Source organism: Anomalospiza imberbis, chromosome 17 (genome assembly GCF_031753505.1).
Source record: "Anomalospiza imberbis isolate Cuckoo-Finch-1a 21T00152 chromosome 17, ASM3175350v1, whole genome shotgun sequence".
Taxonomy (NCBI): domain Eukaryota; kingdom Metazoa; phylum Chordata; class Aves; order Passeriformes; family Viduidae; genus Anomalospiza; species Anomalospiza imberbis.
Window position 1 is genome coordinate 7663153 of NC_089697.1, and position 277171 is coordinate 7940323.

Sequence of the window (277171 nt, forward strand, 5' to 3'; positions counted from 1 at the left end):
CAGCCCCGAGCAGTGACCAGGGGACAAAGCTGCAGGCTCAGCAAGCTTCCCCCTTCCCGTCTTTGCTCTCCCACATCCAAGGAAACGTGATCCCCTTGGGAAGTTTCCTGGAAAAAGGGGAAGCACACTCGCTGCTGGGATGAGGCTGCCAGCAAGGGATGTCTCGTGGGATCCGGGACGGGACAACCTGCCTTGAACTGACGCTCAAGGACGCCTGTCTTGCAAAGCTCAGCACAGCACAAAGAGATCCGAAAGGGCGCTTGATGAGCTTCCAGCAAGATAAAGGAGCTCCCCTGACCCTGCTCCATCTCCCTGAGCAAGATCATCAATAAACCAGCGCCGCTGCAGCCTGCGGCTCAGACGGGCTCTCGACTCTCATGTCCACATGTGCTTAAATTAATGTCACCGCTGGAAAAAGGAGGGGGTGTCCACCCCACGGGTCCCCTTTGGTGCCAAGACTTGTCCGGGCTGTCCATCCATCAGCAGGGGAGGAAAGCAGAGCCTAGGACTCTCCTAAGGAAATACGGGGCTCTCAGCCCTGCGTGATCGAGAGGCTCAGAGCAGAGATTTTTTTCCCAAACCAGCCTCCAAAACCTCAAATTTATTGACCTGCTATATGCAAACAGCCACTACAAACTCTGGCACGTCCAGGCTTTGGGGCTCCCTCCTCGGGTGCCATTAGTGGGTGTAATGAGGTGGAGATAATTGCTGCATCGGGGACACAATTAACTCTCTCCTGCCCTGGTCCAGCTGGGGCTTTTGCATCCCACAAGAGCAATTCCCTCCCTCCTCCCCCCGGGTTCCTTAGAAAACTTCAATTCCTCTTCCTTCTCAAAGTGAGCCTCTGAATCAGAGTCTGACGAACGCCACGAGTTCACTGATGTGTGGTTGTGATTTAGAGTTGGAATATATTTGGAATGTATAATTTATTTCAGGTATCTGAGGCACCAGTGAAACTGGGAGCAAGCAGTAAGTAAATCAGTCATACCCTTGTGATGATGGGGGCTGGAGTCTTTATGTTGCTCTGAAAATCCTGCTTCCACGCAGCCAGGTGAATATCATGAAGGATGGGTACTATTTGGGGCTGCAGGGATAACTCAGGTACCTGGAGGAGGTGATGTTGGGAGATTTAATGACAGTGCTGCCATTGGGACACAACCTCTAGCAGAAAGGTCAGTGTCAGCCCTCTGTCCTGGGACAGGGATCACATTGAACCAGGTGCTACCCAAAGAGCTGCTCCAAACCTGGCACCCACCTCCACCTGCCAGGTACCACCTGGAAACAGCAGAAGAAGAACCGGGCACAAAGTCCACCCTCCTCCCTGCCTCTGTGGTTGTTGCCTTTACAGCAAATATCTTTTTCAGAAATGCAGATGTGAAATATGAAGACAGAAATTGCCAGCGACTTTCAATTTGGGTTCTGCCATTTTTTCTGTTCCAGCTATTGATTTCCCATAAAGATTAATCCTTGCTCCCAGCCTTCTCTGACAGGCACTATCTGGATGTTTTGCTTACCCTGAGTGAGGAAATATATGTTTTATTAAGTGTCAGAACTCACTAATGAGAAGAAGGAGGAAAATCAATTGTCTGCTTATATCTTGATCTCAGACAGGACTAACAAGTTCTTTGTTTTGATGCTGTGGACAAGACAGGAAGAGTGACAGAGTGACAGTGGTTATCAGCTCTGTCACAGAGACAGCTCAGCTGATGAGGGGGGCAAAGGGTTACATGGTATTGGAGGCTTCAAACACATTTGCATGTGTATTAATTCAAAGAGGTTCATAGAATGCTATAAAATCCTACAGCTGAATTGATGATCCCTGTTGCAAAGGGATGGAAAACACTAACATTTCAGCTGTGGATTCTAAGCAGGTTTATTCTCCCATCCCTAAAGCCAAGAAAACAGCTTGGCCAGCAGCTCAGGGTAGGGGCAGCCAAAGGGATTCCATTTTTCCACGCTAAAGTTGGGATTCAGGTTACTATTTATGGCAAGTACAAGCAAATTCAGTGCAAGTCTCTGCACAACTCCAGCCATAAAGCCCGTTTCAAACATGTACCGTGCTGTGCTCAGATGGAACAAGATGAGCATTAAGGCCCCTTCCAGACCAAGCCATCCTGTGATTCTATGATTCCATGACTGGGCATCTGGCACAGGGCCCAACTGGAACAGGAGTCAGGGTAAGTTGGACCTCCACAGGACTCTTCTCATACCCTCAGGCCACCAAGGCTGATTGCAAGGGACAGCTCCATTTCCCAGCACACACAGTCCAAACAACAAGATCGAGACCCATGACATGAGCACGAACATTCATTTCCCACAGTAACTTTGTGTAATTATCAAATACTAATCTCTGCTGGCCCTCCTCCCCAAACAAGGCTACCAACCTGCTTTCACTCATATTTGTTATCTCCTTTGTCTGTTAGAGGATCACACCTGACAGTTGTATAGTTAATCTCTTGGCAGCTGTGAAATGAAATGGTAAGCTCTGGCTGCCTTGAGAAGATGCATTGATTTCTTAAAATGACACATCGCCTCCTCCCTTGATGTTCAAGCAGGAGCCCAGGGCTGGCATTATGAATCCTGCCTGTCATTCAATTAAAAAAGCTTAGCAGAGATGCTCCAGCTGAGCACACCAGACAGCATTAAGGCTAAGCCCTGACCCAAAGATTCAGTAGCAGGGAGTATGAAGGCACCTGCAGCCCCAGAGGCTTGACCTGTTTGCTGATGAGTTCACCAGTTGTGGCATGGAGCTTGCCACCTTGAACCAGACAAGGCACTCTGTTCTCCACAGCAACACAGCTGCCTGGGCAGCCAGGTCCCATAGGAAAGCAGAGCAGGAAAATCCCTTCCTTCCCAGAAGGAAGTTCGCTGCACTTAATGGAGCATTTTATATATCCTATTTCAACACAGCTCTTTCATAAGGACTATGTGTTTAACAAAACTCTTGACACTGTGAAACAGCCTCCGTCTCACTGTAGAGAGTAAAGCGCTGGTGTCTGGCCTCAGATGGACTTTGCAAGATTCCTCCCCAAAAAGCCCCCATTTGCAGCAATGCCACAAAGCCCAGAGGGCTTTATATGAGATTTAGATGGGATATTAGGAAGAAAGTCTTCTCTGTGAGGGTGGGGAGGCCCCGGCACAGGTTGCCCAGAGAAACCGCAGCTGCTCCATCCCTGGAAGTGTCCAGGTTGGACGGGGTTGGGAGCAACCTGGGCTAGTGGAAGGTGTCCCTGCCCACGGCAGGGGGTGGAACAAGGTGACCTTCCAGCCCAAGCCATTTTGTGAGCCCATGAGTTCATGGTTCCATCATGCTACGTTCCACCTTCCCTGGTTCCCCCATCCCATTGTGATGCAGCGGCGGCGGGCACCGAGCGCCGCGGTGCTGCCCCGTGTCACCGCAGCGTCACCGCTCCGCGGATGCCGCAGACACGTCTCGTTGCACGGGCAGAGCAGGCCCGCTCTCCCCACGACGCCCGGTGTCACCGAGCTGAGGCCTCCGAAGGTCCGAGGGACGGGGGGGAAAGCGGCTGGGAAGGAGATTAGTGGGATTTACTGCCATCGCTCCCCACGGCTCGGGCGTGGAACGGGATGAGCTTTAAGGTCTTTCCAACCCAAACGAGTCTGTGAATTGCGGAGGGGAAGGTATGAACGATTCCAGGGGGTGTCCTGGTTCGGCCGCAGCTCCCCAGGCCGAGTGGTCGCCGTGGCAACGGCCGCGTCCTGCGGCGCCGGGCCTGGCCGGGCCGCGCCGGCACCGGAGCCCCTGGACACAGCTCCCGGGGTGTGGATAGCACCTGGACACTGCCCCCGCCTGTGGATAGCACCTGGACACTGCCCCCGCCTGTGGATAGCACCTGGACACTGCTCCCGCGGTGTGACAAGGTGGGCCGGGCCCGAGCGGGCAGCCCCTGGGTGCCCCTGCGACCTCTCCAGACCCCGGCCTGGGTGAGCACAGAACCCGCCCTGGGGTGAGGCAGCTCCTCCCGGCTGCAAACAGAGCAGCAGTGCAGGGAATACAGCCAGCCCTCCCCGGCAGGAGGAAAAAAAAAAGGTATGTAAAAACATGGGAAAAAGCAAGGGAAAACAAGCACGATGACAGCTCGGTCTGTGGGCAAACACATTGCTCGGCAGAGCCAAATCCCTCCAAGAGTGGGGAATGTCACCTGGCACATGTGCTGGTCCTGCTGCTTCATACACGATGCTGGGAGCTGGCACTGCTTTGGTTTAGGTCGGGTTTTTTTGTGGAAAGAAAAAAGTGAAGAGGAAATACAGCTTGTTTTTCTTCTGTTGACAGCTCTCTTGGGAGACAAAGTTGCAAATGAATGACTTACTATAAACTGTGGTGCAGCTCAGGGCCAGACAGCTGAAAGGTTTACAAATGCTTGGAATTCCTATGAGGAAGTGTTATTAGCTCTGTTATGAATTTAGGGAAAATGAGGCCAATAAAAATGGCTTTGTTAAGTAGATCTCACCATCCAGCTTCTACAGGGCATGTAAGAATTAAGATATCCCAATTAGATCTTAGTTTCAGAATATTGTATTTATTTTGTTTTCAAATCAAGTGTATTCAGCTTGTGAAAGCCACCTAAATATCCATCTGGGTTTTCATTACAGTATCACTGACAACAGGGACACGGGCATTTATTTAGGTAATTGCTGTTTGTGGTACATAAGCTGTGTGAGCCACAGGCACTTCAGCTAAAGCACAACACAGAAACACCTTCCACCTTGGTACAGATGGCACCATCACCCAGGGCACATCTTTGCCAGTAAATGAGTATAAAATCATCCCAGAATGGTATGAGTTGGAAAGGACCTTGAAGCTCATTTCATTCCAATGCCCTGCCATGGCAGGGATAACTTCCTCTAGACCAGTTTGCTCCAAGCCCCATCCAACCTGGCCTTGAGCACTTCCAGGGATGGGGCAGCCACAGCTTCTCTGGGCAGTCTGTGCTAATGCCTCACCATCCTCACAAGTAAGAATTTCTTCCCAATATCCAATCTAACCCTGCCCTCTGTCAGTTTGAGGCCTTCCCCCCTTGCCCTGTCACTCCAGACCCCTGTAAACAGCTAAGATTAAGCCAGCAGAAGTATTGCTGCAAGAACCACTGCCTAAACGCCCCCACAGCAAACTGTTACCTCTTTACAGGTGCTTTACATGTGTGTCATCCTCTTGCTGTACACTGCAGAAAATCCAAGTAGACCTCATGGTCTGAGATGATTCAAACAAAACCCAAAGATAGGGAAAGCAGCACATCACAGAAAGCACTGTCAGGTTATGACTGTCAATCCACTGGTGAAGGTAGAAGCACAAGGAAAACGCTGTCATTCCTCTTGGAAGCTATTGTGAGGTGGCACTCGGTGGATTTTGTTGTTCTGCCTGCTGCATTCCAGCTCGTGTGGGGGCAGAGGGTTAATTTGAATCACCAATGTGATTATGTAGCTGTAGGAACTGGCTGAGAAGATCGGCCTCAAACCTCAACAGCCTGGCAGATTACAAAGAGAGAAAAATAGGCATCTCCAGAGAGGCAGAAGAATGGAAAGAAATTGCTTACAGGAGTACAAAGGCAGCTAATTAGAATGAAACAAGATAATAAGATAGGGAGAAATTTTGTCAGAGTGTATCAGAGAATAGCTCCTGTCAGTGAATCTATTAAGTAGAGGCAGAACCTCTCAAGGGCGGGTAGAGGGAGACCAGTTGGAACACATGTAAGTAGAGGATACAAAACATTAGACACCAGCCAAGTATAAAGGAAAAATCCTCTGGAACTACATCTAGTCTTTATAAGTTCTTTATAAGCTAAGCTTTAATTAAGAGAGAAGAGTCACAGCCATGATTGTACTCCCTCACAGCTGCTTTTCCTTTGGTTCTTAATGTCATTATTGTTGCTTTCCTACACAGCACCCAAGCTTTGGAAACATGGCTAAGGTTTTGCCTGAGACTGAAACCACTTTGGACAGTACCCCGCCCAGAGAAGAACAGGACGACAATACCACCATGAACCAGTACCTGAGAAACAAAAAGCTTGTTCTGGATTTCCTGCACTCTGACCTGAACTCCCACCTCCTCCAGTACCACCAGAACAAAGTTCATCTTCTGAAGAAGTGTTACTTTTACTTGAAGTTTGAGCCCAGTCACGTGTGCGTGAGAGACCAGAACAATATGATGATTTTTGCTGACATCTTGCAAATAGCAAACCCCTGCCAACTCCAGAAGATCAAGAAGATGGGAAAAAAACAGACTGAAATCCAGCTGGCACTTTTAACTGAGCTGTTGGAAGAGCTGGAACAAGGTCGGGAGGAGCTGAGCCATTACGTACAGATCTGTGACGTAGAAGCTTTCCTCTCCCAGTGGGACTTGAATATAAAGAAAGTGCTCAAGCTCTCCATGTTTTTCAAGAAGCTCGTTTCCTTGGAAGAGCCAAGGAGGCTCCATGTCAAGCACAGTTTGGTGTCACAGATACATCTTGGAGGTGCCCTACACCCTCCCATTACTTTTTCTCTCTATATGAAGAAGCCGCCGATTTTTGATCGGATAGAGTCGTTCGCATGCCAGACCTGGGCCCAGCTCAAGTGGTCCACTGAAAGTCAAGAAGAGTTGCACCTTGAACGATGGCAGCTGGAGATCAAGCTAGTGACAGATGACAGTCAGACAGAACCAGGACACGCTCACACCCAGGAAGTCATCTCCAACGTGTGTGTAATCAACCACCTGCTGCCTGGCAGGTTGTATGAGTTCAAAGTGAGGAGATCCTACACTCCCATGCTCGTCTACTCACAGTGGCACGACTGCATTATATTGAAGACAAAAACTCACCCTGCTGAAGATGCCAAGGAAGCCCCCAACCTCAGCCTGATGAGGCAGCCTGATGAGGCGGCTCAACAGTTTTAATGGTTTCATGAAAAAGATTAATAAGAATAATTAAAAATAAATTGTTTAAACAGTTTGCTTTAAATCAAACTCATTCTGTTTTCAACAGCAATTGTACAGGTGCCTTCCCAGAATCTCTCCAGGTTAGCAGTAACCCATTTGAAATTTCTCACAAAAAATAGCATCTTTAAGGCAGCATTTGGGACTCAACAGTTTTGTCCCACTGCCAGAAGCAATGGTGGGAGCAGCCAGAACCAGAAAATCTTGAAGGACACTTCTGAAGCAGAGCACAAGAGACCAAAGCATCTCTTCCATCCAGTGCCTTCCATCCACTAAAAGATGCTCAGTGTCAGTTTCTTCCAATGATATTTTGGGTTTGTATTGTCCTTCTTCCAAAATACCTGAACTGAACTCTTAAGCTCTTCAAATCACCCACCCATCCTTATGTCCATCACTGGTTTCTCTCACCCTCTACACCCTGTGCCATATAGGTACCTAAGCATGACTTCACCCCTTTATAGTGCATGAAAAGATCACTTTAATAAAAAAAAAAAAAACCACCAACCAGAACCCAACAATAAATAATCCCCAAGCTTCCCAACAAACAGGGAAGGGTAATACATCAATATGTAAAAAATATTTTCTGCCGAAAACCTGCAGTTAATTTTCTTTTTTACCATTTGGTTCAGTCCAAACAGAGCTGTCCCCACACAGACCTTTTAGTAATAAAATTTATTATTTAAATAAATTCAAATAATTTTTACAATTATGGCTTAAATATCAAAAAAGGAATGTTGAGATTCATTCTTATGAACAGTCAAAGCAGATAAAAATATTGGTATCCAAAAGGTCATTTGAGGTTTGTTGCGAGTCACAGACATATAAAAGATAAAAACCTGCCCCATTTCAAGTTCCTTAATTCAGACTTCATGACACTTGACATTTCATTTCTATTTTTAAAAACCCCACCGATTTATTGCAGTAAATTGATTGTCCTACACAGATCTGTCCTAATCCTCAAAAACAGTCCAGCCCGCCTGATGCTGGGCTCACTACTGGCTGCCTGCACAGGTTCCCCTTGTTCAATTTGTGCTCAAGCTCGTGCTGAGGAAATTAAGTTAATGCTGTTGGATGAACTGGCATTTGTGTCCTGCAGCCATGTGCTTTTGTCTTTGATGTGGAGAACACAGAGCCTGTGAATGGACAGATGCCCTGGGCACCACGCTGCCAGGGTGTTCCTATTAGGATTACCAAAAGTTTGGTATTTTAAGAATATTGCTCAAACATAAAATTCTTCCAGAAGTAAATTCAAAACTCTGCATGCAAATGAAACCGGGCTAATTTGAACTTTTTTCCCTCTGTTGATTTCTATGATTCACTCCATGAGCATAAGGACAAGAACATGATAGTCAGCTGTCACTACAGTCTATAAAAAGTTTAATTGCACTTTCTGCTATCCCTGACTATTGCATGACCAGCTCTCCAGGAACCTGCTGACAGCACCAGCAGCCCGAGGGCCCAGCCTGGCTGTAGCTGCTGCTTGGGTGCATTTCCTAATCACCAGTTATAAAATACATCCTCAAAGGAAAAAAAAAAAAAAAAAATATATATATATATATGTTGTCTTGCAACACAGAGGTTACCCAGCAAAGCATTTCATTCTACCTCCATGGAGGAGAAATAAACACTTTTTTCCCCACTAAGGACAAAGGGAGTTGCTTTATGAGGGCTCCCTCTTGGCCAAACCCCCTCCAAGAGCACTGACTAAGTCACTACATCAAGGGTGAGGCTCCTTGTTTGTGTTACATGTATAAAATAACCACCACAAAACCCAGGGGAGAAACTTTTCACTTACGGGAGATAATGAAAATGAGACCCACTGGTTCTAAAGGAATCAAGAAGGCTTTGTTAAATGAAGCTGGCACCGTCCTAAAATAGTTATCCCAACAATTCCAGCATTTTTTTGCAAATTTCCATAGCATCTTGGAGCTAGATGATTTCATTTTAGTAGTCCAAAGAATGATCCACAGACAATCTTATTTTGGAATTGCAATAATATTTGCTAATCAGGCTGGTGCAGAATCTTTTAAGATCCCATGCAGGATGACTTCAAAGAGGAACAATGAATTTTACACCTTACTAGCTTTTACCAAGCATCTTTAGAACCAGCAGGAGATACTTGCTGTGGGTTTTTATCCTTCACAGAATTGCCAGCCATATGCCACTTTTATGCTTCAGTAGGACAAGAGCAAGCCTGGGTGGACGTTGGCATACAGCTCAAACCCCCAGACAGAGACTGCAGGAAGGTAGCTTAAACTAGGAAGAGAACAACAAAACCTCTCTATAGGTTCTGGAGGCAAGTCTAACACAGAGTCATGAGAAGAAACACAGCGTTCAGTTGAGACTTTTACAGACACAATGCTTTCCTATTGCCATTCCTCCACATGGGAAAGAGCCACACTGGATTTCAGTTGCAAACAGAGCAAAATTCCTCCTGCCATAGTGCTGTGACATCATAGGGATCCACACCACAAGGAAAACTTGTGTGATTGCATCTCAGCTCCATCCCACATGAACATCTAAGGACAGCCAAGCATGTGGTTTGGGGAGAGCCGAGGCAGGCACTTCATACATTCAGAATTGAAATGAGATAAAAGACACCCTCCCTCAAAATTGTCATGCTTCCAAAAGCAGCTCCATGATTTTCAGAGGGCACCATTCACCACAACCTCTACCAGCCACATGCCACTGGGTGAAAGCAGCCTCTCTGGTGAACCACAGCTTCCAGCTCACAGCAGTTTGGCTACAGAAAATATAAAAATACATTATACACATACACTCCTTCACTGCTCTTAAAATCTCAGGCCATAAGGCTGTGAAACAAATTCACAGAGTTAAAAGTTAATAAATTAAAAGCAGCTTTAAAAAAAGTGGGGTAGGAAAGGGAGGGGGGATCAACAGGAGATTTCAAATAAAATTCTGAACAGTTTAAAATGGGCTGACAAATCCCAATGTTTCCTAGTAGGAGAGGTCCCCGCTTTTCGTTGCCTTTATGCTGGTGAGGACAACCTCCTTTGTACAAAGAACACGTAAATCTATTTACAAAATCACCTTGGCCTTGCCACTGTGATATTTACACGCTCAGAGAACATCATTTTGGCTAGACAAAGAGTGGTGCATGCATCTCTTGTTGCTTTCCTCCTTCACTTAAAAAAAAAAAAAAGTAAAAAGTGAGAAGTCTTAAAAATCTCCTGTCCTTGGATTTAAAATGAGAGGCAGTACTCAGAAGCTTTGGTCCTCCACGGCAAACAGCATCTTGCTGCGCTGCTCCACTGCGTGCAGTCGTTCCACCCCGATGAACAGACTGAGCATTTGATCCCCAAAGAGCAACCCTGACAGCTGGAGTAAATATTTGGTCCCCCCAAACTGCAGCTGCAGTAGGATGAGGGTTCAAATGAGCAACTTACAGTTACAAAAATAGTATCATCCTCAGTAAAGTCACATGCCCATCATCTATCTCCAATGCCTTTTCGTTTTGCCAGAATTGAAAGTTCCTGCCCAAGATTGCACTGATTAAAAACACCTCAAGATGCTGAAGCAGACGCTGAAGCTGAGTTGTCACAGTGCAGGAAGCTCCCAGATCCCCCGCTGCATTTGGCTCCGTAGGTCATTGAATAATGGAAAGATTTGGTCCTTCCCAAGGCACACATAATGCAGTTCAGGCAGAGAGGGCCCATCCTCACCGGGAGAGGGCTGGGGTCCTCCTGACACGGATCTCCTGGGCTGTAGTGCAGCTGTTGTGGCGGCAGTAATGCTGGACCAGTCTCTTCCACAAAGGGTTGCACTCCAGGAGGTACCGGTTCCCTGTGGGCAGCGGGATGGGGACAGCAGGTTAGTGGCTAGAAGAGGCTTGGCTGATACCATTTTTGTCTATAACCTCTAGCTAAGCCAGCTGGGTCACTTGCAGGGACATATCTGTAAAATCCCAGCTCCCTTTTCCATGCTGTCATATCTGTGAGCAGCTTCCCTACGCATCACAGCCTACACCAGCGTGATTAGGAGCAAAATGAACGGCCAGATTTTTGTTAGGACAGAGTTCTAGCATGAAAGCAACAGAAACAACATGGTCCAAAACAAAGGGTGGGAAAAACTAACTATACTTGCTGTATTCAAGCTGTGAATAAGCCCTGCTTTGCCCAGATTCCCCAGTTTCAAAACCCCAGACTAAAGGGCAGAAGAATAAACCAAGATCACTGGTTGTACTAGTTTGGATCACCATCCCTTTATCCGAGAATCCCATTCCCCTGAAGGCTTGTGCATGGTCCACGGATACCAACCTATGATGCAGAGTCCTTCCTGAGCTCGTGTGATGCCAACATTGACCTGGTTTGGGTCAGTAATAAACCCCAGGTATTTCTTCTGCCAGCTCTTTGTGGGCCTACTGTCGATCTCAGACCGGGGGCAGGAGCGTACAGTTGACAGGATCACATATTTCCATTCACTTCCTAGAAAGTGGAAACAAACCAGATTTTCTTAGAAGGAAGCATCTGGCTATTTCTCTACCCCACAGGACACTCATTTCTCTACTGCCACCCTCTGGGTTTCTCCAGCTTTGGAGGCCTTTGGACTCCTGGTCATTGCTTTCCAAAGAGAACAAAGTCTTCTGGTAGTTCTCTAACACCCTTTTCAGATATAGAATCACAGAATAGTTTTATTTGGAAGGGACATTTTCTGTTCCAACTTCCCTGACATGGGCAGGGAACCTTTCACTAGAAATCTTCCACTAGAGATCCTTCACCTTCCTGCCTTCAGCAGCCTCACCCTGCCCAAGCACTCCAGAGGCTTCCTAAGGATTTATTATAATCACAAATTACTCAGAAATCTGGTCTTCCATGGCTGAAATGACCCCGGGGTAGGGCTTGCTCAAGACTGTATCTGTGAGCAGCTCCTCAGGAAGGCAGGAGGGGACAGACCCAACCCTCCCCCTCCTGTCCCCTCACCTTGACTCTTCATGACGGTGCAGACGGTCACCCCGCGGATGCCCTCCCTCTGCAGGCTCTTGTTGATCTCGGACACCTGGGCGCTGTAGGGGCTCAGGATGGCGATGCTGTCCGGCCGGATGGTGCCATCTAGTGTCAGCTGCTTGGCTAACCTCACCTGGAGCGACCGGCGTCCTGCTCACCTGGGAGCGGGGCCAGAGGGAAGAGCCCCCCAGCACCCCTCCCCGGGCCAGCGATGGCGCCTGCCTCACGATCACGTTGTCCTACACCTGCCTCTGCCCAGGGGCGTCCTGGTGTGCTCCAGACCCGGGAGGCACCAGGCAGACACTGCTGATCTTTACATCTTTATCATCCCTCCACAATTCCAGCACAACGCCCTCCCTTCTGCATCCCCAGCAATTCCCCAGGCCCCTGCTCACCGCCTGTGCCACTTCCTCCAGGTTAGCTTTGGAGTTCTCGTTTCCTTCCTCAGTAGAAATAATGAGGGAGTGCTCCTTCCCTTCCACGTGCCCGAAGATGATGGGGCAGCAGTTGTTATCTCTGTGGTGGAGCACGCTGGGTTTCCGAACAAGCTGAGGACATGTTCTCAGCCGCCTTTCATAGAACTCCTGGGATGGGAACTCACAAATGCTCTTGTGCTGGCAGAGAAAAGGAGGGAAACTGAGGTGAACAAAACCCAGTAAACTTTTCAGCCTGCAGCATCTTTCTGGGCAGGCTTCAACACAATGCCATACTGCTGGAGCTGGCACTGGCATATTCCTAGATATAATCCTGTGTCTAGGAAGGGGAAGCATTAGTGGAGACTATCTGGTGCTTAAGACAAGCCTCGATTTTCTGTGATGGAGAGAAGACAATCCACTGGAGGGCCTCACCATGCGGTACTGCGTGTCCAGCATCCACGCCTGCTCCTGGTAGCGCTCAAAGAGAGACGTCTCCATGCCAAGAGTCTTGCAGACATCATTGTTAACCACCGGCCGCAGCTGTTTGTGATCCCCCAGCAAAACAACCTGGAAGGAAGAGCAGACACCTCAGCTGCGAGGTGGTGGCACTGCAAAGGCCATCAGCTCTTTGAAAGGCTATTTGCATGTTTGATGCTTATAAGTTACATAAGTGTAACTTATGTTACACTTAGAGCAACCTCAGCCAAAGACCACACTGGACATGACATAAAGATCCTGTCCTAGATAATGTTTCCATCTGATGGGAGGAACACAAAGAACCATAGAATTCTAGAGTCACAGAATAGTTTGGGTTGGAAGGAACCTTAAAGCTCATCTTGTTCCACCCCCTGCCATGGGCAGTGACACCTTTCACTGTCCCAGGTTGCCCCAAGTCTCATCCAACCTGGCCTTGAACATTTCCAAGGATGGGGCAGCCACAGCTTCTCTGGGCAAGCTGTGCCAGTGCCTCACCATCCTCACAGGGAAGAATTTTTTCCTAATAGCCACTGTCACTATGTCCTCAGTTTGAAGCCATTCTTCCTCGTCCTGTCACTCCATGCCCTTGTCCAAGGTCCCTCTCCATTGCTCTTGGAGCCCCTTTAGGCACTGTAAGGGGCTCTAAGATCTCCCTGGAGCCTTCTCTTCTCCAGGTTGAACAGCCCTAACTGTGTCTATGCTTCTTGTCATGTTAATACTTTGTACCTGAGCCAGCATATTTTTTCGGTGGCTGCAATACCCACCCCATAAAGAAGCACAAACCTTAAAATCCTAACAGGTCTTGTAAGAGCTCCACGGTAAGGGATGGAAAAGGTTTGAGAGCCCCGAGCAGCTGTCTCAGAGACACATCTTTGGCAGGGACATACCTTATCAGCACGGTGGTGGCAGACCAAGGGGATGAGGGTCTCGGGCTCTGTGGACATGGCACACTCGTCGATGATTATCTGCTTGACATTGAGGTGCTCCAGGGCGCCGGCAGACGAGACAGAGCAGGTGCACAGGATGACATCGTGACGTGCCAGCTGATACAAACGACCTTGTGTCAACCAACCTTTGTACCTAGTGTTGATGCAGAAAACACCAAGTTGCGCATAAGGGAAACACCTCCAGATACCTCACACGAGAACCAGGCAGAGGCTGTGCTTTCCCAAATGATTATGGCTTCACCTCCCTCCCCAGGATGAGCTGATGCTCCCAGAAAAGGGCTTTGGATGGACACTGTAGGAAATGTACTTTGTCCTGAACTCAACAGGGCAGGGGGTCCGGGTGAAGGATTCAAGGGTCACACAGGCAGAATAGGAATTTTGGTCCAGATGGACAACAGCACCAGTGCAAAAGTGATTCTGAGGCTCTGTGCTGTACCTGTAACCTCGATCTCATCACTTTTAATCATTATTCTGAACACACAGTTATTAATCTGTGCTTCAGAGGTGGCACACAGCCAAAGTCAGCCATGTCTCACCAGGGTCTCTTCCTACTCACTCCTTTGTTTCTTCTTCTGTGATCTCCTCTCCGTTCCTCACCCGAGCGTCAAAGTGACAGATTCTCTGCCAGAAGGGGCTGGGCGCCCGCCGGATGCGATGATGCAGGATTATTTCGCTGAATAAAGAGTCAATATATAAATATTTTCCCTCAACACTGAGACCTCAGTAATTTCTTCTACAGTGAAGCAGACCACACCACCTGCCTACATGGAGAAACCCCATCAGCTAAAAAACTCACAGCCAATCTTTCCCATCTTTGTAGACCAAATAATTCAACCTTGAGGACATAAAATACAACCGCTTCCCTTTAGCGGCTGCAAGCAGGAATGAAGTCAGAGACGTTCAGGGCTGTTCCAAAAGGAGATGAAAACATCTAGGGACTTTTCAACCACCTGGATTTCCTGACTAGGTGCCACATTGGAGTGTACACATTCGCTTGAAAAAAATCACTACAAATTAATTAGAAAGCAAGTTAATAGTGCTGCTCTGCAGTGGTGCAATGAAACTATTTGCTCTGGTTTGTTTAGTGTCACTGATACAGAAGCCACCTCTCCCCAGCACCCTAGAAGCCTGCAGGGCCACGTTGTCCTACCTGAGCTCACGTTTTGGCTTTGCATCCCGTAGGGATTTACGGGAGATGTTCCGGTTGCTCCCCGGGTATGGGAATTCCATCGTCTCAATGGCCTCCCCATAAACCCTCAGTGGTTTCAGCTTCTTCATCTTCAGCAGCATCTCTGGAGAAGGAGGGCAGGTCTGCTCAGACAGCACCAGGCACTGGTGGTGCTCAGGCCTGTCTCTCCCTGCCCCTCACTCATCATCCCATCTCCACTGGTCCTCGCCCTGCAGTGCAGGGTCTTCTGTAAGGACCAGCTCTACTTTTGGCCCCTCCACACCACATGTTCTCCCTGCCACCAGTGCAAGCCACTTCAGGGGTTTAAAAGTTGATAGTTACCAGCAACAACATCAACAGACTTGTTGGATGGGCCACAGTACAAGATGCACTTTGTCTTCTTGTCCTTGTCATCTTCCAAGCATGGTGTTTTGTCCTTCTCAACACTCTTCTCATTCAGTTGATGGAACCAGTAGACAATGTGAGTTCCAACAACGGTCTTCCCTGTGCCTAGAAAAAAAAGGAATATGCTGAGAACATTTTAACCACAACACTCATGCTCTGGATCTGCATCCAGCTGATCAGCCACAAAACAAAATCAAGAATGGAGGGGACTGCCTTGCACAGCTGTGGGTGATGCCAACCCATGCTCCCTTCTCCTGGCTTACCAAGGGTCCTATGGAAAGCAGCAGTTCACCTCTCACCTGCCATTCATACCACAGCAGGTGTGTTCTGCTGACCCCCTTACCTGGTGGGCCCTGGATGAGCATGAAGGATTTTTTTAGAGCATCCAGAACAGCCTGGTTCTGACTCTTGTTAAGTTTCCAGTTGCTGCCAGGGATATCAAAGGATTTTTGCTGCAGGAATCTGGATATTGTCACTGTTAGTGCAAAGAGCCAAGAAAACAAATTTAAAGAAGGTTACTGAGGGCAGCACAGAAGTGATTCAGCAAGAGAGTGCAGCAGGTACCTAATGATGGTGGTCAGTTACAAGACCACCAAGAAATAATCCTTGTCCCATGCCAAGATACTTTGCCCATGAACCATCTCTGTGAGTCCTGGGGATGACAATTTCAGCTGTGCCAGCCACCAGCAGGGCATCCCAAATGACATAGCAGCTCCTCTCATCCCCTTGTCGGGGGAACCTCCTGGTGTGGGAGCATCACCCCTATGGCAAGGGCCCACAGAAACTGCCAGGGCACCTGCCTGGCCAGAAGCCAGTAGCCACAAGGTAAGAAAGGTTAATATTTGCACTTACATTTTTGAGGAGGTTCGTGGCCAAGGGCAATGCTTTGAGCAAGGTCAGAGGCATACTTGAGCTTCCAAAGTGCTTTTTCTTTCCGTCTGACAGACAAAGAAAAATAGGAATTAATGGAATACAGCATAAAATAGCAAAAGTTGTAATACAGCTTTGCTTAACTGCCTTACTTATTCTTTCTCTCTGCTTTGCTGTTGCATTAGCTCCTTCCATAAAGAACTTAAACCACAAATAACTTAAACTTATTCTGCGCCTCTGCATCTAGGACCATTTCTCAACTGACTGAAGAGCTGAGCCTGCAAAGATGTTGAGAGCAAGCAACACAACTCCTGTCCCAAGTCTGTTTTGTTATGGCCCACACCATTTTACTGGATTAGCTTCCAATGTTTCCTAGAATTCATGGTGCAAAAGGAAGCACGTTCTGCCCTGAGAATGCTACAGCACTGGGGGTGCATAGCAGCCTATGCTGTGTACGAGGAAGGGCAAACTAGGCATCAGCTCTGATTTTAAAAGAGCAGAACTTGCTTTGCAGCAACAACAAAGGGGAATGATTTGGAAATCAGGGAACTCTTCCACTGAGCAAATCCCACTCCAGGACTTCACTAGGCCTTTTAAAACACATATTGCAGCATCCCAGTAACATAAGAAGCAAGTGCTCAGGGAAATTTCATCACCTTCCCTTATCTCCCCATTCTCAGGGACAACCAGAAGAGCATGAGACCCTCTGGAGAAAAGACACGAGGAGTGCTGCCACTCCCTCCAAAGACCCACAGCCCAACAGTATGGCTAGTCAGAGCAAGGATAAGGGCAGGTTTTTCAGGGGATCAGCCACAGCAGTGAGGAAAGCCCCTGGGGGTGCAGCAGAGGGGTCCTGTGGGAAGCCACGTTAACCAGAGCACACTGCTGAGCCCACTTACATGTCTGGCAGCATCTTTGGAATGAGCTCCACTGTGAACCTCGCAGAATTCTGTGAGATCTCCACAGGGATGGTCTCCATAGACATATAGTGGATGTAAAAATTCATAGTCTGATGACCAGACCTGTCCGACTTCTTGTCATCGTTGAACTCCTCCATGACCCCATGAGCCACCCAGGTGTAGGTATCAGGATCAACCACAAGTTTGTTCTCTGATTTGCCGTTGTCAAGCAAAGACAGGTTCTGGAGGCCATGGCTAAGGCATTCCTCATCACTCTGAGGGTTCTTGGGAAGCTTCAGCCCACCTAAACGAATGCACAGGTAACAGTGGAAGAAGTCCACTTCAATGGAGCAGTCCTCCAACCACTTCTTGTTCAGCACAAAACTCCCTTGCAGCTGTCCTTTGCTTGTCCTTTGCTTTGCCCACTTTATTTTAACATCACGGAGGACAATTGAGTCATTCTCAGCCACGGCACACGACGCAGACTCCATGGCACTCATGGGCACCCACACCTTGTTGTACTCCGTCGCGTTCTTGTACCTGTCCTTGGACTGCAGCGTGGCATAGGCTGAGAAGCAGTCGATTGGCTTCTCCATGTGCTGCAGGCAGACGTCAAACTCTGGTGTCACACACCACAGCTGCACAAAGGGCACCAGGAAACCGCGGCTGACGTCGGTGGTGAGCTGGAACCACAGCGCGTCACCGGCGCTCAGCTCCAGGGACAGCTCCATGTAGTGGGAGCAGGAGCTCTTCCGCACCCAGCCTATCTGCCGGTGGTACAGCTCCTTGCTCTGCTGCAGGAGGGACGCGGCCCTGTCAAACTCCTCGTTCCTGATGGCCGTCAGCACCTCTTGCCACGCCTGGGTGCGGAAGAGGGTGACACTCATGTCACGGAGGGGTCCTTCCCGCAGGCTCTGCTCCTTTGTCTCTGCAGAGTACATCCTCCTCTTCCAGGTCAGCCTGATGCTGCTCCGCTGCTGGATGAACACAGGCTGCTCTATCAGCTGAAGGGACCTGTAACTAATTTTCTGCGGATCCGGAAGACTCTCCTTGTTCAGGGGAAACAGGGCTTTAAAAAACCTGCTCATCTCTTCGATATCCACCACAAAGGCAATCTTCTGCAGGACTTGGTCCTTCAGCTGGCTGGCCATCTGCAGGGAGTGGGCTCTCTTCTCATACATCATCGCCTGGCTATTCTTCCTGTTGAAGTCGTGACAGAGAAACTCGATGTCATCCGCAGAATAGATGAGGGGCTTCTTGCGGAGCACAGAATGAAGGTGCCGCTGCACCACGACATCCACGTACCGACGGATGGGAGAGGAGGCCCAGGTGTAGGAGTCAACGTGCAGGGAGTAATGACCTGCCTTCGACTGGACAGTGGAGTTGGAGCGACAGAAGTAGGAGCGGCTGAGCAGTCTCCTGAACTCCAGGGCCACGGGAGCCAGCTTTGGATGGATGTCATCAGTGACAACGAGGTCGAGCATCTTCTGGAAGTCACGGGCACTAGCAGCTGACTGCAGGTGCTCCCAGATGGGGCCCAGAAGACTGAATTCCACATTTTTAGGAGACTCTTGACCAGGAGGCATTTCTCCAAGGTGATGCAAGAGATGAATGGACAAAGGAATGAGGTGGCTGTACTTGTTTTTCATGTGTGACAGCTGTCCAAGACTTGGCTCACACTGACACCGGAGAGGAGTGATGTTTCTGGTCACCTCCTGGTTGGTGAGGAACTCAGCCACGAAACTATTGAACATGATCATTAACTCCTCTATCATCTGATGGGACCCCCTGTTACCTGGGGAACTTTCCTCATCCAGCCGATCATAGAAACAGTCCTCCTGCAGCCTAAACTTCCGATGGATCCTGGAGAAGTGATAAGCCACAGCTATGCAGTCCTCCAGGGTATCAAAACGAAGGGCCTTTGCTGTTCCCCTGTAGCAGTTCTTAATGCAGAGTTCTGCCTCTTCGTAGGACAGCTGCCTGTCTGAGCGGATCACAGAGATAGTGAAGATTCCCTTTAACATCTGATCAGTCTCCTTCTCTACGGTGACAAACAAGGAGATCACCCGTCGATCTTTCTGCGGGAGGAGGCTGCAGACATCTTGGCTGATTTTGGGTGGGAACATACACAGAGGCTCCTGCTTGGGAGCATAGAAGGTGACACCCCGCTTCTTTGCTTCCAGGTCCAAGGCACTGTCTTTGGGAATTATGCCAGCCACATCTGCAATGTGGATTCCAATCTCATAGTGACGCCCAAGATCTCTAACGCTGATGGCATCGTCCAAATCCCTGGCACCTTGGGGGTCAATAGTGAAGGTCATGTAATTCCGACAGTCCTTCCGAGTTTCCTTGGTGAGGTTTATGTTGCTGTTGGAGGTGTATTTGGCTGACTCTCTGGTGACAGCAGCTGGGTATTTTTTCTCCAAACCATACTCCAAGGTGAGGATCTTTAAGCCTTCTTCCAAAGTCAATGCTGCCTGCAGGACCTCTGTTATTATCCCCAAAGGGTAGTAAAAGCCTTCCCGCCAGGAGATGACCTGGACACAAAAGAACTGGCACTTCCTTGTCTCCTGGCTGATCTTCTCACAGCTGACCACTCTGTACTTCCCATTGACAAGCTTGCGGATGGGAATGACATTGGGTTTCTCCTTCAGCCCTGGGACAAATATTTTGGTGACAGTGGGATCGATGGGTATCATCACACGGGGATCAAACTCATCCATCATGCAGACGAAGGTTGGTTCTCTCTCGGCACGCTTCAGGATGCCCACCACCCTCCCCTGTGGGCGGTGACTGCTGCTGTCACCTGTGCTGTTCTCCAGGATTTCCACTAGCACCTCATCCCCAGTGAAGGCTGTCCCACAGTTAACTCTGCCTTTGATCTGGATATTCATGGCAGGGGAGTCATTGAGGGTGAAGGCAGAAGCTCTGTCAAACCCCTCTTTGACCAGCTCACACCTCTTGTACATTTGGGGGTGCATATGCAGGTACTGCTGCATCATCTGAGAAGAGAAGCTGACATACTCCCACTTGTCTTTCCACTGGTTTGAAGCCTCGGCCTTCACATTCAGCAGCCCTTCATCAGACACTGTCACCAGCATGTTCTTGCTCTCATCTAAGAGCTCCTGGAGGATGGGGTCATCGGGATTCATGCTCTCGCCCTCAGAACTCGAGGAGTCTGTGTCGCTGTCCTCCTCATCCCCCTCCACGCTCCTGCTCCAGCTCTCCTTGTCACATGCAGCCTGTTTGATCTGAGCCATTGTCAGACTCTCCGGGAAGATGCTCCCTTTGTTGATGCACTGCTGGATGAACCGTTTCCACACCTTGCTGCACTGGCCATGGGAGCACAAGGCCACAGCGTCCCCCACCGCAACCACCAGTGACTGAGCCCGGGTCATGATGGTGTTGAGCACTCTGGCCTCGTTGAAGAACTCGAGGTGGTGGGAGGCTGAGACGCGCAGGCTCTCGCTGGTGTGGACTGTGCTGATGATTATGACCCGAAACTCACGGCCTGCACCAGAGGGGACAAGGGAAAAAATCACTTCTGAGAACCCAGCAGGGAAGACTGTGCCTGGCTGCCACCTGTCTACACTGTGTCACCTGGCCATGGACTGATGTAACCCCGCTTGGCTGAAACATGGGGGTCACCCAATGTGAGTAAAGCAGCTCTTGGGGATCGTGAGATCCTCTGTGCATGAACCAGGATGGTCATCACAAGGCACCATCACCCACACACCAGGGAGGGAAGGACAGCTTAGAGATGGGATAAAGGCAGAGCCCTGGACCAGTGCAGCCATGAGCACTCATAGCGTAGTCCAGCATGCCCAGTGCCACCAGCAGCCCCTCCTTGCAAACATGGGTAGAGTTTGCTGTGAATCTCAAATTCCCTGAGGAACTGAGGGTCTTGCAGGAACAAGAGCAGTGATCATTTGCAAGGATCCCTCTCCCCTCAGGAAGAACTCTGCTGATCACAAAACAAATAGCAACCAACAAGAGGCATCCTAGTGATGTCAGCACTGGGAAGAGGCTGCAAAGAAAGGGTGTGGAGATCACAAACACCCCCTGGGGTCAGTTATTCTCACCATGTTGCGCAATAAAAAAAAAAGATAATGAAAACACGGATGAGTCATAAATTAGGTCCTTGAGGACAAAACCAGCCTTATCCCTCTCTTGTCATCCAGAGCAGGAGACTCCTCCTCTAGTGAGCTGTTCTGTGATTGGTACCCATCCTGGTTTCAATTCACTTCTGTCACTAGCCTCCCTCACTGGTACTTAGGGCTTCACATGATTCACACATACTCAAGTCTCTGGGATGGCACTTACAGGGTTTGTACCCTCCTACAAAGCAAAGTCCATATATTTGAAATGAGTTGACAGCTGGGTACAGATTTAATTCAGTGCGAAATCTTATTCACTCAGGAAAAGACAAAATCAAAGATCTACCAACCAGAAGGGTATGGAAATCAGCCGAAGGCACTCCCTCCTAATCCGTGTTACGTGGACTGGACTTTGGTGATGGCAGAGACACTGAGAGGGCGGGGTAGCTCTGCCTGGCAGCACCTCCCATAGAGGTATTTTTACACAACAATGGCCAATATTTTGCATTTTAACAAGGAGGAAAATGTATGTTGGAAACTCCTCTGCTAATACCCCGGTGTCTCTTCGGCCTGCCTGTTACCCCATGGCTGTAGCTGCTATGGATCCCCATGTCCACCAGCAGGACTGCAAAAGTTGTGTATGACTCCCACCCAGAAGACCACCCTAAAATGCAGCCAGGCACGAGGGATTGTTGCATAACACACAAACCTGGCAAATTTTCATAGTTTTCCACCACCACATCTTGTAGCTGCTTTTTCCTCAGCTCTTGTCTTGTTGTAGAAACCTGGTAAGAAAGAGGCACAAGTGAACACAGCTCAGAAACGCCACCCACCAAACACCAGGGTCCCTCATCCTGCCCAGCTGCAGGTTCCCCAAAGTACTTGAAAGCAGCCACACATCTGGGCTGACTTCAGCCAGAGCTCCCACTGCCCTGTCATTAACCTGACTAGAAGATGCTGATAGAAGTGTTTAACTAAGCCATCCCACCATCTCTCTGCTCCAACCACCCAGGACACTCTACCTAAATGGAGAGTGCCTCAAAAAAACACTGAAGGCACATGAGACCCCAGATTTCCTATTTTCACTAGCACAAATACTAATAAATAGATTAAAAGGGTCTCTCTTAGGGAGTGTTTGGTCAGCAGGGCAGGCATAGCCCCCTCAGGTGGAATGCAGGATTCTTCTACGCACCTGCGTCCCATGGGAGACCACACAGATCTTCTTCAGATCCTGGACACCCCACTCATCTGGCCACCTCTGATAGATCTCTTCCACTTTCTCAATCACTTGTATTATCTCAGAGACATTTTGCCAAGAAATCATGGAGATATCCCTTTCAGCCACACCACACACATGGCAGAACATGAGGGGATAAATTTCGGGATGGGGTGGGATGTTCCCACTGGCTTGGATAGCATTGCCATTGCCGATGTAGAAGTGCTTGGAGATGAACTCAATAATGCTGGCAGTGGAACGATAATTCTCATTGAAGATGATCCTGCTCTTCATGGCCACCTCATGCCTCTCCTTCTGGTAGAACTGAAAGAGCCGGTTCAAGAGGGTGTGATCAGCAGATTGCCCACCCTCAACACAGAACAGCTTTGGGGTTATCTGCATGTGGTCCCCAGCCAGGACAATGCGGGTCTCAAAAGTGGCGTAGGAGAGTGGAACCAAAGCTTCGCACTCCAGCATCTGCGCAGCCTCGTCGATCATGATGTGGGTGAAGTAGCCGGGGGGCACCTTCAGGTCCTTGGATAGCATGGAGGTGGTGATAATGATGTGGTGCTTGTCGATCTCGGCCTGCGTGGGCAGGCGGAAGGAGCGCTGGTCTGGCGAGAGGCAGCAGTACATCTGGGTGATGGGGTCTGTCATGTTGACGGACCGGTCGGTGGAGATGATCCGCAGGGGAACAGCCCATGGATGCCCCGTGGTCACATAGTTATGAAAATACTCGCGGATGTAAATGTCAGCAGCGCTGGAGGGGAACAAAAGGGAAAAGCATCAAGGAATCTTTGGTGCTGTTCTTAAATTCTGTGACACAAAGTTCTCTCTCATCATTCTGCAACACACATCCAGTTTCTCTCCTGGCTCTGGTGACACCACACTTGTCACAGCAGACATTCACAACTGCACAAAGGAACCAGTGCCTACGCAGCCACCAATTCCCAGCCTCTTTCAACAGCATGATTTAAAATAGGAATTGGTATTTGAGACTACGACATCTCTTGATACTCTTATGGAAAAATGTGATGTGCCCAAGAAAACCTGTGGCCCTGATGCTGTGCAGGGCCAAGTGACAAGGAGCTCTCCTCTGACAGCAAAGCATCCCCATCTCCTGGTGAGACAAGACCTACAGGAGAAGCTTCCGTGCAAGCAAACAGCCTGGAACAGGCTAAGATTAGCAGTCACCATCTATTATGCATTAAAAACTGAGGCAATAACAGCCTGCAGGATCAGATGTGGACATTCTTTTCAGTGTAACTGCTCTAATTTTAACAGTCTTGGCCTGGTTTCTCTGAAGGCAGATCCAATGGCATTCAGACCAGATCTGCATTTTCTCTTCCCCAAACTCTCTCTGGGAAAGTCAATAGATTGGCATGTATGCAGAGCCAAACAGTCTTCAAGGGCAACTAGAGCACAACATTATCCCAGCATGGTCAGGCAGCAGCTTTCTACTTCTTGCAGTACACAGTAAAGGCTGGAGAATACTGTCTCTCCAGCCACATTCCCATTTTATGATGAGGTAGGAATATGTGAAGTGCTCAAGGCTAGGATGGACAGGGCTTGGAGCAACCTGATCTAGGGGAAGGGTTTGGAACAAGACAAGCTGTAATGTCCTTTCCAACCCAAACCATTCAGGGATTCTGTGAGTCTGTGTTGCCTCTTCCACAAAGACTTCCACCCATGCCAGATTTCCTCCTAGCAGGAAGTAGAGCAGTTTAAGACAAATTCAACAAAAACTAATTTATTTAAACAAACAATTGAAGTGAACACTGAGAAAAGGGCAGCTTGGCTCTGGCTCATACACCCTGGCTCCCCTTCACCCCCTCAGCAAGCAATGCACCAGCTTGCCCAAAGTTCTCATTGCCTCTTCCCTGCTAACCTGTTTGTGTGAGTGCAGATCAGCACCCGTGTGTTGGGCTGCCTGAGGATCTCCAAGGTGGCCATGGCCAAGGTGAATGTCTTCCCTGTGCCAAAAGGCCCATAGATGAGCAGAGGTGGGACCTGGCGGCTGGTGGTCGGCTGGCCCGTGATGAAGGAGATGGCCTGTTTCTGCTTGCTGTTCCCTCTCTGCGGGGACCCAAGAGAGTAGGGGATGGAGCAACTGGCCACATCTGGCAGGACCAGCTTCTCGTCGAACAGGCTGTCCACAGCTTGGTGCCAGTGTCGGAACAGCAGCTGGTCTATTTGGAACTGGATCTCCACCTTGTGGGAAGTGTTTGCCTTGAAGTTTAGCTCCAAGCAGCATCTGCGTGGTATCTGTAGCCAGATAGTCTTCTCCGTGGTGGCTTTACGTTCCACAAAAACTTCATAAACCCGATTGTCCACAGGTGGGTCAAGCGCCAGGAAGGCAGTGGGCACAGACCTGCTCAGCAGGTACCCCTCATCCGTGTCCGGCGAGAGGTTGTAAGGGGTAGGCACTTCAGCAAACAGCTCCCCAGAGAGAGCAAACTTCACCCCCATGGAGAGGCTCTGCAGCATGGGGGTCAGCGAGATGAGCACACGCAGGTTGAGTCTGAAAGGAGGAAACACCCAAATGAAGAGTAAAGAAAGGATCTGTCAGTTCCTGAGCCCTCCTCCATGGAGGGGGGAGTGCCACCTACACCCAGAGAGGGTCTGCCAGCCCCCCAAGCACATAGAGAAAGAAACCATGCTCTAGCTAATCCACAGCCACAGGATGAGACTCAGCAAGCCATCCTTCTTGGCAGGTTTCCAGCTTTCTGGGAAGGCACCACAAGACTCAACCCAGAATGGACAGAGGACCCCAGGAGCAGCATGGCCCCAAGGATTAGCAATAGGCTTGTGGTCCCCAGTGAAGGGTTACTCCAAAAGGGTTCACTCTTGGCACTTACTTGGCAATCAGAGCCTGCTCAGCTTCTTCCTCACGGAAGAGGAAGCTGTGCATCCTCTCCCGATAGTTGAGCCGAGTGATGGGAACGACTGCACTCCCCTCACTTTGGTAATCCAGTGCCAGAGCAGGAGGTTTGTACTTAGCCAGCAGAACCACCTCTTCACTAGTCTTTGGCATGCTGGGAACGATGATGCGGTTACCCCGGTCCCAGCGCACAAAGTTGACGGGGCGGGTGCTCTCCCTGGTGCTGGGGACGTGCCGGGGGGTCTCCCGCCGGCCCACCTTCACCTTGATCTTCTGCATGAGGACGGGGCGCTTGCCGAAGTCGAAGACCACCCACTGCTCGAAGATGCCCAGGATGCAGCACTCCATGCTGACCTCCACCAGCGCAGTGCGGGGCGAGGAGGACACGATGGCCACGTGCTCCCCACAAATGTACTGCAGGCCCCGGGAAAGCCCATTCCCTGAGAAGTAAAAGTTGACTCCAGGGTCCCGCTTCAGCAGGGCCACGTGCTGCAGATGCATCTGCCATTGAGGAGAAGACAGGGACACAGTGAGGGCAGCCCACAGGAAGAGCCCAGCAGCTGGTAAGGTTCTCCAGCAGCATTTCCTAGAAAAAGCTGCTAGAGGAACCAAACTCTATGCCAGTCTCACCACAACTTATTCCTCTTGCAATCACACAGCAATTACTCTAAAGTCTCAGAGAACCTCAGGTTCCAGTTTAATATCAACCAGTGTGCAGTAAATAGGAAATCTACTTTGGAGAAGACAGGCTCTTGCCCCCAACATCCACAAAATCCTGGTCAGGAAAGCAGCTGAATGTTGTTATTGTTGATGGTACAGGGGAGGTGTTGAGACCAGCCAGGTCTGCCCCAGGACCACTGCACAAGACAGGAGACACAGTGGCTACACCCCCTGCACACAGTCCCAGTGCAGGCACCACCTGAGCAGCTCCTATGTACCCAGCACTTGTTCTTATTTAAACATCCCAAATCCCCATTCTTCTCCCCCTTGCAGAAGTAATAACTAAAAAACTCCCCAGCCAAACAAAACCCTACAAAGGACTGAGCTTACCTGAGAATGGATCTTGAACCGCCATTGGTATTTCTTCTTCCTGTCCTCCAGCTGCACATGCAGAGGCTGCTCACACACAACTTGGACACCTTCGACGTGCTCCGCCATCTGTGGGGAGTCATGAGAGGAGAGGGACTGAAGGCAGCATCCCAGGGATACACCTCAAAGCCCTCCACAGTGCCATCTTCATCCTTGTCTTCATGCTACATCCTCCCAAGAGAGATCAAGAGTACATCCTCATACTCCATCCTTCCCCACCGCTGCTCTGGGTCCCCACCCAGCAGCCTTGGGAACCAAGAGGACCCACGGCATAGCTTGGGTACCCTGAGCAGGCTCTCAGGTTGCTGTCTCCAAAGAGATGAAGGAAGGAGGATGCCACATCCCTTTTTGCATCCCCATTAGGAAGCTGAGCAGTGGTCTCCATTCCCAAGCTCTCATACCAGAGAATTCCTGTGATGCCCTGGACCAAAGTGCTCCCACCCTGTGCCCGCCACTCACAATTAACACCTCGTTGGAGCACACCCGATACTCAGCAAGGAGCCGGTCCTGGTAGGACAAGAGCCCATCCTTCAGGGCTTGCTTCTTTTTCTTCACAGAAACCTTCACCCGCTGGATCCACTCCTGCAGCTCCTCTTTGGAATGAGCCTTGGTGCAGCTGCTCCCCATTTCACACACCTCCGCTCTGTCAGGAGAGAGGTGTTCCAGGTGCCACCCATGCCTGGTGGCATGGGGATCCTCAGGGAGCCGGCAGCTCCCTGCTGCCCCTGCCCTCTTCCCTGCTGGATGCCTTACCTGCTACACAGTGAGAACTTGGTCAGCCCGAGCGGTGGTGCACGGTGGACCCACTGCATGGAGCTGTCGGCCGAGAGCATGTGCACGTGCTCAATGGAGGAGCAGTGGTTCTCAAAGCTCTCCTGCGAGCTGCAGGTCACCAGGCAGATGTGGCAGTAGAAACACACGGGCGCAGGCGCTGCTGGCTCGCCGTTGGTGCTGCCGGTGCCCGCAGATGGCAGCAGGTCAGAGCGCAGCAATCCGTGCTCCCTCTCGGCCTCCCAGATGGCCATCTCCACATCACTGTGGGCGAACTGGCAGCGCTGCGGGCCGTGCCTGCAGGGCTGGCCCCGGGACACGAACCGGCAGTAGGAGAGGGTCTCGATGAACTCGGGGCAGGGCCGGATGGCCGTGTACTGCTGCTTCTTCTGGCTGTCCAGCACCGCGTGCACCAGGAGCGGGTCCCAGGTGTGGTGGGACTCACAGAGCCACCTGCAGCCACCCACTGTGATGCGCTGGGGGCGGCCAAAAAAGCAATGCTTGCAGATCTCCTGGAAGTACCCCCCAAACTCGCTGGTGATCTCACTGGCAGCACTGGCAGTGAGGTGGGGGGTGGCAGCAGGGTGGCCCCCCAGCTGTGCCTGCAGCACCGCTGCCTTCAGCCAGCGCCGCTCCAGCTGGTGCTCCCTCTCAAAGTTCCAGACCATGGCCTCCTCCGCGCTCCAGGCAAAGGTGCACTGGTTCTTGTGCCTGCTGCAGCCCAGCCCCATCACGTAGTACCTGCAGACAGCGTAGCGCGCGGGGTTGGGGAAGCCGGGCCGCCGGCACACCTTCCTCCATGCTGTGCTGCGGCGGCTGCGGCAGCGCGCCAGCAGGATCTCGTACATGCACTTGTGCTCCACCTCCTGCGGGTGGTAGGTGATCTCGTTCTCCTTCACACTGCACTTGGAGCAGACCAGGAGCAGTTCCAGCTGCTGCTGGAGGCTGCCAAGAGGCACCTTTGGGCCGTTGGCCATTGGCATCTTTGGCAGCAGCTTGAGTGGGGCAAAATTAATGGTGGGAAGATCTTAGAAGGTGATGCCGTGGGGAGGAGGTGCCATGGAGCAAGTGGCCTTGTCCTAGCTCACTGCATACCTGCCGGTCATCGGTGTAAGCTCATGAAGCCTGACAAAGGAACAAGGAACAAGTGACTGAGCAGGAAACATCAGACAATCCCTGGCTAGGTGCACACAGAGGCACTGGCACACCCAGGAACCTCACCCAGGCAACCTCAGCCTCAGCACCCTCTCCCCCAGCTCTGTTCCCCCACCAGCCCAGGTCCCAGGGGGGTGTTTTGCACAGGGATCAGGCTGCCAAGTGGTGGTGGTTCCCAGAAGGGCTCAGCCTGGTCCCCGATATCCCTATAGACCATCAGCATTTACCATCCAAAGTGGCAAAGCAGTAACTGCTCCAGAGGGCCCAGCACACTCCCCACAGCAGCCACTGATCTCCCCCCGACCATGGACACATGATCCAACTTCCTCTTCTTGCTGCCAGCACCTGCCCCACCTTGGGTCCCTCCTGCCAACTTTCTTTATCCTGTTTTCATCCCCAAGTTGGCCACGCTGAGTGGGAGGAACCCAGCTCCAGCCCCTCAGCCTATCCGTCCTGTAGCACAAAAGATTAATTGGAATTAATTATTGAAGCAACCACTCTCTTTGCTCCTGGGATGCAGCACCCAAGGCCGGGAGATGGGCATGCTGGAACAGGGGCCTGCCGGCATCTCTCCAGCTGACAGCTCGGTAAACATCCGACTGGGAGAGCTCGGCCCTAGCGGCGGGGAAGGCAACCCATGGCTCACTGTCCTTTCCAGCCACCAGCTCCGGCATTTGCATTTCCTGGCTAATCAGGGGCCAGAAGCAGCCCTGGAAATGATTCTGCAGGGTTTGGTGTCAGGGTGAAGGGAACATGCCGGGGCACATCCTTTGGCAGGGTGTGCTGCCAAGAAAAGCCACCAGCCTCGTGCCGAGCACCCAACTCGGGCTCCTGGCCAGCAGCCACCATAGACTGGGTCTCTGGCAATGCCAGGGAAGAGCAGGATTTACAGCTGAGGGCCAGTGGACAATGGAACAGGAAGGCAAAACTTGCCTTCTGCATTTTTTATTAAGAATCCTTTGCTCTTTTCTGGGATAAACAGGGTGCTGGGCAAAGTGGGCAGGGAGTGCTGAGGCTGCTGCTCCAGCTGGAGCTCCAGACAACAAACACCAAGCTGGAAGTGGCTGGAGCATCACCCACATTCCCAGCATACCCTTAGAGAGCTCCTCACCTCCCATCCCAGTGTCACAGCATCCACCGGCTGCTAAGCCCTGAAGGAGTCATCTAATCCTACTTCTCTGTGTGCATCAGGTCAGACACGTGCTCGGTGGATAAACACCCGCTCGGTTTATCTCTCAAGGCCTGGCAGCAAGCCTGGCACTGGGCAGAGCTGCAGGTTTCCATTTTGGGAAGCTGTGGGATTCCGTGGCAGACTCCCACGCCACGCTGGCTTGATTGGGGTCAGTGTGCCACACCAGTGTGCCATGCCACGAGCTCTGCATCCAGAGCTGAATCACCCAGACCCAGCTCTGCGCCTTCACTTCCAAACCTTTACTTGAAGCACTCAGTGCAGGCTGGCAGTGAAAGAAGAGCAGTGACCCCGAGCTGGCTGGGGCCAGCAGACAGCCAGGGTATCCCTATCCTCCGGCTGTAACAAGGTCATGGTCATTGAAATAAAACTTTCTGTAGTCCAGGGGTCAGGAGCTTGTTGTTTGTTCTGGTTCTACTACAGAAAAAGAAAAATTGGAGCCACAGCTGAGGTTCTGGTGCTGCCTAATTGCTGATTGATGCAGATAAAATGCTTTGTTCCAAAATGAAATAATTTGGGAAAATTTGAAAATAAGCACCTATAAAGAGAGGAAGGAGAGTGGAACAAGCTGTCTCATGCCCAGGGGCATCAAGGGATGCTCCTCTGATTTCCAGCAAGACAGCAAAGGCAGCACGGTGCTGGTGAGGGCTGCAGACCCCCTGGAGCTGCTCCTGACAAACTGCTCCAGGCTGTGAGCACCGGGAAAACCCCCGGACAATGGAAACCAGGCAACTGTTTGGGGAGACACAGCCTGCTCCGAGGGCTGGACTGCGGGATGGAAAAACCCTGCACCTTGTGGGGGTCAAAATCCCTCCTGTTTGAGCCTGGGGAGCCTGTTTGCTCCGAGGGAGCATTCCCACTCGGCTTTCCCCGGGAGATCAGGGATGGACTGGAGCTAAGCGGGACCCCAGGGCAGAGGGAGTGTCCCCCGCGACCGCAGGTTCAGCTTGCCCCGGGGCCTTGGCACAGGGCAGGGGGGACACAGAGGGCGGCGGCGGCGGCGCGGGGCCGGGCTGTTCCCGAACCGCCACAGCGGGAGCGCCCGGAGCGGGACACAGGTCACGCTGAGCCGCCGAGAGCCTTCCAGCTCCTTTGAAGCTGGCGAGGGCAGCACGTTCCCAGTGGAACTGACTTCTGCAGTCGCGGGAACGCTTTGGTATCCCTCCCTCAGCAGTTCCACCTTCCTTCCTCTGGAAGTCTCCGCCTCCGGCCGAGCCCTCCTGGGAAAGGCACTCAGGGTTTGTGCGACATCTGTGCAACACTGGAACTGGTGAAAACTCCAGTAAACCTCAGTTATGCACACGGGAGAGGAAGAAACCTGATCGCTGGCACTGGGCTCCGTGCACAGGGAGCCGAACTTCCCGGCCCGGACACGTCCACGGCCGCAGAGCTCATGGGAGACGCGGTCCTGCAGCACCGCCGGTACCGACCCGCCCGGTTAAACGCTTAAGAACTGCCCATAAAGACCGAGCAGGACAGCCAGGGTGCCACTGGAATTCATGCCTAGGCAGGGCATCCCAGCTGGAAAAAGATAAGAGGGAATATTCCACCTTTAAAGGGGTCAATTCCTCTGCTGTTTATTTTTTTTAAGAAGGCGTTTGATTTTGAGCAAACTGCCAGAACATGCTCCGGGTCTGGAGGTGGGAGGGAAGAGGAAGTGCAAACCCCGCTCTAAGTCTCTGTACAGCACTAGTGCTGACGCCAAATTAAAGCTTTTCTCTCTCTACAGCACTCTTATACTAGGAAAGAAAGAAAGAAAGGAAAAGGAGAGGGATAAAAAAAAAAAAAAAAAAAAAAAAAAAAAAAAAAAAAAAAGCAGCTAAGAGGACTTTTGCAATCCAAGCTCGGGTGGAGGGAAGATGCAAGGCACAGGGAAGCTCAGGGAGTTCTGCCCCAAGACAGCTGTCCCACTGGGAATAAAACTGATGTCAACAGGGCAAAATTCAAATGCTTCAGGGAAGGTAAGAGTGGAAGGGGAGCAGTATTTACCAGCAAGCCACAGACCATGATTTACAAGCTGAATTTTGCATATTTCAAGAAAAAACAACCTTTTTTACAATGATCCTGAAAAGCTCAGCCTGGCATTTAAAGCCACTCACATCCTGCTGATGGGTGACAAGTCACCATGACAGACAGAGGCTGGTTTATTGTACCCCCAGCCCCATCTGTGCGAGTTCTGCCTCTCTCCCAGGCACCAACACAGCCCCACACACCCTCTGCCCAGCTCTGGTTCAGCCTTGCCAAAAACCAAACCCAAACAGAGCACACCATGGCCTCGCTGATGGCATTTCCTCCGTGCTCAGGAAAATGCTTTGGGTCATGGCCGGGCCATGCTGTGTCCAAGTATCGTCCCTGGCAGGCGCCTTGCAGGGCACGCTGCAGCCAGAGATAATCACATTTCCCTGGAAATGGCGAGGGAAAGCATGGCTGTGGTAGAGAAATGCTCACCGTGCCCCTGGGTCCCGACGCTCCGCACCCATCCTATCCCACCAGGAGGAAGGTGGCCCTTCTCTGAGCTCTTGGCTTCGTTAATTATTGACAAAATATTGGGCAACGCGCTACGCTGGAGTAAGCCAAGTGCCCCTCGATCAGAGCAAGTGACGTGGATCAGCGTGTTGGGGGTGGGATGGGGACAGGGGACCATGTGCCTCGGGGGGCTGCAGCCCCACACCCCCGTTACCGGACCTAGCCAAGCACTGGCCCTTGGAAGTTTTTCTAGAGCTGCAAGCAGCAGCAACAGTGCAAGACCTTCCCAGCATCTCCAGCACCTCACCAGCGATCGGTGCAGCCGGGCTGGCCGGGAGGGCTTGGAAACGGTGGAAGAGGAGCTGCCTGGCAGATGCTGGCCAGTGCCACCCCACCACCCTCAGTCCTCCTGGCTGCACCGAAGCCACACCCCTCTGAAATCTCCCTCCAGTGCAAAAACAGCCTCCAAAGTTCTTGGCGCCCCCCTTTCCCAGCCTTTTTCAACCAGACAGCTCTCTCCACATCCCATCCAAGAGCCGGCACTACCAGCCTGGCTGCTGCAGTGACCGCCGTGACACCACTGCCCGAGTGTGTGTGCAGGCACAGACCCTCCAGTGTGTGCAGAGCCCCGAGACACGTGGACCCCCGGATGCTGCATTTGCTTTTATCCAGCTGTAAGAAGTTCATCGGGAGCTCCCAGATGCCATCCCCGGAGTTCTGAGGCGGCAGCAGGGTTAGAATACCGCTCCCGGGGATCGCTCACCGAAGGCAGCACTGTGCACTCCCGGGGTTCTCCCCACCCTCCAAACAGGGCTTTGCACCTCAAAACCTGCACTCTGGCTATGACCATCCTCTCCCGAACGCATCCCAGCCCAGGCAGGAATGCTGCGAGCGGGGGCAGGGGCTGAGCGGGATGCGCTCCCCGCACGCCCTGCAGCATCCCGCACGCCCTGCAGCACCCCACGGCTCGCTGCGGGGCTACCGGGGGCACCCTCGGTCCTGCAGCCCCCCAGGGTGCTCCGCTGACCGCCCATCCTCGGAGCTTCCCCTCCCCCCGGAACGCCCCCCGCCGCTCTCACCGCCGCCGCCGCCGCGGTGGGGGGACCCGCGGGGACCCGGGGGCTCGCCGCCGGCGGCAGTTTCGCTTCTCGGGCCTCCCTGCATTCAAACCGGGGCCGGACTTCGCGGAAATTGCATCACGGCGGCCCCGCCCCGCCCCGCCCGCCGGCACCGGGGAGAGCAGGAGCCGGTACGGCCACCGAGCGGGCACCAGGCGGGGGAGATCGGCACCGGCACCGGCGGGAGCCCCAGCCGGCACCGGGACCGCCACCGGGAGGGGGCAGCTGGCACTGGACAAGAGGGGCAGGCAGCGGGGTGGGGGACAGGCACCAGGGGGAAGGGGCACCAAGGGAGACGGGCAGCAGCATTCAGGGCAGCAGAAGCCGGTACCGGTACCGGTAGCGGCACCGGCGGGACAGCACCACCCGCATCGCGCAGCGAACGGGACGGGCGCTCCTGGGGGTACCGCCTCACACCCCGGTCCCGTCCCACCCCCGCATCCCCGCGCATCGGGGGCCGAGTGTCCCCCCGATCCTGTCCCCCCAAGTGCAGAGGGGCCGCTCCCGGGGGCGCTGCTCACCCGCAGATCGGGATTCCCCGCGCTCAGATTCGGTCCAGAGCCGGGAGCGGCGGCACCGTAGTTTTAAGGGAATATTGAGCGGCAGCCCCGGTCCTCAGCCCGGCGCCCCCGGCAGCCTCCTTTTTAACGGGGCTCGGGGGGCGGGGGTGGGGTGCAGAACGCTGCCCTCCTTTCTGTTCATCACTTTCGTTTTCCGTTCGGTTCCCTGCCTGGCGCGATGCACCCGCTGCAGAGCTCAGCCTCGAGCCAAAAAAAACCCCTCAAACCCCAAATCTACCCCCAGCAGCAGCCGAGTCTCATTTGCATCGTGTTTCCTGGGGCAGCACCGACAGCCGGGGGTCAACACCCCGCACCCCAGTTTTGTGGGCACGTGTTACCACACAAGCACCCTCAGCTGATGCTCAGCGCCCGAGAAGTGAGGGATCCTCACCACCGGACTGTGGAGCTCCTTCTCAGCCCCTTCGCACTTCACCAAACCCATCCCACAACAGCTTAGCATCTCATCCCAGCCCTCATCCTCCCCCTGTGCGGTTTGGTGATGGGGCACATGTGCGGGTAATACACACAGAACCAAAAAACCCTGCAACCCGATATGACCCCAAAACACACGCATCCAGGCAAAATCCCAGGAAGCTCCTCTAACAGCCCCAGCCCCAGGAAACCACAACAGCAGCCGCATCTCATCAGCCAGGACACAAAGCTTCAGAAAGCCATGACCTGTAAAGCAGGTGCTGTGCCAAACACTGCGGTCCAGCCCCAGTATTCCCACCTAATGGAATTATCTTCATGCCAGAAGCCAGCTGCAAGCCCTGGAAACAACCAGGGAAAACAAACACACCTCCAGCTACAAGTGGCTGTAAAAAATCGCAGGCCCCAGAGGCAAAGTGTCCCTGCTGACGGGGACTCTGTTCAATCCTTCCAGCAATTGATGGGCGGGTCGTCCTTGGTGGTGCCACCTCAACACAAAGCCACCCTTAGCGACAAAAAAAGTTCTTCCTCAAAGCAAATGGGAGGAGGAAACACAAAGCCAGCCTGTAGGGCAGCCGGCAGTGCAGCAGGAAGGAAGAAGGGGCAGAGACCAGTTTCTGGCACGTTTGTCAACACCAGTGGAAGGAGGAAGAGAAACTATGTTTTTGACCTTCCTGCTTTCTGCAGTCACAGCCACTGGGTGCCTCAGAGGGAGCTCTCACCTTGCTCCCATCCAGCAGCACCCTGCACAACCAAGAAAAGGGTTTTCCCACCAAGGAGAGGAGTGGGGCAGCCCAGGCCTGTGGGTGCTGAATAGACCCCACTAGAGCAGAGGGCACCGGATGGATTCCAGCAGAGCCCTGGGCTGCTGTGGAAACCAGGCATTCCTGGGCAGCAAAGCCACCAGGGCTGTGCAACAACACCCTGGTCACTGCTGGACCCGTGGCAGGATGGCCACCTGCACAGGGCCACCTGCCAGGCTCTGCTGCACTCTGTGCTCTGCCAGCGAGGAGCAGTGGGTGGTTCAGCCCCACAGCAGGATCTGACCCTATGGAGCCCCCGTGCTCAGTGTTCCCCTCCAGGAAAGAGCTCCCCAGCTTTGTCCTTGCAGCTGCCATGGGAACTGTTATGGTTTGAGCAACACCAATCCCATCCCTGCCTGGGAAGGAGTGACCAAGCAAAGCCCAGCCCCAGTATCAGAGTGGTCCATAGTGATGGAGTCCATCCCCATTTGCTACTTGCCTGGGGCAGGAATCATCTCTCTGCCGCCCTGACTCTAAACCACAGCTAAGCTCTCTGTGACAGCATCAGACAGCAGTGAAAAACAAACAAAATACCTAGCACTGCTCCCCTGAGGTGCCCGAGCTAGGATGGGCAGTGCCCAGCTCACCCAGGCAGATCAGCCTTGGCACTGAGGCTTCACTCTGGATTTACAGGTGGGATATCTGGAGGTTTCACTGATTTTACAGGTGGGATATTTTCCCTGCAGCTCTAGAAGCAAGCAGCTTTCACTGTATTATATAAAGCTTCCGGGCCTGCTCATCACTCCACAGGCAGCAGCGGAGCAGCCCAGGGAGCCGCCGGCTGTGCCGTCCCTCCATCGCTGGCGGCGGAGCGCAGGAAGCCGCTGTTGGAGCAGGGAGGAGGCAAAGCAGCGTCACCACATCCACAGCATTAGGGCGGGGGAGAACCGAAACCCAGGATCTGCCGATTTTAGACAAACAAACACCGAGTCGAAAGCCCCGAGTTTCGGTTTCCATTCCTGAGGTGACGCGGCCGACGGTCACGGAGCGGTTTCCCCAGGAAACCATCGCTGCTGCTGCCCGCCCCAGCGCCAGACACGGTGCCCTTTGTGCGCTGCACACCCCCCGCTTGTCCGAGGAAGTTGCTGGGAGCTGGGAGAGCCTTCCCGCGAGGATGCTGGGGCATCTCCTGTCCCGGTAACAGCCCTAACCTGCCCAGAGAGACGCACAGAGTGAGGAATTGGGGATTTCTCACAGCCCCCGCTCCCCGGTACCCCACAGGCAGCTGCCAGGCAGGACCGTGGCAAAGCTCTGCTCGCGGTGCTGCCGGGAAGTGGGAGCCTCTGCTCTTCCCCCAGCACTGCACTCTGCTCCCGTGGATACCTGGAGGAGAAAATGCAAGGGGCTGAGTCTCCATCACCGCACAATCCAGGGAAAAGAAGGGATTTAGCATGAGTCATCCGCAGCCCTTACGTAATTTTGTCTCTGGGTGCGAGTCCTCTACACCCGGCTGTGAGCAGAGCAGCCCTGGGCTCCCCACGGGAGGAAAGGGAAGCAGATCTCAGCCTGAGCACCCAAGGGGAACCCAGGAAGGCAGTGCCGGCAGCACCAGGCTGGTAGGATGGGTGCTGAGAAGTCCAGTCCTGCCCAGGGACCCCAGGCTCACAGAGCAGGTAGACCCACTGGGCTCCACAGCAATGTCCCAGTTGTGGGGTGCACGACACCCACTGCAGCCTTGGGAGCCCACAGTGAGGGGTGCAGCAACCCGGGGGGGGCTTAGGGCGCTCCCCCCTGCAGAGCCCCAGAGCTCAGCACCGTGGGGAGGGACAGCTGATCCACAGGAATGTGCTCTCCACGAGCAACGCTTTACCACCCCTGCTGAAACCAGGGCTGCAAGACCAGGATCTACTGCCACACTCATATGGGACTTCCCCCCGGCCAGGGAATGTCGCCAGATCGCCCACGGCCGCATCCAGCCCAAGGCCACTCATCCAGACACTGATAATCTCTGCATACAACTCGCTGCAGACAACTTCCCTTCTTTGCTTTTCCTTCTCAGCCCTCATCCTGCCGCGAGTTGCTGACTCTGCAAGCCCCCAGCTGCCCTCGGCCGGGCGGGGAAGCACCGCGGCACACTCGGGAGCAGCACAGGCACCCCAGGAGCGGAGCATTTCACCGGGGCACCCCTGAACGTCCCAGGCGGTCTCTGGAGGGAGACAGGGCTGCCCCAAGAGCTGCTGCAAAGGGAGGGGAGAATTGCAGCAGCCCAAATCTGCCTGCCGAGCGTTTATTGCTTGGGGAGCTGTTTACATCCCAAGGAAGAGCTGCTTTGCAGGGCAGAGTACACCCACGCTGGGAATACTTTGCCGGTGAGGTGATCTATAGTCTCCAGGGCAGGTAAAGGTGCACGGAGCCAGAGAAGAGCTGCTGCCTCCTGCTTGCTCTGCTCTGCCCCGGTCCTTGCTGCCCACTGCTGCACCACACCAACACAGAGCTGACACAAATCCTGTCCCACCCCACACTCCACTGCCACCTCTCAGATACCTATAAGGAAGAGCCAGGAGGTCTCGCCTTCTGCCCCCTTTCCCCCTGATCATTCCCTCTCCCACAGCCCCTGGATAACCCAGATGAATTTGGCCAAAGCAGAAATGGCTGGATTGGTATGCTCAGCCCACAGCTCTCCAGGGCTGCGCAAAGGCACCACAACTTTTCAGCCCTGGCACTGCTGGGGAAAGGTGTCCCTGTGCTGCAGAAGGACATTCACTCACCACTGCGGCACAGGAAGAGGGGAATTCGGGCTGGAAACCCACTTCAGGTGTGGCTCAGCACTGCTGCTCACGCTGGAGAGGCAAAAGGCAGCTCAGGGTGATCACAACCCTTTATATGTCCTCGGTCTGACATGCTACTGCTGTCCCAAGTACAGAGATATGACGGCGATATCTTAGCAGCAGCCAGCTGGGAGGGAAAAACCTCTGATAAGGCAGGACTCCTCCTCATCAACTGCGGTCTCAGCTGAGTCTCGGCCAAAACGAAACAAAATCTAATGCTTCAGAGGAATAGATCACTTTTCTTCCTGATTACGTGTCAAAACTCTCCTAACCACAGGTTGGGGACCAGTAGTTATCAGCACTGGGTGCAGCCACGTTCCAGCTGTGCCATGGACAACCAGACTTTGGAGCCACGTTTCAGGCTCCTTGCACACCCATGGCCAGAGGGAACAGAGAGGACACATACATTTATATTTAATAAAGTGTGTTCCTGTCCTAGCCTCATTTCACAATCCCAACTGTTATACCTAGACATAGAAAACACAATAAACCAGCAACATTCTTTCAAAAAAATATTTATTACTCAATAAAGTGACCTGTCGTTGCTGCTGTTGCCAGATCAAGTTTGGAGAAACCCCAACACTCCAAGCACCCGACTCCTTCCAGCCAGAGACACTGTGAGACACACAGGCCCTGGCATGAGACCTGGTGAGAGTCGCAGCAAGTGGGGTGGCTGAAGGAGAACTGGGAGGGTCGACCACCCCGTTACAGAACGGCTGCTTGAACCCAGCAGGGAGGGGATGGCAGTGTCCGGCTCCCACGGGATGCTGGGGACTGGGGACAGCAGGGTCTGCCCTTGTGAGGAAGTGTGAGCTCCTTGGAGCACGGCCACGGGGCTCAGCTCTGCACGCTCCGCAGCATGGCTCTGCCATGCAGAACGAGCTTCCCAACTGGGGCTTTGCTTAAAAATCATTGTTGGCTTAAAAAAAAATCCCAATAATGGATTTTTTTTTTTTTTGAGAAAACTAGAAAAAGACCCTAAATCCTCAGAAGTCACAGCTCTTCTCAGTCCTCTGGGTTACTGTCTTCTTGCTCCTTCCCCAGCAGACCTGGGCAACCACCATGCCCACTGTCACAACAGTTCCCGCTTGTTTCTGCCACCCAAAGCCAGTGTCATGCACAAAACCCAACCTCCCAGGGCCTGTGCCCATGCTGCCAGAGCCCTTCCTGGTGTCAATGATTGTACACATCCACAGAATTCCTGCTCTTGGCATCCCTCTCCACTCCTGCAGCCCCTAGGGACGGGGAGCAGCCAGCTCCCTGCACATCAGACCCCTCAGCAGCTTCTTTTTGCTACCACCTTCTCCCTGCTCCTGCCCACTCCTCCAATGGACACTGCTCCAGCTATGCCAGCCAACAAGGCTGGGCTGACAACCCAGAGCAGGAAAACTACTCCAAGAGAACAGGGGAGGAAAGCTTTATAAAAAAATAAGCTCTTTTTTTTCTTCCCTCCTCCAGACACGGCAGAGCATTTCTGCCTTTCCCTTCTCCAGGCATCCTTCCTCCCCCCTCCTTCCCTCTGACCTGAACCTCCTTGCTCCCAACACGAGCCACTCTGAGTCTTGTTAGCCCGTGCCCCTCATGACACCACTCCTCGTCCCACAGCGCAGCCAGAGAAGAGGCAGTTCCCCCCAGAGTGGCACGGCCAGCGTCCCTCCAGGCAAGTCCCCCCTCTCACTTCTGCTCCGCCTCATCAGCCACTGCGGTCACCTCGATGGCGGCGGCAGCGTGCTCGTCCCCGGCAGCCTCAGTGGCACCGGACGGGACAGTCACGACCGTGCTCCCACTGGGAGCTATTTGTGTCACATTCTGGATGGTCGTGCCAAGTCCTGGAAGAGTCAGGAGCTGGAAGGGGCTCACCACCTTGACCACCGTGCTGCCATCCTGGACCGCAGCCGTGCTCAGCACCGTCAGGTTGGAAGCGTCCGGGTGGATCTCCACCGTGCCGGGGAAGGTGGAGCCGGCAGAGGCCAGCACCGTGTACCCCCCCAGCAGAGGGGAGGCCGGGGAGCTGGCAGCAGGGGGCTGGGCTGGGCTCTTCCCCAGCACCGAAGGAGGGAGGGTCGAGACCACTTTGCCAAGAGGGAGATTGGCAATCTGGGACACTGGCACGCCGGGGGTGACAGTGAGCTGTGCTGGCTGGGACAGGACTTGGGAGGTGATGGCAGCTGGCCCGGAGGTGGCTCTGGTCAGCCTGGGGCGTTTCAGAGGCGTGGGAACAGAGACGGGCGTGAGGGTCATCAGGACGTTGTTGAGATGCTGCGATTTGTGCTTCAGCTCCTTCGCTCGCTTGCGGTGCTCGTCACACTGCTGCTCCAGAGCTGGAGAGAGAAGAGGTTTGGCTCAGCCTGGAACCTGGACAAGCTTCCTAGAGGTCTGTGGCAATGCCTGGTGTGGCTGGTTTAAAACCACCAGCTTCAACACAACCCCCACTTTCTCAGCCCAAAAGATAAGGCGCTGGCAGCGATGCCCGGTGCCACACTGGTGTGTCCAGGGCATACCTGCCAAATCCCGTGTGTACTGCTCCCTCGAGCGATCCATCTGGCACTTGTGGCTGGCCAGGACCTTCTTGACCAGATCCAGCATCCCAAAGTTCTGGACTACGTTGTTGAGTAAAACAGCATCTTAAAAACAAAACACAGAATCTTTGAGGAAGCAAAATTCCCTGCACAAACTATTTGCGGCTTGGCAAAAGCCACACAACAAACACATCCAGCTGAGACAGCCAAAATCTGCAGGAGGGTAATGCAAGAGGCTGGGGAAGAGGAGAAGGCAGAAGCCATGAGAAAGGGCAAGAGGTTACTGGTCGTGTAAACAGTCCTCTCCTGCCTAGCAGGGGTGATAAGAAATCTGCTGGCACAGTAGCTGCTTGCTGCATCGTTATTCCAATGGCCTAAATTCCACCTCAATTCCCAGTCCAAGCATTTGTCCAGACCCAGTGCCAGCAGAAAGGGAGCCCCAGGCACAGGGAATTGGAGAACTGAGGTCACCTAAATTACCCCCGAGCCCAGCCTCACCAATCAGCCAGAAATGTGATATTTTATGATGAGCTATGTGTGCCATCCAGATATCCCTAAGGATAAAAAAAAATCCACAAGCCCCTCTCCCAAGATGACTGACCACCCGTGTCCAGGTCCTTACCCCCGAGCTGCAGCGGGGGATCCTGTGCTCGCTGCTGCAAGCCCTTCATAGTCTCCACCAGTTCCTGGTGGAACTCATGGATCACTTCTTCCAGGAGACCACTGTCCTTCAGACCTTGCCAAAAAGCAAAGGTGTCATCTGGAGAAAGAGGAAGCAAGGGAGAACCTCAAAATCATTGGCAGGGTTTAATGGTAATCTGCTATGGGTTCTCTGTGGACACCCCTGCAGGGGTGCAGTCCTGCTGGGCTGGGAGAGACCCCTGAGGTCACAGGGCTGGGGCAAAGCCCACCCAGAGCACAAACACAAAGGAGGATACGCTCTCCCCACCCCTGTCCCACACCAACAGGACACTTCGCTACAGCCAGCAGCACCAAGGAGAATGATTTCATGACCTCTCTGATAAGAATTTTTTTCCCCTACTGTTGGGGAAGATGAAATAGGAAAACCTTGTAAATATGATTGCCTGGCAAAAGATTTGGAAAATACAGACATTGAGATGAGAACTAGATTTGAAATAACAAACCTTGACTACTGAATAACTAGAAAACAATAGTATAGCCAGGCTGAAAGCAATCCCCCTTCTGATTAAACAATGCCCTTTACCTGCAGATAGGTCCAAAGGTCACATGGAATGCTCTGTCTCACCCCCAATGTATGGTTCATCCCACACCTGTGACCCTCCCCTGAAGTATCAGGTATCTGTGACCCCATTGGCCCAAGTCCTGTTCCAGCCCACCTTGAAGCCCCCTGATAAGGTGTGCCCGAGGGACTGGATGCTCTCTTGGACCTTCCCCTGGGACCCTCACCTGGAACCCTCGCTCTCTCCCTCTCCTTCTCCCTCTCTCCTTGGGCCTGCCACGAGTTGCGCCTGGCAACTCCAAGCAGGGCCTTTCCCCACTTTTAATAAACCACATCTTCTAAGACCTGACTTCAGAGATCTCTCATCCATCCAAACCGTCCTGGAGACCCGCGCTCGCTACACCCTACAGCCACATTTGGCCCTGGCTTTGATATGTTGGTGCTTGCAAACAACTTCATTGCAAGGCTGCGCAGCCAGCCCACACACCGGTGGGATGTAACACAGAGCTATTCCATCAGCAGAGAAGGAATAATCCCAGTGGAGACTCATGCATGATTGCTCTGGTAAGAGGGTCCTTCCTGCTCCTTACCCTGCTGCTTCCCTCTTTCCCCACATCACCTCCACCCAGCGAGCCCTGCGGGATCCCAAGCCATACCTCCAATGCTGGTGCTCCAATCACTGGCATCCTCGCATGTTTCTATGGTTATTGTAGCCGGGGATCCATTCACTGCAACCAATAGGAAAAAAGAAGAGAAAAAAATTCCCACGTCCTCATTTTAACCTGTATTTTCACAGGCTGTTTCCAAGGAAGCACTCCCTTGCTGCATTTCTGTGACTTCTCCTTTATATTGCAGAGGATCACATCTGTTTGAATGCAGATCTCAACGCTGAACAGAGACGCCCAAGTGGCTGCCATGCCAGCTGTACTTATTTTCCTACATTAAAGTGCAATCCCCAGGGATTGCTCCTGCAACCTTTGCAGCACAAGAACACATGCTTGAGAGCAGCATTTCCCTCTTGTTCCCCTCTGAAAACACACCAGCACTGCTCAGGGCAAAAGTCAAACAGATTTAGAGTCTGATTTTTTTGGCAGCCCTTTTTAGTCAGCCACCATTTGTCTGGAGGGTTTCTAAAGCCTCCAAGGGAAGAGCATCCCCCCACTGCACAGGAATGCAGGGGGGATCCCTCCTTCCCTCCAGCTCTGCCAAATCTCAGCAGTTTTGTTACCATAGAGCCGGGGAACAGGCGTCATTCGTGCCGTGCGCAGGAGCGGGATGGATGGGAATCTGGCCAGAGCCCCACAGAGCTGTGCAGAGCCTTTGGAATGCTCAGTTGCAGGTATTAAATCCAGTCCCTCTGCTCCTTTACTCCACAGCTTTCAGGGCTCTGGTTATTTCAGCACAGCCCGGCAGCTGGCAAACATCTCCCATTGGTGAGCTCATGTTTAACAGGGGTTCTTGGAGTGGGCTGGCTGTGCATCAGCTTCCCCACAATACCAGGAAGTGGTGGATGGGTGCTCTGCAGAACCAGCCAAGGGTCTTATCCTGTCCCAGAGGCACCACCAGGAGCTTGGGGTGTGGGGCCAAGGCTGTTCTTAATGCTCAGGGGCAAAAGGAATTAAATACAGAATGATTTCAAAATTAGAATGCTTTCCAATGAAACAGCTGCCTGTAATTATAGGTCAAATTCACAAAATCAGAGAATGGTTTGGGTTGGACAGGACCTCAAAGTCCATCTCATTCCAACCCCCTGCCATGGGAAGGGACATCTTCCACTAGACCAGATTGCTCCAAGTGCTGTCCAACCTGGCCCTGGACACTTCCAGGGATGGGGCAGCCACAGGGACCTTGGTTACGTGGCACTCGTGAGCTTTGATGTGTCAGGGCCCTGCTGAGGGTGAGGAATGGCTGCACGTACCATCGGCAGAGGCGGGAGTCAGAGGGATGTACTCTGTTGATGTCTGGCTGGTCAGAGACACCCTGGCTCCTGTCAGGTCAATTTTGGTGCTCCGGCAGGTGTTGGAACAGACCTTTGTGTGCTGATAAAAATCCAGCTCTCCTGAGTCCATAATCTTCCTGAAAGACAGGGAGCAAGCACAAGGACAGGCACATCAGCAACAGCTAAGAGCTCTGAGATCGCTCCTGGCAGCCTTCACCCCAAACTTCTGAGTCCCAAAATGCCAGGAGAGCAGGCAGAGCCAACAGGAGCCCTTACTGGGACTGATTAACTCATTTCTTGAGGTAGGAAGGGGAAGAGAGAGCCCCTATCTGGTGCCACTAGCACATCCCCTCCAAAGCCACAGCTTCCAACCAAAGGATCAGCTGGAGTATCAGTTCAGGGTGAGACCACAGGGAGCTTCTTTCTTGCCTTTTGGACTCTATAGATCAAAAGGAGATAGGACATAACCCTATTTATAAACTAAAATCAGGTCTCATCTCCTTCAAAGGGAGTGGCAACACTGGAACACGGCATCTTCCAATCAAAAAACGTTATCTCCAAAACATTCCCAAGCCTTGCTGGCCAACAACCACCTAAGCTTCCCGAGATTTGCTCCCATGAGTTGCTGGGTTTGCCTTCAGACATTCCCCTGAAGTTTTTTTTCCCCCTCTCAAAGCCCTGCCTTGACAAAGCCTAAACCTATTATGCAAAATTTATGTGGAGCAAAAGCTGCTTAAAAGGAATACAGGAGATGCCTGCATTGAAGCAGAATAATACAGGGAAAGGCAATGTCACCCTGTGAAAAGAGCACAAAACCACTGTCAATTCCTGGGGAAAGAGGTGATTCTTTTTTATCCTGCCCAAAGGCAGAGAAAGACTTTAATTAAATCACAGTCTCAGGCTTGTGTTCAGAAGGACCATAGAGGAATTGAATTACTGTAGTTAATACTAGAGAAGAGAAATGTTTGCAATAAAGAAGCTTTTTTTTTTTTTTTTTTTGCCAAGAACTTATTAAGAAGTGATGTCAAGCAGGAGTGCTGCAACCAGAGCATTGGTGATGACCAGACTGATTTCATTTGGTGAGTCATGCTGAGAATCCACAGATACCATGGCCCAGCCACCAACAGCCATTAAAATTTCCAATGTCCCTACACCAGCTGGAAACTCAGTGTGGTTCAAGCCCTGAAAAGGCTAGAGAAGTATTTCTTGCCCCAGATTATTCCCTAGGCACAAGGACAGAACAAAGCCATTGGACTGACCACATTTGGGATCCGGCTGTCATTAAGACAAACGTTTATAGTGGTTAATTTGCTCCCTCAGCAGCAAAACTGTCATTCCAAAGGTTCTGTTCCTCCCCACAATCCCCCAGAAAGAAGTGTCCAGAGACACAAAGGAAGGCACTAACCGGAGCATGATCCCATTCATCCGGATCGCCCGCTTCCAATCCTTCAAGGTCGACTTGCCTGCCAGGTGGACAAACTCCTTGGGGCTGATTAGGTGATCATGAAACTGCAAAAGGCAGGGGTGCAACATCAGTGCCACGAGCCACAAACAAGCCAAGGGTGCCCTGTGAGCAGGGTTCAGCTGGAGCCAGGTGCCAGCAGCAGCTGCAGCCCCCATGTGCCCCTGGGCCCCCCCAATACAGATGGCTGCCAGGCACTCCCCACCCCAGAGGACACTGCCCAAGTTGGAAAGATTAAAGCCAAACACTGCTGTCACCAATGGTTAGTTAACAGCTGCTCCAAACCAAGGCCTCAGGGGTGTGTGAGTTTGCCCAGCTCAGGCAGGACAGCTGGGAAAACACCCATAGTTTGTGCAAAGTATCACTAACAGTAGGGAGCTGCGCACGTTTCCACTAACAGACTCAGTGAAAGCTGGGCTGCACTGCTAACATTTGGGTCTAGGGGGATGTTATCCCCCATAGGGGAGAGAGAAGAAGCCCATTTGGTCTTTGACCTCCTGCTCCCAAGCCCAACCATTGGTATCAGGGAACCTCTGGCCTCTCTGGCCGTGCACACCCACTGCTACTGCAAACCAGCTTCAGGGAGCTGGCACACACCATGCCAAATCTTCCCTTTCTTTTATTGCCCTACACACCCAAACATGCCTGAACCTAACAGCAACCTGCAGGATCACAGAATTATAGAATCACTAAGGGTGGATCTTGGAGAAGCCCTCCAAGATTCTCCAGCCCAACCATGACCCAGGCAGTTCTCTTAAGAGCTGCATTACAGCCCATCTCAAAGGATTTCCCAAGTCCAGGCCTCCTCTTTTCCATGATCATGTTGACCAATATAGAGCAACTCACTGTTACTGCATGAGAAACTGCATCTCTGAACAAGGACAAGGGCTTCAGTGTAGAGAGAACAGATTTTAGGAGGCAGCAGCATCTATCCTCTGCCTCATGGCTAGAGGAGACCACCTCTGCTGGGAAGGGCAAGGACTATCCTTTGGGAGCCCAAGGAGACTTTCCCTCAGCAGGCTATTGTTCAGGCTGTGTACAAATGCCAGCAATGACTCACTCGTGGCATGTTCCTGAATTCATGTAAATTTTAACCACGAGTTACCCAGGACACAGCAGCAACTCTTCAGTAGGTCCTCAATCAATACATTTCTTAAACTATCAACTTTCCAACTGAGCAGATACTGCAAGTACCCAAATTTCTCAAATTTTCAATAACACATTAAATTGAGGCACCATCTCTCCAGCCAGAATGACACAATTTAGTCAGGACAAATATCAGGTACCCAGCACCAGAAAAATGTCATCCTTTCCTACCATGACATGGTCCTGATGCAAAGCAGCTGATCAAAGCTTATCATAACCAGGACAAGCCAGGTGACCTCACAATGTGGGCAAGGGGAAAGCACAAGTCCAGTGCTGGGCTCTCTGTTCTCACCTGCACACACTTCACATTGATTCCAGGGCACACAAACTTCCTCCAGATGAGGTTGGCTTTGCTGTCCCCACAGGTGATGGGGTAGACAATCTCTGCCTCCAAACTGTCCTCATCTTCAGCCATCTTCACTTCTCACAGGGATCAGAGGAAGGGAGAGATCAAAGAGAAACATGAGCCACAGCTCCTGATTCACATGCCTGAGCCACACATGCAATGATAGTTTTGAAACTCAGAAATATAAAAAAAGTAATGATGCATGGCTGGGTGTGCTGGGGTTTGTGGCCACCACTCACTTGTACTTTGCTTCAAAAGTATCCAAACACACAAATTTCTCAGGCATAACAGCCCAGGCAGATTTATGCCAATCCAGCTGCAGCTGAGCACAGGGAATATGAGAAGTCATCCATTCTTGATAAAAGAGAATGATGTTACCTGGATGCAGTCACCCTTGGTTTTAAAGTAAAACTGGTTTTAAGTCAACGCTAGCCCAGCTGATCAGTCTTTGCTCCCTAAACTCACTTCTACTGGCAACCAAAGCCAGCAAGTTGCTGCAAAACTGACATCCCCGTGGCAAGCTGGAATGGCAGAAGCCAGGGATGGGCGGACACAAGGACTCATCCCAGACCAGGAGAGGGCAGCAGCAGCCCAGCCAGCCACTGCCAGCTCCCTGCTGGTCACCGAGCCCCCGGATACTGGGAGAGCATCCCCAAGGCCCACAAGAGAACACCCCGGAGCCCCAGCAGCTCTGTACAACAGCACTTGGACTGTCCCATTTGACACCAGCGCAGGGCTGTGGCACACTGGGGTGGTGGAGCTGCCACCAAGGGGCAGTGGAAAGAGCTGACCTACCTAGAACTGCTTCCTTCAGGTCTGTGGAGGCTGTGAAGGCAGCAGCAGCTGCAGCAGCTGCATTTTCAGTCTCCAGAGTGTCTTCGTTGATGTCACCACTGGGAAAAGAGGCAGAGGCATTCTTAAGCCATGTGGCTGTGCCACCCCCACACCCGATGCCCTGTGGAGACATTGCCTCAGAAGTCCCTTGAATCACATTTTCCCACAAGAGCTAAGAGTCAGCTCTGGGTTTGGGAGGCTCAGCTCCATTTTTTCATGTGGAGATGAAGAACCCCACAGCAGTCAAGCCCCTGTCAGCAGCCTGGCCAGCTCTCTCTTGCCTCCCCTTTAATCCCAGCCCTGTGGATCTGCCTCCAGCCCAGCCCGTGCTGGAGAGCTGGCATGGAGAGACGCTGTCAGCACAGCCCCTTGCTCAGAAGTCACTGCCAGCCTTTGGAAGCTTTGCCTGAGATTTCCCCAGGAAAAACATGTGTGAAACACGCTGCTGTTGTCTGGGCAATGGACTGGCTGAATTCCCTCGTATGCAGGATGCTCCAAGGAGCAGGACCTCAAGGAGCCACAGAGACACTATAAAGGAGTTGGATAAACCCCAAGAGCAGATCTGTGAGCAGAGATAACATAACATGAGTTACAGACACTTGCAATACAATCACTGAGCCTCTTAAAACTTGATATATTCATGACATTCATTAATAGCTGACTATCCAGCTGCTTCCATTGTCCCCACACTGAGATCTCCATCTTCTCCAGAGTCACTGTGTGACTCTCCATGGAGTCACACAGTGGGTCCTGCACAGCACCCACTCCCTCACTGCTCTCCCAGCTCTGCTACAGCAATATGAAGCCCCAAGCCTCTCCAAGGAGCTTCCCACTCTCAGAGGGAACAGGCACTTCTAGCTGGGATTTGGGACACGCTCCTCACCTCCTCGGCTTTGGAAGTGAGGTCCCAAAGGGAGGGAGCCCACACTGGTGCTCTTATGGATCCACCTGTACATCACAGCCAGTGCTCAGCAGGAACCATTCCTAATGGGTTTTCAAACAAACACAGAATGGTTTGGGCTGAAAGGGCTCTTAAAACTCACCTTGTTCCAACCCCCTGCCATGGGCAGGGACACCTTCCACTATCCCAGGTTGCTCCAAGCCCCGTCTAATCTGGCCTTGAACAATTCCAGGGATGGGGCAGCCACAGCTTCTCTGGACAGCCTGTGCCAGGGCCTCACCACCCTCACAGGGAACCATTTCTTCCTAGCATCTAATCTAAGTCTACCCTCCTTTTAAGATGTATGTTTGGTGGTGTTACTGAAGCCGACTAATTGCTGCAGAAAGCTTGACCCACAGGGGCAGGGGGAGACACACAACCAGCTTTTCACATACTTTGGCATATAAACTCCCTAGGAAGACTCCACAGCGAAAATAAACCTGAAACCTCCCTCGGTTTGGTACCACGGATGAACTAAAAGACAGTCCTAGTGACTCACTGGCAACCACATTTCTCACCCCCGATGCCGATGCCACGGGGACAAGGAAATTCAAGAGCAACTGGTTTTTCCATTCTGGGCTCCTAACACACAGCTCCAGGGTGGAACTGCAGCTTCAAAGCATCCCTCCCCTCAGCAGCTGCAGGGCAGGTACCTGTGGGGAGCAGCACAGAGATAAGGAATGGTGTGGGTGGCAGCTCAGCCTCACCAGGTGAGTGGCTCCCAGATGCTGCTCCAGAGAGGGGAGACAGCTCCTGCTGTGACAGAAGGAAGATGGACACAACTCTGCAGCCCAGAGCCCTGGCAGAACATGGGGAGGGTAATGTGAAAAGGTAAACTCTGAGCTAAGGCATTTGTACACAGGTGATTTGTACACAAGTGGCAGTCTTACAGAAGAACAGAAGAATTCTAACCTGGGTTTTTTCATCAGTTTGCTGCTGGGTTCTTGCATTTCTCCAGGTGAAAGGCCAGCAGTGGCACTTCAGCAGGATGCCAGAGAAAGCAACCCCTTCTGGCATGCAAAGCCCAGCACCCCACAGCCCTGACCTGCCTCCAGATCAAGAACCTCCACCAACTTACCCAGAAGAAACCCTCCAGCAGAAAAGTCAGCACCTTTCAGAGCTTCCTCCAGGACTCCACCACATTTACACTGCTCCGAAAAATGACCAAAAGCTGCAACTGGATGGGGAGGAATAACCCAGCCCACGCCTTTAACCTCCAGAAGTAAACAAACAAACCAACTCCCAGCTTGTATGAAAAATTCAGGCAACTGAAGTCTGCATCTGCCATAGACACGTGGAGGAGAGAAAACCACAAAAAAAAGGCAAGTGTCTCCATGCTGTTTCTCCCATCCTATTCCAGGGAAACAGACTGAGGCAGATGCAAGGGAAAACACAAACACCTTCCAAGCCCCAGCAGTGCAGCCCCCCAGCTGGCCCTGCCTTTGCCAGTTGCCATGACGAAGGCAGGGAGGATGGTTCTCATCTTCCTCCCCAGGAGGATCCATAAACCAGATGGGAGGATGAGAAGAAAGCATGTGCAGATAACTCAGCGGGTTGACATCTCCTTTCTTTTCTGCTCCTGCCTTGCCTGGAAACTTGAGAGAGAAAAGTCTCCCCCAGAATCCTGTGCTGATCAGAAATACCTCATCAGAGCATCAAGCACAGATCCTCTCCTCTCACAGACCAAAGAGAAAAGCTTCTTTCTCATTATTTTTTTCCTATTTCCCTCAGCATTTTTCTTAAGAACACATGAACTAATTAAGCTCTTAACAATTGGTTGTACAGAGGGTTTTTTTAATAGCAAACCCATACCCAGATGAGCACTAGAAAAAGGCACCAACCCCCAAGCTGAGTTTGGTTTAAGTGTCACACCAGGCAAACGGAAAGCTCCCCATGTGAGTTGTGACCGAGCCAACACCAAGGGATGCCAGCCCATGCCTGCAGCTGCTCTCCTGACACCAGCTGGGGCTGCAGAGGGAAATCAGGGGGAAAGGGAGAAGGAGCCAGCACCACTGTGACAGTGCCCCAGAAGGAGCAGAGCCTGGGGGGGCAACTGTCCCAGGCCACAGAAAGACCATGGGTGGCTCGTGCTGCCACCCACCACCAGCCCTCATTGCTCAGTGAGGGGAGTCAGGCAGGTTTTACTCTGTGACACCAAAATTCACATCCTTTCCATTAACCCACTACCATCCCCAAGAATGGGGGAGCAAAGAGCCTGTCCAGGGGCTCTTCTCCATGGAAAACCCTTAGGGAATCTCTACATACATGCCCAGACATCTCTGCTCACAGCTGTGACTAAATGAAAGCATTCTTCTCTGTGTTCTGTGGAGCTGTCCTGCTCCTGACCATCCAGGGGACACTAGGAGGGTGAGAAAAGGTTTCCAAAGAAAAACAGGAAGGAAACTTAGAGTGAAAGGAAACCAACTGATTGAGCCAGCCTCTGCCATGATCCATTTTCCCAGACAACACCACAATGCTGCACATGGGTCTGTAGAGGCTCAGAGCCACATGACAAACAGGAACCATTTTGCATCCAAGAGCAGCCACATCCCAAGTCTCACATCTGGCTGCTTCTCCACTGGGGAAGACAAGGGAGTCTCCATGGGACAGAAAACAAGAGGAGTAGAGCCCTTCTTACCCACCATCACCACTCTTCTGGGAATTGAAAAGGTTTTGGAAACACTCACAGACCCAGGGTGTGGAGGAAGACCAGGGCAAATCCTGCCCATCCTAGCACCAACAGCCCTTGCCTCTGCCAGTCCCTGCCCATTCTTTACCAAAAATTGATCTATTAATGGGCTTTATCTCAGTTTAAGGAGCACAAGGGGAATGAGCTGTTACCTTCTGCCCTGCCCAAAGCCCCAGGGCATTGACACAAAGACACGTTTGAGAAAAGAAGACAAACCCCTTGTGGAGAGCAATAAACAGCTATTCAACACCCACTTATTTCAGACAAGCCTGCCTGGATGCAGCTCCAGGTGTGAACTTGGATATTCTGCCCACTGAAAGAACAAAACACAAAAACGGGCTCTGGGCTCTGCCCCACCCAAAAAACCACAGAGAAACAAAGCAAGGAGTCCATTGCTATGTGGGCCTTCAAGGTACCAGCCAGGCTTTTAGGCCTTGGCCAACCTGCCACTGAACAGACCAGACCTGAACAAACAGCAGCCCTGAATATAAAATGCCAACAAAAAAGGCAGAAATCGGGCAAAACAGTAGCACTTGAACAATCAGACCTTCACTCTGTGGGGTTTTTTGAGCCTATCCATTCAGGGCAACACTGTTTCAAGGATACCTCTCTCACTCCTATTGCTGGCAATGGAGGTTCCTGCAGAACTCAGCCAAAAACCAGCCAACCCCAAACTTCCTCAATCTTCAGGGAAGGGGAGCTCAGCTGCACCACCCTCAACCTGGTGAGGACAAACTTGTCTCTTGGAGTTCAGAGCTCAGCACAGCCATCATGAAATAAATAGCAGAAAAACACTGATTTAGCTGCTGGTGTCCTGTTCCAATTGGATTTGGGTCCACTCCAACACCCAAATCCACTCAGAAAAAGGAATTTGGGGTTGGTCTTTTTCCCCCCCTCAAAAGAGGGAAAGAGTGGAGCCTGCTCTGCACAGAGCCACAGAGCCCTGTGTGGGAAGCCCTAGCAAGGAACTGGACACTCCATGGCCACCGCTGAGGTCCCCACAGTGAGGAGGGATGCAGGAGGAAGCAGTGGGGGATAAATCCCAACCTACAACCATGTGTGGGAGAGTTTCCAGCACATCCCCTCAGCATGCACCAGCCCCATCTCTCACCCGTGCTGGGACAGGTTGGTGGTGACCAGCACTGTCTTCACCTCCTCCATGCCACCGCCGTCCACCGCTCCATCCGGCGTGGTCACCACCACCACCTCCTCCATGTGGACGCTGACGTCCGGCGTCGCCATCGTGGCCGGAGCGGGAGAGCCACCAGCTCAGTCACCAGCTGCTTGTGGAGAAATGGGGGAAGCCCAGAGTCAAGAGGTGAACTCGGTCATGGAAGGGTCCTAGGTGTGGTGGGAGCAAGGAGAGAAGGGACTACAGGGACCTCACACTCCTAAGGAGAAGGGGATGAGCAAATCCCCAAGTGCTCCATCCCAGGAGGAAAGATGAGGGGGAACTCAACCCAACACATGCTCTGCAGGCTGGGTGAGAATGATGGGCCTGGGTGGGACTGGGGTGCAGGAGGTGAAGGGCAGAGTGTGAAAGAGGTCCAAAAAAAAAATGTTCCTGGCATCCATCATAAACCCTATGAAGATAGTCTGAAATACATTTGGAAACGTACCTTCAAACTATCTCACAATTTCACACTGTTGGAGGAGCTTGTCACTGTCTCCTCCACAGTAAAACAGGGATTCTTCCCTCCTCCAAAGTCACACACAAAAAAATCAAATTAAAAAAGCACGTCAAGCTCGCAGAAACAGTGACATCTGGAAACTATTTCAAAGTGTGCATTTCTAATAAATCAGCAAGAGATGTAAGACAGCACTCCCTCTCCAGCTCTCTTGGAGCCCCTTTAGGAACTGAAAGGGACTCTCAGGTCTCCTCAGAGCCTTCTTTTCTCCAGCTCTCTCAGCCTGCCTCTTAGAGCAGAAATGCTCCAGCCCTCAGAGCATCTCCATGACCTCCTCTGGACCCATTCCAGCAGCCCCACATCCCTCTGATGCTGAGAGCCCCAGAGCTGGATGCAGCACTGCAAGTGGGGTCTCACCTGAGGAGAGCAGAGGGGCAGAATTCCCTCCCTTGCCCTGCTGCCCACAATGCTGGGGATCAGCCCATGCCCAGGTAAGGAGAAGTTGGTGCCTATTAAGCATCTCCTACAGCACCTACAGCACTGGTGCAGCCCACACAGAGACAGGTAAGGGAACACCTCATCCAGGCTTGGCTGTTCCAGGATCAGACCCCCATGGAGAACTCCAAGCAGTGGCACAGAGCACAGCAGAAATGCCACCTGGCTCCCACCACTTCCCCAGGCCACGGCTGGAGCAGAGCACTGACCCCAGCATGTCCAGTGTGACTTCACAACCAAGTTCATGCCCTGCAGAAACACCTGCCTGACCCACAGGGACACGACCAGGTGCTCCTTACCTCCACAGAGCCCACAGGGTCTATCCAAGGTGGAATGGCCCTTCTGTGCCAGCCCAGCACAAAGCCACCAGCAGAAGCACTTCAGTTTTCACAGCAGCACAGATGCTCAGCTGCCACCAGCTCAACCACTCCAATTTTTGTTGTCACTCTATCCCTACCCTTGTCCTTCATTTTGGGGTAAAACTCCTCCCACCCTAGTGATTAGCATCACTCACAACACCCCTGAGCTGGGACTCAGTTTCAGGATGTCCCAGACATCCTGCCCAGCATCACGGGACTGAAGTCCGCGTGTGTTGCTCAGATGCCTCTGGGCAGGAAGCAGCACTGAATGCAGAAAAAGTGGGTTGAAAACATAAGTAATCGAAAAACTGGCTAAAAACACACCAGCAGTGGGGCTGTGGAGGGGGACGAGGGGCACGCCAGCTCTACCAGGACGCAGGGTGTCCATGCCTGTCCCTCCTGGTGCACCTTGCAGGGTGCTGAGAGCCTGTCGAGGGCTGTGGGAAAGATTTGGGGTGAAGCGAGGAAGAAAATATAAAAGGAAAGAAAAGCATAGCACAGCTAGGAGAGCAGAGAGATTTTTGGGGTGCAGCATCAAGAGGGCAGAGACCAGATTACACTGTGGGCAGCCAGCAAGGCTGAGCACAGAGAAGGGGATGCAGTGTGGATGCTGAGAGGTATTGAGAGAGAGGGGATGCATGGAGAGGTGGCTTCACGAGGGTTAAACAGAGGTGCACAGGGTGGGGGAGGGAGGGGGTGGTCATGGGGTGCAAGAGGGCGCCCAGGGGTACATGGAGAGAGGAGATGGAGAGCAGCACAGACAGCACGGGTGGGGGGCTGCAGCTGCACGGGGGTGGGGGGACACGGCTGGGGGGCTGCCCGGAAGAGAGCGGCAGGGAAGCTGCAAGACGATAGAGAGCGGCCTCGAGGAGGGGGGAAGAAGACGGAGTGCAGCACAGGGGGACACGGAGAGGGGGTGCCCGGGGGGGCTGCGGCTGCACGGCTGGGGGAGGAGGAGGTGGGGGCGGTTTGCGGAGTGGGGTGCACGGGGGTGGAGGGCGCTGCACGTGGAGGCTGCCCGGGGAGGGGCTCAGGGGGGTCCCCCGGTGCCGAGGCGGGCGGGGGTGCCCCGAGTGTCGCCGCGGTGTGTCCCCCCCCCCCCGCCCCGGTCCCCGCTGCGGGGCGGCGCGCGCGGGAGGGGGGGGCTGCGGGGGGGTGAGAGGGGCGCGTGGGCGCGCTCCCGCTGGCAGGGAGGAGGAGGAGGAGGAGGAGGAGGAGGAGGAGGAGGAGGAGGAGGCGGGGGGGCCGCGGGGCGGGCGGGCGGCCGGGCGCTGCCGCCGCCGCCGTAACGTCCTGACGCTCCGCAGGGACCCGGGCGGCGCGTGCGGCGGAGGCCCCGCGGCGGGCGAGGCCGAGGCCGCGCCCGGCGCTTACCTCGGGCCGGGGTCCCGCGGGCCCCGCTCGGGCTGCGGCGGCGGGCGCTGGGGCCGGGCGGCGGTGGGCGCGGGCAGGGCGGCAGCGGGGCCGGGGGGAGCGGGGCTCCGCCGCGCGGCTCTCGGGCCCCGCGCAGGCGCACGGCCCGCACCGGCTACCGAGACTTATTTGGCGCGGGCGCCGCGGCCCGCGCTGCCCGTGAAATAGGGACCGGGCGGGCGCTCTGCGCCTGCGCCGCCGTCGGGCGGGGGTGGGAGGGGGCGCGGCGCGCGCCGCCGGGGGCTCCCCGCGCGCGGGGTCCTGCGGGGGAATCCCCCCGTGCCCCCTTGTGTCCCCCCCGTGCCCCCTTCTGTCCCCCCCGTGTCTCCTTGTGCCCCCTTGTGTCCCCCCCGTGTCCCCTTGTGTCCCCCCCGTGCCCCCTTGTGTCCCCCCCGTGTCTCCTTGTGCCCCCTTGTGTCCCCCCCGTGTCCCCTTGTGTCCCCCCCCGTGCCCCCTTGTGTCCCCCCCGTGCCCCCTTGTGTCCCCCCCCCGTGTCTCCTTGTGTCCCCCCCGTGCCCCCTTGTGTTCCCCCGTGTCTCCTTGTGTCCCCCCCCGTGCCCCCTTCTGTCCCCCCCGTGCCCCCTTGTGTTCCCCCGTGTCCCCTTGTGTTCCCCCAGTGCCCCCTTCTGACCCCCCCCGTGTCCCCCCCGTGCCACCTTTACCTCTTTGTGCCCCACCCCGTGCCTCCCGTGCCGCCCGTCTGTCCCCGACCCGTGCCCTTCGTGTCCTCCTCCTGGTTCCTGCTGCCCCTCCTGTCCCCTGTGTGTGTCCCCTGTGCCCCCCACACCCCCCCATGTCTCCTATCTGCCCTCGTACCGTGGCGTTCTGCGTGCCGCCCGTGTCCCCTGCATGTGCCCCTCCAGGGTTCTTCATGCTCCCCGTGTCCCCTGCATGTGCCCCTCCAGGGTTCTGCATGCTCCCCGTGTCCCCTGCATGTGCCCCTCCAGGGTTCTGCATGCTCCCCGTGTCCCCTGCATGTGCCCCTCCAGGGTTCTGCATGCTCCCCGTGTCCCCTACATGTCCCCCCCACCCAGGCTGTGTGCCCTCTGCATGCGACCATGCATCTTACATGCCCCCATGTCCCCTTCGTGTCCCCATCTGGGGTCCTGCATGAAACCTTTTATCCTACATGTTCTTTTCCAGGGTCCTGCATGTCCCCCCTGTCCCATGCATGCCCCCCATGTCCCTTGCATGTCCTTTTTCCAGGTCCTGCATGCCCCCCCGTGTCCTGTCCGTGTGTCCCCTGTGCCCTGCATTTCCCCTCCTCAGTCCTCTGTGCCCCCCAATGTCCTCTGTGTATGTTTTTCACAGGCTCTGCACCCCCCTCATGTCCCCTGCATGTTCCCCCTGGGCTGGGTGTGTCTCCTCTGTGTGTCCCCCAAGCCCTGTGTCCCTGTGTGGCTCTCCAGGGTTTTGTGAAAGTCCTCAGCTGTTCATGGCTGTTCCTTGAACACTCCTAGTGATGGGGCAGCAGCCACAGCTTCTCAGGGCACCCTGTGCCAGTGCTGTCACCACCCTCACAGGGAAGAATTTCTTTCCAATACCCCATGTAACCCTGCCCTCAGTCAGTGTGAAGCCGTTCCCCCTCGCTCTGTCACACCAGGCCCTTGTCCAAAGCCTCTCTCCATCTCTCTTGGAACCCCTTCAGGCACGGGAAGAGGCTTTAAGGCCTCACCAGGGCCAGGATTTAACAATTTCCAGCATTTAAAAAGTGCCCTTGAGCAGTTTGATTCAGGGCCTGTTTTGCTCTTTGAGCCATCCCAAGGTGCTGCTGGTCCTTAGCAGCGCTAACTCTCGAGCTGTGACTCTGCTCTCTGGTTTCCCCAGCCACCACAAGCTGTCACAAGTTTTGGTTAATTTCTGCCGTTTCTGTGCCTGTGAGGCCCAGGGTTTGGGAGGCACTCAAGAATTTCTCAGCGAGGACTTTTAGCATGATTTTACCACATTGCACTTCTGTGAGTAGGTGGTTAACATGTTCTGGGAACGGATGAGCGAGGCCAGAGGCCCCAAAAGTCGTGAATCCCTTTTGGAAGCACTCGCTGTGTTTCCATTCTGTCAGCTTTTCACAGCTACTGGGTGGGTGGCTTTTCCTGACAGGTGTTCAGGTGGCATTTGGTCTGTTTAGTATTTTTACACAAATTTCTAATGATCCTGTCTGATATATTTGTGGTGGTTTATTTAATGGTTTGTTTTTTTTTTTTTTTTCCAAGGCTCTTCCTCTTTTTTTTGTCCCCATGCAAACCAACCCTGCCTGATAACCAGCTGCTACCTCTATTTCCCTCATGTTCCCCCTCACCAGTCTACCCACTTTAATATCATTAAAGTGCTATTCCACAAGGAATTGTATTTCTTTTCCTCCCCAAGATAACCAGTGGTAACCAGCAAGGTTAAATCACCCACTGGAAATGGTGACTCCCTTTTCCTTAGAAACACATCTGTCTGTCTGCCAGTGCCACTGCTGCATCCTCAGGACCCCAGTGGGGTTGGACAGCACAGATAAAAGGTCCCTTTTTCCACTAAAACTGTCTCCCTACAGTGCCCAAGAGCAGTGGCCTTATCCGGGTGGTAAGAAGGCAGCAAACCCCCAGGAATGCTGCCCTACACCAGTTTTCCCAGCAGTCAGTGGCCTCTTGGAAAGCAAAACCTGGCTTTTGCTGTCAGATCCCAGGACACAGGAAAGTCTCTGGGCTCCTCCTCGCATGGAGAGTGGGATGATTTCACCTCCTGGCACCTAATCTGCTCCCTGCTCTGCCCCTTTATCAGTGGGCAGACTCGCTCCAGCCATGGTGCCAGTGATGCTGCCGAAACAGGGTGAGCTGTTATGTTTCAAACCAAATCACTGCAGAATTTCTGGGTTTTGCCTGCCCAGGTGAGCCTTTGCATTCACCTTGGCAGAGTCTCTGATCCCTTCCCTTGCTCAGGCGCAGCTCAAGCACTTTGTAGGGATCCCTTCAAGACTTACGTAGGTATTTTGCTTTCTCGACTTGGTTTTGTTTTTTCCACGAGGAACTCTTGACATGGCATGGAGTGACAGGGGCACTGACAGGGGACAGGGTGAGGTTGGATATTGGGAAGAAATTCTTACTTGTGAGGTTGGGGAGGCCTTGGCACAGGGTGCCCAGAGAAGCTGTGGCTGCCCCATGTCTGGAGATGCTCAAGGCCAGCCAGGAGAGGGCTTAGAGCAGCCTGGGATAGTGGAAGGTGTCCCTGCTCATTGCAGGGGGTTGCAACCAAACCATTCATTGAATCTATGATTTTGTGGGTGCTAGAGTGTGGTTCAAGCCTTCAGTATTGTGCCTTCAGCACTCAGCCCCGCAGGGCTGCATGGTAGGCAGGGCTGGAAGGTGGTGGGATCCTGTCCACAATTCCTTCCACTCCTCCTGCCCCATCCTGCCCCAGCAGATCCCATGCCTCTGTGGTTTTCTCCTTCAGATCACAAAAGGATGTGTCTTGAATTAACTAGTTAGGAGGTGACCATGCTTGGTCTCATCAATATGTCTCGAATTGTCTGGCACCAAGGACTGTGCCTGTTTTCCTAAGACCAAATGCAGGGGTTTACTTTGCTGCTTCCATGTTCTAGAAGAGCCTGGGTCAGTGGACTGTGTCAAATCTCAGAGGAAAAGGGAGCAATGCTGCGTTTGCAGTCAGGTTGTTATCTCCGGAATCAGGAAGGTCAAGCTGCAAAAATAGAATTCCTGTTTGTGCGGGCAGCAGCATCCTGAGGACACATGGGAAAAGCATCAGGCATGGGCTGCTTGCCACTGCCACCACCGTGATGGCCCCAGCACTGTCCTGGCACTGTCCTCCTGGCACTGCCCTGGGAATTAAAATTAAAATCCCCCCTGCCTTCTCCTCAGTTTGTCTCCTTGTACACCAAGCTGAGCTCTGTGGAAAGTCTCCCATACTGGTTATTTTGATGGGATCACAAGATGTGGGGCAGCCCAGGAGGATGCTGCCATTTCAATATCCCCTCAAGGACAGGGAGGACAGTGGCCAGTGACATTGGGCACCACTTGTGGTGGCAAAAGCCCTCCCCACAAGACAAGTGGGGGAACCTTTCCCCAGCAGCAGGGAAAGCAGCCAGGCACCCTCCCCCACATGTCCTTGTGGATTATGAACTTCCCTATTTTCAGTTGCAGCTTTTGGACATTTTTGTGTACCTGGCTCCAGGGATGGGATTGGGAGTGTTGACCATGCAGGGTCTCGTGGGTTGGGGCCCATCTCCCTGAGGACTACAGCCCTGCTCCCTCCCACTCTGTCCAGCTCAGGCTGGATCCTTTCCCAGGAAAAGCTCATGAAGGAAGCATTGGATTTTTTAATAAAGAAGTTCATGTGGTTTCTAGAACTGCAGTTGTATTTGTAACTGTTTTGTATCTTTTTTGATCTTCCTGTGTAAAGACTTTGCACACCCTCACTCCCAGCCACAGGGGGTGGCAGCAGGACCCTCATTAAAGCATTTATTATGTTGTCCCTCTGAGAATGGTGATAAACTGTCAATTTCTGCCTCTTTTATGCTGTATGAAAAAGCAGTCACTGAACATTCAGAGGATTAGGGTCTATTTTGTTAAATCTTTAGGTCAATTTTCTGTTTAATGCTGTTTATTGGTATTCTCACAATACAAAGAGAAGCCTTGCAACTAAAACAACCCAGAGAGAGACAGACACATACGGTTTCATACCAACTTTATTTCTTTTTTTTTCCTTTGTTTTTTTTTCATGATCACTTCTTTTGCACAACAACAACCTCAAGTTGACAATGAAATGCACGTGGCGGACCAAAGGGAACCGGACAAGGCTCTGTTAGGGATGGAAAGTCTTTCCACGACACTGCGCCAGCTCCCCACCCAGCACAAGGGATGTGACCCCGGCTGTGGCAGGAGGAGCATATCCTGCCCAGAGGGCAGCTGGGGTGCTGAGCCCTGGGGTGACAGCTCAGCTCTCTGCCCACACAGTCATCTTCCAACCCTCTCCTGCAGCCACGGGCCGGGGCGTTCCTCCCGGGGTGCACAGCTGCGTATCCCGACTCCATACTTTGGTACTTTCCATTTCAGAGCACTTTAGAGACGTGGAGGCATTGGCTCTCCCGTGGTCCCCGTGGGGAGGGAGCATCTATGTCCCCTTGTCAAAGGGTGTGGGAAACTGAGGCACGGGGGATGCCAGGGCAGGGATACCCAGCTGTCCCCCGTGTCCTTGCACCCCGGGGACCACGGAGCACCCACACATAGGCATGGGCCAGTGCCCCTTTGCTGCTTAACTTAGACAACTGACTACAAAGGTGGAGTTTATTGGTCTTACTATGTCATCTCGTCCCTAGCATGGAGAGTAAGAAATCTCTAGCACCGTAAACAGCCATTCCCTGACTCATTTCAAGTGGTATCAGAGTGAATGTGCATATATTGTTTCCACGGATGCGTTTCTGTGCGTGTGTGCACAGCCGGGTGCACAGCCACTGCGAGGAGGACAGGAATGCCATGGGAGGGAAATAACAAACCCCGTGAGACAGGATTGCAGAGCCAGGGCCAGAGAGTCACACTGGGCGAAGCTAAAGCAAGCAAGCTGAAGTTTACATTTGAAAGGGAGCAGCAATACCGACCTACCCCCGAGGTAGGATGCATGCAACTCCTCAACTCCCACCGGCCCTGGAAGGTCAGCTCAAAGGGAACCTCACAACTGGGTTAGAGCAAGATTTTTTAATGACTCCAAAATAATAAGACAAGGAATAGGCTCAGTCCAGAAGCAGTCGAAGGGGCCAGCATCCTTGGAAGTGCCTATTTACAGGCAGAGCTGAGCTCTGCTGTGTGGAATAACGTGAGCACAGAGCTGTAGCTTGAACTACAGCTGGACTACAGGCTGGTTGTGCCTTTCCTACAGTTTCACCCATCGCCTGGCTGTTGGTGCCAGCTGGGAGCTCATTTAGCTTCAGCTCCTCATTCTTGCCTGAATCAAAGGCTCTTCTCCAGGAGGGCTCTTGGAAGGCCTATGCATGCACATAATGATGTCACCCTCCTGACTTTCCTCCCTCACACTGCTGCCACACTTGAGGTCCAGGCAGGGATGCTGTGGGTGCCCTGAGGATGCTCCCCCTACAAGGCACATTCCCATGTCTATATGATGCTGCTAAAACGGGGCTGGAAACTGTTGGTTCAGGACTCGATTCATAAACACCTTCAGGGATCAGTGGAGACCTCAAACCCCACAATAAGGAAGGTGACCCCGAGAAGTGGAGGGGTTGCATGCTGTGTCCACATCCACGGTACATGGAAATGCTCCAGGAATGACATAGGCAGTAAGGATGTTAATGAGGATACTTAATTAGTCTCATTTGAAGCATGAAGTATGCAGCTGCACATAGCCAATAGCATGAAGGGATATGGAAAGGCATGGAATAATCATGATCCTGGCCCATGCCACGTGCTGCAGGTTGGGCACAGTGCTGCATGAGCTCCTGGCCACGATGGGTTTGGAGCAGTGGGTGGACACTCCTCATCCAGCCAACACCACGCAGCCAAAGCAGTCACACATTTCCCTGATAATGCCCAGCGGCACTGGACAAGCTCCTGAACATCCCTACTCCATCCATCTGCACCAGGCAAACATGGCTCCAGGACACGTAAAGCCTCTGGCCCCACAGGTGAGGCTGTTTCCTTGGCACGGCGTGTCTCAGCAGCACCTCCCTGACATTACCAATGCACAGCTCTCCCTGCACATCCCTGCTCCTCTGGTGCAGGACCTCCTCCTGCAGTAACACATTTTCCAGCCATCTCCACCATCCCTCACTGCACCAACCTGATGGAGGGGAGAAAAATTAGTCTCCCAGTGCTCACACCTGCATGAGCACCATCTGCCAGGCCATTCTGCACTTGCCATGGGAATTTTTTTGCCAGGAAAAGCTATTGCAAGAATAAGTCTCCACTTGAGACCCATCTGGGCTCCAGGGAGGGGGAAGAGAGGGACACGGGACAGCACAAGGGACCGAGAGGGAAAATCCAGGCAGGAATTGAGTCTGGAGACTCAGGAGCTGTTTGGGAGGACGGCTCTGACCGGCACAACCTGTTACAGGTCTCTTCCAGCACATGCTAAACCTGACAGATCCTCCAGCTTCCACAGGGTTGCAGGGAACCACTTGGAACCTCCACACGGGGAGGTTTAGATCAACACTAAATTAGATGTACTAGAATTGAAGCATCACCTCTATTCTTCCTTCTCCTCCCAGCAGGAGGAACAGCCGTCCCCGCTCTCACTGCCCTGCCTGCAGGACTCGGCTGCCTCCAGCTCCCAATTCCACCATTTTCCAGCTGCTCTCTGGTCCAGCATCCCGCTGGCACCCTGCCTTCACCTGGCCCAGCCTCCGACTCCTTCTGAGCCCCCAGGAGAGAGTGAAAATGGCCATTTCTCTTGTTTTCAACTCTTGCTCATGAGTACAACGTTTCTGATAATAATAATCATAATAATCATAGTACTAAAAACAGTATTTACAACAAGCTCCAGGTCGGAATTACACACCAAGCAAACACTCAGCACCACAGAGAGTAGGACAGGGTTAATATCTCGCAGATACCTTCTCAGATCCCACCAACGTGGGACACAGACATTTGACAGTTTCAACCATTTCTTACACACAAACATTTCATTTAAATTACTTTTTAAATTTTTTTTTAAACTTTTTAAAATTTCTCGTCACTATATGGATGAGGTGATGCTGGCGGCGATGCCGCGCTCTACACAAATGCTTATCTAAGACAGCTGCTACTATAAACTGATCATTAGCTACTGTTAAGAAATTCAACCCTCAGTTTCCTTCTTTGCCCTAAATTAATTTTCTTTTGTCACTGACAGCACAGGAGCTTTCTAACAGCCCTATTGTCCCCCCAGACCAGGAGGAGGGCTTTGGGAGTAAGGTAGCCCTTCCTTTTAGGAGCAGAGTCCCCTGACATCAAGCCATGGCCATGGAGAGATCCCTCCCACATCCAGCTGGGAATTCAGTGGAGATCAGAAGAGAGCCCCAGGATTTGGTCTCCAGCAATCTGCCCTGTGATTGCCCCAAAGAGCCACATCCATCACTGGAAAGAGGGAAGGATTCTTCTGCTCACTAAAAGGCAGTTTCACAACCATGCACCGTCTCTGTTGGATTCACTTTCCCAGCAGAGTGGAATCCTATCTTGTGGGGATCCTATCCCCAGTCCACTGGGGAACCCACAGAGGACCGAGGGTCTCTCCCAGGGCTCCCACGGAGCTGGAAATGCAATCACCACCCACAGCTCTCCCAGGCAGAGCAGCCAAGACCTCTCAGTCCCCGCTCAGCTGGGGAGAGGGTGGCTCAGTGGCCACCCAGGGTATCAGGCAGTGCCCACTGTGACAGGGACTTGCCGTGATGTGGCACCTGGTACCAAGCTTTGGGTGGAGCCCCTCAGCTGCTTCCACACAGGTTCCCAAAAATCACCCAAAGATGAGGACTGTGGTCACTGCCTACCTGGGCTGGCTCTGAAGGCAGCCAAAAGATGGGGGTTCTGCACACTGAAACTCCTGAGCCATCCATCCCTCTCCTTCCTCTCTCCTACCAAGGGCAAACAGGGGACTGCTCCCTATTTTACTTCACACACAGAATTATCACTTATTCCCATTTTTCTGAAACTGATATTTGGCTCAGAGCAAACACCAAGAGGAGGAAAAGCCCTGGATAAGAAATCCGTATCTCTGTGACACTGGTGGTTGAATTTATTAATATCTTCGTTTCGTTTTTTTTTTTTTTTACATCAGTTTAAGAAATATTTTTTTTAAAAAAAGGACAAAACCCTCCAAAGAAGCTGTTTGATTGACTGATCGACTGATTGATTCTCTATTTGATGTGAACTAGCTGCTATTCTGCTTAGAGGTCCCTATGATCTGTGAATCCCCACAAGCACTGACATTTAGGGATGCAGAGAGAAGCGTGTAGCTGGGGGACGAACACCGGGGAGGGGGGATGGAGAACCGAATGCCGCATCTAGACAAACAAAATAAAATGTGTTGGTTGGTCAACTGGTTGGTTTGTTAACAGGAATCAGGTGCTAGATGTGTAGAAAAGCCCTTTATCCAGAGATCTCCTCCCGCTGTTCCTTGTTCCTGCGGACTTCGGCTGCGTGCAGTTCCTGCAAAGACAGGAGAAATGACCCCGGGCTAACACGCCCTGCTCTTGTGATCAATATTTGCCTCCTGCACGCAGGATTTGCATCAGACTTAAAAAAAGAGACCAGTTTTTCATCCAAAACATCCCGAGGGCAGGGGCTTATACCTGCAAGGAGTGAAGGATCATCTGTGGGAGCTTGGAGGTGATGGAACCTCCAGCAAATGTGCTCCTCTCTCCTGCAAAACCCTTCAGCCACACAGCCCATGGTGGGCCTGACACTGTGGCTTTGGACTTGCACTTATCAGGATTATCCAGGCTATGTTCTCTACTGACCTTGAAGGACATAACCCCCCTCCTCACACTGCTCTGGAGCAGAGCTCCTCCTCAGCAGCCACCACCAAGGAAACACCCTGTCCCTTGCACCCATCACACTGGGGGGACCAGACCCCATTTTTCCATAAGGACCAGCACCCCCAGCCCCCAGCCCTGTCCCGGGGGTCACACTCGCCTTCTCGCGGAGCCGCTCCCTCAAGGCAGCAAGATGTGCCTCACGGATCTCCCTGCTCAGCTCCATCTTGTAGTTGAGCTTCTCCTCGGCCAGGCGGCTGAAGTTGTTGTTCTCCTCCAGCGCCTTGTGCAGCACCTCCCGCTCGTGTTCCCGCTTCTCCGCCAGCTGCTTCAGCACCTGCGCCTCCTGGGTCTGCCGAGGGATGGGGCTGAAGCCACTGGACAGGCTCTTCTGGCCTGCCTCTCCCCAGAGAGGCTTCCTGACTCCCTCTGCTCAAACCACTCTGCCACCCTCCTCCACCCCGTAACACAATCTTCTTGCCTGGAAGATACTTTTGGTGCCTTTTTCCTGCTATCATTGAATTGTTTAGGTTGGAAAAGCCCTCTGAGATCAATGAATCCAACAGGTCCCCCAGCACTGGCCAGCCCACCACTAACCCATGCTCCCAAGTGCCTCAGTGATCACATGATAATGATGATGGAGTTGAATTCCCTGCTTAAATCACAGTGCAGAACCTCACTCCATGATTCCTATGTCTCACCTGACAATTTACAGTGGAATAACACACGTCAGAACATTTCCCAGCTGTTTCCGATTACTCCTGCTGAGTTTTAGGGTTTGGTGCAATTAGCAGCAGAAAAGTCACTGCTTCTACAGGACATCTCCTTACCTTCCTCCTCTCTTCTGCAGCCTCCAGCCTCCTCTGCAGCTCCTCCAGGGACAGGTCCTTCTTCTTGGGAGGGGAGGAGAGGATTGGGCTCTCAGGAGATAAATCTGAAGGGGACTTCAGGATCACTTCGAAGCTCTGGCCTGATGCCCTCTTATCCAGCTGCTTCACCTCCATATCTTTGTGGGGAAAAAAAACAGTGACTCTGTGAACCGGTGCCATTCAGGAGAGTGACCTGAGGTCATCAAACTCCTCACACAGGAATTAGGATCTTCCCATGTCCTGATCTGGGTGATTTTGTTTTATCTCCAGAATTTCTTGATTAGTGATCACCTTCATCCCCTCCATGCAAATGCAATTAATTTAAAGTCATGGCATAATTACAGAAAGGTCACATTGCTGTTAATACTTTGTATGTCACCCTTGCATGAAGCAGAGAGACTCTGACTCTGGCAAGCTCCCACATTGCCTGTGGGAGAACAATCCAAGCACTGCTGGAGCTCCTGTGGGAGAAGGTTACCTACCTCCATACTGGTAGATGGTGTTGGGATGGGGCTGGGTGTGGAAACAGGAGCAGATGAGGGAGAGCAGAGACAGCTCCTTCATTTTCTCCTTGTAGGCTGAAAAATATGAAATAGCAGTGAGAGAGATTCTAATGGCAACAGCATCTCTTTTTCATGGAGAAATTAAGCACGTATCCCATCTGCAGCTATCAGACTCTATGGAGGTTTTTCCATGCTGCCAGAAAACCCACTTGCAGCTACCAGACTCTGTGGAGACGTTTCCATGCTGCCATAGTTTGCCAAAAGGTCCCCAAGGAGTGTCTGGTCTAGAACAGTCTAAATTAGCTGCCAGTGTGGCAAATGTTATGGGAACACTCACAGCAGGGATTTATCACATCCAGGGGTGTAAGTTTCTGTGCAGAATTTTCCCTCCAAAGGAGCTGGGATGCTGCAGCCTGTTTAGTTAAACATGTTGGGACAGTTGCCCCACCCTTTTTCAGGAAGTGGAATTTCCAGTCTCTGAGACAAATGATGCCCACTGACACGTGGAAACATTGCCCAATCCCTGGCAAGCTGGGAATATTTCACAATTCAGCATTTCTGAGGTGAGGGTGAAGAGGCAAGAGGAGATCAGCAATGTAGAGAACAAAGGGGCGTTTGAGTGATGAAAATGCTCAGGAGCTCTGCTACCAGGGGAAGAGCTGGACCCCAACTTGACAAGGCACCTCCTGCCCTGCAGCAGCAGATCAGGGAGGATGTGAGTGGATTCTGCCACCACCTCGGCCCACACAGGCAGAGGTTGGCACAGTCTGTGACCACAATAACCATCCTTCTGTAAAGGACAGAAAACACTCAACCCTTTCCAGCTCTGCTGCTGTGAGCCCTCCAGTTTGCTCATCGTTCCTGTGACTGGAGGATGCACCACAGCATCCTCGGTGATCACAAGTGCTGCCCCAACACAGACTGCCCCAGAAGCAGATTGCTGCAATCTTCACCTGTATTTTTGGAGTTCAGCACACTTAAGGCAGTGAACTGTTTGCACACTGCTGACAAAGAACCTCAGAATAGATGGAGTTGAAGCCAGTGAGGTGCTCTGTCAGGCTGTCATGTTCTTTATCACATCAGTGAAACCCTCACAGAATCACTCCTATGTGGCAGGTCTGCAGCTGGGGCTCAGCAGTGGTGCTGCTGCCTCATGGGTCCTGTGAGGCTCTGTCCTGGGCTGACTCCTTGGGGGACACCCAGGCTCCTGTGGGCACAGTGTCTTCATGGCTGCATGTCCTGACAAACCTGCCCTGAGCGTCCTTGTGCTGCCCCTGCTCCCGCCCCTGCCACCGGCACAGGCATTCTGCTGTCCTGCCTTGGCTCTGCCTCTGGATTTCCCAGGTATCTTGGTGCTTCTGGCCTTGGTTTGTGCCCTCTGCTCTGAGCTCATTTCATGCTCCAGCCAGAGGTGACTCTGCAGCTCAGCTTCCAATGCCACCTTCAGAGCAAGACCCTCCCCTGGGCCAGGACAGGGAAATCCCCAGAACGTTGTGATCTGAAGAGGCATTAGACACAGAACAATTCTGAAAAAAGTAACACTGTGTGTATCACGTGCCCTTAGGAACATCTTTCATGTATTCTCCTCTGCCTTCCCACAGCTGAGTTGGAAAACCTATGCCAGTTTCATGCTTTCACTGATTTTTCCTCCTAGGTACAGAATTTCACCATAATTAGTGCCCTTCTTTTGCTAAACCACCATCCCTGAAGCTCAGATCTTGACTAACACTTTTTTAACTTGCTCCCCATTCTGATTTGAACCTCCTGCCCAGTCCTGCAGTTAAATGTAAACCAAATAGGAATAGTTTACACCGGCAGTGGCAGCCAGACATCTTCGATTTTGTTCTTAATGAAAAAAAACTCTGGAGAGCCTCTGAGAGGCCCAAAGTCATGGCATGGAGCAGGCAGCTAATGCATCTCCTAATGTGCTGCCAAGAGCCCTGAGGAGGATCCCTGGGAATAGATGAGAGACATTATCATTTATTATCGTTTAGACATTCTCATTTAATACAAACAAACCAGTCAACAAGGTCGTTGCTCCACCATTATGTCTGGTCCTGGGCGAAACCAAGGCATGAGGCAGATGTGCCACACCCCCGACCCCCTCATTTAATTCAATTTAATTGTCTGACAGCACTTGTTACAGAGCTCAGTGCTTTGTATTTCATGACTTGGGCTTCAGCACTGGCACTGTGTGCAGATGATTCCATGCTGCATTCCCTGCCTTTCAGGAGGTTTGCTGTGGTGATTTGACAGCTGCCTCCATTCCATCGGGATCTCCCCTGTCCTGTCCCTTCTGTAGAGCAAACTGACCCTCTCTGTCAATTAAAATGAAGAGGAGCAAGAGGACAAAAGGCCCCGGGCTGCGGCAGGGCTGTGCTGAGCGCTGGAAGCGCTCTGCGTCCTTCCCCGCCCGGAGCCTGCAGCTGCCCCCGGCGCCAGCCGTCAGATGCAATTAGCGGCACACGGGGCCGGGAGCGGGGCCGGAGCTGCCGCGGCCCCGGGGACCGGCGGGGGATGGTCCCGAGCAGCCCCCAGTGCCGGGGGGGAGCGGGGGAAGCAGCGGGAAGGGGCAGCGGAGCGAGCCCCGGGAGCCGCCGGTGCTGCGCTCCCCGGCCGGAGCTGTCCCTTCAGGACCGCCACCGCCGGACCCCGGCCGGAGCTGTCCCTTCAGCACCTCCGGGCATGGAGAGGGGGATGGACTGACTCCTGACGAAATTATAGAATCACAGGAGAACAGAATCGTCGCAGGTTTGTTGGGATTGGAAAAGCTCTCCAAGATCACCAGGTCCAAGTGTTCCCCCAGCACAGCCAAGCCCACCGCTAAACCATGTCCCCAGGTGTCCATCTACACGGCTTATAAATCCATCCAAGGATGGTGACTCCACCTGGTCCCTGGGCAGCCTGTGCCAGGGCTTGACAGCCGTTTCGGTGAAAACATTTTCCTAATGTCCAATCTAAACCTCCCCTGGCTCAACTTGAGCCGTGTCCTCTTGTCCTGTCACTTGTTAATTGGGACAGGAGGCCAAGCCCCACCTGGCTGTGCCCTCCTGTGAGTTGTGCAGAATGAGAAGGTTCCCCCTGAGCCTCCTTTTCTCCAGGCTGAGCCTTCCCAGCTCCCTCAGATACTCCTGGTGCTCCAGATCCTTCCCCAGCTCTGTTCCCTTCTCCGAACACAGTCCAACCCCTCAACGACATTCATGTCTTGAGGAGCCCCTGATCCATGCCCTGAGAACAACATGGATCCCTGAAAGCCCCACACGTGTGCTCCAGAGCCAGCAGTTACACCTGTGGGACACAGGAGCATCGCAGTGATGGCCTTGCGCTCATGACACGCTCTGTGACAAAGAATTGTTTTATCAGGCTAAGACAAGAAAAGGCATCCTCTGAGGAGAGGTACATCCTCTGATTCAGTAACTAAAAGAAAGATCCCTAACCTCTGGGTTGCTATTTGGGAACCTGTGAAGTGAAGATCAAACCTGAGATCTCCTGAAGCAAGACTTGGGCTCAATCACAGCTGCTTAAAACTCAGGGGTAAAAGATTGCCAACCTCAGCACTAGAATTTGCTTCAGAAGTATCTGCACTCCCATTTGCAATAGATTTAAGGTTTTGAGGACATATTTATGCCAGTGGACAAAACCCTTGAACCAGGAAAAGACATGTGGCTGGTCAGAATATGACATGGCCAAGGTGTTCCTGCCCAGAAAGGATGGGTCTAGTTCTCAAATGTACATATTTTAAGGACAATTAGACAGGGAATGCTGATCTTTTTACTTGAACATCTATTAGCATTTTTACTTCTGTTAACTAAGTAAAAATAAATTCAGCTTGCACTGAGCAAATATTTCATTTCTGTATAAATTCATCTGACTCAGGTCCTCAGGGACTTGATACTAAAGCATTGCTTCAGTCTCAGAGGTGCAGCAAGAACTCTGCCTCGCTGGTGGGCAGAGGATTAGGACAGGCTGCTTACTCAGGTGTGGCTTACTGACATTTTACTTCTCTTTTAAGGCAAGCACTACAATAGAAGGATCAGCAGAAAAATTCCTTCTCATTTGTTTGTCTCGGCAGCAAATTCACTCACTGTGGTATGGCTTTCATCACTGTGTCATGACATTTCACTGCTGTCATATCAGAATTGGGGTGAAACATTGCAAATAACTGAGTGGTGTAAATCAAGAAGTGAATAAACTGTAGAAGTTAGAGAAAATATATAAGTGTCTCATCCTCTAAAGTGGAGTGAGCTCATAATTGTTGGCTTTAGAGGAATTTGAGCAGTGATTAAGCTACAATCCATAAAGGTGCAGTCAGTTCCTCAACCCTTCTGAACATTTATGCCCTGTAATCAGCACAGGCTGATTCTGGTTTGGTTGTATTCCACCCCACACCCCATAAGCCAATCAATCTTTATTAAATTTTTTCATCAGGAGGTGTCCTGAGCCTTCCCCAAGGCACCAGGAGGCTCAGGGTGCTCCCAGCTGTCTCTAGTGACTCCTTTCCTGTGCTCTCTCTAGTGCTGCAGGGAACATCCCGCATTTCCATATCCCCACTGCTGTGCACACCATCGATCCATGTAAAGTGTTTATCTCCAAGTCAGCCCCCGGAGACATTATCCAGCTGCTCCCCAAGTGCTGGTGGTGCCAGAGATGGAGGAACAGCTGGGAATGGTGTGGTGCAGGAGAAATGGGATTCATTTTCATGCTCATTCATTTTTCCTGTGCCTGGATGGTGGGGCTTGAAACCTATTATTCATTCAAAAGTTTTGTTCTCTGTTTCCTAAATACATAAAGCTAAGCTGCTGCCAGGTTTTGGGGTGGTATTTGATGGCATCCACCAAAACAGAGCGAGGCCATCTCGGCACAACACTGACATGGCATCAGTCACAGTGAACTAGAGGCAGAGCAAGGTTAATTTATGGGAAATTTAAATGGATGAGACTGGATGTGCTCTGTCTGATAGCAAGGTCAGAGGAAGGTTATTACAAGGAAATAATTTGGTTTGTGAAGATAACTTTAGAGAAGTAAGAATTGCTTCCATAATGAATATTATCTCATGCAAAAATAAGAACAGGCCAATTATAAATGCAATCAAAGCTTAAACAGAAGGCACAGAAGACAGAGAGACAGAGAATTGAGACCTCCAGTACAGACTGCAACGCCACACAAACAACAAAAGCAACCAGAGTCCTCAACAAGCCTTGAGAGTACAGCAGCCTTCAGATATTCTCTCCTGCTATGAATCCTATCATAAAAATATTGGCCAGACCTTCAGTCTAATGCACTTCCACCTTCTTGCTCCCCAGCTTCCACAAACAAGACAGCAGCAGATCTTACGGAACCAGAAAACACTAGTGGGTTTTTTGTTTGTGTTTTTTGAGGGGTTTGGAGGTTTTTTGCCAGCTCAGTAGTTGTGGCCCTCACTGATGGTATAGGGACACCACGAGATCCAGGCCCAGAAGTTACCATGGGCTCATGTGGAATCATCCATGAGAACAGGCAGATGTGAGGTTTACGCTGCCTTCTGTCAGACATCTGCTAAACTATTGCCCAGGAATGGTTTCCAATCACCCACCTCCTTCCCCCCAGGTTTTATTGGCAGCTCATGAATGTCACAACAACCCGGGCTGTGCACAGCCAGTGCATCAGCAAATCACTCAAGCTGTAGCACTGGAACATGTGGGCTGCTCCCAGGAAAATAACCAGGGAAATCTCCTCTGGTATGGGCTCAGCAACAGAGAAGGGCCCAAGCTGTGGAGCAGAGCCCTGGCTGGGGGATTACTGTTGGAAAGAGAGAAGCATGGCCTGGGTTGCTTTATAAAGCAGAGGGAGGAACCAAATGGAAGCAGCTAACCCAGAGTGTTTGTGGATTTGAGGCAAACACGGGTTTGGATGGTCAGGTTTGGGTGAGACAAAGAGCTGTGAAAGAGCTGGGGAGCTGATGAGGCAGCAGTTCATGAGACAGTCAAAGACAGAGCCCAGTGCCTGATGTGTCAGGGACAGATGTGCTCTGTGACCACAGACAGTCATCTGGTCTCTTTGGATCTTGGTTTCCTTCCCATTAACTGAGGATTATTGTATTTCCCCATTATATAGTGCTACTATTTGTATAAACAAATTCAGAGAGGATAGGATTCTCTAGTAGGGCAATAATCATGTAGAGGTACCTTGAAAGAATAAAAGGATTACTTGTAATATGCTGAGCACCTCTTTATCATTTGGGAGATGCTGAATTACCACAGCACATGCACATGGTCTTTGGTTGCTCTCTGGCTCTTTTTTATTTTCTAAATCACAGTCCATTGGTTTAACTCCCCTCTGGAGGGGAGACTTTAATTTTTAAAACATAATTCACATCTGGAGGAGTAAAGCCCATGTCAGTAGGACAGCTGGTAGGGATTAGCCAGGCATGTTTTTCTAGTTCATTTAGGAGTATAGAAGTTTGAGTGAGTTTCAGGTCCCTCCAAGGATTGTCATGAAGAATCATTGGCCCTGTTCACCCCTCTGCTGCCCACACTGCTGTCACAGTGGCCTTATCTGCAGCCTTCTGGTTGCCACATCAGACCACTAAATCTCAGCTTTTACTCAAAAGAATGAAAATGTATTCATCTGATAAAACAGTGCCTTCACCAGATCTGAACCAACAATGACAGATTCCAAGAAAGGGCTCCTTTGAGATATCAGAAGCATCTTCCCAGAGTCTACATGGTGCCATGAAACAAGATATTATTTATATTTTAGAAATAACAAGTATTTGCTAATTATTTAGATCCCTTGTTTGGATGCACTGGTAAAAAAAAAAAAAAAAAAAAAAAAAAGCCTACAATAATAGGCTCTTTTGGCATGTAAAACTGAATTCCCAATAAAAGAACCATAATTTTTTAAGGCTACTTCAACAGCCAAAAGAAAAGACAATAGTTATTTCTTGAGAGTACAGAGAGATTGAGAGCTTGATAGAAAGGGACTCTGACTCTCCAGTGTGGGCAGCAGAAACGTCAGGACAGGGCAACACCATATGGTGTCCTTCAACGCCACCCAGAAAAGAGATCAGGGGGGAACCCAGAGCTAACATGAAGTCCCTCAAGTTCTGACATTTCAGTGCAGGACGGGAAAACCTTGGGATCTGCCAAGGCCCATTTACCATGCCCAGTCATGACAACCTGGTGTTTCCTCTTGGCTCCACCCTCCAGACACGCCAGTGCCGGAGAAAGCCGGTGGGGATGTCACCTTCTGCACCATTTCACAGTCTCACGTGCCTTTATCCGGCCCAGCCGTGCGGGGAGCTCCGGAGCCCTGCAGAGCCCAGCCGGGCCCCCGGCCCGCGGCGCACAGAAGCACAAAGCCTTGCGCGGATGCTGCGGGGAGGAGGTGCGAGGGCTCTGCCCCTGCGAGGGCTCTGCCCCTGCGAGGGCTCTGCTCCTGCGAGGGCTCTGCCCCTGCGAGGGCTCTGCCCCCTCTGCCCCTACGAGGGCTCTGCCCCTGCGAGGGCTCTGCCCCTGCGAGGGCTCTGCTCCTGCGAGGGCTCTGCCCCTGCGAGGGCTCTGCCCCTGCGAGGGCTCTGCTCCCGTGAGGGCTCTGCCCCTGCGAGGGCTCTGCTCCCGTGAGGGCTCTGCCCCTGCGAGGGCTCTGCTCCTGCGAGGGCTCTGCCCCTGCGAGGGCTCTGCCCCTGCGAGGGCTCTGCTCCTGCGAGGGCTCTGCCCCTGCGAGGGCTCTGCTCCTGCGAGGGCTCTGCCCCCTCTGCCCCTACGAGGGCTCTGCTGCGAGGGCTCTGCTCCTGCGAGGGCTCTGCTGAGAGGGCTCTGCCCCTGCGAGGGCTCTGCCCCTGCGAGGGCTCTGCTCCTGCGAGGGCTCTGCTCCTGCGAGGGCTCTGCCCCTGCGAGGGCTCTGCTCCTGCGAGGGCTCTGCTCCCGCGAGGGCTCTGCCCCTGCGAGGGCTCTGCCCCCTCTGCCCCTGCGAGGGCTCTGCTCCTGCGAGGGCTCTGCTCCTGTGAGGGCTCTGCCCCCTCTGCCCCTGCGAGGGCTCTGCTCCTGCGAGGGCTCTGCTCCTGCGAGGGCTCTGCCCCCTCTGCCCCTACGAGGGCTCTGCCCCTGCGAGGGCTCTGCTCCTGCGAGGGCTCTGCTCCTGCGAGGGCTCTGCCCCCTCTGCCCCTGCGAGGGCTCTGCTCCTGCGAGGGCTCTGCCCCTGCGAGAGCTCTGCCCCCTCTGTTCCTGCGAGGGCTCTGCCCCTGCGAGGGCGGCCCGGCAGCGGGGCCGGCACCGCAGCTCAGCCGGCACTGAGCATGTGCCGCCCATCCCGCGGCTCCAGCACCGCAAACAGCCCCCGGCGCCGGGAGAAAACGCCTGAGGTGACAGGGAGAAAAGAGAGAGGGCGGCCAGGCTCGGGGGAGCAAGCCCTGTTTCTTTTCATCCCGAGGATTTGGTTGTTTGTTTAAACAAACCAAGCAGATCTTCCCGAGGGGGATAAGCCCCCGGGCGCCAGCCGCAGACTGCAGCTGCCCTCCCCTCGGCACGGATCGGCTTTTGCTGAGAATAAAGAAGGAAATAATGAAGAAAGCAAACAAGACTCATTCCTTAATTGAAGGATTCATAATTATTTTCCTCCTGCCTTTCCAGGCTACTCTCCACTGCTGCCGTACGAGCTGTAGGAGATGGGGAGCTGCTCCTGCAAAGGCAGCTGGGCGAGGCTCAGCCCCGACCCTCCCTTGGCACACAGCGCCCTATTCTCTTCCCTCCTGCCACAGCACTGCTTTCCTTGACTTCCTACTCCTTGAAATTGCTTCTCTACTTGATCTGAGTCACAAGGAAGCCCCATTTCACGCTTCTTCATGATCTTAAGTCTCCTTGACAGTAAAACTGCATCTCTGGGAGAACGAGTTGTGCTGTGGGCATGCAGTGGGTTGGGAGGGTGAGAATGCACCAACTAGAAATCGCATGTTCTGCCTACATGTGTTTCATCCACCACCTCGTCCATCTCAAGTTCGATGCAACCTTGGTTTAGAGGGCTGGTAAGTCTGAGCCTTCCCTCCCACCCCCACTGTGCAAACGAGGTCCAATCCAGCTCGGTAGGGAAGGCAGGAGATGGGTGGCACCTCCCAAGAGTGCTCTGCTGCAGACGTTCATTGAGACAGGGATACTCGCAGGAATATATACAATAGCTGGAGGTTTTCTATAATAAACACATTTTTACAATGCTGTTTTATGTCTTTAACTGCATGCAAAGCCCTCTCAGGATCAGCTACGCCCTTATACTCCCCCACCAAACACACCCCTCCGTCTCTCCGTGCTTCTTCCTCCTGCATCTACTGGTCTTTTAAAAGGTGCAAGGAATAGAAAAATACATGGCAGGAAACCTCGGCAAAGGGCAGTGAAAGAAGCAAGAAGTGTTGCCTGGTCTCCTGTGGGCTGGTTCCCTGCCTGGGGGGCACAAAGCACTGCCTGCTCTTCCTTTTTGTCTGTCGCTCCTGCTCAGCCCTCCAGGATCTCGCTTCCCCCTCCCAAGCCCCTGTTTGTAGGCTGCAGAACTCAGAGTCATTCCAAGAAAGAAAATTGGATTTCTGAGAGAAAAAGATCCTCTAAACCCACCCACTGCTCATTGTACCATTTCAAGCTTCTCCTTCACCCACACTGCCAGTTTCAGCCACTTGAATCCCTCCTTCCCAGTCAAAGGGGGCAAGACGGGTCTTTAGGAAGCTGGACCGAAGCAGCACAGCATCCTGGGCTGCCATCCTGAAGCCAGACCCGAGCAGGCTCCCGGGCAGCCGCGCTGTGATTCCCGGCACTGCTGCAGGAGGGAGGAAGGGCTTCTCTTGCAGCATCTCATTTCACCCAACGCCATCAGAGGACCGCTCCCCTGTAGCATCTTCGAACCAAGAAATGTGAGCTGTGCAAGAAATCTGGGGCTGGGAAGCCCGGAGAATACACAAAAACCCATCCCAGTTCTTTTAGTTGGCTTTGGGGGATTTTTTAGGGCATTACTGACTCTTGCCCATGTCTTCCTCTCCATTACCCATTCAGGCAACACACGATCTTCACAAAACAAAATGTAATTTCTGATTTCCTTACATCCAGCTGCACCGTGTGCATTTTTTTCTTAGAGAAAAAAAAAGGCTCTACGATGTTACAAAAATAATATTTAATTGGCACGTGGCAGCATCTTCTAATGGCACAATTAAATTGCAGCAATACTTTAAATTGGCAAGATTATTACAAGTGTATTCATATTAAAATAAAAAGCCCACCTGCTATCTTGCATCAGAGGGGTGTGTGTATGGGGGAGGAAGGGGAACAATGCTGCCATACCAGCTGCCTCCTCAGCACAGAACTCCCCCGAAACCCACGGGGAAAAAAAACCAAAACAAAACCAAAAACCAATCCAAACCTTCAGAATAATGATTAAAAATCTAACAAAACTCGATGGTTTTAGAAGTGCATTGATGCCAAGCCCCCGAGAAGGCGCCTGTCCTACCTGAGACGGTGCTGGCCATGCTGCGGCGGGAGCGGAGCGGTGCTGCAGGAGCAGGAGGCAGCGCAGGAGCTGCGGAGGTGCTGCAATGCTGCGGGGAGGGAGGACTGACTCAGCTGGAGGGGGCTGCAGCCATCCGCGGCGGGGAGAGGCTGGAGCGCCCAGAGAAAGGCGAGGGGTGGAAAGAAAAAGAAGGGTCACTAGTTCAGAATATTAATGAGCGTATCAGGCCTCCTTTCCTGGGAGGCTTTGACGGCAGATCCCTCCCAGGCAAGCCTGCCTGCCAGGAACACAGCCCCACGGCGGGGGGGCGAGACACACCCAGCCGGGCGCGGGCGAAAGAGGATTTTTTCCTCCTCTTCCTCCCTTTCTTGTTTGCTCGAGATGGGCTAAACTGTTTTTTCCCTTGCTGAAAGTAGAATTAAGCAAAATATTTTTTTTTTTTTTTTTTTTTTTAACCAAGGCATCCTCACCTGCAGGGCCAGGTCAGGGGTCTGGCTTGACTGGGCTGAGGTGTGAAACCCAAACGCCAAACCTTGTAGCAGCTTTAGGCAAATAGCAAAGGGAGGGGTCCCAGCAGGTTTTTAGGCATGGGATTAGTTCTTTTTTTTTTTTTTTTTTGCACCAGCACTGAGGCACTAAAGGAGCTGCAGTCTGGGGAGGAAACTGCTGTAAAAGTAAAGGAGAATGAGCCTTTCGGTTTCAGTGAGAATTCTCTGGGTTTCTTCTCCACCCTAGGCATCAGGACGTATTTTCTTATAATTTTCTGTCCGTTCTCTATAATTTCTATCATTTCCATTTGTGGCTATTGCCAGGCACCAATGCTTCTGTGCTTTTAGAGCAACACACACACACTTGGGAGCAAGGAATCCTCCCAAACCCACACATCTCCTGGCACGCTGCAATGCAGACACTCCCAAACAATTCCAGCTGCTGCAGAGAACCACAGGTTGTTGGAATACCTGCCAGTGCTCTGGCTTGCTCAGGGGCAGAAGCCACAGACACTGCCTACTAAATTCAGTTAGAAAGACTAGAGATTTTTCTACTTTCCTATTTTTTCTCTAATCCCCCAGTGTCCTAACACTGACATGAAAAAAAAAAAAAGAGACAAAATGTCTAACACAATAAAATTAATACTATCCACACATTTTCCATATGTGTTTGCAACAAGACTTTTTAAAATTACCTTTAACTGCTCCCTGTTTTGTCCAAGCCTTGTTTTGAAGTTCCTACTCTCTCTACTTTGTCCTTGGGTTGAATCTCCAGGACTTGGCAGGTTATCTTGTGTGTGTTTCAAAACACCTTTGCCATGATCAGAGGAAGGCAGCCATCCCAGGCACCTGACTGCTGGAGTGATTTCCCCCTTCTGTTCAGGATGAACTCTGGCTTTGATATTCTCCGCAGTCCCAAGAGGGTCTGACTATACCACTTGCAACATTCTGGATCTTTTGGCATCAATCCAGCACACATTTTATTCATTTTATTGAGGAAAGGGTTTGGAATGATTTAAAGGTGCCATGGCCATGTGTCCCACTGGAATACACTGTGAGAGAAATGGGGAGCAAATGATTTGGAGGGTCAAGGTGTAAAGCTATGTTGTTACTTCCCAACAGTAGATGGACTGAAAAGCTCTGGACTGTCAGGATTAAAAGAAATCAAATAATTTGGGGGACAAACAAAACACTCAGAAAGACAACAAATGGCAACTCAATCCTCCTCTATCTGAAAAGAGGTAAATGACCTTCATGCCAACCACAGGAGATTCACAGATGGCCCTCATGGCTCTTTTGCCTCATTCCTGAATATTTCTGCTCCTCTGGCAGCATCTGGATCTCATCTGGAAAGAGAGATCCTGCCTGGGCAGCCTCTGAACAAACATGGCCATTATTCACTTTGCACTTCGGCACAGCATCAGTGTTCCCCTTGCTGGGGTCCCTGGTGTGGTTCAGCCTCTCCCCACAGAGCTAAAGGACCAACTTTCACAAGGTTTTTATTTTGTACATTGGTTTCTTTTTCTTGAAAATGAAAAATAGTGTATCCAAGATCTTAAAACCCAGGAATGAGTGAGAAGTGGAGATGGGCTGGTTCCTCCTGGCTGGGCTGGCAGGGTCAGGCTGGGCTGTCACACAACTCTCTGTGCTGCTCGGACAGTTTTGAGATCTCCCCTCCCTATTGAAACTCTGGCTTTGTAAGAACTCCATTCTTACAGACCCTGCAAGAACTCAGTGTCTATCCTAGGCAGACAAACACAAAGATGACAATCCAGTGTGAAACCAACACCTTTATTTATCATGTCTTTATCCCAACAGATGCTGCAGCTTCACTAAACCCCTGCAACAAGGAATATATTTTCCTCTGTAAGCTTCCAACCCATTTCCTCTGTTCTGTTTTTAGAAGGCCAGCAGTGCTGGAGGCAGCCTGCAGCTCTGGTCAGGTGAGGTCACTGGTGCAGAGGAGCAGCCTCCAGGAGCTGCAGGTGCTGACTCATGTTTGCTGTTGGACACGGGCAGCTGCTGACTCACAGCCCACTCCTGCTCACCTCCCAGCTCCCCTCTCTCAGCAGGTGACACTGCTTCTTCCAGCAGCACTGAAACGAGGCAAAACATTCTCCTTTGATACACTACTGATATTGTTCTTCCACGTGGGAAAGATGTATTTACAGGAAATAACAATAACAGAGTATTCCAAGTATTTATGAGGAGTTTTAAATCTTTTTTCTCCCCTAAGGTTATCCCACACTCCCATTTCACAATCTTTACAAACTAATTTCTTTTGCAGCTTCATAATGCGTGACCGGTATCACAGCAAAGAGTTCACGGTCAGAAACATGAGCAAAACCAGCTGTTAAATTTAGTGTGGAGCACACAAAGTTCCACAGGAACAACTCGATGTTCTCCAGCTCATTCCCTGCAATTAAAGACAGTTTATGATCCAGGGAAGTTCAGCTGGAGGAATTTAAAGGCTGACCACCAAAACAGCAACACCCATGAGCTCCCCTGACCCAACACCATGACACAGGAGGTACCACGAGCTTGGGAACAGAACAGACCACACAATGTTTAACTTATATAGTTTAAGGTTTGGTCCTTTTAACATCAGAACCGTTCTACACACAAATAAGCTGTGCAGCTGGCCAGGAGTAAAGCATTTTAAAGCTACAATAAAAGAAGCCACATCCTGTTCTACATCTTTGCAGTGACAGCATGAGACACAGCAATAAACCACAGAGATGAGTACAAAGTATTTTCTTCCTGACTTCTCTCTCAAATAAAACACAGTTTAACAAAATTTGGGGATACAAGTAAGCCACGCCAATGCATTTATTACAACCAGATTCTTACAAAACTGGGTAATCCATCAATCCAGTGCAGTTCACCAGTCACTCGGCCTGAGCACCTGGAATACCGACAAAAGCCGGTCCTGGATGTGCCTGGATGCACTGGCAGGGGACTGAAGGGTGGGAGCACCGTGCTGCAGAAAAACAAAGGAGCGGCACAGTCACCCCTAACAAAAGAGACCCGTCAGAATTCATTACCGTTCCTAACGCAGGAGCTCAACATAAAGCCACAGAACCCTCCCACCTCAAACGCCGAGGGTTTCACAAAGAATCCGGCCGCGTTCGGCCTTCTCCCGCGCGCAGCACCGCCCAAGGGGAGCAGGGCCCTGCACAGAGCCCAGCAGGGCCCTGCACAGAGCCCAGCAGGGCCGTGCACGGAGCCCAGCAGGGCCCTGCACGGAGCCCAGCAGGGCCCTGCACGGAGCCCAGCAGGGCCCTGCACGGAGCCCAGCAGGGCCCTGCACGGAGCCCAGCAGGGCCGTGCACAGAGCCCAGCAGGGCCCTGCACGGAGCCCAGCAGGGCCGTGCACGGAGCCCAGCAGGGCCCTGCACAGAGCCCAGCAGGGCCCTGCACAGAGCCCAGCAGGGCCCTGCACGCCAGCTCTGCCCAAGGGCAGCGCTTATCGCACGCTCCTGCGCCCTTCAAAACCGGAGAAACGCCAGTCCCGGGTGGCCCCGGCGCGGGGGACTCCTGCAGGGCGGGGAGGCTTTGGAAACGCAGCTTTTCGCGAGCGAACAGCCGATATTCCGCCTCTCCGGGGCCGAAGCTCGGCCTCCGCCCCGGGGGAAGCGGCTGCGGAACCGTCCGGCTGAACCACAGGGCCTGGCTGGGGAGCGGAACCGGCTTCCTTCAGACCCGGCAGCGCTCCAACCCCACCGGGCTTGCGCCGCTCCTGCCCGAGACCCCTCATGAGCCGCCCCCAGCCCCACTCGCTCCCTGACACCAAGGCCCGGGCTCCACCGGGATCCCCCGGCCCGGGCCCGCCATGGCCGCCGCCTTCCCGGCCGGTTACCGGGGCAACGCCGCCGCTCTCGCGAGAGCGCGCGCAGGAAGTGACGCGCGGAACGTGTGGGTGTGCCACGTGACGGCGGCGCGGGGATTCCGAACGGCGCAGCGGGAGGTGAGGGAGCGCCGCGACACGGGGACACGGGGACACCGGGACACGGGGACACGGGGACCCCGGGACACCGGGACACGGGGACACGGGGACACCGGGACACGGGGACACCGGAGCTCCGGGATCTGGGACCGCCGGGAACGCGGAGACACAGGGAGCCCTGGAGCACGGGCCGGAACGGGCGGCCCCGAGTGCCCGTGAGCCTCCTGCGGAGCCGCTGGGAGCGGCCCGTCCCGAAGCGGTGTGAGCTCATTGCTGCCTGCAGGGCCTGGAGGGGCCCGCACAAAGGTGGAGGCAGCCGGTTTGCAGGGGCCTGGAGCGGCAGGACAGAGGGGAACGGCTGCAGCCTGCCTGAGGGCGGGGGTAGGTGCGATACTGGGAAGAAATTCTTCCCTCTGAGGTGGGTGACAGCTCTGGCACAGGGCGCCCCGAGAAGCTGTGGCTGCCCCATCCCGAGTGTCCAGGCTGGACGGGGCTTGGAGCAGGCTGGGATAGTGGAAGGTGTCCCTGCCCACGGCAGGGGGTGAATGAGGTGAGCTGCCAGGTCTCTTCAGCCTTATCACGGCACGATATCACCACGACAGCAGGGTCAGCACGGTCTGCCCTTCCTTGCAGGCACCTGAGGGAGGGAGCCATGCCCAGGATCACTCTGAACGGGATCACAGTGGATTTCCCCTTCCAGCCCTACCCATGCCAGGAAGCCTACATGGCCAAGGTGCTGGAATGCCTGCAAAAGGTGAGTGAGTGTCCAACTGTGTGTCATTGCTAACTGCACTAAATGGTTTCTCTAAGAAGAGGTTGTCACAATTCAAGTTTTCCTTATGTGCTTTGTATGCTGCCTTTCCAAATCTTCTCTGACCTTTTACTTGTATTTTTATTTTACTCTGTGGTAATGAAAATCATGGCTAGCAGGTGGCAGTCAGTAGAAATATAGATGGGATGTTCCTGCCTAAATTGGTAAAGGAAGAAAGGCTGCTTGTGTTCATGCAGTCTGTCCTTGACTGATTACAGAATCATGAATGGTTTGTGTTGGAAGGGACATTAAAGCTCACCTTGTTCCACCCCCTCCCACGGGCAGGGACACCTTCCACCATCCCAGGCTGCTCCAAGCCCCCTCCAACCTGGCCTTGGACACTTCCAGGGATAGAGCAGCCACAGCTTCTCTGGACAGCCTGTGCCAGGGCCTCTCCATCCTTACAGGGAAGAATTTCTTCCTATTCTCCAATATAAACCTACTCTCTGTCAGTAGGAATCCATTCTCCCTTGTCCTGTTACTACAGGTCCTTGTAAAAAGTCTCTTTCCATGTTTCTTGTAGCCACCTTCAGAAACTGGACTGCCCCAGTTAGGTCACCTTGGAGTCTTTTATTCTCCAGGCTGAACAATCCCAATTGTCTCAGCCTTTCCTCATAGGAGGGACTTGGTCTTATCTTGTTAGTATTTGGACTATTTGTATAATTTTCCATTTTCTGTGTGAGTGGATAATTTTACTGAATGAATGTCAAAATAACAAAATGGGTTTTTTTCACAGTAGTTACCTTTTTTTCTGGTCACATCTTCATGGTCCCTGTTCTGAGGGAGCAAGCAAGCTTATTGTGGGAACTTTGGCTTTCCATCTGGCTCTGCATTGCTCTGGATCATGGTATCTGCTTGGTGCCTCCTCTCATCGAACTCCAAGTGTTGTGAGCTCATGATAGAAATCCCTTTCATACACTTGAGCTCAGCAGCTGCTTTTTTCCAATCTTTAGTATTGCCACACACTTAAAAATTGTAACGTCCTGTAGGTCGAGGTGTTCCAAGTGCTGACAAATTCTGTGGCTAAACTGGCATGGGGTAAAACCTTACTCTTAAAGGAAACCATCACTCTGTTAACTGAGAGCCACTTTCTGGGCTGGTTTTTTAATAACTTCTCATATTTTCATTTCATTCAGTATTTTATACTGAAATGTGACACACTCCAATGGCTCTAAGAGTGGAGAATTGAATTCCTGTGCTAAATAAATCTGATGGCTGGCTCTGATTGAACCTCATTAAATTAATTAGAGGGTCCTACAAGTTGATTAGACCTCGTGTGTGGGTGTTCCTTGGTGAGGCTGCCAGCTGGTGTTTGCTCCTTGGCAGAGGACATGCAGTGCTGCACCAAGACCTGTCCTACTGAACCCTTAAATCCCTCTCTTATTTCTCTCCAACAAAGAAGGTAAATGGCATTTTGGAGAGCCCCACAGGCACAGGGAAGACCCTCTGCCTGCTGTGTTCCACCCTGGCCTGGCGGGAGCACTTCAAGGACACCATCTCAGCCCGGAAAATCGCGCAGCGCATGAATGGGCTGGAGCTCTTTCCTGACAGACCTGTGTCCTCCTGGGGCACTGCTGCCACGGATGGAGATGTCCCAAGTGAGTACCAGCACCTCTGCACTCAGGGATGGTAGTCAACACGTGCTTTTATGTCTTTTAGAATAAATATGCACTTGTACAAGTTACAGAGCTCTTGTTGAGCAGCTAAAGCACAGTTTCACCATTTTATACATTTTCAAGGTGTTTTACCTAGTTTGAATTTTTCTTGGAGCTCATTTAGTTCTTTATTTTCTTAGAAAATCATTTAGCTCATTTTATGTATGTGAATAGTTAGATGACAGCATTTCTTGCTGTCTCTACAAGGCAAACTGTTACCATAGTACCAGCTGGGGAAGGAGGCTAAGAATATCCCTAGTTCTCCTTTCTATGCTTATAATGTCTTTCTGCTTTTTTTTCTCTTCTGTTTGGCAGCTTATTACACTGACATTCCAAAAATAATTTATGCCTCCAGGACTCACTCCCAGCTTACACAGGTCATTAATGAGCTAAAGAACACAGTGTACAGGTGAGTATGATTTAGGGTAGTGTCCTTATTCAAAGAAAAGGTAGAGAAACCCCTCTGGTGTAGTTATTGTTTGAACTTCTGTGGATGAATGCATAAAAAGTGATAGCCAGAGAAATATAGTTCCTTTAATGTGCATGTTTAGGACCTGGTTTTCTTTGTTGATGGGTTTGGTTTATTTTAATACTTCACAGCTTCTCTCTTTCAGTCATAGAATTTTCTGAATTTAGTCTGGTTTTGGTTTTTTACTTGACGCATTAACTTATAAAATTACCTTTTTTCATTTTCCTTCTTTATATTTTTCTGGGGGCATTTTTTAAGGCAGTGGGAAGCCATTACCAAGTTGCACTCCCAAGGCTGATGTTAATCTGTGAAGAACTTTGTGGTTTTGTTATACCAGTGCCTGTCACAGTTTTCAGCTGTTCACATGCCAGTGTGTGGCTGAGCTCTTTGGACAGGCAGAGTCATTTGTTTATATAGTTCTTGGAAAGATACAACCTTGTAATAATCAGAAAAGCCCAAACCATGGTGAATGTTTGTAGTGAACCAGTTCTGTCCTAACCTTGTTCTGAACATCACAACCAGCTGGGAAAAGCTTGTAATGGATGACAGGCCCCAGCTGCCTGGGCTGAGCTGTCATAACAGAACCCAGATTTTATGGTGGATGGTGTAAATTGCTGCTTGTGACTTCTTGCTGTGAGCTGCTGCTGCTCATTAACACCCACTGCTGCCAGCAGAAATGCAGTGCCTCAAAGTCCAGTAACACACAGAGCAATACAGACAGACTAATTGACTTGTTCTGGCTCTGACCCTTGCTTTGGACTCATCTGTTTCTCCTGAATCTTTCACTTTTGAGATATTGAATCTAAGCATGTACAACTCTGTTCTTTCTTGCCTTATTTTTAATTTCAATTTTGTGTATCCAGGCCAAAGGTTTGTGTGCTGGGATCCAGGGAGCAGCTCTGCATCAATCCTGAAGTGAAGCGGCAGGAGGGCAACCACATGCAGGTGAGATCAGAGCCTGGAGAGGATGTTCAGGGAGAACATGGAGGCTTTTGTGTCATTTCTGTGTCATTCTTTACTCTGACATTGTTTAACTACAAGAGGCTGCAGGGAAAACACAGTAGTTGTAAATGTATTTTTAGGAGTGTTTAGTTTCCAGTTTTGTGAGTGCAAAATGTAATTCTGAGTCTCTGGTGACACTTTCTATCCAGAGAAAGATGTCACTGTATAGAACATGACAGTTATTAATTTGTAGTTTCTGCTCTGCTATTTATGTGTATGTCAAGAGCAATAATAATTTCAAAACATTGATTCAGTTATTGATTTAGTTTTTATTTTTACAGTATCAAAGATTAATGTTTTGGAAAGTATTAATGGTAAAATATAACACATTTTTCTCTGAGAATGTGAGTGTTCTGTGCTGCAAAAAAGAGCCTAACTTGCAAGATGAGCAGGACATGTGGTTTTAAAGCTGAAGAGCTGAGATTAGCATTTATTAATTTGCTGGTGTTAGAACTGATTCCACTCCTTAACCTGCTTTCAGTGCCTGACAAGCTGTGCTACTCTGGGCTGAAATAGGCTTTGTTTTACAGATCTACATGTGCAGAACGAAAGTGATGGCTCGTGCTTGTCATTTCTATAACAATGTGGAAGGTGAGTGTGGCTTACTTTAACTTCCCCTGGAAGCAAAGCCCTGGTTTTTGGAGAGGGAGGGATTTGCTAGGCAGGTGGAGAGGTTTGGAAGAGTTGGCAAAATCCACCTGTGTTTTTCTCTGTTACTGTCTTTCAAGAATGAAATATTAGTGGACGAGTTTGATGATCAAGGTAACAACAAATCTTTGTGTGATGCCTCCACCTAAGCTGGTGGTTTCAATGTCATCTTTTACAGAAAAGAGTACAGAGAAAGAACTGATTGAATCAATCATGGATATTGAAGACTTGGTTAAAAATGGAAACAAGCACAGGTGAGTGATCCCCTCTGACCTTCTTCCCCCTGACTTGTGAAAATAATGAAAATTTTTTCTCTGTTCACTTTTATTAATCCATTTGTGTATCAGAGTGCATGAATGTTGAATGCCCTCTTAATACTTCTGCAAGCAATATAGTCTGTACTGTTTTTTTTAACAGAGCTTGTCCTTATTATCTCTCTCGAAGCCTGAAGCAGCAAGCAGACATTATTTTTATGCCTTACAATTATTTACTAGACTCAAAGGTAACATCTAACTTTGCTTTTAAATACAATTGTTCTTCTGTTTGTCTTATGTTGGCCTTTAGTGGATAAACAGTGAAGAGTGATGCCTGGCAAGTGGATGCATTGTATATAAAATTGTAAATACAAGGCAAATCCTCTGCTTTACAGCCCACTTCTCCCAGATCTCTATTGCCAAAAATGACTCAAAGTGACTCAAATTAATCATTAAACTATCTCAAATTAGTTAAACGAATCCAAATATGGCACACCATGGGTTTTTTTCTTTATTACAAATTGTAACCTCTGTAAACATTTACATGATACATTTTAGCACCTTAATTTCCAGAGAAAGTGATTCTGTGGTTTCTGTAGTGGGCAGCCACAGCTGTGACTTGCTGTTTTCTCAAAGGAAAAAATCAACCCAACTACAAAATACATGAAAACCCAAAAGTGTCTCATCATTCCCTTTCTCAGCCAGTCCAATCCATATTTCTCAGTGGCCTTTTTGTCCATTTCTGTGTTCTGATTTTGTCTTTAGAGCAGGAAGTCACACAACTTGGACCTGAAGGGGACTGTGGTGATACTTGATGAAGCTCATAATGTGGTGAGTTGTTCTGGTCTGTTACCATTTTTCAATCTGCACCCGAAGAGTAAAACAGACCCCATCCTATTACAAACAGCCTGTAAAATCTGTATTCAGATGTATGTTGCTAATATTCATTATCATGAACATTTCTTGTTTCTGTGATAGTTAAATTTTTGAAGTTTAATTAACAGTCCTTCGACACTGCCGATTTTTTTTTTTTTACAAGGTGATGGTTTCTTTCTAAAGGGTACATCTCCAGATTTATGAGGTGCTTCTTTTCTTGGAGACTTCTAAGAAAACACTGTGAAAGAAATCATTAAAGACTCATTCTTGAAGCTCAGCTGGATTGCCTCTGCCATGTGCAGTAGATGGCAAACAGGATTCTTGTAATATTTCCAAGTCCTCACTCATAGAGGAAAACAAGAAAAAAATAAATAATGCAGCCTTAGGAGTTCTTTCTTTTCGCTGGCTTGAAACTGCAGCTCTTTTCCCAAATGATGAAATGCAAAGGAACATTTGAAATATGTCCCTTTCTCTGCCACACGAAGCCAAAGTCTCCCAGTGGGACTTCTGCTGAACAGCTGTGGTTTGTTGTCTGAGTGCCTGGTGTCCTTTCAGTAAACAGCAACCCAGGTCTGCTCTGCTTCACTGGAGAGCCCTGCATTGCTGCATCCAGGATTTGCTCTTTTCGTCAGAGCATCTCTTTCTGTTGAAAAAATGTGTGGAAATCCTATCACATTTGTTTGGGGTTTGGATGTTTTTTTCCCTTTATAGTGTGCAAGAAGTACTAATTGATGTCTACATGGAGAAATTAGCCAGAACAGCATCTCATTTTTGCAATAGTTATCTGATGGTGCTGTCTCTTCCAGATTAATATGTGGAAATTTAGTGATTACCTTGAAATAAAATTAATTTCTTTCTGATTAGATTGTTTACACATGGAGCTCACTCAGCACTTATTTTCATTGTAACTCATTTCTTCATGGCTATTACAGTCAAATATTTGTGTAGGTTAGGTCTTATTATTTATCATCATTCCTCAGGGAAAATGATTCTTTTTGTGAAAGAAAATTTCTGCCAAAGCAAAATGTGATTTAATTTTCAAAGTCAGAGAAAATTTTGTCAAACTTACTAATCCTAAGTGTTTAAACCATTACTACTTTTTAAATAGAAAGTAGAGAAATAGCTTTTTGGAAGAACAAACAAATTGTCTAAGTAAAAGAATTTCCTGCTTGAACATCAGATGATTGCTGTCTGTATGCTCTAGAATGTTGACAGTGTGGAAGAGGCAGAATCTATTCTAGATTTCAGAAAAAAAATGTTGTTTACTAATAGTCAAAGTCTTCAGGTGTTTATAAAATATCCTCTGGCCTGAGCTGGAGATCAAAAATAAAATCAAGCCTGGTTGTCTGGACTTCATGATGTCTTAAACTGCCTGAATAAGCAGCACACAGAGTGGCCAGAATAATTCTTCTATTCCTTTTATTTTAGGAGAAGTTGTGTGAGGAGTCCTCTTCTTTTGACTTGACTACCTATGATTTGGCTTCAGCAATGGATGCAATAAATGTTGTCCTGGAGGAGCAAGCCAAAGTGGTTCAACAGAATGAAATCAGTGCTGAATTCAACATGGAGTTGGCCAGTTCAGGTGTGTTGACAGTGACACATCACTGTCTCTCTGGGATTATAAAGGGCCACTACCAAGAACTGGAAAATAACTTTTAGAGAAAGTTTCTGGGAAATTTACACTCTCAATAGTAAATAAATTGCTGTTAATTAGTAGTTGTTGCCAGACACTGGAAGATTTGATCAAAGCAATGTGACATAAGAGGTTACAAAAGAGAACAGTGAGGGGAACACAAAAAATATCTTTCCATGCACACAGTTCTAACCTTCATAGCCTTAATTTCTGGAAAGGAATAAAGAAACTGGGAATGAAATAGGTGTGGAAAAACCTCTTTGAAATCTTCACTTTTTTCAACAGGACTGAACATGGAATTGGAAGATATAGCAAAGATCAAGAGTAAGTGTATTTTTTGTGGTGTTGAAATAGTTTCAAAAAGGTCAGCAGTTACAAATCAAGCTCATGTAGCATTGCCACATGCATTGTTTATAACGGAGACATTCATTGGCGCTTAAGTTATCTGGCTTTTCTCAAGAACTTTTTGGAATGTTTAGTTAGTTTTTTCCTAAGAAGAGAGATTTGGCAGATGAATGTGTCTTTTCCTTCATTGCTAGAAGTTCCCATATTTTCTAATGTTCTCAGTGTGCTGGAATTGCATCAGTTGCATCATACTGCTGTCAGCACCTGAAGTTAACATCAAGAGCCTGAGATAGCTCATGTATATAAAGCATTTCCAAGAACAACTTTCCCTGTCTGTAAAGAGTTTAACATTTAGCTGCTGACTTCAGCTTCATTTGGAATTGAGGTCACAGAAGTTCTTAGAGTTGAATATGAATATTTAAATGTGGTATCCAGGAAATTGGTTTTAATTTGTTTACAGAGCTGAGAGAAGAACAGCAGGGCTGCTCTCTTTTGTAACAGCCTTTGTAATAAAGTACATTTGAAAAAGTGACTTAGATGTGTCCCAGACATGACTTTCTGTGCACCCTAACTTTTTCCTCTTAATTTTCCTAAAGAAATTCTTCTTCAGCTTGAAAATGCTATTGATGCAGTGGAGCTGCCAGCAAATGGTAATGGAGTCACCAAAGAGGGAAGGTAAATTTCTTCTCATTAATGTGTTTAAATGTTAAAAAGAACAGCAAATTGCAGCTGGGACAGCTGTTGGGGTTATAGCTCCATTCTAGTTTCTGGGAATAGTATTTATTCAAGATTTTGGTTTTCCTTAAATTCCCTATCTGTAGTAATCATTATTTTTGGAGGAACTCCCTTTTTTAGTATTTCAAGAGTTAAAAATCCTCTGCTTGGGTTTCCTGAGCTGGAAGAAGCTCCTCTTTGTGCTTCTTACAATTTTGTGTCATGATTTAAGCAGAGGTACCAGTGCTGCAGTGATGTGTCTGAACTCTGGAAGTCCATTTCTAAACTGGTACCTGTTGTACATGGTAAAAAAAAATCACAGAAATTGTATGCCAATCTGCTTCTAAATTAATAATGGATTCTATGTTGGAGAGGAATGATGGAAAAAGGGAATGATGTGATCTGTGTGCTTCTGCCATGGCAGTATTGTGCACTGTCTTTATAAGCAAGTACTTAATTTTATTCTTGGAAATTTTTCATTCTCATGGAGACAGGAATGTGTTTTGCTTCCTGATGGTGAAATTGTTGTTCTGAAAGAGTAACATTATGTTTGCCCATTTGATTCTTTACAGTGTTTACCCATTTCTGCTTTTTCTTTGTAAATTGCAGCTACATCTTTGATCTGTTTGCAGAGGCCCAAATAACACTGCAGACCAAATCCTCCCTCTTGGAGTCACTGGAGCAGATTTTACAGTTTCTTTCAGGCCGTAAGTGCATGAACTTCTTAGCTGTTTTACTCAGACTTTTCTACTTAGTGTAAGAAACTGGAAATTTGTGTTGTTAGGGGAGACAATCAAATTATAAAGCTTCTATAAGCTAAAATCTGACCTTAAGGACTTGTGTCTTTTTATTTAGTCGTGCAGGGTCCTCTGCTGGGAAACATATTTTATGTCTGCTCATGTAACTGAGCTGATGCTGAGAACCACCTTGTGTCAAAACACGAGTGCCTACCCACGTATGGGTCCATCCATGCACACAGAGGACTTTTGCACAGACACTGTTTTTCTCCAAAACCACATGGATTGTGGTGTGAAGCTTGCTGACATTTTGCTGATGATACTTTTCGTGTCTTGAGTTCTTCCTTCGTCCTGGAGTTACAAAACAGGAAGGTGGAGAATTGTATAATATGGGGTTTTTTTCTTCCTTGATTTAACAATCTTCTCTTCTAGTGTCTGTCAGCATCTTGTTCTTAAATTGCTTTTCTGTAAAGAAAATGTTTCAGCTTCTACATGTGTTAAGAAAATTATTTGGCTCTTACCAGCAGACTCTTCAGAAAAATCTTTGAAGGGAGTAGAATACAGACTGTCAGTTCTGCAAGGACATCCTTGGATGACACATCCACCCTTCCTTTTTTTCTTTGCCCAGCACCTTTCTCCTTTTAGGCCATTTGCATTCTGGCCTGACCGGTGCATCTGTTGATCATTTCTGCTGCAAAATCCCCACCATCAGTATATTTCATATGTTAACTGCTCCTCTAATTGCTGCTTTAATTAGCTCCTCCATCTTAAAAATGGGAAAGAAGATTGTTATTAAGTGTATTTAATTTTCTGGGGTGACAGCTTCCCAGTGTGTCAGACATGGAATGCCAGTTTTATATTTCTCTTTGCATCCTGGATAATGATGAAAAACTTGAAATAAATTATTTGTTTCTGAGAATATTTTCAAGTCATATTCAGAGTGTTGAGCTGTTCAGATAAGGTGTGGCTATACACAAGAGGATGTATATTTGTGTTTTAAGAGTAATCTTCTGTTGCTTTCTCCAGGTACTGGGATATTTGTCAATACATCTGGATTGCATAAGGTCTCAGATATTATCCAGGTAAATATTTAATGCTGCTTCTATAAATATCTGAAGGATAGAAGAGTTGGTTAAAAAATGTGGAAAGATACTGGATCAATTTTATTCTTGTTGGCATGTACACTTGTGCAATGGTGCAAGTTTGTAGTTTTGGAGGAGAAAGCTGCTGCCTGATGGGATGGATTAATCTGATTTTTACCTAGGTTGTTCTTTTGTAGTTCTGGTCTCCCTTTTGGAGATGCTGGGCTTAGCATCCACCAGGTGGAGCTGTGTCATTGAACTTGTTTGCAGCAGTGTTTGGGAGTACGAGATCATCTCATGAAATAACAAGAGAGGCTAAGGAAAAGAGCAAACAAAAATAATTTTATGGTATTTTAAAAATTATTAACTTAGGAGATGTCTAAAACAAAAATCTTTTCAGTTCCATAGGAACTGAATGTGGCACTTATGGGTATCCACATAATGCTGTCATCTCCCTGTTGTGCACTTCCAAAACTTTGATTATGAAAATCCCAAGCCCCATAAAATTCAAAGGTGCAGTGGGCCAGTAGTCTGTCTAATATATGTGTGCAAAAGGGCACCAGAGATTAACACCCTGTTTAAACTGAAAATGAAAAACCTATTCAAACCTTGCAGACCTGTATGATAAAGACAAGTGGCCACAGCGTGGAGGTCTCCCGGCTAGCACACTCCCAGTGGCCGCAGGGCCCTACGAGAGTGGCTGCCCCCAGGTCTCTTCCGAGACCTCTGTAGGGTGGCAGTGCTTTCAGGAGAAGCAGCTCCCTGCAGCAAGCTGTGGTGTGGGGAGCGCAGCTACCGAGCAAGATGAGGATCCAAGATGAAGAATCAGAGAGGGGCCACTGCTATGAGTTCAAGGCAGTTTATTACCAAGGAGGGTGCAGGGACAAGTGGGCACAGGACTGAGGGTTGCAGCTCATTTTAAAGAGGGGAGGGTATGGGGGTGGAAATAACTCTCATGCAGTAGGGAAGGGAAGCTTTGATGGAGGGGAACACAACTGGGGAAGTCCAATGAAGGCAGCACAGGGGAGGGAGCAGGCTTAACAGTCCCATGGGGCAGCAGACAGGGAACATTCTGGAACAAACCGGTGTGTTCAACTTGATGGGCAGGGGTAGGGAGCAGTGCAGTGGGGATTGACAGGGACATACAAGGAGGTAAGGGAGGGACTGGGGAGACTGACATGGGGATTGACAGGGACTTGGTGGGAAAATATTGGAGTAAACAACTTAGGGCTAAACCATTAGGGGAACAGAACGGGGAACATAGAACAAACTATCATAAACTGATTAACAAAGAACTATTATAAAACAACAAACCACCGCACGCAGTCACCTGGGTGTGTTTTGAATGGTCCTGGCAGGTTTGCAGCACTGAACTCTGAATACATGGGTGTTTGTGAGGGTGCATTCACAGTGGCATACGCAGAATTTCGTTTTTTCATTTTTCTAGCAGTGGTTAAACAAAACCTTCATGTGAGTTCCAGTACAGAAGTAGTGATTTGTGTACACTGGTACCAAATGGTTTGTACTGGGAGATGTTTCTGTTCTGAGGGAAGGCCAAGTGAGCCTAATTTAAATTGGTTTCTCAAGGTTTGAAAGCTGAGAGTTGAGTAAATTCAGAAGTAGAAACCAGGTCCCCTGATCCCAGGGAACTGTTGTCCAAGACTGGGAATAATTGTCTGTGTGTGCTCTTTTGGGCTTGGATAGATAAAAGGAGATTTGAATTTGGCGGGGAAAGCTCAGATCCCTTTTCTGCTGCTGAGCACATGCATGTGGACAGTGCCTGCAAAGGATCTGCCAGGGGAAAGCTTGCCATCTTGAGACAGGTGGGACATGGACAGAGTTTTGTTGGGTAAACAGTGTTTGCTTCTTGCAGAGTCCTTGAATATTAATTTATCACCAGCTTGTTTTAATGAATAGTAATTTTTTTTCTTCCTTTTCAAAGAACACTTATCAAAATATCTTTTGTACACCATATCTTTGGCTATTTTTCAGAAGTAAATATTTCCAGGAATTGTGCTTTTTTTTTATTTGCTGGGGAACATCTTGTAACTAGCTGATACTCTTATGAGCTTGGGTAATTCCTATCAATGTCTGGATAAATTTTGTTTAGAAAAATTAACAGAGTTGTAAATATTTGAGAACCACAGCTGTTTTCATTGAAGTTGCACTGGGATGCTTTATGTTTTAAAGAGCATCATCTGTAGTCATGAGACATCACATGCAGGAAAGGGGGGGAAAGCATAACTCTGATATAAGCTTTTAATTTAATATATGGACAATTAAATATGATTACAACTTGATTATTTTTCTAAGCAGAGTGTTATTAGCAGAGGGGCCACAGATGAAATTTTAAACTGAAGGAACTCAAAAAGTTCTTCTGTGCTTGGTTGTGACTGATCTCCTTAGAGTGTTTGTTTATCCACAGTCAGAATAATGAAGAGTGTGAATAATAATATTATCATTTGTATAGTTTGCGTATATTTAGATACTGGCTTGCAGTTTTTGGAACAATGAGAGCACCATGTGACTAGCAGGAATTGCCTGGAAGAACCACATTTATTCAAGGTTCTCTGTCTTATTTGATAACAAGAGGAAGGAACTCAATTTAAGGTTATTGCAGCAGTAACTTTTGTGGAGACACTTCTCAATGCAAAGACACATTAGGGGTTTTACCAAAAGGATGTATGTGTATGTATGTATCAAAAATGAAGTGGCCAGCAGCACCAGGGAGGTCATTGTCCCTCTGTGCTGGGCAATGGTGAGACTTCACCTTGAATCCTGTGTCCAGTTCTGAGCCCCTCATGACAAGAAGGACATTGAGGGGCTGGAGCATGTCCAGGGAAGAGAATGGAGCTGGGGAAGGGGCTGGAGCACCAGGAGAGGCTGAGGGAGCTGTGGGGGCTCAGCCTGGAGAAAAGGAGGCTCTGGGGGACCTTCTCACCCTCACAACGCCCTGACAAGAGGGTGCAGCCACGTGGGGGTCAGGCTCTGCTCCCAGGGAGCAAGGGACAGGACAAGAAGAAGTGACCTCATGCAGTGCCAGTGTAGGTTCAGGTTGGACATCAGGAAGAGTTTCTTCATGGAAAGGGTGGTCAGGCATTGGAAGGGAGTGCCCAGGGAGGTGGTGGAGTTCCCATCCCTGAAGGTGTTAGAGGAACACCTGGATGTGGCACTCAGTGCTCTGGGCTGGTGACGAGGTCACAGGTTGGATTCAACTATCTTGGAGGTCATTTCCAACCTAAATAATTCTGTGATTCTGTTTCCCTCCATTTTCCAGACAGTGTTCAGCGTGGATCCCCCAGAAGGAGTCACAACAGGGTTCCTGCCACGTCAGGCAATATCTAAATATTACAAGGTAAGGGAGGCTTTGTGTGTTCATTTTTCCTCACAGCATTTAATATCTCTGCTTCATGTATCTCAGACTTGGAAGGATGTGGATAGTGCAGCACATGATGTTGATTACAGGGAGAAAAAAAGAGGACACAAAAAAAACCCCAAAAAACAAACAACAAAGGAACTGTATTTAATTTAGATTCTGAAGAAGATGACCATTTTAAAAGGAGTTTGTAAATTAAATTATGACAGTGCAGCAAATGTAAATTTCAGAAAATTTTGAGATTGGATATTAAGCAAGAATCAATGTGTTCTTCCACTAAAGTATTTTTAGTTTAGCCCAGTGCTAAGCAAATGCAGCAGAACCACTGAACCTTCTCCCTGAAGTTGTTTTAATTTGTTTGAAGTTTGTCATTTATGGGATGTGTTGTTATGATGAATTTTAGGAACAGATCTTTTTATAGATATCACATTTAGACTTGATACTATTTTTATTGCCAAATGAAGCAAATCTTTCCACCACTATAGTCTTCTGCATTTAGGCTGTGTGGTTTGTGCTGGTGGAAATACCCAAATAATTGAGTTCTTGGCCTCTGCTCGGGTCAGCCCATGAAAAACTCTTCCCATCACCGGACTCAAAAATGACTGGTTGGATGGTGATACACTTCTTTCCTCCTTAGTTATGAAATATTGGAAGCAAAATGGGAAAGAGACAGGAAATTATATAACCTCAGTAACACTGTAAAAGTGGCACTAATTGTATGAATTACTCTTAATGTAGGCCAGGTGTTTTTTGAGGGATGAAGTTGAAGTTTGTTTCTGCAGCCATTGCTAGAAATGTTTGTTACTTTCCTTCAGGTACATATTCATGTAGATAATGGTAATCAGAAAAAGAAACAAAGGACAGACCTCTGGAACTCATCATCTTCAAAAAGACAAGGTACAGGACTGTTCTTGGGGAGGTTCATGCAAAAGCTGGATTGAAAACTCCTCAACTGCTCCTTTCTGATTCAAATAGAAGAAAACAAGTGCAGCTCCATTGTGGATACAATGAGCTTGGGGACGAGCTTGTCACTTTTATAGTTACTTCTGAAGGGGAGGTGACATGCCATCTCAATATAAAAATTTCCTGTACAATTGGTGTTTTGTGCACTGCTGGAGTTCTTTTAGGGCAATGATTCTGGTGAAAGAAGATCATCTCCATCATGGAATTGTGTGCATTATTGTAGAGAAAATCTTCAGAGCAGCCAAGAATGGGGAACTCTCCTCCAGCCCTCAGGTTGATACTGAAGTTCATGACAGGTTCTGTTCTCCCCACACCAGCTGGATTTCTCTGTACAACTATGTTGAGTTAAACACAAAATTGATGTTGAATAAAGCTGTAACTGCCTGTGGCAAGAAGGGCGTTCAGGTACAGTTTTGATGGCAAAAATGTTTGTCAGAGATGGTATAAGAGTAAATTCCATTCCATTCTCTGTTGAAATAATTTACATTTTGGAGGTGTTACAGTTTATTGGCTCATTTTTGGAGCTCTGTAGGGAAGGTTCATGTGATGTGTCAGAAATCTTGTCCAGATCATGTGAATTTGTAGGTAGAAAATGCCTTGCCTTGGGGCATATTTGCCTTTTCTGAGTTCACCTGCTTTGTAAAACTTCCTAAATTGAGCAACTTTCAGGATGTGTTGTCAGTTCTTGATAGTTTCAGCTTCAACCATACTTTTTCCAGTTCAACTGGGATTTCTCCCTCTCCTTGTCTCTCTCCTCCCACCCGTTTTGTTCCTTGTGCTCTGCAGATCCCAGTATCTGGAATTTCCTCAATATAACTGTTCTTCATATATTTAGAAGAAAAGAAATTTGGCTTCTGAATCGAAGGCTTATCCTAACACTCCTATAAAGCAGCACCAAACTTGGCTTTGTTGGACTGCAGCATTCATTCTTTCTGATTTTTTAATTTATTTTTTTAATAATTAGGTTGAAAACAAAGCATTTTCAATTAGAGACGATGGATGGAGATCCCTTTAAGCCTTCTTAACAGAGCACTCTTCAGGGATTTTTGTAAATACTTTGTTTCATAACTATCTACTTAATTACTCAGTTAAGTGCTCATGAGTATGTAAGTATGTTTCATGGAAGTCCTTCTTTTAAGGACCAAAGTAACATTTTTCAAAGAATGAATTTCCAAGAATTTACTGGGTTTGCACATAATATCCCCTTAAATGTTTCCATGAAGTTAGTGCTGTTTGGTAATCTCTAAATGTTGTTTTCCTGAGATATTCCTCAACTGGAGTTTTAAGATACAGGAATAATTCTGAGTAGATTTGGTGCAGGAGTAGATGGGTGCAGGAAAAGGCTAATACAAACATTTTTAGGCTAATTGCACAATTTGGAGGATTTATACACAGAAATACAAAGCAGTGAGGGAATTCTGTGATTCAGTTGTTATATTTGTTTTTCAAATAAGAATGGTATTTGCAAGTACCTGAGTATGCTGAGACTTGTGCTTTATGTAAGCTTAAAGACATCCTTGCAGCACACCAGACTAAAAATGTACAGCAGTCCCAACTTGCCCAGGAGCTGGGAACTGGTGCTTGGCAGTTGTCATGCTGGGTTACAGAAATGTGTTTCCAGCACTGGAGGAGCAGACATGAGGGACTGGTGTCCTTTTCCAGGCCATCCCATATCAGCCCAGTTTGGTTTTGTGCTGGGAGTTTTTGGGTTCCTGGCTGAGTGACTCTGTTGTCTGTAGTTACTCACTGGTTTGTCCATACACAGATCCAAACTAATTTGCACCAATTGTTAGTGAGCGTTAGAAAGATAGAGAATTTGCTGAATTTTGGAATCTGAGTCTTCTAGAATTTGGGCATTGTCTGGATGTGTCTGTCCAAATGAAGGAAGGGTAAAACTTTTAGCTAAATGTTCACTTGTAATTCTAAGCAGTAAGTGACTCACTGGGCAAATATTAATGGGGATTTCCTGAAAACATCAGCCTTTTCTTTTGGAAATGAAGGCTTTGATTGATGTGTGTAAATTTCAAAGAAATGCACATGATACTTGGGTGAGAGGTATTTATTTTTGTTACTGAAACTAATCATGAAAATCAGAAACAGAAACTAAAGCTGATGTTTCATTTGGTTGCTCTTGTTCTTGACATGGATATTGTTTTCATTCCCTTGTGCCTGTGACTCTGACAAGCTGATGCAGTTTTCAGCAAGCTTGAGCTGAGCAATGAAAGAAATTACTGATGAGATTTATTTATTTTTCTTAATAACGTATATATTTTCAGTCACACACTAAAATCCATATATATATGTCATCACATCCCACAAAAGATTTGAGCAGAAATTGAAATGTTTGAGAGCTGACTCTGGGAAAAGTGGGAAGTTTAGGTGAAAGATTTATAGCCTGTATAGTTATATAGGAAATTCCTCATAAAGAAAGGGTTCTTTTTTCATGCAAGTCCAAGGTTGGACATACTTTCTTATTAGATTATGAGAAAGCAGTGATGTTTTAATTAAAAGTCATTAAATCTGGAAAGAACCAAAGCAGGACATACCGTACATCTGGAATTTTAACTTTGGATGCTGTCTGGTTTACTGTCAGAAATTCAGGTGCAGTGTGCCATATGCTGGTCATAGTCTAGTTTTTCCACTTTGACTGACTTAGTGTTTTGTCTTTATTTAATGCAGGGAAGACTTTAAGCTATTGGTGTTTCAGCCCTGGGTACAGCATGCACGAGCTCGTTCGACAGGGAGTCAGGACAATCATCCTCACCAGTGGGACACTCTCCCCCCTCTCATCATTCACAATGGAAATGCAGATGTGAGTACCTGGGTGTGGGAACACTGCCATTCCTGAGAAATGCACAATCTGCTCTCATGGATTTAGGTTTTATCTCAGGATTTTAAAGTGTTCTGTTTGCCCTGAGAAGCTGTGGCTGCCCCATCCCTGGATCCAAGGCCAAGCTGGATGGGGCTTGGAGCAGTGTGGGATGGTGGAAGGTGCCCCTGCCCATGGCAGGGGGTGGAATGAGATGAGCTTTAAGGTTTCTTCCAACCAAACCATTCTATAGTTCTGGAACTGGTAGGGAATCATATAATGGGTATGACTGGGGTCTTCCTCTTTTTTTCTCCAGCCCTTTTCCTGTTTGCCTGGAGAATCCTCATGTAATTGATAAACACCAGCTCTGGGTTGGGATCATTCCAAAGGGACCTGATGGAACTGTGCTTACTTCCACCTATGAAAGAAGGTAATGAACTTCCATGTGGAATCCTGCTTTGAAGTTTAGAGTTCCAGCGTTTTGGGTTCTGTTAACAGGAGTATGCTAGCTAAGTAAGGGATCTCTTAATAGTTTTCTTGGATAAATGCTGAATAACAACACCCTTTAACCACTCCTACTGAAGGTCTGGAAGGGATCGAGTACCAAGGCACTGATAGTCCTTGATGGCCTTGCCCAGCCTCAGCTGGGACCTGCACCCACAACCATCCCCCAGGAGCTGCACTGAACCCCATCCATTTTTTTTTGTTTTGCTGAATGCTTAATTGATTTGAAACATGACTGGCCTTTGCAATAACTATTTTTATATTTAAAGCTCGTCATCATGGCCAGCCTCTCTTTCACCTCTGGGTTGCCTTCCTAAGAAAAACATGTCCAAGTATTTGTCAAGCTTTTCATCATCATTTTTATTGCTCCTCTGGTCTTCCATCACTTTATCTCTGATTGGTTGTTCAGAGTTGGCAGTGCTTCTGCTGCCAGCAAAGGGCAAATGTTCTACAGAACTGGAAGGGGACTCAGCAATTGTAATGAATTTTTACAGAGAAGTCATAATCTGGAAAACCCTCAGACTGCATTTCTCATTTTCAGAAGTTTTAGTGTACCATTTCAGTGTATTTCTGTTGAAGATGCAGTCTTTTAAAGAAGGAGGCTTGGGGATTCCACCCCTCCAGGGCTTTAGAACATGGGGATTTTTTGAAGGAAAGAGGTTCACTGTATTCACTCTGTTTTGACAACATCTCTGTGTTGATACTGGTATTTGTAGGTCTTACAAAGGTATATATGTTAGGTTTTCTCCCTGCATATATACATTTTCTGGGAAAACAGTACACAAAACTACAGGGCACGGAAAAAAAAAAGGAACATAAAGGCATGAGAGAACAGGGGAGCTTTAAGTCATGTCTGGAAGAACATAAATATGGCTCACTGGGAGAGCAGGACTTCTTCAGCCAAAGGCAAAATTACTTACTAAATAATAACCATAGTAACCAACTTGTGCTGCAGCAACACCACACCTAATTAATCAATTATTACTTTAAATCATTGTAATGTTAGTCAGGCTTGGCAGACTTCCTGTCAGAACTGTCATGTGTGTTGCTGCTCACATGGCTGCCCATTTCTACCTGTGCATTTTGAAATATTGAAGCTTAGATCATCTTCAGAGCTATCAATAAGAATATTTCATAGTATTAATAACATGTAGTCAAGGCATTATTAATTCTTGCCCTTGGTGTTGATAATTGCCACAGGAGGAAGAGCACCTGGGAGTCTGGAAATATTATTTTAGATGATTATCAAAGGAAGTCAGTGTGGATGAAAAACATAGAAAAGGAGATGCAATGGTGTTATTTGATTTTTCTTCTTTGTAGGTTTTCAGAGGATTATCTATCTTCTCTGGGGAAAACAATTGGTAAGTGAAATGTGTAGATTTCAGAAATAGGTTCATGCCCAGGATTATTGGAAATTTAGAAAGGGCAATGCTAAAGAAGATACAGTAAGAGAAAGGTAAAGGATTGCAGTGCGTATCTTGCTGCTGTCAGGTTTTCTGTCAGGTTTCTGCTTGCTCAAGGCAGCTGGCTGCTCCAATAGCACACAAAATCGAGTCTCTGGCTTCATATTTCCAAGTCTGGACTTCATTTTTATTGTCAGGAGTTTGTGTTTGGGTCAAAAATGTGGTTCCTAAACACCACCAGAAAGTGGCTCAAACTAGGAAATCAATAGCCAGAGATGGTGCAGCCAAGGATGAGCAGAGCAATTGAGGATCACAGGAAATCAGTGCAATTTTTAGTGATATTTTAAACTGTGTCCAGCCTGCCTGAAGTCAGCATTTATTATTTTGGTAATGTTTTATAAATATAATAGAATTACAAAGTCATAACACATAAGGACAGAATAAAAGAAGATAATTTGTGTATCTTGGCTAACATAATTGAAAATAATCTGTTAAATCTAGGAATGCTTGAAGGATGTGGAGGAGAAATGTAAGCTAGTTTGGCTTCAGTGTTAAAGTTTACACCTTGACAAGAGTATAAAATGATTTTAAGAAATGAAACAACTTTGGATACACATTCATGTCAAGGGAGTAGAAAATATTTTGGAAGGAGGCCATGCTGTTGTTTTTCCTCTGCAGTCCACGTTCTCCATCCCAGGATGAAAATGCCCTCAGCTACACACTTGTCTTCTCTCCCTGCAGGTAACCTTGTACGAGTTGTGCCACATGGGCTGTTGGTGTTCTTCCCATCGTATCCAGTCATGGATAAGAGCCTGGAGTATTGGAGAGTATGTTTATTGCTCTGCCTTTGTTAGGTGGTTTGGTTACTTGCATCAGGCAGCTTGTAGTTATTCCATTTAACCATGTCAATTAAAACCTTCTAGTGGAAAACGTCACTGCTCATGGCAGGGGATTGGAACTAGATGATTATTAAGGTCCCTTCCAACACAGAAGGTTCTGGGATTCTATGAAAATTTCTTTGTTAATAAGTAAATCATAAAATCTGGAATGTAAAATCTCAGGTAAGGCTTCTTTTATTTGATCACGATATACTGAAGTGCAGTGCTGTAGAAACCAAACCCAAAAGAATCTTAATATATTATTCCATCTGATGTCACATTTTATTTAGTTCACCAGACCTTTCTTTATTAAACCTCTGAATTAGAATTGATCTCTGTGTTTCAACACTAGGGGGAAAATCCCAATATGATCATTTCTCCTTTAATTTGTAATCACTGCAACTGTCACTTCTAGCACTTTTGTGCTCATGAGTTGAATGTCCCTGGTGAGATCTGCTAGAACAGTTCTGGTTTAAATGCTCCTTGAAAAGGCAGGGACAGAGGTTCCATGCTGTGGAGTGGGACTGGGAGGTGAGTGCTGGAACTCTCCCATCTGCCTGATGTCTGAGGTACACCAACTGCAAGGAATCAGTGCTAGTGCTCTCAGGGGGTTGCATGTTTCTGCTTCCATCTCTTCCTGTGTTTGGCTGGAGCGAAGCAGGCTGTGGTGGGCAAGTGTAGTGACCATTTCTGAGTTTCTGTTCTTGTGGTGTGAGCACACTTGGCATTTCTGACCTGCTCCTTCTCTTTCTAACAGGAGCATGATTTTGCCAAAAGAATAGAAGAAGTGAAGCCAATGTTTGTGGAACCCAGGAACAAAGGAAGCTTTTCAGAGGTTGATTATTTGCATTATGTACCTCTATCATTTTCAGAAATTGTTTCTATGTTTAATGACCTTCTCTAAGGTGTGTTTACCCCAGTTTTTGGCCTAGGGTGAAACACCCCAGTTTTTGGCCTAGGGTGAAAGTAAAACTCTGAGTGCTACTTTGAAGTGTAGTTTTCCTGTGCATCCTTCCTTTCCTCTCTTGTCTGGCCATGCAGGGTTCAGTCTTCGTTTAAATCTGGTGATGTAACAGCAGCTAACATACACAAGTGCTGAGTAATCGAGCTGGTGGAAAGCTGTCACTTCAGCAATCAGCATTTGTAAATGTTCTGCAGGATTTTTCCTCCCAGCTCATCCTGCTTTGGATGTTTGAGATTTGTGCAGTGTCATCCTGTTTATTTATAGCCATTCTGTTTGCTTCTTGGAATAATTAATATCTAATAATTGCTTTCCTGTTTTGTCTGTTTTACTTAACGATCTGCAGAAAGACAGGATGGTCTTATGATCTTCTTATGATCTTCTGGTCTTCTGATCTTATCAGAAGTATCTGAATTTTTTTATGCTTACCCAGATGTGTTCTGGATTTCACAGTGATATGAGAATTTTACTGAGGAAATGGCTTCTCACACTTGCAATTAATTAAAAGTAAAGACAATTATACTAAGCCAAATTAATCACAGTTTAGATCTTAGTATACAAGTCAAATTTAGTTAGTACAGAGTAATATCATTCTTCCTCTTAAACTTGTTTATATTTTAGGTTATTGATGCCTACTATGATAAAGTTGCCTGTCCTAAGTCCAATGGAGCTGCTTTTTTGGCAGTGTGTCGGGGCAAGGTAATGTGACTGCTAATTTGTTTCATCTGAGATCAGATTATATAATTGATAGGAAAAAAACTACATTTTGGATTTAAATATATTTCTTATTATTTGACTGTAATTATATGTGGGGAAAAAACAAGTGCTCTGAAGTTTTTTCAAAATTAGGTCGCATTTCTGAATGATTCACTCCTGTTTTTATTGAAGGGACACATTTTGATTTCTCTGAAGTGGATGAGCATTTTACTTACGTTTTATGTTGGCTGCTCACTGAAAACATAACCCATTAGATGAGAACAGCTGTCCTGGAGAACTGTAATGAAACAAGCTAAAAATAACAGTGCTGCAAACCAAACGTAATGCTTAGCTTTAAAACACTTGCTTTATTAACTTCCTGTTCTCTGGACACATTTCATGGCCTTTCCTTTGCATCTTCCAGTGCTGGTAAATTGACTTATGTTTATCAGTGGAAATATTGGTGAAATTACTCTTAGAGCCCTTTGCTGCTGTTTACTGTGTACTAGGAGAAGATACAACTTCTTTTGCGACTTTGGTCCTAGTCTCCAAAGAAGCTGTTGGAGTGAAGGAAAGACATAGTTCTCTCAGTGCTTGTTGCTGAGATTTGGAGAATTGATTCAGCTGAAAAACAAAACAGCTTTTTTTTTTCCTTGATATTTTTTTTTCAGTCTGTTCAACTTTATTCATTTCACAAATTATTTGCCAGCACAGTGAGCGTGTACAGGGGACATGAGTGACAAATACTTGATGGGATGTCAACAGCACAGCTGCTGGACAGAACACTATAGTCTGGTGAATCTGATGGCTTTCTGTTACTGCTTTGAAGTGATTCTGCTAATTTTTACTGTCAGAGAAGGTTTGCTATGTTGCTGTGTCTTGTTAACAACCCAGGGTGTGGAAGGTTTAAACAAAGGTGTTGACATAGTCTCAGTACAGCTTCTCTTATCCAGGAACAGGACAGCCATTAACAGGGTTGGCTGAGCTGTGCTTTGGCACAGAAAAAAGCCAAGTTTAAACTCCTGGTAATAAAAGAAAAAAAAATCTAGTTGAAATTATTCATTGAAACTATTGAAAAAGTACATTTGTCCAGGGAGTTAATTGAATGGAGAAAAAGGGCAAACAACTGCTGAATTGCTCTGAAGTATCGCTTCAAACCCTGCTGATGATGGAAAACTCTGTCCCTGCAGGCCAGTGAAGGCTTGGACTTTGCAGACATAAATGGACGAGGAGTCATCATTACTGGGCTTCCATTTCCCCCTCGTATGGAGCCCAGAGTCATTTTAAAGATGCAATTCCTGGATGAGATGAGGAGAAGTGGTGCAGGTGCACAGGTAAGACTGGGCAGCTTCTCACTCTTGGCTGTTTGCATGTTCATGTCATTGGTTCTTCCTCTTGTCCCAGTGGGTTTTGGGTTTGTTATCCTCTCAGCCTCATGGGACCATGAATATCAAAAATTCAAACAGCCTTGGGAATTTGTCACAAATTCCACCTTTTTTAATAGTGTTGAGAGTTCCAGATTCTGGCACAGTCTTAAATATAGGCCCCAATAAAGGTTGTAATTTGCATCCAGAGAGAGCGTGGGCAGGAAGAATGGCCTGTGCTGGCTGTTTTGGGAATCATTGTTTTGGAAGTGTGGTGGTGTGTGTTGGGGTGTTTGGGTTTGGTGTTCTATTGCTTCAGGCACAAGGATGAATGATGTTACAATTTAGTCTGATCTACAGGTCTCAAAGAATATGGAGAGTCTGTTGTACTGCTAAGGCTCTGAGTGCAACATATAGGAAATAGAGTCTCCTGCTGGAAATTGCTACTTGAGTTTTCTGTGCTCTATAAATCAGGTGTGACTTTTGAGTCCACCTGTCTTTGGTTTTCTTCAGCTCTTTGAGATTTGTCAGTACATCTGGTTGATACTATCCAACATCTGTGCTTCACTTTTTATTTCTTTAGGAAAAAAATAGTGACTGTGCAGCACAGAGAATACATTTTACCTGGTAAATAACGTTAATTCTTCCTCCTACCTCTCGCAGTATCTGTCTGGGCGCGAGTGGTACAGTCAGCAAGCGTCCCGGGCTGTCAACCAGGCCATCGGCCGGGTCATCAGGCACCGCCAGGACTACGGGGCCATCTTCCTCTGTGACCACAGGTAAGCCCCGGCTCACTGAATCCCAGAATATTTGGGGTTGGAAGGAACCTTAAAGCTCATCTCATCCCAAGCCCCTGCCAAGGGCAGAGACACCTTCCACCAGGCCAGGTTGCCCCAAGCCCCGTCCAACCTGCCCTTGAGCCCTTCCAGGGGTGGGGCATCAGCAACATCAGCAGCTTTATATCCCAACATAGGTGTTGGTATTTTGGATATAAATGTGCTGATGCTGCTGTTTGGAAAAGACTACAGTTCATAATAATAAAAATGATTTATATAACAGGTTATATAAATATTGTACTGCTTCAAGAAAGTAACTGGATTGTTATCTTCTGCTCACCAGCTATGTATTCTTGGAGCTACAGAAGGGGGTTAATGCTTTTAATGGAAAATAAACCAATTTTTGGAATTCATGTTTGTAATACTACAGGAAATTATGTTAAAACTACTTATGGTTTTGCATTTTCGCCATCTTTCATTTGAGATGGCAGTCAGGAGCACTGCAGTGTTTTGAGAAGTATGGAAATGAGGACAGATTATGTTACTGAAACAATACTATTTATAGTCATATCCTATATTAACATTATACTGCATTAATATCCATTTCTGTAATGCTAATTAGTAGACTATGTATATTATAGGCAACAGAAGTTTAATTGATAGTACATGGAATCAGCAAAGCCCTTTCTCCTGAGTGAAAGCATCACCCCATTATATTTACTGTACTGTTATGTCTTTATTTGTGTTGCTGCTCCACTCTTGTCCTTTTGGAAAGTGTCTTGGTTTGAAAAGACAGATGTCTGCTAAGGAAGGCAGGAGCCCCTCTTGAAATGGAAACTATAAACTCCCTCCCTCCAAATTATTATAATTTTGAAATTAAGGGGCTCTCAGGCAAAGATATGAGAGTAGAAAAAACAGCTTATTAGGAAAATAAAAATTAAAATGCAGTAATACAAACCAACACTGACAGAGTCAGAATATGACCTGACACCCTGTGGCTCAGTGTTAGTAGTAGTCCTATTAAATGATGGTTGCAGTCCTCCTGCAGTGACAGGTGTGGTTCTGTGAAGCAGGGATCCTGTAGAAGGGTGGAATTTTCCTCTGGAGATCCAGTGGTGGTGTAGATGAGCCTGGTCTTCCTCTGGGAATCCAGTGGGAAAAGGCTGACTCTGGTGTTCCAAATCTCAGATTATATCCAGGTAGGAATGCTTGACCCCTCCTCCTGGGTGGAGCATCTCCCAATGGGATGATGGAATTTTATCAGCCGTGCAGTGAGACTCCATGACTTATTAACAGAAGATGCTTCCTGGAGGGAGGATGGGTGGAAGAGATAAAAGAAAACTGCCCCACCTGGCTTGAATGGCTGACCCATTAACCGAAGGTAACTGCCCCACCTGGTTCTAACAGATGGCAGCAGAGTACACACCCTGGCCACATCTTGCATTGCAACCTAAGACAGATAGTGATCTAGGGTTTGTTTAATTAATTTAGCCCAACCAGGCAAATAATTCCCAGGTTTTCCTATCCTGCTCAGGTTCACAACTTGTGATGTCAGAGGCAAACTGCCTTCGTGGGTCCGTCCCTACGTGAACGTTTATGACAACTTCGGGCACGCGGTCAGAAGTGTCTCCCTCTTCTTCCGTGTTGCTCAAGAAATTGTAAGTGTCTTTTTTAAAACCCCACAAAATGAACAACCACTTTCCAGAATAGTGTTGGAAACTGGGAATGCTAAGCTAGGTTAGAGATGTGAGAGAATCACAGATGATCTCAAATTGGAAGGGTTGCTTAAGGATCACTGAGTCCAGCTCTCTGCTCCTGACAAGCCTGCCCAACACGGAGTCACTTGTCACTTCCAAACACTGGAAGATTTACTGGAAAGGAGGTATGCCTCATCTTTCTCCAAGAGTGATCTGGGACAGGATGTTGTTCTTACGCTGGGCAACTCATTAGCTTAGATCACAAAAACAACTTCCTCTTCCAGTTCCTCCTAAATAAGCATGTATTTTTTGGCTGGTATGCAAATCCTGGAACTGATATTGGCATCCAGAGGCTTTCTATCTCAGGGAGAGGTTATGTCTGTGGAAGGATCATATAACAAAATTTAAATGGAAGTTGACTAGTAATAAAGAGTAATACAAAGCATCAGTTGTTATTGCAGTTCAACACTGGGTCATCTTTACTAAAACAGCTTCTCTATTAGCATTAGGAAGCTGATGTTGTCTGTAATAGTTCCTTGATATAAAAAGTAATATTGTAAAAAGGCTTCCTAATTCACTGGAGAAACTCATAGCAAGAAATGGGCTGGAAGCCAGAATGGGAAATTCTTTGCTCCTGAAACAGAGGTTAAGATTAAAATAAGCACTTAAAAATTTCATTTATAGACTTGGACAACTTTCTGGAAGATGCTTTAGCCAAATACAAGTTGTTCAGACGAATTAATTACATTTGGATGATGCCGCAGGACTTGATGATCTTTTCTGATCATGAGTGACAGTTTCATATAAATCAAAACCACGACCCGATGTGCTTTGTCAGAAGGAGCTGTTGTTGCAGGGATAACATTAGGAAGTGATTGTTCTTTAGCAGGTCATGATCCTTTTTCTGGTACCAGGTCACTTAGAGTTAAGCCTCCTTACTGTGCTTCAGCTGTGTCACTTGGAAGCTGTTTGATCCTTTTTTTCAGAAGCCCATAAACCCAGAGTGTGTAGCAGTCTTGCTACGAAAGGTTATTTGGGGAAAAGGAGATGTCTTTGGATTGTTGCTGAGATTTTTGGTCACAGATGGAGTGGAAAAGTGGCCTTTGCCTGTTGTAACACTTTGTACACTGCTTGCAGATGCCCCCACCCCTGCCTCAGTGCCCTCCTGGACATGCTGGTTATCTAAGTGAAAGCAATGCAGCACCATCTACTTCATCTGAGCAGATCCTCTCCCTGCAAAAAGCTAAAAACCTGGATGACCATGTTCCAAGTTTGAAGAGGAAAAGGAAAGGTAATGTTTGGGTTCTCACAGATACACTTTTTTGTTTTAAAGTGAACCATGAAAAGGAGGATCAAGAGGATAGAAACTGAAATGGTAGAGAAAGCAAGGAGAGCTCAAAGACTGATGTAGAAGCCTGGTCAGGTCAGAAGGGACATAGTTAAGCATTAGAAAATGTGGGGAAACAGTTGCAATTGCAGAGAAAAGAGGCAGATGGGGCTGGCAAAAGTATCCCACAGAGAAGGAGGAGGAGTTTTTTGTGGAGTATCACAGATACTTTGGAAAATAAGACTTGGAAGTCCTTTTCTGCCTAGCACTGCCTTCCGTATGTCCTCATTTCATCCTGTTGTATAGATGACTCTTACTCAGTAATTTAAGAAAACAAAAAGGATATGGGAACAAAACCAGATTTAAAATTTTGTGGGTAGCTAATGCCAAAGAATAAAGCATTTCTCATGTCAGATATTCTTTCAGCACTCTAGACTGCTTGCTGGTTTGGAACAGAACAGTGAAGTTTATTTAAGGCTCTGGTTCCTAATCAGTTATGACTGAGTGTGAGGGTGAGTTCACATTGCATTTAAACCAGTTGTTACCAATAAGGCTTAATAAAGCCTGGTAACAGCCAGTGTGATTGCTGGTTATTGTTAAAAGGGATTACTTTAGTCACCACTTTTTTCCCCCCTCTCAGTTTCCAACTGTGCACTTTTTGCTCCTTCCTTTGATTTGAGTTCATCTTTTGTGCAGTTGCACAGTGAGCAGCTGAGCTTTGCTGAACCAGTTTATTTACCTTCCATACACTTGACTGCCAGATCCATCTCAAAGGATGGGCTGGAATGTGTGACTTGGAGGTGAAGGGATGGAGCTGCATTTCCTGTTTAATAGACATTTTCAGTTGCATTGCATCAGCTGTAACGTCAAACTCCCCTGTAGTCATAATGATCATAATATACTCCCATTTTTATCAAAACAGTGACTTTCCTTAGTAACTGTCTGTTGGAGTAATTTCACAAAGTAGTGGAAATACATTTTGAAGGTAATGCCTTACAGAAATATCAAGCTGATACTAATTTAACCCTACTTACAGATCAAAATTTTTATATTTGAAATCTGGATTCTGATTAGTGAGACTATGTAATCTGGGACCTTGGTAACTGTGTCTTATGGGTATTGATACTATAAGAATTGTAGGCTTTAAACAAACTTGCTCTGTTTAAAAGTAATAAATCATGTTTTGTACCAAAATCTCTTAAAAACTCTGGAATTCAGTTTTGGGAAAATCCATACACCTAAAACTTGAGCAGCTGCTGCAGTAAGACTTTTTCCCATTGATCCTAAGCCATTTTTGGGGTTAAGTGACTTAAGGAAAAGTTTGAAAGCAGTCTTCCAGCTTGTGGTAACAAATGCTTGAGCAATTTTGGAAGTTATGTATAAAAGCAGTTTTCTTACTAAATTATATAATGCAATTTTGCAAGAGGTGGAAGATTATTTAATTCATCAACACATATTTGTGGGTTGCTTTGTAAGATGGGGAGCTATCACTGAAGAAAATGCAGGAGAGAATGTGGAATGTGAATTTGTCTCCTGTGTTCTGCTGTGATGGCAGTAAATGGAGATGGAGCACCCAGCCTATGTGTGGAATATGAGCAAGAGTTTGTCTCACCCCGAAGAAAATGTGTTGGGCTCTTGGATGCCTTGGAGCGCAGTGAGAAGAGCAGTGAAGATGCAGAGGAGGAAACTGATTTGGTAGGAGAAGAAAAGGTAATGGCAAAATACTTCTTGTAAGTAAAAATTGCAGGCTCTAAAGCAAAATAATTTTGGCATCCAGAGACCCAGCTCAACCCTCTTTCAAGAAAAGCTCACTGTAATCAGCACCAGTAACCGCAGGTTCTCATCACTAACTTGATCAAAGGGTTTCCTTGCCACTTTCAAGTAGATGATCAACAGGTATGTGCTTGTTCTGTGCTCCAAGGCTGCTGACCAGGAGATTCCTGGAAGTTAACCACACTTTCTGAGGAGCAAGGAGCTCTCGGAGAAGAGGTTTGTAAGTACACCATTTGTCCTGGGTGGAGTCTGTGTCAGCACGTGGTATGAGACCAGATATTGAATTCAAAAAAAAAAGGTGGGAGAGGGTTTATGGATTAGAAATTGCATTTTCAGATTAAAATCTCTGATTTGCCCCAGAGAAAGAATGTTGCTGACTTGTGGAATATTTTATTTGAATCAAAAATCCTCTATCACAATAAGATCAACAGAGCTGCTTCTGTGCTGTTAATTTTCTTTCCTCTTGGACTGGTATTTTTGATACATCAGTGATTAAGCTGTGTTCTTGCTTTCCCAAAATCCCTGTCTGCAGTAGTTGGAGAGGTGGCTACCTTTACTTGGCTGGAGTATTTTACTGCTGGCTTGCAGAGCCATTCATGGACTTCAGCAATGCCTATTGCAGCATTCTTAAGTACTTTCCTCAGGGGAAGAATGCCTGAGGTAAAATGTGTAAAGGTAATATGTGTAGGAGTGTCTGAGGAATATCTGAGTAGGCCTGAGGACATGAATGCAGCCACGTACAAAACAGAAGGAATGTACAAAGGGCAGCAAATATTTAACTTGTGTGCAGCCAAGTGGGAAATGGGCTCTGTCACCCATTGGGGGGCCATGACATCGACACCAGAACCTTTTCTTTGGAAAGCCTGGCTCATTTCCAGGGACATTGGTAGCTCAGCTACAGAATATTCCTAACACAGCTGCAATGCTTTTGGCAGAGCTCAGCATTTCCTGGAGTCATATAAACTGATAGACCCAATAGTTTGGCAGTTGCTCAGGTCCACTTCCTATTTGTGTATTTGGCATTGCTGCTTGTCCGAGCTTGTGGAGAGTGCTGAGGTCACCCTGTGCTGCTCTCAGGCTGGTGACCTGATCCCAGCAGTCTGGTGAGTGTAGTCCTGAGACGGGCAGTGGCTCTCAGGCAGCCAGCCAGCTTTCACTCTTGAGTCCAGCACTGAGCACTGGATTTGGACTGAGGATGGGGTTGGTGTCATTTCTTGTCTTCACCATCTAGCATAGGATCTGTGTTATCATTTTTCATTTAATCAAAGTTAACACTGCACTCTTGATCCCTAAATAATGAAAGTTTGTCTGCTCTCATTCTGAAAGAATTTGCTTTGCCACCTCAAAAATTCACAATACAAGTAATAATTTCTCAATCCATTTAAGTAATAACAGTTCCCTGTAATCAGATTTCTTTGTCAGTTACGCCTCATGTCTAGGAAGCCTTATTTCTGCTGAATCATGCTTTTCAAGGTGCTGCCTTTACATAGCACAGGACTAAGAAGATGGTTTTGATAATTTTTCTGATTTACTGCATGTATCATAAATATTTGACTTGCTGCTTGTATTCCAATTCTTCACTCCCTTACGTACAGGGAGTTCCAGGCAGGAAAGTGAAGGGGAGTGTGAACCACTGGTTACACACAGTCTGTGTAAACTCTCAGGCTGCCCTGGAACAGTCTGCTGTGAGTCCAGCTTTGCTTAGCCAGGAATTTGTACCCTCAAGACCAGCTTTGTCTTTAATTTCTTCTAGTTTGTTCTCTGTGAGTTGTCCAGTAAATTTCTACCCTCTAGAAACAGGTATGTGCCCAGGCTCTGTTACAATAATTTAGATTGACTTGTTTCACTTTCTTGTATGGTGTCACTAACTGGGTTACCAAGTTTTACTGCTGGAAATACCTAAATTAAACGGGCAATAACTCTGAAAAGCATTTTTTCTATCTTACTTACTTTCTTTTCATCTTCACAGGCACATCGTCTATCCACACTTTCCCTTCAATATGAGAAGAGATTAACAGATGGGCAGAAAGGAGGAAGGAAGAAAATAAAGCTAGTCAGCAATACAGTATGTGTTTCCCTGTGTCTGGGCCATCCCTTTTATCTATAGATTGCTTTAATTTGAATTGGAAATTTCAGGCAGACAGATAACAGATGCTAGAACAAGTGTGGTTTTTCTTCAAATTGTAAATATTCATCAGTGCACATCTGAAAGCTATTTGCCAGGCTCTTTCCCAAGTCCAGACATTCCAGACCAAATAAATCACAGGTCCGCATAGGGTGGTAGGTGAAAAGAATTTTTTCTGACACTGATTGCTTTGTGAACAATTTTACCGGGGTGGTGGGTGGTTTCATTCTTTTTGATTAAAATTGACTAGTTCAGTTGGCAGGGACCTACAATGATCAGCAAGTTCAGCTGCTTTGGTAGAGCCTCAAATGATTGAACTGAGCAGTTTGGGGAAAGGGATCACATCCTACCGCCGTGAGGTGGGTCATGGTTGTGTGTTAGCTCTGCAGCTGTGCATTATTGTTTTGCCCTCTCTCCAAACCCAGCTAACTCATTATGCAGCTAATTGCTTAAGTAACAATAAATTCAGGAGAATTCCCTGGGTGATGTGAGTGCCAGTAGTTGTCCAAGGTGCTGTCCTAACTTGGATGTTCCCTGTTTGTCAATCTGCCAAGCACCTGGCAAATGAAACTGATCCCGAAGCCGATAATATCCAAGAGAAGGAAAAGAAGAGGTTCATGCAAAAGGTTGTGTTTGCTGCTATCTGCTGTTTGTTGCTATCTGATGTCATGATGAGTCACCTCAGCCTCCAGCTTTGGAATAAATGTCATTTTGTTAGCCCTTCTCCTAAGAATAGAATTGTGCAATGATACTTGGCTGCCTTTTTTCCTGAAGGAATTTTTCCTGAAGCTGTTTTGTCAGTGGGCAGGGTGAATAATACATGGATTATGGGGGTGACTGCCATAAATACAACCTGTTAGGTGAAAACTCCCATGGTTTAAGTGGAGAGCACTATGATGCTGCTGGGTGGGCCATTGGACTGGATGGTCTTAGAGGACTTTTCCAACCTCTGTGCTTCTTCCAACCTCCAACCTCTGTGCTTATTCCAACTTTTCCAACCTCTTTCCATTATCCTCTGTGCTGTTGTAATTGTAAACATATTGCTTCCACCTGAAACAAACCCCTCAAGTGCTGCTTTTTAATGAGGGACCTCTCCTGCTGTGCAGCAGGAGCGGAGCGTGGAGCCGGCGGAGCCCAAGAAGGCGCGAGCCACGTTTTACATCGCCACGGTGAAGGACACCCTGAGCCAGCAGAACTATGAGCTCTTCTCCAAGGCTCTGCAGCAGTACAAGAAGACAGATGACTTCCATGCCATGCTGTCCCAGATGAGCTCCCTCTTTATAGAGGATGAAAAAAAGCACGTCTTGCTGCGAGGTACTTTCAGAGTCTTCGTACATCCCTGGTGTATTTGTAGACGTGACTTTGATCTTTTAAACAGGCTTGGGTACTTCAGAAATGTTTTAGATGTGAAGTACAGCCCAGTTAAGATGATTCATCACTCTATATCCGCAGATAACACAGAAGATTCTCATCAATCTGATTATCATGTGTTAGCTCACATCTTGACTTGAAAAAAATCGTATTCCATGGAAGTTTGTGTTACTTTAAGCCTTTTCTTAAAGTACAGTGACTTATTCCTGGTAGTTTAGGAGATCAAGAGTGTGGTTGTGTGAGTTGGAGAGATGCCTTCATAAGGGTTCCTGTGCTAAAGCAGTAAATAAAGAGAATATAGAGAGAAATTTTCTGCTTAGATAATTGTGAGTATAAAACAAAGGATTTGGGCAAAGGTGGATAGTTACATCATTGACTGGTTTTTTATTGCCTTTTAACAACTGTACTGACTGGAACTGAATTCCCACCATGATTTCTTCTAGTTTAACAGTATTTTCTGTGTAATTTTTCATTTCTTTCTCAGCTTGTGAACACATGGACATTTGTGAACAAATGTGACATTTTCATCAACTGAAATAATAAATGCATAGTTATGCATCTTGTAAATAGTTTCAGGGAAATTCTAAGGTTAAAGAATGGGAAGCTCAGTCACTTGGTTTCCCAGTTTGATCTACATAATTATGATCTACATAAATAAGAAATCAGATCAAGGTCTAAGTCTGGTTTTGAAAACTGTCAGGCACCTGAAATCTAAAGTGATTGGATGTTTAGGGTTCTGGTGGACCAGCATTTTGTGGTGAGTAAGTAACAGGAGTTACTGTAAAGTTAACAGTTTGTCAGTTATTTGAAGTGTCAGCCTAGCAGTTACTTGGATCTAATGGTTTCTGAGGCACCTCAAGGGCTGTTTCACTGAGCGGTGAGTTACTTTATATTTACCATGAAAAAATGAGGTTTTACCTACTGGTGATAATATTGCTCAATGTTTGCATGATAGCTGACCTTTGTGTAATTTGTAAGTGTGCTTATTGTAAAATATTAGATAAAAACATTTAGATTTAAATTTATTTAGTTGCACCTTTTTACCTAACCTTGAAGTTCTGCTGTTGTAGCTTTTGGTAGCATTTATTGCCTGTTGTGGATTGATTTTTTTTTTTCTTTCTTTCTTTTTCCCCCCCTTTTCCCTCTCTCTGATGCAAGATTTTTACCAGTTTGTTCGACCCCAGCATAAAAAGCAGTTTGATGAAGCGTGCTGCAATCTGACTGGAGTGGGCTGTGGCTACAAACCTGAGCACAGCCTCCCACGAGAGGAGAGGGAGATCCTGGCCAAGAGAATGGGTGAGGAGCTTGGTTCAGTTGTAGCATTTGAAGGACAATGTCCTTGTTCACCCAGTGATAGAGCAGGATGTGTCTGATATGTAGAAATGCAAGGAAGTTCAATTTAATCAATACTGAGCTAAGACTCTGCTCTCCATGATGCTCTTGTCTTCCCTTGAGCTGTGCAGATGCCTGGGCATTGGTTACTCCAGAGTTGATAATGATGTCATTTTGTTTCAAAAGGGGATTTTACTGATCTGCTTGAATAATTTAGTCTGGGGAATTAAACAACCTTGTGTGTGTCTTCTTTGCTGCCCACATAGTGCCAGCAGAATTGTGAATAGAGGGTGATTGTGTCCTCACAGAACTTGTCAAATCTGTGATGTCCTGGAGCAGTAAAGTTCTTAAAAAGTGGGGTGTTAGCTCATCATCAGAGAAATAAATCTGTGTGGAATCCCACATTGGTTTGGGTTGAAAGAGACTTTAAAACTTATCCAGTTCCAACCCCCTGGCATGGGCAGGGGCACCTTCCACTATGCCAGGTTGCTCCAAGCCCTGTCCAACCTGGCCTTGGACACTCCAGGGATGGGGCAGCCACAGCTTCTGTTTGTTGCTCAGATGTTTTCAGCACAGGATGGCATACTTTGAAATGCACCATTCCATGTTCATTCTTCCCTAAATTCATTGTTAATTGACTGGTTTCATTTAACAGAAGAAAAACAGAGCCAACAGAAAAGTACATTCTCTGAGGCCTCGTGTGCTCAGCTGAACCCTGGGCTCCACCTGAACCGAGGAGGATCCCACTTGACAGCAGGACTCAATAGTGCAGGTACCCTCCATGTTCAATAAAAACTCAGTCTATTCTGTTTTATTTCATCTCTGACTGGAAGTTCTCCTGGAGCAAATCAATGTTCTTTACGTTTGCCTAGCACAGTGGCTCACTCTCTGTCGGTGGGACGGATGCTAATTAAGAATTTTCAGCAAGGATTGTGCAAAACAAAACACAAAAGTCAATAAATTAAATCGAGGGGGATATGAAAGAAACCAGCTGAAGCTGGACACTTGTACTAGAGGCTGAGCTGGGAAAAGTGGGGGTTGAGCACAGATCTGCTGGGCTTCCTGTTTGTCCAGGGTCCATGAAAGGGAGCCAGATAAGGAGTGTGAGTTAAGATTACGTCAGTATGAATTCAGGTATGAAGAAAGTGTTTCATTTTGTTCTTGGTCTAATGGGTACACTCCCTCTGTGGACAGCCTGTTTTGTCTGCAGAAACAGAGAGTATTAAACGTAATCGGTGTTCATCCCTCTAATCTCACTCTGTCCAGTATTTATTTTCAAGCTCATGGGCTCATTTATTATTTAATTATGGGTTTTCCTGAGAACAGCTGGGAATTTTTTGGGTTTCTCACAAGGAAATGAGTAGTATCATTGGACAGCTTAGAAGTCTTTCTTTAGAGGACAAAGAATAGTCAAATGCTAATCCTTTCTTTAAAAAAAACAAACCAGTTTCCTGGAAGGCTTTAAATGCTTTCAGTGTGTGAAGCCATACTGTTTCTTTTGATTTGTTTTCCCATTTTCTTTTCTATTTTGAGAATATTTGAATAAAGCAGAATCTTTAGTAATTATCTTGTCCTGAAACCATTAAAATGGTTTCACAGAAGCTTGTTTCACTAAATGTAATTGAGAAAATAATAGGAGTAAATGGATGCATTATTTCTGTGCCTGACTCCTTAAGAAAAGAATGCTTCTGTGGAAATATAAGAAAGCTCTAGGATATGCAATAAATGCTGACTATAAAATTCACACCCAAGCTTTTTCCCCTTCCAGCAAATTGAATGAAACCTGTGTTTTCAAACCTAATTCTCTTTATCATAATAAAGGTCCAGATACCAAAAGATATGGCTGATTAATTTCAATAAATTTCTTATCATATCCTTCATCCATATTTGCATGCCTGTGATATGCAAGCCAGAACTTTTTTTCTGTAAAACATACCAGAAATCAGAGAATAATATTGTAAATAAAGTTCAGTTGGAATTTAGCAGGATGTTCCAAGCTGCTCCTACCTTTTCTAGACCTCCTACATGGCTCTTGTGCTCTCTTGAGTGTTGTTTTAGGTTAGGACATTGTTTTCCTGATAGGAAACACACACCCCACTCTCATTGGTGACAAAGGGTGAGAAATCTGTACTCTGAAATTGCCCATTTCAGGCCAGCAGAGTTGGTTTACCCGTCTCTTTAAGATGCTTTTACTCCTTCAGTGGACTACAAAACCTGATTTACTGCTGACTTCCATGCCCCTTTTCCTCATTCCCTAGTGACCTTCTGACACATTTCTGCATTTAAAATGATCAAGGAGCTCCAGAAGATGCTAAAAGTGATCCCCAGAATAATTTTGCTCCATTGCCATTCCCAGGAGCAGGTCTGGCCATGCCACAGGGAGGTGTATGGCTGGGCAGGTGGGGTTGGCTTCACCACTTCAGAATAGGTCAGGAATTCCCTCCAAATGGAGTGAGAAGTGGATATGATGGAGTGACCTGTTTGTTCCTCAAGCCCTGCCTACGTGTTCTTTGTCTCTCAGGGCAGAATGCCAGTGCAGTTCCAAGGAAAGAGGCTGAAAAAGCTCCAGGCTGCAGGAGAGAGCATCACCAGGCCCTGAGGACTGCCTACCTCAGTGATGTGCAGAGGGCTTTGGACAAAAGCAGCTACAGGCAGTTCTACGAGGCTCTGCTGGCTTACAAGAAGACGGATAATTACGATGCGATGGTGTCGGTGATAGCAACCCTCACCACCGAGAGGCCACAGGACTTTCATCTCCTACAAAGTAAGGGGTTTCTAAAAATCACTCTTATTTATTTGAAAGGGAAGTGTGGGTACTGTGAGGGTGTGATCTCATGTGAGGTCTCACCTTTTGGTTTAGCTACCCAGATCAGTGGAGCAGCAGGAGCAATGTGTTCAGTGAATGCCATTCAGAGAGCAAAAAATGTCAAGGTTATAACATGTTATCTCTGTCTGTTCAGATAGAAATTGTCCATTAAAAACATTACACAAGACCTCAGTAATTCCAGTCCTAACCTTTATCCCACCTAACTTCAGTTAGATGCTTCCATGACTGCTTTTTCTCCTCAATTACTACAATTGCTCCTTAGAAAGGACAGTGCTGACTATTGAACTGACCCAATTTTATTCCCCTGACCAATGATTGCTGTACTGGTGCTAAGTTCTTAGATCACTTCCAGGTTTCAGGATAAGTTGTCAGGCTTTTGATTTACTATTCTTCTACAGACCTTCAGCTGAAAATGTTTCTGGAACTGTGACATCATTTATTTTCTAAGAAGTGGTTTGTTTTATTTTCCTTTTATGGGTTTAGTGATGGAAGGGTTTAGGGATCAACAAGGTTTTTAGATTTTGAAATTGGACTTAATTGTTTAAAAAAAGAAGAAGAGGCATTATATGTTGATCTGGACTGCCTCAATGATGATATCTTGTGTGGTGTGCCACCTCAGTTCCACCTTCTCCCACATCTCTGGGGTGACTCTTCGCTGGAAATTATGCATTTGGTTTATGCTGGGAAATGCTGATGGAATTTTGTTTGTTATCTTTAGCAGATAACAATAAATATCCCACTGGCCTTGAACAGATACCATAGTCTGCAAGTTGTGAGAGAAAACCCTTATCCTGGTGTGTTAACTAGTTAGATTAGTCTTGGCAAAGTGGAGAGTGGGAGAAGATGAGCTGTGAGACACCATGAGTCATAACCTCCCCCTGAGCACTCTTTCACAGTCACTGTCTCTTCTGAGCAAATGTTTTGACCTCAGAGGATTTTGTGGTAGAATTGTCTGTGCTTGGCAGCAAGTAATAATCAGGGTTTTTTAGAATTTCTGTATGTGTGGTGAATCCTTGTCAACCAAACAGTAAGAAATTTCCTTCCTGAGAGTCTCTCTGGATATTGTGTGTATACCTGATGTTCTTAGATCACTTGTCAGGTGAAGGGCTGGGGCGGATGTTTGTTCTGAGCTGTAGAGAGTAGAAGAATTTCAGGATAAAATGAGATTATTTTCAATACTAAATACTCATCTGCCTTCTGGCAAGGAAAACCTCGTAATTTATAAAAAATCACAAAAGCATCAAGTGTTTCACCAAGCTAAAGATATTCTGAGGAATCTGACTGATATTATTCAACTTCCAAAGAATTTCTCCCCTCCAAAGCAAGGAGTCTTCCATGGTCAGGCATTGATTTTCCTATGCATTTGACTGTGTTTTCTTTTGGCCAGGGTTTTACATGTTCGTGCGTCCTCACCACAAAGAGCAGTTCAGACAGCTGTGTAAGGATTTGACTGGAATGGTCTGTGGTGATGGAGAGAAGCAACTGCAACAGCTGGAGCAAAGTGAAGGGAAGCCCCAGAGCTTGGAGAGCTGCACAAAAGGAATCAGCCACATACAAGGTAGAGAATGAGCAGTTATCACAAGTTTAGAATCTTGCTTATTATTATTATGATGATGGGTAGGGCTCAACCTACCCATCAGAATCATAGAATCACACACTGGCTTGAGTTGGAGGAGAGCTTAAACCTCATCCAGTTCCCACCCCTGCCCTAGGCAGGGACACCTTCCACTATCCCAGGTTGCTCCAAGCCCCATCCAACCTGGCCTTGAACAATTCCAGGAATGGAGCAGCCACAGCTTCTCTGGGCAGCCTGTGCCAGGGCCTCACCACCCTCACAAGGAAGAATTTCCCCTAATCTCTAATCTAAACCTGCTTTCCTTTAGTTTAAGGCCATTTGCCCTTGTCCTGTCACTCCCCACCCCTGTGAAAAGTCCCTCTCCTGGGCTTGGGCCTGTCAAGGAGAATCAAAGCATTTGGTTATCTCTACATTGGGTAAAAAAAACCACGCTCAAACAGGAGTAAGATAAAAGGTAACATGAGATGGGGAAGTGCAAGGAAATAAGAAAGAAATTAGTTATAGTTCTGCCATGCTGAAACTGTGAAGTGTGTTAAGGGTGAAGGCAGAATTATTGTATCTAAGTGGGATGGGAGCAAGAGTGGATCAAGGCCCATTTTGTAGGAAGAATTGCCATAGAACTAATTCAATATAAAGGGTCTCTTAGTGTTAGTATCTATCAAAAACATATGTGGCCAAGCACTATGGAATAAAAACTAGTTCTTTAAATTTGTTTTTCTTCTTATACAATGACAACTGAGTGAATTTACTGCCTACCGTGTTTTGCAGAGTCTTAGTATTTGTTTTGCATGATACAGGTTGTACACTGGTTTTCGCTTTTTCTCCCCAGACACAGCCCCTTCTAAGAGTGGGGCACCGCAGAAAATTCAGAGTAAGATTTCCTCCTTCTGCTTTAGCCAGAAAAGTGAACTTGAATTGCCAAAGACTGAAGTGTCCAAAGAAACCAATAATGTGAGAGCACCCACAGACTCTGGAGTTGTGCCCATCTTTCCCCTAGAGATGGAACCAGAGTGTGGTAGGTACAGGAGAGGTTTGGGGTGTAATTTTCTAATACTTGGGAATAAAGATAAATTACAGAAATGAGACTGAGACTGATGGTGTATGAAACCACAGGCTCCTGCCTGTGTTTGCTCAGGTGCAGTGTGATTGGTGTGGTTTGCTGAGGAGAATCTATACTTTCTGTACCTTGCATGTGCTCTCAAAGTTCTTCATTGTCTTTGTCACAATGCTGTAGTAGTTTCCTGAGAACTTTAGGGATTTTTTTCTTTTGACAACTTCCTTGTAAAGGAAGGATGTGACCCGAGTTCCTATTGGGATCTGAAGCATCAAGAGACTGGGAGGTCACTTGAAAGAAATAATGTGGCAGGGCACGGTTGAGGTAGATCGTTATACTCATGGTCATTGTTTTCTGGACTGCACTGGATGTGTGGATACATGAGAATTTCACAGGTGATTACAGGAATTTAGTCATTTCCTCCCTCTCTTTCTCTCTCCTCACCCTCCCCTCTGTTCTAGGAAGATTCCACTGCCCTAACTGCAAATCCGAGGATGATGTGCCTTTTAAATGCCCATTATGTGACTTCACTTGCTGCAAAACGTGCTGGAAGCAGTTCTTAAAGGTTCTCCTGCTTATTGGTTTGTTTTTTTCCAAAACTGCCGGGGAATTTTGTGCTTTTCAGGAGAATGATGTGAACAAGTCTGGAATCAGAATTCTTCTGTTTCCAGGAAGAACACCCAAATGCCAATGGAAGATTTACCATTTGATCTATTGTTTCCCATGGTTTGCAATATGATTGGAGGCAGATCTCTGCCCTAAGCTGGGGTTTTTACACCTTTGCATCTTTCTGAGCTGCCTCCACATGTTTTCTGGTCTAAAACTACAAAGGCAATAAGCACTGGAGTCAACTTGAAAAACTCTGTTGTTTTTTTAATACTTTAATGTTTATTTAATTTTTTTCTTTCATTTTCATAATTTTCCCCATCAAAATCCTACTGTAAAGCTCTATTATGAGAATGAGGCAAACAAAGAACAGGCTGCCCAGGGGAGTGGTTGATTCACCATTCTTGAATGGATTTATGTGTAGATGTGGCACTTAATGGCATAGTTGAGAGGTAAACTTGGCAGGGCTGGGTCAACCATTGGACTCTGTGACCTTTAGGGTCTTTCCCAACCAAACAGTTCTGTGAATCTGTGATTCTGAATTCCTGCTCAGAGATATCCTGTCTCTTGGTTTTCCCAGCTGCGTAAATTGAAATTCTTCAGGTAAGAGGATGTAGCTGGTCCCAGGGTGCCTGGGTTTGGGAGCATCTTAACCAGCATTTAATTCAGCAGCCAGGTGTTAAAAGACTTTCAAAAGCAGAATAATGCGAGAGTTGAGGGGTTTCTAAACATTCATATGTGATGAGAAGGCTGCTGATCAGTGGAACTTAAGAATATCCAAAAACAGTACAGAAGGAAAAGAAACTTCTTCAGCTTGTCAATCTATAAGCAAGTACAAAATAATCTGTTTTTCCAAGTTCCAGAGAAAGGTCTTTTTCTCAGGCAGAAGACATTGAATTGTCAGGTAAGCACAGAAAACATTGGACTGACATCCAAATAAAATATAGCAGCCGAGACAGAGTTGGTCCAAGAAGAATATAGAATAAGCATAGGATCAGACTGGTTTGGGTTGGAAGGGACATTAAAGCTCATCTCATTCCAACCCCTGCAATGAGCCTTCCACTATCCCAGGTTGCTCCAAGCCCCCTCCAGCCTGGCCTTGAACACTTCCAGGGATGGGGCAGCCACAGCTTCTCTGGGTAACCTGTGCCAGGGCCTCACCACCCTCACAGGGAAGAATTTCTTCCCAATATCCCATCTAACCCTGCTCTCTTTTAAGGCTTCTCCCCCTTGTCCTGTTGCTCCAGGTCCTTGTCCAAAGCCCCTCCTGAGGAGGGGACACAGGGAGGTGCTGAGCTCTTCTCCCTGGGTTTTAATGTCAGGATTCATGGGAGCTGTCCAAAGCTTTTACCAGTGAGGTTCAGACTGGATATTAGCAGACATTTCTTTACCAAGAGGATGGTCAAACACTGGAAGAGGCTTCCTAGAGAGGCCCTAATGTTCTTTAATATTACAGTGTCATAACTTCTGTTCAACCCCTAAGAGGTCAGGCACTTGGGCTGTAGGATCACTGTAGGTCCCTTCCAACTGGAAGTGTTCTTTCTCTTCTGTTTAGATATCCCATTTCCATGTTTGAGAAAATGAGTCATGGGTGATTTGCTAATAATGATTTCCATATTTGCTATTTACTGAATAATCTTACGTTTATTATTAATTACTTTTGTATTTGCCACTTACCTGATTAATCTTCCTTACAGACACCTGTGTAGTGATTAATGTTCTCAGTGTACAGGAGTGTTAAGTGGCTCATGATGTGATTCAGGTGTTGTTTGGTTAATGACGAGTCAAATAGAGAGTCATAGAATCATTTATGTTGGTAGAGACCTTAAAGACCATCAAGTCCAACCACCAACCCTGCACCACCACTGTGTTCACCTTAGACCCACGTCCTGAGGTGCCATAGACACTTGTTTTTTGAACACGCCAGGGATGGTGACTCCACCACTTCCCTGGGCAGCCTGTTCCAGTGCTTTAGTACCCTTTCCATGGAGAAATTCTTCCTATTGTCCAAACCTCCCCTATCCCCTTGTAGTTTAGGATGTGACTTGTGCTGATGCAGAGATGCTTCTCCTGTTTTGAGGCAGAGCTGTGCTGGTCATGCAGCTGAGAGGGAAACACAGGATTGCAAACAGGAGTTGGTTTCTCTGAAACCAGTCCCAGAGGAGTCATGTCCCACCACATCCATTCCCACTCATGCCCAGTGAGGTTGGACAGTCAACCCTATCCATGTGTTTGGGAAAGGGGTACCTTTACCAGCAGGAAATGAGCAACCGTGTCCCAGCTCTGAACTCTCATCAGATGGGATTGGGCTTTGTCACTCTGACAGAGCATTTAAAACTCCTGTTTTTCTTTCCTAATAACTTACTCACTGTTTTTTCAGCTCAAAAGCCCGTTGGTGCATATTGTCCCACCAAGGAAGTGACTCAGAGCATCATTCACAACATGGGGCTTGCAAATTGTGATCTTGTTCAATTTGTTATTTAATGAAAGAGTGGTGGGGAGAGGTGGTGAATAATTTTGGAAGCTTTTAGAAGCTTCTGGAGGAGCAGAGCAGATGGAATTCCCTGCAGCTAGAGGCGGATTTTGGGGATTAGTGCTGAAGCATGTTGGGTGATTCAGTCTTGGGGGCAAGCCTTGCAGAGACTGGACTGGGATATGCTGCTTTGGGGTGTGGTTTTCTCTCCAGAGGTTCGGTTGCTGCTTCCAAGTCTTTAAATGCATTTATTCATTCAGGTCTTCCAAGAAGAGGGAGTTATTTTCATTTGGACTATCTGTTATATGGGCAAATAATGGAAGATTTCACAGTTAAATGTTACAGTTAAAATTGCCTTTGGGAAGCACTGGCTGTTGGGAGATAAAGTGACCTTTCTTCTCCCATTCCATTTTTGATATTTCAGTTAATGTCATCAGAACAAAAATCCTACTGCCTGAGCCTACTTTGCAGTCTGCACCTTTTCTTGCAATAGCTCCCCACTGCCAGAGGTTAGATGGGATGGATATTGGGAAGAAATTCTTCCCTGTGTGGCCCTGGCACAGGCTGTCAGGAGAAGCTGTGGCTGCCCCATCCCTGGGAGTGTCCAAGGCTGTGTTGGACAGGGCTTGGAGCAACCTGGGATATTGGAAAGTGTCCTTGCCCATGGCAGGGGTTTGGAATGAGATGAGCTTTAATGTCCCTTCCAGCCCAAACCACTCTGTGATTCTAATGAGGAACTTCCACACTTCAGGGAAGGCTGTGCAGTGCACCTGATGTAGCTGCCCATATTTTTAGGCCTCCTGAGCTGGCAATCTTCTCCCAAAGATTATTAGAAAAAAAGAAAAAAGAAAAAAATTGCTATCTCCCTTTTGAAATAAACAGACCAGTTCAGTTTTACCAGTAATTTGCAAGCTATGGGAGGAACAGTTTGGATTCATCTGCAAGTCAAATTACTTTAAAATTGATGATTAGTGAAGAAGCAAACTGAAACCTGAATGGAGAAATGATGCCTCTTGTGTCTTCACATCTCGTGCTGCTGATGAGAAAGGTGTGGGGTGCTATGAAGAAATAAATGCACTTGGTTGCCCTACAAAACTCTTGGCAATGACCATGTGTGTCATCCATGTCCGAGTATGCCCAAGAGACATTTCCTTGTCATCTGGGCAAGAGGAAGCAGGAACTCGGGGAACTCAGCTGGTTGACAGGATTTTACTCACAGGTGCAGCTGTACTTCACAAGAGCTCTTGCAGCTCCACATTTCCTCGTTCCTGTGTTTCAGTCCTCCAGATGTGTCATAGCTGGAACAAGTGCTGTGAAGTCTGGTGCCACTTTGCATGGTGCCACAAAGCCTCATCATCTTTTTATTACTACCAAGGAAATAATTGACTGTGCGGTAACAGGGAGGTTGCGAACAGCAGATACGATCTCTGGGACTGACAGGTGGCTGCTGTGGCTTGTAGTTCATGTTGGCCAAAATGTGGTAAAGATTTTAATATCAGAGATTCACAGGCTGGTTTGGGTTGGAAGGGACATTAAAGCTTATCTTTTCCCATCCCCTGCCGTGGGCAGGGACACCTTCCTCTAGACCAGGCTGCCCCAAGCCCCATCCAAACTGGCCTTGAACACTTCCAGGGCTGAGGCGGCCACAAATTCTCTGGGAAAGCTGTGCCAGGGCCTCTCAGCACCCTCTGAGTAAAGAATTTCTTCCTAAAATTTAAACTGAAGCAGGGAAGCATTAGATTAAAACCATTGCCCCTTATCTTGTCACTATTTGCCCACATGAAAACTCCCTCCATTTATGGCATTTCATCCACAATAAATACATTCCCTGTGTGTTTTGTTTGTTGATTTCTCCAGGTGGTGAAGAAGTGCCCCAAGTGTCTCAGTGATGTGAAGAGGCAGCGATTAATCCAAGTTTTCTTCTGGTCCTGATCCCACCCACAGAAAGGGCAGGAAGGCCTCTGTGGCAGCAGAAGGCAGTGGCTGTGCTCTGGCTCTTGCTGAGCAGGAGCAGGATGGAGGTTCTTTTAAACCCCTGTGATCCTTGTCTCTGGATTACGAGCTGAACACCAGCACAGATCGTTTTCCAGCAAAGGTGATCAAGTCTGAAAAGTCTCACCGAAGGAGACAAAGCAGAACATTGTCCTTTGTTAGAACTAAGAAAGTTAATTTTTGACTTATTTTATCCTCTGAATTCTCCTGTGGCTATTCTTAGGCTGAAATTTTATATCCTGGAGGCAGCTGTCATTTTATGGGCCCTTCAGGTAATACCAGATCTTGAAAAAACCCCAGGAATGCTCCTACAAGGGAACTGAGCTGGCTGAGGAGGCCAGACTACCCATCCCTACCCCACTGGTGTTCCTGGAAGAGGTGATTCACATTCACTCTTTGGGGTTTGGCAGCAGCCATTCTCTCCAGTAGCAGAAGATACTGAAAGGATCATTTTTTACAGATGAATTCCAGTGGTGGATGGTGAGCAGAAGCTCCCTCTCACCTGCTGTGCCTCCCAAAGCCTGATTCCATCATCCTCCATGGTGGGATTTTTTGGAACATGCTTCTAAGGAGGTTTTATTCTTCACTCAGTGATGGTATTTCCATGTGCCTGTGTAACCAGATTTGCTTTCCAGAAGAAGAAGGAGCTAAATGTTTTAAAACTTTTAAATCAATCAAGTTAGATGGGTTTAAAAAAAATTCTTTAATATTTCCACTCTCTGTGAGTAGTGGATATAAGTGGTTAAGCTAAAAAATTATATCAATTTTAAATCTTCTGTAGCTGCTGTGAATGAGGCTGTAAAATAAAACCATTTTGTCTAAATTTTATTTGGTTAGATTAAAAAAAAAAGGAATTAAAAAAACAGAAAATAACCAGATATAAAAACATTGGATATTGAGTCCTAATGGCCCTGGTAGGAGCAAGTGGAAAGGTTGTACCCTGTAGGTGATTTTCATATCGATGGAATTTGGAAAACTTTGTTAATAAAATGTTATTCTTAATAAAATTGAAAGGTGAGATGCATTTTAACAAAGTTTCCTATTTCTCCTGGTTGTAGAATTCAAACCCAGTGTCTTTCAAATCTCAGAGTTTCTGGCAGTGAAATGGGAACTTTTGTACTTGATTACATTTAACAAAGGCTTAGGCAGGCATTGAGGTAGTTCTGGGCTATCATATATTCTGTCTTGTTTAAATTTGTGGATGAATATTACCTTCTAACCGTGTATCTATTCAGTGCAGCAAAACAAGAATAAAAAATGCAGATGAAGTCCTGGATGTTTCAAATAGAAGTGGGGGAAAATGACAGAAAAGTGTTATGTAAATACAGGTGTGTTGTAAAAATGAACAGAAAAATACTTGGAGTGAGGCTGGGAGCAGGGAGCAGTAAAATGTCATTTTTTGGTGGGGAGCTCAGTGCCTGGGGTGCACTGAGGAAACTGCAGGAAACTGCAGTTTTTTCTCCCAGGAAACTGCAGCTGACTGCTTGTGCCACTGGAGGGAAGCCACAGCACAGCAGGAGCGTGCTCAGGGGCGGTGGCACCACGGCTCAGGTCGGGTTTGCCGATGGGAATTACCTGCCGTGGGCTGCAAAAATGCTGCCAGATCCAGCAAGACAGAAGGAAATACTTGAAAATTATTGTGGGGTTGAATTGCCCCACATGCTTGGAAAGGGGTTGGCTGGGACAAGTGTTATGATTTTGTTTTTTCCCCTCAGCTAAAGTAGTTTTAAAGCTGTGCCTTTTCCTGGAGTTGTTTTAGTATGAAGACTGTTCCAACCTGGGAATCCTCTGTTCTGAGACAGGGCAGAGAAACAATGCTGAGAATATCTCAGTGCCTCCAAGAGGTTCACAGAATGGTTGGGGTTGGAAAGGACCTCTGGAGATCACCCAGTCCAACCCCCCCTGCCAAGGAAGGGTCACCTGGAGCAGGGGACATGGGAATGCATCCAGGTGGGTTTGGAATGTCCAGAGGAGACTCCACACCCTCCCTGGGCAGCTGTTCCAGTGCTCTGCCACCTCCATGGACAGCTATTCCCCATGTTCAGGTGAAAATTCCTGAGTTTTAGTTTATGGCTGTTGCTCCTTGTCCTGATGCTAAGCACTATAAAAAGAGTCTGGCACCCTTGGAGATATTTATGTGCATTGATGAGATCCCCCCTGAGCCTTCTCCAGACTGACCAGGCTCAGCTGTGTCTCCTCACCAGAGATGCTCCCTTCATCATCTCTGTGGCCTCCAGTGGATCCTCTCCAGTAGCTCCTTGTCTTTCTTACATTGAGGGGAAAACTTGCTGAGGGTTTTTCTCTCCCTTCACCCAGGACATTCTATCCCTTTGTCCAGGGGACTCCTCTTCATCTCTTACTCTTCAGCAGAAGGATTATCTTGCTGAAGAGGTTTACAGTCACTGCCCTTCACTAGCTGAACCCACCCAGACAAGCTCTGAAACATGCCACTGTCCCACCAGTCCATCTGCCAGTGCACATGGGTTTGGTTTGGGGTGGGTTTGGGTTTGGTGCTGATTTCTGGTGCAGTGGGAATTGCTCTGCAGTGGATCTGGGAATCCATCCCTGCTGCTGGTGGCTGGGGCAGGACAGATGATGCTAATGGGTCCTGGAGATGGGAGAACTGGATGAGCTTTGGGTCCCTCTCAACCCAAACCCTGCTGTGATTCTATGAGACCTTGAAGAAGAGGGTCCCCAGCAGTCAGGACTGTTCTGTCATCTGGAAACTTGCTGAATTTACAAGAAGGAAAGACAGGGACAGTTAATTAATTGTAAAGAACAGAAAGTGAGAAAACTGTTTCAGAAAACTCTATCGGTTTAGATGCTTAGAGGAATTTATGCAAATTATTTAATGCTCGGGGGGACAGAAACCTATCCTGGACACTCCTTGCTGATTTTCAGAAGCAAATGACACATGGCTGACAGATCATGAAGGAAGTAGATACTAATTTTTTGATTGCCCTTGCCTTGCAGTGCTATGACTAGACGTGGAACATTGTGGTGTGTCATTGAACAAACCTTTCCTGCTGGTTTTTTCTCCCCCCTCCGAAAAACTGAAAGGACTCACAAAAGAGAACAAAAGCTGCAAAGCAAAATGTTTCATAAGGAAAAAGATGAGCCCTGTCTCTGGCTGGCAAAGTGGTTACTGATGGAAAGTGAGGGATTTCTTTCCTTAACAGAATTTTCTATGAATATAACAAGAAACCTTATTTTGCAAGAGTAGTTTTGGAAGCTGCTGGACACCCTGGAGTGTGAAACTATGCCCTGTATGGAGAAGTGAAGTCAGAGCCATGGCAATATGATGCTGAATTCCTTTTCCATGCTACCTCCACTGGTCAGAGTCAGTAATAAGTTGTGTTGCTGCTTTCTGGTAATCAGGCAGTGACCTATAAACCCATTCTGGGAGGTTTGTTGGACCAACAAAAGAACAGACAGAAAAAGATTAATCAAAGGTGATTGTTCATCAGATGTTGGAGTCTGAGGAAGTTGCCTGGGGAAGCCCTTTCTGTCCTATTGATGTGGTGTTTTGCTCTCTAGGAGCATCCATCTGACACATTTTTGTCATTATCAAATTCACAACAAAAATAATTGTTGATGAGGCATCGCTGTGCAGCGAGGAGCTGCGGACTCGGAGTTTCCATCCCAGCAGGGGCATGGCTGGGACACAGGGACTGCCAGCAGGTGCCATTCAGGATGTAACCACCTGCTGTTGTTTCATACACTTTTTGGATTCCATGTGAAATCCAGGGATGGAAAACTTAATTGTGTTTCTGCCTGTGGAGAAGGAAACGCTCTGCGGCTCCTGGGTGGTCAAGCCTCAGGCAGAGGGATCCCACTGAAACTCCCCAGGTGGGAGAGCCCAGAGCAGGGCTTTCTGCTGGGTCCAATCTAGTGGTGAGTTTCATCCAAAAAAACATCAAGGGGCTGTGCCTCAGTGCCAGGGCAGGGCTGGGAGAGTAGCTGATTAATTACTGAGCTGATGCACACTGACAAAGCAGCAGTCCTTGGCTCAGGGATTATGTCAAAATGAGTTACAAATCATCATGATTACTTTGGACAGCCACAGGGGATCGAGATAAATGAGCAGTGAAAGGAAAAACCACTTTAGAGTGGCCAGTGAAAATCAGCCCATCACCTGTTCTGTGTAAATTGCAAATAAATACAGCCCAGACCCTGCTGCTGGACTGTAGTACTGACCCCCACCTTGGCTCCTGCTGGAGTCAGAGGATTTTCTTTAACCAAGGTGGGTGGAAACTGACTTTACTGGCAGGAGCTTTGGATTCTTTCTGACCATTGGGGTTTCCCTCTCCTTCTGGGTAGTGGAGAACTGAGTTTGATTTTCTTGGTGAATGGTGTGTTTAGCTCTTGTGGGTCTGATCTTTAAGAGTGTTCAGAATAAAGTCCATGAGATTCTCCATCTGCAGCCCCAGTGGCTGAGAGCTGGAGGCAAGAGGCAGAAGGCAGACACAGAATTGTTAATTCTCTGTAGAGATCTGCAAGAGGAGCTGGCTGCTGACTCCTGAGCAGAAAAACCTCCACATCCTCTCAGGTCCTTATGGTGGTTCCCTCATCCTTGAGAGACTTGCATTTGCTTTTTGAGCATTTGCTCTGGTTTTGACTGTTCAGCAATGTCTGCTCAGAGGGAATCTGGTGAGACAGAGCATGACAAAGTGCAGGAGTCCCGTGTCTTGAACGAGGCACTGGAATACATGGTCTGCCAAGGCTGTACCTGCAAGCCTGAGTTCAGTTTTCATTTGAATCCTTGGGGTCCAAGACTTAGGGCATTGTCACCTGTGAGGGATTTAAGTGCTGACCTCCTTAGCTGCTGGATGTTGTTGTGCCACAAAAGGCACCCGTGTTTAGTGTTACAGTTGGAGGTGGTGTCATCCTCGGTGCTCCTGAAAGGAGAGGGTTGAAGCTCGGAGCCGGCTTTAGGAATGCAGTGCCCAAGCACTGACGATGGGGGCTGTTTTGGCAGGGTCAGTGCCCTCGAGGGGCAGTGGGATGGGGTCTGGTCCCGGAGCCCCTGGGCAGGGCAGGAGGGATGCTTCCCACAGCGCAGGTTTCACTGCCCGCAACCACAGCCAGAATCGGCCCCTCGGGACTGCCTTTGACGGGGCAAACTCCCAGCGAGAGGCAGCTGCTCTTACTGGGAAGTTATTTGGCGCTTACAGCCGGGGAACAGAACGTTCCTTGGGAATTTCCCTGCCTTTCCCCTTGCCAGAAAACGATTTCTCACCAAACCCCTGTAAAACTTAGAGAGCTTTGAAAAACTATGCGAATCCCACTCGCCTCCTTCCTCCACACAGGTAAACGAAATTCATTGCTCTGAAAGCTTCACTTTTAGAGGCAAATGCAGTAACGAGAGCGAAAGCGGCACTCGGGTGAGGGAGGGCGCCGGGACGCGAAGGCGGAGCCGGTGCCACCGCGGCGGGGGATCGGGAAGGGCTCGGGGACCGGGATGGAGTCGGGGGGGCCGGGATGGAGCAGCGATGTCACCTCCCCAAGAGGGGTCTTCCCCACGGGCCGGTCTATAAAGGCGCTGCCGGCCGCGGGGAGCGGCGCGGTGCGGAGGTGCGAGGCGGAGGTGCGGTGAGCGGAGCCGGTCCCGAGGGATGGGATTGGGATGGGGAGGAAAGGGAGACCTTGGCTGCTTCCTCACCAACTCCCGCTCCCTTTCGGCTGCGGTGGGCTGGGGGTGGTTTCCCTCCCCCGGGCGATTCCACTGGCTCTGCGGGGGTGCCCAGAGCCTCCCACCCGCAGCCGCTATAAGGCTCTGCTCCGTCCCTGCGCTGGGGAGAGCCGGCATCTCCCTCGGAGGAAGGGCTGACTCGGAAGAAAGCAGGCGAGGAAACCCAGTCTTTCCCAACAGCCCTTCCTTATCAGCCCTTCCCCATCTCCCTCTGTTTTTACCCTGGCCGGTTGGGTTGAACCTGCTGCTGCAGACAGGAGCTCCAGCCCAGACCCTGAGGAACCCTCTCTGTCTTCCCCAGGTTGCTGATCCCGGCGCTCGGAAGCCCTCGGAGCGATGCCATCCTGCCACGTGCCGAGTTTGAGGCATCCATCCAAGGTAATGGATCTTCTGCTTGTCAGGCTGGGCACGTGGGCTTTGGAAAGGAAAAGGATCAGCAAGCTCTGGGATTCAGTCCTATCCTGAGCATCTGGGTTTCCAAAAAGTGTTAAAGGTCCTGGGGAGCATGCTTTGTATCTGCTAGTTTGGAAAACATCCCTTCTGCTTCTTGGTTTGCAAAGGTGTCTCTTCCTGCGATGGTGGGGAACTGACTGGGGTGGAAGAGAGGAATGTGCTGGAGCTGCTCCAAGTTTTGAGTGAGGGAAGCTGGGTTCTGAATGCATCACAAATGGGTTTGGGAAGGTTGCTCTGTCAGCTGGGAAGGCAAAGGAGGGCAGCAGCTGGTGCTTGGGCTGGGAACAGCACGGGGAGGGAGAACAATTTCGTGTATCTACAACAATAACAAGTTCTGTAACAGCAGCAGCCGCGTTTGCTGCTCCCGCCTCTGCCTGAGGATGAGCTCAGGGCTCTTTGCGCTGTCTTTGCCGTAGTGGATGCTCCCCGCTCTCCTCCTTTTGCTGGCTGAGCTCGCCTGCGATGCCCAGCCCACGTACCAGTGGAAGGATGCTGCGACGAGCGAGAGGATAACATGCCAGCAGTGCCCGCCGGGGACCTTCGTGGCACAGCACTGCTCCAGGGACAGACCCACGGTGTGCGAGCCCTGCCCGGATTTGCACTACACTCAGTACTGGAACTACCTGGAGAGGTGCCGCTACTGCAACGTCATCTGCGGGGAGAAGCAGGTGGAGGTGCAGCAGTGCAATGCCACGCACAACCGCGCCTGCCAGTGCCAGGAGGGCTACTACTCGAACATGGAGCTCTGCATCAGGCACTCCGAGTGTCCGCCGGGCTCCGGCGCTGTGAAGCCGGGTAAGTAAGACGGGCACTGTGCATCCTCACACGGCTCTTGTCACGCCCCAAAATCTCCGCGGGAGGTAAAAATCAAGGACAAATACAGCAGCCAATGCTTGCCCAGAGCCTGACCGTCTCCCTTTTAGCTCTGGTACTGGCACAGTGCCATCCTTGCCGGCGTGCTCCTGCTTCTTTTCCAAGGAGGAATTTGGTTGGGTTTTTTCCCCCATCTATCACTCTGAAAGCTTTTGAAATCCCCAGCAGCACACTTTGCTGGGATGTGTCACCCCCAGCTACCTGCCTCACCTGCCACAGCAGGCAGAGCCAGGCTGTGACTTGGCCATCCCTGGAGCAGCCACTGGTCCTGTTCCACAGGCAGGTGGGAAGGTCCAAGCTGCTCCTGACCATTCATTCATCAGCTCCCTTCTCCTTGCACAGGCAGCCCGGGAGCTGGGAATGCTGATTATCTGGGCTGAAGAAGGTGGCTGATGATGTAAGGGCAGGGCTGGGGAATGTGTGTAGCTCTGGGGCCAGTTTTGTGGTTTTCCATTGAGCAGTTTGGATAGGCTGTGTTGAAAACACACAGTGGACACACAGCCAGGTTCCAAATCTACAAAACCAGCTTTGTTTTGACTCCTGAGTCTGAGATTCTATCTCCTTGTGTGATCTAAGTCCCCAGGTATTTCAGGGGATTTATTGTCCTGTTGTTTCCCCGGTACAGATTTCTCTGGTCCTTTAATTGCTCCAAATGTGTGTAAACTCATCAGTCACTGAGGACCAGGCTCTGCCTAGAAATCACAGCAGGGGACAGCAAACCAGTGTGGGCAGCACCAGCAAACCCAGCAGTATCTTGCTTCACACTTTGAAGTGGGGAGGCTTTTGAAATATGGAGGCTTTTGAAGCATGGAGTCTTTTAAAGTCCTTCCATGTGTGGCATGGAAGAGCTCCAGGCTCACCAGGCAGAGGGAAAATTGTTGTCTTCAGCTGATGTTTATGATTGAGATTTGGGGTTTAATTTTCTATAGGACATGACAAAATACACTAACACAGCAAAGGGGGAAGAAGATCTCCAAGCATTACAGGGAAGCACTTTGAAATTAAACATGAAATTTGTCTGGAGGATTGGCTTTAGAACTGAGGAGCCACACAAGCAAGCTGGATATTTGAGAAGAAGCTGGTTTTTTTTGTTATTATTATTTATTTTTTGCAAATGGCTTCTTGTGTGGGGAGGATTGCCCCCCAGCCCAGTCACCTGAACACCACAGCAAGGACTGAGTGTCCAGTGTGGTGGGCAGACACCTGCCAGTGCTGGTGTCTGGGTGGGGAAGGTGTGGACTGGGGGCTGTAGGCAGAGTTTGCTGTTTGGGTCGGATGCGGGCTTTGATCCTTGTGCAATCCCCCATGGGAAATCAACTTCTTTGGGATTTCCCATTTGTAAATAGTGGCTCGGATGTTGGGGGTTATGGCTGGGCCTCAGAATCACAGAATGGTCTGGGCTGGGAGGGACCTGAAAGATCAGACTCCTGGGAAAGGCTAAAGGTGGTGGCAACAACATAGAAACTGCTTGTAATTTGATTTGTGAAGAGGAGGTGAAAGGGGTGGGAAACCTCCTGCCCCCCGAGCCCTTCCCTCTGCTCCCAGGGAACGGGAATGTTGCTCGGTGCAGTCCTGCCCGTGTGGCATCAGCCCTGTGACACAAGGGAAGCGCTGGCCTGGAGCCAGGGCAGTAGTGACAAGCGTGGCCAAGGACAGCTGAGCTTTCAGCTCCACAGAGACTTTTACTTTCACTTGGTTGGGAGCCTCTGGCTCTGGGAAAAACGGACCTGGGAACCAAAAGGCTGGCTTAGCAGCTCAGCCACCAGCCTGGCTGCTGGCTCCTGCCTGGGAGGTGGCCTTTTCATAGTAGATGAGACGTCCTCTTGTTGTGGGCTCTCATGTCTGTGGGCTGCTGACAATTTATCAGCACAGTGGGGAAGCACTGCTGTTTGCCCCACATGAGGACACGCAATTCCCAGGGGAGATGCTGGCAGTGACCATTTCCAAAACTTCACCTTCATGCTCAAATGGTGTCTGGCATCATCCCCAGCTGCTGCCTCTGCTCCTGTGCCAGCTTCTCACCTGACGGTCCTGTTGTCTTCTCCCCATGCACAGGTACCCCCTTTGAGGACACCCAGTGCCATGTCTGCCCCTATGGCTTCTTCTCCTCCAGCTCCAGCACCAATCCATGCCAGCCACACCAGGACTGTGAGCAGCAGGGGAAGGTGACCAACGTGCAGGGCAACAAGTACCACGACACCCTCTGCACCTCCTGCAGACCGGGGAGAGGCAACAGCACAGAGGGACCAGGTGAGCTACAGGCACAGCGTGCCAGGACTGATGCTGCCAGGGTGAGGGCAAACTTCCTCATTACTTCCTCCTACTTAGATGCAAATGAGGTGAAATGGCTTGTAAAAGCATGGAGTGATCCATAATTAATAATAATTATGGCTAAAATAGTCTGTCTCCCTTCATCTCCGTCCAGTGTCAGTCCCATAGAGCAAAGACAGGGTGCTGGACTTAAGCAACGGTCACTGCACAGTGAGAACAAAGAGCTGACAGTGAACTCCTGCTGGGTCTTACCAGGGACAACTGGGAGTGCTGGGACAGGGGATAGTTTTGGCAGCTGAGACACCCAGCTTGGCTGCTGGCACAGCTCCTGCACTCCTTTTTCCTGGCTGCACCTGTTTTCTGGAAGCTTTTATGGCAGTCACGTCTCGTGCAGGTTGGGTGGAGCAGAGCCAAAGGTTCATTGGAGCTGGTGTGGGGTGGATTTTGACCCATCAGGTGTAAAAGTGGAGACGTGGTGTCAATCACGTCACCGTGACGGTGCAGAAGTAGTGCTGAGCCATGGCAGAGGTGGAAGCTTGGGCAGGAACAGCCAATGGGCACAGATCAGAGAATCCCTGAATCCCAGGTTGGAAGGGATCTCAAGGACCACCTGGTTCAACCTTTCTTGGCAAAAGAACAGGGGAGAGGTGCAGGGCAGAGAAAAAGGCTCGTTTCCAAGGGTACTTTGTAACATGCTCCCTCCCCAAGTTAGGGATTGAGAAAGGGACTGAAAAACCATCTCAAGGGCCCCCAAACCCATCCCAAGGGCCTGACGCCAGCTGAGGTGAGGCTGGAAGCTGTTGGGAACCACCTGCTCCACCCTAAGGATCCAGACATGGGAAACTAATTTCACGTGACTGGTCTGGATGGCAGCTTCCAGAAATATAATCAGTCATAAAGCCATAGAAGAGCACAAGCTAGGAGGGACTTTGAAAATTTATCTGGTCCAGCCATTAATGGGAAAATGAGCCTGGATGAGATTATCACAGTGCCATGTCCTGAAAATCTGAAAAGTAATGAGGACCTCATCACATCCAGGGGAGGTTGTTCTGGAGTGAAAAAATGTAATTCTTTCATCAGGATGAAGCTTGGTAGAAAAGCTTTAATGAAACTCACCCACAGGGTGGTCAGGCACTGGAACAGACTCCCCAGGGAAATGGTCATGGCCAAAGCTGTCGGCATGTTGTAGGGGTTTTGGGTGGTCTGTGCAGAGCCAGGACTTGGACTCAATGAACCTTGTGGGTCCCTTCCAGCTCAGGACATCCCATGGCTCTAAAAGATTTTCCTCTGTGGCAAGGGAACGTGGAGGCTTCCCCCCCGGGCAGCTCTCACCTTTCCATGCTCTCCTGGCACCACCAGCGCAGCGATTTCTCCTTACAAAGCCTGACTCACACCATGAGTTCCTGCCAGGAGTGTGATCCTGACACAGAGACTAGAAAGCTCCGTCACCAGTGGGATGCAGTCCCGGGGTGGGGGATGGCCAGGTCAGAGCAGAGTCAGCAGCACGTGCGTCAGGCACCGGCCCCCGCAGCCAGACCAGCCCTTTGCAGGTATTTATAGAGGGAGGAGGCCCCAGCAATGGGAGCTGAAGTTTTTTTTTTTTTAACTCCAGTTTATTATGATTCCTCTCAAGAAGCACACAGGTATCTGCTCATCATCAAGCCAAGCCTGCCGGAGAGGCAGAGCCTGAGTAACCCACCCCACCATAACCAGTGAAACTGTTCCCAGTTTGCAATGGCATGAAACTGGGCTAATCTCTCCCTGATTGAGTAATCCTTTGGCCTTGACCTCTTGAAAATTCTTTCTGTTTTCATTCCTTATGCTGGATGCTCTCCAGCAGCTTCCACCAGCTGGGGCCGGATCTGTCCCAGAGCCCTGATTGGGTCTGTGCTTGGGGCTGGTCCTGTTACAAGGTTTACAAATCTGCGGGGGAAGACAGAAACTTTCAGGAGAAAGAATGTGTAAACATTTACTGCAATTGCTTCAGATTTGTCTGTGTTTTTCCTCTATTCCCTGATGGGGAGGAGCATGGAATAGGTACATTGACTTTCTACAGAAGTTCTACACCTTGTTTTCCATCTGCCCCGTGCAGGGTGCATCACTGACAGGAAGTTCAGCTTTCCACTAGACCAGGTTGTTCCAACACCTATCCAACCTGGCCGTGAACATTTCCAGGCCTGGGGCATTCACCAGCTCCCTGGGCAGATGTCCCACAGAGAGCCTTGGCAGGGCTGTGCCCTGCTGTCCCATGTCCCTTTAACCCCCGGGCTGTTTTCCCCCACCAGCTGCAGAAGATGACGACTGCGATCAAGCCATGATAGACTTTGTGGTGTATCAGAACATCCCCGTCAAGAAGCTGAAGCGCCTGCAGCAGATCCTGGAGCGCTCACCGAAGAAGCAGACAGCATGGACCAAGGCAGCCATCCAGGAGAAATTCCGGGCTTTCCTCACTCACAAGAAGGAGGAGGACTCTGAAGTCACCAAGGAGCTGCTGGACGCACTGCGCGTGGTCAAGCTCCACTCCATTGAGGAGAAGGTCCGCAAGCGCTTCCAGCTGCCCTGAGAGCATGAACTGGGCTTTTTGGGTGCTCTTTGTTTTGGTTTTTATCTTCTGAGGCCTCAATAATTTATTCATCTTTCCAAACATAACTTGAAAAGCAGCATGAGAGATGAGCGATGGAGTGGCATCGTGCCATGGCAGCTGTGTCACTGCTGATGGGATGGGATGGGATGGGATGGGATGGGATGGGATGGGATGGGATGGGATGGGATGAGATAGAATGTGTGAGCAGCAGCATTCCCTTGCCAGCAGCAGGGGCAGCTCCTGGGAGCTCACCAGGTGTTGGCCACGGATTTTCCAGCCCTCAGCAAGGATCAATATTTTATCAGAAGAAAAACCTGCATCCAGGGTCATTATTTCTGGGGAAGAACATGGTCCCCTTTACAGAAAACTGTTTGGCTTTGTTTCAAACTGTGTAAGTTTGGGCTTGCTGGGGGGTTTAGTAATTTAACAGTATTTCCCACAGAGGTTTTGCTTGTGTTATTTTGACATGCTTTTGTTTGAGAAGAGAGTTTGCTGCTGAGGCACAGGAAGGTGGAGGATGCCCCAAACTCACTGGTACAGCTCGCTTGAAATTTATTTCTTAACTACCTGTTTTTATACCATGTGTGAAAGATGTTTTCTAAAGAAAGAAACCAAAGAAGTTATTTTATCGTACAGCTCTGTCACCTGAGTCCTTTCCTAGTCTCACTTGGAGGTGGTGTTGGGAGTCCCAGACCATTGTATCTGACCCTGCTTAGCCTTGTCTGTTTTTCCCACGTGCTTTTCCACATGTTGGCATCCCTGCCCATGGCAGGGCGCTGGAACAAGATAATCTTGAAGATCCCTTTCAACCCAAACCATTCTGGGATTCTGTGATCACACACCCCCAGCCAACCCCTGCCCCCTGAGCCATGGTGAGGCTGTGTGCCAGCAGGATGCAGACAGTTTGCACTGGGATTTGTGGCTAGGGTGACACTCATGTCTCTTGGGTCAGCCCAACCATGTGCCCCTGAGTCCCAGCTCTGTCCCCAAACCTGACTGTGTGCTCAGTCAGCCAAAAGCTGGGCTTGAGGCAGTTGTGCTGACTGCAGGAGGTTTTTTTTAAACAGATGTTGCTTAGGGAAGTCAACAAGACTGACCCCCTCTGGCATTTTCCAGCCTGTAGCAATGATGATGCAGAGCTACATTTTATGCTGTGAATGAGTTTGACTTTTTATAGCTCTTTTTTAGTGGAGCAGATGCCAGGAATTTAGAAGATGATCTTTTTCCCTGGCCTGGAGCTGTTTAAAGCTCTCTGAAGTGAGTGCTACGTGAAAGTGCTTCTGCACTTTCTCCGTGCAAGGAAGCTGTGGGGGGAAGAAGGGAATTTTACCCTCCCCTCGCTGCCCACAGACACATCCCAGGCTCTTCCTGCTGCAGTGACAAGTTAATCCATGGCAGTCTGGATGACTGGGGATGATCTCAAGGGGCAGTGCTTGCCTCTTCACTGCTCTAGAGCATGGGGGTCCCTGGATGTCTGCTCACACCTGCCTGGCACCACAGGCTTCAACTGAGGATCTCAGGCTTGATCTGGGATCCCAGACTTGCAAAATCTCACCCCAGTTTTGGGCTCTGAGGATGAAGCAGCTCAGCGACCCTGGCATTGTTCTGGGTCAGTTCAGCCAGGGAAGAAGAGAAGAAAATGCCTGAAAAGTAGCTGAGGGGAGCATTCACCCCTCTGAATTGAGCCTGGGCTGATCCTGGGAATCCCCTCAGTCCTGGCAATCTCCTTGAAGCTTCATCAAGCCTGGCCTTGAAATCCTGCTAAGGAGCTTCACAGGGGACCAGAACTCCCCTTCCCAATGCTCAGTTTTTACCATGTCTGATCTCTGCCCTCCCAAGCTGCTTTATCCCAGTGGGATGCAGCTCGGTCTCTGAGTGTCACTTACTCTGAGTCCCTTGGCAGCAGCCAAGTGCCGCTGGCATGGTCCAAGAGCAGCTGGGGCAGGACATGAGAAGGGTTTCCATTGGAGCACTGTGAGAACTGAAGCACAGCTGCAGCACTTTGCTCCAAGGCAGAGTGCAAGGCAGGACACCCAGTGCTGATGGGTTGAAGGCTGGAGCAGCCGGAGCCTCCGGCGCTGGCTGCAGCTCTTTGAGGATTCCCATCCTGCTGCATTGCAGTTATCCTGACTCAGCATGAAGGATTCCGAGTCCTTGGTCTGAAGGGGAACAGGAATGGAGAGCTGTTAGTGCAGGAACTGCCTCCCACACTGAATGAGGGTCCACCATGTGCAGCCCTCCTCAGGGCACCATGTCTGGCCCCCTTGTGCCATGGCAGGTTGCAGTGGGGACCACAGAGCTCAGCTTGGTGAAGCAGGAGAGGGGGATTAAATAATGAGATGGCCCAGCCTGTGTCAGAGAGCTCTGCTCTCACTGCCAGGCTTCCCCTGCCACCGAGGGGCTGGCAGGGAATGATGCCCTGTGCCACCAGCAGCTCCCCAGCTTGGTGCGACCAGCCTGACTTGCTCTGCCAGGGTATCTCCTGAGCACCCACGTGTTGTTATCGTGTTCTGTTCAGGGGATTTGCAGTCTCTCCTCAGGTCTCCTCCCAACCCTGTTTCCCTCATTACCAAGTTAGCTGGAATTTCTGCACAGGGAATTTTCTTCTCATGTGGGCTTGTAGGCAGGGTGACTGAGGAAGATGTTTCTGATAAATATTAACCTTTATAAGGGTGGCCAAACACCCTGGCACGTGAGTCCTGCTGGGCTTCCAGGAACCAGGCTTAGCTGGAAAAGCCAGGATGGGCACCACACAGTGAGCACTCTCAAACCACCTGTGGCTTCATCCCAAGGTATTTCAGCTTTTCAGCTAATTGACATTAAGAGGATAAAAATCCATTTTGGTTTCCCCTGAAGTTTCCAAAGCCCAGAGAGAGAAGAGCCGGCAGCATGAGCTTTTTCCTGATGGTTTGAGACTCTTTCCTCATAAACTGTGGCAGAGCAGAGCACGTGGTAACATCTAAAAGTAGATGCAGTGCTATCCCAGCATGAGTCAGACATTTAGTACTCAGAAGATAATTTTCCAAATGCTACAAGCACTACATAAAAAGCCAAGCTTACACTGCTCTCCACATCAGGCTCCTCCCTGCTGTTAAATGCTTAAACCCAGATCAAATCCCATAAAACCACTGGTTGTTTTAAAGTGCTAAGGTGGGTTAGGTCAGTGCCATGGGCTCCTTGGCCACCTGTTACCACAGCCAGGTGTGGCAATGACTCAGGCTGGTGGTGACGCCTGGAGCACTGGCAGCAGGAGCTGACGTGCTCCCAGCCTGCTCGTTGCAGGAGCAGTTGGGACACGTCTCTCCTCATCCAAGGAGAGCACTGCAGGTTCTGCCCCAGCTGCAAAGTTTGGAATGAATCTGAGTGGAAGGAGTCAGAGGGAGTTTTTCTAGTGTGGTCACACATAGCTGGCTCATGCCTGGGCCCCCAAGAGTGGAGAGCTAGGACTGATAGAGGAAACAAAGCAGGGGAATTTTTGAGGTATGCAGAGAGATGTGAGGGGATGAAACCAGGGCAAATGCACAATTCATCTTGTCAAAACAGTCTGCAGCCCTCTTGGCCCTGAGGCTGCCACCTTGTCATCCACAAGACAGGTAAATTCATTCTCCTGCCTGCAGATTTTGGCACCCTCTCATGCATGTTGCTCAGCAGCTGACAGTGGGCTGAGCACTGAGCCCTCCAGGCTCTGTGGGAGAGGACCCAGGGAGTGCTAATGCACATCAAACTTTTTTGCATTCTCCCATCACTGTTCCAGAGGTGCAAATTTTATCTTATTTTGAAGCACACTTCTGTTTTCCTCCTGATGGTAGCGTTTTCCCTTCTGGCTGTAAATCTGTGTGATGTGTCCAAGCTGTCCCTGCTGAGACTCATCCCCCACAGCAGTCACCCAACAGTGGGACCAAATTTCCTGGTGCCAGGGTCAGAGGGGGACAGTGCCAGCCCTGTTGGAGAAGCAGAGGTGAGCCTGAGGAAGTCAATCCTGTCCTAGAGCAGGAACAGCGAGGGTTGAGACGTGCAGGGCAGCCCAGTGTGTGGGGCAGAGAATGTGGATGTCGGGACTTTCTTTTCCCACAGGGTCTCACCTGAACCTGATTCCCTGCCCTCATTTCTACCCCTCCTCAAGTTATAATTTTTGCTCCTTTCTGTGTTCAAGGAGCTTCCTAAGAATGGGAAGTCTCCAAAAGCAAGCAAAAGAAGGCACAGCAGGTGACCTGTCCCAGATGGGGCCAGAGGGACATATGGGAACTGAGGGGTGAGGACCACGGAGCCCCATGATGAGTTGGTGTCACTTTGGCCAGGTGAGGACTGCTGGTAAAGCAGTCCCTGGGTGGGGGTTTATATGGAATTAATAGGATTTTGATGATGTTTGTGAAGTTTCTTGAGGCTTAGATCCAAAAACAGATTGAAGATGAACAATTGACACTGTAAGCTTCACAAACCTGCAATCGAGTACAACTCAAATAGAAGTTACTGTTCAGACCTAACCTAACAGTCCCTTCCAGCTCAAACTGTTCTGTGATTCTATGAAATGGGATGATCTTCCCAGGTTCCACATTCCAAAGGTGTTGGGATGTCTTTGGAGTAATCACTTTCCAAAAAAGAAAAATTATTGGTGCCTGCTTCTGAGTAAGCTGAGAACAAATGACAGTACCTTTTATCACCATCTCCCAGAGTAAATTAAATTATTCATAAGTATTTAGTGCTCAAGAGACTTCATACAATACTGTACTGTTCATACAATACTGTAGTGGTGAATCAACCATTTAAAAGGCAGCTAAAGAAGTACTAACATGAAATTGTCTTTTTTAACAAAAACTGGGATTTGGTTTCTTGTGGTAGTTACAGAGCACAATGGTACTACAGAGATAGTTACAGAGCACAATGCTGTAGTTTTCACTTCTTCCTAGAGTTTGCTTCCAAGCAAGTGTTGGAACACCACTTGCCCTTCATAGGACAGCTTGGTTTTGCCCTGGGAGGTTTAAAGGATCTCTTACAGGGGCAGTACTGGCCTTTGCTATCTGATGACCAGTGACAGGACCTGAAGGAATGGCTGAAGCTGTGTCAAGGGAAGTTTAGGTTGGATTTTAGGAAAAGATCTTTCTCCCAGAGGGTGGTTGGGCATTAGAACAGGCTCCCCAGAGCAGTGGTCACAGCCCAAAGCCTGAACCAGAGCTCAAAGACCATTTGGACAATGCCCTCACGCACATGGTGGGATTTTGCTATGTCCTGTGTGGGGCTGGGAGTTGGACTTGATGATCTTTGTGGGTCCCTCCCAACTCAGGATGCTCTGTGATTCTATTTGGTCAGACATTGTTTGGCTCCCCTGACCTTGCTCACAAGGTACTTGGCTCTAATGATCAGGTCTGGGCACTGCCTCCTCTTAGCTGAATAAAATTTGAATATATTAGTAAAGGTGCCCTTTAACTCAAAAGAGTTTTCTCGGTAACAAAGCCATGGCTACAACTACAATATCCATACACAACACTCTCCCTGTTTAGAACCATGAGCCGTTGACATGTTATTGTCTGAGCCAAGAGGAGTCTTCTCTCAGTAACTCTTTGTTTACTTGAAAAAAAATTATAATTACACAATGTTTAGGGAAAGAGGACTGTGTCAAAGTGACTAAGCAGTACTGGGGATCCCAGACCTCACAGTGCCACGTGGGTGTGGGGAGAATTGAGGGCTCTGTTGTGCTGTCCTTTGTCACTGTTCACCCAAGCATCACGCTGTGCCATCCAGTGCCCCAGGATCCTATGCTTGGTCTGAAGATGAAGGAGCTCCAGCAGTGTGGTGACTTAGCTTTAGCATGGGAGCGGAGTTGGGAGACTTGATCATTTTCCCATGGAAACACAAGAAATGACAACTTCCCAGCTACCGCTGTGAGGACACAAGCTCAGCAAGGATCTGTTGGGTGGTCAGTGCTGCTGAGCCTCAGGTATGTGGATTTCAGGGTGGTTTTGAGTGGGAAGTGTTAGGCACCAGCTAAAGAGTCCAGACTGGCTTCAGGGACTCGATCCAATGTTCTTGCTCAGCCTTGGTCAAATCATACAGATTCCTTGCTGCTAGTTTCTATTCCTGTCTCTCTCCACTTCCTTCTGTGATACTGCAGCTTAGCAGGTGATTTATTTGACTCCTTTTGATCTTCCCAGAAGCTGAGAGCCCTTTAGCTGGGAAACTTGGGAGATAAGAATAGGAGTGTACATTTCCCATTTCATGACTCTGAACCTGAAAGGAAAAATCAGCTCTGAGAATATCAACCCCAAGTTCTCCTTTCACACAGTTTCATGTGTTGTGTGCTGTCATGTCATGGAGGAACAGCCTTGCCTGTGATTCAGCACCTCTTGCCTGCAGAGATCCCCTGCCCTTTGACACACCACATGTGCTCACAGGGTACTTATTAGTCTTTCACAGCTTGTGGTGTGGGCTATCCCATGATCTTGCCTCTTCTCATGGCATGGAAATGAGCTGTCAAAATTTCCACCATGCTGAGGATGAGTACAGTCCTGGAAGAGCTTAATCCTTGCTGTGTAGGATTGGTTGGTTTTGGTTTTTTCCTTTCCAGGAGGCCACAGCTACCTTTGACCCCACTGCTGTCCCTGCAGGGCAAAGCCCTGCTGGTGGTCAGTACTGGGGGTTTCATGTGTAACTGCCAATATCTCAGTTAAAAATCAGTCTTGTTTCTGTTGGAGGAGCAAAATCTTTCAACAGGGCAGGATACACCTCAGTATGCCCCAGGTCCTCTTGTTCCCCTGACAGAAGAGCCCATCTGAAAGCCCTTGGTCACAAAACCCAGCAAAAGCTCAGCATGGAGTTGAACTCGATGATCCCTGCTGGCTGCTCCCAACTCAGGATATTTAGTGATTCTCTGAAATACTGAGTTGCCCATACATTCCTTTGCCTGTTACTATTACAGGCAGTCAGGAGGTGCTGTGTCTAACACCATCTTCTGAGAACAGCAAATTCCTTAATCCGCCTTATGACTGCCTTATAGAATGTTTTAATTCTTTGTGGGAGTCTGACTCAAGAAGGAAAAAATTCTCATGAAAATCTCCAATGAAATAGTATCAGGATCTCTGAATTCTGAGAACTGGCAGAGGAGTTCCTGGCTATGAACTGAACTGCCATGCAACAGAAACAACTCCAGAGGTTCATGTTTCAGGAAAACACTTAAGAATACACTTAATTTTACAGTGAATTTAGTTTGCCCTCAGAGAAGTGCTTCTGGTATGTGCTGAATATAGATGGCTTCAGGCTACATGAGGTCAGAGGCTTGGGTTAGTTCCTCCAAATGTTTAGCATGAAATGTGTTCAGCTGAAGGATATATTCTTCAAATGATGAAGAATCATAGAATCCCAGAATTCCAGGTTGGGAGTGACCTCAAGGATCATGTAGACCAACCTTTCTTGGCAAAAGCATAGCCTAGACAAGATGGGTTTAGCACAAAAAGTTACTACTCATGAATTAGCAATGTTAGTGAGAATAGTACGTATTGGTCCAGAAGGGTTTTGTTTCAAGAAAAGGATCCTCTGTGTTCTGAAGTGAATACATCCACTGCCTCACCTTCATAGCTACCTTGGGTAACATGTGGGAAAGGTGGGACTGCACAGCCTCAAGAGAGATGTGAGGAATGTGGTATTCAAGAGGACTCTCACAACAACATAGGGATTTTGAAACTTCATTTAGCAGCAGCAGCAGCAGCTTCAAGGAAAAAGTGTAACCGAGAAGGAATGAGATTCCTGACTCCTGATTTTGTGTTTAAGAATGTCAGGCAGAATCCCAGCACTGTGTAATTTAACTGTCAATGTTCCTCCTCTCCTTGCTTCCAGTTGATGAGCACCTCATTTATGAAAAACCTTTAGGTAATTTTTTTCCCCAGTGCTATTACATACTGTGCTGTCCGTGTTTTCTACATCTGATGTGTGTCATTTTCCATGAGGTCTGATTCTTTTTAGTACTAGTTTGTTGCTTTACCAGGAATTTTAAGCATCACTCCCTTCTGATGTAATGGGTGAAGGCTTGTGATCGGATACAAGTTGTGCAGATGAAGTTATGTGAGAGCAGACACTGCTGAAAGCTGGGACTAGATCATCATGAAGGCAGTTAGGGAATAAAAAAAGCTTGAGTGTGTGTAAAGAAATGAATGGAAAGCCCCCAGGAGTTGTCATGGAAGCTGGTTTTACCAGAGGACCAGAGAAACAACTCCCTCAGGGATTGCAGAAGCACAAAGAACAAAACCCAAGGGCAAAGTTTCAGGAAATGCCTGAGGCCAGGTAAACAATAACTGGTGTTATCCACCAGGAATGTTTCACATGGGATTTCCAGGTGGTATAAAATTCCAGTGTAAAAAGCACCTGCTCCAGTTTTTTCTAGCATCCATTGTAAGAGCTCAAGAGAGGGGAAAGGCTCTTGGCACCTCATCACTCCCCCTTATCTCTCAGGAGAGAGATTTGAGGCAAATTTGAGTAGAAAACTGTGTCAGAAGGGAATTTTGAGAGGTTACTCAGCCTAGAACCTGTCTGCATGGCAGGGGTAATTCAGCCTGTCTTCATTAATTGTTCAAATTGGTTTTGGGAAATCTATAGACAAATACTTGGGAGTCTAAAAACAGCCCCAAAGGTGAAGGCAAACTGAGCCTGTGCTGCTGCTTTGGGCAAAAGCTGAGGAACAGCACCAGACCTGGACACAGAGGCAGGATTCCCTGTCCTTCATGTGTGGACACTGCTGGTTGTGGCTGCCAGGAACTACGATCCACATTAATCAGATTCTTTGATTTAAAGTGATATTTGTCAAGTGCAATGACAGTACCACTCTGCCTTTCTCTGTAAGTTTTCTCCTTGGCACAATTTGCCAGGAGAGATATCCCAAGATACTGTTAAAAAACAGTGAAATACGTAGATCAACTCAGAACCCTCCAAAAATACTTTAAGGGAGGTTTCTAGCTGAGCCTTACATTTCCAAACTTGTACTACCAGGTCAGAGTTAGTTAATCAAGAACATGTCTGGAAATCATGACTAACTCAACAATCTCATATACAGTAAAAACAACAGCTCAGCTGAAGAGACTCATTCAAGATTGTGATCTGTATTGTATCAGCAGATCTTTTCTCTAAACAAACTGCTGGATTTGCAGGCTGTGTCAGCAGTACGCAAGCAGGATGGGAAGGAAGAAGAGACTAAAAATAGCTCAGTTAGCAAAAAGCCATCCTACAGCACTGGATATTAAGTCGAATTCTTGATGATGGCTTGATTTCAGTTTATGAGAGTCGAAGGATGGCCAGGGGCACAGACCCTAAAGAGCCTCTGTTTGTTCCACTTTCTGAGACAGATGTTAGCAGCCAGAGACTGGACTAAGATGCTGGACTTTGAAGCTGGTTCTGATTAGTCTTGGCATTTTCTGTAGTTCTGTGGGACAGAATGTTGTGGGAAGTGGGATGAGCTGTTACCTCAGCACCACTGCAACACAGACTCTCAGCACACATGTCACCGCTGCCTTGCGTGAGGATGGAACAGGATTAGGTCAGACCAGCTGCTGTAATTCAGTTACTCTGCATCCTTCCAGAGTTCCAAATGAAGATGGAATTGCCGGCACACAGGCAGCACTGGGACTCAAAGAAATGCTTTAGAAGTGGTTTTTTAGCTCCTGCCTCCTGCTGCTACCAGCTATTGAATGTTAGCATAGGAAACTGCAGATGGGATAGAGAATTCCAAATGGGTGAGAGAAATGTCATCTGTCAATGCTCAAATAAGGCAAGTGGGATTCTCTGCTGAAATTATTGAACTCTTACCTTTATCTCATGGACAGCATGCCAATGGGAACAGGGATTGCAAAGTGCAGATGATCAATCTGTATCCCCTTGGGAAGATAAATCAGCTGTTTAGGTAATTTCATTGCTATGAACAGGCATGGGTAAAACAGGTCCAATGCAAATGTATCAAAAATCTGTAAAACGGATTAAATTTGAGCTTTGAATTCAGAAATATTCTTGCTTTGTTTGAGGTCTGGTAGAGGGGTCACTTGAAACATAAAAAGCATTTCAAATAAGTCTATGCTTCCTGTAAGTATAAAATGTGAAAAAATCATTAGATTTCCGATCAAAATATAAAAAATTTTCCCATCTGCTGGGATACTGCTGTGGAAGGTCACTTTGAATTAGAATGAACTTTAAACTGGTGGTTTCAGAGAAATCCTCCCTGATTTGTTGTGGCCAGAGCACACTCCTATCCCAGCTTGGGCATGTCTCTGTGAAAATGACTCTCTCCCACGTCTGAGAACTTGGAATTCTGAGGTCAAAACATTGGCTTTAAGGCACCCTGCTGATATGGACCACAAAGCAGTCTGTGTCTAGAAACTGTTTTGTCCTTTTTTGTTTCCCAGGGAAAAAAGAGAGCAAGAGATCTGGAAACAGTATGTAGAAATCTTGGAAAATCTTGTGTTCCAAAGAATACACATTTCAAGCTACTTGACTAAAGTGTTTGACCCTCAGCAAGGTACTTTGATTAATTAGTTACTATTTTACATGTTCAGTTTGACTGTCAGTACCAACTCTTCCAACCAAAGCAGCCAGGGCCACAAAGTCACCTTGAAAACACTCAGGCTTTCCAAGTGTTTTAAAAGAGCCCAGTGAGAGAGATGCTTCTGATAATCAAAGGCCATCGGTTCTCCAAAACTTTAGTATTCTGAAAATCTCAGCCTTGCATCACATGCAGCACCCAACAAAAGTGCCACTTCCTACAGTGGCTGAGTGATTTCCAGGGGATTCTCCATATTCACAGAACACACAAGAAAAATGACTAGGTCACTAGGTCTGAAGGAGCCTTACTTCTTCTACTGAGAAGCAAAGATTCTGCTCTTCAGTTTGCAATTTTTTCCACTGACTTCAATAACTTAATGACACAGCCCAGCTGCCTTTGTTCTTTGAACCAAATGTGAGCAAATGAATGATGTTCTCTCTCAAAAAACATCTATGAGTTCCATGCAGGTAATTTAGCAGAAAATTCTTTGACAGATGACCACTAAGATACTTTAAACAAATACTATGGACTGGCTCAAGTACACCTTGAATGATGGCCCCTTCATTATGTCAAAAAACAGCACAGAGCATTCACCAGTGCCAGGAGTAAATAAAACAGCAGAGGAGCAACACCCATTGCCAAACCACCATGAAATTCATGTAAAAACTCATAGTCAGGGAAAAGATAATGATACATCAGCAGATCTAGCTGAGTAAGTGATGTAAGCACTGAGCACTATTTGTCTTTTGAGTGCTGCCTTTCTGTTTTTTCCTACATTTCAAACAAAACCCTAAGGGCTAAGTACTATTCCCAAATACCACCGTTTCAGCCAGGGAAGTTCAAATAAGTAGGAAGCTTTATTGCATACTGATTTCTTCCTGCCTAGAGGTTGTTTTCAGCTTAGAAAGATCACAGAGAGGGCCTTGATTCACTCCAGTTACAGAAGATCCCAATTACTCTTAGGTTTAAAGAGAATGCACAAAAAGACTGGCAGTCAGAGCAAGGCAGTGCTTCTGGAATTAGTGTCCTGCTAGGAATAGCCATTTCATCCAGCACAGCTGGATTTGATGAGGTCTTTTCCAGCCTTAAGGATTCCATGATCCAATGACCATTGTGCAGTTGCTGATTTCCATATCTGCTTTTACCATAGGTCAAAGTTACAAATCAACACCCCGAGTGAAAATCAAGTTCTAATTAAAGCTGTCTCTCCCCACTACACAAACAGCAGCATAACAGGGCCAGTAACACCCTGCAGGTACATGGGGCTGGAGCAGCAAGGATCTTCAACATTCACCTATGCATTTCCTTCAGGAGTTCCTTCATGTCACCAGCCTCCAGCCTGTTAGACTAACAAATCAGGAATCACAAAGTAAGATAGTAGAAAATTAAGTCTTTTGCATTGGCAACAATGTGTAGGTTGCTACATAGATTGCTCAGAGGCCAATGACAATACTTAATGTAAGAGATTCCCACCCCCCACCCAGTTGGAATCTTTTGCTCAAGTGTTTTTTAGACACAGAAAGAGAATATTTGTCTCCAAACTTAGGAAAGAATCAGGTGTAATAGGAATCCAGTGGATCACCTTCTTTAAAGGGAACACAAAAGTGTGTGGAAAGAGACTGTCCATTGCTTGGCTGGCTCAGAGCTCCTACGTGATGTCCTTCTTTCTTGGGGGGCGGTGGATGTTCCTCACCACACACTTCACCATCCATTCAATTCCTTCGTTCACCCCTTTGCTAAGGAAGTAAGACAAGCAGACAAGGTTTTAAAATAAACCAACAACAAGAAGCAGCCAAGAACAAAAACATGGATCATATAGGCCCTAACTGAGCCCTTACATGAGGAAGGGAGGGGCTCTACACAATTACTTGTTGGCATTTCTGTGTTATTTTTCACACAGGCAAACAATAAGCATCTGATTTCTTTTAGCTCAGCAATACATACCTCCATCCTTTATTTTTCTGGTGTTTGTGCAAGTCTATACCCAACTTAGTCATCAACTCTGTGGAAATCTTGGTGTGAACAGACATCAAACCCACCTGACAGCTGGTTTGGGGTAATTTTGCCACAAACCCCACACCAGATGTACAAGATCTTGAAATCTTGCTTCCAGCTTTGTGTAATCATCTGTGCTGGGGCTGCCAAGCAAGTCAACACCTTGATGGTCTGCACAGCTCCCCAGCCATTACTTCCATTAGTTATTTATTCTTTTAGTGCAAGCTCAAATTGGAATTTTGAAAGGAAATTCCACACAGATCAAAACTAGAAATGTTTGCACAAATAAGGTTATTATCTAATACTTTTCTTCGAGTCAGTGTTTGAACACTGTTCTTGTGGTCATTCATCTGCTTAATGGCATGTGATTTGTAGCAATGCAGACAACAGATTTATTTCATGGTTCAAGAAGTTTTTGTTATCTTTTGCAGTAGCTTGTATGATAACACAAAAAAAAAATTCTAAGCTCTAGATTCAGCCCAGGCAGTAATTCAGCCATGAGTGTTTCCACTAACTGGAACAAAACTTTTGACTTATGCCAAGTAGCACTTTTCACTTCAAGAAATGAAAGTACAAAGAACAAAAGTACTGCAAGACTCGATACGCAATAATGATGCTGAGATGTCAAGAATCCAGTGGGCTGGTCAAGGTTGTGGCACGCAGCTGTGTAAGGCCAAATTAGGGTCTGTTCTAGTCATCAAATCTTAAACCACAGGCATCCCCATGTAAGAGGACTCCTGGAAACTGTGATATCATCCCCATCACAAAGCTCATATGCATGCCAAAGAATATGAAAGCACAAACATAATTATGGCAGCAGCAGTGAAGCACCACCCATTTCTCTGGCAGAGGCATCACCAGCAGCATTTTCAACTGACTTCTAACCCAAAAGCCAGGAGCTGCAGCAAACTGCAAGGATGCTTGTGTAAGGAGAAGGGATGATACAGGACAACAAATATGCCTCCAAGTTCTGCTGCTCTCAGCCAGCAGTACATTTCCACTGTGTTTTACAGGCAGGATTTACAGATGAAGTTACTGAGCTGGTGCAAGTCCAAGGATCTTGAACAAGTATCTGTCAGTGCTGGAAGGAAGTACAGCTCCCTTTCAAGGCTTAATAACTCATGTAGTGCTGCTCTGTGTGTGACACCCCACAGCTGCTCAGTCAACACATTCTCAGTCTACCCTTCTCATACTCACCCAGTAAGGGCCGAGCAGGCTTGTGTCAGGCAGTCTCTCTTCCCAATTTTGTTAATGCAGTCACTAAATGCGGTCTTGATATCAGGTATTGACAGACAAGTCTGCAAAGGGAACCAAAGTAGAGCTTGTTTGTGCTACAAGACATGGTGACCTTCTTCCACAATGAATCCTACCTTGACTGCAGTCTTGTATCAGTCAGGATGGCAACGCTATCAGGTTAAACGCACTCACCCACCAACACAGTAAATTCACCTCTTTACGTTCCAAAGAAATGAGAATATTCTTTTTTCAACAAAGAGAATGCTGTTTGCTGACAGTACACACACTGCCTCACCTCTCTGATCCTTAATCTGTACGGTTCTAAGCAAATAGTCCTGAAAATGAGCACAACCTGCATCCTCTAATGATATCCCTTCCAAGCTGCTCAACAGCCTTATATTTACCAGGACACTAGAAGAACTTTAATATTTACAAAGCCTTTTGAAACAGTGTCCCTGCCACAAGCCCAGCTGACTCTTTGCCAGCATCCTGGGCACTCTCACAAAATAAGCTGTGATTTCTCCTCAGTTCTCAGCACATTCCTTGGCATTACAGCCACGCCTCACCTACACGAGTCTGTTTGCATTCAGAGAAAACAATGGCAGCACTGAATGCAGCACATTTTCTGATGCCTGATGTCACTGTGCTCTTGACCCCCAGCAGGTCCTGAAGTTCTGTGAGTCTGCCAGGAGGCTGCTGGGAACAACACCACAAATCATAACCCCCCAATATATCAGTGGATTACTTTCCCCACATAAATCACAGTGTCACCACAAAAATCTTAAAGCTACAACAAAAGCAAACCTGCCCAGCTGAAGTCTGGACTTGCACCTCCCTGAGCACTCAGTGCTCATTTTTCACTCAGAAGCCTTGGACAAGCCATTTAAGCACTTCAGCTGGCCATGAGCCCACCTTCCCTCCTCTCTGCAAAGACATTCTGGACCTTCAACAACACTCAAATATGTGTTTGAAACCTTCAGTCAGGCCCACATAGGTGTTTTGGAAATATGTTTACACAAATGCCAAATGGGACCCTTTGTGAGTCCTGAGAATTGGCCAAGTGAACGTAAACTCTGAGAGAAGAGAAATATGAAAATTGTTACCAGCCATCCATTTGCAAAACACTGATTCTGGAGAAATTAAATACAGGAAATTTTTGCAGACAACAGTTGATTTCATTGCTTGTATGTAGGAAAGGATCTTAAGAAATGGCTTGCAAGGAGTTTAACAACACCCAATTCTCCCAAGTGCCTTTGACTCCATTAACTGTGCAACTTTTGATGACTGTACTTTCTTATGACCACAGCTGCATTTTAAACTTGCCCTTTTAATCAATTACCTGGAAACTGTATCCAAAAACGTTACTGACATCATTCTGCAAAACCCTCAACAATTTAGGTCAGGATTTTTGACAGTGAAAAATGTGCAGTTCATACAGATGAGCTGTCAGCCACAGGACATACAGTTAATTAAAAAAACTCCAACAACAACAATTACTAACTTTAGAGGGAGTCAGACTGGGCTTGGGAGCTGGAATTCAAACCAGTAGGTCTGGAAGATGGGGAAAAAATTACAACCAACCAACCGTTCTCTACTGGTTTGTAAAAGCTGCTGCCTTTGCCTGGTATGGTGTCCACTGCCCAGTAAGAAAGGCAGGTCCAAATGCTTCCTGGTTTAACCCAAAGCTCTGGACAAGTCAATTACTCAACAGCTGGGAAGGAGAAGGAGTTACATGTCAGTAATTTGAGCTATTTTTCACATCTATGTTTTTTTCAGTCAATGAGACTTGGCAGCAGGAAGGTTAAATCTCAAGCAGCTGAAATTGAGCAAATGTTTCTCGAAATATACTTGAAGCTTCTCAGAGTTTAATATCATTGTATAATGATAAACTTTTGAGTATATCCTTTTCTTCTTCTTGAGTCTACATTTCCTTCTCCTTTTCTGAATGATGATACATTTTAAAATATTTTAAAATAAATCAGATAAAGTGTTCAAGGTACAAAGTAACAACAGAGAGCACAGTCATGCTGTCCTTGATTCCTCAACTTCTACTTGCACCGGTAGCAAAGCAATCAGGCAATGAACTTCCCACCACCAGCAGACCAGGTAACCTGCACATACCCAGCAGCACAGAGAACCTACCTCCTTCACCTTGCCCATCCTTGAAGCCTTTAAGAGTCCACTTTTCCCAATGTAGCTAACAATTACAGCCATTTTTATCTCCCAGTATAAACCATTGTTATAACTTCCCTTTCCCACCTTCTGGTAGAGCTGTGGCCTGCCCCACCTTCCACAGAGCTGCCCAGCCATGGCTTTCCATAGAAATGTGCATCAGAAAGAGTTTTACTTCTGAGGAGACTTTGCACCACTCGCAGCAAGATGCCACTGCATCACCAATCCTGTTTTGAGGAACATCATTTTCCCCTTGGGATGAAGTAGAGCAGCACAGCAGACAGGTAACACAAAACTATCCATGCCTTGTTTTAGTGTTCCAGGGAAAGCCATGAACTGGAATCCCATGTGAGAGCAGGGGCTGAGGCAGATTATCCACCACTTCAGCAAGGGGCATCTGAGTTTCTCATGCTCAGGGGAAAATGTCAGCTGTGGCTTCCAAGTTCCCCTTCTCCCCAGCCACATTTCAAAATATTTGTTTACAGATGTGCTTTGTTTCTCAGCTGCAAACCCATAAGCCAAGGGCAAAGAAGGGAAGCTGGATCTGTGATCACATCAACAGTGCCCTATTACAATAACACAATGCACAGTGACCTTTCAGGAATGATGGTATCTCTCAGCCAGTTCGCAGGAACCTCACACACAACACATGACGAACCAGATTTCCATCTCAGCTTCCCAAAATAACACACTGTAAAACATCTTTTGATGAAGGCTCCTCCAGGCATAATCTAGCCATGTCTGAACCAAATTCCTCCTATGAAGAGTTCAGAATAGCATTACCCAAAATAAGACTCAGCAATGGCACACCTAAAAATCTATCAAGCAGCAAGGCAAGTTTTAGCAAAAAAAAAAGGTGGCATTATAGAGCCTTTGCGCATTTCCCAAATCCACTGGAACAAAGACAATGCTGCTGCCTGGTCTCCTGTCAGGATAAATCCAGAAGCATGCATAAAATCTCAAGTAGAGGCTCTTCAGTCATCTCAAGAGTAATCAACCATCAGAATGGAACTAAAAGAGAAACAACAGCAAGGTGGATTGCCTAAATAAAATACTATTTCACAAAAAGTCTGACTCACCTCACTCACCTGTGGTCTCGGGCTACCCTTTATACAAGTGTTTTAAATTAGAATTTAAGCTTCTTTAAATTTGAAGAAGGAATAGTATTGAAACCAATCTTATCTCAATTGAAACCATCTTATTTAAATTAAAACTAATTTTACAGGGAAGCTGTGGGAGGTCTTCAGTTGGGAACTAGAATGACTTTCATGCAGAAGGTCTGTTTTCTAACTGTGTGGAAATGAGTACTCTGCTACTCACCATGACTCCTCACATTTTCCAGAGGCATGAGGAGGCTTTACAACATTCTGGAGATTTCAAATTAAATTTCCAAAATTTATCATTAGATGAGGATGGCAAAATTTCCTCCCATACATGGATCATCATAGAGCACCCAGTAATTTTCAGATTGTTAAATTTCAGATGCTGTTTTTGACAGGTCATGCTTTTCCAGTATTTTGAACAGTGTTGCATAATGAGCTATTCTAGCCTCAGATTATAACAGTTAATTGTAAAGCTCAGAAATATATACCTTGTGTAAACCTTTCAACAGCTGCACTCACATCAAAACAGCAAATATCAATTCTCATTTTTTTCTGCAATAAGCCGTATTTTCAAAAGTGGCATTCTGAGTTGAAAGGGAGTTCACAGGAATTAGTAGATATTAAATATTTTATTTCTCCTACAAAGCAATAGTTCCTTTAAAAACCTAAACAAATTCCTTTCTCCAACATACATTTGACTCCATTTTTAAATTATTTATAAAATAATCTATTTTTGAAGCCCCTGCTGAACACAGAGCATTCTCCTGATACCATAAAATATCACAATCAGTGAGAATTAGAATTGGTGCTTTGCAGTCAACGACCATGTTTTATCCCCTGGATTGACCAAATACCACTCATGCTTGGCAGTGCTGAGAGGACACAATGTACCCTGGGGTTCACAGCAGAATTCTTAATGCTTCATGCAATTTCAGGTTGCATCAGCACTTTTGTTATCTTGATAACAGAATGTAAACTTAAAAAACAAACTATGTCAGATGTACTACTTCTGATGTATTTGATCACAAGCCTTCTGCTGGCCTCTACAGACATCATCATCAAGAATTACCCTTCATCTCCAAATACCAGCAAGGTTAAGATAGCACTTATCCTCTCTTATCATGGTTCAGGATAGAGGGGTGCTGGTGAGAATTTCCTACAGTTTTATGTCTGGAGATCCAGACCAGAAAAATCTCTATCAATGCTAATTATCACTTTTATTCCAGAGGTCTTCCATACTGCAACATCATAGGAAGAGAAACGGGCTACTGAGCTTTCTCAAACTTGTTTAAGTGAACCTCAGTAATTACTGAAAAATAAGCTATAATCCCCTTAGTGATTTGTTAATAGCATTGATGTCTCTTTGCTGGGTCCATATCCAAGATCATTCTGTAGGAGTGAACCTCTAAATACCCAATGTAGGTATTCCTTACAAACAGGCAAACCTCCAGTGGGTTTAGCTTTACTAATCTCTTGTAGCTCTACAACTGCATGAAGGCACTAAGCCTGTGGGCTGGTCTTGGACCCTCCAGACGAAGCAAGAAGCCAGATTTTCTTTTGAAAGGCTGTTCCAAATACCTCTTTCTAGCAAATTAAAGAAGCCAAATTGTTCAATTATTTGTCTTTAGTCTGGTTAGTGTCAGAAAAGCCAGTGTCTGCAGCCTGTAAGAAAATATGTATATACAACCAAGAGAGAAACTGGAAGAACTTTCCAGGTCACTGCTTGGACCTTATCCTCAACAAGTCAAAGCAAGAGTGCAGGCTGTTCCCTGCAGAAAAGCTGTGTATAGAAATGTGAGAGTCAATATTCTGGTTTCCACAGAAAAAAGACAGACCATTTCCCCACATTCCAAAGACCACAGCAAAGTCAGGACCATAAATAAGGTGTTCAGACTTGATCTCACGCTTTTACATGGAATTACATTTCTCTTATTTCTAAGACTAGATAATCTAGATAAATTACATCATCCAAAAACCAATCTGTGTAGTACTCATGAAATCCTGTTCTAGAGCCAAGTGATTTCTATGGAAGCCTCACGTGTTTCCACAAGTGCAATTGCTCGGACAAGTGTAAAGCGCAGAGGAAGAACCTGAGAAGTATTTGCATCCTTTGGAACAGAGACTGATCCCAGCTGCCAGGCCTGCTGCTCCAAATCCTACTGCAAGGCTCTGGCTCCATCTAGAGATGAGTCACTGGAGCTGCACTCCTGGAATTCCAAGTACAATTTCCAGGAGGAAAACACAAAAAACACCACGACCACCTTGGGCACTCTCTTCTCTTTTTTCCATGCTGGGGGAGGTAAGGATGGCCCAGGATGAGTCACCTAAACACTACACCACCCACGAACTGCCAAACCCAAACCAAAAGCTTTACAGTTCTGAATACACTGGAAAGAATTCCAATTATACTATCAGAAAAGAGCATTCCTTGCCATTCACTGCTGTCACTGATGGAATGCTCTACAACAAACAAGTGATTTATTGAACAGATCTTATCCAATTATGGGGAAAGAATGATTTGCTTCACATACATCTGTTGTGCTATTCTTGGGTTTTAAAAGAGCAGCATAAACAAAATGCACTAAACATTTTTTTTCCTGAATAAACAGGAAAAAACAGCATCAATATAGCCAGTCACAATACAAGAAAGACCCACCATAGCTATGCAGTTTGTTCTGTTTACATAAAGAGTTCAAAACTACGTGCCTGTAGGAAGCTCATTCATGGCACTGAAAAAGGGCTGGATGAGAAAGGAAAAAAATACAACTAAATTCAAAGTAATTATTTTGAGTGGTAGGAAAGTACCAGAGGATCAACTCAGGACTGTGGAACAAATTTAACATGAATGCAGAGTTCACTTTTCCAAGGCTTATTTGCTCATTTATGTAAATCCTCCATATTTTACCTCTACATCCTGCTTGTTGGCCAATACCAGAATGGGAACCCCTTCCAGAGCTTCACTGGTAATCATCTTCTCTACAAAGAACAGAAACAAAACCAGGTTTAGCCAGTTCTGGAAGTTGTACAAATGCCTGGCACAGATTCTCTGGACAGAGGGATGAAGCCAGAAGCTCTCTCTGGCATTACAGTTTCATTTGATACAATCTTCCAGGACAATTTGGTGACACTGTACTTACCAAAAGCTCTTTTGGACTCAGAGAGCCTCTCTTCATCAGTGGAGTCAATAACATAGATCACCCCGTGAGATTCAGCATAGTACTGGAAGGAGAACATAGATATTGGTGCCAATCCACCAGGATCACTTGTTCCTCTCCCTGATTTGATTTTGGTACCGATTTGGTCCATGTGGAGGAGATCAACCAGTTAGAGGCAGCTGTATCCACAATGTGCCTGGACAGAATGGAGGCACAGAGCATGTGCTGCCTGCTCTGTTTGCAGGTCTGATCAACACACCAGGTGGAAAAGCTCACCTGTGTCCCCCCAGAGCTTATCTCTATGGCACAACCCCAGATCTGGCTTGGTAATTGCTGTCTGTAACCAATAATGCAAATATTAAGCACAGAAATAGTGGAATCTCTGAAAAAGTGTTAATACTAAATACTTGAGTTATCAATAAGCCTGTGTGATTACCAAAAGATTGTAGTGGTTCAGGTCAAAAAGAGACAAAACCACTTCCAACAGAAATCACAGAATCACAGGATGGTTTGTATTGGAAAGGGCCAACCATCTCATTCCAATCCCCTGCCAGGAGCAGGGACACCTCCCACTAGATCAGGCTGATCAGAGCTCCATCCACCCTGCTTTGAACATTTCCAGGGATGGGGCAGCCACAGCTTCTCTGGGAAGTTGTATAAATCAAATAAAACAAAACCACATCTCTAACCTTGTCCCAAAGTGACTGCAGCTCCTCCTGCCCACCAAGGTCCCAGAACATGAGCCGAGTTTTGCCAACATCAATAGTTCCAACTAGAAGGAAGGAAGAAAGGGCAATCCAATGAAAACTATGGGTGCTGTAAAGCACAGACACCTGCACACCCCACTCAGAAATCTGGGGTGGGACAGGCCTGTAGGGGAACAAATCAAAGGCAGCAGCTGCTTGCAACCACAGAGCCAAACCTGCACGGAGCGATCACAAATATAGAGCAGTATCAGTGCAAATAATTCCAGAACTGGGCCAAGGAATGAACTCCAGGGAAATATAGTTTGAGGATAGCACTGAAATAGGATATTGAAGTTTTAATACTTCAAGAGTTTCTCCTCCTAAGCTAAGAATGTCTATTTTATTCTCTACAAAAAGAACCTGGGCAGTTGTGAGATACAATCTCTGCACCCAGGAACTATTCTTACCTTCTGAATTCTTAAATATTTAAAACAAAAAACAGCTGTTGTCTATCTATGCAAGAAAGCTGAAAAAATTCCATGTGGATTTACTCACTGTTTAAGCCTACAGTGGTTGTGATTTTGGACAAACTCATCCCTTTGTAGTTCTTGTTAAATCGGGTTTTAGTTTGTTCAAGGAAGGTCTGAAAAAGAATAAGACAAAGTATTTACTGCCAAACATTTTACTGGCTGGGGTAATCCTACCCCAAACCTGTCTTTTCATTTCTGCACAATCCTCCTAGAGCAGATACTGCCCTACCTAATTTTGGACAAACCACTCTTCTTGCTCCCTATTTTAGCAAGGAAAGAAGGGATCACATGTGATTATGGGATTACCAAAGCCTCAGCCACATCCCTGAAAGCTTGTACTAAATTTAAGTAATGAGGAAAAGTTGATTGCTTGGTGTGACATCACTAAAGTAACTCAGGACACAGCTGAAGAAAGATTGACCCTTGTTAGAAGATTTATCCCTGGAGGATGTTTAGGACTGTGTGTGCCCTCCATGGGGTGATAAACAGCACTTACAGTTTTACCAGCATTGTCCAAACCCAGGATCAGGACACAGTACTCATCCCTCTGGAACATGTATTTATAGAGCCCTGACAGCAGTGTATACATCCTGCTCCTGCAACAAATGCCAGGAAATCAATTAGCAAACAGCTCATTCCCAAAAGCCTCTCATGCCACAACGCCAGACAAATAAATGACTTTACTCTTTTATCAGTAACTCTCATATTTAGGCAATCCCAGGAAAAATCAGAGCTCTAAGAGAGATCATGAAAATAGCTCAAGATCAAATTTGGGGTTCAAAGGGGAACTGAGGAAGGACTTGAACACCTCTTGCAGTAAATGTAAGACCCACAGAAAATGGACTTCATACAAATACAAAGAGCGGGTATTTGGAGCAAGAATCTACGGAAGCTCACAGCTGGATGTGCACGCACAGGCACAGCAGCTTTGCTGGGATGCAGGAAGCACTGGCACCAAGTGCTGCAGCTGACTCACATGCCATTGCAACAACCCTTCTGTTCAAACACAGATAAAGGGAACCTCAAGGCAGAGCCTTTCAGAGGCAGCTGCCTCTAAGCAAGTGCGTGGTTAAATAATCACTTTGAAGTCAAACACCATTACCTAAAGGGAAATAAAAGTGTTCCCAAGCAGGAATCGAATCGGGGGCTTCACGGTAAGGGAGGACAGGGCACCTAAGGGCTAGGGGCTTCAACCCCACGGGTACCGGGGCCACCCTTCGCCCCCGGCTGTGCGAGAGCCCCCCGCTCCTGCCGTCCCCCGGGGGAGCAGCCGGGCCACCGGCAGGGGGGAACCCCGGCCCGCTCCCCCTTCGGGACAGCGACTGACCCCGGGCGAGCCCGAGCGCCGGCCTGCTCCTCCCTAAGACGGGAGATCCTCCCGGAGCCGGGAGATCCCTCCAGACCCACAAGATCCGGGAGATCTCGCCCTTTCCTTCACTGCCACAGCCAGTGACGGCTGAAGGAGAACACCGGCCCTACCGCCATTTCCCCCTAACGGCCCTGCGCCACGTCCCGGCCCAGCGACAGATCCCGGCCCAAGCTCCCGAGGGCAGCGGGCGGGGAAAAGAGCCCCGAGCCCGAGGCCCGCGGCCCCTCACCTGATCTGGAGCCGGGGTCAGCGCTGGAGCCGGAGTCGCCTCTCACGACTCCCCAGCGCCACCAGCCACCGCCATTCCGCGCCCGGGACTCTGGGAAATGTAGTCCTGTCGCCGCTGCGATGGCGGCGCGGAGGAGGCCCGTGGACTACAACTCCCCGAATGCCCAGCGCCGCCGGCCTCGGGGTCCTCCGAGTGCTGAGCGGGTGACGCGCTGGCGAGCGCCGCCGGAAGCGGGGGAGCTGCGGCCGGAAGCGGGGGTGTCATGGCGGGTGCCATGGAGGCGGCTCGCAGGCTCTGAGGCGGCCGAGGGCGCACTGGGGCCGCCGAGGTGGCAGCGGCGGCTCAGGGAGGTGCTGCAGCCCTGGGGCTGAGGGAGCGCCCAGGCTGCGGGAGGAGCGCTGCCGTGCGGGGGCCCGGCGGGCGAGAGTGGACTCCGTGGCGGGGGAGGGCAGGGCCAGGCCCGGCCTCTCCTCGGACTCTCCCGTCGCCTCTTGTCGTCTGTTTCCAGCAGGAGCATCGCCCTGGTCCTTTCCGAGGGAAGGAGCGGGACGGCGGGTAGATGTCGCTTCTGCGGGCGAGGACTTGTCATCCAAAAGTGCTTGAGTAAACTCTGAATGGTTTGAGTTCGTGGAGAGGACGCGGGCAAAAGCGCCTTTCTTGTGCTGAGAATGGATGAAGAGAGTCTGGAAGCAGCGATCCAGACCTACAACGCCCAGCTGCAGCAGGTGGAGCTGGCGCTGGGGGCGGGCCAGGACCCATCGCAGCAGTCGGACCTGATCCAGCTGCAGGAGGATTTGAAGCAGCTCATAGAACTGACCGAGTCGAGCCTGGTGGCTGTGAAAAAGAGCAAACTTCTGGCCACTTTGGACACAGATGCCTCCTCCTCCCCAGCAGGTCTCCCAGGGCAGGATTCCCACCTGGAGAGCTCTGCCCAAGATGAGGAATACGCTGCTTTTAAGGAAGCCATTGCTGGGCTTGGAACAGATAAGGAGCCTGCAGCTGATAACAACGAGATCTCCTCGGAGAGAGAGGGAGAAACGGGGGATAAATCCAAATCAAAGTGCAATGAAGAGGAGGAGGAGTCTGAGAGGGAGGAGGAGGAGGAGGAGTTGAGTGGGATGAAGGTTAAAGCCCCCTACTACAGCTCCTGGGGGACCCTGGAGTACCACAATGCCATGATTGTGGGGACAGAGGAGCTGGAGGACGGCAGTGCAGGGGTCAGGGTGCTCTACCTGTACCCGACCCACAAGTCCCTGAAGCCGTGCCCCTTCTTCCTGGATGACAAGTGCAGATTTAAGGAGAACTGTCGGTAAAGAGAGAGGGGTGGGAGGGGCCTTGTCGTTCAGAGGGATAATCCTCCTCCTCGAGTGCTCTGTGTGGCTTTCTCACCCAGGGAAATTGTGCCTTGGTGTTTTTAAAATGTGCTGTGGTGAGCAGTGGCATCAGCTTGGCTGTTTTCTATAGCTGATGCACAGATGAAGTGGAAAATCCCGTGGGAAAGATGCAGAGAGGTTACATAACTGAGTGGCTGAATTAACAGCTGATGGAGTATTTTAAAACAAAACACCCAAGTCTGTGGGTAATGCACACATGCCAGTTGCACAGGGAGGTTGTGTAGGCTCCATTTTTGGGGATCTTCACCAGGATCAACCTCAGTGATCTGTGAAGGTGCTGGGCTGTGAGCCTCACCTTTGTGAAGGTGCTGGAGCACTGCCTGTCTCTGATCCTGCTTATCCCCAAAGCCAGGAACTTTTCAATTGGATGTTCACTACCAAGGAAGTTTAATTCTCTGGGGTGAGATGCATTCTTTGTCCCATGACATAAATAACATGTTTAAGGTGAGACAGGAACAACTTTATAATTACAACAGCACGTGGTCACACTTCCCTGATTATGGTGGAGGTTCCTCACCTCTGACACTCGTGTGCATTTCTTTTGAGGAAGGAAGGGATTTTAATTTGAAAACTCCTGTTCCTCCAGGTTTTCCCATGGTCAGGTGGTGTCCGTGGAGGAGCTCCAGCCATTCCAGGAGCCCGACCTGAGCGGTCTGGGGGTGGGCTCAGCCTGCCTGGCCAAGCACAGTGATGGGATCTGGTACACGGCCAAAATCACCGGTGAGGGGGGCAGGGGCTCGCCCAGGGGGAAGGTGGAGGCTGAGGTTTATGTGGGTCTATAACTTGGCTGTTGCGGTTAATGATGGAAAAACATAAACTCCGTGGCTGCTGCCCTGAACTCAAAATCTTGACCTAGCTGAGGAAACAGTCTGAGTTCTGTGAAACTAGAGGAGAGAATTGACCGGGAAACAGGAGATTCAAAGAGCAAGAATGTGGAAAGGAAATGACTACGAGGTCATTAACTGCTCCAGGGAAGAGGGAGGGGCCGCAGGAATTTACATGTATAGTAGGTGAGAATGGCAGTCATCTGGTCTTGTTTAAACAAAAACCTGGGGAGCTGGCCCTGCCCAGCAGCTGCTGATACAGGCTTCCCTCTGTCTTGGGAAGAGGGAGGGTTTATTCCTTCTTTCCATCTTTCTTTTGACTGTTGTTAAAAGTCAGAAGGGAGCAAGTCTAACTTCTTTTTAATTCCATTTCTCAACAGCCCATCTTTCCTGATTTGTAGAGATAAACTTTTGGGTATCAACACAGGCATTGTGGAAACAGCTTTTCATTGCAGTGGATGCTTCCCCCTCCCAGACAGAAATAAAAATCACAGATTAAACCCAGAATTTTTTAGAACTGTTCTTGGGCCTCCCCCCTGTCCTGTGTTGTTCTGCTGGAGCTGACTCTGGTGAAGCTCCCTGTGTTCTGCAGCTCCTGTCCTTGCTGTTCCCTCTGTAGATGTGGACAGTGGTTACTACACGGTGAAATTTGACTCCCTGCTCCTCAAGGAGGCCGTGGTGGAAGGGGACAGTGTCATTCCACCCCTGAGAAGTGAAGATGCTGCCGAATCTGGCGACTCTGATGAGGACAGTGTGGATGATTCTGGTTATGCCAAGGGTAAGGCAGTGGGGAGAATGTGAGCAAAAGTGACTTGGGATTTTGTTCTGCTTTTCTCTGGGACTGGCTGACTGTCCTAGAGCTCTCACTCCGAGTGTTTCACCTCTGATGAAAGAGCAGTTGCTCTCTTTATGTGTTCCTAAAAGATTGAGAACAGTAACTGGCTGTTATGCTATCACTGAAAACTAAAATCTTTGTTTTGTGCAAATCCCTGGGCTAATGCAGGCTGGAGATTTCCATGGGAACTTTCCACAAGTGGAAGAGGGTGTGACATTTTTGAGTTCCAAGCTCTGAGCCTGTTTCTTACATGTCTGGCTGAGCTGAATGAATAAGTGAATCAGATTTTCTCATCCCTGGGAGATCATGACCCAGGAATGTGAGACCCAAGGAAATGGGGGTGTTGGGTTCTTCCAGTGCCTCGATGAGGCTGCAGGAACAGCCATGCCCTGTTTTACTGCTGAAAGGTGACACAGAGAGTGCCCAAGTGACTTCTTGGAAGTTGCACAGGCAGCCCTGTCCCTCTGGTGGTGCCACAGCTGCATCACAGGGACAAAGTCGTGTCCTAGAGCTCTTTACGTTTAACCTGACAAAGATTATTGGATCCTAATAACACAGAATTAATGATGTGGCCTGGAGGAGCCTCATACCAGAGACAGGAGCTGGAGGCACAGGATAAGTATTAGGTGGCACTGTGCTAAATTCTACTCAGATATGTACATTAGTCTGTATTGTTATCCTGGAAGGAAGGAAAATAATCGTAAAACTCCTGGGTGATTCTGCCTGGAGCTGGGAGATGGTATGTGCATTAAATCAAGTGAAACCTCACATTTCAGTCACTTCTGTGCAGTTCTTGGAAGGTGACAATTCAGTAAGAACTGAGTAAAGCTGTAGGCATGACCAAATGCTTTTAGGGTTGGAGAAGTGAATTGTACTGTCCTGTGAGGGATGCTCCACACAGCAGCTTTATTCATGATTCCTGTTTCACTGATTCTCCTCTTCTGTACCACAGTGATAGACTCAGGGGTTCCAGAGAACGGGGAATGGACCCCTGCCTGCAGCTCCTCTTTCGGTGGCTGGGAGGCCCATACTCGTGGCATTGGCTCCAAACTGCTTGTTCAGATGGGATATGAGTTTGGAAAAGGTAAGGGGAGAGGGTGGTCCTGGGGCTGTTAAAAAACCCCCAAGATTTTGGTTGAAGCCAGAACTTTGCTGTGCTGAAGGGCCAGTTGGCTGAGGCTGTGCAATGTGGTAGATCACAGCAGTGTTGGAGGGTAGAGGGGTGAGTTATTTCATGGAAGTACAGGCATGTGGGGCACTAACCCCTGTATGGTAATGGCAGACAGTGGAGGCACCTGGAAGCACGGTCAAGTTCATGATCAAAGCCGTGAGAAGGCTGTGGAATGTTCAAAGGCTGGAGGTGGAGGGGAGCTGATCTGCAAAGCTTCTGATGTCTGTGTTAATGCATCTCCTGGCCTGGACACAGACTTCAAAGCCTGCTGAACTCGCTGCTCCCACCCAAATTGCATCGAGCCTTGGGGGCTCTGGGAGGGTCTCTGTGTCTCCGGTTCTCCCAGAGGAACCAAACCAGTTTTAAGTAGAACCTGGCTTCAGAAGCTGAGGATGTGAGGCTGAACCCGGTTTCACAGAAACCGGCCTGACAAATGGCCTCGGGCTTGGAATCACAAATCTCCTGCTGTGAAAGGCTCCTGGCCTGGCCTTTGCTGGTCCCCTTGGCTTGGACAGAAGTTGTAACTTCTGGTACCTCAAAAGCCTCTTAGCTTGTTTTAAGCTTGTGACTGTCAATGTGAGCTTGTGGTGGGAGGTGACTCGGTGAGGGGATGCTGTAATGACTTGGAGTCTCTCCTCAGGCTTAGGGAAGAATGGCGAGGGCAGAGTGGAGCCAGTGCAGGCTGTGGTGCTTCCTCGAGGGAAGTCCCTGGACCAGTGTGCTGAGGTGCTTCAGAAGAAGCAGGGGAAGCTGGAGCCGGGCAAATCGAGGAAATGCCGAGCAAAGGGAAGCAGCTCTGGACAGCCGGGCGGCCGTAAGGCCCCACGCAACGTGTTTGACTTCCTGAACGAGAAACTGCGCGGGAAGAGCGCCGGGGACAAGGCTGGGGGGATGGCTCTGCCCCAGAGGAACAGCAAAGAGATCTACCACGCCAGCAAGAGCACCAAGAAGGCCCTGAGTGTCAGCCTCTTCCAGACCACGGAGAAGATTGAACAAACACAGAGGGATATCAGGGGAATCCAGCAGGCCCTGGCGCGCAACATCGGGCGGTAGGAAAATGTTCTTTGGGATCGAGTTTGCGGTGCTTCGGGCAGGGGTGGGCTTGAAATGAGATGTGGGAGGAACAAGTGAAATGTATCTGGATGGGACTTAAGGGGAAGTGGAGGAGAGAGTTCAGTGTGTGCTTCAGACCAGTGTGGACACTGGCAGATGTGTCTGGGGTCCTTTGGCTGGAATTCAGGCTGTGGCAATGAGAGGAGCTCTCTGAGGAAAGGTGCTGGAGTCCTTCTCGTGCCCACCTCTGCAGCATTGCTGTTGAGCATCCCAGGAGGACATTCTCTAGCCCAGATAGAGATGCCCTGCTGAGCATCAGGTTATTCCTGGCTTTCAGCAGGTCCCTTGGGCTAATCCTCCAGGAAAGGGCAAACCCTCCTGGGATGGAACAAGCCTTTGGTCTTACCATGCAGGATGACATTGCCACTGTGCTTTTTGCTTTCAGGCACAGCATTGCTGCAGCTCAGCTGGAGGAGAAGCTGGCTAATGCCCACAAGCAGCTGGGGCAGCTGCAGGCCCAGGAAGCCAGGCTACAGCGGGAGCAGAAGAAAGCAGACACCCACAAAAAGATGACTGAGTTCTAGGTGCTGAGGAAGGTGTTGGACTGCAGGAGTTGTCCTTCTGGTGCTCCTAGCCTCAGAGTCTCGATGAGCTGTCCTGCTCTGCTAGGCCTCAGGCTGCTCAGCCTAAAACTGGGCAAAAAAGCAGCAGTTTCTGGATGCTTCTGAGCTCTTCTGGGAGGGGGAGGAGTGCACATCCATCCAGCCCTGAAAGCATTCAGTGAGTTGGGCCTTGGATGAGGCCTAGCTACAAGGGATACAATCCTCTGCTCTCTTGCACACTTCTTTCCTTCCTTTTCCCTACAGTAGCAGCTCCATCCAGAGTTTGTGGGAGCTCAAGTGATAACACTGCTGGCTACAAACCAGCTGAGGGGGCTTGGACAGCCCCACATCCTGCCATTAACTGTGGCTTCTGTGTGTGGCCACCTGCCAAGCACAGGTGCAGGCAGCGTCCCGACCATGGCTGGGTGAAAACATCAAAGGTCAAGTGCTTTAGCTGCTCTCTGCCTTCTGTTTTTTACTATGGGATTTATCTAAGAACTCAATTTCTGGGGGGAGCAGTTCTTTGTAGCCCTAGTGTAAAGAAGAGACAGAAAACTGACAGCTCAGAGGTGGAACCAGCAGCCTGGAGCATCAGATTTCAGCAGTTTGACTGTAAGAGTATCCCAGGCCATGCTGTAGCCAAACTCACTGGCTTGGCATGGAAAGCTGCCTGGTTCCACAAGTAGAGTGCCATAGCTGGGGGAATAAGCCAGCAGCATAACAGAATTCCCAAACCTATTCAGGAACAGCTCCACAGGGAACCTTGTGATTTTTCCCAAGGTAAACCTTGTGAGCAGCCCCTGAACCTTGTGAAATGGTGGCATTTCCTTGTTTTGCCACCATTAGTTGGGTTTTTCTGTCCAAGGTGGCTCACTGAGCATGGGTCCTTTTACTAAAAAACCTCAGGACCCAGATCCAGGTTGGACTGGGCCCTGAATGAGCACAAAGAGCAGGATCAGGATGAGCCCAGTGTGCAGCCCTGCAGTGGGAGAGCTTGGGGCTGGACTGGAAGCTGGCCAGGCAAGCCAGGTGCTCTTCCCTCCGTGTGGAAAGTGTTTGGACAGGAGGGATGTCATCTCCCCTTGGTTACATTCTGTGTTGGTGGTGGCCAGTCCTTGCCTCAGAGATGCTGGTTTCATCATCTGGTGGGATTTCTGCATTGTAAAGGCTTTTTTTAAAAACAAAAATAGTTTGCAATTCATGCCAGTATCTTAAGGACACAATTTTTTTTTAATTTAAGGAACCAATTTCCTTTTATTCTGTGAGCAATTTTTCTAATGAAAAGGTTCCTTTAGTACCCCCTTTTTTATCTATCCCGAAGAAGAGATTAAAAAACAAGCTGTCAGGGCAGTGCCTGATATGCAGGGTCAGGCTGCCAAACAAACAAGAAAATCTGAGACTGAAGAAGATACGATCAGAGCTGTTCAGGTTGTGTGGGATTTCACTTGGCTGCAGACACACCTCAGAAACGCAGCAAGACAGCAAAACCAAACAAGATGAACGTCTTCAGGAAACCCGTGGGAGTGAGTCTGTGCTCCTGAAGAGCACCTGGATCGTGCTGTGATCCTCGTGGATGTGGGATGTGTCATGGGCTGCCTCAGGCACTTCAACATCCATCCCTTCCTATTGGAATTGGCTGTACTGTCCTCATTGTTCTGAATTCGTGTTCTCCACACACGGGGCTCATCTCAAGGGTTTAACAATAGCCCTTCCCTCACAAATGACTGTTTGTTTCTCACACTTGAGTGCTAAGTGGTGACAAGGATTAATGTGCCCAGCCTAGCATGGATGCTCACTGGAGTGGCCCATGATTAGAGAGCTGAGCTGGGCAGAGAAAATTTGGGGTTTTATTTTGTGTCTGAGACTGTTGAACATCATCATCTCTTTAGGAACTGGGTGTATGAGCCCTGTGTCTTTGCTCAGTCCTGTTTTGAGCCTTCCTTGGGATCTCCACAGCCTGACTTGTCAGACTCCTATTCCAGCGGCTGCCACCTCCCACCCAGCGCAGTTCACATCCCTGATGAATAAAGTTGGTGTTTCTTTTTCCCCCTCTCTCCTTGTAAGGCTTTGTTCATTTGCAAGGTAATGACGATGTGGGGCTCCCCGTTCTTTCCTTATATTGCCCTGAGCTCCCAGAGGAGCCGGGCGGGGAGCGGGCGCGGCAGAGGGTGCTCGGGTGTGCCGGGAGCCCGGCTGCGAGCACAGACCCAGCCTACCCCGGGGTGAAGCCACCACCTCCGAGGCCAGGAAGCTGTGGTGTGTGTGCTCAGTGTCTGCTCACAGCCGGCTGCTCCTCAGGGAGCGGGAGAGCTCAGATCGGGATGTTGGAAATGTGCGGGAGGCCTTGACTGGGACTTGCTGCGGGCTAAAGAATGAAATTCTCCAGGCTGGCTGGCAGGGAAGAGAACATGATTGGATCCCTGTGCTCCACACTCACCGGATTTTGAGTTCCTGCAAGTAAGTGGTGGTGGCTTTCCTGCTTGGGAAATGAGGAATCTGCAGCTAAACTGGGGGGAAATACCTTAAACCCCCAATGTATACAGAAATCACAGCATTGTCGGAGATGCTCTTGGGGCTGGATAGACTGGACAGGCAGGATTCCTGCTCTGCTTTGCTCTGGGAAGCTTCAGCTGGGTTCAGTTTTGTGAGCTGGGCTCCAAGCTCTGTCATTCCATGGTTTGTGCTCTGTAACTGGGCTTGAAAGGGAAGAAAAAGTGGTGGAGCTTGGTAGTGCTGCTGGGCTCCCATGGCTGAGGTCTGGAGGCTGAGTGGAAGCAAATTGCTTTTGGGGTGAATGAATTCAGTTCAGAGGCGCGTGGCATTGTGGAAATTTCCAGTTGATTTGTGGGGAGGGGGACAGGAGTATTGGTGGTGTGTGCAATGGGAAAGTGCTGAGTTCTTGTCTCTGGGTGAGGAGGCTTGAGAATGTGGTCCCTGAAATGCTGTCTTCTGAAAACCCAAGATGATGCTGAAGTAGTGCATCTGTGGCAAAGGAAACCACTGTGGCAGGCAGATGGTTTTGGAGAAGACACATCTCCTTAATACAGCCATGCTGTAGTTTGGAATCTGGCTCCCCATAACAGCAGCTCCGAGCTCTCCGCTGGTCTCCTGCTGTGGCTCAGCTCTGCAGAAAAGCTCTTGAGCTGATTCTTGCCTTAAAAGAGTATTTTTCTGCCCAAGTGAGTGTTCAGCAACCAGGGAAGGGCAGGAAGAAAGAGAAGTGCTGAAATGGTGTCAGCCTCGAGCAAAGCCCTGTGGTGTGGGCTGACAGTCACTCACCTGAAAGTTTTAAAGTTGTATTTTCTCAAAAGCCACTCCAGCATCTGAGCAGCGATCAGAACTGCAGCTAGAAGTCTGCATCCAAGTTTTCTGGCATTTGGGTCTGGCATTTATAAGTATGGCTGGCACTTTCTAAATGAAAAGCCCCCAGAGGTGTTTGACCATGAAATCTCATTACAGAGATAAGCAAAGTGGGTAAGATCTTATGCCTGCTTTTTTGAAATAGTCTTAAAATTCACTAATTGCACCCCATGGTCCAGGGAAGATTCAATGTTGTGAATGACTGTAAACAGAGCTTTCACTTTTTGTAATTGAAAAGAAAAAAATCTATCTACTTCTGCTTCTTGGGCCTTTTTTTGAAGCACAACTCCCTGGGGTACCTGAGCAGAGTTTGCTGCAGCTGTGTGCACAGTGGCTGATGGAAATCAGCTCAAAATGTTCCTCTTGGTTTTGTGCAAATAGGCTTTGAGTAGCTTTGCAGACTTTTTTCCTGCCACCCTGCACTGAGCACTGTGTGGTTTTATCTGGGGAGATGAATCAGAGGCCAGGCAGAATCATCAGCAGCAGCAGTTGGTTTTGCAGTGAATTTAATCTTGCTTTCAGGAAGCCCAGATGAGGAACTTGCACCTTTTGTAGGACTCACAAAAAACTCCCCCGTCCTGGAGTAGCAACCCATCTGCCTGAAGGGTGCCTGCGCTGGGGTGTCACACAGAGGGAGTGATCCCTGCTCAGAGGGCTGTGGTGTTGTCACACGTACCTGTGCCCGCCCTCACCTCCAAAGCCACCTCGGCTGGGCTGGCAGAGCCAGCGCCTTACGAAACGCCGTCTGCTGAGTCTCCTGCCCCGGGGAGCAGCCCCAGGACGGGGAGATCGATAACTTTATTGGCAGGAAATTCAGGTGTAGGTTTCAGAAGGTCTGGCTGAGACTTTGCCTTGCAAACCTGCTCAGTCCCACCTGAGTGTCTTTAGTCAGGCACTGGGTTCTGCTCGCAAATCTGTGATTTTGGGAGACCCAACGTGTTGCCCTAAGAAGTGGCTTCTCCCAGTGACTGCTGAGCCTGAACACTGAGGAGCATGTGCTGCACAGTTTCACTGCTCAGAAATCCTGCAGCAATCACCGACCTGCTCGACAGAAAGTAGGCCAGAAGAATTTCTCTGCATTCATTCCTACTCAAGGAAGTCTCTCCTTTCAATCTTCAAAATTCAGGGATGGAAAATCCCCCTGCTGTGGGATAAGCTGCCCCGTGTGTGCCTGCCTCAGCATGCTGAAAGCTCCCACCTCGATTCCAACATCACTCCAGCCCCCAGCCGTCAAACCTTGCTAGAACTTTGCTCAACTCCAGATCCTGATCAGCTCTGCCCTGGTCCTGCAGCCCATGGTTCCATCACTCTAATGAGCTGAACGAGTCCAGCGAGGAGCTCCAGGCTCTGTCTGACACACAGGCCTTGTTGCAGGTAATCCGAATAATTAAAGTATGCTCAGACAGAAAAGCTGTGTTGTCTAATTAAAATGTTAGAAAGGGAACAGCCTCCCCCTCCCAGCTCTGATCTAAGCCAGTCTGTCCAGCCTGGTTAGTCCTTAAAACCTCTCTGTCTCACTTTCTACCTTGAAATAATTGCTCTCCAGAGTTCATGCTTCAGTCAGGGCAGTTTCCAAAGGCATGGGAAGTTCTTAGATAAAAGGATGCTCACAGATAAAAGGGTGCTGCAAATGGGCAGAGACCTTCTGGTTATTGGGGTAAAAATGTGTCAAAGATGCTGCTGTGTGACCCAGGGTGCAGGGGAGAGGGGAGCTCCCGTGAATCTGCAGTAGCTTTTGAGATTCACACAAGGCAGGGTGAGTTCTCACCAGCACTCATCTGGGCTTTGTCATCCGGATGAAGATATGCAAGAGGGTGAGTAAGAGGTGCTCAGCACATCCCGCAGATCTCTGGGTTCCCATCCATGCTGGTGGAAGCTGATCCTGCTCAGGTCTGCCCAGGGACCCTACTGCTGGCCCCACCTGGATCAGCTACCGTGGCTTCTTGAAGCTATGTTTTACTCCAGGAACTGCCTCCGTCTCCCTTCAGATCAGGCATTTTTTGGGTGCTGGTGACAGGCCAGCCTTTTTTTGTAGAGCAGAGTGCACAGAGCTGAGCTGTGCAGAGCTGGGAGCCGGAGCCACCATCGACGCCGGTGAGGGTGAAGGGGGGTCAGCTTTTGCTTTGGGTTTGCAGCGCGCTGGCAGCAGAGCAGGGATGGGGATGGTGGCATGGGAATGATGGGACAGGGGTCACCAAAAGCCTCCTGGGGAAGGAGGTGATCCTGACAGGCTGGGGAGCACCTGTGCTTTGTGTCAGCCTCCCCAGCACCCTCCTGCCCCTGCACTGCTTGCTCTGGTGCTGCCACAGTTTGCAGGGGACGATTTTTGCCCCGAGGAAAGCACAGGGACAAGGGCTGGATTTGGGCAAGGCGCAGCTTTAGGCAGAGGAAAGGGGTGGGAAGATGGGGTGTTTTCTGCTCTCGTGTCACAGCAGAGAGCGGCTGCAGACCTGGGGTTGTGGTGGCACAGGGAATGTGTGCATCCATTGCAGAGGGAGGGTGTCCTGGTGTGTTCTGCTGAGGCCAGGGCGAGAGGAGGGAGAGGAAAGAGATGCTGAAGCTCACCCTGTTTCCAGGAAATTGTGTCATACTGCCTGTCCTTACTGGCCTCCCTATGCTCAGGAGCAGTGCCACTCCCATCCCACAGCCTGGGTTGGTGTCCTGGTGTCCCCAGAGAGCACTCTGTCATTTCTAGGGTGTCTCCAGAGGGTTTTCAGGGCTCTTGGGCATCTCCTTTTCACCATTTCAGTGGCAAATTGTGAGCTTGAATCCCGCTGGTTTTGTTGGATTGTTTTTTTCAAAAGGAACCAAAATCTGAAGTTTTCCCTGGTGGTGACAGAGGACCCACTGCCAAGTGTCCACATGGGGCTGGGCACTGGAGGTGTTACGGTGACTCTGGGGACAGCAATTGCTGGCCAGAAAATGAGACACCTGGTGAAATGTCCGCATCCAGAGAGACCCCCTGTCTCTCACTGGGACTGTGCTGCAGGGGTCCCTTAAGCCCTGGGGGTCACAGAGCACCTTTTCATGCCATGGTGAGCCCAGCAGGTCCTGGCTGAGCTCCGACTCGTGTTCTCTCTCCTCAGAGCTCAGCCCTGCAGTTGTGCTGCAAGTGGCTCCCCCATGGCTGCAGCCAGCGGCGAGGGGACAGCAGGCACCCAGCTCCTGCCAGCTGGCACTGCCCTGGCCCTGCTCGGTGGCCTGGTCTACCTGGGCACCCTGTGTGCTGCCTGCAAACGGTACGTGCTGCCCACGGCTCCTCCACTTTCCCTCCTGGGGCTGGGAGAGGGCTGGGGAGCCCTCGGTGGCATTTGGTGGCTGCACATGGAGACTGTGTGCAGCCATCCTGAGCTGGGACCGTGGGCTCTGCTCACCCCAAGCCCCCACCTGTGCCCCAGTGCAGCTCTACCTGGCTTGATCCTGCATCCCTGTGTGTCACAGCCCCCTGGAACAGCCTCTACACCCAAAAACCTCAGAGGAGCAGCCCAGCGAGGGCTGAGCTGTGAGCAGGAGGGGCAATGCCAGGGGCAGTGCTGAGGGTGGTGCCAGTGGTGCCTGGTGCAGGGTGATGTCCCCAGGGTGACAGGGTGCAGGATGCAATTGTGATGTCCCCAGCCAGCACAGACCCTGCCGTGGGGTTGGGGAAGAAGCAGGATGTGGGTTTTGGGAGTGCCACACTGGGGACCCACGACACCAGCTCCTCACCCCTGGTTTTGCCATCTGCCTTGGGCTCAGCCCCACTTCTCCCTGCAGGAAGAGCAGGAAGAAGGTTGCTCCAGACGGGGTGAAGCTCGTGGATGAGGTAAGAGCACACTTTGGGGGGCAGGATCAGCCCTGGGGGTGGTCTGGGCTCTCAGCCCAGCCTGAGGGTGTCTGTTCCCCCACGGCAGGCCCTGCTCTGCCAGACGCAGCTGCGGTCATTCAGCAAGTCGGACACGAAGCTGCACGAGCTGTACCGGGTGAAGGTCAGAGACGACGGTGAGTGGCTGTGGAGCAGGGGGAGCCCAAGCGGCTGGTGGCCCTTGGCAACTGCCTGCAGTCCCCATGCTGCCCATCAATGTCATGGACAGACGTGCCACGGCGCTGGCACAGGGGCTGGTGCCTGTTGCATCCCCTCATTTCCCCTTCTCTCCCACAGTCCAGCGTCCAGCCAGCCTGGATCTCCCCGGTCCCACGGCCCCTGGAGGCGAATCTCTGCACAGCTCTGGCCTCCTGCACCGTGAGCTGCCCCAGATCCCTGTCCCTGAGCCCCTGGCCACTTCCCCAACCCCCCCCGACCAGACCTACTCCAACCTGCTCTTCACCCCGCTGCGGAAACCAGTGCCAGACGCTGTCTATGAGTGCCTGGCAGTGGGGGGGGAGGGCACCCCGGTGCCCCCCATGCCAGCTGGCACCCAGGTGTCCCCTCCACGGGCTGTGCGTGGGGCAGCCGATTATGCCTGTGTCCATAAAGTGAAGAAGGCGGTGTCGGTGGACGTGCAGGATGGGGCTGTGGCAGGACCCCCTGGAGCACAGCACTGCTGGGATGGTGCAGGCAGTGCCCCTAAGGCCAAGGTAGGACTCTGGGGGGCAGCAAGGATGGGGCACGTGGCGGGGGGGGGTCATTTAATTCCTTGTCTCCCTGTAGTGCCCATGTGTGGAGCAGGGTGTAACTTAGGATCCACTGCTAGGATCCTCCTGGGACGCTGTCAGAAGATGGGGAGGACAAAATCATGAGGGTACCCCTGCAGTGGGTAGGGATTGCCCCCAGACCTCCACCGCAAAAAAATTTCCTTTTGCAGCTGGAGGAGATGTACTCGACGGTGTGCAAAGCCACCAGGAAGAAATCGCAGGTCTCTGCATCAACCCCGAGGGCTGTGAAGGAGGCAGGGTATGGGTGGCTGCTCCCCTGCCAGCAGGAGGGGGCCCCAGCAGCCCCAGGTCCCCCTGACCCCTGTTACGAGTCCATCAGCGACAGAGCATGGACTGCTCAGGCCCGTGGCCCCAACCCTGACTATGAGGCTGTGGACATTAACTGGAAGAAGGCAGCAAAACAGGACAAGCCGGGGAAGCCCTGCGTCCCCGAGAACCTGTACGAGAGTGTGGCGGACGTCTGGGCAGGGGAGTCCCGGAAAGCCTCTGCCCGGACGGCGGCCAACGGGCTGGAGGTTTACATCACCAACCTATAGCCCCTCGGGAGCAGGGGCAGGGCCACAGGGGGGTCCCACCTGGCTGGACACCGTCAGGTGCCAAAGGGACAGGTGCCAGGAGCCCTGTGCTCACCAGAGCCCTGTGCCCTGCACTCACTCTCTGTATATATTTTGTGTTACTTTTCTGTGAGTGTCCTTGTCCCATCGCAGCCCAGCTGGTGCCAGCAGGTTGCTGGTGGGATATCCTAAGATGGGCAGTTTGGGGGTGCTGGGTGCTGTGTGGGACCCCAGTGAGACGGGGCTGGCACTGGTACCAAGAGGGGAACAGGGTGGGGACCAGTCACATTTTGGGGCAGGGGGGTGACAGGGCTGCAGCCAGCCCCGTGCCTTGGGCTGCAGGATCACACCCCCATCAGGAGGTTTCTGCTATGACTGAGAGTCTCTGTCCTCCTCACACTGCCTGGGGGAGAGCAGGGCCCCCTCCAGCCCCCAGGAAGCCCTGAGAAGCTTTGCTCCCATCACAGAATGTCCCACGTTATGGGGAGATGGTGTCAGCCCTGTGCCTCCATGGAATCATAGAATATCCTGAGTTGGAAAGGACCCACAAGGGATCATTGAGTCTATCTCCTCACCCTGCAGAGGACAACACAGAAATTTCACTGGTGTGGGCTGTGGGCTCTGCTCCATCCTCCATTCCCGCCCTTTCAGACCCATGCAAGGGTGTCTCCATGGGCAGCCCTCTGCCAAACACCATTAAAAGGCTGAGAGAAGGTTTACACTCTTAAACTGAGTCTAAATCCCTGGTCCTGGGGGCTCTTGCTGCTGCTGCTGGTGCAACTGGTGCTGAGAGGGCAGCTTTGAGCACAATGTAACTGTGAGTGCACCCGCCCTGGATGGGTGGTTTGGCACCTCTGAAATGGGGACTCACAGCCACGCAGAGCTGCCGAATGGGGTGATCTGTGCCCGAGCAGAGCCTTGCACAGGGCTGCGTTTGCTCAGCATTTGCTTCCTTGCTCACCTCCCCATCACTGCTGTGGGTCCTGCAGCCTCCACGTGCCGAAAAAGCTTGGGTGAGCTGGATGTGTACCGGCGCTTAAACTTCCCTCCTCTCCCGTGGCGAGGCAATGACGGTGGCCCTGGTCACATGGCCAGTGGCTGCCTGCCCTCGTGGCACGATGGCCTGGTGCTCAGTGGAGCCGGGTGGAGCCCGCAGCCCCCGGGCCGGGCCGGGCCGTGCCGGGCTGTGTGGCAGGAAGCGACGCGCCTTCCCTCGGCATCTTTGGCCCTGCACCGCGGCGGGTGAAGAGATGAAAACCGAAAACGCAGCGCTCAGCAAGCCTCGCTGAAGGCGTTAGAGCTGGAGGCACCCCAGGCGTCATCAGCTCGACACCAAACCACAGCCGCCCTCAAGAGCTTCTCCCATCCCCCTGCGAGATTAGGGCGCTGATAGAGCACGGCTGGTGCCGGTGCTGCCGCGCTCTTCCTGCTGCCAGTCCGCCACAACGACGTGTGGGCTCCCCCCACGCTGTCCCCGGCCGCATCCTTCCCCTGCTCCCCTTCTCCATCATCCCACCGCACGTGGCTGGGTCCCTCCTGCGCCACCTGAATCCCCTGGGAGCTGTTTTGGGCTGTGCTGCCAGGCACAGGAGCATCACTTCCGTGTGGGATCAGTGTGGCTTCACTCCGGTCCCTGCGCTGCCCGTGGGGATGTGGGTACCACTGTGCCACCTTCCTGGAAAGGCAGGCTTGGAATGGCACCAGGAAAGGGAAAGCTCCTGCTGTGGCAGAGATGAGGTGGCCAGATTTGGTCTCCAATTTGCCCCAGCAGCAGCAAAAGCTGTGCAGGGCTGCCCCTTGCCCATATTTCCTGTGGGACTTGGGAGAGCCGGACTCAAATAAGAGAACAACTGCCCAGTCCTCAGGGTGATGGAAAACGTGCCTGGAGCCCTGGCTGGAGGCTCGAAATCTGGCTGGTGAATGAAGAACACATGCCCAAAGATCACTTGGAGCCTCAGTGTCTGGTCGGGAGGGTCGGAGTTGGGATCAGAGCGAGGGGAGAGGGTAGGGCTGGGAGTACCCCCCGTCAGCCCTGAGGGACAGACGTGTGCGGGGCTCTGTCACGCTGCCATGGCACGGGGCTGCTGAACGGCGCCGTTCCCACAAGAGGGAGCGAGCAGGAGCCCAGCGAGCGCCGTAAGAGGCCGAACGGGGCTGCACATCCTATAGTCCTGCACGCTGTAGGATGTAGCACGGTGCTGCAAGGCGCACTGCACGCTGCACGGTGCGACACCTGCGCGGTGTGACACCTGCGCGGTGTGACACCCTGCATGGCGCTGTACGGTGCTCCGTGCCATAAGGATCCGCACCCTCTGTGTCCCTGCACCGCGTGCGGCTCCGCAGCCCGCGCAGCTCTGTGGCCGTACGGCAGCACAGGGCTCTCCACCCAAACCAGCCCCACGCCTGAGCAGCTCCGCACCCCGCCTAGCCCCCCCATCCCTGAAGCTCACCCCCGTGTGGCCCCGTCCCCCGGCAGCTCCGCACGCCCAGCAGGCAGCCAGGGGACACGGGCGGTGCGGGCACGGCCGCGGCTCCCTCTGCAAGACCACCTGGGCGAAGGGCATCACAGTCCAGTCCGCAGCCAACCCCTGGCAAGGGCACCCAGGTACCACGGGGGCATCTCCCAGGGATGGTGATCCTTGGGGGAGTTCTGTGCAGGGCCAGGAGTTGGACTAAATGATCCTTGCACGGCCTTTCCAACTCAGGATTTTTTTTTTTTTTTTAATTTGACCACTTTTTAAATTTCGGATGCCCCCCTGCCTCCATGCTCGTGGAGTTGCACAACACCGAGCGGAGCTGCCGGAGCCTCCAGCTCTGCGCTTCGGCCGCCGTTAACCATTAAACCAGAGCGGGGGCGGCCGCGGAGCCTCCCCCGGGCCCCGCAGGCTCCTGCAGGGCTGCGCTAACGGGGGCGGCGGGATCAGACTCCCCAGGGACGGGCCAGGACGGGCAATAAAGGCTGCTGCGGCTGTGCTCCTCCTCCCCTGCTGCCCGGGCGGGTTTTGGGGCACCGCGGGTGTCCCGGTTCCCGGCTGGTTCCCAGTTCCTGCGGCGTGCAGGGAGACCCGGCGGGCGGCCGCGCCGGTGTGACACCGGGCCCTTGGCCGGGTTCATGAGGGTTTTCCCGGTTTGCTGCTGTTTTCACTCTTAGGAAAACACTCGGGGTTGGCGCAGGGTGGAAGCGGCACCTCCAGCCCCACCTCCACCAGAGCAGGGAACGAGCGGTGGCCAAGCGCCCCAGGAGCCAAGCTGGGAACACCGCCTCCCCAGGCAGGGGATCCCCGGGATGCCGCCCCAGCAGCCCCACGGCCCCGAGCCGCGGGAATCAGCCGTGTCAGGCAGCCCAGGGGACACGCAGGGGAGACAGGCGGGGGGGACAGTGGGGGCCACCATCCGGGACAGCAGCACGGACTCTGTCCCGGCCTTCAAGCTGCGGCTTGGTCAATCCAGCAGGAGCAGGACCTGGTGGCCCCTCGCCGCCGCTCGGCGCTCGCGGCCCCGCGGGTTTTGGGGCAGGTGAGGAGCAGAACGCGGGTGGGCGCCAGCCGGAGCTCCCAAACCCCCCCATGCACCCCAAAACCTCACGCACCCTATGTATCACACGGACCCCGCATACCCCCTGCACTACAGGTACCCCCTGCAACCCCAGGCACCCAGGGCACCCCAGTGCACCCCAGGATCCCATGCACCCCACGCACTCCCAAGCATTCCGTGTACCCAGGGCATTCCATGCATCCCACATGCCCGGGTGGCCCCCCATGCTCCCCGTGGAGCCCATGCACCCCGTGTACCCCCCACGCACCTCAGTACCCCAAATACCTCCCGCACCCCTCGCAGCCCACCCACACCCAGCCCCCCATTCTGGGGGGGACGCTGGGGGGGTTGGCAGTGATTCCTCGTGGTGGGCAGGACTGACGGTGGAATAAGGGACTTCTTTCCTACTGGGAACGGCGCGCATACCCCAAAAGCCCAGACCACACCCCCTTTGTAGCAGAAGGTGCCTGTAACTTTTGGGGAAGCCCTAGAGCTGATGGGAGAGCCCTACAGGCAAGTTATAGGGGATTAAAAACTTTGGGGAGAACTTTGGGGGGAACCTACAAATTTTGGGGAGTATAACTTTGTAAGGAGCTCTGCATCGTTTGAAGAACCCCTGTAACTTATCGGCAGCCCTATAATTTGGCGGGGGACATCACTTTCGCGCGAATCCCCCAAATTTTAACGCTGCGTGTTTCACCCCGGTAAGTCCGCAGGAGCCGTCGGGAGTTCTGCGGGATGCTCCTCGGTGCCGGGATCCCCGCGTTTATTTGGGCGGCGCCCAGAATCCCGCGCCGTAACAACAAAATCGGAACTTTCGGGGGTCCTCTGCAACTTTTGGGGAGCCCCGCGAGTTTGGCGGGAAAAGGGGGGGGTGACTTCACGGCGGCCCCAGGGGTGCCGGCAGGCACTCAGTGGTGGGGTGGGGGGTGACCCGGGCGGCCTGGTGGAGGTGTGGTGGGGTTTTGGGGGGGGGTGGTTTTTATTTTTTTTTTGGGGGGGGGGGGTCCCGCGGGCAGCGCGCGCGGCGGGAGGGCGGGGCGCGCGAAGATGGCCGCTGCCGGCGGGGGCGTGGCGCGGCCGTGGGGGGCGTGGCGGCCTCGCGAGGGCGGGGGCGTGGCCGCCGCGGGCGAAGTGGCAGCGGGCCGCGGCCAATCAGCGGCGCGGAGAGCGGCGGCCGCGTTCCAGCCCGCGCGCTCCGGCCAATGGCGCGGCGCTCGGGGGGCGTGGCCCGGCCGGCGCCGACACCGGGGCCGCGCGCGGCGGAGCGCGCTCCCCCCCGCCGGGCCGCGGCCGCTCCGCGCATGGACCCCCCGCGCCCGCCCGCGGTCCTAATGCCCGCCCGCCGCCGCCGCCGCCCGCCGCCCCCGCCCGCGCCGCCCGCCGCCCGCGCCAACGCCGCCAAGGTACCGGGGGCGGCGGCGGAGACCGGGGTGGGATCCGGGGGAGGCGGCGGGGGGGCGGTGACAGCTGACAGCGGCCCGCCCGAAACTTTCCCCGCCGGTAAAATGGCGCCGCGATGGGATAAACTTTGGGGGGCGGGAAGGGGGGGGGGGGGGGGTTGTGGCGGCGGGGCGCGGGGGGTGGTGGTGGGTCGCATCACCCGCGCCCCCGGCGGGATCGTCTCTCCTGGATCGCAGCTCTTTGGGATCTTCCAGGGATCTCCCGCCGCGGGGATCCGCCCAGCCCCGCCCCAGGGAGAGCAGCTAGGATCCGCTCGGAGCGGGATCCGCTTGCAGCGGGATCGACTTGGTGCTGGATCACGTGGGGTCTCCCTGGAGCGGGATCCTCTCGGTGCCGGTGTCTGGGATCGGCCTGGCAGGCACGAGTGCGCTCCCAGCTCTGGGATACCCGCTGGATCCCGGGTGATCCGCTCAGAGCGGGATAAACTTGGCGTGTGGATCCGTAAGGTGTGGATCTGTACCGGCATGTGGGATGTGGGTGCCGCCACCTTAGAGCTGCGTTGCCAGGAGGGTGTCAGGTCGTCTCCTGGCTCTGTGGAGATCCCTGCCGGATCCCTGCTGATGCTCAGCCGGTGGGTGATGGTGCTGGCAGCAGCAGCACGGGGGGATCTGGAGAGTGCTAAGGAACTCCTGGCTGGATCCCACTGCGACCCGTTGGGATCCACTTGGGATTTACCCCAGGGGGACCCACGGAGTGGCTGGCAGGCTCCCACCACAGCCCTGCCCGGAGGCACTGATCCAGCCCCCCAAACCCAGCTCGCCATCCCACCGAGGCCGCGGGGATCCCTGCGGAATCCACTGCTCGGGGATCCCTGCTGCCCGCTGCCGTCTCTCCCGCAGGCTCCGCTGGGATCCGAGGGCTGGCTGGAGGAGTCGCCGCCGCGCCAGGACCCGGCCAGCCAGGAGGCCATGCTGCGGGTGCTGGACGCGGGGCTGGAGCGCTGCCTGGCGCTGCACTCGGCCGTGCAGTGCATCCCCGTGCCCCGGCACAGGTAGGGACACCGGCACGGCCACCACCCTCCCACCGGCACCGGCCTCACCGCGGGAGCCGGGATTTTTTCTGCAGGAGGACTTTGGCCGCTGTTGGCCACGCCGGGATCCCCGGCGGTGAGCGGCTGTCCCGCTGTGGCAGCTCCGGGGACTCCCAGCTGGGAGCATCACCAGGTTATCCGTTTGCAAAATGCTTTCGGGTGCTCTTGATCCCTTGGGGTTTTCTTTAATCTAAATTTTTTATAGTTTTTTTTCCACCTCAAGAAACTGTTTGGCCTTAGGCAAGCCATCCCTGCATCCCTGGGCAGGATGCAGGTGCCAGTACCCTCCAGCACGGTGCTGCCCACTGTCACGGAGGGTTGCCCCTGGCATGGCACAGGCAGTGGCGTTTTGGCAGCTTGCCTGCACCTCTGCCTGCACCTCTGCCTGCTCTGCTGCCTGTGCCATGCCCAGGGCAGTTCCAGCCAGCTGCTGGGATGATCCCTGGAGGGGGTGCTGCAGGGTGTGGGACACCTGTGGGTGCCTTTCCACCTGGTGATGCCGCCAACATGGTGGGGCCTCTGAGACCTTGTGCCACCCCTGTACCCTCACACAAACCTGGGGTGGGTGCAGGCCACTGTGGGTGGGAGGTCCTGGCACCTCAGTGAGGGAGGGGAAGCGATAGAGGGTCCCAGGGGGCTGTCCATCCTGACACAGCCCCTCTGCTCTCGCTGGCAGGAAGCTCTCGGGCAAGGCGGGCATTGATGAGGTGATGGCAGCCGCGGTGCTCACCAGCCTCTCTGCCAGCCCGCTGGTTCTCGGGCACCAACCGGCCACTCATGGCCCAGGTGAGAGCACATCCCTGTCCCCCCCATCCCTGGACGTGTGTCCCACGGCAGGAGCTGACCTTCCTCTTCCTCCTCCTCACCAGAGCCTGGCAGCGAGGTCTGGAAGGAGGCTCCTGCCATGTCCTCCAGCTGCAGCAGCAGCAACACCAGCGGGGACTGGAGCTGGGACCCGTCCAGCGACCGATCCACCCCCTCCACCCCCTCACCCCCCCTCTCCAGCCACGTCCCCAGCACCTTCTTGCCTGGCCCACTGCCGGATGAGGGCCCTGATGAGCCTGACAGCACCCACTTCGTCTTTGGAGAGCCCACCCCACGGAAGAGGAAGGTGGGATGAAGCTGGGGATGACGATGGGGGTGAAGTTGGGTTTTGGGAATAGTAAGGATGGGGATGAAGAGGAGGATGAGGTTAAGGATGGGGATGACAGTTGGGATGAGGTTGGGTACGGGAATGAGTTTGGGAATGGGGATAGTGAGGACGGAGATGAGGAGGAGGATGACATTAGGGATGGGAATGAAGAGGATGAGGTTGGAGATAGGGATGAGAGCTGAGATAAATTTGGGGATGTGGGTGATGATGGGGGTAAGGTGGGGGATGACAATGAGGATGATATTTTGGCTGGATGACAGTGGGGCTGGAGATGAGGTTGGGGATCAGGATGAGGATGGGGATGGGGCTGCCAGCCTGACACCTCCCTCCTGCAGAACTCCACCAAGGTGATGTTCAAGTGCTTGTGGAAGAGCTGCGGCAAAGTCCTCAGCAGCTCCTCAGGGATGCAGAAGCACATCCGAACCATGCACCTTGGGTAAGCACATGGGGTACCCCTGGACACCCCCAGCCCCCCTGGTACCCCCTGCAGGGTCCTGCAGTGCTGGGGGAGAGTGTCCCAGCCAGCCTCTGCTCTCCCCGCAGCAGGAAAGCCGACCTGGAGCAGAGTGATGGCGAGGAGGATTTCTACTACACGGAGCTGGACATGGACGTGGACGCGCTGACTGACGGGCTCTCCAGCCTCACCCCGGTCTCTCCCACCTCCTCGGTGCCTCCCGCCTTTCCCGGCCCCGAGGCTCCTCTGCCGATCCTCGACCTGGCCCTGGCCTCCCCCTGCAGCCCCCCGGGCCCCCCCGGCCGCTGCCACGTCCACACTGACCACGCGTACCAGGTGGGGGGCGCAGGGATGGAGGAGGACTGGGATGGGGGACAGGGATGGAGTGGGACAGGGATGGAGTGGGACAGGGATGGAGTGGGACAGGGATGGAGGTGAGGCTGCTGCACTCCCTCATCACCTTGTCTGATGAGGGTTGTGTCCTCCCTCTCCAGGGCTGCCGGACCCCGCCACGGCCACCGGTGTCCCCCACTGTCCCCACCCCGCCACCACCCAAGCCACCGGCCGTGCCCAGGTGAGCCATTGCTCTCGTGCCCCACCCTGTCCCCTCTCACCCACGCGTGTCCCGCGGCTGTGACTTGGTGACTTGTCCCCTCTGCCCGCAGGCGGCCGCGCGGGGAGGCCAAGAAGTGCCGCAAGGTGTACGGCATGGAGCACCGGGAGATGTGGTGCACGGCGTGCCGCTGGAAGAAGGCCTGCCAGCGCTTCCTCGACTGACGGAGCCCCGCCGCTCCCTCCTTCTTGCACATTTTGCACTCGAGGTGCCTTCGCGCCCCCCCGGCCGCCCCCCGGACTCAGGGAACGGCCCCCCGAAAGCTTTATGCACACACACAGCCCCCCTGCCACGGAGCTTGTGCCCCCTGCCTTGTTTTCCCTTTGAAAATAAGCTAAATCCATCAATCCAACCCGGCTCCTTGCCGGGGGGGGCTGGCAGGGGGTGTCTGGCTGCCCCCGGCCCCCTCCCCACTCCGGTTTGGGGACACCCCATGGCTGAAATAAGCTGTGCCTGTGGCCGGCAGGGGCTCGGAAAAGGGGGTGTCTGTTCCTGCCCCCCGCCTGCTCCCGGGGGGCAGCCCCAGTGCCCAGGGCAGAGGTGGGCGCCTGCCCCCCCCCGCCCCCCCCAGGGGGGTTTTTACTCTTTGTAATGTCATTTCTCTCTCTCGTTTTGGGGAGCCCCCGCCGGGGCGATGCCCCGGGAAGTGCCTGCAGGAATGCGCCCATTTGCACTAAGCCAAACTGCACAAAGAGGGGTCTTTTTGTTTTCCTTTACTTTTAATTTTTTTTTCTTTCGTGTGGTTTTTATTTTTTAAATAAAATATTTGAAAATTCATATTTTTACCTACTCCCTCCCACAGCACGAGAGCGCGCGGGCCGCGGCGCTGCGGCAGCGGGGTGTCTCCAGCCCTGGGTGGGTTTCAAGGGGTTTAATTCACTTTAAACCCCCTTTTTACCCAAAAAAACCTAATCCATTTCCCCCTCAAGACCCTTTCTCCCCTCTTGTCCTGTCATTCTCCAGCCCAGGCAGCAGCTCGGGTTTGGCCAGGCCATGCCACCCTGCTCCTCTCCCCATGCAGGGAGGGGACAGGGCGGGTGGTGGCCCTGCCACCCTCCTGCCCTTTGGGAAGGTTCCCTTTGCATCAGGGACCACCCCCCCCATTGCAGGGTCCCCCCTTGCAGGGTCTGACACTGCTTTGGCCCCATGGGTCAGGCTGGTGCTGTGCCCCCACTTGTCCCCTCCAGGGATGTGATGTATCAGATCCAAAAGAAAAAAAGAATAAAATACTTGGATTTTTTTTAATGATTCCTGTTCTTTAGTTACTGTTAAGACAGGCAGGGTGGGCACCCTGGGCCCCTTGGCACCCCCAGACCCACTGCTGTCACCCCCCTCCTGCATCCCACAGCCCCCAGGGATGGCATCACCCTGTGCATCCTCATATGGGAGTTACTTTAATTTCAGATAATGCCCAAAAAATAAGGAAATTGCCACCAACAGGCAGCAGGGAGGAAGGGAATGAGCCACCGGTGTCTGTTTGGGATGGGGAAGGGGAAGGTGGAGGGAGCAGCACCCCCAGCCTGGGGGTGAGCAGGGCTCCCTGCTGGTCCCCATGCTGCCCCATCCTTCCACACAGGGCAAGGAGGAAAATGATGATAATTATGTATTTAAAAGGAAAAAGCAGACAAAATTGTAGCAGCAATTTCCAAATTTATTGAACTGATTGATTTTTGCAGGTATGTCTAAGCTAAATCCCATCACAAAGGTTCTATCCGAGGGGCAGCCCCCGGCAGGCGAGGAACTGGGCAGCAACTAGAAAATAAAATCAGATTTACCTGAACTACATTGACAGAAAATCAGTACAACACAGCATGTTCTCCCACTGACTTCTCCTCAACCTCCCCAAAATATTAAACACATCTTCAATACAAACACAGGTTTATAATAATTAATATAAAGTCAGTATAATATAGAATATTCCCAGCAAAAAAAAAAAATCAACAATCTTCAAACACCATCCTTTTTGTGTTTGTTCAGCTTTATTTTTGTAGACAGGTTTAAAGCACGTTGAAAAATAAATATATATGAAAGCATACACACAGCACTCTTGACTAGGGGACTAAAAAAAAAAAAGGCTGAAATTCAAAACACGACTCAGGATCTACAAAATCAAAGGAACCATTAATTATGGCTTTTGTAGGAGTCACACATGTCACAGAATGAGCGAAAATTAGATTATCTTTCAGAATATTGCAAAAGATTCCAGTTTTTGCATTGTTTTCATGGAGTTTCTTCCCTCAAGGGTGATGTGCAAAAGGGGGAGCTTCGAGGGGAGGTGCTCAGGGACAGTCCCAAAACGCAGCCACCCACCCCAAAGCCTTTGCTTGGGGAAAATGGAGTGTTTAAAGGCAGGAGTGGGGAGAGGAAACAAAAGGGGAAGTAATGCTGGAGTGGCTTTCCTTCCGGACAAAAATTACTCATTTTGTTGTCCAAAAAAATGATTTTTGATTAAAGAGGAAAAAAAAAAAAAAAAAGGGAAGGGAAGGGAAGGGACAATCACTTTGTAAACCTTCATTGGAGAAGTCCCCCTCTGCTTCTCCACAAAGCCGCTCTGCAGCTGTGAGGCTTTGGGGTGACCTTAAAAACCACAAAACTGGGGAATTCATGATTTCAAGAATATTTTTGGAAATCTCAAATCAACACAAGGACCTCATTTGTCTCCATCCTTTAAGATGCTCTCCAAGTCCATGGATCCCTGGGATGTTTTCCAGAGGGCACAGACGGGACGATGCCCTCTGCCCCATTCCGCTCTCTACTCCTGGCACTCAGATTTAAAATAAAAAATGAGGGTAATCAAAGAATTCAAGGAGGAACATTTACATGTACAAATGCTTTTAAAAAATGAATTGCAAGTTCTCAGGATGGAGTATATCCAAGTTTTACCTCTAAGGGAATTATTGTTGTGGAACTAAGTCTGTATATATATACACACACACATATATATATATATATATATTTAGAAAAAATTAAAAAAAGGGAACCTCAGTGAAGTATACAAAGCCCTGAAGGGAAATACAAAGATGAGATGCAGAACAGGCAGAATTAGTGGGGTTTTGTTTAAATCTCCAAGAGCAGAAGTTTGCATAGGCAGTATATCCGAGAGACCCCGGAGAGAAGCTGGAGGGATGTGATCACCTGGAGTGACTGATGACGTTTATAAAGTTTCAGCATAAAAAACACGCCCAAATTCCTGTTTTTCAAACCCAGTCAGAGCATAGAAGGTTAAAGATGAATCCCTGTGTTTCCAACTCTGCACACCTCCATCAGAACAAAGCACTTCAATAGACACCAGGTGTTAGAAGGGTTTTATTTGGTACATGGTGTGTGTGTTAGTGGGACAGAAGCATGTGCGAGGTTATGACATGGGAAAAGTTAGTTTTTATGTAGATTTTCCATTTTTCTCTCCCTTTTTTTTTTTTTATTTTTTTTATTTTTTGCATCCTCAGTTCAAAGAGCCTCAAAGTGACAGAATTTGGAAACACTCCTGAACGCTACCCGGCTCTCTGCCCACCTTTAATAAAAATAAAGAAGAATAAAATATTTCCACGGGGATGGTGAAGAAAGCTCAGCACTCCATAACTCTGATGACAAAATTGAGTCACCCAAGGGAAAGGAGGAAGAGGAGGGCTTGGCCCACACCTGCTCCTCCTCAGAAGGTGGATGCACACACCAGCATTGGAGGGCATGGGCCATCGGAATGTGACACAAACCCAGAGGTTTGAACTGTTTGGGCTTTAAAATTCTCTTTAAAATAGATTTTTACATATAAAAAGCAAAGCTAAAGATAAATCTTTAAGTACTGTATGTATTTGTCTACATGCAACAGGTGAGGCTGCACATTCAGGACTTCAGGCACCCCCTAACCCCTCCGTATTTACAGGGTAAATGACAATAAATACAGAGCCCACACTCTGGGAGGACCAAAATCAGGATAAGGGAACAGCCTCCTCACTCTCTGGGACCCCTCGAAACCATTGGAAAAGGGTATCTAAAGGTCCAATTGTGACATACTGGGTGGGTTTTTACATCTTTTTAAATAGGGGAGGAGAAGGAAAAGAAGCTAAAACGCAAAATGAGATTTTTACAAGTTAAGAAAAATGTTCCTGCATGACCTGCTCCGCTGTCCCCATATTTAAGGAAGAGGGTTATCCATGCTCACTGCCTAAAGCATCAAGTGCCACTAACTCCTCCAGTCCAAGGGGCAGCAGCAACAGTGCTGAGCCATACCAAGGATTTTAGGAAAGACCCATGTTCCCACAGCACTGAACACCCCCAAATCCACAGGGCAGGAGCCAGGAGGCTCCCGATGGAAGCAACAGGGAACTGGGGTGTTGGATGCAGAGAGAAGGTGGTGAATGTCTGCAAGGAACTGAGGAGCAGAGAAAGGCAGTGAACGCCATAAACCCAGGATGCAACTGGAAGGAGGGAAGGGAGAGAGAACCCAGCTCCTGCAGGTGCCAGGATCGAGCGCCTGCTCCCAACCATGCTCCATGAAATCCTGGCACCAAGTGGCTTAAATCCTTTCAGGTTATTTGCTTTATGGGGGTTTATTGTACAATATGCTTTTAATTCCTTTGCTGGGTGGAACCACACTTTTCCTCATGGACCACCAGGCCTGCAGGAAGGAAAATAGCACCTTGAGTCATTTGGCTTCTGGCAATGGGATGTCTTTCGTGGCAGGTTTCAAGGTACCACAGTCACAGATATTGTAAAAAATTCTCAATGGCAAGGATGGAGTGAGGTCTTCGGCTTTTTGTTTTATTTATTTAAAAAAGCACCAGAAGCAAAGAGGTGAAGGTAGAACAAGCTGTTTCTCAGGAGTAAGACAAATTCAACACATGCTGTTGCTGTTGTTATTGAGGTGTAGCTGAAAGAAGGCAACAGTGGCCGATATGAACAGGGAGAATCCAACTATTTGGAACAGCCCCACAGAGTCTGAGGAGATGCTGGGAGAGAAACCTGGTTCTTATTTAAAGAAAAAATGGTTTATTGGAAAATTCACATGGAACCGGTGCAACTAAAGCTGAAGGGTTTTGTCATGAATTAAGCAGGCGTTAGACTTACCCATGATCAACAAGAATGTTGAGATTGGCAAGGAAGAACAAAGTACCCAGGTGAAATCCTGGCCCCACAAAAGTCCATGGGATGGGAGCAGCGAGATTCCACCCTACTGGGATCTCCTCACCTCGGCTTCTCGCCTTCCCCAGCTCATCCTGCACTTGGCCGAATGCCTTCGTTTTGCTACAGTTTGCATATATTTGTGAAAAAGGCAGCTGAGCAAAGGGAGAACAGTGAAGATATTTGTGGACAGGAATGACAGGTACAGAACTGTGTCCTCTAGAGCAAAAGGTGTTTCCAGAAGCACAAACGTGTTTCAGTGCCTGTGGATGACCAAGGCTGGAAGACAGGATGCGGGTAAGATGCCAGTAGGTCCAAGAAAAGTCACAATCTGTTTTTGATGGTGATTCTTTTGGAAGCTAAGAATCCAAGAGAAGTATTTGTAAGGCTGTAATCTGACTTGCCTTTTGATCTATTTGGCTCCATAAAAAATAATTAGAACTCTTTAAATAACTTTTCAAAAGGCCTGTATCATCAGGGGAAGCCCTCCAACACATCCATCCATCTGCTTTCACAACCTTAGCTTGAAATTCCACTGCTGCTGGAATTTTAGCACAGACAAGGTGTAAAAAACCCCAACCAACCAACAAACCTGCTTTGGACACAAAGACCTCCCCGGTGCTCAGTTTGGAGTAGGAAGGGGAGGAGGATTCATGCTTCACCAGCCTCCCCACACCTGCAGAGACTCCACCTCCCTCTTGGGCAGCCTGGCTGACTTGGCTGAAGGGGTGGCCATGGGCAGGGGGTCACAGGGGGAAAAGGGAAAGGGAAAAGGGGGAAGGCGAAGTCAGTCGTGCCGCTGGAAGCAACCCTGCTAAGACAGTGTCTGAGTGGAACAGAGAAGGACTTGTTTAGAAAACACAAGAGTTATTTTGCACACATGGACGACAACAAGGCTACTTAGTTTTTCCAACATACTCCTTCCTCCCCACCCTCCCTCCCCCTACAAACAACAGAGCGAAACAAAAAAAAAAAACAAACAAAAAATAATCCCTAAGAAATCCAGGTAAAATCCTTGTCGTTCTCCCCAGAGTTGTCCTGCTCCTGCGGGGAGTCGACATCTTTGTCATCATCTAAAATCACATCATCCTGTGACATCCCCACGTCATCCTTCCACTTGATGTCATCGTCGTCTCCCATCTCCTCGTCTCCTTCCACTTTGATGTCATCTGGATCTTCCATGTACTGCCCTTCCCCAGGGTAACACTCCTCTGGGGACCCCTCTCCCCCGTTGTGGTCCAGGTGCCCGGCGATGCCGCGGCCGGAGCAGTCGGCGCAGACGCCGTGGCGGCGCGAGCCGTGCTTGATCCCCACGCTGGCTGCTGACATGAACACCCGGTTGCAAACCTTGCAGACGTATTTTTTATCTTTGCTGTGGACCTGGAGAAGAAGAAAGACCACAGAGGTGAATGCCAACAGAGATGGAATGAGAGCTGCTCCTGTGTCTCTGTAAAGGCAAATCCACAACTGCTACCTGAGATCACACCTGGCTTCCACCATGAACTCAAACCCACCACGATTAATTCAACCCTGCAATGATGACACATTGCACAATGATAAAATCCTTTGGGACTGCCTGCTCATCAGCACACTCATAAGTCTGAGATGAACTTTTATAATAATTTCTTTTCTTCCTTTTTCCTTCTGGTTTTCTGGGGTGCAATAGTTGTATCACACCCACCACCAAGAGGAAAATGTTAAAAAGAAATAAAGAAACAATCCACAAGCACCAGTTCTGTTCAGAGAAGAACAACCCCGACCAAACTAGTGTTAATGTCATGGTGATTTAGTGGTCTCCCTCTTGATCCCACTGCTGTCCAGAACCAAAGAACAGGAGCACTTGGAATATCTCCTGTATCTCTCAAAAAATGCATCTGAATGCACTTCTCACCTTATTTCTGACTGCTTTAGTTAGACAAAAATATTTCTCTTCCATAACTCATGCTGCAAGAATCCTGGGCATATGAAGCTATCACAGAATACGTGGCCAGTAAAGGAAGCAAGGAAAATGCTCTGCAGGATAAAAGAATTCACTTCCAGAGCCAAACTGCACTATCCAATGAACAAAACTGCATACTTTGAGAAGCACAAAACACCTGATGAAAGGTGAAATCTGTCCCTGGCCACTTTTGCCCTGCATGGAAGGCAAGGAGTTTGTCAAACCATCCACCTGCTCCTCTGACAAATAAACCAGGGCAGTGAGAATTTCCAAACTTCACCACAAGGAGCCTCATCAGGTACTTTCACTTACACATACATATCTACATGTAAAATACATACTGATTTTATTTATATATAGAAAAGTTTGGAAGGGACCCATGACAATCTTCTAGTCCAACTGCCTGACTGCTTCAGGGCTGCCCAGTATGTATTGTTCTTTTATATATTTTTTCTTTATTCTTTTATATGTTAACACCACACGGGGACAGCACAGGCACTCGATGTCCTGTGTCTGGCACTGATCCTCAGGAGACACTTTAGGAAGTGGTGTAGAAGCACACAAGGATCCAGTGCCAGTGGTTTGGGGTTGTTCTGAGCAGTCCAGCAGTCACCAGAGCCTTGGGTACATATCACCAGTCCCTAATCCTTTTTAACTCATTTCTTCTTTTCATGCTCACAAAAACCTGTGGGAAAGCTTTTGCTGATTAAAGTCCTTCCTTTTATTTTAAAGCAGCTGCCTGGATGCCTGCTCCCTGCTCCTGCCTCAGCATGGGATCACCAGCTCTCACCACCTGACTCCACAACCCCACGCTCTGGAATACTCAGCTGAGCTAAAGCTCTTTGGGAAGAGGACAAATTGACCCACTGCAGCCCCTCAGCCCTCACTACTGCAGGACACTGGCTCAGGCTCTGTGTTGCACCTGTCCCAGCTGTGTTCAAAGCCTGTGAGTGCCTCTGATATGCTCTGGCTGCAGGTTCCCCTGCCCCGAGCCAGTCCCCATGACATTCTTCTACTGTATCAAGCAAAGGCATTAAATTTTATTACTTTTTTAAAAGCAGTTGGACAGGGCTGCTCAGAGTCATCCAGCAGGATCTATAGGTATCACTCACTTTCAACTCGTACAAGAATGCTTTTCAGGCATCAAAAGCTGAATAGGAGAACAGAAGGTGGTCTGGGGTGCAGAATAAGGGCTAAAAGAGCCATATAAAAAAGAAATTATAAAACAGGTACTAAACCAATTTGTAATTATCACAGAATGGTTTGGGTTGGAAGGGACCTTAAAGCTGATCTAGTTCTGACCCCCTGCCATGGGCAGGGACATCTTCCACTAGAGCAGGTGGCATTTCTACTAAAAAAACTCTAAAAAACTAAAATCACCTTGCTCCCTCTTTTCCAATGCTGACAGTTCAGTCAGCAGGTTCAAAGTGAGCTATATTCCTGGATGCAACTGAACAGAAATTAATGTTATTCCCTTTACAGCCAAATTAGTATTAAACACAGAAACAGCATTTGGCCCTCAGCATTGGACAGTGCCATTAGAAAGATGACAGTCTAACTGATTAAATGCCAATATTTCAAGGAAGAGAAGGGAAAAATATGCAACATCCTAAACTTATGAAAAAAAAATTAAAAAGGAAAAGTTCTCAGAAATAAAATGCTGGAGGCAACCAGCTGGCACAACAAGGTGTTCCCTGCTGCAAAACCAGTACCAGATCTCAAATCCTGCTGTGTGCTTGCAGCAGGACTGAGCTCACACTGGGATCTGCCTCCCGAACTCCAGCACCCAAAGGGAAGAAGGAAGGGACATCTCAGGGAGCAGGCAGTGCCCAAGCAGATGGCTGGGCACTCATCCAAACAGACATGGGAGCAGCAAAGGAAGGGAAGGAGATGATGGGGCACTGTGGAAAATTGTCACACAGGGCTCCAGGGTCCCGGTGAGGGACCTGGGGCATCGTCGGTGGTGAGCCAGACCTGCTGCTGGCACTGCTGCTGGAATTACTGCCTAGAAACTACCTGCTGTGCCACAATATCACCTCTACACTAAGCTTTGAGAACCTCTTTAGGATGGCCAATTATTTCTACCCTGAAAAGAAAAATAATCAAAGTTCAGCTTAGAATTCTGTTTCTGAAGAAGCTGTGAAGAGCTAGACACCAGCACCAGCCTTGCAGTCAGAGCTGAGGAGGCACTTTAGCAAGGTGTAACAGCATTTTTGATAACTAAGCATGGCCAGAACAGAGTAGCCTTGCCTCAAGTTCCTGTTGAGCAATATGTTTTAAAGCTTTCTGCACCAAGTCACAGGATTACAGAATTGTTAAGACTGGGAAAAGCCTCTAAGATCAAGTCCAATTGTTCCCCCAGCACTGCCAAGTCCATCACTAAATCATGTCCCCAGAAGCCACATTTACACGTTTGTTAAACCCTTCCAGTGATGGTGACTCCCCTATTGTCCTGGGCAGCCTGTGCCAGGGCTGAACAACCCTTTCAGTGAAGAATTTTTTGCTAATATCCACCCAAAACCTTGGAAAGCTTCTAGCTGAGCTTGGAGAGCAGAAGGAGGATGAACAGGCAGCTGGCCACAAGGCCTTGGAAAAGCATGGGAAAAAGATACAGGAGAAGCCTTCAGATGAGCCCTGAGTGGCAAACAAAATCCAGACTTAAATGAGGTGAATTCCTGTTCTCTTTCCCCTGAACAGGAGGGCTGATGCCCCCAGCGCTGCCCTTACCAAGGTGTGGCGCTTCATGTGCTCCCGGCGGGTGAACTTCTTCCCACAGATCTCGCAGGGATAGGGCCTCTCTCCCGTGTGGGACCGCATGTGTCTCTTCAGGATGCACTGGTGCATGGCAGAAAAGCTGCAGTACGGGCACTTGAACTTCTTCCTGATGACTGTGAACTCGTTGACTGCAAGAGAGAAAGCAGAACACACAGATTAATCTTAGTCTTCTCGTTGACTATTTCACTATTAAATCAGTTCACTGTGAAATTACACTCTTACCCCTTAACCATCTACATATTTTTAATCCTTATACTGTATTACTGCCCATACATTATTAAAGCTAAGAAATTGAGTTCCTCCACCGCAGCAGCTTTTGAACAAGTTGACACACAAACATTTAGCAACAGCCTGTTACAGACATTGCTTGCTAAAGGGAAAATGAAGAGGGCTGTCAACCTGCTAGAGCTCTGATTTATTATAAAGGGTCATCCTAAATATCAAGATCTGAAATGCTAACAGTATTACTTCTGGAAGAAGCAGGGAGCCAGGAAACAGAAGCCCACAAAGGTGGCACCCAAACAGTGCCAGTGTAATTTATGGGGTGATGCAAGAACATCATCACACACCCCAGGAGCATTTTGGTGAAGAAGCAGAGACTGAGGATGGCCCAGAGGAAACAGGACAGTTCCAACCACCATTCTCTACATTATCCAGTGACACAGTGGCAGTGCCACACACAAAATACAGCAGGTGAAAACTGAGTATTGCTGCTCCCTGAGGGCTCCATCCACCCACTACAAGTTTGGAAGTGACTGACCATGAGGAGATGATTTCTCCTGTTTCTCCTTCATCCTATTGCTTCCTATTAGTGTGTTAATTTTCACCCACTTTTCTCCTAATTATTGTTATTTCTCAAAGCAATATATTTACATAACAAGGAGGGGGGAAAAAAGAAAGCAAGTTCTGGTTAATCACTGTAACTTATGTATTTGTAAATGGCTCCTGGTAAGGGAAACAGTCTATAGAAGAGACTTTCCTACTTTTTTTTTTTTTTTTTAACAACATGAAAATTCTTTGTCTTTTATTACAGGAAAAAAATATTTTTATTTTCTCCTAGGGTTTGACACTCCCTCATATATACACTCAGAGGCAAGGAGCCCACGTTTTCCTACAGCAGATAGCAATTTTGTCATACAAAGCTATTTATTATAAATTCATTTCCAATCTGATTTTGCAACCACTTGATTTTGGTGACAGGCCACACACACACTTGTAACAACCCCGTCACTATGGAGTGTAGACAAGGTGAGCAAGCTGTAAACTGAGCACAGGGAGTCAAGAGGGGACACAAACCCTCCTTCCTCCAGTCCTGCTCCACACCACACACACTGCAGAGACACAGAGCCACTGGGAAATGCTGAATGGAGATCCTGACAGCAACAAGATCCTGGGAGCAGGAAGAAAAAGTGCTTTAAGGAGAGTAACCCACAAAATGCCCTATTCCTACGTCACTGGGTTGTAGCTGATCCTGCTGTTCCCTCAGTGACCGGTGCCCGCTCCCGTTTCCTGCCCACCTCTCCCTTCCCTTCAGGGCTGAGCTGCTGCAAAGCTGAAAAGGCAACACCCAATGCTGGGAGCAGGAGCTGCACCCCCAGCAGCTCCTCCCCAGCCACCTGCTTCCAACACATCCATGGATTCCCAACAGCCTGTTCCCAACTCTGTCCAAGATCCCTCATGCCTGCATTCAGCTTAAATCACTCAAAACCAATATTTTCAGCTTCTGTATTTAAAAATACTCACAGAACACCGTTTGTAGCTATAGTTTTATTGAAAACTATTTTTGCACCAAATAGCCACATATTTAGTCCTGGTATCTACAAAAGGAAACACCTCAAAAACAGCAGCATGGTCTGAAAAAGAAGTGTATTGCAGCATTAACATTTTCACAGTCCTGTAAAATATATGCACCCACAGCACATCTATTTAATGCACAAATAGCAGCTTTGGTATGAGAATCATCCTTTGTCTAAACGACAATAATTTATAGCAGCATTAAGTGTAGCAGCATTAAGGTCCTAGGAAATCATCTTTTAACACAATCATCAAGGTGATAAACAGCAGCACCACGGGTAAAGAGCTCCTGGACACAGCACCAAGAAATGGAGAAGGAAATAGAAACAGTGACACAGTAAAATCTGTGTACTTAATGCCACTAAAATATTTATGGAAATGTGTGTTTTTAAAACCAACACAATAATGCTTGGGAAAAAATCTTTGGTATTGTCATCACAAGTAACTTATTTCACTGAGGCTGTTAAAGGACACAGGCTCCTACATCCCTGAGAGTAAAGGAAATGCACGAGTGATGCCAGATGGAGCTGCTCTGGAATAACTCTGTAAACTGTCATCTAGTTAATAATCACTGAAATACTACATTCTTTGAGTGATTACAAAGAACTCACAAACTTCAGGAGAATTCTTGTCCGCGAAATTCTCTTTATATTTATGGTTATAAATAGGAAGGTGCAATTTAACTGTCAGCCTCACACCTCCCATCAGCTTCCCATGCCATTTCCTCACAGTAAATCCTGCTTCTAACACCTGTCCTACAAAAACCCAATAAAGCTCTGCCCTGTTATACCCTTCAGTTCTAACAATTTAAAAAAACTAGTCCTGCTCCTGAAGGGAAGCACTGGAGATTCCCAGTGCTGAAGTCAGGAAGCACTCTGATGCACAGGCCAGGGAATACACTACTAAAACCTCTATTAGAGACAGCAGAAAAGGAATTCCATGTTGAATTAAATTCTAAAATACAAGAAAAATCAGCAAACATAAAACCTCATTAACTATTATTACGTAATGAAACCTTTTAAAGTTTGCTGAAATTGCTTTTGCTGGCATCTTACTTTCCCAAGTCAGACAAATCCTTCCCTGCTGCTCCCAAATTTCCAGATTTCCAGAAGATTCATTGGGTTACAACTTTGTTTTCTGGCTCAGCTTTCTCCTTTCTCACTAGCTGATTATTTAAGAGCAAAATAAATCATGAGGCAATTACTCTGACATCTGTCACAAGGGAAGCTGACACTAAAAGCTACACACATTCACAGACAGCCGAGATCTCCCATGCCAAAGATGTCAACGGGAATGAGAGTGGAAAAAAATGAACCTGACTTTGCAAAAAGCCTAACATCTAAACCCAAATGATTAAAGTGTACTACAGTGATTACATAGGAACTTATCCTCAATTCTGATTGCAGCCTGCTCAAATGAAGGGTAAGTGCTAAGCCAAGCAGGGGAACTCTGGCTTCCCAGCCCTGGCATGGCATGGAGCTGTGTCCCTGAAGCTCCAACTCCCAGCAGGAACAGGTGGAGCAGAGCTCCTGTTCCTTCCCCACAAGCCCAACTGCAGCAGGCCCTGGTGGGCTCTCTCAGTCACCTTTCCACAGGAAAGGGCTGGGGAAGAAGCTCCTCACTAAGTCCACATTGTGCACAACTAAGTACTTCTCATTTTTTGTCTCCCTGAGATGCAACAGTATAAAGAGAAAGAACTTCCCTGAAGAACTCTAGAGAACATTTGTAGAGGTTGGGTTTTTTCCTCCTCAGCTGTCTCTCACACCGAGGAAAGAAACCCCACATGCTGACAAGCTGTGCTGCACACAGAGCAGCTGGAAGCACTGCTCTTAATTATGCTACTTTCACATCACAGTTACCATAATCTGGTTTTGTATGTAAATATATAGCAAGAGACACAGAAGTATTTAATCTTTTTAAAAAATAAGTGAATTTCATAGAACGAAACAGGAATTACAGATTTCTATCCATCAGGAATAGCCATTACTGATTCTGTATGCACACCAGAAGTTACAATTAAATCTATGTAAAGCCTCCTTCCTCTGCTTCAACACCACCATACTCAGCCTGGCTAACTTAATTACAGTGTATAAACCAAACGAGTCACAAAAATGTACAGAACCCCTGAAACCCACAGCTAAACTCCAGCATGTTTTTTAAAAAAAGCCCTGAAAGTACTGAAATATCGTATCAGTAAAAGATGCAAGCCTTGCAACAACTTTCAAGCCCAAGTAACATACTCTACTGGACATATGAACAATCAGTGTATTTTTCTCCTTTGAAAGACACAGAAAACCACTTTACAAACAGCAACCCTGTGCTTCCACGGCTCCTCAGTTCACAGTGAAACCCCCTGGAATGCCCAAATGGTCTAATGGACAGAGCACTAGAGCAGAACTCAGAATTGAATTCTATTATTAATTCTATTGCTAGCACTTTCAGCAACCTGAGGGATGTTATTTTCCTGAGGAATTGGAGGAAAACATCCCCATTTCTTTTATAAAGCACTTTGAGATCAACTGATAAAGCACTTCAAGGTAGTGTTAGAACACAGAATGAGCACTCCAATAAAACAGCCAAAGTGCCCATTTCATGGACCCAAAAAAGTTATCTTTGCACTAAAATTACCCCAAGGCTGCAGTGACACAACATCTGGAACCAGCACAGCACCAACTGATCAGCTTTGGGGAGTCACTCTATGAAGTTACACCTGTGGAACATTTATTTGCAGCATGAGAACCACGGCACAATTTGCTTCTCCTAGTTCAAGGAAGTGTCTCATACACAACAACAGCAGCTACGTATCCTCAGGATCCTCGCTTGGCCCTACACTGTCCAAAAGCTCCAGCCCAGCCAGGTGGGCAGAGCCCAGGTAACACATTTTCACGTGGCTACTGAGGTTCTTCTGGGTGCCGAAGCCCTTCCCACAGCAGAGACAGACAAAGGCGCGCTCGCTCGAGTGCACGGACAGAAGGTGCCGGTTTAAGTCTGTCTTGTCACGAAACAGCTTGGCACAGCTAGGACACTGCATCTTCTTACAGTGGAAGTGGATGGTCTTCTCGTGCCGATCCATGTTGGATTTCAGAGTGAAGCTGGCGGGGCACTTGGAGCACTGGAAGCGGCCGAGCTGGCCGGCAGCGGTGCCGTCGGCGAGGCCGGGCCGGGAGCAGGCGAGCACGTCGAGCGGGAGGAGCATGGAGAAGGCGTGCTCGTGGACGTGCTCCTTCAGCTCCTCAGCGCACTGGAACACCCTCCTGCAGAAGCCACAGGTCAACCTCTTGGCCAGGGCTGAACCCAGGAAGGTCCCACTGGCGGTGACGTCTGCGTCCTCAGATCTCGGGAAACTCGAATCTGAAACAGGACCGCGGGTACACACGCACGGATCAGCCTCTTCTGGTACAAAATAACAACGGTTTAAAGACGTATTTTTCTCTCTGCTTACCTGAGTCAGAGTTATCAAACTGCCAAAGTGCCAGCAATCCATCAAAGGCAGCCTGCAAAGGAAAAGCACAGGGAAGTTAGGGCAGGCATTTACAAGAAGCTGTCCTGTAGGCAGAGCTGTGACTCCCATCGCTGTCACTGCCTTCATCCTTTCTCTAAGGGAGGCTCAGTCGTTTGACCTGACAACTCAAAGTGCCTTTACAAAGCTTTCACTGCCAGAGCAGTGAACTGGGCCTTTATCTTGCCTCAAAACACCTTATCATTTGGTGTTTTGAAGACAGTAATCAACATCTCTGTTTAAGTCACAAATAAATACTCAGTTTCCAGTCTCACTAAGCATCTGTAGCTCCCACTCAGACCAGTGGGAAATGCTGGACTGGATATTTTTAGTTGATACAACAGAACTGGAAAATTCTCCCTTAGCCCTCCACAGGTACTTTTCCACACAGGAGAGCCTGTAGAACACAAACACCTTCTGCATGGCTCCCCTTCTGCAATGCCCTCTGGCACTGCTGATCCAAATTCTAAATAAAAGCTGATTTTATCTTTTTTTTTTCCCTCATAAATCCTTTGCAATATGCCAGCGTGTGGCAGATGGCAGCCCTGTATGAGGCAGAGGCGTGCCGCAGCCCCGGTAGGTCTGTGCAGACCAGCTCACTTTGCTCTATGGGGATGGCAAAGCAAAATCTGTGTTTTCCACCCATTTGTTTAATAGAGTATCATTCAAAAATATTAAGAACAAGAAATGCTGCAGAAAGCTATGGATTTTAGGTCAAACTTCTCACTTCTGTAATAGAGAGAGCCAGCCCACTTCTGCCTGAATTTAGACAGTTACAAGAAACCCAAATGCCCAGCACCAGAAGTGAGCAACGGGTAGCTGAGGTCTCATGCCATTATTACATGCTAGTGTGCAGTGCTGTGCAAATGAAGGGATTTACAATAAAAAAGGCATTCATATTTAAAAAAACCCAGAGGTTTTTGAACAGAAATTCTGCTGAGGTAAGACAGAATGACTAAAACTGGGACAGCACCAGTCCTGACCCTCAGCAGACTTCTAGTTTTAAAACAACCTGTATTTAAAAAAAAAAAGAGCTCACAGATTAAAGTATAAGGTATTAGATCTTTCAAAATACTCCTAACTGGGGAGGATTTGATCAAACAGACACCTTTGCATTTCAAATTCTTTGTATTCCTCCCTCCCCCCTGATCTTACCTGGGTTGAGGAAGGCACTTCTCCTTTTATCCCAGTTTCTGGTGACATTTCACCAGAAGAGCAGATCCTGGTGGGGCTCTGAGTGGCAAGGTGTGCTGAAGGCAGCGGGGGAGATGGTGCTTCCACTTTGCCATCACTTTCACCCCTTGAAGGATTCGAGCTGGTGCCAGGCCCTGGGGAACACAGGAAACGAATCTCACCCACGTGAACGAGCACCAGCTGGTGGCTTTAAAAACGGCCTCGCAAAGGCAGCGCCCCAGCACTCGCAGCTCATCTTCTGTCAGTGGGAGGGAATGCAGCAGGACAGGGATGCCAGGCTTTTGGTCTTTCTGGTTGAAGGGCTGTTTTTTTTGTTTTTTTTTTTTTTAAAGCATCCTCCCCACCCAAATGTCTGTGTGTACTGGAGTGACGTTGCAGGGCTCGGTCACTACAGTGTCCGTCAGGAGAAAGAAGCACATTGCAGCACAAATATCCACATTTCTCTTGGAGAAGCACCGTTCTGAACACATACACTTCCAACTTTAAGGAAACTTCAAACTTCATTCCACTAACTTTCTTTAAAGTTTATGTCACAGGTTCAGATCTCAAGATCTGTCCGTGGTGGCTTATTTAATATCGGACTGTCAGTATTGATCTCAAAGTGCTTTACAAAAGATGGAAAAAGTGTGATTCCTGTCACACTATATTTAGCAAGGATGGAGGTTCAAATATTTGTACAAAACTGTTTGATTATACCTGACAGTCATTACAGTCTAAAAATCTCCTATAATTCAAAAGGAAAACATGCCGTGTCCGGCCTTCGCCTACACTGTAGCAACAGCCAAATGGAAAACAATATTCCAGAAACTGCCCTGAGGATCAATGACAAAGCTAAATACAAATAAAGACTGTGTCATCAATATCACTGTACATTACAAATTATTATACAAACTTTAGCACATGCCTTGACTGAATCTTGGAATGACATACTGAGCAGGTTGTTCTTTTTGAAATGCAAGGCGGCAAAACCAGAAGCAAATATGGCATAAAATAAATTTGTATTTAAAGGCTTTTTCATTTCCAGCAAAAAAAGAGTCTGATGGAAACCTTCAGGCATATAAAAAACCACATTTTTTAATGCAGCTACAAATAACAAGTCACAGTTTACACTGTGTCCGAATACAATGCGCTGTGATCTGGGTGACAACAAAGCACTCAGTGAAACCACACCAAGGTTTCAAAATGTGAACAATCCCAAACCTTACTTTTTTATCAGCTATCAAAGGAAATTCTGCTCTTGTGCCACGAGCTGGATGTTTGATTTGCTTTCCTCTGCTTTGATCACAGATCGATATCTTTCCCAACTGAGTTAACGCTGTTCAGCTGGGATAACAATGCTCCAAGGTTTCCTTCAGGTGCTGCTCATCTGTTGCTGTTGTCATTTTAATGCAGGGCAACAAAATGCCAGAAATTCAAGATAGGAAAAATTTAGAGGACAAAAGGAATTTATCAGTATTTCCTGTTAGAAAGTGTTACCAGGAATCCAGCTCTACAGGTCCATAGCAGAATTCCTGCCTAGACAGACACAGGTTCTTTTTTTTTTACCCTTGAACATCCCAAACCGATTCAAACTGCCCCAAAGGCATCTCTGGGTTACACTTCTTTGAACTAACAGTATTTTAGCACACAGTAAAGATAAACCAGTGGGGCCTGGCTTGATTAATTCTTTATTTGCTTGAATTTTTCCCAGAGTTTCACAGGTTCCAAAAAAAAAGCCTCTGCACTTAAAGCAAAAACTAAGGCCAATGAACAAGCAATGAAATAAAACATTAAGAAGCAATAAACTATCATCCAAGGTATACAAACACACAAAGATGTACAACACCACAAAGATGAGTTTTCAAACAATAATCAGTATTTATTTGGTTTCAACAACTGCAAGTAACACAAGAAGAGAGAAACCCACATCAATGACCCACACTTTGTACACAAAAACACAGATTTATGTCCATTCTGACTTGTAGTGTGAGAAACCTTTTTGCCTCCTAAACTTGCACTAAAATGAATTTTAAGCAAAAGTATTTTAACTTCTAAATCAGAAATCAAAAACACTTTCCTTCAGTCAGCTCTGCACACAGAAAATGAAGCAGGGGTTTAGCAATATTTGTGTGAATACAGAATTCTTGTGACAGCTGGACAGTAAAATATTGTGGAAAGGAGAAAGACAAAGTTATTAAATCTCATTTAAAACTGCATCCATTCTCCCCTAAATCTTCTTTTACAATGGACGAGAATTCCACACCAAACTGAATACCTTTAACTTCTTCCTGGGAAAGTTGACCACTGTGTAAAATGTATTTCTTACAACCAGTGCAAGGATAAATTATTGGCTCCAATATACCACTAACTAAAAATAACCTATTAGCTGGTTTGCCCAAAAGAAAAGAGCTCTGTGTACCACGTAATCACTTGGACTGGAAGCTTCATAGGAATTGCTTCTATAAACAGCTTCAGATGCCACAGGGTAAACAGGAAAAGCCAAACTTAGACATATAAAAAAAGCCTTCAAATGTGCTATTCTGAAATGTGGAAGTCACCCTTTAAGGGAGTCGTCCCCCCACAATGATCTGAAAGTTTTCTTTTTTTTTTTTAATGAGAAAACAAGGATGTAAACTAACCACCTGATTTTCTGATGAACATTAAAATTCTCGTTCTCTTGATTATACTTGGCAAAACCATCTCAAAACATTCGACTGAAGCCTTTGAGACTTCTGGCCGTGTGATGTAACCGTGCGGAACAATGCTACCAAAGTTCAGGCTCATAAATGAAATAAGACACATTATTAAACCAAGGAGCTCTGCAGAGCAGCTCTGCTGGAGTGGAAATCACAGAACAACCACCTGCTTTTGGAGACAAACCAGGAATACATGGCAAAACCAGGAAAACTCTCATGATGTCTTATCTGAAAGGCACCCCCAGCAACAACCCAGGCAGGTTCTGTAACCAACAGTTGCCCAGACGGCCTCGGAGTTACCCATGAGTAAATTCACACATTTTTTTCTGCAAAACCTGCATGTTCCAGGTTTCTGAGCAGCATATGAACAACGTCAATCTTGATCACACATCATGAACATCAAACTCTCCCTTCAGCTGCAGGTTATCTGGCAACTGTGCTACCCAAATGGCAAGATATTTAAATTTTCCCTTCTGATTTTAAATGAGTTTGAACTGGTTAACTTCAGAAGTTCACCACAGTGATACAACACCCCCACACACACATTATGGGCTTCATTTTCCACCAGAAGAATGTCAAGTTCATACCTCATATGATCATATAATGAATTAGTTAAAAAGAGCACGTAAGAAAATGAAAACCTTGGGATATCCTCTAATTTCTAAAACAGGGAGAATTATGTGGAATAGCAAGTGAAAACTTTTAATGTGTGCAGTAACTTGGAGAGTAATATCCCCTTTAGAAATAGCTCATCCAAATTTTAAACATGTTTAACACCCTCTTTGCATCTGTCCACCTCCATTAAGTCTTTTGTCCCCCAGAAAAAAAAAAAAACCCAAAAACAAACCCCACAAAACAAAACCTGAATACTGCTCCTTAAGGCAGTTATGTACTGCAGTGCTTTGTAAGAGAAGATAATCCAGTGATAGCAGCCAAGATTAAAAAACACTTCACTTCTTTACAGTCAGAAGAGACTGATCACTTATAATCCCTGAAATGATTACATTTCTTTTCAAATCAAGACAGATGAAAACAGCTGGGTTTGGTTCTCTTGTTAAATTCAGTCTTTTTCACTGTGCTCCTACCTACTCCCTCCTCCATTTTTTTTTTTTTTATATAACCCAGGAATTAAAATGACTCAATATCCTCAAATTGTTTTTGAAGAAAAATGTCAAAAAACACCTACAAAGCCAGCACCAACTTAGACCGTGCTTTTATATCTCCACAATCTTCCTACCACTTGCTTCACTGTCATTTTATATGCTGAATATTCTCATCAAATTTGATGTCCTGTTGTATTCAGTAATGACCACTTAAAAGGGAATTGTATATCACAAGATCTTTTTCAAGTGATTAAAATAAATTGATACCTGTGAATCTGAATAAGATGAAAGAAAAATATGCCTCTTAACTCCTGGCTTCTATAAAAATCCTCTTACCAGGCCACAGCCACATCCCTGACTGCTGTGAGAGCTACAGACCAAGCAGGAAGTCTTCCTTTTGACTTGGGCATTTCACTTTGCTTCCGTAAAGATGAGATAATTGAAGCTCAGCTGAATGAAATCCAAGTAATAGTGAGAAGACTGGAAAATAAGGACATCAAATACAGGCTGGACAGGACCTCCTGGGCCATGGCACCCCTCAGTGAGATATCAACTACCCCCTTTTCTAAATGTATCAAGCTTTATTTTAAACCCAGCTGGTCTCCTGCCTGCACCATGCCCATCCTCAAGCTCTGCTTCTCAGGTGGTTGGGCAATCTCTAATTTTTAACCCGGATTTATGACTGCTTCATACACATTTATCTTTACGTCAAGTGGTGCTTCAGTTTTTAAGTATAACCTAAAATCCTCCAACAAGGAGAAGGATGATGGATAGAGGGCAGCCCCGTCATTATTCCAATTTATCAAGACAGAAGATGAAATTGCTGATTTCACCTGTCAGGAGCCACAGACCCGAAGCCGTGGTGCATCCATCACCCGCGGTCGCACAGCGATCCAGGCTCCCACCCTCCCTGTGCCAGCTCAGGGCACTCCGCTCCCTGCACCCAAACCCTGCCCCTGAACTGAGGCACATCTGTGCTGTTCCTCTGCAACTGAGGGATTTTCAACCCTGGAGCCTAATCTGAACTGTCTAAATCTGATTTAACTGAGATCCTTTGGGAAGTGAGTTACTGCGAAAGAAACCAGAACACTGCACCAGCCATTCCCCACAAATATTTAAGCTACAGAATAAGGTACAGAAACTTTAAGGTTTTTGGATTTTTTTAAAAACAATCCCACTGTTCAGACATGAGAAGTGAAAAGAGACACTAAGTCTGACACTGCATTGTGCAATTATTTCCCTTTGTCACACATCTCCAGGGATCAGCTGGCCACTTGGATGGGGCTTGGAGCACCCTGGTCTAGTGGAAAGTGTCCCTGCCCATGGCAAGGGGCTGGAAAGAGATGATCTTCAAAGTCCCTTCCAACCCAAAGCATTCTGGGATTCATTCTCTAATTCTATGGCCATTAAAGTTATCTATCTTTTCCCATTGAGGAAACTAAAAGAAAACAGAATAACAGATATCCTAAGTGAACTTTTCATTCTATTTACATAGTCAGTTTTCTTGCCATAGATAAAGATAAACCTTTTCTTCTGGAAATGAACATGTAGTACTCAGAAAACTGTTGCTTGCTCTATTCTATTTCAGAAATGATATATATTCTCAGAGTATTATTAAAATACAGCATTAATAATTTCTTTCTTTATGCATGACAGAAACAGGCTGCAATGAAGAAAATGCAAAAATAGGCTGAAAAATCAGCTGTCCACACCTAATGGTTTCACATCAGCTGTCTCCAACAGATCACCAGTAGAAAAACATTCATTTCCAGGTGCAAGTATAAGAAAATCAATAGCTGCTCACTACTTACAAGTCTAAAATTAAACTGCAAGAAGTATAGATCATGCAATCTACAACACCCCAATTGTTTCCACAGACACAGGAGCAACATTCAAGCTGTTCAACATCAATCAAGTTTGGATTCAAAACCTTCCCCGTAATGACTCAAATACTTTGTATTTTGTTTGTAAGTACCATTGGGTGAGATGAGAGAAACAGAAATCTGAGGGCAAGCGCTACAAGCTGAGTATTTTCTTCTATGACTTCAGCAGTTAACAACAAAGTTGGATCAGAATCAGACTAAAGTTTCCACATTTTATGGAAAGTGGGATTAAGCAAGACTTAAACCTGGATATAAACACACCAGCAACACCAAAGAAGCGGTGACCTGTATTTTCTTCTCACTAAAGATTTCCCCTAAAGCATCACTAAAAAATAATTTAAAAAAAATAAAAAATAGAAGAAACAGAAGGAGGCCAACTTACGGGAGAGCGAGTGCGTGCCTTTGGGGAGGTACTCGAAGAGCAGCGAGCTGTCCTCGCTCAGCATGTCGGCTTTCAGCGACAGCAAACTGTTCTTGCTCATCAGGGCCGCGCGCAGGTTGGCCACGGTGGCGGCCTGGAGCGCGTCCTCCTTGTCCGGGGTCAGGGGCTGGTGGATGTAGCTGGACTCTCCTCCCAGCAGTGCCTCCTCCACGTTGGTGTAGGGGTCCGGCCGCTCCACCCTGCTGTCCGAGCTGCTGGGCTCCGTCCCGGCCGCATCAGCGCCTGCAGCGGGGAGATGCTGTCAGAGACACGGGAGAACCACCGGGACAGGGCCGGCCCCGCCGCGGATCCACGAAACAGAACCAGCAATGCAGCAACGCTTGCTTTGGCTTTGGTTTCAGGTGGGAGTGCTGTCCTCACCCCCCTTTTCCTGCCCTCACCCCCATTTTCCTGCCCTCACCCCCATTTTCCTGCCCTCACCTCCCTTTTCCTGCCCTCACCTCCCTTTTCCTGCCCTCACCCCCATTTTCCTGCTCTCATCTCCCTTTTCCTGCCCTCACCCCCATTTTCCTGCCCTCACCCCCATTTTCCTGCTCTCACCCCCCTTTTCCTGCTCTCACCCCCCTTTTCCTGCCCTCACCTCCCTTTTCCTGCCCTCACCTCCCTTTTCCTGCCCTCACCCCCATTTTCCTGCTCATCTCCCTTTTCCAGCCCTCACCCCCCTTTTCCTGCCCTCACCTCCCTTTTCCTGCCCTCACCCCCATTTTCCTGCTCATCTCCCTTTTCCAGCCCTCACCTCCCTTTTCCTGCCCTCACCTCCCTTTTCCTGCCCTCACCCCCATTTTCCTGCCCTCACCCCCCTTTTCCTGCCCTCACCCCCATTTTCCTGCTCTCACCCCCATTTTCCTGCCCTCACCCCCATTTTCCTGCCCTCACCCCCATTTTCCTGCCCTCACCCCCATTTTCCTGCCCTCACCTCCCTTTTCCATCCCTCACCTCCCTTTTCCTGCCCTCACCTCCCTTTTCCTGCCCTCACCCCCATTTTCCTGCCCTCACCCCCATTTTCCTGCCCTCACCCCCATTTTCCTGCCCTCACCCCCATTTTCCTGCTCTCATCTCCCTTTTTCTGCCCTCACCTCCCTTTTCCTGCCCTCACCCCCATTTTCCTGCCCTCACCCCCATTTTCCTGCCCTCACCCCCATTTTCCTGCCCTCACTCCCATTTTCCTGCCCCACAGCTGGGAGTTCTGTTTTTCCAGCCCCTTCCCTCCTGCCTCACCAACTGGGCTTCAGTTCAGAGCCACAAGCTATGAAGGCAGGGCAGAGGATGTGTATTTTACCCACAACCTGGATAAGACTATTTATTTATCTTAAACTAAGATTTCAGGATAGTTTGCTAGTACTGAAATTACATTAAAAGGTTTAAGTTCTGTTTTCGTCCTCATTTTACACTCCAGTTAGCCCAAATTTTCACTCTTTGTTTCTTCTCCATGATGAAGGTTTTGAGAAACCCAGTAATAAACCGCCTTTAATAGTGGGGTGCCGAGTATAAATTCCTTGGGGTCACTTCTCTAAAAAATACACAGCAACCATTGGTTCCCAGCATGTATCACAGGGTGGGTTTTATACAGAAATGTTGCAGTTGAAAAAAAACCCCAAAAAAACCAAATCAGCCACTTCACAACATGTAGCTACAAAGAAACTGTATAAAAAAATAACATATCAGTAACAAATATATCAATTACTGAATCCAAACAAAACCAAAAAAGCTATGATAAAGTAAACTCCTTCCTGTGAAAACACAGCTTATCTTTGGATTTTTGGGGAGGTCTAATTGAAGAGCCTCCTTTGTTTGGACTTTGACTCTCTTATCAGCTTAAATAATTTATGTATTTTTATGTAAAGGAAAATGACTCTCAGACTCCTCTCTATTCTTCACATGAAACAACAAAAATTACACTCAAAAAGGGCTGTTAGCCCATTTTAAAAGTGCACAAAACAAATTGCAATTACCTACTCCACAATCTGCAGCAGCAAACACAGCTGACACACTCAAAGCCCAGCTGAGCACCTGGCAAACGGAGCCTAAGCTTCCCAACAAACTTAGCCTTTGTGGCATTTCTCTTATCAATGCAGAGGGGGGAAAATCCATATCCAAAGAGAAGGCACAGATAATGAGCTATCAGATGGAGAAAGAAGCTGTTTTGCAGATCCTGAATATTTTATTGCCTCCTAGTTTGAAAGAGATTTAAATTTACTTAATGCAAGAGGGAACTATTAGAGCTCAAACCAGTGGTAGGACACTTACAAAATTAATACCTGCTGCTTTCATAAATTCATTTTGCGCTCTTCAGGGCAAGGAATTCAGGTGCTGTCCACACACAGCACTGCAATAAACTCACTCATGCACAGAAGCTCAGGAGAAGGGAGGAGGCAGAGTGGGACAAACCAGCCCTTGGTTTCCACAACTTCAAACCAGGGCAAGGCATTAATCTGCAGAGCCTTATTAAAAAATGCTAATGAGGACACTGGTACCGTGCCCACCTCCTGTAACCTGGAAAACAGCTGAAGGAAGATCATTATTTTTATCTCCATTTCACAGGTGGTGGCTGCCAGAGAAAGACATGGGGACCCACTCAAGGTGCCCAGCCTGTGGAGCCAGGAGCAGCCAGCAAATTTCCCAGTCCCAGCTCAGGGCATATCAGATTCCAGAACATGTTCAGATTGGTTTTACTAAGCTGCACTGTTCTGCTAGTACATCCTACTGCTGAAGTTGTTCCTTTAAAAAACAAACAGCCTCAAATCAAACAATAAGGAAAAAGCAGTCATAGGCAGAGTGCTCCCACACCCTGGAGATGCAGGGAATGCCCAAGGCTGGGGGCTACAAACACAGTAGGAAGTTCATAAATGTGAACTACCAGAGATGCTCTCTGTTTAAAACAAACCATTTTCCCAGCTCCATCTGTGTTTTGCTTGTATAATTTCATATTATCAGCTTTATTAAATCTTAGTCAAGAAGAAGAATTCAAATGCTTTGAATTTTTATGTATTTTGTCATCCCTCCGTCAGAGGCTCACAGGATATCCACTTTTCTAGATGATATTGAAGGTTTTTTAAAAACAAGCCAGCATGCCTACATAAAGGAAAACTACAAGACAGTAAAAACCAGCAGCTGTTACAAAAGGTGGTGAAGGAAGCAAATGGAAGTTTAGCCCATTAAACTGGTAAGGTAACAGAGAGCTGCATCACATCAAAGCCACAGTCATACCACTGTGCCACTGCCTACATGGGGAATCACAGCACATAACTCAGGCCAGAAAGGGTGCTTGCCCACAAAACTGCATTCCCAAATAACCAGGCAGGCAGGGAATCACCTTGTGCTTTCTGCACTCCTTTTCAGAGCCTGGTACAGCTGCTGATTGACAGTTGCCAGAATTGGCTGCTGCCCGCTGCACATAAACACTAATTGCTAAAACACACACAGATTAATTGTAACCACAACAAGACATTAAACGTTCCTCAAAAGCCAAGATTAGAGACAGACAGCGAAATAGATGCTTCAGAGCTTCCAGTATTTATAGCTGATGTAATCTAATCAAACACACATTATGGCAAAATAAATATCCACTTAGTCACATAAGTACTGAAATACTCGCAGCACACCAAAACCCAAAAAAATGCACCAAGTTCCTCTCCACAGCGCCTCCAAAACCACTTCTCTTTTCTCTAGAATGCAGCTCCTTTTAACAAGATTTAGCCAAAGAATTATATGAATCGAAAGCATCCGTCACTTCCCAGTAATCCAAACTGTTTACTACAGCGCTTCAGCCCCGTGTAAACCAGGCTTTAGTCAATGAGCTTCTATTCTGCAATTATTCACTGCCACGGGCCCCAGAGCTCCATCCCAGCCCTCCAGAGCTCATTTTTCACCCTGCTGGGACAGCCCCTGCGACTGCAGGGCTCCACACGCAGGAAATCCCGAGCTAAACATGGGATTAATGCTGCTCGGAAAACTGAGCTCATTAGTCTCTTTAGCAAATCATTATTTTGCAGTTATTCTATTACACCAGCCTACTTTCCAAAACACAGAAGCTTTAGAAAAGCTTTCTTAAATTTGTTGACTTGGGTGAATATTTTATTTTTAGCTCTTATTGTCAAATAAAACAGAGCCTATTTTTTGACAATTTTGGCAAGAGTACTTCCACACAATTCTGAAAACAACAGTAAAGTTCTTACCTAGACATGAAGCAGCACATAACAGGGATAAAAGGACTGCAAGCACTTTATCACAGAGGTCACCCATCCCAGCTGAGCTCAAAACACACTTAATTCCCAGCCACACAGACCAGGCAGGCTTTACCAGATCCATGAAGAGGAATAAACCTCACACCAGGACAACAGGAGCAGTAAAATATTCCCAACACACCCAGGGTGGCTACTGTGTGAGCTCTGGAAGTGTTATAAACCGAGCTCCTGTCACAAACCCAGGAATGGGACTGCACTACTCACAAAAAAATCAAGCACTACAGACATCTGGCAGCCCCCTGGAAAGGGCTATGGCACAAATCAAAGTAATGCAATGTACTAAAAGTATCCAAATGTTAATGTGATAATTTATTTTCAAAGATCTAGGAAGAAGCTGACAGGAAAAAGCATTAAACCTAGCCCAACAATTGAACAAAACACACATGCCATCCCAGCATCAGCAAGGAAAGGCTGCATTTTAAAGACTCCATTTACTACCTTAATTAATTACTTTAATAAGCAAACTAATTTTTTTGCTTGTATTTCTTCCCCCTGCTTTTGTCATTTTTTCTCATTACAGCTTAAACTCAGCTGTTACCAAAGTACCTCCTCAGCATCTGCTTCTCTCACACCACTTATTTCTTGTTTGTTCTGTGTTTTAACCTTCTCAGTAGACCCCCAGTGGGGTTTCCCAGACTCCCAATGCTATTATTCTCTTTCATAGTTGTTTTTTTTTTAAATTATTTTTCCCCTTTTCATCTTTTATTCCTGCTCTGTCATGTAGACAGTTGAACATCTAGAAATCAGTAGCTGGAGAACTAAACCCATGAGAAGGGAGAAAGGTGTGAATAAAAGCCATACGAGGTTGCATCTGCTGCTGGAAAACTCAAAGCAGAAACAAGCTTTATCCACAAGAACTAAAGGCAACGTTTTGCAAGGTTGCTCTCTCTCAATATTGCTCTTTTCATTACGGTCTCGACGTAAGAGGGGATCAGAAATCTGTCACCTTCTCCTCACAGACCCGTTCAGTGTGGCAGGAGCACAAAGCAGGGCTCTTCCTCCCTCGGTGGCCCCAGTCTCCGGGGTTGTGTGACAGAGGTGACCCCCAGCAGTGAGGGGGAGCCAGCCACAGGCACAGGAGTCCTTCAAAGGAGGGCAACAGTACCTCACCTACCATTTACAAAGCTTTAAAGCAGCTCCTGTGTGTTTCTCCACCTGCCTGGCAAATGTCAGGAATCTTCGAGGAGCCCTCCCAAGCTGCACTGGAATGCAGGGTGTTTCATGAGCCATCCCTCCAGCACACCTTTCTCAGCTGGTGGTCTCACCCCTCAGCACCTGGAGTTAACCCTCTGCAAGTCCCACAGCCTCCAGAGACAATGGCAATTCAAGCCACATGCCACAAAAAGCTCCTGAGCCTTTCCCGTAGCTCGCTGCACCTGCAGGACCCAATTTGGCAGAATGAGGGTGGAAAGGTGAACTGAAGGGAAGATACCTCTGGGTACAGGAGTCCTGCTGTCAGCAAGGCAAGAACCCAGGAAAGTCCAGTCTGGAGAGAGGAGCAGCTGGACCTAATCTGAAGCGGTGTCACCATCAGACAGAGGAGAGAGAAGTCATCCTGACCATCCTGACCTAGGGCAGCAGTACTGCTCTGTCACCTGGAGTCATCTTTAAGAATTGTAGGATAAATCAGGTTGAAAGTGACTTCAGAGCTACTTTTAGAGTAAGATTCCAGTGACTTGTACAGCCCAGTTGTGAATATCAGCAGGGAAGAGAGAGTACAACTTCCCAAGGTCCTTCCTTCACCTTTTGACCACTTTGTGAAGAATCTCCTCCTTTCACCCTGTGCCAATCTCCCTTCCTGGAACTCACATCCATTACCTCTCATCCTTTCTCAACCCACATCTGAGAAGGGTCTGGCCCTGGATAATCCACCTACTCTCCTTCTTTTCTCCAAGATTTTAAACCAAGCTGTCTCAGCCTCTCCTCACACACATCATCTTGATGGCCTCAGCTGCGCTTGCTCAAGCTTGTCAAAGTCTTTCTTGGCCTGGAGATGCCCAAACTGGATCCTGTACTCCAAATGCTGTTCCCAAGGCAGGCAGCCAGCCTTCCCTGGCTGCGAGGGCACACAGGCTCCTCTTCAGCTCCTTACTCACCAGAAGACATTTTCTGTAGAGCTGCTTTCTTTCTCTCTCCTTGGCTGCCAACCCAAACTGCTGCACGGGGTTATCCTGTGCCACAAGCAGGACTTCACACTTGTCTTGGTGTGATTCCTGCTGTGCCTGGCACCGCTGCCTTCCAGCCAATCATCCCTCCCAGCCTGGTGCCATCCAACATGCCACCACACAAGTTGTTAATGAACAAAGTCAACAGGCTCAGGCCTGGAAGCAGCCTGGGATGCATGTGGGCATCACACTTCCTGGGGCAGATATTTTGGATCTCCTGCACACAGCTGGATAATTTTTAGTGTGATGGAAAGCATAATTTTTTTCTGTTTACACCATGAGAAGTAAAAAGGGAAGAGGTCCCAGCATCAGCAACTTCTCCCATGCCAAATTCCTGCACCCTCCCCTGCTACTCCCTCAGTGGCACCAAGACCACACGTTTAGTTGTGATTGAACTTGAGACAGGAACTAATATGTTAAAAATAAATTGATTTATTAAAAAAAAGTTTAAGTGCAGATCAGTTCCCCTATCTGGTTCTCTACATGGTCACACAGAGATTTTCACCGGAACAACTGCAGGAGAGCGTGGGAGTGAAATTAAGTACCAAAGGAAAGTGGGAGCCACTTAAACTCAACTTTTGTTTCAGGTACAGTGACAAAATGTGACCCAAAAAAAACTTAGGTGAAATAAAAGACGTAATTTTCTGGTTCTTCAACCTATCTGGGTCAAGTATCTGCCTGACAGTTGATTTTATCTAGAATTCCAGGGATGATGTTTCTTGTGTAAGTTTAGGGAGGTCTGGCTTGATCTCCTTCTGTACAAAAGGCAATTAATTTTTAAACTCTCAGGGAAAAAAAAAAAAAAAAAAGAAAAAATAGCTTTATTCCATTGTGCGGTTTTTGATTGGGAATTAAAAAAAAAAAAGGAGCACACAGGCTGGCAGAAAAATGACAATCTCTTACCAGCTGCTAAAAATATCCTTGAAGTTTGTATTTCAGTTCCCTCCTCCTTTCTAACAGAAATCTTCCAAAAGTGTTTCACAACTCACTATTTGTTGAGCAAACCCCAGCATTCTCACCCACTGCAATATTTACATGGGGAAGTGATGCCATGAGCTATATTGGGTTTGATTTGCACTATTTTACAACCATAACAGCAGACATGTGGATACAATAAATGTGCACAGCATTCAGAATCAGCTCCAATTTCCTCGAGCAGGAAACAATCAAGCAAACATAGATATTTAACCACAACACATATGATCATTAAAACCTGCCTTTATGTTGAAGGCTGTAAGATATCTTAAGTGAATCCTTATGGAATAAAAAACTTCAGGCTGTGCTTTCCCAACCCTCTTCTTTGAGGTTTGAGCCCTACTACAGCTTCTCCACCACGACTCAAAGCAGGGTGTCCTGGGACTGTCAGGATTTGAGTTCTGAAAAACGCTGTGCTGCAGGAAAGTGCCAATTTCCAATGCTGCTCCTGTTTCTGGAGGGCTCAGGAGGAGCCCATGCCAGCTGAGGCTTCAATATAATTTTCCTGCCTACAGCCATAGGATGTTCACTCTCTGTGTTTTACCAACAGAAACATTCTCCTCACCAGCTCTAGAACACTACTGCTAAAATAAACCAGGCTTGTTCTACACAAATATGACCTGGTTTTATGGTGCTATTCCTGCTACATGTTCCAAGCACAAGTGTACCCCCCATCTTTGTCTTCCTCAAAACAGTAATCAGTGTACAAATAACTGGAAAACTCCCTCCACTCCTCCTGGTACCTGGAAAAAAAAAATCAATTTTCATCTCTTTCCCGTAATATTTGTTTTTCTACCATTGAATCAAGTTCTGCAGACACTTTCCTGTGGTCAGCAAAAGGAGCTCCTGGCCCAAACCCTGCTGCTTGTTGCTGCTCCCCCACCTCCTGTCAGTGACCTCAACTCAACTGTTCCTTGGGCTACAGAGCAAACCTGGCCAACTGCTGATCTTCCTAAAAAAGGTAAAACAGAGAGAAATGGTTAAACTGGGTGAGTTAATTGTTTTAGAAACTATTCTAAAGTGGGACAATACAGTATCCTTGCAGGAACAGGAATGACTGGGAAGTGCAGAAATACCTTAAGCCACTCTTGTTTCTCCAAAATATGCAGAGAATTGTAGAGTAATTTGAGACTATCACTTTAACAGTACTGCCAGCTTAACCTCTTTTTCCAAGTCTCTTAATTCAGACAATGAAAGGAGTGACACTATTCCCTGCTGCTCCTCAGGACAGAGGAAGACACAAACATGAAGGGACAGAAATAACACATTCAAGTACCACATTAAATATGAATATTAGCACTCGTGATATGACAGAATGCTGAGTTATAAACTCTGAAAATCTTCAGAACAAATATTTACCTTTTGAAACAAGTGCCTTGGGAAAAAGAAAAGAGAACAAAAATTAATCAGAGGTCAGTAGAGAAAAGCTTGGGTTTGATTCCCAGGCACTGCATCTTAAGAATAAATTCCTACTACATTTTAATGCAAAAGCAGCACTGCAAATAAGGAAATTAAAGGCTTGAAAAGGGCTGATTGCAAAGTAGGAATAGAATTTATGTTAAAATGCTAAAAGCTTATTGATTTCTCACTTGGAATTTCAAAGCAAAGAACCAAAAAAGGGGTAAAAAGTTTTTGAGAAGTTGAGATCTCCTTAAGGAAGAGCACAAGGAACAAATAAAATAGTGAGAAGGGCACTTGAGAGAGGGAAAATGCCTCTGATCTTTGGAGTTAAAGCAGATTAACAGAATCAGAACTGCTACCACGGGGAGGAGGAAGAGGAGGAGGAGGGCTTGGGAGCCTGGGGAAAATGGAATGCAGGGTGGGGAGAGGAAACAGACACTGAGCATTGAGCTAAAGCTGGTTTAGGGTGGAACCATTTCAAAGCCAGGGTGTAGCCAGGGAGTAAGTGTGTCTGGGTTTAAAGCAATGATTTTAGTTTCCAAACTTGAAAATAACCTGACCTAACCCTTCAAAATAACAGAAACTCCAAAGTTACTCCGGCAAAGATTTTATCCTAATAACTCCATTAGCCTGTGGCCGTGGTGATACAGATAACCTGAATTATTCACTGAGCACCCTCTGCACAATTCTCAGTGTGGACACAGATCAGTGGTGTCCGGGGTTGGGTTTTTTTTTCCCTTTGGTTTTGCATTTTGAGCAACTCTCAGCCACCTCCACACAGCTTCAGGCACACCAAGAGTTCCAGAGAGGGTCCAGAAACCTGGGCAGCTCCTAAGCCCAAGGAATGCAGGCTAAGCCGATTTTGGGCTAAGAAAGAATTCAGGGGGTGGCACAAGAGCACAGAGCTGTAACCCCTCCTTGCCTGGCTGCATCACTGCTCACCAGGGTATCAAAATATCTCCCCAGCAAACCCCCCTCAATTGCAGCAAAGATTTTAACACCTTGCACCATGACTGCAACGTCATGGCTGTAAAAGAAGGTGGAAAAATGCAGTAATTAACTTAATTTTCCAAGTGGCAGGCAATTTGTAGTTTACTATTACCTACCCTCAAAAATACTCCAACACCTTTCCAATAAGCTGTTTTAATCCAAAACATCTACCCTGCTTTAAAAGTGGTCTTTCCAAAATGAGGCGTAAAATGGGTCTAAATAACAAACTAAAAGTAGGAAATTGGTAAAATTTGAGCCTGTGTTGATTTTTAGGACATCAGACATTCATCTGCCAACTAAAATTTTAGCCAGCCTAGTTTTCAGTCATGGCTGTAGCAAACCATTAAAACACCTGAAGTTTTCCCATTGCAACCAGGACTCAGGCCATGGCAGGTGGACTGGAGACTGCCTCTCTTCAAAGCAAAATCCATTTAAAGGAAGAGTAACTGGCTGTATTCTGTGCCTTCTGTCTGGATAATTTCAACACTGCCTGCTTCCAAAACTTCTCTTAGCACCTCCTTCAATACATTCATTTTTGTCTTGTAGAACAGAGCAAAAATCTTTAGGAGTCCCTTAAACACCTGAATCCTGAGTACCAACACCACACTCATCTTTCCTCCCTTTCGTCATTTTGCAAAATCTGGATTCCTCTAGTGGGACCAACATGCTTGCCAAATACCACAACGAGAACAGGGGAATTTTCAGGGGAATTACTTATTTAATAATGACTTGAAAATATAAATCAAGGGAAGATCTGAAGATTTGCATTGACAAAGGGACAGAGATATAAGAAGCCCAGTAGCTTGCTGAGAAAAACCAACTTTGTTTCAAGAATAAAATCATCATTTACTAAGGCAATCCACACATTCACCTGCCTGTACTCAGGTCCAGAGACCTCACCTGCAGAAACTTTGTTGAGTTCATCTGGAACAAGCCCTTCCTTGCCGGCCTCTGAAGCCTTTTTGCAATGTAAGCTCCCTGTGTGATCCAACTGTTCAGCATCTGTGCTCCCCAACAGCTCCTGTAATCATAATTTGCTCTCTGGAAACCAAGACAGAAAAAGGGATGGGGAATGTTGACGACACCAGCTGTCTCCAGGCTTCCTGGGGAGCAGAGCTCCTGCAGCAGCCACTGCAGCCACACATGTGGCATTGGAAAACCAGCGACTTCAACGGCTCCTCACCAGGAGGGAGGAAACTTGTGCATAATTAAAGATTTTGATGGGGAAAACGTTAAAGGAACTGTGAGCTCTGCAAAGTCAGAAGGATACAGCCAAGTCCTGCCTGTCCTTCCCATGGAGGTCACTAGTCTGGGCATACTCAAGTCCTGACACTCTTCTTAACAGAACACAGCAATTCCAATACATGTATTAAAGGAAAAGAAAAGAGTTCCCAAACTGTAGTGCCTTTAGAAAGGGCTGCTCTGTTTTAAAAATAATTAGCTTCATTTCATAGTCAATTGGCACACAGAAATTCACTTGCAGCTTTTGGGTGCAAACACTCAGAAGATGTGTGGGAGTATTTCCTTGGAAATAAATTCCTGAATCATAACTACCATGCTTGAACTAACACATTAATAAAGGCGTCAATAAATTCTTCAGAAGACACCCTTCAAGTGACAGTTTTCCATTACGTGAAGAGGCAAAACCAGCAACACTTTGCTGGCTTAACAGTGAAGATATCCATTCTCTTTTCCAAACACCACCTGATCCTGTAGTCCACACACTCAGGATGTGTAATCCTGAAAAACTTTTATCCAGCCAGGTTAAAGGAACGGGAACCTAAGGCAGATAAAGATGTTCAAGGCACAAGACTACTTCTGAATTTCATAACCATCTTTGATATGAAAACTAACAAAGACTAAAAACCATGTTTCTTTAGAAAACCGATAAAATTCAAGAAAAATGGATAAAATAAAAGGCAGACCTGTTATTTTGGCAAGTCCATGGAGGAAATTCTTCTTGGCTCAATTATGAATAAAGTTATTATTTATAAAAGCCCATCCTTCAGTTTACTTTGGAGAACTGCTGCTTCAAGTTAATGTGTCTTGATGAGGAAAACATACATATGAATGTTTCCTACAAGGAATGACAGACTGACATCCTGAACAACCCAAACAGGATGAGAAAGACAAAATGCAATGTGTTTGATGCTAAACAGACAGTCCAAATTAATAAATAGAGACTAACATGAAAAGATGGTGCTCGTCAAGCTTTGTGCTTGACTGACACCACCCTGAGAAACTGAGAGCTGAATCACAGTCCCAATCCAGCACCTGAGTTTTCCGTTTGCATTCTTCTGCAAATCCTATTTGATCCTTCTTTCTTGGATGAAAAAGACAAACTTCATGGCAGACATTAACGATCTCTTGCTATTTCCATTATGTTAGATTACCATTAATACGATTACCTCAGACACTCCTTTTTATTTTAATCTCCAATGTTGTCAGATTCCAAAACTCTCACCAGCACCCCACCAGCATATGGGAAATCAATGGATTCACAAAGAATTTTCTTACCCTTTCAACTTAAATAAAATCTACATCTTTTTCTGAGATGTCATTCATTTGTATTTAAACAGTCTTCTTAAATATCTGGGACACTTTAATACACCTGCCTGTACTGATAAGAATGTTTTTCCCACTGAAAGCAGCACCATTGCTGAGTGTGAATGAACTGAGTTGTTTCAAAAGCAAAGTTTCAGTGACAGCAATGTGCTTCTTTGTAATATAACAGGAATAAAATAATCCTATATATAATGGAGGAGTAGGAAGCGTATTTTTCATCTGTCAAAATCCTGCCCCAAATAATCACTGAATTTAAAGGGTGATGCAATGGTTATTTGCAGGAGTCTCCTTCCAAAATGCTGCTGAAATCCAGTGCTGTTTGCAACCAAGACCAAAAGAGTACCTTACACAATTTCAGGAGGAAGACTGAGCTTTGAAGAAGTATTCTCCTAAATCAGCTTTTGCATTTCCAGAATGCAATGTCTGTGTTAACCCAGCAGTAGAGAGGCATTTGTAAACCACCCCAGTGAACCCAGCAAGAGCTTTCAGCCTTAGCAAGCAGCATCTTAAAATAATGGAAAGGATAAGAAAAGTGAACGAGCCTTAAAGAACAGAGAGTTCTAGGTAACTTTCTTCCATCTCAGTTACTTCTGAAAGAACATTCAACACCCATTTCCTCAGTGAGTGAGCAGCTTTCCATCTTAGCTGTGTACATTGCTGATAGGGACACTTTTAAACAAATGAGGTAAAAGAAAGCCCTAGACTATGAAGTCTGTTTCAAAAAATGAAACCTGACATGATTAAATCAAAGACAACTTCAAGCTGAAACTTAAACACAACCCAAATACTTGTTACAAGTGTCTGCACTGTGTCATTACCCATTTGCACACAAGAAAATCAATTATTCTTCATACTTAGGAGTCATGTCTGCAACACCCCTACAGCACTGATGAATTCTAACAGGAGAGGGAAGAACCTGGGGTACCAAAATCCAGCCTAAACACTACTCTGTAGCTCAGGATATGAAGTTTGCAGGAAAAAAAATCTCCCATTTGCTGGATATGGGAAATACCAGAAGACCCTACTGCTTGCAGGGCCCCAGACAGGATGTTTTTGGGGTAGCAGGGTTGCTTTTACTTCACAGTGAAAGAGCAGCAGCCTCACCTGAGTGCCCATTTGATTTCCCCCAAACCACAGGTTTACCACACGAGAGGCTGCCTGTGGACAAGGTGTCCAAGGGTAGCAAAATCTGAACATATATGGATCTCAAATCCTTTGAAATCATACTGAAAAAATCCCCAAAGACACCACAACTTGACCTACAACACAGGCGGGGCTTGCAGAGACAATCCCTGCTGCTAAGCCCACATTCACCCATTCCACAATTTCAGGCCCCACAATGCAGAGGAACCTCCCAGTCCAGCAGGGCAGAAAGGAGAATTTCACCTGCATTCACCTCTCCAGATGGCCAATACGGGGAGCCCAGGAGCAGCTCAGTCTCCACACCCATCTCGTTCCTCATGGACACACTGCTCTCTCCCAGTTGCCACTGCCAGCACAGGCAGCCCCCAAACCTGCTCATTTTGGACAGCAAGAAGTCTTGCCACTCATTTTTCCCTTTTCTTTTACCACCACCATTGGAATATTGATACTCTTCCCTTAACCACCACCATCCAGTTGCCCTTTTCCCACCACTGAAACCACCTCCTTTATTGGAAACTGCATTTAAGGCAAGATTTGGAACAAATAATTTGTTGTGTCTGCTGACATGCTGTCTCAGCACTGTGCTGAGTCAAGCCCCCGAGCCATCTTCCTCTCATCTGCGAACAGCCACTGCAATTTAATTCCCTAACAATTAGGAATTAAACAATCTAAGTTTCATTCAGCTTCCAGTAATACAATCTCTTCTGTTGTGCACTATTTTCCATAAAGATTCTCAGTCTACACCCAGCTTTCCAAGAGGATCAGAGCTGCAGCTCTGTTTCTGCAGCCACTCCAACATGTCTGGTTCACTCCAGGTACCTCCAAACCCACATGCCTCAGACAGCACAAGTGATTGAGCTGTTTTTATGGGATGCCGTGGAAAATGAAAAATAGTTGCATGAGAACAGAGACCAGGTAATCCATGCTGAGTCTTCACTCAAAACAAGGCTAAAATACACGCATTGCAAAAATTGAAATTCTTCATAAATCACTGTTGCCTTAAACTATCTAGTATTTTTCTTCTTCTTCTAACATTGTTTAGATTTTATCATCAGCTAATTAGAATAATTACATGCAATTATCCTGCTGCAGCAGATAACCATAAAACATAATAAATCTCAAGACATTTGCAAAGTTACTGCTCAATGAAAACCACATTTAAACTCCAGTAGGTGAGCAACTTCAACCTTCTTTTTCAGCCCACAAAGACTTTTAAGACTTTCAGTACTCTTTGTATTGTTTTTTTCATCCAAATTTGGCGACATACAAGTGTATAATCTCACACACCCTTCTCCTGGCTGACTTGGATTCTGGTATGCAATGAAACACAGGCTAACTCACAGCACAGACTAAGTTCTTGAAGTCAGCTTGAGAAAGTTTACTAACATACTCCCGTAAGTCCTTAGAAAAAACCACCAAACTCCTGGTCCAGAAGCATTCCTGAATCTATTTATTGCCACTGATTAATGAATCAAATGGGACAGTTATCTTGAGACAAAAAAAAAAAAACCAAAAAAAACCTGAAGATTCAGAGGAAGTCAAGAAAACAATTTTCTCACTGGCTACACGCTTAAAACGCAGCCACTTATCTCAGACCACGGGAAGACACACATCAAAATACACTTGAAGCCATAGTGATGGCTTGTTGTTCTTGAGAGTTATTCTTGAAAACATGTTGTTCTTGAGAGTTACTAAACACTGATCCTGCCATTACCAGCAAAAGGCGATGGTGGTTTTCTTACCCAAGAGAAAGTGACACCTGAATATCAGGAAATTCTGAAGATGCTATCGGTAAGACTAAATTACGCCTGCGTGTGTGGTGTAATTACATCATCAATATACAGTGAAAGGAAAATTCTTCAACCTTGACATCAATGTCCACACCTGCTAAAATAAATTATTTTAACCTTTCCTCTTGTTAATTCCAACAATTAGAGTGGTGGTTTTGGGGTTCAAAACCAAAACAAAACCATCACTTCCTACAGGAGAACCAGCCTCCATTGGGGCTCCTCACTGAACCATACAGTGCTTGGTGCTTCTGAATTGCTGGCAACACAACTTTCTACATTTTTGTATTTCTGGCAAGCTCCTATTTCAGAGGCTGATAAGATCATCCCATAAACAGATCTAATTAACTCAACGCTTACAGTTTCATCCCCAAAAACTGGAAGAATTACTTACTTGGGTCTCGACTGCTGTATGGCCATCCTGAGGCAGGTAAAAGGGGCAGCACAGGAGAATTTGCCCTGCTGTCATCCTCCACTTGCTGCGTAATATGTCTCACAGTTTCTTTGTTTTTCCTGTTCTTCCTGCGGCCCGTGGGCTGCCAGCCATCCCCCACTCCTTGCTCTGAGAACCCACTCTGTATTGCACTATCCTTGGCAGAGTGCAGCTCACCCCCTCCGTAATGGGACGGTGACACCTGCTCCTCTTTGATACGCAAAGACCCATAGCCCATGTCACTAGCCCAGAGAGACTGGGACGAAATGTCTTCGTGGCTGTCTGGTTTTGGTTCTTGATCCTCTTTCCCATAGCTACTCCCTCCCTCGTGGCAGCTGGCAATGGCTGAGTCCCCGGAGGAGTTTGCTGGGCTGGTTCTCCGAGCCAGCCAGGGGGATATACTCCTGCCAGCCACGACTGCCGAAATCAGAGCGTCCGTGCTGCTGCTGGAAGGGGCTCCCAGCTCATAATCAACGAGGTCCTCCGAGGCATCAGACTTGATGCTTATGTCCAGAGCTGCTTTGATGAAGTTGTGACAGGCCTGCACGATGTCTGTCATCTGCAGGTAGCTGGCAGCCGACATCACCTCGATGACGTTCCTGCTGGTCAGCGCCAGGTGTGCGGAATACATGAAGTCAATGATTGCCTTAAAGCCCTGGGCGGTGACGATGTCCAGGTGGGTGACTGTGGCCTGGTCAGAGGTTTTCTGCACCTGGCAGTAGAGGGTTTTGAAGTAGCGGCTGCTCCCCAGGAGGACGTTTTTGTGAGCCTTGAAGATCTTGCCCTCCACGATGATGCAGACATCGCAGAGGATGCCGTGCTGCCTCTGCTCGTTCAGCTCCCGCAGCAGGTGACGGTAGTGGGAAGCAATTTCCATATCTTCCTTTCGGTTATTCATTTGGAGATCTTTATGTTTCCTCTTCCACAAGTCCTGCACGGGGAAGGAAATGACAGGATTACAAAATCCAAGACAAGGCTGAGACAAACCCCAGGTTGCACCAAAAGAAGCAACAGGATCATCTGGGAAGAGTGCCACAACTACAGCTACTGCCTGCAATGCCTCCACATTCTTTACAAAATGCACCTTACTTTGGCCAGACTTCAAATAATTTACATTAAAAAGGACTAGATTTGAAGCCAATCCTCCAGTGGCTCATAACATCCCAGAGCAAATGTTTCTTTAAATTGCTACAAACTTGTAAAAAAACCCATCTGAAGTAACCAGAGATCAACAGCTGTCAGTTTTTACTGTGAATTTGTTGAAGTTTGGTTTTGAAAGAGATACTGCACTTGAAACCATGCTCAGATGCCCACAGCCTACTGAGGGGCACACTGTAACACATTTTCCTCGAGGGAACAAGCACTGTGTGTAGCACACAGAGGAGCTGAAATCCTCAAACAGCAAGAGCCAATTGAACCCAGCATCTCCCTTGTTATACTCCTGTGGAGGGGCTAGAAAAATAGTTTAAAAGTCACAAGAGCAACAAGCAAATCCAAGAAAAGTTTTAAGTCCCCACCCAAACTAAATGGGCAATAGATCACAACTACGGAATTAGTGTTATTTGAAGCTCTACTACTTACAAGCAATACTTTGCAATAAACATGTTATTTCCTTGCTTTACATCTCCAAGTTTACCCCGCAGCCACCCTCAGATACTGAGTAGAGAACTTCTCATGATCACCTAAAGAAAGGATCCATATGACCAATATAAAGCTGAGAAAAATTCACAGGGCTTTTGATCACCTTTCATAGAATTTGGCAGTATTATCCAAAATAAAAGGCTAGCTGGTGCCAGCAGCAAAGTATCTTCTAAGTTATGCTCCAGATTATCCTCCTCTTACACCCCAAAACAGAAAAAAGGTCCTAAATGTTAACAGTAATCAGCAGTGCAAGGATTTTCAGATTGATTTTTTTCCAGTTACTATCTTTGCAACTCAGTATTTGCCTTTGACTCCACAGCTTTACAAATCCTTTGGCATTTAATTCTGCCATTTTCTCTAGCTTGTACTACTTTTTGTGGAACTTACTATCCAGATTTATCTACCATGGAACAGTGGTTTAATGGTCCAACTACTTAAGAGCAGCAAGGTGAAGGATATCTTACTCCTTTCTCTCAGAAGCTTAAAATTTGTTCCAATATATAAAGTCCCAGCTGTAGAAGTGATATGAGGGTCCACATGTCAACAAACAACTGTAAAACTGGACCCAGTTCCAAATGTTATTATGTGCAGGCACACTCATCAGAAGCCGGGGTTTAGGCTACTGGTTGTTACTTATAAAAACCAAACTTCTGAGGTCGTACAGCCTTAAAGCACACACGGTTCAGGGTTAGCACTGGCATTAAGGAGGATGTTTCCAGCCTGGAGCACCTTTCTAACATCCAGAGCTCACACGCAAATTCAGTCCCATCTGCTCAAACTGGCTCGCAGCAGTGGGCAGCACAGCTGTGATTCAGGAAGTTTCCTTGGCACATTCAAGTGTGTTTCCTGGGCTGAGGAACACAGATCCATAAGTACCCTGCCCCCTTCCCCTACCCTGTGCTATTATTGTCATTGGCAGGAGCAAAATAGCTGCAGTTTAGTCACTGTGGGCTAGAAAAGCACGTCCTAGCCCACAGAACATCCGTGAGGTGGGACCTTCTCCTAGAGAGCCACCTGATGATTCAAAAGTTCAAGTTATGCAAGACTGCTCCAAGCTCCTCCAGTTCTGCAAGGATGGAGCTGCCTCTCTGCAACCCCAAAAATCCTAATTTGCAAGGCCAGCAAATGATCACTGAGAAATGTTTGCTTCCCTCTAGAGAGGAGAGACCTTCTTCCTGCAACACCAGCAAGCTGAATTCTGTTCATCCCCTTCAAAGCATGCAGCTGTTCTGCAGAATTAAGCACAGAATGCACAGAGAAGCCAATCTCTTTTTTTTTTATTGAACTGAAAGAGGTCAATACCAGTGCAGCTGCACACACCTATTTACCACAGAAATCTGCCCAGAGACCTCAAACCAAATCCTCACCCAGACACCACCTCTGTCTCAAATAAACAAAATAAATCGATAAGAATCAAACCAAGAATCAGGGTTGGGGAGTGTGGAAAGAAAAATAAATTAATTTTCAGGTGTTTGGCCTGAAAAGGTTGTGATGGCAGCAGCCAGCACAGCATCTCTCTAATCCAGGCTCTGGAGGTGGCTGCCAGCACTTCCCAACAGCTCCATGTTGGAAAGAACCACCTCTTAAGGCAGAGTGACAGTTCAGTTTTGTCTTTATTCCAGAAACCACTACTGCATCTACTTTTAGGAGCTGAAGAGTCAGCTTAGTCCCCTTAGGAAATGTGAATTGCCACAGAGGATAAAGGGAGTTGTCCATCACCAGTCATGTCTCCAACAGCTGCCATATCTACACAATTCAGGGGAAGATGTAAGAAAACCTCAGAGCCCACAATGAGGAAGGGGTCAGAATGTTCTGGATACGGCATTTCCTTTCACTGTTCCTTCATGGATATTAAAATACACATTCCAAGACACCAGCTCCCTGGAACTGTGGAGAGGAAGGGCAGGAAATCTCCTGCAAGGGTAATTTTCTCTTCCTCAATTTCATACAGATTAGCATCACAGTATTTGTCAATGTCTCCACTTGCTCTTGTGAATTTATGGCACAACATTTTTCCTTCTTCAACTGGAAATTGTATCAATTCCTTGAGATTTTATTTCTTTGCTATCTCATACATTTATTCAGTTTAGTTCATTGGGTCAGGTCCCCCCTCCTGATAACAGTCCACTTCAGATACATCGTGTCCTTTTTTAAGCTGCCTGTGGCAGAAATACAGAATTTAAAATATGTCTCTTGCTACTTTTGTTTTAGACTGGAGTGGTTTGAGGTTCAGGCATTGAGATGGATGGATGGGTGGATGGAGCTCTTGCTCATCTCTTTAGGAAACAGAAGATAAGGTCAGAGAAAAGATATCAGGGAATTTTTACTAAACACAAAGACACAAAAATCTCTGCAAGACTCCTTTCTGACCACTGAGGTGGGCACATTACAGCACCTTCAAGCAAGCAGTGAGGTGGATACTCCTGTGTTCAGTGAAATCAATAAAATGTAACAGTTTCCAAATCAGGAATTATTACTGGAGATGTCTTGATCTTCCTCTGTCACAAGGTCTGCTCCCTCACACCCATCACTCCACATCCAACACCTGTCACAGCATTGTACCTTTTAAACAAGAGGTCTTTAGGGGAGAAGATTAAATATGCCTCAAATTCAGAGGAATTAATTAGTTTTCTGTCTACCCATGTCAAACCAGAACATCCGTTTAATGTCAAGGATCACTAGGGAATTAATCCAAGTTAAATTTAAGGCAATTTGCTAGTAGTTAAAAATTCAAGAAGCTTTAAAACCCTGTTCTTGTGTTCCAATTTCACATGCTGTTTTGTGGCTTGTTGATGGTTTGTTTTGCCTTTTTTTTCCCCTTTCCTAGGTGAGGATATTTATTTCCACTTAAAAAATGTTGTGGAAAGATTTCTTAAGAAAAACTGCACCTTTCAAACTTCTGTAGAAGCACAGTGAAGATAGAATAAACTGGAGATTTCTTAGAAACAGACCTCAGAGATTAATGATGTATTTTTTGGTTTATCTTGGGTCTTTTTAGTACATAAAGGCTTTAAAAGTTGAGCATCTACCAGGATTCTTTAGGCCACATCACAGCTTTCCAGGAAGCCAACGAACCAGGAAAGCTCATCTGAAGATTTCCCACAAAATAAAATTGTAGCAGATCAGGCTTTCTTCATAAGCCAGTTCAGAGGCAGCACAGTAATTCAAGTATATTACTTCTCCAAAAAGAACTAAAAAAAAAATAATGTCCCAAACCAAACCATTGCACCTAACAGCAAAAAGAACACAAAGTGAGCAGATTGAAGAGCCACTTTCATTTTACTTCTCATATCACAAAACCCTGGTATTGAAGTAAGCATTAATAATTGATACAATCTTTAACCCTAGCTAGAGTGAACCTATGAAAGTGTATTTTGCACTGTCATTACAGTTATTTCCACATGAAAACAGCACCTGATGGCACAGTAAGTGTCTCAATCACTCTTCACTTCCCACTGGAAAGGTTTCAAGAAGAGTAAATATTTATTTATTGGCAAATTTCTCAGACCAGGAATGAGTCTTCTAACCAAAATCTTAACGTCACTAAAATTAGGGGGCACAATTTTTTTGCATCTAAATCTCAGTGCATTACTTGAATTTTGACAAAAAGTCACAGATGAGAAATGAATTGCACACAGAATCCTCTCCAGAGCAGTCCCCTGGGAAATAGTGGGGACAAAAATAAACTTCCTTCCCTCAGAAAGAAAACAGGGGGAAAAAAAGGCCTGAAGGTTTTTGGGGAGGGGAGGGTTTGCTCTTGTTAGGATTTGTTTGTTGGTTGTTTACTTTTTCTTTTCTGAGAATGTAAGTGAACTGAAGATTTAAACTACATGGCACTTCATCTGTATCAATTTTCACAGCATGTTTCTACACTTAATACCAAGGACCAAAGGTACAGAGCACCAAAATGCTCACTAGTGCACTCCTCCACCACTCTGCTCCCTAGAGAAAACATGCCAACTGGAATTTCACCAAAAATGTGTTGTTTCCTCCCCCCTCTCCCTTCAGAGGAAAGTAAAAACAGATTAAGGAAGAACTCCAATTCACTCCAATGCTTTATTACACAAAAACCCAACAAACACACCCCACTTCTCTGCTTCCCCTGTGTCCTGTCCATGTTTCCACTCCCAAGACATTCCAACATTTCTAAAATTCCTCTGCAAAGGAGCTCTGTAAGGTGAGATTGGGCTTGAAATCCTTCCTTGCAGAACAAGACACAGTGTGCATGCAAGTTTCGCTTTTATCCAGTTAAAGACAACAGAAATGCACAAGATTCCTACTCTCCATCTGCCCTGTGCTGAAAAGAATGGAGAACAAAACCCCTGAGGAGCTGAAAAGGACAGTAAAGGAGAGAAAGAGAAGACTCAGAATCCTCATGGATGGTAACTCTCTGCAAAGACACTGCTCAGGAGCTTTACAAGCACAAATCTCCACAACAGCAGTGTTTTCTCACATGTGTGTTTGAGGAACAGCAGCACACAATTCTGAGTTTTAATTTCTTGATACTATGTAACACCAAATTATATTCATAAGATCAGCTTTGTCCAAAATAGACAGAAGTAACAGCTTACAAAAATGAACAGTGGCTAAAAAAGAAACTCCTTTTACCCTAGTCTGATTCCCAAAACCAATCATTTGCTGTTTTAAGTTGGTCATTCCAACCACAACTCTGAACTGGAGGAGAAAGAGGCAGATGTTTGCAAATAGACCAAACCAGGCCCTTGAGCCAGAGGGGTCACTCAGAGCTCAGGGTTTCATGCACACAAGGTGTACCACTGCTGAGCAGGGATGGGAACATTTAATTGCAGCCCAACAGTGCATGTTCAGCTGTTGAGGGATTTTTGCAGGACAGTGGACACATTCAGGAGATGCACAATCCAGCCTTCTGGTAACAAAGTAACTGGGGAGAGTGAATCCTTGAAGACAGAAGAAGAGTCAGCGAGAATCAGCAAGTTGTCAGCAAAGCTCGGGAGAGTGAAAAAAAAGAGGACTAAGGGTGGGCCAGACAACCACAGCCATACACGTGTAGAATTGGGTGATCCAATTAGCATTTAGTCTTAGACTCGTGGACAGTCAGGATTGGTCAATTATGTATTAGCTAGAGGGACTTGGACATTATATTATAAATATAGGTTTCTGTATTATAAAGTTGGCTTCACTTGATCACAGTGATCATAGCGTGATGTCCCGTTACTGATCTGCCGCACCGCACTCGGCCTCGTGGGCTGGGGCTCACAGGAAGAAAATAAAAGTTTCACCATTCATCTTGAGAAGAACTACAGAAGTACAGAAAGGGCAGGGATTTGGGAGGCACATGATTTTCAGTAAACTTAAAGAAAAATACTAATTCCATTTTCATTACCAAATTTGATAGCCCCACTGAATTGGCAGTGACTGCAGGGCAAAAAGAGCCCCAAGTCCCTACATAAACTAATTAACCTTGGTCTGATCAGGATTCACTAAAATTTCTCCAGCTTCAAGCCAATGTTGCCCCATCACAGAGAGCATTAAATCAACATCTCTGTTTAGAATCTGTAGCAGATACAATCCAGAAAGCCCATGAGCTCAAACAGCAGAGTAGAACACTGCACACTTCCAGCTCTCACCATACCATTAAAGCTTTGTTTCCACAGTCCAAATAAGAACCACAAGGAAAATCTAACTCCAACAGCACAACCTAAAATAGCAGGGAGTCATAATTAAATATTTCACTCTACTCTAAAACTTTAAACCAGAGACTTGGCTGTGGCCTTTCACCTGTCAAACTACCCCCCTGGTTATGGGTCAGCCAACGTGCAGGAGCTGGACAGCATAAAAGGGCAATCAAAACACAGGATTTCATAGAAAAATCCATTTATTAACCTTCATTAACTCTGACAGCACATGAAGAATTTCAAGAGAAAACCAGGACTGAAAATGAGAGGCAAGTGAAAACTGCTGGCCTCCACATTTTGGGAGGAGGGTAATTGGAATTCAAAAGTTAGAAACTGTAAAGTTAAAAACTTTCGGGGGAAAAAAATAAAAGACCAGATACGCATATTTTTCTGTATTGTTATTAAAAGTGACAAGTGATTTTAACTGATTTAGTTAATGAAAACATGTAAACTGCAATATTAAATAAATAAACAAAGAAAATACAAGACAGTTACTTCTTACCAGTAACAAACTGGGTTCCAGGTCTAGTGTTTCTCCTACAACAGCTGAGGACATCAACAGCCCCAGGGCAGCACAGGTAGTGCCCTGATTGTGACCTTCTGAGAGCACTGGTGTGAACTCTTGTAGGAGAAAGACAGAACTATGACAAAAAACAAAACCAGAACAAATTATTAGCAATAAACTAACAGTGAAATATTTTGAAGTCCTTTCCCTCCAAACTCACAGTTATGACATCCTTACTTGAGACTTAATAAATTCCAAAAAAGTCAACTCTAAGCATATCAATACATTGAAAGTAATTAAAGCCTGGCTACCACTTTGTAATAATGTAAACAAGAGTTACTTCTTTAAAGGTATGGGAACAAAAAGGTCTAATTTTAGCTACTAAAACTTCAATCAGACCCTTGAACAACAGGGTTTCCTGTTTGGGAGCTTTTCAAAACATTCTCACTTTAATGACTCTTTAAAGAGACTCACCTTATCTGACCTATAAAATACTCAGCTTTAAAAGCTACCAGTACAGCTCCTGAAGGAAATTTGCAGTGGAACACTCAGGAGAATTTGCTCTTGAAATGTTTAGTTGCCAGTTTTTAGTGGCTGACACCATTCTGGGTTAAGAGACCAAACAGTCTCAAGATTTGTAAAGCTTTGTGTAAAATGCAGATGTTTAGGTATAGTAAGACACATTTACAGACAGGCTCCTCAGAGAAAACCTGAGTGTTTATGGTTACAAGGTACAAGGAGTAGGAAAAGTCCAACTACACCAAGGCTTTTGTCTGTGAGGACACATCCACTAAAACTATCATCTTATACATCTATTTTTCTTGTATAAAACAGACTCCGTTTTCATCAGAATAGCATATACACCACACTGGCAACATTTAACTTACAATCTAACACTTCTGAGTCTACTTTATTCAAAATTTTATATTGTTAGCCATAATAAAGTCCTTTTTGATCTCTGCATTTCAACACATAGATTAGCACTCTTAATGAAAATAAGCTATAAATCAATACTGGTGATTTCAAGACTGACCTTCTGTAGTGACAGATTGTGGAAGGAAACATCAGAAGAGAAAAGTTAAGAAAGCTTTTCCAACACAAATTAATGCCATTATAGAAGGTGAAATAAAATATCTAATAAACAAACAAAGTAATAAGGAAAATCCAAGCGTTCTTATGGCAAACAGCAGAACTGAAAATCTTGAAAACAAATATGACCCAGTTGAAGCAAACACCAGTGACTTTGTTCCCTGTTTCTATTCTGAACTGCCAAGTCTTGCCTTTCTCTATTTCTGATTGCTTCTCCATAGCAATTGTTTTGGCGAGCTCTTTTTAGTGCTGTTATTTGGACACTTAAGAAAAAATAAAGTGGTGAAGTGAGGAAGCCAGACCAACCCAGACACATGGGAAATTACTTTGTTAGCAAGGTGTAACAAGGTGTATGTATTTCTACTTAGACTTGGGGCTATTACTGTTAAAACTCTCACTTACACCTGTCCCAGAGCACAAGAAGAGCCAGAACAGATTGGTAAAAATGGCAAAGCTGAGCCCTGCACTTTTTCTTCTTTGCTTGGAGCTGTGCACCTGCTTCCCTCTTGTGATCAAACAGATGAGAACAGACTGACCATGATGGATGGAGACACCCCTGCCACAAGGAAGGAGCAGAACAGCCAAAGGTATTTCTCCAACTTTTGCAGATGACCAAGATTTCTAAATGAGCCTTTGTTATAATTGTTAAATCAAGTTTTATGAAGAAGTGCCAGCCCGCGTAACGATATTCTCTCCAGGCCCCCTTTCTCTTTCCTATACCACATGACAAAAATATCTTTGAAAGGCTGAGAACTTACCGATACTTGAAAGTGTTTCCTGTCAGCAAAAATAAACTTTGCAATGTTTCACAGCTGGACAGTGCATGTTTCAATAAAGACAGGAGAACGGCCTCTGGTAAGAAGCTCCAGAAAGTTCATCAGATGGCCTGTATTTGGGAACAGAAAGAATAGGAGACAAAAATTAAAATCCAAATTTTAACTGAATACAAAGCCCTTCAGTGTCACATAATTACAAGCAATGTTTAAAATAACTGCACATTTACAACACTGTTTGCATTTTAGCAAGAAACATTCTGATATATTCCTATAATTAATCACGCAGAAAAAATTATTTAGCCCTTGTGTTAATGTAAAGAAAGAGTTTAACATACCAGTACTAAGAGTGTTAACAACTCCTGTCTATGCTTCCAGAAGTGCTTTGAAAATGTCTCTCTAAAAAAACAGCAGTTCACAAAAGGATTTTTAAAATTTTAACAACATTGTTTCAGTTGACATGTAAGTTTCAGTTAATGTTTCTATCTGCCACCCACATACTTTAAATGGGGTTGGAATTAATCTCAACTCATGGTTATAGTGATTCCCCTCCAAACCAAAATATTTGCCTAAGGTTGCAGAAAAATCATGTGTCCATGTTGTGTGAAAGGAAGAGATTTGAGTTTTATTCCCATCCAGTTTGACTGAATCAGAGTCTTTGAAAGCCAGCATGACCCCTAAATTTTAACCACCAAGCAGCATCCACAAAGGTACTGAGGAAAGCACTTTGCTTATCTTGCAAACATTAAAAAGCTTGAAAAAAAAACCCAAGCAAACAACCCAAACACAAAAATGAAGATGTAAATAACTAACAGAAGCTTTACTTTCCATGCCTGTAAAAGCTGTGCAGCCTGAAATACAATATTCCAGTGGGTAACAAGTTGCTAATCCCACAGGAAGCACCTTTGCAACAGGGCACAGGTGTGTGCGCCCAGTTCCAGCTGCTCTCTTGCAGAAATATTTCCACTGCACTTGGATTTCCTCTGCATTTCCCTTATTCATTTCCCCATAACTTCCAACTCTGTCCACCTGCCTGTCTCCCCATCCTGGTACAGTAACAGTTGCTCAAATCGTTCCCCTGGTTTTGATCTCTGTTCTCTCTCTCTCGTCTGGTTGCAGCAGGAGAAGAACAGACCCAACACTACTCATGTCATGGACCCTGTAGAACACAGCAAGAACTTGGCAGAACTGGTACAGGGTACCAGGATTGAAAATTCTGGTGACATTAAAAAAAAAAAAAAAAAAATTAGCTATAGATATATCTGTTACTCTAGCAGAAAAGATTAAAAAACAACCTGAAAAGAAATTCAAATGCCTGTGGCTCATATGACACTTACCTGTCCAAGTGCCATTAGATCTCCTTAAGATCTCCTACAAGATCTTAAGCTTTTACTTTAAAAAGTCACAAAAGAAATCTAAGGAAAAAAAACTCTGCTCTTGTGCATCTATTAGTCAAAAAAACAACATAAAAAGTACCTTAAAAAAAAAAGAGGATTAGAGAACTGTAAACTTATCACACTGGGAATTGCCCTGAAGAATGGTTTCCCCCAAACTTTTCATTGTTTTTTGGCTTTTTAATTAGGGGATCTTTGCCAAAGTTCCCAAACTCAATACATAAAAAGGGAAGGAGCCAAAGGAGGAAGAATCATGAGGTGATTTTTAAAAAGAAGAAAAGCATGGGTAAAAACCAAGAGAAAGATCACCTAAAAGACAGAAAAGACACACAAGGAGTCCTGAATAACCTAAGAGTAAAAGAATCAACCAGTGCAAAACTAAAGATAACATATGAAGGGCTCTGAGAACAACCTAATTCTGTCTGTGTAATTCATGCTGCAACCCCTCCGTGCCTTGGGTAAGGATCCTGGTTTACTTTTTAGCACAAATCTCATAATCCAGATTTGATCAGCTACTACTAAAAAAAAATAAAAAATGGAGGGGAGCAAAGCCAAGAAGGACACATTGGTAACAAGAAGGAAGTCAAAAAGCTCATTTTATATTTAGCCACCACCTCATTCTCCAACCTTATAGTAGCAGGACTGTTAAGAGCAACTGGGCCCTGACTACTTCATTTATTGGCACTTAAATTAGTTGGGTTTGGATATTTTAAGCGCTTAATGTCCAATACAGACCATTGATTCTTCTGTTTCATGGCATGATCTGAGCACTAGTCAGGAAGGTATTTTCTCTGATGCTGTATCAGTGCAAAAGGTGCAAATTTTGTTTAACCCTTTCCTCTAAGAGAGCGATCCAAAGCCCTGAAATATCAGCTTTCTGCAGAGCCTTTCTCCATGGGGTGAGAAATACCAGGAAGCAAATTCAGATGGAATAAGCAGTTTGTTCAACATATGGCAAGGAAATAATTAGGAAAGATAACTAGGTATTTCAATATACACAGGTATAAACATATTCTTTAATATACAAAACCATGCTCATTTTCTAAATAGGATTCTTGGGCAGGTAAGGCCCTGGTACGCACTGACATTCTTGTTAATAAGTGTATTTTAGTCCACACACAAGCTCATAGATATGGCTGTAGAATTTTTGACACCTTGCTGCCTCTTTACAGTACAGGAGATGCCAACTCAGAGTCACTATAAAGCAAACACAGGGCAACTTCCAACATTTGCAGGGTGTTTTTCTTCCCAAGGGCACACATGAGTCAAGTGAGCAGCAGAACAAGATCACCACTGTCTGGGCTGGAATAAAAGCCAGCCACATCCCCAAAAATCAAGGCAAAAAGGTGAGCTTCAGCTCTAATTCAGCATCTACCTGTCACATTTCAGCAACGCCACCTCTCCCCTTCGGTGCCAGGGACATCCTTGTCTATGCACAACTGAACACATTTCCATCTCATTAGAATGGCTGTCAAGGATCTCACCCTGTGCTCAGAAGCTATTCCAAACCAACATCTCAGCAGCAGCCTGATGCTTCTTAAATACATGGGTATGAAAGAAAGTTAAAGCAACTGTTCAGAAAATAACTGCACCACAACTGACTCGGTAAGGGACAGCAAACCCCACCCACGAGCCTCTGGACTCCACCACATCCCAGAGGGAATTCATCCAGGACTTCACACTGGTTTGCCTTCATGAAGAATAAGCACTTTTAGTATGATTTTTCATCAGTATAATTGAAAATCTTTGGGAGAGCTGAGTAAACCCCTGTTTTGCAGAAGGGGAGATGGGTAACATGAAGTTACACAACAGCACATTCAATCAACAGCTGGAGGATGGGAACTGAGTCCCAAAGAGCAGCTTTCCCTCTAAATTGGACACCCTTGTGAATCCAAGCACACCAAGGCAGCACAAACCAGAAAACTGTTGATCTGTTTAGGGAAGTTGAGATTCTTCCCTCTTGCATCTCAAGGAAAGAAGCCCCACATGAACTGATACAGGCTTTTCTTTCTCATCCTGCCTGAAGGACTGCAGATCCAGAGGGAACTGAGAAACCCAACTACTGAAGGATGTATTTAAGGAGGCTGCAAACACAAACATACAAAAAGTCCTCGAGAAGGGAATAAAGTGAAGTTTTGAAGCAACAAATTTTAACACTGGAGCCCTGACTGTTACTGTGCTTGCCCAAAGATCATAAAAGCTCCCACGGAGATGCTTTAGGGATGCAGTAGGATCGCAGGATTTCCCACAGACCAAATTCCTGCCTCTGCCTCGCAGCCGCTCCTCGAGGTCTCTCCTAATGTGACCCCTGCTCTGTGCACACAACCTGCTCGCTTTTGCTATTAACACACTCCCAGTTTCAAATATCACACGCAGAAAACACAGGTGAGCGCCACACTTCAAAATATTCCAGCCAAACGCAAGCCGGGAGCGAAATACAAAAACGGAATTAATCTCTCTGTGTAAAGTGTCAGAATTTTCCAGGGTAGTGCTCACAGCCAGGAGCGGACACAGATTGCTGCCTCCTGGGAATTATAACGGACATGTGGGATAACCATTACAACTGCAGGTAGCTCTTCAAAGATTTAAACTAAGCCCTCTCTCCCTGCCCTTCTGTTTGCCCATTAAACTAAGCACATAGGAGCATGGAAAACCCCTGTGAATGCTTTTTACCAGTTTAGGGGAATCTGGAAAGCGTTACAGAGTGCTCTGGAGCAGCCAGTAAAACCGGCAACACGAAGGGAAAAACGTCCTGGGAAAGGTTGAGCTGTTTATGAAATAATTCTGCCCTGAAAGCAGGCAGTGGCAGTTTGGATTGGGTGTCAGCCTGCTCTGCGCTGCTGCTGCTGGGAGGAGAGGAAACTTTGCTTAGAAACTTCAAAAACACGGATCTAAAAAAAAAAAAAATAAAAAAAAATCCACGCGAGTGGATAGCAAAGACAAAAGGAATATGCTGAACCTCACAGAATCACAACACATCACCAGAGGAAAAGCAGGCAATTAAAAGATCTTCCAAACATGAGGCATTTTTCCTTTTGACAGAGGGCTGCTGGGGAGGGGGGAGCTACTAAACTGGTTTTCCTCTAAGCACTTCCAGATATTAAAAAAAAAAAAAATCCTCATGCAAAGAACATATCCACTGTTGTACAACTGTCCCAGAAAACAAAGACCACGGGGAGAAAGTGGCCCATTTTCTCCAGTCTCCAAGAACCCCAAGTACAGGTCATGTTTTCAAAGGCTCAGCCCTACACACTCCAGAACGGAGCAGCATTTAAAGCACAGGAATAAACCCCTAACGTGAGAGTTACTAGAATGCCCTGGTTTTGGTACCAGACTGAAATTGACTCAATTCCACCCAGGCGAACACACAGTCTATGAAAACAACCGCGAGAGAAGTTTCACTGTGAGTGAGTTTCCCCCTCCTGGACACGCTGCATCAAAACCAAAAGATTCGTTTTCTATTTCAGTTATCCCATGAACGCACCAGAATATTTTTCAGCAATTTGGGAGCCCCCTGAATCCTGTCCTGTAGCTCATTCTCCAGCAGCTCCTCTGCCTGCTCCCTGTCAGCTCCCAAAAAACACCTCAAAGCTGTAATTCCTCACCACATGTTGAAAATATTGTGACTAATAATACACTCCACCCATTTTTTTCCATCACTAAGGATTTCAAAATATAAAACTTGACAAACAGAGAGTTTAGAAGGGGAAAGTCAAATTTTATTTCCAATTAAAAGAGGCTATAAAAGTGAGGTATTGATTAAAGTGAAAGAGCTAACCAGCCAGAGAATGCTTCTTCAAAAATTATGTTTTTCTCACTCTTCTTGGGTATCACTGCCTTTTCTTATAATCTCCACAGGAAAATAAAAACAGAAAAAATACCCTCTGTCTTTTTTGAGAAAACACATTTAATGCATTAGTAGCAGGGCTGATCTGTGCATACAGAGAGCCCAGACTCAATAAATACTTGATTGAGTCCACAAACTGAGACCTACATCTCAATGACAGCAACTAAATGCTAAAAATGATACCAGTGATGCAATTAAAATGCATGCATGAACTTTGGTACAGGTGTCTACAATGCCACTGTTTGCTAAACACATCTCCTAATTAGCATGGCTTTAAACAATGCTGATAATAATCCCGTTCTGTAAGGCTTGCCAAATGAATCATTGGGATTGCAAAATAAAAAGCATGAAGAATTCATTAAAGAGCTGTTAAACTCTCCTTTGTTTATCTTTCCCCGGTCAGGTGTAAAAATAAATAAATATGGGTTTATGTCTCCGGATTCCATCCCAATGCTCCGCTCCACAATAACGTGTCGGGGAAGAACCTCCTCAGGAGGTACCAACATTTTTTTTCCTCTCCGTTTCAAAAGAGAAATCCTCCCACTATTACAGTCCTGAAAATCTGCTCCATTCTCTATTTGTCATCTGGGATTGAGTTATCAGACACTACTTGTATTACTTTGGGAACTGACATGTCTATTTACAGAGACACAAAGGCAATCCAGCAGCACAACCCCTGCTTTTCCCAGCACCTCTCCTTCTCCCCTCCGCCAAATTCTACCAGCACTTTTTTCAGGGGAGGGGGGAGGACACCTCACTAGTTTCCCAGCATGACAGAGAACATTTCCAGCCACTTTTGCACTTGTTACAGCCCTATGAAAAATCACCTATATCCCCCCCAAAGGAACAGCATTATTCTTTCAAGGTTTTTTTTTTTGTTTGTTTGCTTGTTGGGGTTTTTTGTATTTCTTTTTTTTAAAAGAGGGTCACTTCCCCCATTTCAGCCTGCAATTAAAATGGAGGCAAGGCCAGGCGATCTATGTCTGGCTTTAGGGGGAGACAATAACCCAAAACAGGCCTGGCTTTAAAAAAAAAAAAAAAAAAAAAAAAAAAAAAAAAAAAAAAAAGGAGAGGAGAGGGAGAAAGAGAAAGAGAGACACGCAGAAAGAGAGAAATACAACATGCTTCACCAGTATTATTACCTCATCCCTTTTTCCAAGCAGTTTTGAACCACACTCCTGACAAACTCTTGGTCCAACTTGCACGGATGCTGGTTTTTAGGGGGCGGAAAGGGTTTTAATGCTGGAGCCGGGATTGAGGCTGGCTATCCGCAAGTGGAGCTGCTGTTAAAATGCCCCCTTGTCTCTTCTCCTCTCCCTTGAGCTGGGTGTTGACGCAGCAGAAATTACCAGCTGGAAAATTCCCCTTTTGGAGGTTACGGGGAGGAGGGGGGGCGGGCGGAGGAGCGAGGGGAGGGGAGGGCCGGGGGAGGGGGGTTAAACCCGGCACTTACCAAGTTAAGCCATCCACCCACACCAAATAGGACATCGCGTCCCAAAGAAGGCTCCGTGCCCCCCTCGGCGGGCAGGGCGCGACCGGCCGCGCTCCCCCCGCGGCGGGTGGGCAGTGGGGGGAATAGCGGGGATCAAAACGGGGATGGAAACGGGGATAAGGATAAAAACGGGGATAATAAGGGGCATAATAACGGGGATAACACCGGGGCGGCGGTACGGGAGCAGCGGGGGGGCGCTCCCCGCCGCCCCTCGAGGGGTGGGGGGGCGGCCATGGCGACCCCCGCTCGCCCCGGGGCGCGGGGGGCGGCGCGCTTACCTGTGCCCCATGGAGGAGAGCGGGGTGTCGGAGCGGCCGGAGCGGTGGCTCCGTCGGTCACTCCGTGCCTCTCCTCCCGGGTGGGGAGGGGAAGGGGAAGGGGGGGCGGAGGGCGGAGGAGGGGGGGGGGGGAGAACCCGGCGGAGGGGGGGAAGGGGGGGGGCGCCCGGGCGCGCTCCCGACGCTCCCTCGGGCGCGCGGGGCGCGAGCCCGCGGCGGGCGGGGGGGGGGGGGGCGCGGGGGGGCGGGGCCGCGCGGCGCGTGCCGGCGCTGTCCCCGCCCTCTCTCCCCCAGCGGCGGGCGGTGATTGGGCGGCGGCCCCTCCGGCGGCCACGCCCCCCCGGGCACGCCCCCCTCCCCTTGCGCCGGGGGAGCGGGGGCGCCGCCGGCGGCGCTGCCACTGCCGGACACCGGAAGTGAGGGAGGGCGGGGGCGCGCGGCGCGCGGGGCACGCCGGGACAGCGCGGGGGCCGCGCTGAGGCGGGGGCGGTGGCGGCGGCCCCGGGGTCGCTGCCGGTCCCGGTGCCGGTCCCGATCTCTATCCTAACCCCGCCCCTGCTCCTGCTCCGGACCTCTCTGGGCCTCCCCGGGTGTCTCCTGCCCCCGGCAGGTGCGCCCGGCCCCGGGAGGGGCGGCTGTGCGGGGCGCGTCCCCTGAGCCCCGGCGCGGGATGGAGGGCGGCGGGTGTTGGAGCGGGGCAGTGCCGCAGCCTCGGGACCTTGCAGAGAGAAACAAAAATCACTTTCCCCCTCTTGTACGCACTGAGATGTGTTTCACACAATGCCCTGAAACGAAACAATGTAAAATAAGTGCAGCCCGGAGCCCCCTGACCCGTAATGGCCAGAGGGCGAGGCCGGCGGTCGGCGAAGGACGGAGATCAGAGCGGATGGAGATCACAGGCAGCTCCGCAATGGAAAACCTCCCGCTGCAACAAAGGGCAGGGCTGTGCCCTTTTGACTGTCGCGCTGAAGGATCTGACAGAAACTGCCCTATATTTCAAAGGACGGAGCTTAACAGGGCAGGATGGGTCTGGAGCGTGGGGGAAGCCGGCGCGGTCGCACGATGGCCGCGGCGAGCGGCGAATCGCTCTCGATGCTGTGTGCGGTCGCTGGACTGTGGGAGCAGGAGCCGGTCCGGCAGATAAAACGTTTGCAAGCTGTTTTATCAACATCTGCGTGCTGTGATTGCGCCCGGCATTGGGGAGATGCATCTCTGCCCGGCGGGGTTGGCCGCTTGCATAGTTAACTGACTTAGGTGTGCAATCACGGTAATTGCCTGGCTAATCGCGTGCCGAAGGTTTAAAAATTTCCTCCGTGGTTTCCTTTCCTTCATCCTATATATTTCCTTCATCTCTGGCTTTCAAGTAGGCAGACCTGCTCTCGAAATCTTAGACTTGACTTTTATGCCTGCTCTTCATTCAAATCCATTTCTATAAGGTGCTTTTAATCCGTAGGACGTCCCCTTACAAAAAGTGTATTTTCCACTTTTTAATCTGTAATTTAAATAAACGGATGTTCCATCGTGTGTTTTCCTCCCCCCGTTTCCTCCCACGTACCCTAAATACCTTTAATTTTGAAAAGACTCTGAATAAACCTGATTAATGAAAACAAAATGCCTTTTCACTCCAGCATGTTTTTAATTACCTCTTCATTTTATATTGCAACAGAGTCCAAGCACCACCTTCCTAGAAAGAGTTCCATTAAAATGCAAATGAAGACTTTGCAGAAGTTGTTAATGCTACCAAGGACACAATTTCTTGAGCAACTCAGAATCGGCGCTGGGCAGGGTGTCCTGCTGCCACCTGCTCTTTCTGCACGCACAGTCCTGTGTAGAACATGTTTTCCAGCCTCTGTCACCTGTGGGTGAGGAGCACCAGAGCTGAACAAGCAAAATCCCTTTTCCACCCTAAATGCTCACACCGGTTTTCACATCTGTCTGTCCCCCCCCCACCACTGCAGGTATTAAATCCTGTGCTTTGAGTCAGTCCTTTCTTTAGGCTGAAATACGGAGGTTCAAGGGGCTCTTGAAGGTGGAGCTTTATGCCATTATGTCTTGTTTTGCATGGCATCTGCATCATACCTGGCTGTGGCTGTAACCGTTCCTGCCTTTCCTCACTCCTCTGTTTGAGGCCAAGGCTCCTCAGGTGCAGGATGTACGCTCCCCTCCTCTCCTCCTGCCCAGGGTTTCTTCCCCAGGTCTTTGTTGGAAGCAAGCATTTCTTCCTGTGGTATTTGTTTGTGTGTCAGGCTGGGCTGACTCCCCCGGAGCAGCAGCAGCTGCTGCCCGGGCACTGCCCTGGGGAATGTTCCCAAGAGGGGGAGGGTGGCAGCAGGCCCCATTTCCCAAAGCTGCTCCACACAAAGGATTTCAGGAGCCTTGAAAAGCTTTAATATTCTTTTGCCAAGCCCCCTCTCCTTTAATTAGAAGCTTGTGTTGTATTTTAGGTAAATTCTGCAATAGCTCAGCATGCCCTGAGAGGTGCTTTCTCCTCATCAAGAAGGAAAGGATGTCCATGGAAAAATAAGAGCTTGGAGGAGAAATCGGGGTAATCGGGGTAGTTCCTGTGATTTTTGGTGTGCAAAGGAGAGATTAGGAGTGTAATATCATGTCAAGGGTTACAGACCACGTGTTTCTAGCCTGAGTCCCCATCCCTCGCTACCCACTATACCACAGGTTCTACCCTGGCAGAGACTGGTGGTATCACACCCACCACTGATGGGTGGAGACTGGTAGTATCACACTACTAATGGGTTTTGGGCACTGGGACGACAGGTAGTTGTATTCCTGTAGCACAAGACTGCTTGGAGTTGCCCTGATATGCTCCTTTTGCTCTACCAAAGCACCCGGACCCCCGGCACAGCCACGCTGGCACCACATGCCAGTGCTCCATCCTCTCTGAGTGGGCAAATTAAGGCACCATGGACTAGCATGTGTGCTGTTGAATTTCACTGCCTTTTCAGTGTCCCTGCCCCTCTGTGATTGCTCCCTGCACTATCTCCAAGACCTCTCCAGTGCAAATAAGTCAGCACCATCCTCCCACCGTCTCCTGCGCTGGGCTATGGTGGGACCAGACCAGGGGCCAGCAGCAGAGGAGAGCTGGCTGGGTGCTGCATTCATACCACGTCCCATTTGCAAAAACACGGGATTGGTGTGGTTGGAAAAGACCCCCAAGATCATCAAGTCCAAAAGTTTACGCAGCACAACCAAACCCACCACTAAACTATGTTCCCACATGCCACATCTGCATGTTTTTTGAACACTTCCAGGGACGGTGATTCCGCCACTTCCTTGGCAGAAATTCCCAAAATTTGCCAGTACGGGCAAAGAAATTCCTGGCCAGAAATGCCAAATCATCAGAAGTGCTGAGCATTCTCATTTCAGCTTCTCTTTCCAGCTCTCTTCTACTTTATGCTCATTGCAGTTGTAGGAGATTCTACATTTGATAAACTGAAATTATTTCCTGTGTGTCCTTGTCATGCAGGCAGTTTGGGAACAGGTTGACAAAATCTAAATGGCCTAACTACTGTTTTTTCCTCTACTAAAGCATTGTAAAAATAGATGTTCCAAAGCAATCCTGGGTAATCTGTGATCTGTGATCTCTGCTCTCAGTGATCCCAATTTTGTTTCCATGTTCTGTACAAGGAAGACTTGGCTCTCCATCACCAAACCCTGCTCTTCCCTAGGTACAGCAGGAGGAAAGCCATTTTGCAGAGCTCTGCTTCTGCCCTTCACAGCATCTCTGAATCCCTGGAAATCCCAGGACCATCAGCTTTGTGCACCGCATGGAGAGCAGCTGGCAGATGTCAGAGGAAAGGGTTAAAGGACCCACATTCCTGTCCCCACTGCCCTGACCAAAGGTCAGGGGTTCCTTAGGTGAAGGAAAGGAGGGAGGTGGTGCAGCCCTGACCAGGTCATTTGAGGAGTAAACCACATCTGAGGGGAGCTAATGAAGCAGCATTTGTCTCTCTCACAGGCTCATACTCCCGGTCTGTGCCGGGCAAGTCGGAATTCCTTCTCTAGTGGGAGTGAAGATGTTGATTGTATTTTTTCCATGATGTGTATTGAGGCATTTGCTAGGTTGTGGGAGTAAACACTTGGGGGAATTCTCCATGAGCTAGCAAGGGCAAGTCACAAGCCTACTAAATATGGTGAGTGAAGATTACAAAAAAACCCTGGAGAATAAACCTCCCTCTTTCCACCCCATCTCCCCACCACCACCACCCCCGCAGATTTGTTCTCATTATCGTGTGCTGTGTCTCACTGCTGGCTGGGTAAACCTGCTGCCATTTGTGGGACTAAACACATTGTGCTGATTTAATTTTGTTTTCTGCACCCAAGGGCAGCACTGGGGTGGTCCTTGTCCTTCGTGGCTCCACCACGCACTGAGACACACAGGACCGTCCTGCTGGAGCAGAGACACCAGATACTCAACAGGGGGGAACAGCAGGAAATGCTCTCAGGTCTGTAAATACTTGAGGGGGTGAGAGATGATGGTCATGTACAAAATATTTGACCAAACACATCCCACTGACCTCCTTTGGTGCTGCTCTTGAAAAGGATTGGCCAGAGTCAAACAGAGTTGATCTTTAATGCTCCAAAAATACATTCCCTTTCAAAGCTTCTCAAGTAGAGAAGCATCCAGGCTGTCAAATTCAGTTCCCCACTCCCAACTTCTTGTGACCTCGGTGAGCTCAGCTCTGGGGACTCCATTTAGGTTCTCCCAAGGCTGCAGGTGATGATAAGGATGAAGGATGCTGGGGCCATGGCGGGGGTGGGGGTGCAGGAGGATGCAATAAGCTCTGTTTCCACCTTCTCCTGCCTGCTCCATCTCCACTGTCCTTGACTTGATGCTCTGGCTCTGTCTCATCCTTCTCTGTTCCCCTCCCTGGAGTGGCCCAGCAGCAGCCAAACACTGATTCTTGTGGTCCTCTCTGGGAGCCTGGAGCCAACCTGGGCCCCTCAAAGCCCCACCCAGGCCATTTGTGTGTTGGTTGGAGCTCAAGAGATCCCTGTGCCCTGCTGACACCACCTTCCTCCTGCAATAAAGGATCTTCACTTCCCTTTCTCTCAGCTTGGGATCTCCTCAGAGTTGTTTCCTGCTGTATTTTGCATCACAGTGCTCTGGTACTTCATCCCTTCCCAGGTTTCCTCCTATCCCAGGTATGGATCAGGAGCAGCTCACTGCTGTGCACTTTGGACCGTGCTCTGTAACCAGATCTTCTCCTTCTGCAGCTCTTTGCAGACTGACATCTCTGCACATCTGTGAAATGTCGGTGCTTGGGTCAGGCTTTGTCCTGATGTCAACAGCAAAATGTCAGCACATTCAGAATACATTTTGATTCTTCCTCCTCCACTATCACCCTCCCTTACTCCTGCAACCTTTCCTGGTCATTATCAGGGGCTCACAGCATTCCTTTAGAAACAGACAAGCCCATTTTCAGGAGACAGAAGCAGGGACATCCCCATGGTCCCACATCCTTAAAGGTCTGATTTGTCTCTTAGTCAAGCCCAACCCTCTTTACCACAACACCTACAAACCCCGAGGATAAGAGAGATTTCACTGAAATAGATCCCTCTCTTTGCAAAGATTTGGTTTTCTTCAGAACCCAAGGAAATTGCAGGGCTGCATGCTAGTCCTTGGCTCATCGTGATCCATGAAAGCTGTGTGTGCCATGGAGCTGTGCTGGCAACAGGCAGAGGCAACAGTTAAAAAAAAAAAAAAATATATATATATATATATATATAACTCCTGGAGTTTGGGAAGTGTGGTTTGGGGTTTCGGCAGGCAATTGCTGGTTCTCCTAACGACCCAGGCCACAGCCAGGGTCCAGCTGGGTTAAACACTGAGTCAAGCTTTGCCCTAGTTAATGTGGAGCTTGGGATGACACTCCACTCTGGGAGCATTGATCCACCTCCATTCCCAACCTCTTCAGCTCAGAGGGTGTGGAGAGCTTGTTTTCCTTTCACTCCTGCCCTGATGCTTCCTTTTGGTTTTACCTCCAGTGTCCTGAATTTGCTCAGGCAGCTCCAATTTCAGGGTTCCCCGCAGGGCTGTGCTGGAGCTGAACTGCAGGGTGTGGGGAGCAGCACATCTCTGGTTGCTTCCCATTCTAAAATAATAACAAGAAAAATCAGGAGGACTCTGGCAAAACATTCACAAAATGCTCTTAAGTAAATAAGAAGGGTTTTGCAAAATATTTGAATTTACATTAAATTGCTTGTCAGGAGGAGCGATGACACTGTCAATAATTAGTTTATATTTGGAGCTGTTCAAAGGCTGTTAATGGCATTTTGCACCCTTCTGTGAACACCCACCTGGTTCCTGCACACCTGAGTCATGCCAGTGGCCGTACATCAAACTGTTCAGCATCTTCCTGTGTGATGCCCTCTCCTCCCACCATTCCCAATGGGAAAGTGGCTCATTTAAGTGCCTAAAACCTCTTGTTGTAACTTTAGGTGGCACATTTAGGTGATGGGTGTCCACCATGAGCACTTCATGATTGTCTCCATGCCCTTCCCTGGGTTTCTCCTGGCTCATCCCAGCTTTTCCCAGAGAAGCCTGGCTGGCTGATGTGACCTGTAGGCAAAATCCCAGTGCTGCCAAGCCCTGGGGAGAACTCGGCCGCTGTTCCCAGGCTTCAGTTCCCGCAGGATTTCCTATCTGGGCAGAGCCGAGGTCAGCAGGGAGGGGTCCGGCCAAGCACCCCACATCCCCCAGCCCTGGCCCTGCTGCAGGAAGCTCTGCCGGGAGCACGGGGTGGAGTGGGGGAAAGGAGGGGAGAGGAGGAAAATGGGGAGTCACAAGGAGAGCCGCCAGATAGGGCTGGGCTGGAAACGCTGGGCGGATGCAGCTCCGGGCTGGGGCTCGGACCTGCGCCCCGGTCACTTCCCTCGTGCTGCCCAGCCAGAGCTGTTACAGGAGCCCAGGGATGAAATTACAGCCAGGGAGATCCAGCACCTGAGCTGGCTCCAGCAGCACGTGGCCAACAGGCAGCGGAAAATCCCTCCCGGAGCCAGCTGCCATCGGGAAGATGTTTCCTCTTCTCCGGCCAGGCAGGGCAGAGCCCAGCATGGCCCGGGACCATGGCCGGGGGTATCGGCCCGGAGGGTGTGGGGGTCCGGGGAAGGCAGGGCCCCGTGCCATGCAGTGTCTGGTGAGCCCGGGAGCCTGTCCGAGCTGGAGCTGTGCCGGTGGGACCAGCACCTGCACAAAGGCTCAGGGGTGCTCCCAAGAAGAGGTAGAACCACCACTGGCCCCAAAGCCCAGGAGAGCCCCGATCTCTGGGAAGTAGCTCAGGGACGTGGGCAAAGAAGGCAAAGAAGACAGATGCTTTCTTTATTTTCTTTCCCCTGGATTTAGTAGTTCCAGCCCCCTCCAAAAATGTCTGTGCTCTCTTCTCAGCTCTTTTCTAAACCCAACCCACTCATTTTTATTATCCCTCCAAGAGTTTGTTCCCTGTAATACATTATCTGCTCCCTCATCGTCACACCAGCCCTGAGTTCCGCATCCTGCTGGACCCAGCATCAGTTTGAGCAGCCCTGTTGTGCTTCCTCTCTGCCTTGCTCACATCCCACTCCATCCTTGCTTTTCCCAGAGAAGGCAGTGCTGGAGCTGCTGGTGTACCCTCCCCTAGCACCTGCAGCCACATCCTAGCACCACACTCCCTCATTTCCAACCTCCAAGGGGTGAGGGGAGCAGAGCTGCCCCCAGAGATGGGTTCTTGGCCCCATCAGTGTCATACAAACCCCCAGGTAGTGTGGGAACAGTGTGATCCTGAAAACCCCTGACACCTCACAGACTGGGCTGAGGGCTGTGGGGAGTTGGGGGACCTGGATGGGTCCTGTCTTTGTCAGACTGGAACCCCAAACCCCAACCCTGCTCTTTTCCTAGCCCAGGCTTGCCTCAGTGAGCACCAGAGCAGTGTGGGTTTGGTTTAATCTGCAGGGAGATCTTCACACCTTCCTTTGCTCTTTTCCTCGCCAGCCCCTCCACCTGCCAATGCAGCACCTTGGCGGGGGCAGTGCCCATCTGGTGGCAATTGCGGGTTTTTTGAAATGCTTCCCCTCCCTCCCTCCCTCCCTCCTCCATCCTCTGCTCCTCCTCTTCTCACCCTTTGCTTTCTCCATGTGTTTCTTGCTGGTGCAGCATGGATACAGCTCAGTGGGATGAGGGAGGATGGGGAGATGCTGTGCCTGGTGCCAGTGGGGAATTGACCCCCCCCGACCTGCAGTGAGTGCAGGTCACAGTGAGAGCAGGTCCCAGCCTTGCACACGCGTGTGCAATCCCTGCTGTGCTGCCGGGGGCTGGATGTGTCCCTCCAAAGGACGGGGTTACGGCAGCAGAGGCTGCCTGGGCTCTGCGGGGTTACCGGGGGTACAGCCTGCATCCGTGCAGATGCAGCGTGTTTATTCTCACCAGATAGTTTGATGGCTTTATCTGATCACAGGTTTTCCTGAGGAAGGAAGGGTGAGTCTGAGTCACTTGAAAATGGGGGCCCTTCATCTCTGGGTATGACTGGTGGGGCCGTGGATCTCAGCAGAGACCCAGGGCAAGGTTTGCACTGTGGCTCTGCTGGGTGGGCAATGCCATGGTCAGTAATGGATGTAAATCCAGTGTGAGCAGCCATGGGTGTCAGAGAAAGCACCCAGGACTCAATGCCACCGAGGGAAGAGCGAGATCATTTACTGGGTCTGTGGTGAGAGAGGAGGGAGCTGCTGACACGGTGCCCCTGGTGCAGAAAACACCATCACAAGCAAATTGAAAGCAAGAGATAAAATCTGGCAGCAATTGATAAATTCAAGGGAGAGACAGGTTCATGCCCTCCTGAAAGAAAACCCAGATAATTAAACTCCCTTGTTCTGTTAATGCCTTCTGTGAGGGGCTGGAGGAACCAGCCATGGGAGAGCCATGGCTGCTCCTGGAGAGCTGGGAGGCAAAGGTGTGCTGGGGGCGTGCTGGGAGATGGGGAAGCAGAGTGGCTGGAAACAGCTCCAGCTCCTTAAAACCGGGGAGCTGGGCTGGGGGCTGCGGCAAGCTGGAGCTGTCCTCTGCTCCCCGACCCACCCACACACCAGCATCCTTCCCAGCTGCCTCTGTGCCTGAGAAAACAAATGGATTTTCCATGAAGCGCCCTCAGAGCCGTCACACTCGGCATTTTGTGGAAACCGGGCGTTTCAAGCCTTCCTGAGCCCAGCCAAGCTCCGGAGAGGGGAGCGGAGCAGGCGATGCTGAGCTGCTGAATGCACACAGAGCCAGGCCCCTGGGGTCCAGAATTAATAGGACAGAGCAGGGGCTGTTCCCTGCATGTTTTATTTATGGGAATCAGGCCACTGAAGTTCCCTCAGCTCACCGAAATAGTCACATCGCCTCTGCTTTGCGCTGCCCACAGCCGTGACCTTGATAAATGGGTCAGTGCCCGGCCCCTTCTGCATGCCCGGGGGGGTGTTTGCTGCATGGGGGGAGGTTAGGCTCCCTCCTCAGACCCCAAAACTCAGCCTTGATGTGTCCAAGGGTGCTCCTGCTATGGGCAGGATGCCTGTGCTGCCTGCAGTGCTGGCTTTGCCCACAGCAGGAGCAACCTGTGAGAAAGGACCCACGGGAACTCCACCGAAAATCCCCCAAACACCAAGTGAGCTCCGGGCACCCCCCTTCTGAGAACGGTGCACGCCCAGAGCCGTGTCCCCAGCACCGAGGTGACATCAGCCTCTTGCACCAAACTGGAGCCCCAGGGCAGTGCCTGGTGGCAGAGATGGAGACCCCAAAACAGGAAGCAAAAGTGGGGCTCTGCTTGGTTTCTGTATTTTTTCTTAACCTGATTTTTTTATCTGTTTCCTGATGCCAGATCACAGCTGTCGCCTCACCACGTTCACCGCCACCGTGACATCTCTGCCAGTCCCATTTGGCAGCCCCGAGGCCACCAGAGCATCCCTGAAGTGGTACCCAGGAGGGAGGGATGCTGATCCCGGGATCAGATTGCTCGGGTGTGATGGCCAAAAGGCGCTATCGATGTCTGTGTTTGGTAACCATGGAGCGAGGTGGCTTTCCCAGGACTGCCGGTGAGTCAGTGGCAGAGCCGGGAGCAGCCCGGTTCCTCTCCCCACCCTCGGCCCCAGCACAGCATCTCCCTCCCCACTTCCTTCCCTTGCTGATAATTAGCCCTCAGCTTTGCGGTTCCCGGTGATTTCTCCCAGCGTGGCATTTCCCCATTTGGGTGCTGGGAGGTAGACGTGAGCCCCACACCCACTCTAGTTCCCACCACGGGAAATGACCATGGGTGGCCCCAGGAGTGGGGAACTACGGAGGCGTTTCCCGAAAATCCCATGGCCAGGAACAGTCCAGGCCAAGGCACAGCGGTGCCCTTTGCTGGCAGGAAATCCTCCCCAGTGTTTAAAGCCCAAGGGGTCTGTGGAGCATCTCAGCAGCTCCAGGCTCAGCCCAGGGCAGCAATGGTGGGTGCAGGCAGGGAATCCTATGCCATATCCTGCTCCTGTGGGATCAGCAGTCGGGGGAGGCTGCACACCCACCCCGCGTTTGCTCTGAAAGAAGGGCAGCTGCCAGCGCAGCCGGTCCCTGGAGAGGGCCTGTGGGGACAGGGCCGTGCAGAGCCTGTCAAGGACCTTTGTGCGGCTGCCACCATCCAAGGCTGATAAAAGGCTCCGGACGCTCTTCCTGCTGCTTTTAAACCCACGGCCCCACCCTGACCATGACCTCTGCTGCTCCAGGTCCTTCACAACTCAGGGTCCCTTGTGGCGCCATCACCCCGGGGCTCGGCTGAGGCTCGGGCAGGGTGGCAGAATGACATTTTGTTAGTGACTGACTCAGATCACTTGCCCCGGCCCCAATGTGGGGGTTTGCCATACAACCCGTTCTCCATCCCAAGGAGAGGTTTGCTGTCCTGCTGTGTGTGGGGGGTTTGCTCTTGGAAGGGCACCAATCTGGAAGCATTGTGGAGATGGTTGTCCACAGGGGAGGGATTTCTCCATCTCCTTCTCTGCATATTCTTCCCCACTACCTCCCCAAGGATTTTAGAGGCTTTACCCAGAGGTCCGTGTCCTCCAGCAGCATCTCAGGGGCTGGCAGTGAAATCAATAATAAAAATGATGCTCAGCTCCTGTACAGAGCATTACGTCTTCAAAGCCCTTTGCTGGCATAAACTCATTAACGGTGAAGAATCGAATTCCTCATCACACAGGTCCCAGGGATGCAGATCTGGGGGGCGATGGACCGGAACATATTTGTAATAAGAAATCGCTGCTGTCGGTGGCCCCGTGCAGGAGGGCCCTGAGGAGCCGGCAGGAGCAGATGGAGAAGGGAGGGCTGAGATGGAAACAGTGCCCAGGGCGGGCTGGCAGCATCCTGGCAGAGGAGCTGCTTCCCCTCCTCACGGCAGCCGGTGGGCCAGGGTCTGGGAGTTGGTCTTCTGTGCTCCCCACAGCCTCCAATGCAAGGGGAAACGAGTCCGGCATCATCTCTGCAGCTCTGCTTCCCTTTGGGAGCATGCCACCCCTGCTGAGCCCCTTTGTGCCATTGCCAGTGGAACATCCCAGTCTTCTCCAGCCCTGGCTGCCTACCCTGAAACACTTGTTTAACACAAGCCAAGCCAGGATTAATGGAAAATTGGGGATGTTCATCCTGGTTGGACTGCAGGGATGGGGTGGGCAGGGGAAAGGTGGGGAGGTGAGTGGGGGGTTGCAGTGTCTGTCTGTGCTGAATGACTCAGAGCTGCCATACTGGCCTGGGGCACAGCGGGGGGTGGAGGGACACAACGATCCCCTGGAATACATCCAAAGTGGCTTTTTTTGAGGCACTGGCAGCCCAGGCAGGCTCCCAGCCTGGCCAGCATGTCCCAGCTGGGACAGTACCCACGTCTCTCACCCCACCCCCATGTCTCTCACCCCACCCCCACGTCCTTGGGTTGGGACCCCCAGAGACCCCTGCACCCACTGCACTGCCTGCTCAGCCCATCCCACCCGGACAGGAGATGCCTGGGGAGAGACTTATCCAGGGTATCCCGCGGGACTCGGGGCGCGCTCCCACCCGTGGCCATGGCCTCTTGCCCAGGGCAGGGTGGGGAACCACAGATTCTATTTCTGGTTTTCTCCCTGGGAGGTGCTGCAGGAGGGAGGACGGGAACACCCTGACCTGGTCCCCGAGGTCCTTGAGGTCCTGTCTTTGGAATAGGTCATACACACCCATGCCCAGGGGATGGCTGTGCTGGGAACGGGGAGGGGAGGGATGTCCTGTACCTCTCCACTTCCCTATCCCTCCTCCCTGCGGTCGGTTCCCTCCCCATGCCGTCCCTGGAGGGACCAAGCCCCTACATCACTGAGTGGGAGACTCCTCGGTGCGGGGGATTGCGGGATGCAGGGGCACAGAGGGATGCGGGGACATGGAGAGATGCGGAGGCCGATCTCATCCAGGGTTACCTTGGAAACGGCGCCCGAGCCACACATCCCTGTCACCACTGAGGGACTGAGCCACTGCGGTGGCGAGGCCAAACCCCTCTCGCCGGCTCAGGGTGACAGCAGGAGTGTTGGGAAGCGTGTCCCCCAATCCTGCTCGATGGCTGGTGCCAGGCAGGGGAAGACGTGGTTGCAAAGGAGGCTGTGTTCTCTCCCAGGGCAGAGGAGCATTGCCCAGCCCTGGGCAGGGAGAAAAGCCCCTGCAAGGGTGGCTGTTGGCCAGCGTTCCTCCTGGCAGCTGGATCCCTCCCCGGCAGCCGAATCCCTCCCTGGCAGCCGAATCTGTCCCTGGCAGCCGGATCCCTCCTGCAGGACAGGCACTCCCCGCAAAGATGAAGCTTTAAATAAATAACGAGCTGCCGACATCTCCCGGCTCCGCTGGCAGCGCCACGCTGGGAGCCCCCCCTGGCAGCCCCCGCACTCCGGAACACGACGGGAATGGGGACAGTGCTGCTGGGAGCTCGGCCCGGGGGGTGGTAATGATCGAGGGAAAAGGGCTGGCGGGGCCCTGGGATGTCCCTGGCAGGGTCAGCGCTGGCTGATGGCTCTGCCAACCCTCTCCGTAAAGCTTGGGAGCATCACAGCCTTGCTTTGGGAATAGGATTTAATCACTGAGGATTCGGCTGGGCGAGAAGCGTTTGGTGCTTCCTGGGCCGCTGTGATGGATGCGGGGATGTGGCTCTGCGGGAAGGATGCAGGAATGCGGGCAGGGTGTGGGGACGGGGGAGGGATGCAGGAATGCAGGCAGGGCACAGGCGGGGCAGGGGGGATGTGACCCATCGGTTTTTCCCTGCTGGAAGATGCTTCCTTGCAAACCGGTTTGCAGGGTGGAGCGTTCCAGAAGGCACTGCCGGCGGGGGGAGGCAGGCCGGGCGCGGGCAGAGCCCGCAGGCAGGGTTCAGGCAGAGGCCAGGCAGCGCAGGCAGCGCGGGGAGGGACCGGCCGGCGAGCCAGGGAGCCCGGCAGGGCAGCGCAGGCTGCAATTAGCCGAGGAGCGACGGCAGGATCCTGCCTCAATTAGAGCCTCCATCCCCGGCCGGCGGGCAGGGAACTGTGCCCATGGGCAGCACGTCCTGGCACCCCGCGCTGCCGGCAGCGGGCATCGCCCACCGGGCCCCGCTCGGGCTGTGGAGGGGACCCTGGGGGTGCGGCGGGCAGGGGGTGGTGTGGCCGAGCTGGGGGCTGCCAGAGGGGAGCGAGGACGGACTCTGCTCCAAAAGCAGCTGAGAGGAAGGAAGAAGCAGCTAAAATAAGCAGGTGGGTGGACGGGGAGGAAATGATAGTGAGGCTGATAAGGAATGGGCTGGGGAAGGGGGACAAGAACCAAAAGGTCCCCAGGAAACGGGAACTGGTCCCTCTGGGAAGCAGAGGGAGGTCACGGCACAGGAGGGGGTCCTGCACTCCCGGAGAGTGGGTGTGCAGGCGAGAGATGGCCAGAATGCTCCAGCAACATGGGAAGTGCCAGTCCCGTCCCGGCATCCTGCTTTAGGCAGGGGGCAACGGGAGGCAGACGCAGACAGAGGCACTTTGAGCATCCTCGGAGGGTGGGTGGGATCCCCTGGAGTGAAATGCCGGGAGGAGGAGAGCAGCACAGAGTTCTGTGCGGTTTGTGTGCAGACAGCTGCCACCTCCATTCCAGGCATGGCCGTGAAGGGTCATGGAGGGGGACAGAGACCAAATCAAGTGCCCAGCACTCCAGGAGTCGTTTGGGATGGACCCAAGGGGAAAGAGGCAGGGAATGGTGGCAAGCAAATTCCTCCCTCAGCGTGGCACTTCCCCGCCCTCTCTGCCTGCTGGCTGCCAGCATCCCAGGGCTCCCTTAGCATCCTGGGGACCTCCACAGCATCCCACCTGCCCTCTGTATGTCACAGGTGGGAAGGATGGTGTCAGGAGAGGTGTGGGGACATGGGGCTGGGGTTAAAACAAACCCAGGGATTTGGGCAGAGGGACTGGGTGCTGGGGACAGTCCAGAGGGGCTGTAGCCCTGCTGTGTAATCACAGAATGGTTTGGATTGGAAAGGACCATAAAGCTCATCTCGTTCCAACCCCCTGCCATGGGCAGGGACACCTTCCACTAGGCCAGGTTGTTCCCAGCCCTGTCCGACCTTGGCAGTGGGCCGGAGCGCAGGATGCTCAGGGCCAGAGCTGTGGCTGCTGTCCTGGGAGTTTCCACATGAACCACACACTGTTCGCATCTGAGCCTTCTCCCCGTCCAGGGCAGCTGCTGCCGGGGGTTATTTCCTGCCCTCCGCGCTCTCCCCCCCGCCTCCCCTGCCTGCCCCAGCCTGGCTGCTTCCTCTCGGCCGCCCCGGGGGCTTTCCATGCTGCCAGAAAATAAATCTCAGGCTATTTTTAACAGAGGGGAAAACGCCAAGGTCTCCTCCAGCCTGGGCTGCTGTGGAGCCGAGCACGGACGGGCACCCCCGGAGAGATGAAGGAGGGAGAGGAATGTGCGGGAAGGATGTGGGTAGGCAGGGCAGCGTGACCCCGCTTTCATCTCCCTGCCTTCGGGCGGGATTTTGGGGAAATCAGGGATAAGGGCGCCGGGAAGGGGGCACCAGCTGGGTGCTGTGGCACCCCCTTTGCAGCAGACAAACGGCCCCCGCCACAGCGCCCCCAGCACCCATTAATGTCACCCATCGTCTCTCTGCCTGTGCAGGCAGGGAGAGAGTGATGGGGCAGTCACTCCACGTGTGCTCTCACCACCCCAGCTGGGATGGAGTGACCAGGAGGTGTCCTGGAATGGGGAGGGCCACACACACACACACACATACACACTGTGCCCACTCTGCAATGGGTCAGTGCCAGCACCAAGGGAGCTGGGGACTCGGAGGGTCCCCTGGGGTCAGGGCTGGGCCAGTTGCTGTTTTTAACCCCTGTAAGTGCCTTAGGGAGGCTGCGAGCGGGATCAGCTGGATAATGCTGGCGGGGGCAGAGGGGGGCTGCACAACGGATGGAGCTGATGATAACGGGGGGGCACGGACAGGCCACCCCACCCCGTTGCTCCCCGAGGGTGGCTGTCCCCGCTCCAGACTGGGACACTGCCATTCCCTGCCAGCTGTCCCCACTGTCATTCTGCACACATCTTTCTGGCTGCAGCGACACGATCCAAGGACTCGCCCTTTCCTGGGACTCCAGGGACTAAGGATTTATTCCTTACAAGGCTCCTGCTAAAATCTCTCCACCTGAGAGACTCCCACCAGCCCCAGCACACCCAGCGCTCCCATCGGAGTGGGAGGAGGTCTCTGCTCTCCTTCTCCAACCGGGAGATGTTGTGTAAAGCCCACAGCCAGCGGAAATGCGGGAAGAACAGCAGGGAGAGAAAGAGGAGCCGTTTCCAAGGGCTGGGTGGGAGGAGAGCAGAAAACAGGAGGTGGAGGTGAAAATGTCAAACCTCCCAGGACTGGCTGTGTGGGGACAGAGTGCTCGCTAGTGGCTTTTGGTCCTTGTCCCTCAAGGAATCACTGAGACCACCTTTGCCTCTGGTCCCTAACGTGGTGGTGATACTGCAGCCACCTCCCTGCCAGTGCTGTGTCACCCAGGGCTCAGCCTGTGCTGGAGTTTTCAGGGAAAATCTGAGCTCCACATTCCCAACCCAAGAACTGCTGGCCACCTTTGATGACACTTTCCTGTGACACAGGGGAAAAACCCCCGGGGGTGGCTGGGATTTGGGGTGCTTGGCCATGTCTCAGCATCACCCCAGGCTGGGGGTTTCCAGTGCCGGGAGTGTGGGGCAGTCCCCATGTCATGGGACACCCACAGAACTTTAAGCTGGACTTCACCTGCCCCAGCCCCATTCAAGCCACAGGTAAACCCCGGGTCTGTGCCCTGGGACAGCCAAAAACATCCCTGGGGACTTCACAGAATGGGCTGGATTAAAAGGGACATTAAAGCTCATCTTGTTCCAACCCCCTGCCACGGGCAGGGACACCTTCCACTATCCCAGGTTGCTCCAAGCCCCATCCAACCTGGTCTTGGACACTCACAGGTGTGGGGCAGCCACAGCATCACTGGGCAACCAGGGCCAATGCCTCACTACCCTCACAGGGAAAAATTTCTTCCCAATATCCCATCTATCCCCACCCTCTGTCAGGTTGAAGCCATTGCCCCTTGTCCTGTGACTCCAGGCACCTGTCCAAAGGCCCCAGCTCTCTTGGAGCCCCTTTAGTACTGGAAGTGGTTCTAAGGTCTCCCCAGAGCCTTCTCTTTTTCAGGCTGAATGCCCACAGCTCTCTCAACCTGTCTCCAGAGCAGAGGTGCTCCAGCTTTTGGAGCATCTCTACAGACTGCTCTGGGCAGCACAAGCGCACTTCTCCAGCCTGTCCAGGTTCCTCTGGATACTATCCCTTCCCTTCAGTATGTCAGCTACACCACATGGCTTGCCTGGAAAGGAGAATAACCAGGATTTGGGGACTATCCCCACCATAGGACTCAGGGGATCACCTGAAGGTGCCTGGCCCAGCTGCAGGGATGGTGCCGAGGGGCTCTGCCTGTGACCAGATGGCTCCGAGCAGCCCTAAGCTCTCCATAATGCCCCTAATTGTCCCCCGGCGCGGGAGCGGGTGGCCCGGCCCAGCTGGTGCCTGTGTCCCCCCGCAGCCACGGCTCCGGGACCTCTGGCTATTTTTAATCCCAGGAAGCTATTTTTGAAGGGAGAGGCTATTTTCCCTGCCCGCGGCTAATCCTGTCTTGCTGTTCAACCTTACCCAGCTATTTGCCGGGGCCGCGCAATGGGCAGCTCCCTGCCCCGGACAGCCTGCATCCAGAGGGATTCGGGGCAGGAGGGATCGGGTGGGAAGTGCCGGCTGGGATGGGGTGGTCCTGCACCCCCTGCCCTGCTCTGCCGGGGCCGGGGCTGTTGACTGCCCGGGCTTGATCTGGGCAAGGGCACCGCAGTGCCACGGAGGGGAACGCGCCCCATTTGCGGCCGCGCTCAGATCGTTGCCCCCAGCCCGCCCCGCGGGAGCCAGGAAAGCCATCAGAGGACGGGGATGCCAAAGGTCCGGGACCGCGTGTCCCCTGGGCGTTACGGGGACCGCGGGGTCCTGGGAGCGCCGGCGAACTGGGACTGAACTGGAAGCAGGTGTTGGGCACGTCCCGGCGGGGAGGAAGGGTGGGGTGCAGGGCCGGGGGGAGCGGGGTGCACATCTGGCAGCGGAGGGGTGGCAGGAAGCGTCGCGCTGGCCCGGCCCCCCCGTGCTCGGCTGCCTCGGGGTCCCGGGGGGCCGCGCCGCTGCCAGATGTTGTGCAGCTGTCTCCGGCGTTTCCTCTCCCTCCATGCCCGGCATCCTCCGGGAAGCTCTTCCCTGCGCTTCCTCGGCGGGGAGAGCGAGGGAGACCTCCCCAGCCCCCCGCTCCTCCGGCCACGGCTTCCTGAGCCGCCGGCTCTGTCCGCTCCAGCGTTCAGCTCTTTCACCCTCGGGCTCACCTCCCCCCACCCTCCTCCCACCTCTCCGCGGCCCCTCGCTCCTTTTCTTCTCCTGCCAGCTCCCGATCCCGGGGGAATCTCTCCCCTCTTTCGCCTCCCGATGCCGGGGCTGCCTCATGCGCTCCTGGCTCAGAGCTCGCCTCGCTCCCACGGCAAAGGAAGGCTGGAGGAGGCAGCGTCGAGCATCCCTTATTGCTTTTCTTCTCTTGCCTCACCCAGCATTTGCTATTTTCCCGCAGCGCAGGGACTACTCAGAGCCCGACCAGCCCAACATGGGCAGGGAAAAGCCGGGAGAGCCGCAGGGAGCGCGGCCGTGGGCTGCGGGAGCGTGGGCTGCGGAAGCCGGGGAGATGCTCGTTGCCGGCAGCTCACACCGACTGCGGGGCGCAGATAGGATTCAGGGATTAGAGCAGCTTAGGGAACAGGGCTCTTCCAAGCGGCAGATGGTGCTGGATGGATCCCAGGGCAGGGTTAGCGGGGTGGGAAACAGGTCCCAGAGCAACCCTGGGCAGGGCAGGGGAAATCAGGCAGAAGCGGGGAGGAGGAGGAGGATTTTTGCCCAGCCCGTTTCCGGAGAGCGAGGGAGGGCTGGAGGGACGGATCCTTGCCCCAGCTCCCAGGAATGGCAGCTGACGCCCAGAGTCGGTCACAGCTGCAGTGACAGCAGCGTGCCTTTTGCACGCCACGTCCCCGGGAAGTTTCTGCTGTACCCCAGTCCAGCTTCGGGGTTCAAGGTCCCGGTTTAGGGACGTGGCTCCATCACTCCCTGGGTCCTTCAGCTGCACATGTCCCTTGTCCCCATGCATGCGTGTGTCCCAACAGTAGTGCACGCTCCCGGGTGTGCTCATCATTCTAGGGGTGTGTGGGAAGCCCTGAGACCAGAGGCTTCATCCCATGTCCCTCCATGTCCCCTGCATCCCCCTGAGGTGTTCTTGGCCACGGGGATGCCTTTTTGGGCTACCTAAAAACAGAGACCAGACAAAATTAAGGGCATAAATAGTGGTTATATTTATTGAAGGTCTTTCAGGTACATTTTGGGCAGACAAAGCCTCCCCAGGGGGCTACATCCAAAATGGACCACAGGTCACAGGTTTTCACACTTGTATAAGTTTGGTCCTTTTGCGTATTGGAGGTTAATCTTCCAATTACAGCTTCAGGTAATGAAGTAATTTACCCCTAGTTTGCCCCCCCCAACTCACTTTTGTTTACATTTCTCGGGGCTTGAGACAGTGAGGTGTTCTTGATTTGCAGGCCTAGAGAGGAATTGTTTGGTCTGACCAAAATGGGAAAGCAGTAGCTAACACTTTCTATGGAGTTCAGAGAAGGATTACAAATATATGAAAAAAATAAAAGCTAAAATCCTAAGGCATCAACAGGAGTGCATGGTCCCGGGTGTGCACTTCATTCTGGGGGTGCATGGGAAGCCCTGAGACCAGAGGCTTCACCCCACGTCCCTCCATGTGCCCTGCATGCCCCTGAGATGTTCTTGGGCACAGGGATGGGTTTTTGGGCAGCAGGGTTCTGCCATGGGGCTGGACTGGGACAGCCCCTCCTGCCCCATGGTGCTGGTGGCTCCCTGGACTCTGCTGTGACTGTGGAGATGAGCAACTTCACCCCAAATGCTGCTGGGGGAATTCCCAGTGACGAGGGTGGAAACAAGAGATGACGAGGTGGGGCCCAGAGAGAAACCCCACGGTTGGGGCAGCACTGGTGGCTGACACGGAGTACCTGGGTGCCTCCAGGAGCTGTTTTGGAGTTGAGAGCAGCCAAATGAGCTGGGATAACAAAGCACAAATTAAGGGACCCATTTCCAGCAGAGGGGTGTGATTTTCAAAAGTGGCATCAGAGGAGGAGAGTCTGACTTGCTGCAGTTGAGATTGTTCCCGTGGCTCCTGAGGGCGCTTGTGGTGGGAACAGGGGGACTCCGGCTGACAGTGGGAAAGCCCAGCCACCACTCAGGGAGTCACTGACATTTTCTGGGAAAGAGCAGGATGTGAATAGGGACCCCTTGGGCAGCCTGTGGGTGCAGCTTTCAACTTGGGGTGGAGAGATGGGCATGGGGAACCTCTGGGAGTGCCAGGACCCCAGCCCACCCCAGACTGCACCATGGGATGCAGCCACATGGTCCGAGTGCTTGCACCAACCCCCGACACTGGCAGGGAGGTGGCAAAGTGGGGGATGTGGGGGTGGTCCAGGCAAGGAGCTGAGCATCCAGAGGATGCTCTGGATCCATGCCTGATGTCAGCCCCAGCAGCTGCACCCACGTTCCCATGGCTCATCCCCACTTGAGAGTCCCTGTACCTTCCCCAGCAGCCACGGTGGTGTCTCAGAAAGAGGAAGCATCGTCCCCGGCATCCCCCCACTGTCGTCCGGGGGCTATTTTGGGTCTGGAGAAAAGCGGAAGGCAGCACCGGGCGGGTGATGCCCTGCAGCACGCGGGGACCAGCGGTGGATGGGGAAAGAGGAACCCCAACATCGCCCCGCACCCCCCTTCCCACCTGTGGGATGAGGAAAGAGGATCTGTCTCACCTGAAGCATAAAAGGTTTTTGGGGGCGTGGGCAGTTCCCAGGGTGATTGCAGGGGATTCTCCAATGTGTCCAGCTCCCAGTTCCTGCCTTTGTGACCCAGGGGCAGGGTAATGGTGCACACACCATTTCTGAATGCTGGTTTTTGCTCTTAAATGTGTGTTTTGCCACCAGTGCCCAGGTAAATGGTAAATGTTAGTGTGTGTGAGTGACCCAAGGAAAGGTCAGGGATGTAACCATGAGCGGGGGCTGACTCTGATGGGGAGATGGAGGGATGGAGGGATGGAGGGATGGGAGGGATGGAGGGATGGGAGGAAGGGAGGGAGGGAGGGAGGGAGGGAGGGAGGGAGGGAGGAAGGAAGGGAGGAAGGAAGGGAGGAAGGAAGGAAGGAAGGAAGGAAGGAAGGAAGGAAGGAAGGAAGGAAGGAAGGAAGGAAGGAAGGAAGGAAGGAAGGAAGGAAGGAAGGAAGGAAGGAAGGAAGGAAGGAAGGAAGGAAGGAAGGAAGGAAGGAAGGAAGGAAGGAAGGAAGGAAGGAAGGAAGGAAGGAAGGATAAAGGGATGGATGGATGGATGGATGGATGGGCGGGCAGCTGGACACAGGGATGGACAGACAGGGTCCTGTTGCACCCACACTTTGCAGGAGGCCATTCAGCTGTGCTCCCTCCTCGTTGCACCCCACAGCTGATGCTGTCCCCAGTGTCAGCCCGAGGGGTGGGCCATGCCTGGGGCCCAGTGGGAACGGGAGCGCTGCCGTGTGGGGAGGACGAGAAGAGCCAAAGGCTGGCCGTGGGCCATCACCGCTGCCTCTGGGCGGTGATATCTCTGCCGAGCAGAGATAACCTGCTCGGGGGATGCTCCATTAACACCTGGCGCCTGGGAATCGCGCCGGGCCGGGAAAGGGCGATAGGGGCTGTATCAGGCGGCGCAGGCTCGCTCCCGCTCCGTCGGGGCGGATGCCGCTGGCATAAGGAGCAGGAGCCCGGCCCGCTCCGCTGGGCCCCTTCCAGCCGCGGGGAGGAGCGGCGGGAGAGCAGAGCCCGGCGGCTGTGCACGGGCAGCGAGGGAATCTAGGTCAGGGCTTGCTTTAAAAGGGGGCACAGAGCCCAGAACGCGGTGGCTTCCAGCGAAGCCACGGAGCAGCGGCGCCTGCCCGAGCGCGGCGCAGACACCGGGAACTGGCAGCTGAGGAATGTCGGTGCTCAGCCGGAGCATCCCCATCCCGGGAGCTGCGGTGGTCGAGGACGCCCACGGGTGCTGCTCCTCGTGTGCGTGACCGTTCACGCAATTCCTTGCTTTGCTGGGAAAGGGCGGTTTGTAGTTCAGGGCTGGAAAACAGCGTGGTGCCCGGGGACATGCGCCTTCCAGAGACACGTGTGCCCGGGCACAGGGAGACGCCGCTCACCTCCCAGGCCAGACTGTCAAATGGCCCCCTCCTTCCCCTCCGCCTCCACGCGGCTGGAAGGGCGTCAGCGGAGGGAACTCGCCCCATGCCTGACATTTCTGCATTCGCCAGCAAACGGCCAAAAAAAAAAAAAAAAAAAGCCCCAACCGAGCAAAAATCCCGGTGGCAGCAAAAAGGGAACCGAGGAGAGGTGGAGGGTGCAGAGCTGTGGCTGCCAGGGTGAACAAAGGCCTCCATATTTTGCCCCGCAAATAACTGCCCAGACCTGACAGAGCCCCAGCAGATCCAAAAACACAAAAGGGATTTTATTTTTCCCCTCTCCCCAAATTTAGGATTGCTCTGCACTTCCCAACATCCTTCAAGGTCTTGGGATTGGGGAATGATTAAATTGGCACCAAGATGCATTTAATTTAAAGCCAGTGCCTGAAGGTAGAGGGAAATCAGCTGCTAGAGCAGGGCATTTTTGGAGGGCAATCCCGTGAGGCACAGCCCGATCCCCGGCTGCTCAGGGAGGCTGGACTTGGCAGTGGGCTTTGTGCCTGGCAGAGCTGGCAGAGGCCACAGCAGTCCCTGTGAGCCGCAGCCCTCCTGGCCCCCTCCTGCCGCAGCCACCTCTCGGGGCCAGATTTTCAGGAACTCAGGCTCCGGTGAGCTTGGAAAAATCCGGATTTTTCTCATGGGCTCAGCACTCGGCCACTCCCTGGGTTTCCACTGAGCTCAGCTTCAAAATGAGGTGTGCACCAAGGCTTCAAACTTCACAATAACCCTTCAAAAAATCCCCCAATAAAAAGTTAAGCTATTCAAATGCTCCCTGTCCTTCCAAGGCCAAGCAGGCGGATGGGTGTCATGTGCCGTGCTCCAGGAAGGGCATTTCCAGGAGCTCTTGTGGGTGCTAACCCTCTGCTCGGGTGGCCAAGGTGCTGATGGAAAGGGCCGTGACAAATTCCATTTCCCCATCTATATTCACTTCCCTTTTCATGCCTCATCCTGGGGAACCCGAAGAGACAGGGGGAAAGGCTCTGAAAATGAAACGAGGCCCCAACCCAGTGGGATTTTCAAGGAAGGGATTGCAAAATAGTTGGGAGCGGAGCAGCCCAGGGCTTCCTTGTGCCTTGACACAGGTCTCAAACCCAGGTGGAACTGCAGGCTGTGCTGCCGGCGGGCTTGGGCTCCCACTGCACGCCCAGCCCCTCCAAAGGGAGCAGCAGATTGTCACCAGAGCCGAGCCCCGCCTCCCCCTCCTGCCGCTGCTTCCCCTTTGATGTCACTGCAGGTGGCACCGCGACAATCCGGTTGTGGAGGCACATTTGGAGCGGGCAGTGGCCTGATCCCTGCAGCTGCACACCGGGAGCGGGCGGGGGGGGGTCCCTGTGACCGGGCACCCGGGGCGGGCTGGGGGTGCCGGGAAGGTTCCGGGCACCGCAGCCACCGCCGGCCCTAACGGGAACCCCAGCCCCGAAGGAGGGGTGAGGGAACGCGGCTCGTCACCGCGGTGAATGACCAGCGCTAATTAACGAGCCCGGTGGGAGGCTGGGGCGGGGAACGGAGCTCTGGAGTCGTACAGAGCAGAGCAGGGAATTCCCCGGTGCCCCGTGCCGGTGCTGCCCCGTGGCCGCGGTTCCCGGTGCCGGTGCCGCCCGGTGCGTCGGGCCGTGCCCGCTGTCCCGGTGCCCGGTGCCGCCCGGTGCGTCGGGCCGTGCCCGCTGTCCCGGTGCCGGTGCCGCCCGGTGCGTCGGGCCGTGCCCGCTGTCCCGGTGCCGGTGCTGCCCGGTGCGTCGGGCCGTGCCCGCTGTCCCGGTGCCCCGTGCCGGTGCTGCCCCCTGCCCTCCGGCCGCGCTCACGGCACCGCCCGGCCCCGCCCGGCCGCGCTGACCCCTCCATGACGTCACCCCCGTGTCCGGTGCAGGGGGGCAGCGACACACGTGTCACCGTCACCGTGGCGACGCGGCGCTGACGCGCTGTGCCCGCGACCCTCCCCGGAACGGGCGGGCGGCGCGCGCTGAGCGCGTCACCGGGGGCGGCGGCGGCGGCGGCGGCTGGACGGGCCCGGGGCGCCGCCATGGAGAGCGCAAACCAGGGTACGGGCCGGGGCCGCTCCGGGCATGGGGCGCCCGGTGGCGGGAGGTGCCGGGCGCGGGGGAGCCCGGGGACGGCGGTGCGGGAGCTGCCGCTGCCGTGACGGGGGACGCGGCCCCGGGGGTGGGGAGCGGCCCCGGGGGTCTCTCCTTGGCGCCGCTTCCCTCGCCGGGCCCCGTGCCCACCCGCGGTGCCGGGCGCGGGAGCTGTAAGGCCGCGGAATGCCCGGGGCTGCCGCCGGTTCCGATCCATGCTCGTGGAGGAAGCTCCGGCGGAGGTTTCTGTTCCCGTCCCCGGCGCAGCCCCTTCCCGCAGCTCTGCCGCCCCCCGCCCTGCTTTGCATAACGCGCCTCGCCTGCCGCTTGCTTATTCCGTGCCCTCTGCTCCTTGTCTGCGACAGATATCAACCTTAACTCTCCCAACAAAGGTCTGCTGGCGGATGCCATGACAGATGTTCCCGTGGATAACGCGGCCCGGAGCGCTGCGCCCGAGGGATTGACTCTGGCCGAGGAGGAGGAGCTGCGAGCCGAGCTCGCCAAGGTAAGGGGGGCTCGCTTGTGCCCCGGTTGTGTTCTGCTGGGAAGGAACAAACAGGAGCCGCAGGGGCAGGACTGGGTGTTTCTGGCTGTTTTGTTGTTTTTTTGTTTTTTTTTTTAATTTTGCAGTGTTACCTTTGGGTCTCTGAGGTAATTGTTAAAATGCACAAAGCTGGCAGATACTTCAAACGCTGTGGTGTGTTGTTTGCTCTTTCCCAGAACAGCCTAATTTAGAGCTCTAAGGAAATAAGTGGCTTTTGTTGCTGTGAGCTCAGTGTAGGATTTTAATTCCATGTGAAACCAGAAAACACTTCAGGCAAATACTAAGCAAAAGAAAGCCATTTTTCCTTAGGAAACTAAAACATTGGAGCACAAGTGAGCTTTTCTTCCTACTTTTTTCTCTTAAATATTTATTACACTTTACAGGCAACTGGTTTTGGTGCATATATGCTTTCAAAGAGCTGAGGGTTTGCAATGTAACATCCTAAAGTTTGAGCACCTTTTGGGGTTTAAAAGTCAGGTTATCATTTCCATCTGAAAAGTGGCTGAAGTCCTTTCCTTCATGTGACAATCTTGTGGTGGTTCTTTGACTTGCAGCTTGTGGCACGGGAGGACTTTGCTGCTCTGGGTGCTCATGCAGGGCTTGCTGGGCTGCAGGTACAGGTAGAAATTAATCCACTCTACCTGGAAACAGCTCCAGAGTGCTTTGAAAGTGTTGTAAGAAAGATCTCTGAGGAAAAACTCTTTGCTTTAAAGACATCAGAGGAAAAGAAACATAAGATAAAATCTTAGTTAATAAGGTTTGCTGACTGAATTGTGTTACTGTTGAAATTACAATGCAAGGAATGGGTTCTGTTCATCTCAGTGTTACTAAGTCACCAGTCCAGTGACTTGTATAGAGGTGAAGTCTGAGTGGCCTCCCATTCCAACGCAGTTCATGTTGAGTTGAATAATTCATCTGATGTTCTCCCCAGTTTTTAAAATTAATGTTAATGAAATGTTGCTAGTTTCAATGGATGTAAAAATCTGTTTTAATTTACAGTTTCTAACTAAACTGTGATTAGAGACAAACCTCTGCCTTTCTCTAAGGTTGAAGAAGAAATTGGTACTCTCAGACAAGTTCTGGCTGCCAAAGAGAGGCACTGTGGAGAGCTGAAGAGGAAGCTGGGTCTGACTCCCTTGGATGGGTTAAAGCAGAACCTGTCCAAAAGCTGGCACGATGTCCAAGTCTCCAACGCGTAAGTGTTGCCTGTGACACACCTGTGCTTAACTAGGGCTTTGTGGGACACTTCCCAGCAGGATATTCCAGAGCTCTTTAGAGTGGCTGGAGGTTTCTCTTCTGATAGGTTTATGGAGTAAAAGGCACCTTAAAACATCTTTTTTGTGTCTGCATGAGCTGGATTTCCATATCTGTGATCAGGATAAATTGTTGCTGGCTGCTCTTTCCCATGGTGTTAGAGATCTGGATCACACTTACTGCTTCAGTTTTCCCATTTCTGCTCGTTCTTGGAGGCACAGGCAGCTGCTGCCTTGATCTGAACTCAGGCTCAAAGAGAAGTGCAAGCAGTTTCACAGCTTGTGCCAGTTCAGAAGCATTCCCTGGGTCATATAGCTTGAGTTAAAACCCTGCACTTCCTAGGAAAAAAGTCTGTGATATTGGTGTGCTTCACCAGAGTCATCTTGTCCTAAATATGTGAAGTGAGACTGTTCCTGAACAGGCATTAAGAGTATGGTCCCTGCTGTGCTTGACAGTGCCAAAAGGAGGGTCCCTGAGGTAAGTTTGTCCCTGCACTGGGTGTCAGGGACTCTGGGTGCCCATGGACATCATTCAGGCTAAAAAGTCTCCTGTAATTTAATTGGGGTTTGGAGTTAACGACAGTGATACTGCAGAGCAGATTGTTGAGCTGTTCATCATGCTGTTTTTTCTTTCCCTTTTCCTCATCTTCCCTCCTCTGTCCCTGCCCCATTTCTGTTATTCCTTTGTCACTGAAATCTGTGTCATTGTCTTCTAAAAAATGAATATTAAAGTTATATTCATTAACACTTTCTGTTTCTAGTTATGTGAAAACATCTGAGAAACTTGGAGAGTGGAATGACAAAGTGACACAATCTGACTTGTGAGTGCCTCGGGCTCCTCAGCGTCACCTCCTTGTTCCTCGCTGCCTTCCCTGATTTGTGCTGCTCCTTGTTCTCCCAGGCATCAGGGCTTGCTTGGGAGCTGGAGGCAGGGTGGAGCAGGATTGTTAATCCCAGCATGCCTGGCTTCCAGCTAGAAACATCCCTCAGTTGCAGAGGAGATGAGTAAATGTTACTGCCATCATCTCTGTCATGGTCTTGCAATTGCAGAAGAAAAATTCCAATCAGTTACCAGACCACATTTTGTATGAAAAAAAAAAAAAAAAAAAGGAGGGGACAAAAATTTGACCAAAATTTCCCTTCAGTTGGTAATTGGTAGGTTAGTCTGTTGTTTCAGGTGTCTTATTAGTGATCTCTACCTTTACTGTGAAACTGTTTCTCATCATGAATGTGGTAGGAATCAGTTTGACTGCTGCTTTTCTGTATGGCCACCTGGGAGAGAAGTGGCTGGAGGTGCTTCCCCGTAGCTGCAATTAGGGGCTGTGCAATTGCCAGTGTGTTCATGAGCTTCTGAATCTGCTGCATTGGTGTGTGACCCTTTTCCCAGTGTCAGCACTAGAAATCCATGAATTTTAATCTTTGCTGTGTATCCAAGCAGGTGACAAATGCAGACAAAGAGCATCTGGCTACTTTTGCTTCTGGAATAAATTCTTTAATTATATTAGAGCTCTACTGATATTAGACACGAATCATTGATTCTTGCTGCACAACTGAACTTAAGGAGCCCTTGTGTGCTTTCTGTGCTGAAGTTTCTCTCCCTTTGTCTTGTGTTGAAGGAGATTATTTAGCTAAGAGGAAAACGTGAATTGGGAGCATCATCACATCATGAGGCAAGGTGGCACTGATCTAACTGGGGCAAGTGAATTCTGGGTGACAAGTCCCCTCCTTTGAGCACCTCTGTGTTCTGTCTGAGGTGGGAGCAGCCACCTTCTGTAGTGTGTGTGTTCTGTACCTCCAGAGTTAGTTGTCACAGCCCTTAAGGTACTGTTCTTGTATAGAGAAACATGATTTTTAAAGATCAGAAAAACAAAATATAATTGTTTGTCTGGTTCCTGCCGTGTTGGTAAAATACATCTTTGGGTGTGGCACTTTGATTTTTTTGGCCTTAAGATGAGTTCACTGCTCTGTGCTTTTAATACAGACCAGCAACCGAACGTGTAGGAAGGGAGCAGCAGATGCAAAGTTTTTCATTTCCTGACAGCTTTTAAACTGCAGGCTTTGTTTCTTTGTGCTCAGTGTTTGAACATGCTTAAACAAAAGAAACTGGGGCTTAGGTGTCTCCCTGCCTCTCAAACAGTTCTTTTCCTTCTGGCTGTACCACGGAGGCTAAAGCTGTTGTCAGAGAAATAAAGCCTCTGATACTGTAAGTGTAAAGATTCACTAATAATGTGGAAAGTGTCAGAAGAAGCATCTGTAGTGAATCTTGGAGCTGTCTCTAACCTCAGTTGTGTTTGTAGATATCTTTCAGCCAGCAGCACACTGGAGGACTGGAATGAAAAATTAACTCAATCAGAAGCGTGAGTGTCTTAACCTTCAGCCTTAACAAATGCTTTCCTCTGCCAGTCTGCTGCCACTAACTGTGCTATGCCTCTGCTCCCAGTCCTCTGCTTTCACCAGATCTACCTGGACATTTATCTTTCCTAGCTTTTAACTTTTTTAACCCAATAAATGCCTCTGCTGGGAGAGGGAGCTTTTCCTCAGGCCATTTTCCAAGTGATACTCTATAAATACCTGCCTGGTCTCAGGAACTGGCTGAAACCCCTGGGAAGCTGTGGAATAGCCAGACTGACTTTCTTGTTACCCCAACATGCTCTGCAAGGAGCAGGAACTTTGCTTTCTGCTGTGGTATCTGATGACAATGGAGCTGTAGTGTCCAGGGCAGCTTCCTGTCATGTTGGGCCCACAAATAGACTGAAACAGCTTAAACCTCACAGCTGTTCTACTTCAGTTGTTGAATGTAAATCTCTCTTAGACGTGCTCTTACTAAATGCCTGAAATGAAGTTCTCATCTGGACTAAATTATGGAGGAATATTATGGAAGTTGGCCTTTGTCCTTCTTGTATGCATGTAGGGCAATCCCTTACAGTGCTGACGTGGGTGCAGGTAGGTTTTGTCATTATTTTCTGAGCTGATTTAAACTGGGGAGGTAGGTCTTAGATGTGAGCCAGCTTTTCCTGTTCTCTGGAGTGGGTATAAAATGCAGTCCTTGGAGCTGGCTGGTTATCAGCAGCACGTGTGACTGCATGGTTTTCTTCCTAACAGGGGTGATAAAATGTCAAGTAACAGAAAAAACTTTGAAGTATGCAGGTCTACTTTCAACTGTGTTTTCTAGATTAAGAAGCTGTAAACTGTCACCATTTCACTTGCCAAGTAGAATGACCTTGGTTTTTGTGCTTGCTGACTGTGGCTGACTCCAGCAGAGTTCAGAGTCCCTCCCTGGGTGTGCCTGCTAAAGTAGAAAACTTCTGGTTATATCTGTTTCCTTGTACCTCATATATCTGTTTCCTTGTACTTCGTAAGCACCAGAAGTGTGGCGGAAATGTGCTTTTGTGGAGCACTTAGGGCCTGAAGAGCTGTGGCACCTTAGCTTTCCTGCTTGCTTTGGCACTGGACAGAGTGACAATTGGTGCTGGCAAGGTGGAGACTGAAACAGGGACGTGAGGGGGATTGAAAGATTCCAGTAACATTTTCAGAGATCAATCAGAGTTTCTACTTCTTCAGAGTTTAGTGAGTGCAAAAAGGCAAGTTCAAGAAGTGCAAGGGTGAGGTTTTATTCATATGTTTTGGGAGTTTTTATGCAAATTGTCTTTCCTGTTTCAATGCTGCTCTGCTCTGTAACTAACAAGGCTCTTGAGTGAACTGGGAATGGACCTAACTCCTGACCTTATGGTGCTTTTGTGTGCTGTGGAATTTCCTGGTGTTTGCCATTCCTGGCCACAGACTTTCCCTCTGCAAGCAGTACATAAACAGGCAAAACCCACCCCAGTCTGTTCCTAGATCCAGTTTCACTGTAACCAGAATGTGAGGTGACTTGACACAGTTTGTGTCTTTAGCCGGACAGCTCAAATGGTGATTGCTGGATGAAAGCAAGTGAGAGGAAGCTGGTGTTAATGGATAAAGGAGGATTTGAGGGTGCAGATTTCACTCCTTCCTGTCAGGGTTTATAGGAGAGGAGTACAGTGAAATGTTTGAATACCACAGGATGAACAGCACAGGGCAGAGATCATCTCTGCAGCTTCTGCTGCAGCCAATTGCTTGTGAGTAAAGTGGGGTATTAGCCAGAGCTTATATTTATTACTCCCAGATTTGGAGTATTCCATTGTGCTTTGTGCTGGGGCTAAGGGAAGAAAGTGAGTGCTTGTGAATTTACACCCGTGGAAAACCAGGCTGTGGCACTTGCAGGAGAAGAGTTGCAACTTGTAGGTCAGGGCTGTGTGTAGTTAAGTGGCGTTAAAGCCTTGTATAAGCTGCTCCTTTGCTGTCACAGCTGCAGCTGCACATGTGTGTCTGGTGGCAGTTCTGGGTTCCAGAGCTGCTCATCTCCCTGTGCTTCCCTGGCTCTGCCTCCTGCCTGGCAGCAGAGAGGGGTGTACGTGTGTGTGGGAGCTGTGGATGCAGGACTAGGCTGGCCATCTGATCCAGCTGCTCCTTTTTTGTGCTTCCAAGTTTACATTTAATCCAGATTGTTGCCTTGATCTAGATTGCTGTGCCAGCACAAGCAGTTGTGCTGGAGGAAGGAGCACACTCAGGCAGAAGCAGCAGCACCCAAGTGCTTGTTCTTTGGTTATATTAAAAATTCTGCTGTCGGGTGTGGAAAACACGATTGGGAAAATCTCTGGCCTGCCGAAGCTGGGCATAATACCTGGAATTTTGCAGTATGAATGGCATGATGGTGTCTTTTGAGGCTGTAAACCATTCCTCAGTGCTGGACTCTGAGTGCCAAGCACACCTAGAGACAGCACTGCATAATTTGGCGAGCACGAGGTTTTTGATATTTGTTAGGCAGCTGTAAATCAAATCCCATGACAGGGCTCAGCCAGGGAGGAGCCTGGCTGCTGAAGGCAGGGCTTGAGATCCTCCTCAAACACAGTGGTTGCAATAGGAGGGCAATCCTTGTAGGACATCAAGCAGCCTTGGCGCTGATCAGTTCACTCCTAAATTGTGCTGAGGTGCAGAAAATTGTGCTGTGCAGAGGCAATGTTGAGGCCTTGCTGTTGGGGTATGCTCAGGTTCTTCTGGAGCTGTTGACTTCAAGAAGAATTGGTCTGAAAAATGGAATTATAGGAATTATAGGAGGTATAGGAATTCTCTCTGAGAAGCAGGAAGAAGGAAGGAAAAGCTGATGCAGTTTTGCCCTGTTCTGCCTGAGTCATGTGGATATTTGTGATTCAGAAATACTTGGCTGTGGTATTAAAAAAAACAAAATAGCAAACTAACACGTTGCAATTGGAATTGCTCAAATCCAGTTCTGGTGCTGTGGTGCTGTCCATGCATTTATGCCTGGAGAGGAGGAGATGGGAGTAAGTCATCTGTCACCGTGATGTTTGTAGCCAGAGGAGCTCAGGCATGACAGAACATTAGGCTGTTTATAATGCCCTTCTCCTAAATGTCCTCATCAGGCAAAAAAAAAAAAAAAAAAAAAAAAAAAAATCTCAAGCTGAAATATTTGGAATAAGAAAAGTTTAAAATGTTTAACTTGTTTTCCAGCCTGAGTCTTTTCTTTGTAGTCTGAAGAATGACATAAATCTAGATGTTAATCATCAACTGTAGAATAGTTTAGAGAGAATGAATTAATGAAAGTGACACAAAGTTTCTTTGTTCCTGAGATTAGTCTCATCTGGAGGAAACAAAGGTTCTCGAGTGTCTCCAGCTCAGGTATAAACTCAAATAATCAGCTGACAAATAATAGCTGTTAGACTTTTTACCTATTGTGGTTAATGGTAACTGATAGGAAACTTCTCTACTAATTTATTTCTAAACTGCTGCTGTAGAGCTAATGCTGATTCCCGCATTTCTTTTCTGGATGATGATGGTCTTGCTTCTTGCCTCTTTCCTCCAAAACATAACTCCACAACAAGTGCTATGGCTTCCTCAAGGCTGAAAGGATAGTATAGAATAGATTTATTTCCTCCAGGACATGAAAAGATGGTTGCAGAGCAATTAGGCTACAGTGCTGAGGTGTTAGAGCTTCCATGTGAAAAATTGGTTTTGCTTTGGTTTTTAGCAAATATTTGTTAGATTTAAGAATATATGGTCAAAAGTATGAGGCTAGCATATGGAAAAATTAATCCTACACTTACTGCTTTTGTAAAACTTCAAGTATTTGAACATATGCAAATCTGGAAGTGGCTCTTTCAGTGAAGTCAGTGCAGCTCACTAACCCAGCTTCTTTCCTTTAATACGGGGTCCTTTTTCAAAATGGGGGGGACACTTTTGGATCCAGCTTGTTAGTTCAATTTATGATTTTTTTTTTTCCATGTAGTTACAAGAAGACCCAGGAAACCCTTTCCCAGGCAGGACAGAAGACTTCAGCAGCCCTTTCCAATGTAGGTTCTGTTATCAGCAGGAAGCTTGGTGACATGAGGTAAGATTTCTGCTTTGCACTCCGGGGCTTTGATCTTGGTTTCAAACAGGAATGGGACTTTAGACAATAACTAGGCTTTCTTCCATTTTTCTGCTTAGTTGGCAGCACGTTGCTGTTGATGGACTGCCACCTTCTGTGTGGCCCTGTGCATTGTAGTTTAGGACAGATTGATCTCTTACTGAAGACTTACTGAGGGGATAAGCCTGTTCTAAAGCATTTAAGTTTGGTTTAGGAGAGCCGACCAAACATTTTTAGCAGCTTTTCCCCTTTTACCATCACGTGCATTCACTGCAGCTTTTATATCATATGTAAGAAATTAGAATTAAAATTTCCCTTTTCCATTTCTTACTGGATTGTGGAGGTGTGTTTTCTCAGTGTAACTGCTTTGGATTAGAGAAGGGTTATCCCTCCTGTTCTCTGTTATGATTAAAAAGAAAAAGGGAAAAGTCTGTTTGCTGCATTCCATGTGGTTTCAAGCCCTGGGTGTTGACATTCCATGAGAAGGGCAGCGTGTCTTCCAGGCACAGTTATGTCATGTTGGTTGGAAAATATCAATTGATTCAGAAGATTATGACAACATGAAAAATTTTTTCTGTGGTTGGGCTTATCTCCATTCCTTAAGTAGATGACCACTGAAATAATTGCAAATTTCAACCTCTCCAAACTGGCAGGAGGGACAGGCTCTCCTGGCTGAGGTTCTTGCTCTGTGAGATTCTCAGCTGTACAAAGCCCAAGCTTAGAATTGGTGATTTACCTGCTCCTCGGGTAAACTTAAAGCTAAAGATTTAAACTAAAGATTTATACAGAACTTTAAGCTAAAGATTTCTTCTCCACTGGTGGTAACATCCACATTTTTCATGCAGAGTCCATTGACCACGTTTTTCTTGGATTTGAGAGCTAATTCTGGATGTACAGCCTGTCTAGGTTACTAAGGAGGAATTTTTAGAGCTTGTATTTAACATGCTTTCTCAGACCTTGGATTGAATGGGTAGCTGTCATTCTTTGTAGGGAATTTCCTATTCCACTGTGGCTGGGAGTATCTGAGTGGTAAGAACTTGTTGGCTTCTGATCACATAGTACTGATTTATTCTGGTTCTGTCCTCAGTGAGTTAGTTACTGTGTTCCTGGAGGGTATTTTTTGGTGTTTTCAGAAGCTCACATCTCTGAATCTGGCAGAGGACTAGCTGGCTTCCTACCCTTTCCAGCATTCAAGTTGTAACTTTTCTTTCCTGGAAACTCCCTAGTCTGATGGAAAAAGAGACTTTCATGTAATCACAGCAGATACTGGCACATGATGTGGTGGGAACACATTTTGCCAAACTGATAAATGAACTTGGGGCCTGGTTTCTGCAGTCTGGCTGGGCTATTGCAGCAAAGGAGTGGGAACTGTGCTTTTTTTGGGACCACACGGGGAACTCCTGAACTGGGGTTGCCACAGGCAGAAGCTGTTTTGACAGGCTTGGTCCTGCCTGTCGTTTTTGAGTTGGGAGAATGCAGGTCACGCAGCTGCTGAAATGCTTGTGCCATCCCAGGAGCAGGTGATGGAGGGAGGGGATACTGGGGTGCTTTCCTGATGGCAGAGCTGGCCTGGCACAGTCACTGGCACAGCTGGCCACGTACTCAGCTGGCCCGGGCACGAGCCAGGCCTTTGCAGCAAGGGTTTTTCTCAGCTTCAACATCTGCATTCCTTTTTATAGCTGATACCTTGGGTGAGGTGTTATGAAATACAGGCAGCTTCTGTTTTATCATTTGGGAATCCCTGCCAAAGTTATTTCAGCAGGATTTGTATATGTGGCCCTGCGGGGGAACACAGTAATGATTTTTTTTTGAGACTTTTAGTTTTTCTCTGCATATATAAACAGACTTCTAACTCCTGTGCTGCATCCAAGCCTTCCTGTTTCTGATACTGAAGAAGGTTTAACTCTGAGCATAAGGTTTTGCAGGAGCTGTCCCACTTTTCACCTGTGCCAGGTGAACTCTGGTGTTCTGACATGTGATCAGAGCTGACGAGGAGTGAAGTCTGTTGTATTGCTGTGATCACTGCTCTGAACCAGGGGGATGATCTCTGTTCCCAGAGAATCTGTCTTACAGGCCTTGTAGCCTACACTGACCTCCATTACTGTACTCTGGTTTTTTCCTTCTTACACTATAAATTCACTTGTAAAGCGAGTTTACTTTCCAGCACTGGAGGTGTTGAGATAACAGAGGGGATTTCCTTGTTTAGTCAGCCTTCACCGGATGATAAATGCAAGGAAGACCTGATGAATGGAACAGAGCCTCCAATACACCAAGGGCGTGGGCCTAATTCCATTAAAAATGCTTGGACCAAATTGTTTTTAAATACAAGTAACATATTAAATCTTTAGACTTGCTGTATTCTGGTCAAAATAATTTTGGTGTGTGGATTGTAACCTTGGGAAGTTAATGCTGTAACTGTGTGCTTGCTGCATTAATGCTCTACTGGATTGCTCTGAGGGGAGGAAATGTACTTAGTGGGTGGGATTTTTTCAAATCTTGGTCTGTTCAGATGTCTCTGTTATCTCCACCTACAGTTAAAAAGTAAATTGGCTTTTAGACATTCTGTTCCTGCATTTTACTGATGCCAGTAAACTGCAAAATTGGAAGTGTTTTCTTTTTGTTGCTTTGTGGGTTTGTGTCCACCTGTGCACTTCATGGTGTCTGATGAAGTTTGCTGCTGTACATAATCCTACGAGCAAATTCATTATGAAATGTTAGCCTGAACCCAAAGTGCCTGCAGATTCTGGAATTTATGTAAACTTTCAATCCTTATGGAGGGAGGAAAAGGGTTACTGCTAGGTCCATGCCAAGATACTGAGCAAGGAACCAGTGCTTGTGGTATTCTGTATGGAGCAGCATGGTGCATGGATTTGTCATCTGTGTTGTTCCCCATTAAGCAAGAGTGAGTAGAAAGTTAATTTATTTCACATGCAAAGGCAGCATTTCAAGGCATCTGCCCTGCCAAAAAGAGGTGACTTGGATATATGGGGAAGTGAAAGCACAGAGCCCAACACCTTCGCTCTGGCTGTCAGGAAAAGCCCTTGTACTCATTGCCAAGTACTTCACATCCAGCTTGCCATGACTGCTTCCTACTGCAGAAGAATTATTTTTAAGTGGAATAAAACACTGCTCTGGCAGGAGAAGCTACTTTAGAGCATCCTGGTAATCTTCCTAATAGAAGTAGGAAACCTCAGCCTGTTGTTTCAGACTGCTGAGATGCTACTGCATTGCAAAATGCCATCTTAAAAATGGGCAACCAAGTTACAGGGTAAACACGATACCTTTAATCTTATCTTTAATAACCTGCAGTGCATTTGTTCTCTGAACTGTATCTTTGAGATTTGCAGGCTTGGCAAGATAAAGTGCAGGTATCAATTGCAGGTTTGCCCTTACTCAAGTCCTCACAAGAAGTCTGAGCAATGCTGTCTTTGTATGAGAGACCACAGGGGGAAATGGGGGAAGGAGGTATCTAAGCCAATATAGCTGGTGCTTGGTAAAACCTTCAGTTTAGGAAAAAAAAAAGCTTAAAAAAACATGTGGATGGGGTTAGGTAAAATGTTTTGGTTTTCTGTTGCACATCTACTCCTTCCCCTCCCCAGCCAAGTTCTAAGTTGATGTAGATGCTGTTAATGCTCTTTGAGAAACATCTTAGCTTGTCTGGAGTTAATGAAAAGCATTTTTTTGGTTGCTTCTGTGATTTATTTTGAGAGGCTTCCTCCTGGGTGGTTGACTTTGCTGTCCCATGATTCTGTGACCGTGTCCCTGCGTTTGGTGTTTAGCTCTGCGCAAGTTTCTGACCATTCCTTCCTTTTTCTCTCTGCTGCCCGTGGCCTCTCCCAGGGCTCACTCCATCTCACATTCCCTTAGGTAAGATACTCTTCAAGGCTCTAAAAGAGCATTTGTTTCTGTGCCAGGCCCTTGCAGAATTTAAAGGAGAAGCTGGTTATTTAAGCCTTGCCTAAACTTTTGACACAGATTGAGAAATCTACCACAAACCAATGCCCTGGGATTGACTTCTGTATCACAGTTGCAGTTAAATACTGGCTATCCTGTGCCTGGGAAACTAAATTCGGGGCTGCAGCTGTTAAATACGGGGCGAGAGGGCTGGCTCCTAGCACTTGGGTTGCCCACAGCAGCCTGTGTGTGGACAGTGAGTGCTTCAGACCCGGGGTTAGGCTGCTTTTTGCACGGTGTCAAATTGTCGTTAACTTTTTCCTCCTTGTCCCGAATGCTTCCGAGCAGCGGCTACTCCATCCGCCACTCGATAAGTATGCCAGCCATGAGGTAATGTAGCACATGCCTGTGTCTCCTGAGTGGGGCTGGGGGGAGGACAGCTGCCTCCATCACTGATGGAGGGTTTGTTCTGACTTGGACAAGCAGCTCCTTTCTCGAGCAGGCCCCTCTCCGAGCATGGATTAACCACAGCCTGCAGTTTGACTATTTAAAGGGTTTTTTAGTATCTCTTAAGGTCATTAGCACCTGTCTTTTTTTGGACTAAGTGAAGTGTTGCACCTGTACCAAAGTCTGGTTGAAGCTTGCAACTTTCAGAGGTCCCTGAAGGGCAGTATTGCAGTTCTGCCACAATGTATGGCACAGCCATTGCTGACACCGAGGTGAATCCTAACGGGAACCCTCTCCTCAGCCTTCCCTCACGGTGCCTTAGCTGGTGATCTCCATGCAGGAGAAATGACTGCCAGGGCTGGACAAGCCCACAGAACTCTCTCTGTTCATCCTCTTTCCAGATCAGCAGATGTTATTTTATGTCTGCAAATCTAAAGCAATTCCTTGGAACAAAAATAACTGAGATGAGGCGAGTCATCTCCCGGCGCTCCCGCAGCCTGGCCCGGGGGAGCAGCTCTGTGCGTAAAACTGCCTGGTCTGGATGCTCAGCACAGAGCACTCCCTGAAATCCTTCGCCAGCGAAAGCAGCTTGTTGGGCTGCCAAACAACCGACCTGGTTTTCTTTGCTAGAAATATGAAATGCTCTGATTAATTTATTAAGCTGTGATTTTTGTGAGCATTTCCTGATGCAAACGATCACGCCTGTAGAAATAAAACTGCTGATAGGTGCGGGTACATGGCCCTTCCCCTTCCTCCCCATGGGATGTGATATAGGAAAATGAAGCCTTTGTTTTAAACCTTTCTCAGCTTTCCCTTTCCATTATTTAAAGCAAAATATTTTTAGTTAGAAGTTTTTTACAGCTGAGAGCTGTTTTCTTTTCTACTTAAATGTGCCTTGATTCCCCAGTAAACTAGGACTTCTTTCCCTCAACACTTTAGCTTGAGCAATTGAACAGACTGCACGTGGTATAAATGTTTTCCTTAGGAGTTTGGATGTGGTGTTCATGCCTAGTGTGCCTGAGAGATTTGTGCCAAAGGCTGGGTGATTCTGGGTGATGGTGTCACTGCAGGGGAATGGCCACAGAGCCCAGTCACACTGTGCCATTTGATATGGTTAAGAGCTAACATGTCTTGATTTTTTGTTTTTTTCTCCCCTCTTCTTTCTTCAAGGAATTCTGCTACCTTCAAGTCCTTTGAAGATAGAGTTGGGACCATAAAGGTAACAGTCTGCTTTGTCTTGTAAACACAGTGTGAAGCCCTTGTGCAGAAACTTTAATTTCTGCAATGTTTTTCTTGTAGACTAGTATTCGGGCAAATGGCCTCTCAGATATGTGAAGTCTTGGCTACAGTAGGTGACCTCGACAAGGGGGAATTGACTTGGTATTCCCAGTGCTGCTTTCTTGTTGTCCTCACTCTCTTCTCTCCTTCCAGTCCCGAGTGGTGGGCAGCAGGGAAAACAGTACTGACGGCCTCCACTCCCCCTCTGGAGCTGGGGACAAGACTCCACAAGACAACGCTCCCTTCTAGGCCTGGATGTGGCTTTGCACAGCTGTGCACAACTGGAAGAGCCCCCTCCCTCCCAAACCTTCACCACAGCAACAACATGCGAATCCAAGAAGGGGCTGAGAGCCAGTCTGGAGAGATCCATCCTTCATTCATAGACACTGCTGCTGGATCCAAGTCAAATAAAGAGAATGCAAAGTTTTGTACACAAATAATATTTTACACTAAAGTTTGTAGATTAACTGTATCACTGCTGTCCTTTTGGGAGAGCATGTAAGCTGGAGTTTCCTTAAAGTAGCTCAGAAATGCCACTGCTGTGGATGAAACCAGTTTTCCCTTGTTTGGCATGGCTTGGAGCAGATACATGGCCCTGAGCAGCATGAGAAGGGCAGTAACTGGAGAAGCCAAGTGCATGGGCACCTTAGCTTCAGCTTCTGGCTCCGTTCTCTGTGTGGGCTACTCTGTGAGCTCCCAGGCTTCTCCTGTTACTGTTTTCTCTGGCTCTCATTGGAGCTGTCAGGTAGATGGGGTATACAGTTGGGGTTTTTTTCTGGGCTCCTAAAAGGTAAACTTCACTTAGCAGCTGCCTCGTTGTTACACTAATGCTCTAGCTTTAACAAAACTAAGAATCTTTATTTTTAAATGCAATGAACTTTAAAGAAATAAAGTGTAAAAGCAAACAAAAAAAAAAAAGCTTTCGCATATTAGGGCAATGCTCCCTTGGACTCTGAAGCTGAACTGCAAGCCTTACATCACTTATGCTTTACTTGTTTATGATTTATTTTCTGTAGAGGAGACTGCAAGGGTTCTAAAGCTGGTTGTTGAGCACTGGAGTTTTGCATCATGCAGTCATAGCAGCATGTTTATAAAGCCAGTTCTTGTGTTAAAGTCAGTGGTGCACTCTGTTTCCCGAGTGTATGAAACTTGCTTCTCCCTTCTCAGCTTATCCCTTCATTCTTGGAGGAGGAATTTCTGAAGGCTGGAATGTGGATACCATTGGAGGGACTCTGCTCTGCTCTCTGAGGGCTCCTCCAGCTGGTACATCTGGCTGTGACTGGATGGGTTTCTCAGTTGAAAGCCCCAGCTCTAATTTTAGTTTACAAAACTGGCAGAGAGTCATGGAGCTCACCCAGTCCCTCCAAGGGCTGGATGTTTTGCTCTTTTGACGTCCAACTTCATTGCTCAGGAGCTGACAAATTCCAAGTTTTCTCCTAGAGGCCTGATCTTATTCTAGGCAAGGTGCCTCCACGTAGAAATACCTAGAGTGAGCAATTCTGTGCCTTAGAGGCGAAGTGGGACTTACTCAGGTCTTTAAACTTATGTACATATCTGGGTAGTTTTAGTGGTTTATCACCCCGGAGGGACTGAACTGCCTCTGACCCTTTAGAGAAGCAAGTTTTGACACTGTTTTGATGAATCTCCATTTCCCCCACCCCTGCTCCCCTCCCTCTGCAGACCTGGGGATGTGGGACGAGATGTTAGTGGGCAGATGTACTAGGCCATAGGTGGAGTGTAGAGTGTCATTCACGGGCACTCCCCGTTTGACTGGAACTGTGAGGAACGGAGCCAGTGAAATGGGGACTGCAGGAGCATGGGTATGGAACGGTTTCTCTTTATGATAAAGACTGAGGAAATGTGTCAATAAAGAATTCCTTTGGGAGAAAATGGGGTGAATGTATTGTTTTAAGAGCACTGAAATCCTCTCTTGAGTGGATGTTATGAACTCGTCAGGTAAATACTAACTGCCTGCAGCAGCCTGAGGCAAGAAGCAAGTGAAATATTCCATCCTATCCCTCTGGTTTATCTGCTGGCTCTGTGGGATGCTCTCTCATGAAGGAATGTACTAAATAATATTTACAGTCTGATGTTTCCTTTCCACGATACTGGACACTGTTCCCAAGCTGTTTCCTCTGGGCCGGGGAGCTTCAAACTCCATGGCTGGTGTTGCAGGTGAATTCCACACTTCCTCAAGCCCTTTTCCTGAGCTGGGAGTGTGGGGCTGCAGTCCCAGCAGTAACCTTGGCAGTGGGAGCTGAGGCTGGAGAAATTTCTAATGTGGAAAAGCTGCAGCTGTGGTGCTGGCATGGCTGGACAGCGTGATACCCGAGGGAATCAGTCGCCTCCGTGGAAGCTCTGGCAGTCGAACAGCACAGCACGGGGGAGTCGTGGATGGGTGGCTGGAGCTGGGAGCTGCTGTCTCCAAGTTTAAAAGGGCAGTGCAGAGCAGGCAAATAGGTTGTGGAGAGGCCAGCAGAGATCCTCAGTGTGCTGTTTGCAGAGGAAGGATGCCCAGCTAGGCTTGGGACATCTGCTTGGTGGTGAGGGTTTGGTTTTGGTTTTGTGGGCTTTGGGTGTTTGTTTTGAAGGTTGGGGGTATTTTTCCTACATCACTTCATTAGGTAAAAC

At 48.8% G+C, this 277171-nt stretch overlaps 12 protein-coding genes and 1 long non-coding RNA gene across 47 annotated transcripts; 8 read left to right on the forward strand and 5 right to left on the reverse strand.

The window, feature by feature from the left end:
• Positions 1–5413: 5413 nt before the first annotated feature.
• Positions 5414–9082, forward strand: FNDC11 (fibronectin type III domain containing 11). Its single transcript, XM_068207802.1, has one exon. The coding sequence runs from the start codon at positions 5921–5923 to the stop codon at positions 6890–6892; it is 972 nt and encodes a 323-aa protein (XP_068063903.1). The 5' UTR covers positions 5414–5920; the 3' UTR covers positions 6893–9082.
• HELZ2 (helicase with zinc finger 2) lies at positions 7589–37715 on the reverse strand. 2 transcript variants are annotated; one of them, XM_068207785.1, is made up of 20 exons: positions 37560–37715; positions 27114–28256; positions 26820–27003; positions 26322–26429; positions 25249–25772; positions 24279–24911; positions 22367–23150; positions 21884–21959; positions 17078–20588; positions 16161–16246; positions 15652–15783; positions 15246–15413; positions 14886–15027; positions 14292–14408; positions 13676–13868; positions 12744–12878; positions 12291–12509; positions 11872–12028; positions 11209–11376; positions 7589–10735 (listed from the first exon to the last, which is right to left on the reverse strand). In XM_068207785.1, exons 2-20 carry the CDS (start codon positions 28112–28114, stop codon positions 10611–10613), a joined length of 8463 nt encoding a protein of 2820 aa, XP_068063886.1. In that variant the 5' UTR covers positions 28115–28256; positions 37560–37715; the 3' UTR covers positions 7589–10610. The 2 variants fall into 2 exon arrangements, with proteins under 2 accessions (XP_068063886.1, XP_068063887.1); XM_068207786.1 differs by lacking the exon at positions 37560–37715 and adding an exon at positions 33581–35360.
• Positions 37716–38118: 403 nt separating this feature from the next.
• GMEB2 (glucocorticoid modulatory element binding protein 2) lies at positions 38119–54699 on the reverse strand. 2 transcript variants are annotated; one of them, XM_068207796.1, is made up of 10 exons: positions 54552–54699; positions 51807–51975; positions 47028–47125; positions 46179–46306; positions 44684–44787; positions 43258–43415; positions 41996–42067; positions 40761–40898; positions 40121–40243; positions 38119–39940 (listed from the first exon to the last, which is right to left on the reverse strand). In XM_068207796.1, exons 2-10 carry the CDS (start codon positions 51935–51937, stop codon positions 39294–39296), a joined length of 1599 nt encoding a protein of 532 aa, XP_068063897.1. In that variant the 5' UTR covers positions 51938–51975; positions 54552–54699; the 3' UTR covers positions 38119–39293. The 2 variants fall into 2 exon arrangements, with proteins under 2 accessions (XP_068063897.1, XP_068063898.1); XM_068207797.1 differs by having other exon boundaries at positions 51807–51978; positions 54552–54694.
• A 4557-nt stretch (positions 54700–59256) lies between these two features.
• On the reverse strand, positions 59257–76175 carry STMN3 (stathmin 3). Its single transcript, XM_068207807.1, has 5 exons — positions 75878–76175; positions 65396–65491; positions 64875–65050; positions 64205–64396; positions 59257–63718 (listed from the first exon to the last, which is right to left on the reverse strand). Exons 1-5 carry the CDS (start codon positions 75894–75896, stop codon positions 63659–63661), a joined length of 543 nt encoding a protein of 180 aa, XP_068063908.1. The 5' UTR covers positions 75897–76175; the 3' UTR covers positions 59257–63658.
• Positions 76176–80236: 4061 nt separating this feature from the next.
• On the forward strand, positions 80237–124696 carry RTEL1 (regulator of telomere elongation helicase 1). Of its 5 annotated transcripts, none has more exons than XM_068207791.1 (36): positions 80237–80332; positions 80954–81065; positions 82522–82720; positions 83093–83186; positions 84110–84191; positions 84779–84839; positions 85075–85150; positions 85314–85398; positions 85916–85981; positions 87455–87608; positions 87945–87983; positions 88601–88679; positions 89328–89425; positions 90482–90537; positions 93815–93892; positions 94729–94810; positions 97556–97688; positions 98002–98115; positions 99510–99550; positions 100334–100419; positions 101228–101305; positions 102053–102130; positions 103318–103461; positions 104155–104270; positions 105802–105925; positions 107102–107255; positions 108847–109001; positions 111034–111129; positions 112296–112503; positions 113719–113856; positions 114548–114664; positions 116414–116656; positions 118107–118277; positions 119125–119310; positions 119811–119914; positions 124286–124696. In XM_068207791.1, exons 2-36 carry the CDS (start codon positions 80964–80966, stop codon positions 124358–124360), a joined length of 3912 nt encoding a protein of 1303 aa, XP_068063892.1. In that variant the 5' UTR covers positions 80237–80332; positions 80954–80963; the 3' UTR covers positions 124361–124696. The 5 variants fall into 5 exon arrangements, with proteins under 5 accessions (XP_068063892.1, XP_068063888.1, XP_068063889.1 ...); XM_068207787.1 differs by having other exon boundaries at positions 80256–80280; positions 80945–81065; XM_068207788.1 differs by having other exon boundaries at positions 80256–80280; positions 80945–81065; positions 112299–112503.
• A 4887-nt stretch (positions 124697–129583) lies between these two features.
• On the forward strand, positions 129584–136928 carry TNFRSF6B (TNF receptor superfamily member 6b). 3 transcript variants are annotated; one of them, XM_068207804.1, is made up of 5 exons: positions 129584–129729; positions 130414–130490; positions 130982–131360; positions 133494–133688; positions 135995–136928. In XM_068207804.1, the coding sequence occupies exons 2-5, from the start codon at positions 130449–130451 to the stop codon at positions 136270–136272; spliced, it is 894 nt and encodes a 297-aa protein (XP_068063905.1). In that variant the 5' UTR covers positions 129584–129729; positions 130414–130448; the 3' UTR covers positions 136273–136928. The 3 variants fall into 3 exon arrangements, with proteins under 3 accessions (XP_068063905.1, XP_068063904.1, XP_068063906.1); XM_068207803.1 differs by lacking the exon at positions 129584–129729 and adding an exon at positions 129965–130007; XM_068207805.1 differs by lacking the exon at positions 129584–129729 and having other exon boundaries at positions 130909–131360.
• A 2283-nt stretch (positions 136929–139211) lies between these two features.
• On the forward strand, positions 139212–148273 carry LOC137484183 (uncharacterized). Of its 2 annotated transcripts, none has more exons than XR_011004774.1 (3): positions 139212–140251; positions 140447–140591; positions 142443–148273. It is a non-coding gene; the product is annotated as an uncharacterized lncRNA (long non-coding RNA). The 2 variants fall into 2 exon arrangements; XR_011004775.1 differs by having other exon boundaries at positions 143863–148273.
• Positions 147645–158337, reverse strand: ARFRP1 (ADP ribosylation factor related protein 1). The gene is made up of 7 exons (XM_068207810.1): positions 158180–158337; positions 157709–157796; positions 157157–157239; positions 156450–156531; positions 156218–156288; positions 149999–150099; positions 147645–148542 (listed from the first exon to the last, which is right to left on the reverse strand). Exons 1-7 carry the CDS (start codon positions 158270–158272, stop codon positions 148455–148457), a joined length of 606 nt encoding a protein of 201 aa, XP_068063911.1. The 5' UTR covers positions 158273–158337; the 3' UTR covers positions 147645–148454.
• A 1182-nt stretch (positions 158338–159519) lies between these two features.
• ZGPAT (zinc finger CCCH-type and G-patch domain containing) lies at positions 159520–167210 on the forward strand. Its single transcript, XM_068207808.1, has 6 exons — positions 159520–160590; positions 161262–161395; positions 162119–162277; positions 163287–163418; positions 164146–164554; positions 165004–167210. The coding sequence occupies exons 1-6, from the start codon at positions 159950–159952 to the stop codon at positions 165140–165142; spliced, it is 1614 nt and encodes a 537-aa protein (XP_068063909.1). The 5' UTR covers positions 159520–159949; the 3' UTR covers positions 165143–167210.
• A 147-nt stretch (positions 167211–167357) lies between these two features.
• LIME1 (Lck interacting transmembrane adaptor 1) lies at positions 167358–174443 on the forward strand. Its single transcript, XM_068207809.1, has 7 exons — positions 167358–167617; positions 169647–169894; positions 171607–171759; positions 172274–172322; positions 172411–172498; positions 172659–173074; positions 173302–174443. The coding sequence occupies exons 3-7, from the start codon at positions 171644–171646 to the stop codon at positions 173686–173688; spliced, it is 1056 nt and encodes a 351-aa protein (XP_068063910.1). The 5' UTR covers positions 167358–167617; positions 169647–169894; positions 171607–171643; the 3' UTR covers positions 173689–174443.
• A 4562-nt stretch (positions 174444–179005) lies between these two features.
• SLC2A4RG (SLC2A4 regulator) lies at positions 179006–184407 on the forward strand. Its single transcript, XM_068207822.1, has 7 exons — positions 179006–179695; positions 180411–180520; positions 180604–180845; positions 181223–181323; positions 181431–181677; positions 181836–181915; positions 182007–184407. The coding sequence occupies exons 1-7, from the start codon at positions 179169–179171 to the stop codon at positions 182116–182118; spliced, it is 1419 nt and encodes a 472-aa protein (XP_068063923.1). The 5' UTR covers positions 179006–179168; the 3' UTR covers positions 182119–184407.
• On the reverse strand, positions 183585–236870 carry ZBTB46 (zinc finger and BTB domain containing 46). 10 transcript variants are annotated; one of them, XM_068207815.1, is made up of 11 exons: positions 236753–236870; positions 236125–236305; positions 229727–229854; positions 227877–228015; positions 220041–221010; positions 204317–204598; positions 198235–198407; positions 197023–197074; positions 196620–196931; positions 191739–191914; positions 183585–188452 (listed from the first exon to the last, which is right to left on the reverse strand). In XM_068207815.1, the coding sequence occupies exons 4-11, from the start codon at positions 227928–227930 to the stop codon at positions 188066–188068; spliced, it is 2406 nt and encodes an 801-aa protein (XP_068063916.1). In that variant the 5' UTR covers positions 227931–228015; positions 229727–229854; positions 236125–236305; positions 236753–236870; the 3' UTR covers positions 183585–188065. The 10 variants fall into 10 exon arrangements, with proteins under 10 accessions (XP_068063916.1, XP_068063913.1, XP_068063914.1 ...); XM_068207812.1 differs by having other exon boundaries at positions 236125–236334; positions 236753–236830; XM_068207813.1 differs by lacking the exon at positions 236753–236870 and adding an exon at positions 236436–236592.
• Positions 236871–260493: 23623 nt separating this feature from the next.
• TPD52L2 (TPD52 like 2) lies at positions 260494–275653 on the forward strand. Of its 17 annotated transcripts, XM_068207827.1 has the most exons (12): positions 260494–260649; positions 261048–261187; positions 262273–262421; positions 263241–263300; positions 264777–264836; positions 268802–268903; positions 269912–269950; positions 272762–272788; positions 273164–273205; positions 274433–274481; positions 274562–274610; positions 274694–274901. In XM_068207827.1, exons 1-11 carry the CDS (start codon positions 260631–260633, stop codon positions 274595–274597), a joined length of 723 nt encoding a protein of 240 aa, XP_068063928.1. In that variant the 5' UTR covers positions 260494–260630; the 3' UTR covers positions 274598–274610; positions 274694–274901. The 17 variants fall into 17 exon arrangements, with proteins under 17 accessions (XP_068063928.1, XP_068063924.1, XP_068063932.1 ...); XM_068207823.1 differs by lacking the exon at positions 274562–274610 and having other exon boundaries at positions 274694–274980; XM_068207831.1 differs by lacking the exon at positions 269912–269950.
• Positions 275654–277171: the final 1518 nt, after the last annotated feature.

What these genes read in the sequence shown, in the direction of transcription:
- FNDC11 (XM_068207802.1), top strand. Translation starts at nt 5,921, where the DNA reads ATGGCTAAGGTTTTGCCTGAGACTGAAACCACTTTGGACAGTACCCCG.
- ARFRP1 (XM_068207810.1), bottom strand. Translation starts at nt 158,272, where the DNA reads ATGTATACACTGCTGTCAGGGCTCTATAAATACATGTTCCAGAGGGAT. An exon ending in AACCACTGTAGGCTTAAACA is followed by an intron (nt 157,240 to 157,708) that starts GTGAGTAAATCC and finishes CCTTCCTTCTAG; the next exon opens with TTGGAACTATTGATGTTGGC. An exon ending in TGCAGTCACTTTGGGACAAG is followed by an intron (nt 156,532 to 157,156) that starts GTTAGAGATGTG and finishes TTCTCCTTCCAG; the next exon opens with TACTATGCTGAATCTCACGG.
- SLC2A4RG (XM_068207822.1), top strand. Translation starts at nt 179,169, where the DNA reads ATGTGGGATGTGGGTGCCGCCACCTTAGAGCTGCGTTGCCAGGAGGGT. An exon ending in ATCCCCGTGCCCCGGCACAG is followed by an intron (nt 179,696 to 180,410) that starts GTAGGGACACCG and finishes TCTCGCTGGCAG; the next exon opens with GAAGCTCTCGGGCAAGGCGG. An exon ending in AAGCCACCGGCCGTGCCCAG is followed by an intron (nt 181,916 to 182,006) that starts GTGAGCCATTGC and finishes CTCTGCCCGCAG; the next exon opens with GCGGCCGCGCGGGGAGGCCA.
- TPD52L2 (XM_068207823.1), top strand. An exon ending in AAATTAACTCAATCAGAAGC is followed by an intron (nt 264,837 to 268,801) that starts GTGAGTGTCTTA and finishes TTTTCCATGTAG; the next exon opens with TTACAAGAAGACCCAGGAAA. An exon ending in TCCATCTCACATTCCCTTAG is followed by an intron (nt 272,789 to 273,163) that starts GTAAGATACTCT and finishes GCTTCCGAGCAG; the next exon opens with CGGCTACTCCATCCGCCACT.
- RTEL1 (XM_068207791.1), top strand. Translation starts at nt 80,964, where the DNA reads ATGCCCAGGATCACTCTGAACGGGATCACAGTGGATTTCCCCTTCCAG. An exon ending in CTAAAGAACACAGTGTACAG is followed by an intron (nt 83,187 to 84,109) that starts GTGAGTATGATT and finishes TTGTGTATCCAG; the next exon opens with GCCAAAGGTTTGTGTGCTGG. An exon ending in TTTCTATAACAATGTGGAAG is followed by an intron (nt 84,840 to 85,074) that starts GTGAGTGTGGCT and finishes CATCTTTTACAG; the next exon opens with AAAAGAGTACAGAGAAAGAA.
- ZGPAT (XM_068207808.1), top strand. Translation starts at nt 159,950, where the DNA reads ATGGATGAAGAGAGTCTGGAAGCAGCGATCCAGACCTACAACGCCCAG. An exon ending in TGATTCTGGTTATGCCAAGG is followed by an intron (nt 162,278 to 163,286) that starts GTAAGGCAGTGG and finishes TCTGTACCACAG; the next exon opens with TGATAGACTCAGGGGTTCCA. An exon ending in GGGATATGAGTTTGGAAAAG is followed by an intron (nt 163,419 to 164,145) that starts GTAAGGGGAGAG and finishes GTCTCTCCTCAG; the next exon opens with GCTTAGGGAAGAATGGCGAG.
- ZBTB46 (XM_068207815.1), bottom strand. Translation starts at nt 227,930, where the DNA reads ATGTCCTCAGCTGTTGTAGGAGAAACACTAGACCTGGAACCCAGTTTG. An exon ending in TGGAACCCAGTTTGTTACTG is followed by an intron (nt 221,011 to 227,876) that starts GTAAGAAGTAAC and finishes TTCCCCGTGCAG; the next exon opens with GACTTGTGGAAGAGGAAACA. An exon ending in ATACAGCAGTCGAGACCCAA is followed by an intron (nt 204,599 to 220,040) that starts GTAAGTAATTCT and finishes TCCCCGCTGCAG; the next exon opens with GCGCTGATGCGGCCGGGACG.
- TNFRSF6B (XM_068207804.1), top strand. Translation starts at nt 130,449, where the DNA reads ATGCCATCCTGCCACGTGCCGAGTTTGAGGCATCCATCCAAG. An exon ending in GTTTGAGGCATCCATCCAAG is followed by an intron (nt 130,491 to 130,981) that starts GTAATGGATCTT and finishes TCTTTGCCGTAG; the next exon opens with TGGATGCTCCCCGCTCTCCT. An exon ending in CTCCGGCGCTGTGAAGCCGG is followed by an intron (nt 131,361 to 133,493) that starts GTAAGTAAGACG and finishes CCCCATGCACAG; the next exon opens with GTACCCCCTTTGAGGACACC.
- LIME1 (XM_068207809.1), top strand. Translation starts at nt 171,644, where the DNA reads ATGGCTGCAGCCAGCGGCGAGGGGACAGCAGGCACCCAGCTCCTGCCA. An exon ending in GGGTGAAGCTCGTGGATGAG is followed by an intron (nt 172,323 to 172,410) that starts GTAAGAGCACAC and finishes CCCCCACGGCAG; the next exon opens with GCCCTGCTCTGCCAGACGCA. An exon ending in GCAGTGCCCCTAAGGCCAAG is followed by an intron (nt 173,075 to 173,301) that starts GTAGGACTCTGG and finishes TTCCTTTTGCAG; the next exon opens with CTGGAGGAGATGTACTCGAC.
- GMEB2 (XM_068207796.1), bottom strand. Translation starts at nt 51,937, where the DNA reads ATGGCGACGCCGGACGTCAGCGTCCACATGGAGGAGGTGGTGGTGGTG. An exon ending in CCTGAAGGAAGCAGTTCTAG is followed by an intron (nt 46,307 to 47,027) that starts GTAGGTCAGCTC and finishes CCCTGTGAGAAG; the next exon opens with TGAAGATGGCTGAAGATGAG. An exon ending in TCCCCCGCTGCAGCTCGGGG is followed by an intron (nt 40,244 to 40,760) that starts GTAAGGACCTGG and finishes TTTGTTTTTAAG; the next exon opens with ATGCTGTTTTACTCAACAAC.
- HELZ2 (XM_068207785.1), bottom strand. Translation starts at nt 28,114, where the DNA reads ATGCCAATGGCCAACGGCCCAAAGGTGCCTCTTGGCAGCCTCCAGCAG. An exon ending in GTCTGTTGATGTTGTTGCTG is followed by an intron (nt 15,028 to 15,245) that starts GTAACTATCAAC and finishes CTCCTTCTCCAG; the next exon opens with AGATGCTGCTGAAGATGAAG. An exon ending in GCCACCACCGTGCTGATAAG is followed by an intron (nt 12,879 to 13,675) that starts GTATGTCCCTGC and finishes TCTTCCTTCCAG; the next exon opens with GTTGTTTTGCTGGGGGATCA.
- STMN3 (XM_068207807.1), bottom strand. An exon ending in CACCATCTACCAGTATGGAG is followed by an intron (nt 65,051 to 65,395) that starts GTAGGTAACCTT and finishes TTCCCCACAAAG; the next exon opens with ATATGGAGGTGAAGCAGCTG. An exon ending in GGGAGCGGCTCCGCGAGAAG is followed by an intron (nt 63,719 to 64,204) that starts GCGAGTGTGACC and finishes CTGTCTTTGCAG; the next exon opens with GAACTGCACGCAGCCGAAGT.